Below are 288358 nucleotides of genomic sequence, written 5' to 3'. Positions count from 1 at the left end.
CTGTTATTTAGAATGTTCTGCTTAAATATAGAAGTGACTATTGTAACCTGTGAAACTGGAGAATGCCTTACTTTAAAACTTCATAGATTACATTGTATGGCTCTGGTGAACTAAAATTTTCATGAGCAAAACCAGAAAGAGATTGCACATGACCTGCATACCCAGCCGCCAGGCAAAAAAAAAGTAAAACATTCAAATATACCAGCTTGATAAAAAAGATGCTGAACAATAGCAGATATAAGTCGAGGGGAAAAAAAATGGATATCATGTGTTAAATATAGTTCTTGTGAAATTTACTCATACTCCTAAGCCTTCAAATAATGCATGCACCATTAAAGTGATGAATGCAATTTTAAAAGGTCAAAAACAAGAAACAGCAGGAAAGCTATGGGAAATGACTTATCTTTTTGAAAAGATCAAAAGTGAAGTTACTTCAAACACATAAAAAAATCAAACCACCCTTGAAATCAGAACACTGACCCAGTATCTGCGTATGATTGGCTTGGTCAAAGGTGACAGCATCCTTCTTTGGAAAATAAATATTTTCAACTTTAGCTGCAGCTGATTGGTAGGCGCCCATTCCTACATCAAGAAAACACAAAAAGTTCAACAGTGTACCAAAGTGTCAGACATAGAACAATATCCTACCAGTAAGTCTCTCTTGCTGGACATTACTCAGAAAAGTATCTTTTAAAAAAATTGAATGCTTATGCCAATAGCTGTCATTACATTATTTTTACATTCAAGGGCTAAACCTTAAAGCAATACCTTCACAAACTATTCTCTCCCTGTTTAAAAATTTACTATACAAGTGTAAATTATTAACAGTGATTTCTGAATTATATGAATGATTTTGTATTTAGTTCATAGGAATGGGTATTGCAGTTAAGACATGAAAATGGCAAGGGTCGTTTTAGAACAAAGATCCCTCCTGCCCCTGACATCATATCTTTTGATTATTATCATAATGAATAGCCAAAGTTTTTATATATTGTAAGATCTACAGATATGACCAAGTTATATCACATGCAATAGTAGCCTGAAATCTCTGTAGAAAGTGAGTAATAAAAAGCTTTAATCATGACCTATAATGATTTCCTAGAATCACAGGTGAATTATTGGCTGATATGTGTATTTTCCATTAACTACATATATCAATTTCTTTGAACAACTAGTAGGAAACCAAAAATCCTCTCAAAAACAGGTTACTATCATACATTTTAAAGCTTCTGCACATGATTCCTGCATGTAAGGGAAGGCTCCATTATCCCTATTTTCTGAATAATTTCCAGAGTATAAGCAGCTTCAATCTGCTCCTTAGTTTGAATTAAGTATAAATCTGCATCAGTATAGAATCCATGTCAAAGGAAAAACCAAAGCAAAAGATCAAGGATGCTTTCAGTTGGCAAGCATCATGTCTTACCTGTATATGGATCAACCCCACCCACTGGAGCTGCCGCATTTGATGCTGAACCAGGAACATAGCGACCAGTACCTGAACGGAGACATTATGCTTTTTAAACACCACCACTAGTAAAGAGGTAACGTAGACCTGTATTTAGTTACTAGTTTTCAAACATCACTATTAAAGGTGTTACTTTGCACTAAAAAGAAGTCTTCAACACTTCACGAAATTTAAGGATTAAATCTGCGCCTATGTGTGAGGGAGGTGTGCATGGTGATGATGTCATTCACAAGCTAAGTGACCCACAGCTGCGACACATTTGGCATGATCTGTGGCACCCACTGGTGCAAAGATCCTCAGCACAGCAGATACCTTATCCATGACAAGCTGCAAGGGGAGGGCACCGCTGCCCAGGCCTGGCCTCTCTCTGTGTCTGGGGCCAGCAGTGGCTTCTCCTCTGGGAGAGAACTGCTCTCCTCTGATGAGGCCAGCTGCAGGGCTGGTTTTGCAGGCAGGACTTTGGCATGAATGATTACAGAAACCTGCTTGAAAAGCAAGAGCTACTGATCAGTGATGGAATTTCTTTGCAAACAGGCTTGTTAAACTAGTGAGGAGGACTTCAAACTGGCTATGCCAGGGAGCGTTAGAATCTAAAATTCAGGGTGGAAGGTACCAATAAAGTTCATGCAATAAGAAAAAAGGAACAATGAGGAAAAAAGAAAACTACTACTATGAATATAGCCATTCCTATGTTGGCCATGCATAAGAGTTTGACAAAACATAAAGTTTAACACCTTACTCCTGTGCTGTAGAGGACAGTGACATGGGCAGACCAGACAGCAGAGCGTTGTTCCCTACTAAACAGATCTGGAGATGCTTTGACAGTGGCGGAGCCCACCTTAGTAGTCTGTCCTACACTACTGCCCCAAATGGAGAACCATAAGAAACAGTGGTCCGGAGCCGAACACTAAATGCAACTGAACAAAGTAAGATACGTGTCTTAAATGCTAGCAAGACAGATTATGGCTTTTACATTACCTGTAAATGGATCTGCCACAGGTATTGCACTTGATCCAGATGAAGAGCCTGGAACATAACGTCCAGCACCTGGTGAAATAGTAAGAAGAACAATGACTACTATACACAGCTTGATGTTATTAAAGTGTCAATACACTTCAGACAGAAGCAGCTCAAAAATCAAGCCAAACATCAAATACCTCTTATTGTTTATTGTGGAGGTGTAAGAAATCTGATCCTATCCGCACAGAAGTCCCCTGATGGTGAACAAATTCTTCCTAATAATTTGAGTATCAGAAATTTGTTTTCTGGAGCATATGCATTACACATTTGGACAGAACCAAATCAAAAGCATGTGCAAAGTTCAGACGACTGTAGCTCCGTGAGTTACATCTGAACCGGATTAGCCTGTATTCTCATTTCCAGTTCACTGCAAGACGATTTAGCTCAATTATTAATGACAGTTTATTCCTAACTTCATCTTTGTGAATCTAGTTTAAATAAGAGTGCTTTATTTTGTAAATGTGATAAGCAGGATGTCACTGATTATCTGACAAATACTTCAGTTTGAAATTTGTCAAGTTTTCATATTTTTCTTGTCAGATCTATCTGTGTCTTGCCCTCCATCATTTGAGGACATGTAAGTCCTGTACAAGAAGCGCAGGAGCTATAACACTGAAGCCTGTCTGAGCAGGCAGCAAGGTGGATTGAAAACCGACTGAACAGCCAGGCCCAGAACGCGGTGATCAGTGGCACAACATCTAGTTGGAGGCCAGTCACTGGTGGTGTGTCCCAGAGGTCAGTACTGCATCCAGTCTCCTGTTGAACAGCTTCATTAATGATCTGGAAGATGGGTCAGAGTGCATGTCCTGGGTTTGGCTAGGATAAGGTAATTTTCACCAGAAGCTGGGATGGGACACGGCCAGGACAAGTGACCCAAACTAGCCAAAGGGGGTATTTCATACTATGTGACATCATGCTCAGCATAAAAGGGGGCTAGTCGGGGAAGGGTGGCATGGCTCCAGGACATGTGGCTCAGGGACAGTCTGGCTTCGGGACAGGTCTGAGTGTGTGATCTGACTTGTATGGTCGTTGGGTGATAATCTGCATTGTGTATCACCAGTTGCGCATATTCTAGTTGTTCCCCTCTCCCTTGTTGTCTCAGTAAACTGTCATCCCAACCCATGGGGTTTTGCCTTTGTCTTCCCATTCTCCGCCCCATCCTGCTGTGGTGGAGTGAGCAAGTGGCTGCATGGTGCTCAGCTGCCGGCTGGGGCTGAACCATGACAGCACATCCTCAGTGAGCTTGCTGATGACACAAAACTGGGAGGAGTGACTGATGTCATCATTTAAGTTTAAAATTGTTACCTGTAAATGGATCTGAAAACTGATCGCTTGAAGTCAACAGTGTTTGCCCCCTAGTGTTGTCCATAATAAACTTGGCCACCTGATCCAGAAACATAGGATTTAGATCATTCTTTTGCAGGAAGTTGTATGCAGTTAGCCAAGGATCATCAGTGATGTTATATGGAAGTTTGTAGGAAGGCCCACTTTCATTTACATCAATAGTGAAAACATAGTCATACTCCTTTAAGCAGAATAAAAATAAAAAACAATTAGAAGTTTTTCAGCATTTTTTACATACAGATGTATCAAATGCAGACTAATAGCCCAGGGCTAAGCCTAAAAACTTTAATACTGCTACTTGCAGATTGTATCAATAATACTCTCCTACACAAGCTGCAAATAAAAAAATACTTAAACCATACCCTGTGTTTTACAGAATTCTCTGCCTCAAGAAGAGCAGGCTAGAACAACTATCATGATAGTGTGTGTGCAGATACATTACAAATCAACAGATGCATCAGGTAACTCATGGATAGCTCTGGCTGCCTGCAAAGCTATAGGGCAGTCAGATGCCTCAAAAAACTTCAGTCTGAAAAAGCACACTTCTAGTACTAGAAAACAACAAATTCCTAAGGTTTCTTTAATCCACATGAGAGATAAAATAAGAAGGACCTTCCTTCTGTGGTGGCACTAGACAGAGACTTTTCAGTGTATGTTTCAGTAAAGGAAACATTTTTCAGATTATCTGTTATTTAAGTTCAAAAGTTACTGTAGAAAAGGGGTACAGAAAGCCTGGTACCTAATATTTTAGATAAGCCTCGTATTATAAATAGTAGGGTTCACTTCCTTTGGAAAGAAAGTTAAAACTAACTTTTCAAGATAGTAACAATAAATACCAGAGAATTTGATCATTCCTCTGCCACCAGTTTACCTTTCTCCAAAACAATCTGTCTCCATTGGCTTGCTCGTTTTACAAAACATGCTTCAAAATAAGCAAGTAGTACTTATTTGCAGTTCTACCTCTGGGTTTTAATAGATCAAAGATGACAAAAAAGTACCAACAAATGCCTGTTTTCTAAATTATGTTTTGTCTAAGCAAAGACTAGAATAAATTTTTAATGAGAAATTAAGCATTTTACTTCAGAAGGAGTAAAATCAATTAAAGTTTGCAAATACCTTTCCTTCAAATAAAATTTTTCCAGATGTTTGTTGTGTGGCTCCAGAAGAACCAACAACATCACCAATCTTTATCCATCTTCCTTCGCTAACACTCCACTGATATGCTTCTACTTTCCCATTATCTTTAATAAGCCGTGTCTGTCCATCTCTTGTTCCTGTAGACAGGAGTGTTTAAAAGTTTGAACAAATTCAAGAATACAATTTACTTTAGAAGAGGAAAAAATCTTTAAATAGCACTAAATTTAAAGATGCAAAGATAGTTCACCAGCATTTAAAGTCAGAGCACAGGAAGTAACTAGATACTACATGTTGCAACAAGAATAGCAGAAATCTTGACAACAGCATTTTTACAATTACGGTAATGGTATCTGCCACCAGACAGGGATTACTTTTGCAACTTAAAGTCAAGTATTTCAAAAGTTTACCATTTTCCCAGGGAAATGACAATTAAGAAGGGTGATATTCTCCCATGGTCTAACAAGATGGGAAGCTTCATATGACTGTAAAATTTATGTCACTTGCTCATCAGAGCCAAGGGCTGAGGTCACTGCTTACTTTGCCATGGGAAAAAGTATTTTTTTAATTTAAGAGTAATCTTAACTACTACTGCTTCCACTGTATTCTCAGTAATCTCCTGAGTATGTGGAAAATGTCAACTGAGTCAGTCAAGACAAACTATTTTTGAAGCCAAAAGATAAAACAGAAAATTTGCATCTACTTTTCTTTCAGGAAGAAAAATCCACATTCAGTAGTCCTTTTTCAAATTACATAACTGTCTCATATACTCTTGGCACAGCTGGCATAACAGATCCGGAACATGCTGCAGCATCCTGAATTCCACCTTTTCCTAAATTATCTCTTGAGAAGTATTTTTTACCATTTTAATGTACAAAAAAAAAATTAAACTAGAGTCTTGCCTCCAAAGGAATCAATGAAAGTATAATAGAGCAAAATTAAGCTGTTTTTCTCAGCAACTCTATTGAAAGTGATCAAAGCCTTAATTTTGGAAACTATAGAAAGTTTCAATACCTCAGAACCAAGATTTGGAGGCATCTCTAACATGACACAAGTAACAATAACTTACCAGGATCCTTAAGATGTTCTCTTCCTGGAAGGTCATCAGCATTAATATCTCCTAAATCACCAGTTTTCGGGTCAATGGATGCTTGCGAAAGCTCGTTTTCAAAAGCTTGAATCTCCTCAGCACTTGCTGTACGTTCTAAAGACTCTGTAAACACTCTTATAATTCCATCACTGAATGGAGAGAAAACATTCAAACAGAAATACTATTTTAAAGGTCAAAAAGATTACACACATTCTAATGGTGACTTCTGCATCATGAGAAACCATCATTATTTTTAACAATCCCTTCCAATTATGTTCATGAAAGAATTCACTCTCATGCTAAAAACACCCAGAGAAGGACTTAAGCAGGTAACCCTATCTGTAGGGATTTTAAAATCAAGGTAGGATATACCTATCAAAAGGGTTCTTTATACAGTACTTGTAAGTCCATTCTCAGTCTATTCATGGTTTACCACATTCCCAAAAACTAACTCCACATCTGGGATTCACATAACAAAAGAATGACTTTTTGGATGAAGCATAGCACGTATTTAGATTTAATCCACACACACTTTGATAGCTGTACTTTTAAATATAGATGAAACTGATATCCAAAGTGATGCTTGCAATTTCATCAAGGGTTTCCAGATTTAGATCTAAAAATATACAGAATAAAACCTGGATACCTTGCACCAACTACGATGTCACCATTGTCTAACACACAGCAGCACCACACAGACTGAGCTGGGAGTCTAATTGTTTGAGCACATTCCCCTTGTTTCCAGATTCTAAGAGATCTATCCTCTCCAGTAGTTACAAAATCTGAAAAGAAAAAACAAACACTTTTAAAGTATATTTTTAGTGTACTGTGATACTAGATGCTGTTCTGCAACTGGGTATCTAAAAATTAGAACAGCGAGAGAACCTTTCTACAATTTAGTACTTGTTTCAATTGCAAGAAGAGAGCTAAAAGAAAGCCACTGCATAGTTGTCTTCTCAAAAAAAAGTGCATAAACTGTGGACTAAGCAGCCAGACAGAGAATGAAATTATGCTCAAGACAAACAGAAGGTTCCTTCCACCTTTCAACAGTTTAAACAAAGAACTTTGAACAATTTTGTAACCATCCCTGTCTTATCTTACACTAGACTTGAATAGTTTCATATTTAAATCCAGATTTTTGCAAGGTTGGCCTGCTTTTTCAGGAAACATGCATAAAGCACTCTCAAAAGGCTATAAACTCCTCAATGAGAAATTTTCAGACGTAAGAGATTTATGACACACACATACACTAATATACATGCACTTTATCTGTTGAAGAAATGTGCAAGTGTCCCATACCACACAAAGGTCACTGACTTGGAATTCCTTCTGCAACCGTCTGCAACAGTTAGTTCTGAATCTCTAAAACTCTATCTCTGAAAACAAATGCAATTAAGCCTCACACATAAAATTCTTAACCTCAACTATTTATAATGTACTTTGAAAACTTTCTAAGGAGGTACCTAAATTTACATTATCTCAAACTGGTAAGCCACACATTACCGTTTTAGTACTCTGCAATAGTGCTGAAATGTAAGTGGCAACCTAGATGACAGTTTTGCCTATCTCTTCACCAAAGTTTCACTGAAGCCTTACAGTTAGGCCTAAGCCAGAGCCTTTAATTTCACCTACTGCCAGAGCAATTCTGCTGGAGGTGTGATCTGGAGTCAATCACAACATTTTTTAATTATTTATGCTAGAGGAAGCAATAAATTAAATGCTACCTGAGCTCCTGAGTTGTGGCACCTCCACAGAACTACAGAATGCCTAGCTTGTCATTTAATTTTGGAAGAATGTTGGGTAATAGTCACAAAAATAATCTTACCTTTACATTTAGGAAAGACAGAGATGCTGTATATATAATTTGTATGTCCATAATACACCTGCAAACACTCGCCAGAGATTTGCCATCTTCGAACACTGGCATCATTAGCACAGGAAAGGAATTCCATTTCACTGAGAACAGCTAAACCTCTCACACAATCTTCATGTCCTTTATAAAAGAAAAGAAAACGTTTAATGCAGCTTTTATTTCCATTAGCAGCAGTATATCATTTCTATTTATCTCACATCTAAATCCTGGCAAACAAACTTCATTATGGGAGCAGTTAAAAAAAGTAATTAATTGCTCATTACTCTCTGAAAAAAATCCATTTCTTTTAAAAAAGTGATGTGATTTCTGGGCATACAACTTGAGAGACTTTAAAAATCCTGCCTAAAAATTGTTCAATTTTCTATGGTTTTGTGGGGTCTTAATTTTTTTTTTCCCTCTCTTTCTAAAGATACCCTCATGAGATTACCAACTGCAGCAACATTTACCAGTGAATGTTCTTTCACATCTGCCTGCCTTCCACAGTTTAATAGTTTTGTCAGCTGAACCAGTCAACATTAATCCTTGTTCAGGCAGTATTTTCACTGCCCATATTGCAGCTGTGTGACCCTGCAAAAAATCAACATTGTTAGCCTTGTCAATCAAATTCAGAGTACCTATTTTATATTCATGCAGAGGAACTTCATACCTGTAATGTCATCATACATCTCTCATTCAACCAGACTTTGGCTGTTGTGTCCCAAGATCCACTTAATAGTGTGCCAAATTTTCCAGATGAAAGGCTGCAAACTGGAATGAACATTCAAATCAGCACTGACAAGTTTCCTGGATTGCCACCAATCTTATGCCAGCAATTTAAAGAGATTTATTTAAGAAGATTTACTTGGTATTAGTAGCATATTTAGTGTTGAAGCATTTGGGGAAGAATTAAGTGGAACTGTAGTTGCACTGCAACCCAGAAGAGAGCTACTTAAAAATCTCTTCACTTTAGATTACAAAATATCAGATCTTTTTGTCATTCATATTTTTAAGTTTCTTTTAGTACCAGATCTCTTCTTCTTAGACTAGAATATGTTTACAAGCAGGTTAGATAACTAGTCCAGACACAATTAAAGCAAAGGTTTAGTTTTAAGATTACGAAGAAAGCCAAAATTTCATCAACATATATTAATTTATGTCTTCAAGAAGCAAGACTTCATACAAAAAAATAGTTAGCTCATCTTCCTGGAAGGCAAAATTCTACTACCAAGAAACTCTGGTGACATTTAAAGATTTAGTAATAAGCTAATCTGCAAATGATCCACTAATATGCAGTTCTGAAACTGAAGACACACAGTACTAGTAAGGTTTACTAAAAAGTTGACAAAAAGAGCTAAGTATAAACACAGAACAGAACAGAAATGAACTGTCACTGCGTGAGTTGAGATCATAAAATTCTATTTGCAGAGGCCATGATTAAATAGTTTGCTATGTTAAATACCAAAGAAATCAAAATTGAGTTTTATAACGTCAACTTAATTTCCTCTCTAACAAATCACGTTAACTGTTATGCAACTCCAAAATAAAATGACTACATACCTGTGTTTTTATGACCCTTAAGGACATAAAGAGGAGCTGGGTTGTCAACTGTGAAAATGCAAATATTATGGTCATTGCCACCAGTTGCAATCAGCCCACGAGGATAGAGTTCACTTGGAGGTACGATGCACACACAAGATACAAAATTTGAGTGGCCACTCATACAGTGCATTTCAGTAAAACCCCTGTTAAGACTAAACATATATGATAATCAGCTCAGAGTCATGACACGAACAGTACTTATTTGACACACTGAATTAGAACAGTTGTTTTATACTCCAACTCTTGAATTAATAACTATGCTTGCATTGTGCTGAATAAATACTATGAATGACCTAGAAAGAATGAAAAACTTAAAGAGAAAAATCATACCCCAGCATTCCAACCCAGTAAGCAGCATTTAAAGTATTCCACTTATTTTTCAATAATGGTAGGCCTGGAAGGACTTAGTTTTAGTTTTCCTTGCTCACTGGCAAACACTATGCCAAATTTGATCAGCAGTAGTTACAGTTCGCTGTAACTTTATGAAATCTTTTTCTGTCTCAAGACTCAAATACGTATCCCAATACACTCTAAAAAAAAGAGCACATAAATGAAAGTTTACTGCCTGTCAAATCTATTCACTGGTTCTTAATTAGGAGCACTGTAGAGATTTAATATTTACATAGATTATAACTGATTCAAGCAGCACTCTTAGGTCTTCATCATGATCCAGCCTCAATAGTTATAGCACTAACTGGAAAAAGCTGCTTATCCCACACAATAAATGTGTGAGTTGTGGTGGTGTGTGTTTGGGTTTGGTTGTTTTTTCTTCCTTTCTGTGTTTGTTTCTCCCCCAAAAACCCATAACATATATTGCACTGTCATCCTTCATACTCAACATTTGGAAAATGTAGGGAAATCACGATACTCTTCTAAAATACCTTCTCTGCTGAAGGTACAGAGAACAAATCAAGATAACATATCTTCCTGTAAGATTTAAATAACAGAAACAACATAGAGCAGTTTGCTTATCCACTGAACCCTGCCTACTGTAATCCCAGAGTCTTCAAAGCAAAGAGAGATAATCATTACCAATGCTATGATTCTGCATAAATTACTCATGTCTTCCTCACACAGCCCTCAAAAATTACAGGTTAGAATTAGACTTAGAATCACCTAATGGTTTGGGTTGGAAGGGACCTTAAAGACCATCTAGTTCCAACCCCCCTGCCATGGGCAGGGACACCCTCCACTAGCTCAGGTTGCCCAAAGCCCCATCCAACCTGGCCTTGAACACTTCCAGGGAGGGGGCACCCACAACTTCTCTGCAATAAATTCCTTTCCTGCAATACATTTCTATGCAATTTAACAAGTTCTTCCTCTTGGAATGAGAGATTTAACAAGACACTGAGATTAGTCTTCTTTCCCTTCAATTGCAGAGCTACAAAGATCAATTTAAACACACAAGTGAGCACTCAGGCAAACATGCCAATTATTTCTGTTTCACTGGAAGGCAGTGGAAAGCATACCCATGCCTAGCAACTTCAGAATGCAGTTCACAATTGGAAACTACAGACGAGTGAGGAGGTATGTCCTGTGGCTTCCTGCAATACCCTACATCTCCACCATCTCCTGTTCACATCGCTTAGCAATACCTCTTTTGGTCACAATGATATGCTGAAAAATTCACTGACTGAATTCAACATGACAAATCCGGTAGGAGACAACTCTGTACAAACACGAATATCAGAGAAAATAATGTTGGGTTTTCTCCTCTTCCAATGCCTTTGTGTGTATAAATTTTCTGTGTAGTTTCTGGCTCATATTCCATTTTATGCTCAAAGAAGTCTGCTCAGCAAAAGAGTTTTTTAAAAACATTCAAAGCATACCACCTTACTGTCAAAAATGCAGCATTGTTACTTAGCAAGATTACTTTGGTACTGAATACCAACAAGTGGAAACAACATTAATACCACGTGGAAAAAAGACTCCCGTATTTATAGACACGATTAGCGTCTGCAAAACAGGCTAAAATACCAACATACAGTTAACTGAGCAAATAGAACCCTGCCCAAAAGCAGGCATACAAGCTGCAATGCCTTAGCCATTCACAAGCTCATCAAAAGGCCTCCGGCGATCAGACTCCCACCGCCACACGCACAAGCCCGCCAGCTTCCCAGGCCCACGCCGGTTCAGCCGGGAGCCCCATGAGCAGAGACGGCCACGGGGACCAACCCGGCGGGGCATGGGCAGGACCCCAGCGGCTGCACCTCGGCGCCCTTCCTCCCGCAGAGCGTAACTTGGGAGCGGCTGCCTAGGCCCGCCCAGCGCCGCCGGCTCTGCCGTCGAGGGCCGCGGCCCAGCACTCACCCGTCAGGAGCCCAGAGCCTCGCAGTTCTGTCCCGGGAGACGGACACAAAACCGCCCTGGGGGAAAAGGCCGCAGGTCAGGCCCCGCACGTCCTGCCCGTGCCCCATCAGGGAGCAGCGAAGCCGGTACGCGCCGCCCTCGCCCGCCATAGCGGGAGGCCGCCGAGGTCTCCTGACACAGCAACAATCCCCTCCGCCGCAACCGCTGCCGGAAACCGCCACGCCGGAAGAGGTGTCACCGGGCAGGCCGGCGGGGGGCCGTGAGACTCCATGTCCCGGCACGCATCACGCCCCAGAACGGGAGCGGCCTGCCTCACTTCCGTCGCAATTTACTCTGGGAGATGTAGTCTCCGCGGGCCACTGAGGGCTGCAATCCCTCGGCGGCCGGAACGACATTTCTGAATCTCGCGATAGCTGAGCGCTGCGCTGTATGGCTGGGTGGTTGCTGCGATACCGGCTCAGTTGACCGTGGAGGCTTAATGGCTGCTTGGGAGTCCGGTGAGAGGAAGGGGCTGCGGCTGCCCCGGGAGCGGGGGCCGCGGGGATTCCCTGTTCTGTAACAGGGGCCGTTTGGTGCTGCTTTCGTGAGAGACTTGAAGTCTGTGGGCGAATGCTGAAACAATATATGCCACAAGAATTAGTAGCAGTTATGTGTTTAACAATGTAAAATGAGGACTGACTAAGCACTAACAAGGGAGTGCTGTCCCACTTTACTGATGGACCTTCTGTGGTCCTTTCTGAGCACTGTCTGTGTCTCATACCATGTTTTTCCAGTAAGGAAGTGCTTTGCAGATTTCTAAAGAAAACTAAACTTCTAATAGGGGGAAGGATTGAGCTTTAAAGACTTGATCTCTGCTAGTTTTAAAGAATTGTACAAATTGAAGGATTATTTCTGTCTTTCTTCCAGGGAGAAGTTCAAAAGGGAACAAACATGGCCAGCAGTCACAGACTCCAATAGCTCGTCCTTCTTCAAGAGCAGGAATAGGGCTGACTGCAAGGCCTACCTCTTCATCAAGGACTCCATCAGCAACCAGAATAGGAACAGGGGTATGTTAAAACATTTGAACGTTAACTTCGCTATATTTAGACTTTTATCCATTTTTTTGTGATTTTTTTATAGTATTGTGACTGGACTGATAGTTTTTCAGGAAGAATTTTAAGATTTTAGTTTTGTAGAGAGTTTTATTTTCTAATTTTGACTAAAAGGGGTCAAGGAGGTCTTGCATCATGGCTTCACCTGGGACACCTTAATAGCATTAATGTTACAGACACAAGGAAGAATGAACTGCTGCTCAAAGGTAATCTCTTACCCTTCTGCAGAGGACATTTGACTGAAGCTTTATTTACCTGAAGAGGTGTAAATGCTAAAAGATTCTTGCAGAAACAGTATAGAGACTAACTTAAGTTTTTAATTGCTTTGGCAATTGCATATAGATAATAAATTCATAATTCAGAGTTGGGAGTTTTGTGTTTTTTTTTTTTTTTGTAGATGCCTCCTAGTACATCAAGACCCAGTTCTCGTGGTGGTTGTTCAACTAGTGGAGGAGTATTATCATCTCAGATTAAGGTTACAGACCGTCCAGTGACTCAGCAGGGATTAAGCGGCATGAAAACTGCAATGAAAGGTATTTTTACTGAAAATAGCCATCAAGAAATATTTAGGTTTTTAAAGGAAAACTTTTCATTGCTGTATAAATTGCAGAGTGAATAGCTATGATTAATAGGAGTAGAAGAAAGGAAAGGAAGTTTAAAGCATCCCTCTCTTATTTTCTTTGCTCTTGGCAGTCACAGCAGACAAAGGCTTTTCTGTGCCTAAGCTGTATTTAAAAATCATTCAAAAGAATAGAACAGGATAAACTGTGTCTTCCTCCATCGCTGCGAAATAATTAAAATACTTTGTTATCTAGTAACTATTCATATAGGTGAAAAACTAATGTTTATATTCACAACAGTCTAAAATGAATTTCTGCCTTCGTTTGTTTTAATGAGGTAAAATCTATTTAAGAATACTGAGAAGATGGCAGTTTTCTGCCTGTGAATTCTGCAGATTGTTTTCATAATTTACACTTCATCAAAATTAGTTCTTTTCTAACAAAATGTCATTTTATTCTCCTTTGTCAGGTCCTCAGAGACAGATAATGGATAAAACGTATTACCTTGGACTGCTGAGGTATGTCTTAACAAAACATTCAAACTGCAGAAAGGTTAATGCTCTATTCCCTTTCTGACATAAGCTTGTTGTGTTTAACAATAGTATAGGATAAGTGGTGCTCACTTACAATGAACTCTGTCCTGTTATAAGAGTTAAGGTCATTTTGCATATAGTTTGTAGGAGGAAAGGAATTTTATGCTTATGTCCAAGTACAAGTAGATTCCTTTGACATTTTGTTAGTAGGCTTGCTAAGTTAAATGTATTCCCATAGTGTTAGTAAAATGAGGGTCAACGGTTTTGAGTTTCCACCTGTAACGCTTGTTAGGTCTGACAGCTCCATTTGTAAGAAGTAGCATCACAAACTAAACACTTTTATTGTACATTTCAGGTGGTTTATTTGGATTATACATTGAGCTAACACTGACAAAGGCAGGGCCTTGTGGAAACTGCATTGCATGTGTTACTTTATCAGTTTATTATATTGCAGTATTGAATAATCAGTCCTAAAAGATATTGTTTTAAATATAGATAGATCTATGTTTTGTGAAATCATACTATGATTTTTTTTTTCCTGTCAATTTGAGAATAATTTACATCTGTTTCACCAGCAGGGACAAACAGCTACTTAAAATATTTTATTTCATATCGAGGTTTTATATCAAGTATTTATGATTTTAGCTGATAGAGCCACTCTGCCTTTTTCCTCACTTATTCAGCTGCTCTTTGAAATAGTGATTTGAAATGCAGTGCAGTGTGTGAAAGAGATACTGATTGCACATGCTGTGTAGTAAAATACATTTTCTGTTCTGTGTTTTAGTTGTACATTCAAAGTTAATGATTCTTTCCTGTTTATTTTTTTGCAGAAGTAAAACAAATGAACTCACAACAGAAATTAACAAGCTGCAGGAAGAAGTAGAAATGTACAAGCAAGAGAAATCTGTTTATTTGTCATATGAAAAAAGGTGAGATGTATTGCAGCTAATGCAGTGCTTTCTCAGTCACAAGACTGTTCTCGGGTATTATGCAGGCTTCAAGGAACCGTTAAATAATTTTTTTTTTCATTATTTTATTTTTACATATATGAATCTTCCCATATTCAGTTTGGCTTTTTGTTTTGTATTTAGGGCAGAGGCTTTAGCTGGTGAAATCAAAGAATTTCAAGGTCAGCTAGCAGACTACAACATGGTATGCTGCTGTCAGCTTTTAACACTGAATGCGCTCCCTTCTCTCGTTTACTTCGTACTGCTTTTGCTTTACTTCAGCATCTTTTTATTGACATTTCTTTGTAAAAATGTGCTGGTTAATACTTCCTTTTATTCAGTTATTGGAAAAGAAAAAGATGGAAGTTAAGGAAAACAATAGAAGAAAAAAGAAAGTGTGCTATACATTAGGAGAGGCAGTTGCATATTGATTTAAGAAATTGCTGCTGTGTAATATTTGTGGATTTTGCGTAGCTACATATAAAGATGATTACCTCTGAAAACTGCATGTAATCTATTAAGATTCCCAAATCATGTTTTTTTCCATTTGCAATAACAAAAATTTGCTGTGTTTTCATGAGCTGTTTATGAATTGCTACCTATTTGTCTGGGTTTTTTTGTAATTAAAAAAAAAAAGGAGAACAATAACAGGTTGGAATTCTGTCTCATTTCAGGTTGTGGATATACTTAACACCAGTATGGATATGGCAGAAGTGATTCGAGATTACAATGTGGTAAGAATTAGCATATTTGCTATGTTTGAGCAGTGACATGGTATGTGTTACACTCTTGGTGTTTCAAATATATGACATATATAAAAAAGTATAGCACTAATTTAAAACTTACCCATTTTTTCCAGTTAAATTAACCAGAATATTGGCAACATGTTTGTAGTGAGACAATTGCCTGAAGTGTTGCATTAACAACCCTATTGTAGTTTTCTGTGTTTTAGATTTGAGAAGGCTGTCATCCCAACCCAAAATATGTATGTTAAAATATATTCCTTATTTGACTTAGAAGCATAGAACACTAGTCTTCTGAAAGGCAAATTCACTAGACTGCACTGCCTTGTAAAGCTGCCTGGTCTTCTGAAAATTTAGTTCTTGTCTTCTGCTTTTTAAATGACTCCAGTGTAATAAATATTAAATAGGTGTCTGTCATGGCCACCCACAAAATCAATAAGCTTTGTTCTTCCTTTCTTTCTTTATTTTCTAACACAGTTAGTGTTCCTCTAAGTATTAAGGCATAAGTGGCATTAAGCATGTTCCATTTCTTATGATCACTTTGACCATAAGCAAAATAAACTAGTTTTAAAAAAAGATTATTCTGGTAGCTTGAAAAACCACCTTAGTATTTCTTGGTCAAAACACTGCATTTTCCCCTGCATTTGATTGAAAAATAAAGTCACAATGTCTGTGTTATAAAAACAAGATTGTTTTGCAAGGGTTACATTTTCACTTTGTAGGCTTAAACAATATTTTACTAAGTGTTCCAGGAACAGATCCCACAGTAATAGTAAGTGAATTGATTTGTTACAATCTTGATTGTATTTCTTTTTCAAACATAGAGATGCCTTCTTACTTTCTTTGGTTTCCAGTGGAAGACTGCAATTTCAGTATCTTCTGTATGAACTGCAAAAAACCTCTGGAGCAGGCAGTCTCTGCCCTCTACAGCATTCTGGGCAGCTTCTTCCTCGTTTAAAGGAAACTTTGAATTTGTGTATAAAATCTGTCTCTTTATTATTATATATTATATCAAAATATCTTTTTTTAATTTTCAGTTAAAGGTTCGGAATGACCGAGACGCTCAGAGTGTGGATAAAATTTTCACAGAAAGACAAGCGTAAGTACGTGAAGTGTATGCTTCTTTGAATCTGTTAAAATTATAACTGAACTTGGCAAAGTTCAGGTGTTATCTAATTCAGAAGTTCCTTAACAGTGCAATGTGTGGCACAACTGATACAGCAGTGCCATTCTGCAGCTGGAGTTCCCAGCTTTAAACTCTTCTGCGTAACTGCTGTGGAGATACTTCCTATGTCATCCAGGAGGAGTTAGGTGGCAGTGGAGACTCCTGTCTTTTGGCAACCTGCTGTCAAGTTCCTGAGTTTTGAAGGTTGTGTTGTGGAGTAGCAGAGTGGGGAATGCAAGCAGAAGTGGGAACTAGAACTGAGATTACTGTCTGGTAAGGTAAGGGTGAGTGGAGGGGAAGATGAGGACAGTGAGATGCTTGCAGTAAGAATTTGTCTGGCTTGAGAATGGCTTGTGTAGCGATAGGCTGAGAGGGTGAGTTTCTGAGATGTTTAGGGACAGATGTGCAGGAGAAAGAGATAAGATCCTGCTTGTTGGCATTAAGAGGAATCTCAACGATGAGATTTTATGTATAAATAAGCACTGTCAAGAAACACTTTACCATTCAATAAGAAGTCACTTTTCAGTAATACTGCAATTTTCAAGAGCTTGCAAATATGTCTATTCTACCCCTGAATGCATTTTTAAGTGTTAGGAAAATATGAAGAGAAAAAAACTTGGTTCAGTAGCAAACTAAAGCATAAGGGCATTAGATTAGAGTAATGATGATTTATCGTTGTACTATATGTAGAGACATTTAAGGGAATGGATCAGTTGGTCTTTCTTGCTCTGCTAATTCATGTAAAAAACCCTCAAATGCTCTATTCTGTGATTGTGTTAGTTTTGCCTAAGACACCATTGATTTGGATTCAGTCCCCAGTTTGGCTGTGAGCTGCTTCAACATTTTAGAGAAATTCTTTTTCCTTTCTGGACTTCTTCACATATAAAGCATTAGTGATTATGCCAGCTTCACAAGCTACTTTGCAAAGACTTGTTCATGTTAAACAATATATGGTAAGCTCCTTTCCCCCTGCCCCCACTGCAAATAGCCAAACAGGTTTTTGTAAAAGGTGGTTTCTGAGTATTTTTTGCATGTTTTGAAATATTTCTTGTGACATTAATGCATGCACATCACCACATTTTTTAGCTTCATGATTCATGCAGCAATACCTTGTTATGGATTTGATGAGATGAAAGGAGATGGAGTACTTAGCTTCATTTTGTATTGTACATACGTAGCATAATATGGAAGTACAAGTGAACTACAATTTTGAAAAGTCAGTTCATCATCCGTTGTTTAAGACATTAACTCTCCTCAGTTACATAAGAATCTATGTATTTATCCTCAATAAATCCATCTTCTGCAGGCACAAATGTATGAATTTTTTCAAGTATTACTATGGGATCGTCATTGTTTCTATCCGATATTGTGGGAGAAGAACTTGTGTCAGCTGAGAACTCCTGTTCAAACATCTCTGAGTCATTTTCTTCCAGGCGACGGTGACTGTAGCTGATCAAATAGTGATACCATGTTGGGCATTTTATAGCAGTAAAAATCAGGAGTGTAGTGCTTAGGACAAACCCTAGGACACCCGCTAGGAAGGTCCAGCTTTTGCCAAGAAGTGGTAACTCTTTAAAACAGACAGGAAAAAAAGAAGAGTCATCTTCATGAAGAATGCCAGCAACAACTCTAGTATGAAATTTTTTCACAGTTAGATTGAGAACACACTAAATAATGATAGGGGAATTACTGTGTGTCTCCAGAGCTTTAGTAGAATATTATTGCTATATTATTAGGGAGTCAGTAACATCACTCAGACCAAAAATGCATGTACATCTCATATTTCCTAGCAATATAAATCCACCATCCATATTTATCAAATTAAATAATAGTTTCAAAGTCAGATAAAGTTTTAGGGACATATAAAAGATAAAATAATTTTTTTCGAAGTTTAAATTTCAAGACTGGGCTTTGAGGGAAAAAAAAAAATCAGTAATTGACTTCAAATTCTATTTCCCAGGCTTAAATTTATGTATGGTGATGATGTTTGTGCCCTAGAATATTACATATTTTGTTTGGTACATCCTTTCAATTGTATTTCTTTTATAATAAAAAATTCAATAGACTGTAGTTACCAGTAATCTTTATTTAGCAGGTGGTTTTGTACGCTGGCCACTGTACTAAAATAAATTATAGCTGCTACAGCAAAAGAAGCATGTGGCAGCGGTGGCTTACAATTTGTGTATGTATCTGGAGACCGATATTTCTTCTTCTTTAGCTAGAAAGAAGAAGTTAAGCATTTCAGTATGAAAGGGTGAAGAAGAACATTAATTTGCATATAAGAAAAAAAATAATTGACTTTACCAAAACAAAAGCTACAGTACTACAAAATGATGGTGGAATTAACATTAAAAATGATGAAAAGTAAGGAGACTATCCTTACTTTGAAATTTTCAAAGAATATTGGATGAGCATATCCATGTCCTTTACACTGAACACAGTCAAGGGCAGGAGTAAAATTAATAGGCTCCCTCTTTCACGTTTTAAGATGACAGCTACATCTAGAAAGCAGTTAGTTTGGAAGAAGTAATTGATTTTTTAAAAAGATGCTTCCCTAGTTCTGTGAGGCAGAGATCTGGACAATTTTCTGAATTTCAAGCCTTTCGAATTTCATCATCAGTTTGTAGTATCATTTGAAAATTCAAGTGGGGTGTATCTGTTGTGAGCTGGGAAGAGCTTAGCATTCACCATAATGTGTGTACAGTATACCAAAACCTGGAAATAGCTTGTTCCATAGCCTTGGCTTTTATGGAGGAATTACAGTGTACTAGGAATACAAAAGTGTCTGAAATCATGCAACAGCAACTCAAACAGCTTGTAAGTAGTGAAACATCAGTATATTACCTGCATGTGTTCCATTGTTTCCAGTGATGTTGTTTGCAGTCAGAGCTGTTAGTAAGGCACTACTTTGAAGCTTAATGGCAGAAGTGGAAGTTACAGTGTTTTCTAAAGAAGCGTTTTCAATTTTGCAGTCAGCTGGTTGGATAGCTTCTGTCTTGATGGAGACTTGTTCCTTGGTGTTTGGCAATGTACATGTAGTGCTGTTTTCATTTTCTGTGAATGTGGGCATAGGAAAGGCTATGAGATATTGCTAATTAATTAGCACTCAAATCTAAAAAATTTTCATGGATAACTAATGTATTACTGCAAAATACAGGTAAGTTGATGGTGGATATTATCCAGATCAGTAAAAAAATAAGGCTGTTTGATGTGAACAAGTATGAAATGCTGCTCTTACCAAAACTTACCCATTGTCACATTGGATGTAGTTAGCCATATCTGTAAATCAAGGAGGTCACAGGAGCAGGTCCACGGGTTTCCAGCTAAAACAATTTTAATCAATTTAAAAGATGGTTTTATATGAAAGTATTTCAGGAAGTTATACTGTAGATTTAAAACTGTCAGACTTTTTAGAGAACAAAATAGATCTGAGTCTAGTTGAATAATTGAGTTGTAGGATAGATTCAACACTGACAGTTGATTTAATCCTGCAAATGCTGCTTTATGAACTGTGATAATATGATTGTTGCTAATATCCAGAATTACGAGTTTTGTCAGACTGCAGAAGCTGTTATTATACAGTACAGTAATCATGTTTTCATTCAGATAAAGTTCAGTGAGGTTAATAAAACTTTGAAGAATCTCTTTGTCAGTATCTTTTAAAGTGATATTATTATTTTTGAGGTTTAATTTAGTAATGTTTTGGAAAAGGTTAGTAGGGATATTAGAGAGGTTCTTTCCGGACTCCTCACAAGTGACCTGTTGAAAAAAAGAGAATGACAATTAAATACTGTAGGGATGTCCAGTGGTGAAAGTGTCTCAGCGATGACTATTAAGGGCATGAAAAATCTTTCTTGTATTTTGTAATGCTAGCACTTTAAAATAAAAGTTCTACTGCTTTTCGTGCAATTTTATTTGTTTTTCATAATATACTTGTGGTCCGGTGATACAGGGGAGTGAAACCTCTCAGATCATTTAGTGCTTAAACTCTGATTGAGATGCAAGGCTCTTTATGTGATCATCATTCAAAATATAACCAGTTTCGCATGCTATTTTGGAGTTAGTAGGCCTGTCTGTTTTAGAATTCCATGTGAAGGTTGGCTCAGTAGAAAAAGGATTCCTTTCCCACATAATCTGGAGAGAAGGTGTCATTCAGGAAGTGGATTTAAGGCTGCAAATTAATTCAAATATACTTTTTCAAATATATTGTTTTGTTTTAAAACCAGCTATTTTTACTCTTTAAAACATCTTTGGAGCAGACCTTCAACAGAACATGTAGTATATATTTTTATTATAAATATAGCACTTAATTTTGGTTTTCCAGGTTGAAGTTTAGCATAGCTGCAGTGTTTCCAGGTTTGAGAGTGTTTACTGTCAATACCTTGAAATATTTTTCTTTTCTGAAAAGAGTAGATTTCTTTATATGTATATGTATGCATCACTGCACACTACAGTTCAGTGTCAAGATACTGGACCTGGCTTTAAAGGAGACTCTAAGTACTGGAAACACATTGATTGTGTTATCCCTCTTCCTAAATAAGTAGCCTATGTTCAGCTTGTTACTGCTGTGACCAGTTTGTGTCTAGATAGCTTATTTAAAAACAAATGTAGGTGGAGTGCCTTTTCTACACTGTATATACCCATTGTGTGGGTCTTTTTGTTCTTCATGTTTGTCCCAAAGATGTGTAAGCAGTAGATATGGTACTGGACCTGTAGGCAGTGAGTCAAAGCAAATAGTGGAATACCAGTTTTATCACTTGACTATTAATCAAAACTTCTTCCTTCCCCTTCATTCCCCAATAAATAAAAAATCCATTAAATTAATCTCTAAAAAAAACCTTGAAAATTTCTTACATACATTTGGACCTGACTTAGCAAGGGCTAACTCAGTAAATCTCTCTAACTTGAGCAGTAGTTGGCCTTGTCCAAATAACCGTCGCTTTTTAGATCTATTCCAAAAAAGATAAAGGAGGCACTCCTGTTGTCTGCAGAGAGATTTGACTGAGATATAAAACCACGTCAATATGTTTCAGTGTTATTCACCCACTTGCAATGACTGTCAGCAGCTAGTTGTCCATTTTGCAGAAAACCGCATCTTCTTATTTGTCTCTATGCGCTTGTTTCTTCAGGAATTTTATGTTTACAGGGAAGTTTTTGAAATGCCTTTAGCTTCTAGTGTGTCTTTCAAAAATAAGGGTAATTTACAGACATACAAAACTTACAGTTTGAGAAGTAATGTTGCAGTCAGCAGTGACTGGATTCAAAAACAGTATTCCAGCCCAGATCACAAGCCAAAAGAGTTTCATGTTTAGAGCCTAGGAAAAAAAACTTTTGTATACCAAGACCACAATACCAGTGTCTTCTGTAGTGGTAGTTTAACAAATTAATACATATAGTTATTTCAATGATAATTTAATAAGTTTTGTTCTACGTAGATACTACAAAATGTAAATTTAAGAGGAAAAACATAGGTTAGCAGAGTTAATGCATTCAGGTTTCACTTAATTGACCCAAACCTAAAATCCAGTAAGTAGACTATGTCAGCAAATAGAAAAAGGATTGATTAGACAAGTTAATAGGCAACAGTTTCATAGAATCATAAAATCACAGAATGGTTTGGGTTGGAAGGGACCTCAGAGATCATCTAGTTCCAACCCCCCTGCTACGGGCAGGGAAAATTTCAGAAATGGATAAAGCAAATAGGCAGGGATGTACTCAATAGTATTCCTGTTAAAGCAGTTATGGGTATTGGAAGACTATGATAGGAGTAAACTGCAGAAAGTATTCAGGCTTCCATGCTGCCCATAAATAATTTCTTTTGTTGCCACTGACAGAGGCAGAATACTGTACTACATGGATTGTTGGTTTATCCAGTCAGATTTCTCTTATGTGCTTATGTAAGTTGTTAAGCAGGTTTTTTTAAGTTTTCAGTTAGTAGATTGATCTTCTAATCTCTTTATTATCCATAAAATAACACATATATGACATAAACCTGGACCTCTGTATTATGAAGGTGTATTGTTGCTCTGATCTTTGGAACTAAGTAAACATGGTTCCGTCTCTTGCCTTGGAGTTTTTGTACAGATTTTAACCTTTTTTTGCAAGTCAGGAAAGCTTTTCTGACAAATGGTATTCATTGTGACATTAACTTCTCTCAGAGAAAGTGTCACTTAGCCCTCCCCTTTGAATCAGGTGTCATTTGCAAGAATGAACAGGAATGTTAAACCATCTCTGTCAGATGTTAAATCAGTCCCTGTTTATGCCAGACTTGAATTAAAATGTTATGTAAAAGGTAGATTATCCCTTCATTTTTACACTTTTTCTTAAATATCTGAAGAGAAAAGCTAGTGGGCTAAGTGAACCTCAATATCTCCTTCCCAGATTTTTATCTCCTAGATTAAAAAGACCCAAAGGATAAGGTATAAGATACTTATTTACAGTGCCTATTGTATCTTGAGGTGTAGAGAGTATTTATTGAATTTAATAGAGAAGAGTGGGGGAAGTTACATAAGGAAGCTCAATTGTGCACGAACAATGCTAAATATAGGCAGCCATTTAAAAAAGCCTCCACCAATCCCTAGAAAGAGTGCCGGGAAGCCTTTGCTGATCAGTATGGAGTAGATGACATCACAGAACAAATTGGTCAAGTCTAACTGATTGCTTGCTTCTTGATTTGTGTGTCTGAGGACTGACCTCATTCACCTGACTAATCAGCCTGGAAACTTACTAACTTTGAAAGAACACCACTTACACTGTTCTGATCCATTGTCCATTTCCACTGCTGTTGGGAATTTACATTAAATACAAAAAGAGTTCATAAACCTTTTTGTTACACATGATCAGAGGCAGGGACAAGGTACTAGCAGCAGCAGGCACTATGGTATTATGTTCTGTATTAGGTATTGTTCTTGTCAGTGATGGTACTGGTGGCCTGCATACTTTTTGGAGCCCGTTTGTATGTTGCTAGTGGAAAACATGATGCAGTTTGAGAACCCCTAATACAGTCTATGTTAACAGTTGGATCTCATGGCATACTTGGACCTTAAAGATACCGCTTCCAAGATGTTCAGAAACAGAGCAAGCCTTAACCAGGCAATCTAGAAACACAGATTAATAGTATTATTGTAGTTTAGAGATTTCAAGAAAAATACTGTCTTTAATAGAGTGTGAAAAAATATATTAAATTATTATTTTAAGTTAGTCTGTAAGTGAATCAATAACAATGATGTTGAAAATGAAAGTTAATTTTAAAGATTTTCAAAACTTCAAGCAAAAAATTAAAATGGCTAAATGAAGGGGATGCCACTAACTTGAAAAATCCTTTTCCTGTCTAAAAATTCACTCTACGTATGATGTCTAAGTCAAAAACGTAGTTCCTATTTTACTTTAGTTTCTACTGAAAAGTTAAGGGATTTCTTACAAATTTGATTTCCTCCATTGTTTATGGGAACGTTCATAAGTAGAAGAACAGGAAAGCATCTGTAATTTTAATTGCAGTTCAGCTTTTTACTAGAACCAGACTTTAAAAATTGCTGTTTAAAGTAATATCTTTGGAAAGAAACTGAGCCTGGCAATACATTGGTAATACCTTGACATTTCCTTCTAATTAGAAGCATTTTCTTAAAAAGTTTTCCTCAGAGAACTTTTGAAGATTTTTGTTTTAATAGTACTGTAATTCCTATTGTTTTTCTTACATTTGTAAAGAAAAAGGCAGATTTGGGAAGGTAATGGAGATATTATATAATCAGGTAGCCTGCTTTTCAGAGAAGAAATGGACTACTCCCTGGTTTTCTACTGAAGTACAATTTACTTAACAACTTGGCATGTCCAAGGTTCATAGTAATTCCTGAACTTTTAATGTATCACAAGATGTATTTGTTTCCAGACTAGCAACAAAGTTATACTAATAAAACTTTGCCTACATTTTGAAAAAGATATGCCATGTGTCTTACCTTTCTGTTGCTTCTCAGAGGCAGCATATGTACACGTGTAGATTTTTCAATGCACTGACCAGAAATAATATGGTGCAACGGCACTTTGGTTTTGCTCAACCTTTGTACCTGATGAATAAGCAGGCAGTGTAAAAAAAAAAAATAATAAACCTAGAAAAACCTTAGCAAAAGATTGACTAGGTTGAGCAACTTCTTATAATCATCTTGGTTTTAATTGGATCTGCAGCCAATAGGGAAGTCTAATAGTAGTGTGCTCAAGTGTCAAGTTCCAGATCACATAGGAAGCACTGAGTTAAAATACCACTGGAAATTTATGAGGAAGTTGGGTAAAAATCAATAAAAGAAATGCTGGAGACAGAAAAAGACTTGCATTTTTTTATGTGATCAGTCATCAAATGAAGAAAATTTCAAGATATTTGCATATTGAAGTAAAGATCTCTAGTAGATAGTTAAATGTGTTAAATTCTTATGTTTTGGAAACATCAGCACCAGAGGAGCTGCAGGGTATGGTATATAAAACTCATTATATCCAAAGAGTTATATATGGGCTATATTTCAGGAAGAAATTCTAAAACCAAATGATACTTGCTCTGATTTGAGAGCACGTCTATATGCAGGTTGAAAAAGGGATTATATTGATACACAAACACTACGTCCAATAATTTTTTTCTTGCATTAGTGCTTATTCTCTAAGCCTCATTCTGTCCAATGCACAGCATCAAACTTCAAAATGATTCAGTCTCCTCTCATTCTCCATTCCTCTCAAATATGTGGCTATAGAAACCATTTTACTTCACTATCCATCTTTATTGTTATTGCCACTTTGATTTTTTGCTTTGTATCTCTCAACATTCTGCAGCTTTTCCAAACCTCATCCTTGTTTCAGCTTCATCAGTAGTATTCAAATTACTTGTGATAATGAATTGTCTTCCTGTGACAGCCACTGCTGATATTTTTATTGCCTCAGAAAATCTAGGAGAAGATGCATCACAGCTAAATCAGACATTTTTAGTCTCAAGGACATACTCAGTTGCCTTGAAGTATTTAGCCAGGAGTTCATATTACATAAGAGAAGGAGACTTACCTCAGGTAAAGAGGCTACTCTGTAATGTGTCCGCACACAGATTACGTTGGTGGGGCTGGAAGAAGGAGGCTCTCTTTCCTTACTCTACCATGCATACTTGCAGTCTCAGGCATAGATGAGAAAAATTCAGTAGAGCTTGGAGACACTGTTGCCCTCAATGGTGGCAGCTGCTTTGACATGGTGTTTTGGAACACAGGAGAAATATAGGAAGCAGTATTCTTTTCTCCCTCCCTAAATGCCCCAGTGATCTCCAGGAAAAAGCACCCTATTTGTACTTAAAGACATGCTCCCTGTGATCAGTACTGACAGTCTCTCCAGGTGAATTACATCTAGTGCAGAGATTTATTCTGGAAGTCATCAACCTTAACATTTTCTTGAATTCTTCATTGCAATATCTCTGTTTTCATTCTGTCATGTCTTCAGCTGGGCTTGATTTGAGAGAAACTGTTACTGCTGAGACCTTGCAACAGCTTTCTTAAGCCCAGATTGAGGGATGAGGAACCTCCAATAAAGAGGTAATATGAAAGGTCCCAGCCAACTCCCAGTTCTGTGCCTTCCAGAGGATTTTGAATCACACTGCTCTCATAGCTTAAGAACACTCTTCACTTAAAAAACTACTCCTTAGCATTACTAAGCATAACATAATTATTCATTCATAAACTGAGGTACTTACAGTGAGGGCCTCATTCTTTGGACTGGGACTGAACAAACCATTCTTACTCTCACGAGCATGTTTCATTTAATATCATGTTACAACCATCCAGTATTTCTTGGGCAGTCCCAGTGGGAGATCACCACTTCAATTTGTTTCTTCATCATCAGGCTCCAAAGCATCTTTCCAGCATGGTTTGCTAACCCAACAGAATTTGTACTTCACATCCTCGGATTCCTGGAGATTACAGATCTTTCTTGAAGCCAGTTGGAAGATTGGTTACACTTTTGAATCTCTTTTGAGAATTCCTCAGAAGTGGTGAAAACTATGAGGAAAGGCTGAGGGAGCTGGAATTGTTTAATCTCTAGAAGAGAAAGCTTAGTGGGTATCTTATCAAAGTAAATATCTGATGGGCAGGAGTAAAGAAAATGGAGCTGGTCTCTTCTCTGTGATGCCCAAGGGCAGGACAAGAGACAATGGCCACAAATTGAAGAACAGGAAATTCCATTTAAATGTAAGAAAAAACTCTTTTTACTGTAAGAGTGGCCAGACATTGAAACATTGGCCAGAGAGGTTGTAGGGTCTCCATCCTTCAAGATGCTGACAACCTGCTTTAGGTGACTGTGCTTTCAGTAGTGGGGCTGGACTAGACGACCTTCAGAAGTCCATTCCAACATCAGCTTTACTGTGCTTCTATGAAATTTTCATTATTCCGTTACCCTGAGATTATCCTTATGCAGTTCCACTATTTTGCATCATCTTTTAAGCCCCAGGGCATTCTTGGCTGCAATCATTGATCTGATAGTGTCAGTTACACAATTTTAAATTTTTGGCATATTGCAACTTAGGAAGCGTTAATGAAAAATACAAGAAAAATAAATTCTGAAGGAAGGTATCCAGCTGATTTTGCTATTCTTAATAGCAGAAGTCACTCTGGAAACAAGCAAATAGTTTAAATTATCATTCTTGAACTGTGAAGGGAAGGAAGGTATACTCTTCAGGGTCTCAGGAGCTTTTGTTAATTTCCTTTATCTTTAGCTACATTCTCAAATTCACTCTCTAGCTTTCAGGAATTTCATAGAAATTACTAGACATTACATGAAATAGTGAGAACAACTCGTTATGCCTTCCTTGATTCTGCTAATACATTTGCTTGTAGTTTACTATAGCTGCAGTGGTAGAGAAGTTTTTATGGTTGCAGCCCATTGATTTCCTAACGAGATTAAAGTCATGAATCAAGAATGTCAGAAATGGCTAATGTCTTAGTTCTTGCATGGCTAAGAAGCTCCACACTGTGTAAGCCACTCTCCATTCTTAAGGAGTCCCACAATTTATTGCTAAAAGAAAGTCACCTTACCATATAGTATATTTTATTCATATGCATTCACAAATCACATACAAGCTCCTTTACTTAAAGTTGCCTGTTCCTATTCCAGGAATTCACTGATTGACAGCAACTGAGAGGGAGTAGTATACTTTTGCCAGTGTTGGGGACAATGTAGGTAGACAGGGAGTGTTAGAAAGTACTGTGTGGGTACTGTAAGGGCAAAGAATTCTTCATCTTCTGCATTTCGTGGTGTGAATTTTTATATAGCTGATAAAACTCCAAGAAAATTAGAGATAAGTAGGTAACTCCTTTTTTTTAGAGTCTATGGAGGTTTTGTGTTAGATGATCATTTCAGTGAGGCTGAAGGAATACCAGAGTTTGATATGGGTGCTTAAAATAAATATCAACCAATAAAAGTTACAAAAATGTTCTATTTTTACAGAACAGAAAAGTTAATTCAAGCTGTAGAAGAAGATATTGAACATGAAAAGGTTGTAGCAGATGACATAATAAAAGACATGTCGCAGGAAAATCAAGCTAAATATATGGAGATGAAGGCTGCAAATGAAAAACTCTCCCAGGTGGGTTTGTTTCATTGTACGGGCTCCATTGGTTCCAGATACAATTTAAATATTAAAGAGCTTGAGAAAAGAGTAATACAATGAAAAAGCTTGCTGGTACCTTAATCAATTTTAGAAATGCCTGAAAAATAAACAGAGCAATTGACTAAAACCATGATTTTCCTTTTAAATTTGGGGACTGACATTCAGATTTTAAAAGGCACTATAGTGCTCAGATGTTTCATCATGTGTAAAAAACAAGCAAAAGGTAAAAAACAAACAAACAAACCGGCAATTTTTTTAGTTCACATGAGTAGAAAATTTTCTTCCTGTGTACAAACCTGAATCTGACTGTAGTCTCTTGTTGTATGTCTGAATGTATCAGAGAAATGAACCAGGCTTTATAAAATTTTTGTGACTTCAATAATCCTAATGTTAACAAAAACAGTAAGATTTCTAGGTTCCCTGGGATCATCTAGCTTCAGGCATACAGTCTTAGAAAGTTTCTCTGTATAGTCTGTATAGACATCTTTTGAGGCCAGTGCTTCCTAGCTGTTTTAGGATAAGCTGAATCACTAGTCAGAGCCTACCTTTCTCTTTCTGGACTATGAAGAAACTGTGGGGGGTAGTTCACATTTTAAGATCTGACTTTAAAATTTAAAATAGAAATGATAAATTCCACGCTCAATACTGATTTTAACAAATATACTAGGAAAAGGGCAGACAATTTTTTGTTTATAGCCCAACTGCAAATAACGATACAAATCGATTGGATGCTGAAAGTAAGTGGATATTATATCTGAGTTCCTTGGAGAAGCTGGACACAGTCTTTTAATTTTTTAAGAGCAGCAATGAGGTGTTTTGCAGCATTTTATAATACTAAGTTGCAGAACAAAAATTAATCTCATCAAGTAGTAATTTTTATCTGACTTTTGCCTTTTTTTTCTCTTTAGGAATTGGTTGTTCAACAGCAGGAATTGGATGCACTAAATGTAAAGGAGGAGGCTCTAAGAGCTGTATGTATGATAACGAGTGATCTCTGTACCAATCTGCGCTCAACTTTAGTGTGAAAAATACCTATAATTTTAGTAGAAAAATACCTATAATCTTTCTTCCTAAATTTTCATATACTGTAGGATCATGCCTTAAAATGAGAAGGCAAAACTGCCTCTCTGTTTGCCACCAAAAATTTCTAATCAGTTGTGATTAAAAATTGTTTTTGCTAGATGCCAAGTACAAAATTTTGATAGCAAAAATTTCCTGGCTTTAGTTACTCATGTGGTTTCATATGTTTTGTGTGACATTTGATTGATTTGGAATTACTCTCTGAAGATAACTGTGAAATTATCATTCACATCCTTCTTAAGGATTTGTGAGACCTAATTTTTCAATATGTTTTCAACGTTCAGGATGCGTGAGAATAATTGTCTTGTTCCACTTTCCATTTCAAAAGCAACTGACATTTGCAGCACAAAGTGGTACCTGCGAAGATATTTTTTATCCCACATACATACATAAACACACACTTTCAATGCACAGTCACATCGCTCGATTGAGGAGAATTTTCTCATATTGTGTATTTCATGGATAAAAGGATCTATAAGCTGAAACATACAGTCATTTATATATTCAGAAAGCATATTTTTTAAATACTACTAGACATTTTTCCTGTCCTTTTCAATACTGTATATGGTTTGTGATCCAGTAGAAATGATGAAGTAGTTAATCTACTCAGAAGATTGGTCTGATGATGAACTCATAAAGCAAGAAGTAGCTGACTGGAATATTCCATTTCAGAAAATGCAATATTGAGAATATGGATTGTAAAGTTTGTTGTTTATACTGTCTCTGTACTGTTTGTAACAAATACACTTCACTTTCAATGTATAGATAAGTGCTGCCTAACTAAAGCATAATTTCTACAATGCTTGCTTGCCATCTGAAAATAGCTAGTAGGTGTTTGCTTTTACCAACAGGAAATAGCACACTCGCAAGTGAAACAGGAGGCTGTGCAGCTGTGTGAAAAGCTCCATGAGCTTGAGGAACGTCGAGATCAAATGATTTCTGAGGATAAGAACATGGAATCTCCACAGGAGGAAAGAGAGAGATTACTAAAGCAGGCAAGAACATAAATGTTATCATGTAAATATTCTCTGAGTCAGTATTTTAAGGGATGATAATATTTGAAAATACTTGGGTTTGAATGTTGCCTTTATTTGGTCTTTAAGCAGCACAAATAATCTGAAATTAAGAACAGTTAATGAATTAACTGGATGGCATGTTTCAGGTTCAGCCAAAGTAAAATTGGCACAGTTAGCTTTTCAGCTGGTAGACTTCTCCCATTCATCAGTCATGTTGGTATGGGAAAACTGATCCTGTTGAACCGTTCTATAACATAACTCCAGACAGTGTCCTTGTGGGGTACTACACAGGTGTACTGATCCAGGAAAAATTTAGTTTCTAAAGGTCTATGCTGTGTTATGTAGCTATCCATATATACTATGTGGATTATTGGACTGAATGACATTGATAAGTGTGTCTGATTTTTAAATGTGTATTGAGAAAGCAGGAGAACACATAACACTTAAATCATATCACTACTTCTCTTCAATGAAGAGCCGTTGTTGGACAATGTGACAGCAAGTTTGTGATTTCATATACTGAGTTTCTATTCCCTGTCTACTGAATTAAGAAATCTGTTTTGATTTTCCTTTTTTCATTTTTAGATTTGATTTCATATGTTAAAGTTGTTATACTTTTTTATAGGTTAAGGACGATAGTCAAGAAATAGCAAGCATGGAAAGACAGTGAGTAATCCCATTATACTGTTGCTACAAATTACATTTAGACCTTAAAGACAGATAGTTGAATTCCATCAGATATTTCCATGGACTTTTAGAACATCACCATGTTTTCAAGCCTGTGCTAGTGTTAACCTTTCACAGAGAATGGAATATATCCTTCTGTTTCAGCTAAACAGCTTATATAGTGATAGGATATTTAGATCTGCATAAAAAGATATTTCCTATACTTATGAACATGCCTTGAGAATATAAATTGGTAATAGCACTGACATAAACTTCTTTAAGGCTGATGAAGACACTAATCCATAAAAGCTACTCATTTGGGACGTCTATGAAGTTGAGCCTATGTTATGCCGCAGTCACAGTTTGAAGAGTTGATTAAAGCTTAAAAACTAAGAGTTATAAAGTTGTTTACAGAAAGTTCAGTTCTAAAGAGTAGCAGAGCATTGCTTCTTGATTCTTGAGTACTGGACCTATTTGAAGATTAGCCAGAAACTCTGGTAAATGTTAAAATAAACAGTAATGTATTATGGAGGGTGGTGTGGTAAAACAGTATAATATATTTTTTTATGTTGAGCTTTTGATTTTTATCTCTTTACAGAAAAATTGAGATAATTCCTGAAATCTCCTAGAAACAATTGTAAATTCTTTTAAGCAGTATTCCCAACTGTAATCATTGGTTTAATTTTTAATGCATTGACACCTTTGACAGGATAATAAGTTGCTTAACAGAATTTTTTGAAAGAAACAATAACAGAGAATTACATTTGAGAATTTACATAGAAATGTTTTTAAGCAGTTGATTATGTAATACAATGTTTTTCTTACTGGATTTTAGTGAATGTGTAGGTAATTTTTAAGGAACTACCTGTTGTAGTTTACCACTTACATTGTACCTATGCAAAGCTGTATAGCAACCAGCAGAGGGACCAGTTGAATAAGTTAAGAACTATTGATGACTCAACAAAAAATGTTTTTAATAAAAAAGCATCAGTACTTATATTTAATAGATACAGGGACTAAAGTGACATATGCTTTACATATACTTCTTATAGTAACAGCAATCCTCCTGGTACTGTTTTGGTTTTGATAAACTTAGGTTTGCCGTTTTTATTCTCAATTTTTCCCTCCATTTTTGTCTAAAAAAATTAAGTATTTTACAACACATTTTTAACCTTGGATTTCATTATCTATTTGTCAGGCTGACAGAAGTAAAAGAGAAAACAAACCATTTTAAAAAGGTCATTCAACAACTTGATATGGATCTGGAGAATTATCAAGGTAATATAACTAGATTGTAGCAAACTATGCAGAGCTGCGTGTGTTCAGATTATAACACATATTGTTATGGGCATTAGTTGCTTGAATCTTTTAGGCTTATGCACTTCACTACTTCACTATCAGAAGAAGGTTTTGTGTCTAGGGGTGCAGACTTCTCTTTTCAGATGTAAGAAACAGGGAGTACCCACCATTAGTGGCACATTCATCAAGTTCTTATTGAGTAGTAAAACTACCATATAAACTAATAGTAAAGCTGTCTGGTTTTCTGTCCCAATTTTATTTTTAGGACTACTGGAGCAATAGAGGTTTCTCTTACTGGCAGCATTGCAGAACCAGCTCAGCTTTAGAAAAGCTTTTATTTATTTTACCCTTTACATGATCTGATACATGTGGAATTGAGAATGTTTAATAATAATGTGTCAAGTAGACAGAATTCCATACTATTTTTATCTGTCTTTGAAACTTCTTGGGTTGATCTTTGCAAGAAGAGTTTGGGAGCTGCTTACAAATGGCATTAGCTTAGAAACTTACCTCCAGCAAACACCCGCTGTAGTATATTAGGCTAGGTGAGGTTGGGATTTGTCCTAGCACTGAAGTTATGGTTCTGGAGGAAGTAACTTAGTTTGAGCATAGGCCCTCAACGGCTGTGGAAGATTCTGTTTAAAATGGAAATTCATCCCACAGAAAACCTTCTTCTAATTATAAGGAATAGTGTTTAGATAGGAGCGACATAAATATGTGCATACATTCTGGAAAACCTTGTAACAAGTTATTTAAATTCTATAGGAAAGATGAACTAATGTGTTTGTGTCCTTTTTACTTTATACCTTTTCTCGGATAATCAGTATAAAATTTAGCTGTAAATTTCTTCAAGGTGAACAAATATTTCTAAAATTAGCCCTAAACAAATGTTTGATACATCTGTTTCATCTTTTGCATTACAAAATATTTCATATTTCTCCAGATACTTCATTATTTTTGTGTAAATAATTTGTTAAGACTGTTTATTAGCTTTCTTGTTTCCAGATACTATCATTGCCAACTTTACTATTCTGCTTTAATTTTTCCTTTTTGTTTGGCTTGCAACTCTTTTTTTTGTATCTTTGGAGAAATGCAGAAGGTAAGAAGTTTTAGTTGCTTTTCACCTTTTATAGTTAGGTTTACACATACAATCATTCATTGCTGGACTGATGTCTTTCACCATTCTAGGAAAAAACCTCTGTTAAAGAAGAGGGTTTAAAGCATATGTAGGAGAAAGCACACACTCTCTGTCGCACATGCTATCTGTCAGCATAGCAGAATGATCAGGATATTCAGAATAAAGTTACCTTGTGGTGTAATATAGAGGGAATTATACCTGTTGGTGTAACATAGAGTGAGTAAAGAAGATACTCATAAGGAGTAGCTTTAAGACACAGAAATCTAATCTTCCAGTGCCCTCTTCTCTAGAGAATGGAGAGAGAATCCCAGAAGGCCATTCATACTTCTGCTCTAAATCCACATCTTGGTGTGTCCTTGAGATTCCTGTCCTACCTCCCTTCCTGTTCAGCTTACTTCTGGCTCAGTAGTTAAACTGTTTATTACAAAGCATTCACAAAATTTCACCTCCTAAAGTTTTTTAGTAAAATTTAAGGTAAGTTGGCCAGTAAAAAAAAATTACAACAAATGATTATTTTAATGTTTCAGAATAAATATTTCAGTGCTAGGAACATTTTTGAGTAGGAAAAAACAAATAAACAGACCATAAATAGAAACAGCTATTTTTAGTTTTCACTTCAGAAAATCTAAGTAAAAAACTCACCCACTTATTATATGTTCAATATATTAGCAGTTGCCTTTAACTGATTAGTCAAAATCAACATTAACTCATAATGGAATAGACTTAACACTTCATAAATTGCATGAGAGGTTACAATATAGATGTAATAGTGCCGTATTTTGAAGAAAACTTCTCTGTAAAGACATTTTAAAGGTAGTGGTCTTTATTTCAAATATTTGTTCTTTAAACACTGGGCAGATGATGTGGCTCCCTGTTTCATGGCTCACTGTAACTAGACTTTTCAAGAGTAGAACAGAGTTATTAAGTATTGGAGACTTGACTTACAAAATGAAAGAGAGAGTCCAGCAAGGAACAAAACCACAGCTGCAAGGAAGCTGAAGCAGAATCACAGTCCCTTTGGGCCCACTGGTGTTCTTATTGTTTGTATATACTAGATAAAAAGGAAAGCATGGGTGTGTACAAGTAAAAAGACCTGGAGAAATTTACTTGCTCAGTTATATCTGTATCTACTTCATTCTTTTTTTTTTATATTCTTAAAGTTACAAGATTATGCTGAAAATTAATTAATGAACAAGACTCAAGCAATTAAAACTTTAAATGTTCAAAACTTAAGTTTATTCTTAGGAGCTGAATTGTCTCATCTTCTTGAAACTTGTGACAAATACGTCAGATCTCCCACTTTACTAGTACATTTTCATTAAGAGCTAGTTATAGTCAGTAGTTGGATTTAAAGATGGAGTGAATTATGTATTGTATGCTAGTCATTACTCCTAATACCACTATAAAGAATGTATATGGACATGTTCTTTTAAACTTAATTGTGGAAAGCTTTCTGTGCATTTTATTTTCCTATACCATTACTTGTACAGTTTTCCTTTTTATTTCCCTGAGATTGTCACACTGTTGCATACAGGCTGCGTATCCTTATGAAAGTCCAATCTAATACATGAAAGTGCCATTGAAATGGCCCATATGTTAAACAGAGCTGCAGAAAGTTTTAACTAACCATGGTGCCCAAATACACAAAAGTATTTGTTCTCTATTATTGAAATTCACCTAACTTCAGAAAAATCCTACGAACTTCCTTTGTTCAAATGAAGTATTTATCCCACTCTTATTTATAAAAAATTCTAACCTCTAAAAGGTTCTAAAAATTAGATTGGCGCTGATTTATTAAGCTAATTTTTTTTTTAATATAACAGTGTGTGACATAGTCAGTTGAAGTGACTACATTAAATGACATGGGATGAGTCCTGTAGTTTCTAGGCATGTAGAATTTTTATTTTTAAAACTGACATTTTGACTACCTAAAGAAATCCAGGACTGAGACAACATAAAGTAAAATCAATGTAACATCTCTTGCAGGAGAGGAAAATTGGAAATACAAGGAGCTGAAGAAGAAGGAAGAAAGCATGGACAGTAAGTTGTCCAGTATACTTAATTAGGCCTAATTCCACTAAAATATGGTTTTTCTTTTATTGTTAACACTCAGTTAATTAAGAGCTGAAAAGAACTGATGTCCTGATGTTTGCGTAAAGTTTCTGTGATCTACCTGAGGACAAGATAATTGATATCTTAGGACTTACAGGACAGTCACAAATATTTGGAGCATCTTTCAAGGCTTTTCAATCAAACATTAAAGGTCTTAGGAACACAGCTTTATTTTATGAAAGCAAGGCTGAAATTAATTTTAAAATTAATTTAAATAAAAGATATATAAAACCATCTGATCATGTCTGATTAAAAGCAGAACTACAAAATGGATGAGCATAGACATCATAATTCTTCAAGGTTTCTCATATTTGTTTATTCAAGATGAATGCTACTAAAACTTTCTTCCATATTAAAAGGTTCTAATGTTGTAGAGACCTCAGCAGCAACTAACAGAGGATGAAAACAGAACAGTTTATAAAATATGCCCTATTGCTAGTATACTGTAGTAAGCAGCTTACAAAAACAGGTGGTCTCTTACCCAGCAAAAGGGGAAAATGATCACTAAGTTGTGAAGGCCAAAGTATGTAATACTACTCTAAAAATGTTCAATATAACTTATGGCTAGTGTGATACTGAAAAAAACATGTCAGCTGACAATAAGGAAACATATATAAGGGTGTACTTAGAATTTCTGCGTTTTCAAATTACCTGATTTCCCGAGAAGTGGAAGGACAAAAGCTCGCTTGATCTAGATTTTCAGTACAAATACAGACCATAAAAGCGGGACCTCATGATCCTTCTGACTTTTGGGGTTTTGGTTCTTCTTCTGCCATCATCAGAGGATATTGGTGCATATATGTGGAGGATAGAAAAGGAGTAATACACAAATAGTTGCAGAAAGACTTCAGGGTGGTTACTAGAAAAAACTTTCTAACATTAAAACTCTGCAAATGTTGGAATAGATTGTTCAGGAGGATTGTAGAGTATCTATCATGAGCTGTCTGTAAGAAGAGTATAGACAAACATCTGAATTACTCACATACAGTTGATTTTGTCCTGGAGCAAGTGAATTAATTAGATGACCTCCTGCAGTCTCTTCCATTCAATTTTTTATGAATCTGTGAAACATGTAGTGCTAAAATGAAACAAGGTCAATGAGACAGGTGTGATGAAAAGCAGAGCTGCTTTCAGAAAGACAATGAGATGAGATGTAAATATGGACCTTGCTTAATGTTTCTAAAGAAATTCAAAGAACGTTTGAAAAAGAACACCTAAAATGGTCCAGAATGCCAAAGGAGAAAAACACTTGTAAAATCACATAGGTACGATTCTTAGGTCCTAATTCCACTGCTTCAGGCTCAGTTTTGTAAAATTATATATTTGTGGATGTAAAGTGCTTTAGTTTTGTTCTCATTTCATATTTTCGAATGTGTGAGAATGCTTTTGTTTCGTCAAGGTGCTTTTATTTCACTCCTCTGCCTTCCCTACCTATATGTTTTGGAAAATTCAATATTCTCAGTGCCTACAGCTTCATGGGAAGCAAATACTTATTTTAAGTTTGTCAAGATATTGCAATCAACGTATTTAAGACGTCCTGCTAAGATACATCGAAGGCCATGGCATCATCTGTTAATGTTGAAAAGAAGCAGCTTAGACCCCCATAAGAGACAGATGTTAATGAAGCCTTTGCTCACCACTAAACAGTTAAATGTGATTGAAAGTTTTGTGTTATCTGAGTGATTCTCTTTGTAAAAATTACCCACTTTTTTTAAACAAAAAAGGAAAGAACAAATGTTTTAAACACAAAACATTGAGAATTTCAATACTATTACTTTCCGTACTTTTCTTAGTGTAGAAAATTGCTGTCTGTATTTCACAGCAACAGGTGTTACGAAATACCCAGTAAGTGACCTTTGAGGAAGGAGCTCTTTTTGGAGCTGTCGTTGTTGCTCCCCTTATTAAAGTGTAATTGTGTAATCCTTAAGATAAAACAAGACAAGTTCATTCTGAAGGAAAAGAACATCACAGAGAGAAAATAAACTTCCCTTTCTAAGGATAGCTTCATTTGCAGCCTGGGTACTGGAGAAAAACAGACCTGGCAATGGTCTTATTTAGCACTTGGGACTTGACTAGCTTTGTTTCAGTTGCAGGCTATTTAAGTTTTGGATTTAACTGTGTTTCTGGTTACTGGTTCACAGCAGTGTTGGCAAAATATAAACCTTCTTATCTTCTTGACAAGTACTGTTCTGTACAATTACAAGTCAGTGTCAGGTGGACCAAAACTTTATTTCAACTTTTTGAGCTAACTGAATCTGCATCAGAACTAGTCATTATTTTTAGCAATCAGCTGTGCACATTACAAATATGTTCTCTAATGCCATTTATGGACCTCTGAGAATTCCATGTGTCTTTCATCCTGAAATCTCTGCCTCAGAGATAGTCTTTGTAGTGCCTTAGTATTGTCCCCTGGCTCCAATAATGCATGTTTTTCCCTCTAAAATTTTTAGAAACTGTACTCTATGAAGCATCTCTCTTTCATGGACAGCATTACAGATTATGTCAGATATTACAAAGTTTTCTTACCCATAAATGTTTTATTTCTAAAGAATTTAAAAGTTAGATTTTTTTAAAAGATTCTGGATGCTCTGGGATCCACAATTCTCTAGTCAGTCCTAATCTCTTTAGGATTTGTATTTCCATCAAGTAGTTCCGTTCCTCCTGTCATCTTTCACTCTTCCCAAATAATCCATCTTGGATTTACTATTACCTAATCCTTCTTGCTCAGACAAGCACTTCTCCCCTTTTTCATCCAGCTAGAAAGTTTGCAAACTCTTACATTTCCTGAGTGCTCCTGTATATATAAGCCGTTTCAGGAGGAGACTCAGCAGGAGAGGGATGACACATAACTTGTAGCCCTGGGTGGCATCTTGATGGGCCTCTGACTTCCTTGTGATGTGTCCAGCACCTTTTTTTCAATGTGTCTGTCACCAGGAATACAATGTAGTATGCCTGGGACACAACTAGAGAGTGCATACCACCATTACAACTGTCTTGTAAGATTCAGTTGAACACTTACTAGAATGAATATAAATTAGAGATGTAGCAAAGGGACATCATACAGAAAGAAAGAGATGATACCACGTGAATACTGGTGTCGTGGTTTAGGCCCAGCCGGTAGCTGGGTGCCACGCGGCCGCTCACTCACCCCTCCCCCAGCGGGATGGGGAGGAGAAGTCTAACAAAAGGCTTGGGTCGAGATAAGGACAGGGAGAGATCACTCAGTAATTACCGTCACGAGCAAAACAGACTGAACTTAGAGAGGAGATTCATCTAATTTATTACCAAGCAAAACAGAGTAGAGGAATAAGAAATAAAATCAAGTCTTAAAACACCTCCCCCCACCCCTCCCATCCTCCCGGGCTCAACTTCGCTCCCGGCTTCAAACTCCTCCCCCCTCAGCGGCACAAAGGGGCAGGGAATGGGGGTTGCGGTCAGTTCAGCACACATTGTCTCTGCTGCTTCTTTGTCCTCAGGGGGAGGACTCCTCTCAACATTCCCCTGCTCCAGCATGGAGTCTCTCCCACGGGCGACAGTCCTTCACAAACTGCTCCAGCATGGGTCCCTCCCACGGGGTGCAGACCTTCAGGAACAGCCTGCTCCAGCGTGGGGTCCCCCACGAGGTCACAAGTCCTGCCAGCAAACCTGCCCTGGCGTGGGCTCCCTTCTGCACGGGTCCACCGGTCCAGCGAGGAGCTTGCTCCAGTGTGGGCTTCCCACGGGGTCACAGCCTCCTTCAGGTGCCTCCACCTGCTCTGGCCTGGGGTCCTCCACGGGCTGCAGGTGGAATCTCTACACCCCCTCATCCTTCCTCCATGGGCTGCAGGGGGACAGCCTGCCTCACCATGGTCTTCACCAGGGGCTGCAGGGGAATCTCTGCTCTGGTGCCTGGAGCTCCTCCTCTTTCTGCACTGACCTTGGTGTCTGCAGAGTTTCTTACATCTTCTCACTCCTCCCTCCGGCTGCAAAACCTCCCTTTCACTGTTTTGTTTTCTTTCTTAAATATGTTATCACAGAGGCGCTGATTGGCTCGGCCTTGGCCAGGGGCGGGTCCATCTTGGAGCCAGCTGGCATTGGCTCTGTCAGACACAGGGGGAGCTTCTAGCAGCTTCTCACAGAAGCCACCCCTGTAGCCCCTCCCTCTACCAAAACCTTGCCATGCAAACCCAACGCAACTGGTTTGGAGGTCCGTAGCAGTGTTTGGCATTTAGTCCAGGCCATTAGAGGTAATGAAGTCACAAGTTTCCTTTATATAGTAGCCCATTTTGATAGCTGTCAGAAAAATGAAGACCACCAGCTGCTGGGACAAGCATTCAGAAAGGTGTCAGAAATGATGGTGATGAAAATCCTTTCCCATTGGGTGGCAACTCTCACCTAAACAGTATCCAGGAAGGTGGTGACCTCATGTCATTAATCACTCAAATATGTGTCTCTCGAAAAATTGTCCTCTTCTTCATTCCAACCCATAAGTTGACAAGTTTCAAGGACTCTACCACCTGTTTCTTAAATAAATATTAAAGTAACCTATCTGAAATTGTACAGCTTATCAATTTAGTACAAAGCTTTGACTGGAAACAACAAGGGCTTGTGCTGTACCCACACAAAGATCAGCCTTTATCATGTTTGTTGATCTCTAGATTTTCTTGAGACTTTTGAAGAGGTGAAAAATCAGGAATTGGAACGAAAGGCCCAAACGGAAGCCAACATTGTTGCACTCCTGGAGCACTCAAGCAGGGTAAGGGCATTTCCCTTCTCTTGTGGCAAGCTACGAATTTAGAAGCACAGAACAGGAGAACAAATAGATAAAGAAGGATGGTGATTTTTATGTATTATCCAGTCAATATATTCATAATACTATCTTAAGAGGATTAACATTAAACCATGTACAGCTGCAGTTTAAAAAAAAAAAAAAAAGGATTTGTTTAATTTCTCTTTCTGGGGAAAGAGTTTTGAATATTAGATAATACTTGTGACCAGAATAAAGGATATGTTCACATAATTGCATAAGTCATCATCATTGCTATAATGAACATTATTCCATTCATGATAAACATTTCGGAATGCTTCAAAGAAAACTTCTGCAATATTTTGGTTACTTAAAGTCTACAAGTCTCCGTTCGTGGGTATTCTGTCAGTACTATTAAGTAACTGACAATAGTCCAGTTAGCTGTCTCATCTACTAAAATTATGTCTGGAATACCCTGCTGTGTAATATTTGATGTAATCACTTTAGAAATTGTTCCTATTTGCAGTCTGCCATTTTTTTTCACTTTCAAAACATTTTTTCTTTTAACATTTTTGGTTCCCATGGGTTTTTTTTCTTATGGAAATCTTCCAGCTGAGTAATACTTTGATTGTATAATCACATAATTGTCTTCTAACTCTTTCAGTATGGTATACCATAGGTATGCAATAACACTTACTTTAGAAGAAATTGATATGGCAAAACATACTTCCTGCATTTTCGTTTCATCTTCACTGGCCTCTCAGTATGTCTTTTATAAAAAGTTGACAGAATGAAAATCATTCACATTTAAATCACTTCAGATTATTTCCAATATTTTCAGTCATCATGGTAGAAAAGCCAAATAATAGACAATGGACTAGAACAGGAGAGTTTTTTACTTGTCCAGTTACCATTTGTTGGTTCAAAGATACAGCATGTTCTCATTATTGTCTTTGGTAACACACAGAATGTGAATCATATGAAACAAATTTCATCTGTTACCAATCAAGAGCTGAAGATTATGCAGGAAGACCTCACTTTCAAATCAAATGAAATGCAGAAATCACAGAGCACTGCTAAGAATCTGCTTACAGGTGAGATCAGCAATGAATTTTCAAATTAATTCCTTAAAAAAGTTAAAATAACCTGAGATGTTACACTAATAAGTGCAAGATCAGTGATCTCCAAATATTAAATTACAAATACAGTGACAAGTTGTCAGATAGAAACTCTTGTGGCTAACAAGATGTTTATATTCCTCAGGAGTATTTAACTTATTAGTATCAGTAAATGATCAGCTTTCTTACACAAATATATGTTAAGCAGATGCATTTTAATACAGGGGTACAAAGTTCTTGAGCTAGAAGTTTGACTTTACTAATATTCACCTTGAAACAAACATTTTTCACAATCTTAAAATAGTGTTTAATAAATTGAAGTAGAGACTTCCACAGCTATCTAACCATGTATTATTTGTAAATGTAGTTCTCAGTATCACTTACTCGTGGTTTGTGCTTTTCTAAAGGAGTATGTACCATGGGAGAGTAACTGGCAACAACAGCTCTCAAATTCTCAGGCTTTGATTCTGCAAAGTGAATATTCATTTTGGCTTCATTTTGGAAATGCTCAAATACTGAAAATTAAATGTAAGAATCTGCAGGATCTTGCCTGTAATTTCAAAAAGCAGACAGTATTTTTCTTTCATTTCCGTAACAAGTATCTATTTAGTTCTTTATTTGCACTGTTTATAGTGGAATTGTTCTCATAATTCTAAGCCTTTGCCAATATCATTATTGGTTCAGCAAGCCTTTCCTTGTTTGTTTGGCTAAAAGGAAGGGGCAGGAATTAAGAACCATAAATCATTTTGTTAGAAGGCTATTAGGTGCTGTACTTGGTAGTAATTTTCAAAATAGGAGCCTGTGTTGTAACTTCAAAGCAGTTATGTGCAAATAAGTTGTTATGCACAGAGTGTTACAGAAATTGATTGCTCTGTTGTGTGGTTGAACATTTAATGTTTGCTTCTCTGCAAATACTCATTTTGCAGTCTTAGCGTAGTTTAAAAAGCTGGGCTGTACATTACAAGTTCAAATATCACTTTTTGCTCTTTTGTAAGCATCAATCCTTATTACTTTACAATATAAGGATGTTCTGGAAGCACATAGCACTATAGAGACATCACTGAAAGACATATTTCTGTCTTTGCGAGGGGAGAGAAGAAAATTAGAGTATATAATTTTCAGCAGATCATTTACATGATTCATAAATAAATTTCTGAAAGCAAGGAGTCACAGATACTGTAATAAACAACTGAAGTTTCTTTCAAAAGTACAGTGAATGTTCAGTTTGCACAGTTGAAGTTCTTCCTAACCCTTGAGTTACAGTACAGTCATCTTCAGGATTCTTTTGTTGTGATTAAAGTCTGGATTTCCATATTTTCTTGCCATAATAAAGATATTAAAAGTCCACCAGCAGAACCCTTAAAAAAAAAGAAATTAAAAAAAAAGAAATAAAAAAAGAAATAATAAAAAAAGAAATAAAATTAAAAAAATAAAAAAGACATTAAAAAAAGAAGAAAAAAAAAAGAAAAGGAAACTGTGAAGAGTAAACAAAAGTGCTGATGGCATAGTTTCCCAAAAACATTTCCCTGGGTCACTGTAGTTTGCTCTGAGAGTTTGCTACTGTGTACACACTCCCTGCTAGACGCTGCAACTTCATGGCGTATCAGAAGGAACTGGGCTGCATCCTCTTCCTGTCTCTTCCCCTAGAGAAGTTTTGAGGTTTTTTACTTTTGAGTTTTTTTCATTGAGGCTGTTGCTGGATAAGGATAAAATTCACCCTTTCCACTTTCTTCCCTTTTCTCCAGAAAGTGTAAATGGATAGGGAGTAGCCCATTGCTGTCTCACTATACTTTTTATCCGTGTATATATATATAGAACAGTCTAAAAATCCTTTCTAGCTTTTAGGCATTTATGTTGTTCATGATCTTTACATGTAAAATAAATCCCAATTAATCAACTATGTATTATTTTAAAATAACAAAATATAAATATTAGAACAACTATCTAAAAAGCAAAAATTCTGTGATTAGGCCTACATAAATCCTTAAGAAAATCTAAAGTGATTTTCTGCTATTTCTCTCCAATTTGAATTATTTTTATTTTATAGTTCTATTTTTTACTGTTTTTAATGTCAAAGCCCTGATTTATTGAGGTCCTAGAGCATTTATCTGTCTTTAAACCACAGTGACATAGGAACAAGAGAAGTAGAGCTGTGGTCTGTTCAGTTGTGGTTTAGGATCTGACACTGACCAACACCGGGAACTTCAAAGTGAAACTATGGGCAGTTATGAAATATTCTAGACAGTGGGAAAGTGTTTTCTTAAGCCCTTTAAGGTGGAAAGCAGCATAAACATTGAATCATAGACATGCAATGCAGTTCCAAATCTTTTATTTTTAAACCCATCTTTTTACCGATATGTAAATTTTTCTTATTTATATAAATGCTCTTTGCACATACAACACCCTTTCAATCTTAGCTTATGGAAGTGTGTTCCTCAGGATAATTACATATTGTACACAAAAACATTGGCTTGTCTTTTTTTTAATTTGAGATTCCTAAAGAAATCAACAAAGGACTCTGTAATAAGCCATAAATGTTCATTTAAGCAAATATTTCACTCTAAAAAATGAGTATATGGCATAAATACACAAGAGGAGGGATGAATACCAAAATCTTGCTATGAAAGGCTTTTGATCAGGTGAGATTTTCCCAAGTAATTCCAAGGAAACCATACCCATAGGTTTTGGAAAGGTGAAAATCTCTCTCTGTCAAATATGCACATCCACTCCCTCCTGCCATAAAGATCTCTACTGCCTTGGTTAAGTTGGGGGGAAATTTTCCTACCCTTTGTCCAGGTAATCGGCACAAATCTGAGCATGTGAACAAAATATACAGTCTATGCCAACAGAAGTTTCTTTGTGCTGTCTTGTCCCTCCCAATATCCAGTTCTACAAGAATGTAGAAAAAAACCCTGCATTATTTGTGTTATTCTTTTGAGTTATACACAGCTCTGAAACATAAGATTATGTAACCATGTGTTTAAATGTTCAGGAGCATGAAGAAAATATGACAACAAGGCTGCAGGTCAGAAAACTATCCAAAACAAGTATAGCCACACCCAGTCCTTCCACACTCAAAGTGGATAACCTATCCCCACACCTGGATCAAAGTATATTTTTTTATTTTTTGTGTCTTTATTGTGTCCTCTCTGAAGCATCTCGTGTCTGAACAGTTTCAGTCTTTACATGTGTCTTCATACAAGAATCCATCCATACTTCTAACTCCTTTAACTACCTGTATCTCTGTTGTCTCTTTTTAATGGATTGTCAGAAGTGAATACTGTATATTGTAGCACATGCTTATTTTGTAAGCTATGACAGTTCTTATTCTGTGGAGATATGGAAGTGTTTTCCTGTACAGAGTGAATGTTTAAAGCAAATTTGAGTATTTACTCTCATAAAACTAAGTCTTATCATATACAAGTGACATAAATAAAAACTATGTAATGCTACAAATGAACAAAAATAATTTTTTTAATTGTCTGCATTATTGCAGTCAACTTTTTGTAAGGTATCACCACTGCTTTAAGACTTTAAATTGACTGGTGCTATAAACAACTTTAACAACAGAAACATCACACTGTGATGTAGAAAATCACCACGTTTTCATTACTTACCAAATAGGATACAGTAATTGTAATATAAGAGTCTGACATATGGGATGATTGTGAAGATCTTTTTTTTTCTTTCATTCACATTAACATTCGAATGAATATCAAAATCAGAAAGATATGCAGGAGCTTTTTGTATTGCTTAAGTATAGCATAAACCTGGGCAATGTATTATGAAATAAAAAGTACTGTTAATTAGAGATTGTGTATCTGGTGATCTAGAGAGTCAAAAACTGCAGATGGACCTACAGAAGATGGAACTTTTGGAGGGCAAGATGGTTGATGAACTGGCTTCTCTTAAAGACAAAATTGAACAAACAAAAGTGGAGTTGGAGGTCTATGGTAATTTGCCAGCTCTGAAAACATCAGGAGAAGAGAAGAGAAAGGTAATGAAAGGAATGAAACTTGGATTATACAGAATTTGTGTGGGTTTGAGTACCTAATGGAGGGGAATCCAGGTCGATGACTGGGAATCCTGACTGATAGCTGCAAACTGGGCTTGCACACCAGCACAAATGAATCCACATGCTTCTCTGCTTACATGTGTGACTTATTAACTGGGTACATGTAGCAGGCTTTGAACTGGATACCTTTTCATAACTTCCGTGCACAAAACTTCCCATTTATTTTAGTAATTCATCTGAACTTTTCTGCTGTAACTTAGGACTACTCATAAGTTTGAATTTAACAATCTAACCACAGGACCCAAACAGAAGAAAAATCTGTCTTGCGTGTATTTTCTCTAAGACAAACTCCATCTAAAGCACTTCCCATTTCATATCTGAGAAATCTCCTGCAAATTCTTGATGTCAGCATTCCCATTTGCGCTGATATAGTATGATCTAAGCCTACAACTTGGTCCTAACCATTGAATAGTATCTTTAGGACAGAGCATGCATTGCTCGAGAAAAGCCTTATGAGTTCTTTATGCATGTGATCTCTTTCTGAAAGGAAGAAAAAGTAGCATCTTGAAAGCTGAATTAAAATAATTTGTCTGTAGTCCACAGCAAATGAACTCATCTATTAATCGGTTTGTATTGTTTTGGGTTTTTTTCCAACTAGAGACTCCAGGATGACAAAGAAAAATTAACAAAACGTAGCCATGCTTTCAAAAAAATAATGGAACACTTGAATACAGAGTATGAGACAGTAAAGAAAGAACTGCAAGAGAATGAGACACATTCTCAGGTATAGCTACATATTATCTCTTTAGTTGTTTCTATTGCAGTTTTGGTTTTCTCACACACATGAAGCATTGTATGGATGGAATCAGTTTATTCCTTCTCAGGCAATTTTGAAAGTTATGTGTTGTAAATGCATAGGCATATTTTCTGTTTTCAAACAGAAGTTAATACCATGCCAATAAATTTCTTGTAAGCTTTGGATTTCAGAATTACTAGGCAGAGGTATTTCTGAGCTTAAAAATTGTGTGAATCCTTTGTTTAAGTGTTTGTACTAATCTTGCTAAGAACTCTGCCCCTTTTGCCCTTCCTTTGCTTGAGGAGCTTTGAGAACCAACTTAGAAAGAAACTACAGGGGAAAAAAAGTCATGACTAATTAGATAAAATCCCTTTTGCTTTTAAAGTTATAGTATTAAGGTTTTTCTTGCAACCTGTATTATTAATTCCATTTCCCTTTTTCCAATCCTTCTGCTCCTTGTGGACCACTGAAGTTTTAAGGTTTGTTCAGACTTCTTTAAACCCAAGGAATTTGGCATATGAGTATATTTACATTTACATTTCAAAAGTGAATCAGGAAATAAGATGTTTATAAACTCGAGCAGTTTTGATTCTTCCATGATAAACACCCATAAATTGCTGTCATTTTGGCAACAGAACTTTACTGCATATAGGTTTGAATACACTGAAGGAAAATGTTTAACCTCAAAATAAACTGAAAAATGGAATTTGATTATTTTCTCTGCATTTCACCGATTTTTATTGTTTCAGGTTGTTGAGATCTTTGGCCTTTAGAACTGTTACTTTTTTCTAATTCAGTTAAAAGCTGAAGGTGATATTTGTACATGTTTAAGTTAACTTTGTTCTGGAGTGAGGTTTATGGAGCAGATGAGAGAGCATCACTCTAAATGAGGAGATACACGTATACACTTGTAGCATATGATCACTGTGGGATAACTCTAGGGTAATGAAATAAATCCCCAAAGCAGCATGCCAAAGTCTGCAAGACTTCAGATACTGTATATTTTTTATGCCAAGATCAGATTCTTATTCGTAGAGATTATGTAAACCAGAAATAGATACCCAGCCAGTGTTTAGATACTTGCATAATGATTTTATATAAAATAGTAGTTGTACAGCATTTCTTCAGTTCATTAAGCTGTGGCAGTTCTATTTCAATGTGTGCAGAAACGGTTTATTTCTTTCCTTTTTATGTCATGATTGTAAATGTCACAAGGGTGAATAAAGGTATATCTTAAAATAGCTGATTAGTTGACATGCATCAAGTATTTTGAAGTACAAATAGTGTTTACATATCTTGAGGGTTCGGGCGATTTTGCAAGCATTGACTATGTGAGTTGTGGCCTTCAAGGAGTTACTATAAAAATGCACCGCATATTTCCTTTGGATATATCAGACAGTATTTTAAATCTAGGCTCCTTTACCAGCTGTATTGCATGTAGTAACATCCACAAAGGGGATAATAAAAATTATAATTGGTCAGAAATACCATATCTTGGAAATAAATGACTACCAGATAGCTGATTCTTCACTGTAAGATTTATTTTCAGTAATGTAGCAACTGTTTTCATATCTTGTAGCTTAAGAATAAGTTTTTAAGTAAAACGTTGCAATATGTTCCTAATTTATTACTTTAATTTCCACTGGAAGTTTAGTCTTAGAATGATTTTCAGTTTTTGCATGTAAAAATAACATCTGCATATCTTGAAATGCAGAACCTTGAACAGTAGCATCAAAAAAACAAATATTATAAAATTGTATTGTAAGGAAGCAGCCATCAGTATAATGTCCACATTAGCTTCCTGTTGATGCTGAAAGTATTGAAGAAGTGCCAGCACTTAACCCACACTCCTACAATCTTCTTGCTGCAGCTCTGTTCTTATCACAGCTTCTGGCATCAGACAGGAAACTGAACTATGGAAGTAAGGAAGTTTCTTCTGTATAGCTCAAAGTCCAAGACAGTGTCAGGAAATATTGTATCTTTGGTGATTTTAGATCTTGCTGATTTTAAGAAGAGATCATTTAAATGATATGAAGTATAATAAGAATTAGTGTCTCCCTGCCGTGTTCACCTTTTCACTTCTGACTTGCTTACACATTTCCCTATATGACAAGTCTTGAATTCTCATCTGATTTTTTCCATCTACCACTGCAGTTGCATGTATTGTTTTTATATAAAAAGATATATGAAGTGCTAAATTACATACAGGTTAGTCATTGGCAGCTTTAAAAATAATTTTGCCATTTTTTCTCATTTTTGTGGGTTTTTGTAAAATAATTTTGATCTTACCAGATGATAGAATACAAGGTATTGATGCAACATTTTTGGGAGATTCTTTGCATAAGTACATGTGTAATAATTATCACTTTAATTTTTGGCTCTTTTTGTGTTTTCAGCTTACAAATTTGGAGAGGAAGTTGCAGCACCATGAGCAAAATAACTTTATGATGAAGGAATGTATCCTTTTCTTTAAGAAATACAGTAAAATTCACACACAGTATTAATTGAGGAAGAAGTCTGTTTCCTCCAGCAGAACAAGACAGGACAGAATGGGGAGCAGGAGACGGGAGGAGAGGGGAATGGCTATGCTTTGCAAATGTCTGGTTAACTGGTAGATATATATAGCAAAACTTGCATGTGTTGTCCAAAACAATTTTACAGAGTCCTAAAGCACAAGGTTTGCTTTGCAGTCTGGAGTTTTTCCTGTTGGGTCAGTTTTGCCATTAGGCTTCATTTTAATGTCATCTTCACATCTGTCCAGTCTTATCTGAAATTATCCGGCAAGTGTAGCATTGTTTGAAAATCTGTATTGCACAGTGACTTTGCTTGGTATTTTGCAGTTTTAAAACGCTATAAATATAAAGGATGAAAAAGTGAACAACAGATTGTATGCATTCAATGTATTTCTTGTAAAAAAAAGAATTGCATATTAGAAAAAAACATATAAATGTGGTAAGATATGACAAGGAGATGTTTTAGCTGCAAAATAGACTGGGATGGGGGAACTGCATTGTAGCTCTCATTATGTGATGCTAATTAAAAAGTTACATTCCACTAATCGTGTTAAGACCTTCCACAACATCAGCAAAAATCTTATGTGCTGCAAGTGACTTTCATAAGGTAGTTTTTGAAATTAGCAAAAGCACTGAAGGTTTTTTTAATTAGAATTGATGGTTCTTCTTATCTTGTACTATTCTCTGTACTTATTGTGGAAATCTGAGTAGGGCATAGTTGAACTTTTATATTATAGGGAGTTCAAATTCACTGCAGTAAGTTCACTTCTATAAAACTAGGAACCAAAAAATATGAAATCTCAAAGATGCGTAGAATCACAGTCCTATGATTATAGTACAAATGTAATTGGTAAAAGTAACAGCAAAACTAGACCATATCCTCCAGTGTTGTGTATTGGACAATTGACATTGCTACATGTCTCAGAAAATGGCACAAGAACATATTTCGGGCAATTCTGTAATAGTCTAGCCATCAGTGGAAAAAAAATATATAGAATCTGCATATAGTGTTATCTTTTCCATATACCAAATATTCCATTTCTCTTATCTGTTAAGTGCTCTAATTCTTAGAAAAAAGTCTTGGACAACATAATGTAATTGGAGCCACCTCCTCTATGAAGAAGGCTCTATAGGAATATTTTACTAAGGCAAGAATCTTAGATCTTATTTTTTCTAACACAAAAAAACTCTAAAACCAAGCATGAGAAAAACTTGATTGAGATATTAAAAGTGCTTTGTAACTTGCTACAATGTATTACCTATCCAAGTGCAGACCATTATACAGAGTTTTATGTCTGCTTTCTTGGACTGAGACTTTTGTAGTTGGAGTGCTAAGTGCTGAACTGTATGGCTGGAAATAGCTGAGTGCCTTGGAATGGTTTTGTTTGCAATGTCACAATGGGTAGAGTCTTTCAGGAGGGGCCTATTGCCTATATATATGAAAACAAAACTGACCTAGAAGTGTAAACTCCTTTTTTTTAAAAAAAAAAACCACCAAGCTTGGCATAAGATGGCAGCTAGTAAATTGTTGTAAATCCTTTAGACCAAATTTGAGTTTTTTCCATTATTTGCAACCCTTGACAGTTTCCACAGAAGGAAACTTGCTGTATTGTGGTTCCCTGATGATGTCTAATTATACTAATATTTATACTGGCAATTCGTTTCCTTAATTCTTCTAATCAGTCATAGCAACAAAAACTCAGGAGAGTGACTACCAGCCAGTAATGAAGAACGTTAGAAAGCTGGTCACAGAATACAACAAAGCTCTCATAGAAGCTTTACAGAACGTCAAGAACTGAACGCAGGCACTTCTTTCCTGTCCCAATGGACCAACAATGAGAGATGGGCACAGGCAGCGTAACAATCTGGGCTACTGAGCTCATTTGCTCATCACTACGGTGACAGATATTCTTAAAAGTATTTTTCCAGGTTTTTAGAAGTCACAGGTTTTAATAGTATCCCTCCTTTGCAACATTTAAAAATTTTAGAAATAAACTTCTGAATTTTAGAAACTTGTAGACATAAAAAGGAAGTACTGCACAATGAGTGTAAAATCATCAGAACATTCTACTGAGGCCCATTGCTAGATTGCATCTCAAATGCAAAACTTCAGTCTGTTTCACACAATGAATCTCTAATTGTCTTGTAGTCCTATGCCTGCTGAACAGAATAGGAGTTTTCCCTGAATAAGGACTGCCTGACAGGCTCTCATATGCATTATCTTAAATGAAGTGTAGAACAAGATAAATGGTAATACCAGCATACCATCCCTATTTAAACAGCAATTTATAACAAGTGAGGAAAACGTATAAGGGTGGCAAGCATCCTTTTTAGTCAGAATTGCTTCATAGTATAAAGTCTTAGAGTAAAAGCAAATGTACTTTGGATTTGTCAGCAAATTTTGATATCATAGAATCCTAGAATGGTTTGGGTTGGAAGGGACCTCAAAGATCATCTAGTTCCAACCCCCCTGCTACGTGCAGGGACACCGTCTGCTAGACCACGTTGCCCAAAGCCCCATCCAACCTGGTCTTAAACACTTCCAGGGATGGGGCCTCCGCAACCTCTCTGGGCAACCTGTTCCAGCACCTCACCACTCTAACAGTAAAGAATTTCTTTCTAACAGCTAATCTAAATCAACCCTTCTTCAGCTTAAACCCATTACCCCTTGTCCTGTCACTACACTCCCTGATAAACAGTCCCTCACCAGCTTTCCTGTAGGCCCTTTCAGGTACTGGAAGGCCACAATTTAGATCTCCCCGAGCCTTCTCTTCTCCAGGCTGAACAACCCCAACTCTCTCAGCCTGTCTTCATTGGTGCTCCAGCCCTCTGATCAGCCCTCCTCTGGACTCACTCCAACAGCTCCATGTCTCTCCTGTACTGGGGCCCCCAGAGCTGGATGCAGTACTCCAGGTGGGGTCTCACAAGAGCGGAGTAGAGGGGCAGGATCACCTCCCTTGACCTGCTGGTCACACCTCTTTTGATGCAGCCCAGGACACGGTTGGCTTTCTGGGCTGCAAGCGCACACTGCCAGCTCATGTTGAGCTTTTTCATGAATCAACACCCCCAAGTCCTTCTCCTCAGGGCTGCTCTCAATCCATTCTCCACCCAGCCTGTAGTTGTGCTTGGGATTGCACCAACTGATGTGCAGAACCTTGCACTTGGCCTTGTTGAACTTCATGTGGTTCGCACAGGCCCACCTCTCCAGCCTGTCCAGGTCCCTCTGGATGGCTTCCCTACCCTCCAGCGTGTTGACCACACCACACAGCTTGGTGTCGTCGGCAAACTTGCTGAGGGTGCTCTCGATCCCACTGTCCATGTCGCCGACAAAGATGTTAAACAGTGCCGGTCCCAGTACCGACCCCTGAGGAACACCACTCATCACTGTTCTCCACTTGGACATTGAGCCGTTGACCACAATTCTTTGAGTGTGACTATCCAGCCAATTCCTTATCCACCGAGTGGTCCATCCGTTGAATCTATATCTCTCCAATTTAGAGAGAAGGATGTTGTGTGGGACAGTGTCAAATGCCTTGCACAAGTCCAGGTAGATGACATCTCTTGCTCTTCCCTTATCCACCGATGCTGTAACCCCATCATAGAAGGCCACCAACTTTGTCAGGCACAATTTGCCCTTAGTGAAGCCGTGTTGCCTGTCACCAATCACCTCCTTATTTTCCATGTGCCTGAGCATAGTCTCCAGGAGGATCTGCTCCATCATCTTGCCAGGCACGGAGGTGAGACTGACTGGCCTGTAGTTCCCCAGGTCTTCCTTTTTTCCCTTCTTAAAAATGGGGGTTATGTTGCCCCTTTTCCAGTCAGTGGGAACTTCGCTGGACTGCCACGACCTCTCAAATATGGTGGACAGTGGCTTAGCAACTTCATCTGCCAGTTCCATCAGGACCCGCAGATGCATCTCATCAGGTCCCATGGACTTGTGCACCTTCAGGTGCCTTAGATATTCTCAGACCTGATCTTCTCCTACAGTGGGCGGTTCTGCATTCTCCCAGTCCCTGCCTTTGCCTTCTGTCATCCGGGCAGTGTGGCTAGAGCCCTTGCTGGTGAAGACTGAGGCAAAAATTTCATTGAGTACCTCAGCCTTCTCCGTATCCTGGGTAACCAGGTCACACATTTCATTCTGGAGGGGACCCACATTTTCCCTAGTCTTCCTTTTATCACTAACATACCTACAGAAACTTTTCTTGTTATCCTTGATGTCCCTGGCCAGATTTAATTCTATCAGGGCTTTGGCTTTCCTAACCTGATCCCTGGCTGCTCGGGACAGTTTCTCTGTATTCCTTGTAGGCTACCTGCCCTTGCTTCCAACCTCTGTAGGCTTCCTTTTTGTATTTGAATTTGCCCAGGAGCTCCTTGTTAATCCATGTGGGCCTCCTGGTGGTTTTGCCTGACTTCCTCTTTGCTGGGATGCATCGCTCCTGAGCTTGGAGGAGCTGACCCTTAAATACTAACCAGTGTTCTTGGGCTCTTCCCTCTAGGGCTTTGTCCCATGGTACTCTACCAAGCAGATCCCTGAAGAGACCTAAGTCCCTTCTGCTTTCTTGAAGTCCAAGGTAGCGAGCTTGCTGTGTGCCCTCCTCGCTGCCCTGAGAATCTTGAACTCCACCATTTCATGGTCACTACAGCCAAGGCTGCCCTTGAGCTTCACATTCCCCACCAGCCCTACCTTGCTGGTGAGAACAAGGTCCAGCATGGCACCTCTCCTTGTTGGCTCCTCTGTCACTTGGAGGAGGAAGTTATCATCAATGCATTTCAGGAACTTCCTGCGTTGCTTGTGCTCTGCTGCATTGTCCCTCCAACAGATGTCGGGGTGGTTGAAGTCCCCCATAAGGACCCCAGCTTGTGAGCGTGAGGCTGCTCCTATCTGCCTATAGAGGGCTTCATCTGCTCGGTCTCCCTGGTCAGGTGGCCTGTGGCAGACCCCCACTATAAGTTCTCTATCTTCCTAATGGACAACTGATTAACTTCCTTATTTTATACTTTTTAGTGTAATTACAAGGAGAGAACTGTGTTAAAAAGTAGTGGAACATAGCTAATACAGATCTTTTGTAAAGCATTTTACTTTTTAGTATTCATCAAAAAGGAAGTGAAAGGGAATATTACTTGTATTTTCTGCAATGCTTTCTTTCCTCAGGATTCAAGCTGCAGTGTCATATGCAAATTCTACTTTGACAAAAATATACAGAAAAAGATTCAACATAGAACAAAACCAGGACTGATCCAGAAATAACAATGTGCTCTATGATACAGAAATTTCAGAAAAAGTTTACATGAAACAAAATTTCCGTGTGTATATTTCCCTCACATTCTACATGTAATTATAAACTACCTAATGATAATTTCCTCCACCTGGTATGTTGTAAGCTAGTCATGATCTAGGAATCTTAGCCAGACAGTAATCTAGCCTTTTACAAAAAATATAATAAAAAAACAGTGGGATCTGCATTTATAGTTGTTATGCTCTCTTAGAAAAGTTTTCTGAAGAAATAGTAGACTATATGCTTCACTTTATAGAACTGGAGTAGATAAAGAATTAGAAAATGCACTGTGTCCATTAAAATAGAAGTTCTGTGGTTTTGTCTCTAATTTTCTCCAAATCTGTGATTGTCATTTTGAGTATAAAGAGGTATGCAAAACAAAAATACTGAAGATTTTTTCAGAGAGCACTGTGTTTCCAAATTCAGCACACTAAATGCTGTTGCTCTGTATATTTATGCCTGTATAATATTTAGAGATAATGGAACAGGATTTCAATAAACCAAGGACTGTTATCTAGGGGAAATTCCCACTAATGTCTCTTCCTTCCTGTCACAGTTTCAGCTGTTCCAGAGAGAGCCCATTATTTGCTGTAATAAAGTTGAAGTCTCATATTCTCACCAATCAAACCATCAGCTGGAGAGATCACCTCCTGAATTCCACTTGTGCTACAATAATATATTTTAATGAACAATGGAAAAAAGCTGCAGCCTGAATAAACAGACTGCTTTAATTCGCTTTGACTCAGGGCAGGGGATGGTTTTATTCCTTGGGAATGATTCTGTAAGATAGCATGGTAAAGTGTACAGGTTTTTATTGTGCTCCTCAGGAGATGCCTGTCAAAAAAGCCCCCTCTCCAGTGTGCTGTTATTTTCCTTGTTGAAGGATCTCCAGGTCACCTGTTTCTGTTTGAGAATCTTGTCAATCATTCCTTCTTTTAACAGTTCATTGTTGTGGTCCTGGATCATGGTCATAGTACCCGTGGCTGAAAAGAACTGTATGGATTCTAAATGGTGAGCTACACAGCAGGCATTTAATCTCCCTCTAGGAGATTAATAACTCATTCCCAGTAGTAAGCTGAGTAAATAGTATCCATGTCTAGCCCCTAAAGTCTCAGTGAAAATAACCTTTTCTTTCTTTAAGTCTTTCTTTTTTTTGTTGTTGTTTAATACAAGTTTAAGTACCAGACACATGGCATTTTTTTCACCAAAGCTCCTGTGTGTATATCAAGACACTGATTCAGTAACACAGGTCTCTCTGCCCAACCTATCTTTTATCCACTTTATGCCATGTCTTCAAGCTGAGAGGACATTAATTAAGTGGCAGCATCTATGAGGTGGAGAAATTTAAAACCTTTTCTGCTCACCTGTCTCACCAGGGCTGAGCAGAGGTAAGGATCACCCCCCTCAGCCTGCTGGCAATGCTCTTCCTAACTCACCCTAATATACTGTTGGCCTTTTTTGCCGTGCATCATTGGCTCATGGTCAGCTTGGTGTCCGCCAGGAAGGATCCCAAGGACCTTCTCAACAAAGCTGCTTTCCAGCCACTCAGCCCCCGGAGTGTATTGGTGCATGATTTGTCCTCCCCAGGGGCAGGACAGTGCATTTACCTTTGTGGAACTTCATGGGATTCCTGTCTGCCCGCTTCTTCAGCCTGTAGAGGTTTCTCTGAACAGCAGCACACCCTTCTGGTGCATCAGCTACTCCTCCCAGCTTTGTATCATCTGCAAATGTCCTGAGGGTGCACTCTGACCCATCATCCAGGTCTTTAGTCAAAAGGTTAAACAGTAGTGGCACAAGTATCCACCCTGGGGTACGCCACTACTGGCTGGCCTCCAGCTGGACTTTGGGCCACTGATCACACTGGGAGCCCCAAGCCAGTTTTCAGTCCCCCTCACTGTCTGCTTACCTAACCCGTGAGGATTTTATGGGATACTGTGTCAAACACCTCACGAATGTTGAGGTAAAACACATCCACACCTCTCTTCTTGACCACCGAATTAGCTACCTCATTGTGGAAGGCTATCAGGTTGGTTAAGCACAATTTCCCCTCCACAAATCCATGCTATCTAGTCATGATCACCTTTCCATCCTTCATGTGTCTGGAAATGGTTTCCAGGGTAAGTTGCTCCATCAGTTTCTCAGGGATTGAGGTGAGGCTGACTGGTCTGTAGTTCTTGCTCTTCCTGGAGGTAGGAGTGAAGTTTGCTTTCTTTTAGTCTTCAGAAGCCTCTCCCTGTCACCATGAAAAATAAGATACTTGAGAATGGCTTCACAATGCCATCAGCCAGCTCCCTCTGCATGTGTGGGTGCATCCCAACAAGCCCCATGGATTTATGTATGTGTAGTTTGTTTAAAAGTTCCCCAACCTGGTCCTCGTCCAGGAAGATGGTACTTATGATACCAGGTTTGACAGCATCTGTCACTCCAAGTCCCACTTGACTGGAAATAAGCATTTAAATTTCAAAAATTTCAACCAAAGGGTCTGTTATTTCTATGTTATGTTTGTGCTTTGCATGAGGATGAGCATAGGAATGACTCATTATTCCAAGCTCACAATGGGATGACACTGCACAAACCTTGTTCCCATATTCAGGGATATTATCATACCTCCAGGCAGACTATTTTTGCTGCAGGCAAGAATTAATCCTTTTCTTGGTCTTCCCACATGATCTTACCTTCACTGCTTTTCATTGCGATCAAAAAACCTATATTTTACTTCAAAATTAGTTGATTTTTTAACTTGCATTAATGAGCTTAGAAGACAGCATGCAGCATTCTTGTGAGCAATTCCAGACAGGCAGAACACTGAGATTTTTTTTAGTTCTTTCTGCCTGACCACATTAGTTAATGTATTTTAGTGCTGGTATGTGCTGTTTCACTGTCGGAGGGATACATTTCCAAAGTGACGCAATTTTAAGTCTTTCAGTACACTTCTATTTTTCTGCTGCAAGTGTAAAATAAAAATACAAGGCATAAGGCAAACCTTATGATGAGGCACTAGCCATAAGAATATCTTAGTTTGAGGAGAAAGATATTAAAATGCTTACTTTATAACTATTCTGCAAAGTATCTGCATTGAGTGAGCTTCTTGGAAACTTGTCTCATAGTGATAAGGCATCTGGGTGGGGTGGACTAGCAATTGTCTGGAGTCGAAAAACCCCCCTGGATTCTGAAAGAGGTCATAAAATCTGAGTTGACTTGAACACATGCACAATGGTGAATACTAGCTGAACGCTATATATATATTGTAGGTGACAACTCCAGCCAGAGCAATGCTGCAAAATGCAGGTTAATCACTGGGAAGAGGAACTGAATTACTTGCAAAGAAAATAGTTTTCATCTTTTTCTTCTTTGGTAAAGAGGAAGGAAGCCTTTAAGCATTTCATAACTGCAGAGATGATCTGAATTCAAATCCCAGCTTTGATCAATCATTCATTGGAATTGGCAGAAGTTTGGAGCAGAGGAAGAAATGTTCCTTGCCCTGACTTGTTCTCCTTTCAGGAAGGAGGACTAACTGGACAATATGCCAAATGTGTGAAATGGAGGAAGCCTCTCACATTTAAAAAAAAAAAAAAAAAAAGAGCCAGAAATGTAAAATCATCCGCTCTTATTTCCTCTTGTAAAGCTAATTCCTTGAAAGCCACATTCATTTAAAGTGACTGAGCTTAATTCACTGAGCACTGGTATCTTTTGATCAGCCCCAAGATTTCTGCTGTGCAGCAAAGGATGAGTGAGGAACAAGACCTCTGTCTCCAACATAGAACACAAGTTTGCCCACAAATACTATTTCAAGTGAGATGAGGGAGACTTAGCATCTCTGAAAATTAGAAAGAAAAAGAAAATAATGATTATAGCAGAAATTATCAATAGTATCAGTCACCCCAACAGTTACACGAGAGACAAAATTCCAAATAAAGCCTTCAAATTTTCAGTATCCTTCCTTTTCCTTCTTTTTTTTTTTTTTTCCCAGATTAAATGAAGAGAGGGCGTTTAATGGCTTGGGCTTGTGTTCAGGGGTTTTTTAGGACTATTGAGCAAAAGCTACTGAAGTTCTTTACCTATATGCAAATCTACATTTTAACTTCTCACCTTAAAATGAGACGTGCATGTCTTTCCCACTTCCATATTTCAAGAATTACTAGAACAATATTGTTCAAACTCTGCCATTCAGAAGTCTTTCTCTCACACAGAGAGAAGACTGAAGCTAAAGCTGGAGCGTTCAAGAGAAGAAACTGTTACACTGCTGCTCGCCAACAGTGCGTGTGTGGCTCTCCTATATCAGTGCAAGATTTTAGCCAATCCCAGTGTGAGATAAATTCAGAAGCAGAGCCAGATGGATAGCAAATTTACCATTGTTGCACTTGTTGTATGCTGATTAAAGTTAAATGATGTGGTCATCAAACCAAAATTACCATTAAAATCACATTAACAGTGTGAGATGAGTTTAGTGGAAGATAGTGGGTCCTGCAAACAGGATTTTTAAGAATGAATTTTTGTAATCTTAATGGATGAAAACACTAACCCTGAGATCTAATTAGCAGACTCATTTCCCGGTCCTTGGAAGAAATAGTCAGATCTGCAAAATTAACATGCATTAAGTGGCTTCTGCAATTAGTCTTTTTATCTCCAAATTTCACAGATGAAAATTGCCTCATTAATGCTGGGCTACTTTAGGCAGCCATATTTCTATTGCTGTGCATCTTTTGGGGTGATTCAATGTTAATATCTTAAAGAAATTTGGATATACGGCTGTTATCATTAAACATAAATACACAGACTCATTCATCCGTCAAAATTTCTTGTAGAAAAATTAAGTAGAAAAGCAGTAACAGAACAGAGAGGAGAAAAATTGTGAACTCTGTAGCTTCCGTATGAGCTCTGCTTACCTCCTGCTGGATGACACCTCTCTCAAGCTGGAGAATCTCATCTATCTCCAGACCTCTTTTGACTAATATTGACTAGTATTAAAATCATGTAGGTTTGTGGTCCCAGAATCTGGTCCAGGCAGAGAAAAAAACCTTGATTTGGCATTAATTTGGCACATGTTCAGAATCACTCATTGTAGCAGATCTTTTAAAAAACAGAGCAGACATGCTCTAAAGTAGGAAGACAATAGGCTCAAAAAGCAATAACAACAAGGATGCAGTTTTGTCTTTTTCATACAGACTACATGGGATATAACTAGCTTGCTTACTTCTTGCTCATGCGACTTCATATACATGATTGACATCACCAGTGGCCATCACCATTGCTTGCTGTTCTCACATTTTCTTTCTCCAAGCATTTTTTTTTAAATAGTCTCAGTCCCTTTTGTCAGCAAAGAATTGGGAAACAAAAATTAATTTTTTGTCCTTCTGCTGGCAACAGGCCATTCTAAAATCTACATAAAGCCTATTTCAGCAAAATGCAAGTGACTTTTACAAAGTAAAATTTTCCAGAGTACAGACCTTAGTCAAACAGCCTGATGTCCTTCACAATTACTTTACCGATACAGAGACCCTGAAGTTCTCCTGCGTTGTTTCATCAGCTGAACTTTCCCCTTGAGAGAAACCTGAGATTCCCAAGAGATCCTGTCTTTAATTCCATTGTAGTAAATTCCCTTTCTTTTCACTAGCAAGGAAGACAGGAAAGCAGCAGCTTCCTTTGGCTGAGGCTGTTGTGCAGACTGCTCAACACTCAGCCGTTTTCCAGACTATGGTCTGCTGAAAATCCAAGAGAAGCTCTTTTTTGAGAAGAAAACAAAAACGCTGAGCAAAAAAAAGTGATCACAGCTATGTTTGCAATCCTGAGTTACCTTTTGAGTATGCGTATGCAGGAGAGGCCGGAGAAAAAGCAAGAAGTAACTGCACCTCCTCGGCATGGGCTGTCAAGAGCTGCAACAAAAAACAGACTCTGTTAGCTTTTCAACCCCACCTTAGTTTCTTGCAATCACCTATTAAAATGTCTCCACTCCTCCATGCTGTCCCTTCCACATTGGTACGACTTATCTTTAACTATGTACTGCAGAAGGCTTTCTCTCCCTCCAGTTTCTACCCTGCCACTGCATTGCGCAGGGATAGTCTTCATCCTGATGGCTTCGACCAGCAACAGTGCATCTCCTCTGACTGGCCACCTGGCTGCTGCCTCTCACTTCCAGGTGACCCAAAATAGATGGCTTAGGGGCTGTGGTTGGCTTCAGTGGCATAGGCTGTTCTTTAGGGGAGAATAGGATCTGTTTAAGAAAAGAAGCTTAAGCTCTGTCATTTATGAGCCTCTGCTTCACGTTAGCTGATTGTGGTGAGTAATAATTCCTAAATTTCCTTTACTGCCTCCTCCTAACACATACTCACCTCTTGTCAAGGCCAAAGTAATGGCTTGTTTCCAAAAAGTGTAACACAGCCAGACACGGCAAGAGGATACGTGCTTTCTGCTAACACATCTACCTGATTAAAGAAGTGCAGAGTGGCATTGTTTCTTTTTCCTCCTCACATATTTCCAAGTGCTATAGCATGTATGAATGGATTGTCCTTGAGACAAGCATGCTGCTTATCTAAAGAGGAAAGCCTGATGTCAGGAGTTCAGGGCACTTGACATATCATAAAATTAGCCTTCAGCAAACAGAGTAATGAAAAGTCATGTTTAATGCTAGGTTTATATTTACATGTTGAAAGACAATTTGTTTCTCTGCTGTAACTTATTTAAAACCTCATGCGTATTTAAAACCTCATTGTGTTGCGTGTTAATTTAGATGTGAATGCTGATATGTAGTAATCAGCAGTTAACCATCAGCAAAACTGATGTTCCTGAGAGGAACACTAGAAATCCCTGGAAGTGTTTAAGACCAGGCTGGACAAGGCTTTGGGCAACATGGTCTAGTGGAGGGTGTCCCTGCCCCTAGCAGCGGGGGTGGAACTAGATGATCTGTAAGGTCCTTTCCAACCCAAGCCATTCTATGATTCTAAATCACATGGGGTCGGACAGCCTTTCTGAGTCTTTCCAAGTACCTTTAGAAAATATAAAGGGTGTAGTCTACAGGCCCCAAATACAGCTACACACCTGCCTGAGGACAGGCCATGAGCATGCTCGTTGGCCAGCCAAGTAGTCAACAGCCTCTATTAATTAGTCCCACATGCAACAAAAGCTACAGTAACTAAATATCGTATCTTACTCTTCCTGTCATCCTCACTTTCAGCCCAGTTTCTTTCACTGGCAATCTGGTTTTGCCAGACAGCTTTTTCCAGTTCTTCCGTGCTTTAACGGTGAATGCAGGCTGAGATTTAGGATCCTCTTGTTTGTAGATCTGTCAACATAAGCTGAGGACTAGATAGCAAGAGATCAGCTTGTGCATGGGATCCCGCTGTGATATCATTGCTGCTTGGTGGAGGGGACAGACAGTTCTACTGCACTTCTCTGTTGTTCAGTAATCAGAGGGACAATCAGATCACACAGTTTTTAGTTCACAGGACAGAAAATTGATATGACCTACTTTTAGGAAGAGTCATATTCTAATAGCATGAAATATAAGGATCAAATTATGGAAGGTGGGGCTGGCAGACACTTAAATATGAGTAAAAATAAGCAGCATAGTGAAATCCTTTAAATTACACAGTCAAGCAAAAGCTTATCATGTGATTAATTTTTACATCAATGGGAGCAATAATCAAACTGTGGCACTTAGAAGCCTTCCAAATAGAAACAGATCTACACTTAAACACTTATTACACATAAACAAGTACTTAATTGTTTGCTGAATTATAGATGCTATTCTTTATTTTTTCAAAAATGAAGTTATATAGTGAAATACAAACCAAATACATGACGCTGCTGAGGCTGGTATCCCAACCAAATTCTGAATTGGGTAAGTACTTATTTCCTGTCTTCTGGCTTCAGCAAGTCTTTGCAACCTCCTTGTGTTTGTGGAGAATTGATTATCTAGGCTGTCGGCCCTCATCCCGCACATGAAAAGACCTTGTCATGGCAGATGAAATGACCAGTAGGCACAAGTTGATTCTTCAAAAAACAGTGAATAACTGACCTGGCCAATTATGCATACTGCAAAATCAGTATCAGCAGTAGTCTATATGCATTGCTTTGCATTTAGGTGCATTAAAAAGAGAGACATGATGCATTTCTCCTCAATGACCTGTTAATGCCTTGGGGAGGGACGTTTAAGTAAAAAGTTTAAAAACCCCTCCAAGCTCACAATAGCAATCTGGAGAACCACAGCCTTGACCAAAGTTGCTTAACCCCCCACTCCTCAGCAAATCAAAAGACACTAAAAAAAATTAAGGATTGGCCATGTTAGAAGTATGTTAAATGAGCAACAGAGTTAGCCACTTGGTAGAAATTATAATACTCAGTACTTAGTAGTACACTAAGTATTCTGATATTGGAGGCACCTATACCAGCAGGCTTACAAAGGCTAACATGCAATTGGAATGTGCATAATCACTGCCCCTTCATGTCTACAAGTTGAAGGAAATGTTATAAAAACCCAAAGATGGACAAAATACACATGCATATTTTGGTCTGGTAAAAACCAGGTAAATATTATAGAATCATAGAATCATAGAATGGTTTGGGTTGGAAGGGACCTCAAAGATCATCTAGTTCCAACCCCACTGCAGGGACCCTCCACTAGACCAGGGTGCCCAAAGCCCCATCCAACCTGGCCTTAAACATTTCCAGGGATGGGGCATCCACAACCTCTCTGGGCATCCTGTGCCAGTGCCTCACCACTCTAACAGTAAAGAATTTCTTCCTAACATCTAATCTAAATCGACCCTCCTTCAGCTGAAACCCATTCCCCCTTGTCCTGTCACTACACTCCCTGATAAACAGTCCCTCACCAGCTTTCCTGTAGGCCCCTTCAGGTACTGGAAGGCCACAATTAGATCTCCCCGGAGCCTTCTCTTCTCCAGGCAGAACAGGCCCAACTCTCTCAGCCTGTCCTCACAGGAGAGATGCTCCAGCCCTCTGATCAGCTTCGTGGCCCTCCTCTGGACTCACTCCAACAGCTCCATGTCTCTCCTGTACTGGGGCCCCCAGAGCTGGACACAGTACTGCAGGTGGGGTCTCACCAGAGTGGAGTATGAGGGGCAGGATCACCTCCCTTGACCTGCTGGTCACACCTCTTTTGATGCAGCCCAGGACACGGTTGGCTTTCTGGGCTGCAAGCGCACACTGCCAGCTCATGTTGAGCTTCTCATCAATCAATACCCCCAAGTCCTTCTCCTCAGGGCTGCTCTCAATCCATTCTCCACCCAGCCTGTAGTTGTGCTTGGGATTGTGCTGACGCATGTGCAGGACCTTGCACTTGGCCTTGTTGAACTTCATGCGGTTCACACGGGCCCACCTCTCCAGCCTGTCCAGGTCCCTCTGGATGGCATCCCTTCCCTCCAGCGTGTCGACCACACCACACAGCTTGGTGTCATTGGCAAACTTGCTGAGGGTGCACTCGATCCCACTGTCCATGTCATCGACAAAGATGTTGAACAGTGCCAGTCCCAGTACCGACCCCTGAGGAACGCCACTCATCACTGTTCTGCACTTGGACATTGAGGTGTTGACCACAACTCTTTGAGTGTGACTATCCAGCCAATTCCTTATCCACCGAGTGGTCCATCCGTTGAATCTATATCTCTCCAATTTAGAGAGAAGGATGTTGTGTGGGACAGTGTCAAATGCCTTGCACAAGTCCAGGTAGATGACATCTCTTGCTCTTCCCTTATCCACCAATGCTGTAACCCCATCATAGAAGGCCACCAAATTTGTCAGGCACGATTTGCCCTTAGTGAAGCCGTGTTGCCTGTCACCAATCACCTCCTTATTTTCCATGTGCCTGAGCACAGTCTCCAGGAGGATCTGCGCCATGATCTTGCCAGGCACAGAGGTGAGACTGACTGGCCTGTAGTTCCCCAGGTCTTCCTTTTTTCCCTTCTTAAAAATGGGGGTTATGTTGCCCCTTTTCCAGTCAGTGGGAACTTCGCTGGACTGCCACGACCTCTCAAATATGATGGAGAGTGGCCTGGCCACTTCATCCACCAGTTCCCTCAAGACCCGCGGATGCATCTCATCAGGTCCCATGGACTTGTGCACCTTCAGGTTCCTTAGATATTCTTGAACGTGATCTTCTCCTACAGTGGGCGGTTCTGCATTCTCCCAGTCCCTGCCTTCTGTGACCTGGGCAGTGTGGCTCAAGCATTTGCCAGTGAAGACTGAGGCAAAGAAGTCATTGAGTACCTCAGCGTATATCTTATATCAGAATATCTTACATTCTGCCTCCTTTAAACCTTAAAATGGAGTTACAGTAGTGTTTGGACCTCACACTGTGTTTTTGCACCCAGAGGGTATTTTCAGTCTAAGTTCCAAGTTAGTCTGGCTTTCAGTTATATTTGGGGGAGGGTGGGTAACATGTAAGGAGCAGCTCTGGGTTAACAAATTAAAATCTCTTGTAGGTGACACCCTTCTGTCCAGACGGCAATAGACGTTGGGTGTAAAGGACTTCCTCTGTGAAATCTGTACCAACTAAAGGCTAAAAGGTCTTCCTAACGAAATTGAATCAAAGTAGGATCAACCCATACCCCATTTCCAAAATGATGCTGAACATTCTCTTTTCTATACTTCTGTAAAAGTCATTCTGGGTGTTAGCATCTTGGCAGAACTATAGGACTTTCAAATGCTAGATTGTCATGGGTTATATTTAGTCAAATAGTAAATAAGATTGCCCTTTATTTGCAATGCTGTTTATATGAGTGCTGCCTTTCCATTTATTTCATTAAGTTTTTGTGGGTTTCTTTGTATTTTCCCTCATGTTTTGTTTTAGCTTCTGAGTTTTGAGACACACACCACACCCCCCCCGAGTGATGTGGCATTTTGATTCCACTGAAGTCATAATAATTCTGGGTGCGATTTATATTGCAGCAAGTTTTCAGTCTGTTTCCAATTGTCAAATGTAGAGAAAAATTGTTTCCAGTAAAGCACATGAACTAGTGGAGTAGTTTTGCTGGATTGTGGTTGGCTTTGGTCTATACTGGATTCAGCTGGTTGTTTTGTTACTGTTTACTTCATATTTTTATTAATGTGTGCTGAGATGTGTTGCAGTCAGCAGCTTACATGTGGATTAAATAAATAAGGGAAAAGATGATAGCACCCTGAGAAATTAGCAAGTCTGCACTTAGAGAAGGAGATGACCCTTTCCACCCGCTGTACCTAGGTGGAGGACGTTTTTCTTGCACTCTCCCGCCTACTGGAGGGTGTTGTTCCTATTCTGCTGACTGTGACCAACAGCAGTCCCCTGCTTCTCCAGCAGTTCCAGATAACTGTTTTGATATATTGCTGGATGGATGAGATTTGCACTGCCCTGCAGTCCCGCTGATATGAAAATGCCTTTAAGATCCTGCCTTTCCCATCCTAATCTACAAAGGAAACAGGAAAAAGGAACTTAAACTCCCTGTACTCAGACAGCAATGAGACTGTTCCAGCCTGCTCCAGTGCTGTGATTTCTTGCCTCTGAGTTGTAAACAGTGTACCATGCAGGAGAAGAGCAACCAGTAAACATCTGCCCCAAGAAAAGGATTCTCCATGAGTGACTGTAAGAACTGGATGGATATATTTTGGAAAGCATGGACCCTTTAGCACATCTGGTTCTCTATGGATTCAGCCTGATGATTTCAGGTAAGCCCTTGCTTTAATATCTGTAGTTAACACGTCATACCTTTCTTGTTTCTCACGCAATGTGCGGACAAAATGCGTGACTCCTTACTCCTTACACCAACACTTATCTTTATTGATTTAAGTACTTGTGTTTGTTTCAGTGAAACCACTTACCTGCCTGCAGCGCTCTTACAGCGAGGGCAGGACTGTGGCGAAGCTATTGGGGAGGATTTAGCTACATGTAGGATCCACTGCTACCTCTTCTTAATTGTCAAAGTCACTTGTTGACACATAGACACATTGCAACAGGGTTTCTCTTCTGTCTAATGGTATTAACTTTTTCATACAGCTCATTACTTTGAAACCATTGATGTCTTTCCCCAAGAATATGTGCTCTAAATACACATTAAATACTGACTTTTTCTGTGACTGACTTTATAAACTGGCTGTGCAGTAGGAGATGTTGACGTTTCTAGGTATTCCAGTATCTGATTTTAGACAAATTTTTAGACAAGATTCCACAACTGGAATCTAGATGAAAGTCAGTGGACAAAAGGGGCAGAAAATGCACATTATATAAGATCAATTAATAACACTTCGAATACAGCTAAAGAATGATTCAGTACTATCAGCCAATGCCATTAGTTCAGCAAGTCAAAAGACAGTCACAAGAGGCATCTGCAGAAAGGTACACAGTAAGCTTATTCTAATGTAAATTTAGTTTACAGTATTTGGACTATTAATGTTAGAGATGCTTTGCTGAAGCTATTGCAAGCAGAGCCCTAAGGAAGCCTGCGCTCCTCCCATCAGATTCTTAGTTGCTCAGCATTTGAGCATTGCTTTCACCATCCATATTTTGATTTTCTAGAGTTTCTTCTGGGTAACATATCAAGAAAAATCTGTAAAAGAGAAATACAACTCACACAGTAACCTTAGACTTTTAACTCACTCCTAACCATTTCATTGAGATATGCATAGGTTGTTCCAGTCCATCTCACAGTAAAAAAGTAATGTACTGTAAAACTGCAGGTTATGCTGCAATGAAAACCAAAAAGTAGCAAGAAAAGGCAGAAGTCCTCATTGCCATGTAACTTGCTTTACAATTTCCAGATCTTCTTGATTAGCAGCATGTTAATAGCTAAGTGAAATTACAAACAAATGAGTTTGAGATGTTACTTTCAGCATCTATAAGAGGCCAGAGATTAATACAGACAAAAAAATGGGTTTAAAATCTGTTGAATGTATGTTTGGAAGTATTCTTATCTAGCTGTTGCTGTAATAGGCTGCATATTGTTTACCAATTCCTCTTTTGTGGCTTAAGTTTCTTGATTGTTTAGCTGCACACTGATTCAACCTATTTAGCCCTCAGATCACCTCCAGCTTTTCACTTTAAGGAGGTATCTGGTGCTGTAAGCATTATGGATGGAGAAGAAAAGAAAGTCCAGTTACCCCAACTCTTTTTCCTTGTCTCTCCTGTTTCTCTACATGGTAACGTGCCAATTGACACAGAAAGCAAGCCACGTTCATAAAGTCACAAGCACAGGAGAAAGAGAAGTCGGGTGGGGAGATGAGCTATGAGCAGGGACAGAGCAGACAGCTCAGTACTGCAGAGCTGCCAGTCGCTGCCTTTTCCACAGGGGCTGACCAGCGAGGTGTGTGCTGTAGTCACACCCATCTCAATAGATCTGTCAGCTTTCCCGCTTTTGTTCGAGAATGATATCATGTTTCCTGGGGCGAGCAGTGGAAGACAATGCGAGCCCGCTTTCCTCTAGATATTGCAGGCGGAGTTCAGGAAAGCAGGACTGACATTCCCTGAGCAGGGGAGGCTTTACACTCGGCGCAGACAGTGAACTGGCTTAACCTTGTCCCCCATGATCGTGGGCTTCTCTGGGTGTGTTGCTGGGTAGGCACAAAATCTACTCCACCCTTTTCCAAGGTGAAGAACATTGGCTTGGCTCCTGTTACAAGAAACGGCCTTTCATTTCATTTTTTTTGTTTTTTTCTAAAAACAGTACTCCATTCACAGCAAGAGCTAAAGGTCTGATTTGGAAGGTAATGTTAAAATGTATATACAAATGCTCACTTTTGCACTGTATATAGGGTCACTGCTTGCCATAGCAAATGTTTGATTAAACTGACAAGGGGTTGAATGTAATGCTACTGGGATTCTTGAAACTAGACTGAGCATCACCATGTGTTTTTCTTTTGGCTGATTCTACTACACTCAACATTTTGTAGAATCAAAATGATCCTGGCATCCGTCCTGAAGCATGGATTCAAACCCCAAGGTTTTTGGTTAGGTACAATTGGCTAAGTCCTGACCAAAGAAGAGCCGCAGGCTCACCTATCCCCTCAGATTTTGCCTCTTAACAACATTCTCAGGTGGTCTGGAAATTTGCTTGCAGTTTTTCACAGTGGGCTAACTCTCAGAAACGTTTTTGTGTGGGACTTATTTTAGCAAGATGGCCACAGTCAGTAAGAAATTTGTGGAAACCAGCAACAATTAAAATCAATTTCAAGCACATTTCTTTGACTGTTTCTGACAGGAAACAAATACATTGTCAAATGTCTCCATTTTCCAAGACAGACAAAATCTTCTGTGTTATACCTTTGCTCTACCAATAATCTTAGAGCCAGTGGGTTTATAAAAACACTGGATTTCTTTTTTTCATTGTGATTTAGCTGTTGGACCCATATATGGGAAAGACTCAAAAAGTTGTATTAGCCTTTTAAGAAAGGATAACTGTGGAGCTAACAGTGCAGTGGCATTCAGTGGTAGGTCTCTACAACGCCTGTTGATGACTGTGTTTTCTTTAGGATCAGTAGGTGTTACAAAAAACCCCCCCATAAAACATATATATAATCATTATTATGTGACTCATTTACATATTTAGAAAGTAAAGCAGCTTTTAACATACATTACGAGACATACAAGCACCATTACAATGCTGTAGGCTCTTCAAAATTACAATTATACTTTTTAGTTAGACTGGCAAGTTCTCATAATTCTGTTTCTAGACTAGTTTTTCCCTTGCAAAGCTTAACTTAACCTAAAGAAAACCTGTATTAACCTCTGGTTAATACATGCCTGCAATGGTGAACATGAATGTCATTCTTTCCGTATTTAAAGGGACAAGGCCTCTGTGAGTATCTTCAAAGATGCTGTTGTCAGAACAAAGTGGCACCTGAACTTCAAACAGTCTGTCCTACGGCTGCAGTGCTGGGGCTTTGAGCCTTCCACAGCCAAAGCAGTGGACATAAACCATGTTTGAGCTTTTAATCTCAGATATTTCTATGCGGACCATACATTAGACTGACACATAACCTTTCAGACACCTGAATTATCAAACTACTGATGTGAATTGCAAGAGAAATTTAAAAAGGGATTTCACTCCTTGTTCCTGCAGCATATTTGATTTGTGAGACCCAGCAATTCATCTGCCTGCCACACTTGGGTTATTTACCCTGAGGGAACAGTATCCTGGTGCCTTTTTCATGAGTCTGAATTTTACATGGAATTTCGACTCTTCTTGAGATATAGCCTTCATCTAATCCAGAAATGATGGGCCTGCCACAGGAATCATTGGTTGAACCTCTGACCTGCTCAGTGTTGGTATTTCTGTTAGGATGATCATGACCACAAAATCAATGGATCTGTTTTATGGGAGAAAGAGAAGCATTCTGGTTTAGTTACGTTGCTGGCTATATGTTTGCAAAGAAAAAAGTTCCATCTGTGACCTAATTCATTGCTCCCTGACTCTGCAGCTGGAAGCCAAAAGCAACAGCTTCAGCCTATGCATGCAGCTCTGTGCACCTACTCTAATTGTAATTACAAAAATTGGCTGATTCTCTCCAGTTCTTTTATTTTTTAGAATTTGCTTTTGGTGTGCGCCTGTTTCAGATCTAGCCATAGGTAGAGTAGCTCTCGGGAAGCCTGTGTTCCCAAAGGCCACTTCAGCAGCTGGGAATAGTCATGAGTGAAAAGCATTGCATCAGACCCAGAGGAATAAAATCTAAAGGGTGAAATGAAATCACACTACATTCACAAGAGTTAAAATATGCTATTGTTTTAGATACAGATTTCATATGTATATGTATACACACACATGTTAGATTGTTTGGGTATTTAGTCATAATTACATTTTTTCTGAAAATATCATGGTCACCTCCCAGTGTAGGGAGGGACCCTTTTATCAGGGAGTGTAGTGATAGGACAAGGGGTAATGGGTTTAAACTAAAAGAGTGTCGATTTAGACTAGATGTTAGAAAGAAATTCTTCACTGAGAGGGTGGTGAGGCACTGGAACAGGTTGCCCAGAGAAGCTGTGGATGCCCCATCCCTGGAAGTGTTCAAGGCCAGGTTGGATGGGGCTTTGGGCAACCTGGTCTAGTGGAGGGTGTCCCTGGCCATGGCAGGGGAGTTGGAACTAGATGATCTTTGAGGTCCCTTCCAACCCAAACCATTCGATGATTCTATGATACGAAAATTTGCTGACAAATCCAAAGTACATTTGCTTTTACTATAAGACTTTATACTATGAAGCAATTCTGATAAAAAAGGATGCTTGCCACCCTTATACGTTTTCCTCACTTTCTATAAATTCCTTCTTAATATCTAATCTAAATCGACCCTCCTTCAGCTTAAACCCATTCCCCCTTGTCCTGTCACTACACTCCCTGATAAACAGTCCCTCACCAGCTTTCCTGTAGGCCCCTTCAGGTACTGGAAGGCCACAATTAGATCTCCCCAGAGCCTTCTTTTCTCCAGGCAGAACAGGCCCAACTCTCTCAGCCTGTCCTCACAGGAGAGATGCTCCAGCCCTCTGATCAGCTTCGTGGCCTCCTCTGGACTCACTCCAACAGCTCCATGTCTCTCCTGTACAGGGGCCCCCAGAGCTGGACGCAGTACTGCAGGTGGGGTCTCATCAGAGCGGAGTAGAGGGGCAGGATCGCCTCCCTTGACCTGCTGGTCACACCTCTTTTGATGCAGCCCAGGACACGGTTGGCTTTCTGGGCTGCAAGCGCACACTGCCAGCTCATGTTGAGCTTCTCATCAATCAATACCCCCAAGTCCTTCTCCTCAGGGCTGCTCTCAATCCATTCCTCGCCCAGCCTATAGTCGTGCTTGGGATTTTGCTGACCCACGTGCAGGACCTTGCACTTGGCCTTGTTGAACTTCATGCGGTTCATACGGGCCCACCTCTCCAGCCTGTCCAGGTCCCTCTGGATGGCATCCCTTCCCTCCAGTGTGTCAACCACACCACACAGCTTGGTGTCATCAGCAAACTTGCTGAGGGTGCACTCGATCCCACCGTCCATGTCGTCGACAAAGATGTTGAACAGTGCCGGTCCCAGTACTGACCCCTGAGGAACGCCACTCATTCACAAATGACAATTCTATATTCAAAGTTAATATATGTAAGCTTTTTGCTTCAAGATCAGTATTTTTCTTGCTTGGTATTTATTTAGTTTTTGCATTGTGTCAGCCTGTCTAATGAAGTGGCTGGGTTAATTTCCCCTTTGGAGCGCAACAAGTGTCTTCTGACAATGCAGTTCCATCTGCACTTCTGATTGTGCTGATGATTTTCTCTTGTATTATTTTCTGGCTATTCATCCTAGACCTGCCACTGTTCCGGGACCTTAGCTTTGGTAGTCACAGAGAGTGCTTAGCACCAGAAACATCTCCCACTACTCAGAAAAATCAGTAAGTAGCAAAGTGAGAGTTCACTACTGTACAGACAAGAACATATTAGAATATGTCTGTTCAGCAGCCAATGCTCACAGGCATTTCCAGACAGTTAAACTTATTCATGTTTTATGCATTGATATATCCTATGAAGACTAATCAATTACCTGTATTATTTTGCATACCTCAGCTTGGCACATGCGCACAAACAACATACAGTATACCTATGCAGTATACATAGTCTCTTCATAATGCAATTTACAAGAACCACCCTTGTTATGGACATACTTACTCTTGCTTGCAAGTACTTTCTTGACGTTAGTACCTGTATTTGGTTATCTACAAATCCAGCCAGATGTAGCTGAACTGTCCTACTCAAGCCTTCCCACATTCCTCATCTTTTTTCAGCATTACCTAGCACATTGTCAGCTGGTTGTTCAACAAGAAATTTCTGCTGATATGTTGTTTTCCACTTTATTTGCTTATGGTCAACCAGACCTAAGGAGAAGTCACGAGAAAGCGTCTTTTCTATATTTTGGTTACTTAAACACACGCACATTTAGGCACCCTCGCTGGGAAATCCCCAACCAAGCTGCACCAGTGTTTCTTTTCTAGCTTTTTCATCTTAAAAGATTGTTTTGATAGGCTGTGAAACAATAGAACTATAGAGAAAACAATTTCACTCTATTTTACAAGAAGACAGTTGCATTTCCTTCAGCTGCTCCAGATGTACCCAAGGGCCTGTAAGAAACCATTAGCCCTAGCAGCTTTGACAGACTATTTTATTTTTCACACATGTGCTCTGGTCTTTGCATTACTACTAAGTAGCAAAGTGAATATTTTGTCTCTTATTAGTATTACCTTCCCTCCACAAATAATGCCCAATTTCTAAGGGCAAGAGGTCTTGGTATTCTTTGAGCTGTGAGCCATCCCACAGCTGCCCAGCACCATCACGTAAGATGCAAGCAGTAAGATCCTTTCTATAGATAACAAGAAAGGTTTTATTGGAAAACCTGACTTTTTCTTCATTTATTAATTGTTTTTCAGCAGCATTTCTGTCTCTCTCTTTTTTCGCCCTGCTGCTGCTGCCGTGTGGCAGACAATCTTAATCTGTTTGGTTAATAATAACTTCAGCCTTGTTTTCCTGTGGAGGACTGAGCTGTTAGCAGAGAACTTGACTCACTGGGAGAAATTACCTGAGCTGCTGCTATCTTTGCACCCCAGATGAAGTTTCCAGGACACTAAGAGACTACTGAGCCCATAAAATTAATATGTGGTTTCAAAGCCCCCCCAAATAATTTACTTTTTTAGAAAATGACTAAAAAAATAACCAAGATTGATAGGACAAATGTTGAGTGCACAGCAAAAGAGGAAATAAAGATTGCCAAATTCTGGTCTGGTGCATGTTCCACTATCCCCAAACAGCTAATGTTTTGGGTTAGTTTCTGACTAGGTTTAATATTAAGTAAGGCCTATTCTATTTTCTCCTTCTTCTTCTTCTTTTTTTTTTTTTTTTTTTTTAAGGAGAGGAGACATGGGAATTGGATCTCTATTTTCTTAACTTCTTCATATTTCACTTGCATTATTTCCATCCTGATTATCTTCCAAACTGGCTAATTAGTTCATTAAAAAAACCAGTGTAATTTATTCAGTACTTCACTAAGAATTAATCAAATGCTATACTTTCTCAGCAAAATTGTTTACATGATTGCCATTTGTATTCCTAAATAGCTCTAGTTAAATTCTTTTAAATCTGATGTGTGATTTTATACAAAAAAATACAATCAAAATACAAAACAAGACACAATGAGAAATACTGAGGTGCAGGCTATTTAGCAAGTTAGGTTTCTTCTAAATCAAAACCTTTTTCTTTCAAGCAAAGGGAGTGCTTAGTGCTGGTTTTTAAGAGACTTGAAGAAGAAGGGGTTGATGACTTGATGGCCTGGGACATATGTTTCCATCAGTATCAAAATTATTTTTAAATCCTGCAGTGAGTGTCATATGCAACTGGCTGTTTTACTTTCAGTATAACACCAAACCTAAACTAAGCACAGATGCTATTTTTTTGCTGCTAGTATAGTATCTATATGTTTTACATTCATATTCCCAGATAGTTAATAGCAGAAATAATTTGTGTTCCAAGCAATAACAGTAAAAAAAAAAAAGAACTGCCTAAATATTTCAAATTACATCACCTTTTATTCCCCTTGCTTCACGTGATGAAAAGAGAGATAGCATTTACTGGAATTTTCTGTCCTCCCCTCTTCTCTTAAATAATTAGTGCTTTAAAAGTATTAATCTTTCTTTTACTTCTTACCACAGCTCTTCTTTTTCCTCTGTTAGGTTCCAAATGACAAGAGAAGTACTTCCAGCTTGTAGTAACTTCAAGCAATTAATAATAAAGCTCTAGAAATTCAAGGAAAATAAATACATCAGTAGATTTCTAATGTCTAAACAATTTTTTTCTTCCACTACTACTCAGTATCAATTAATAGCTAAAACACTTAGTCATAACTTTTGATTCTGAATACTCCTTTCAAACAGGGACTAGGGATTGAATATGTGTTTAGGGGGCAGTGGGGTACGGTTATCCTTAACCTTGATGGAGCTGACCACTCTGGCTGCTTGCTAGGGTAGAGGAGCGTTGGCCACTCCACAGCATTGAATGCTTTTCCAATTAACAGGCAACTTTGCAAAAGCTTCACATTAGGTAGAAATTGTCTTGAATATTTCCACGTTTTCCTGGGGACCAGAAAAGGGCTAATAGTGTAAATCTGGAGGTATTTGGGCAGGGACTTTCTGAAACGAAAGGGCAAATCATAACACTTTCCTAATCTCGTAAGACTTGCTGTGTGTACTCATCTATGCATCAAACTATCTCAGCTTGAGATTGCCACATTGTTTTATTCCCAAACTAGCGTCTAGCACCAATTCCAATCTAGGGAAGTGATGTTTTAAACTTTATCAGATGCTTTCTTGCTCTTTGAGCAGACCTGTGTCTGGGATGTATTCCAGGGAATTTCTGAGAGCTGTTTCTTCCAGCTAGTCCTGGCTGAAATTTGCTGGTGCAACACAGCACAGAAAACATGATGACTCTGTGCCTGTATGAATGGCAACTTGGTAGGGAATGAGAACACAGGGGCTGCAGAGACAGCACGATACACACTCTCAGTTCAGCACAGTTTCCCCAAGCGAGTATCTACTAGAGAAGCTGTGAAAGATACAAACAGGTATCACCTAGCAAGAGAGAGCATAATCCTGCAGTTAACAGTGGGCCAAAAGGAACTGCAAAGATCTCCTTGCATGCGTTTTGCTCTCTGGGTTATTTTCTGGTTTGCTCTCTGTGCTGTTATTTAAACCAACTGCTTTAGTGGATACCATTTTCTCTGTGCTGGAAGGGCTCAAAGCACTGCACCACAATGAGTGTGTGCCATAAATACTTGGCAATGAATCCTCCCTGCATGGTATCTCCCATTTCCAGCATTAGCCTTCGGCAAGTGCTCTCTCTTCTCAAAACCAATTTGCACACGCAGCAAAGTGCCTTCCTGATAGGGTCAGTTTTTCAAGGACCAGGGCAGGAGTCAAAGGACTTTTTCAAGGAAGCACAGAGGATTGTCAGGCTGTTTCCTGTCTGAATCTGTTGTGCTTTTCTCAGAGAGCTAAATCCTGTTGTCCTTAGTTGGTCCTTATGTACTCAAAGTCTTTATTAACATCAAGGGTAGGATCTGCCTAAGTTTTGCCAGACTAGGTAAATTTCTTTTTAGCCAGGACAGTTGGGTTAGTTTAAGTTGCATTACCAGAAAGAGATGCTGTAGGAATCCCTAAGCATAAAGCATATGTACATTTTACACTTTTCTGTTTGTTTTTATTTTCCCCACAATCTGAGGGCAGCAACTCCCATTAGAGTCAAAGAAAGCCTTCCTGTCACTTCAGAGACCGTAGGCTGACTTTAAAATGCCAGTCCTGCTAGATTCTGAGGTGAATGAGTGAGTTGCCTTCAACATGCTCCTAGGGTGTTGTTTGGTTTTCGGTTTTTTTCCCCCCAAATACATCAAAGCATAGATTCACTTAGTGCAAAACTTTCACTTGGATAGATTTTAATTTCTGCTTGCAAGATATTCCAGCTGTGAAACCTTAGCTGCCAAATCATGCTTGGCGTATGATTCCATACTTATGCATAGATATTACTCCCTTTTAGACACAGAATAGCCTTCTAGTGTTCCTCCATGAAGACACGAAGCTCCATTTGTACTCTGTTTGCCTCACTGCAGTGTCTAATATGACATAAAACCACCTATATTTAGTCAATCAATCAGAACACTATCCATCCACCAGTGGCTAGATTTTGATTCATCTGGAATAATCACAAGTGTAAATAAGCAATACTCCTGAGCTATGGTTGTTCGATACCTTGATTACACAATTTGTATTACTACAATGAAACAGAAAAGCATGGAGCAAATACCCTGAATCTGATGTGATATTGCGTTACTATGTTTTGCATGTGGATCAAAGGCAACATGAAAGCTAGTCCTCAAAACTCAGACCTCTCCTACTACTTTTTCTCAGCGTATTAAAAGGTTGAGATGCCGGGGGGGCGGGGGCGCGGCGGGGAAGAGGTGTTACATTCACCTTTCAATCTGTGTCGGAAGTCAGAGGAGCAGAGAAAAGCTAGAGAAATGGAACCAGAGCCCTGGACAACAGCCATCCTCTGAAGGACCCCAGCAACTTGGGCCCATACCTCTGTATTGGAAAGACAGTTGCAGCTCTGTGCCCTGTGGATGCTAGGCAGAAACATCAAAATATTTCAGTTCTGATCTGCAGCACCCTGCCTGACCTCAACACAGATAACCATGTCAAGTCACAGAGTTTGGGTCCAGATTTGGTTCCGAGTTTCACAAAAGTTTGCAGAAATCAGGATCTCATAATTTATGATTTTAAGAATATCTCTACCTGGCATGTGACCCTTGCTGATATAAACTGAAGCCTTCTGCTTTCAATGTTTTTGACTGTTAAATTACATCTGCCTTCAGCTGATGCATCAGCGTCATAGTAAGAGTGCAAATGTTCCTCGTATGAAAGTAAAAAAGTTGAGATAAACGCCCTACAAAATGAATACACAAGTCTGGCCTCATTTCTATCACGTACTTCAACTCTGCTCAGAGGATTTATTTTTGTAACATGCAGTGGGATGAAGTGACTTCCCTGACCTGCACCTTTATGCAATATTTACTTTAACGGCCGTTGCATCCTTTCCAGAAGGTTTCATTTCTCCATTATGTAAGGACGGGTTATCTGGGCAGGCACATTAACGGGTGGTAACTGTGGCAGGCGGGCTGGGTGTGGTGTCAGCGTGCTGTCACGATACTTCAGTCCCCAGAGCGGCTGCTGGCACTGGACGCGGAGGAGGACCTCCTCCCTTGGCCCCCAGCACCACTGAGACACGTGCAAAGACTGCAGTCAGCACTAAGACCTTCTGACCTCACTTATCTAAGACTATACCCCTTCCTTCCAATCAGAGAAACATTTGGAAGCTGAGTGGCACTAAATATCGGGTCTCTCTGTGTAAATACAAAATATACTTGTACCCAAAGCAGGAATAAAAGATGAATAAAAGAAATCAATTATTCTTCCTGTTTCAACTGGAAAAAATGTTACTGTTTCCCTTCTCCTTACCCTGAATTTCAAAAGTAAAGGGAAACGCCTGTTATTTGCAAATTGTTGATTATAGGAGAGCTGTATTTCCCTCCTGCTATGTGCATTTGAACAACTAAATCTGTAGCACTCTGCCAGAGACTGTTTTAATTAGGCTTGTACCTATCATTTTCAAAGAACTTCCATCTCCGTGTATTTCTGGCAGTTCTATTGATCAAGGGGAGCCATTTTGATTGATTTAAACCTAACCTTGTAAAAAATGGCTTTACTAGCGCTGCCGACTTGCTCTTTGTTTTTGAGAAAGTTTCTTCGTGCCAAGGTTTTTTCTGCTGTCTGTTAAGGCTTCGAATGGTTGACATGTGAATGATGATGAAATCATTAATCCGAATTCATAAAACAGCTGAAAAAAATACTCCGAGTGTTCAAAGTACTACCAATTCCTGTAAATGAAAGACATATCTGCTTTACATCAATTCATATGTATTAAATCCATGTAAAGGATGTAAAAGAAACACTATTAAACTGACTAGACCTTATGATCTACTGACCCTGTAACCAGCAAAGCACCATACTAAAAGCACTTATGTATATATCTAACTGTCCAGGGATCTGTCTGCTTCTGCAATCCATGGTTTTCCTTGGGCTTCTGCAACAGCTCTTAAAAGAAGTTCCACAAGTTTGCAAAGCTTATTTCCTCTTCTGAGAAGAACAAACTACATCTGTTTGTGACATAAAACCCAAAAACTAAAGTCAGTGTAGCAGAATATAAAATTTACAATCTTCCTATTTTGCACAAAAGGTATGCAAGACACCAGCCAGAGAAACCCCGAGTATGGGGTGAAACAGCTTATCTGGTGATTTGATCGGCCACATACTCAAACTCTGCAGTAAAGTTTTTTCACTTGCTGCTTTTTTCCTTAGGTAAAGTGGAAGCGGCACTGGACCTCATACTGATCAATTCATTCCCTCTGGTGGGCAACTCCGAGACATCACTTATCTGTATCACTTCCAAATGGCGTTCCCGTGAGTCTATCACAATAGACCGAGACCAAGAGGATGTGACAAACCAGCACCGGGAACCACTGGAAGTTAATGAAGATTCAAAGAGACCAACAGCCAAAACAGTGGTGTGGAAGAGGGAACAGGCCAGTGAAACTATTGGAGCATATTACTGTGAAGGGAAACTCAAGGATGAGGTGACAAGGATACATACCATGAAGATGCCACTGGGAGGTACTGTATGGTGGTCAGAGATGAGTTTTGCATGTCCTTGCTTGCAGATGGGCAGTTATCCCCAGCTGACCCAAGTGGGCACAAACATGGCCCCAAAGCAGGCAAGGCAGTCTGGAGTCAACAAAAATAGACTTGGCTCAAGCCCGTGATTTTTTTTTGAAGTGCAGAGAGACAACTGGTCGATACCAGCTGCCAGTCATTTCCTCATGGAAGTTAGTCAGACATCTGTAGGTATTCTGCCTGTGTCTGGCTACTGGCAGGAACGCAGAGTCAGGTAGCGAACAAGGTAAGTACTGGCCTCACTGACCCCATGAAATAACACATGCAGTAACTCCTGCACTGGCTTTTTCACATCCCAGACTCTTGATTTCTAAACACGCTTCCATTTTAAAGTCTTGACAGATCTAAGATGTCGATAGCATAACATCGCTATCTTTTTTTTTTAATAAATGGGCAACCTGAGCCTACAAAATGACTGCCTTGCCTAAGGTTCAGTAAAACTATGGATCAGCAGCATTGGATCTGCACAGTCTGTGTCAGCATGAAAAAAAACCAAAACACCCAACTCAACACTGGAAAGAAACTCCAGAGAAGTTTCCCAATATCTAAGAAGTTTATTCACAAAAATCTACTATGGATTTCACTATTGACTTAGTTTAGGTTTTCAAACTATGCACAGTAGAAAAAGCAAACATTGCAGGGAGATGGCAGGATGAGAAGGTGGGATTTCCAATGCTCAGCACTCTGGTCATTAAAATACATTTTCTTATGTGCACAATTTCACTTGTCTCTGGATCTGATTAGACTTCTGGAACAAGTTCCAAAGCAAAGAGATCACCATAAACTACAGAAAAGTGTAAGAAATTTTGGCTAATTTTCTGCCACAAATCAAGTTTTCAAAACTTCAGCCAATTTTTAGTAGACTTCACTGTACTGATAATGTTTTGTGGCATAGCAGCTGGTCTGTGAGGAGACTTGACACTTTTAATCTTTCTTTACAAGATTTTAATAAGAGGAATTATCATTGTTGGCATGTCCTAACATTGTACAGCAAATTTAGAAAAAAGAGGTTTTTCATTTATCTGAGCTGCAGCTAGTGTACATTTACTTCTTTTAGTAAGGGAACGTAGGAAGCAAAGTGGGCAGGTCAAGTGCATTTTTCTTTGGCTTATGGTTTCTCTGACCAAACGCGGTCTTTGAAGGGTTCGACCAGCCACCAAGAGAGCTCTGCAGATGCAGGCTGACAACTCCAGTGTTTAAAAGGAAGCTGCAGTGAGGAGGAGAAGATAACAGTCCATGGAAGGTCAATGATGTGACCCTGCCTGTGGTAGAATGCCAGTGAGCTGAGCACATCTCAGGCTGCTGTGTAGAACAACCTCCACGGGTGGAAGAGTGTCTTCTGAATCAATCAGTTTTTTGCGCTTGGTATCTGTGGACCTAGGAGCAGTGAATTTAAAGTAATCAAACTTTGAGAGCTTCCTATGTGACAGAAGTTTTTCTAACCAGAAATAAGACAAAATTCACATTGGCAGTAGGTAGGTTTCTTTCTGGGTTTGAATCCATTTCTCAGATTTTCTCTGCAAAAGCTTTCACCAAAAAAAATTGAGCTAGGAACTCGTTGGTGAATGCATATAATCTAATCAGGCTAAATGGGTGAGAAAGAGGCATGACAGAAGTTCTCAAAGCTATTAAAGTGCACAGAAAGAGGAAGAAGAGGTCAGTGAAGGACTGTGAGGTTTGGCAAAGCATCTGTAGTTGGAAAACAGGCCTTTTTCCCTTTTACTGTTGTTGTCTGAACGGTTTTTAAAGGCAGAGTGTGTTTTTCAACACCAAAAATTGAGCAAGAGTTGAAATGTGCAGTTTCTCATTGAGGACACAAAAGGCATGGGAAGGAGCAGCACTTCTGAAAATCCAGCCACTGTTTTGCAGCTTCAGGGCAAGAAGCTGCTGAAACACTCACTAAACATTAATCATTTAGTGTCGTTACTGTCATCTGCCTGATTAGGTACCTATTATCAGATATGAAGATACAGTGAAGATTTTTGCTGCATAATACAGAAAGATAACAGGTTCGTCTTCCTGTTTTACTATACCCATGTGCCATTCTGAAAGTCACAAGTCTGTTCTCCTGAATTCTTCATATTTTAGCATTATTGTTATGCATGCGATATTCATACATGCAATGAGAAGGAACAGATGTTTTATATATATATGGGGACTAATGCTGATACTGTATAGAGCACACATATCTAGAATGGAACACTATATAGCCTGTCCTGCATCTAGTCAAATATAATTTATGCAATTTCTCCACACAATGAATGTGTATTTTCATATATATCATTGAGTTTCCCCCACAGAAACTCTCTAGAGCAGGCAAAGGGACAATAATGGAAATGCTAGCAACAGAGCCTTATGGCGCTTGCCCTGCAACTCAGTTCATTATGTCTCTATAAGGAATTGGCACACTCAAGATGTGAAATCATGAAATACAAGTCACAATCTAAAAATACATTGGAACCGAGCCCACCAGGGAGTGTGGGTTCCTTTACATTGCAACAATACTCTGAAGAAAAAAATCTTGTGGTTGAGCTAAACAACATACAAAGAAAATGGGAATACAAAAGTTTAATATGTTGTTAAAACAATTAGTAATTCCTCACTAAATTTGGTCCAAACCACACTGCAACTAAAACACTTAGGATCATTTGTAACTAACAATTCATTTTGGGGAAAGCTGTTAAATTTTCTTTTCCTAAATAGATGATGATTTTCAGCATGCCTTTGTTATTCATAAATAATGTCCAACTCAGGAGCTGACAGTAAATTGGGACAGCTCTCAGTTTTTGTTTGACTGTTTTTAATGAGATCTTATTTCATTTTTCTCTATTAGAAATGTTTCTCTAAGATTTAAGTTCAGATACCAGTGCGTAGGTAACATCTATTGAGCAAATGCTCAGTAGATTCCCATGCATGTGCTTAGTATCATGCAGGAAGAGTCCTGCTGGAATCAGTTGGCTAGCACTTACAAAGGAATGAAAGCACGTGGCAGAGGCCCAGAGCATAAACACGAGAACTGCACAGGGGACGGGAATTCCATTCTGCAAAGAACTGTGAGTTTTCAACAATTGTCTTATTTCCAATCTGAAATAAAGCATTAACATGTCAAAATTCTCAAGGAAATAAAATTTTGGGAGAGAAGTTGGTGTGGATTGATAGGATTGTCTTAATTTTTACTCAGATTGTCTTTCTTTAATTTTATGTCACATAACACAAACATTTTGATTTTTAATTAAAATGTCATTCTGAAATAGGAATATTAAAATGTTCCTTCCTCAAATATTGCAATAATACCACCCTTTTCTTCCTCTCAGATTTTACAAAATAATGTACAAATGGATGTACTAAAGTAGTTTCAGCCTCATGCAATCTTTGAGGTAGCATCTACTTGCTCATTTTTTACAGCTCTATTACATATATAACATAACAGGATGCTAGTTCATAATTTTTTCTCTGCTTTCTGAACCAATCTCTGTTTATTTCTTTGTCACCAAATTTCAGCCACAGACTAGATTTGTTTTCTGCATCCATTGGTATGAACATAAGTATACTTTATTGACAGTTTTCTAAAAAAGAGTCATGACTATAGATAAATGGCAGCAATTTTTTTATGAATAAGTTGTCTAACAGTTCGTACTAACTTGCGTATGTGTTCCTTAAACAAAATATTCCCTGTGAAATAAATGTGACTTTAATAGAAATGGAACCTGTGCAAATGCAGGGCCGACTAGGAGCATGACTGACTCTCCAGGGATCCCTTCCGGCTGAGGCTCAGGTGGGTCATTCTGTCAGAAAGGTCCCACTCACCTTGCTGGGGAGGCAGGTGGCAGCAGAACCGGGCTCCCAGGAGCTGAACAAAACCAAGGTGCAGGACGGAATTCCCTGAGAGGAACTTGCAGAGGAGGAACAAAAAGGCTAAAGACCCTGAAAAACAGAAAAAGAAAAGCGGCTGGTGAAAATCCATGCCTCACTCCCCTGGGTGCTCTAAAAGAGAAAGTACAAAGGTGTAACATTCTCACTCAGGTAAAGAGCTGGAATACTTTGGAAGTTAAGTTTGCCTAATTATAGAAGAGTTTCTGTAATTTTTTTGCCATACGACATATCAGTGTCAGTACAGCATAAAACCTCAGAGCTAAAAATAGTCAGAAAAACTCGATTTGTCCTTGAAAAACCCCACAGCTTTCCCTTGGAATTTTCCAGCTAAATGAAAGGAAGGGTCCTTAACTTCTAACTTGTTTCAAAGTAATGTTGCAATTAAAATTATCATTTCACTGGTTTTAAAAGTTACTATTTCTTGAGGTTTTTCTGTCCCTTCCCCAATTATCTTCTTACCTTTTTTCCACTTGTAATGATAAGGAATAGGCTAAAATTTTGTGAAAATCATTCTATCTACTACTTTATTCTTTTTCTTAAATCAAGAACCATAAACAAATGTATAAAAGTACTTTTCTTTTTAAGCAGAAAAATGAATTTCAATTTCCCAACTGGAAAATTGAAAAATGTCACCGATCTGGACTGTTCCTCATATAGAATTTTTATTTTAGTTAAGCCACAATTCCAGATTAAACCATTTTGGTAAAAGTACCACTGGCTGTGAATATGTTTTTTCATTTGTTCTTAGTGCAAGCCAACACTCTCAGTATTTATAGAGAGCATAGTGAACTAACCCAGGCACAAACCTACTCTATCTTACTGCATCTCCCCCAGACCCTGCATGACTGTGGTCTCCCGAACTATCTTGACTGTTCAGCATCATAAAGCTAAAACAGAAAAGAACTGAGTCACTCAGGGTCTTTGTCTGCCAATGACAGCTTGTTCCCTACAATACATTTTCCAGTACTCTATCCAGTCTGCTTTAAAAATGTCTCAAGGGATGAAGAAACTTGGGAAAATGTTTTACAGCCAGTTGGAGCTCCTAGTTAGGAAGTGTTTCCAGTTGCTCAGCCAAAAATCGCTTTTTTCCTTTTATTTCATGCCTCAGGTTCTAGTGGAAGACTCTTGTTTCAAGGTATAGGTGAGTTCTTTGTCTTTGCCAAAACATAGAATCGAGGTTGCTGGTGATAAAGAGTCGGTGTGTGCTCTAAAGAAATTTAAATGTCAAAATCTGAGTCAGGGTGATGCTGTAAACCACTGTGAGCTTTAGGCCCAGACACCAGATAGAGACAATAACTGCTGCTATTTACCCCATACTTCTGTCCTGTTCTGTTTTCAGCCTCATTCCACCCGGTGGCATTAACTGTTACAGCAAATAAGGGAGAGCCTGTGAATATTTCCTTCATCAGAATGGCAGCAAAGGAGGAAGATGCAGTGATCTACAAAAATGGTAATTAACCTTTCTCTCTTGTCTTTTCTCTTCCTGCTATCATTGTCTTAGCCAAGTGCCATGTAACTGGTTTGAAGTCATTGCTGATGATGCCCATGCTGTGCAACTGGAGCAGACGTAATTCCTCACGCCTTTATTGTTCCCTAAAGGACCAATTTGCATACCGAATATACTGAGCTGACCTGTTTCTCTTCCAGCAGAATGCCAAATCCTGTGTTTATACCTTTGCTTTGTTTCTCATTTTCCTTTTTGATTTCCTTCTATATGCCCTCATATATTTGCCCAGCTGATTTTAGCTTTTTTTTTTCCCCTGTGCCACTGTGAAGGCCTAGTTACTGCATCTTTTCAAGTGCATACATTTCCTTTTTCAAATGGCTCTTCAGGCTAAGAAATCAAGCACTAATCTGCTATTAGAAGGGTAAAACTGTCAACAAAATCTAATCCTTGTTTCATTCAATTACAAAAATTAGTCAGGTTGTGAAATTTATGACACCAACTTTTCTATGTAACACAGCACCTAAATCACATGTAACTCGCTGTTCAGCTGTGTGTTGCTACTGCTTGACACTTGGAAATACGTGGTTTGCTTTCTACCTCCTGTAGAAATTTAGTGAAATACTGGTTGCTAAACTCACAGTGCCTTCATACTTAATCAGAATGTTAGAGTCCAACAAATTACAGCTGTGGAAAGCACACATAATGTACACATCTTTGTCTACTGACAGTCTAGCTTACAGCAAGCTACCAGGAAACAGGCATTAAATAGAGCAGGATGAGGTAAGGAAGTGTCAGCACACTGCAAAAGAATGCATGCAGTGGGTCAGCCTCAGCCCCAGTTACTGAATATGTGGAGAACTTCTCTACAGGCTGGAAGAGAAAAATAACCAAAAAGTGTCTTGTAAAAAGGCGATATGCAAAGCAGAGTTCCTTAAAGACCTGTTTCTTCGCTCTTCAGAGATTCAGCTATCGCAGTGCACAGTGGAGAAGGTTTGCCGTCACTTGTCCTTTCAGGATTCCCAAGGAAATTTTGTGATGTCCTGTCAACATTTTGTCATACAAGAACCAGCTGATATGTTGGAGCAGGAGTGCTTACATCATGGTGCTGCCTTAGCTGGGATTCCAACTGGAAATTGGGCAAAAAGCCTCAAATTAGCCATGACTCTAGACAGTAGGTCAAATTCTTCACCTGAGATTGCAGCTGAAATAGCATCCCTGATGATTCCTGATACAGGAGCTGGCAAAGAAGAGAAAATACTTGTCGTGTCATATTTAACTGTTGCCATCTCTCATTTCAGGCATTTAAAGTACCACTTCCCCCTTGCAGACGCTCACAAAGGCTCTCTAGAGAATGAGCCTGTTCTGCTAAACAAGATTGCTTTTAGACATTGGCATAACTTGTGCCATCTTGGAAAACAAGCCACAAAAACCAAACCTTGCTAACAGACTGTGAGCATAAGGCTTTCTTAATACTTTGCTGCCAGGTTTATTTGCAGCTTGTAACTTGGAAGATATGCAAAAAAAGCTCCACAGTTTCAGAACTAATCCCTTTCATCCTTTGCTCTTTTTCTTTGGCCCTGTTTTCTTGAAGAACTGTCATGTGTTGTCATGGACTAAACCGACCCAAGATCTTTTTGCTATTTTGATTATGATCCTCAGCAAAGTTTTATGTTTCTAGGCTGCCTTAAATTTGTAGTCAAATTGATATTATGATAGTATGGATGATCACAGACAGCAAAGGTCCTGCCTGAACAGTTTACCTTCCAAATTATTTCAGCAAAGTGAAAAAAGTTGTTTCATTATCCACATAACTGTAAGGATATGTAGGGGCATTTGATTTGTGGGAGTATCATCTGGTTAATGGTCATTCAGCATAAAAGACTAAGACAAAAAACAAGAGAAGTAATAAATGAACAGACACACAAGCCCTAAGGAGTAGCAGGTGACAGAAAACATCAAAGGGCCGAACTCTCCAGCTTCTGAGGGCCACTGAGGGAACACAAAGCCCTGAGCAGCTTCAGCCAGAGCTTTGTGGGTATAAGCAGGGAGCAGGGTAATCGTGGATCTCAGGGGGAAAGAGCAAAGTCATGGCATGATTGAGGGGGACTGTGAGCATGTGTGAAATACTGGGATATGCAGAGAAAGAGCCAAACAGGAGAAAGGGAGGGCTCAAAGTGATTGGGAAAGGAACAAGCACGGGAAAATGGCGCAGGAGGCAGGTAAAAGGTGCCACTTGCATGTGTGCAAGCTGCAGGCCAGTACACCGGTCTGGCCAAGCTCTGCACTACAGTTGGTCCGATCTTACTAAACTCTATTCCTAATTGTTCTTCAACATAAGTGTGCTCCCTACCTGGTATGCATATGTATAATCTGCTAGTGACCTTCAGGCCAGACAAGAAGGCACAGCAGGTAACTCCTAGTAACTGGAAACACATGCCAGGCGTCAAAGGGGCTTGTACGTCTGGGGCCAGCAACCAGAGAGACAAAGTTATGGCAGGGACCCATTTGCATGTGCGTGTGCATGTGTGACACCTGTCAACTTCAAGCCAGGCTAACCAGTGAGTAGGATAATAGGTCTGAGAGACAGCTATTTAGAGACAGTGTAGGTCCAGGCCTACGGCTAAGACCCATTTTTGGGTGTGTGAGATCTGCCAGCAAGCCTGACTAGCTGGCAAGTGAGAATGGGATCAGACTGTCTGTGTTGTTTATGTGTATGTGAGTGCCATGTGCACGTGCAGTACCTGTAGAGGCACAGTTCTGCTGTGCGGCTCTGCTGGCAGCTGGTTTTGTCGGTACAGTGTGTGTGAGCATGTGCACGTATGTTTTGCTGGACCTGGCAGCAGCTGACTGCAGCAGCCTTGCTCTAATAGAGTGGAGCAGAAGGACTCCCAGGAGTCCTGAAGTCCACTGGATGCAGCTTCTCTTTCACAACAGTTAATGTTCACATGTTGTTACCTGGTGATCCAGAGGGATGGGAGAAGACCAAATGCTATCGCCTTACTTAGCAAGCATGTATGACCAACTACAGCAAACCTAGAAGAACATTGATAAGGTCCCTTGGTGAAAAAAATAGAAGGGACGAAAACATGTTAAGTCTGGGAGGAAAAGACAAAGCTGTGCTGCGCTCTTCCTGCTTTGGTCTGCTAAGTAAACCTTTGTGCTACTCAGATTAAATAGGACCTGGCTGTCATTTGCTATGTGACTCCTTCCAGCCACACTAGACTCCTTGCAGATGGTCACCCCTCACTTCAGGAAAGGCCAAGAAACAAAATGAACATTTTTAACCACTAGACTCTTAGCAACATTTCTGTAAGGCCATGCTGAACTCAAAGTAGTTTTTCCCATTCATCTACTAAATCTCCTCAAGATCTAGTTTCCTTTTTACTTGCACCTCTCCAGTTATCGAAAAAACAATACAGCTAAAGAGCTGTCAGCAAATTCATAACTAATAAATAGATTCGACTGCTTAGCTCATCACAGGTGTCCTTCCTCTGTAACCAATGCAAATGCATTTCTGTCTGTAGAGGGTGAATGACTTGTCTGTTGTATCCATGTGCTCCTTCCCCAGGCTCCTTCATCCACTCTGTGCCCAGGCATGAAGTGCCAGGGGAGCTGGAAGTCTCCTATCCTCAAGTTCAGCCACAGGATGCAGGGGTTTACTCTGCCAGATATATAGGAGGAAACCTGTTTACTTCTGCTTACACAAGGCTTATTGTAAGACGTAAGTTCCATTAATGTGCACTGATGATTAATTGTTTAAATTCGTAATGAATCTGACATGAAACTTACACTGTGCCCAAATAAGGGCCAAAATCTTTCTTGGCATAAGCTGCCATCGGATTATGTCAGAATTTTTTTCCCAAGGATCTTTGGTACAAGCTGATACTGATTTAAGCAGCTGAGAGAAAAAAAAGAATTCAGATTTATGTTCAATTTATCTTAGCTGTTGTCAGGACAGCTAGCTCCTTTCTCAGCATCTCAGCTTTTCAAACACCAAGTAAGCATAAACAAAGAAGGTGGCACTGGGTCTCCCATGAATATGAGATGTGGGTCTGAGCACAAAAAAGGAATTTTCAAATGTCTCTGTTCTCTATGGTGAGCTACATACAAACCCCATTTATCATAAGATTTCTTATCCTTAGCATACATTATTGTAATTTCACAAACTATCCCAGCCTTAGTTAGGTCTTAAAGTTCACCTCCCAGCAGATGACAGGACCAGTTTACAATGCAGGTGAATATTTTCCATTAAGTATTCCACATGTCTTGTAGCTCATGCTGCTATGTCCATTTTCATCAGGTAAAAAGAAAATTATATTCTATTAACCTGGATAGAAATATAAAACTGGTATGTAAAAATAAATAGCTGTTCAAATAGCTTACATTATGGAGGAAATGTTTCTGACAGTAAAATGTATTTTACTTACTAACATCCACAGAATACTTCCAGGAGTCATGAATGAATCGATATAATGCCCCAAATTTGGATTTTGAAACTATTGCCACCTTACTAAATGAAACGGTCCAAGATCTGTTCTCTGCTCTAGTGCAAGCCACACAGCAGAAGACTTATCCATGAATTCTGCCCCCTGCCTTGACACAGGCTTTTGTCTTGCCCGTGCTGCCCATTGGGAAAACTCCCGGGGCGTAGTTTGGGAGAGTCATAGGGAGCACACTAACAATAAAGGGAATGGTGGATTACATGCCACTGCTGAAACATGTCCCGTCTTTCTTTGAATTAGCAGTACACACACAGACTGATGATTTTTAGCAAAGTGTAACCACAGGTAAGAATTTCATTCCAGGACAAGGAGGAGATAGAGCTCCAAGTACCATGTGGATTCATTAAACGCTTCCTGACCCAAGTCTGGATTACCCACTTTTAGTGACCCTGCCTCAGGACTTTCCAGTTTATTATCTCCTCAGTCCTAGCTTTACACTAGAGGAAGTCATAAAGATTAATTTCTGTGATGTAAGAAACATTGTTACAAATGAAATACTGGAAATTATTGACTCTTCTCAGCTCCCACTGATTTCAAAAGCAGCTCAGAGAATTTTGCATCTTGCAGAAATAGGTTAAGCATTTGCATGATGAAGTCATATATATCTGTTTAGAGCTTGAGCTCTGCTTTATGAAATCAGTATCAAAACTCTCAGTGGCAGGATTAATGGTAGTAGTATCTTTTTAAATTATGAAGCAGGAAACAAAATCATGACAGACATTAAAATGACTGATTGCTCTTAGTCCATTTACTCCAGGAACAGGTCACCAGTTGATTGATCCTTCTTATAAAGACCCAGTGAAGACAATAAAGACACAAGAAATGTGAACCTGGTCTAATGAACTTTCAAGAAAAATATTATTACAGAAAAAAAATCACGACTTGCCAAATGCTGGTACAACACCAGTGATGCCGGGCTTGGTTCTGCTGGCTTACAACCAGTACAGCCAGCTCCCGGTGAAGCCTGGACTTTCTGTCAGTCTCAGATCCTTGCTACAAGAAGAGAAATCTTAAAAAATAACATCTTTGTCAACTTCCAAACTAAAGCATCTATCTCTAGTTTCAAAAATGGAAGACTTTTTCACTTCTTTCCTTGAAGATGTTACGTAGCATTACTCTGTACTATGCAGCAGTTCTGCTCCAGAATTAAGGGCACTTCCATAACGAAAAAAGTGATTCCTTACATTAGGTCAGTTGGCTGCAGGCTTAGGGGGACCATATGGATCGGGTTTTTAGGTATTTTACTATTTGTCTTAATTAAAAATAATTTTACTGCTTGATTGGTTACTGAATAAGAAGACAACAAATATGTCATTATTTTTCTGCATAAAAGGATGTGAGGCGCAGAAATGGGGCCCTTCCTGTAGCTCCCACTGCCCTTCCTGCATGAACAATGGCATTTGTCATGAAGATACTGGGGAATGCATCTGTCCTCCAGGTTTTATGGGAAAAACATGCGAGAAAGGTAAGCAAATACTATTTTCACAGATTGTTTATTAATTTGTTCTCAGTAGCAGAAGCTGGCAGTTTTTGGGAGAAGCATCAAATGGAGTAGCCTTGTTTTACTCTTTATAGCTATACCATTTGCAGCCTGTGCTGGAGACAGCAGTGTTGTGTGAGATGAACTCTGAATTAGAAAGGCTGCTCTTGTAGTTGTGATTTAACTTCTCCCTCTCTTTTCCTAGTAGGGGTTATTTTGCTGGGCAAAATTAATGTTTCCAACTCTTCTTGATCAATATGCACTTGGGACAGTGTGCCAGATAATCTCTTTTAGGTTCCTCTTCCCACAAGAGGCTGGACCAGATGATCTTTTGAGAACCCTTCCAGCCTGGGCTGTTCTACGATTCCCCTGAAATCAGTATGCTTGAAGCTACTGACTGAGTGTTAAATGCATGATAGGATAGATGTTAAGGATACACTGGCACTGGGAAATGAAGCCCTGTGTTAGAGAATCCCTGGCTACTTCTGAACATGCTGCTAGCATGCTCACAGAGTGATTTGTCTCTGTAGGGGTGCATGAGTAGAACAGTGTATGTCTGTGTGTGCATATCCATGTCTGAGACAATTAGTTTGGATTCTGGAATAATTACAGCAGGCATCACATTGCTCTGATCTCTCCAAGCAACGTTTGGGGCCAATGCTAAACATGTATCCTAATATTCTGACTGAATTGCAGTGCTGCAAATACTAGAGCTAAGCTATTGGCACAGTTGATATCTGAACTACTCTAATGTAGCACAGATCGTATCACAAAAGCAAAACCTAGAGCTTGGCAGTTTCATATGCACTGACCTCTAAGAAGAATATTTGGTTTTCATGGCGCTGTTTGTCCATATTAAAAGGCTTATAAAGAGGTTTTATTGTGAATAATATTGCTGTCTCCAGCAATACCCAAAGCAATGGGTGCTTTGCTGATGTATCCTCACATGGAAGAAAGTTATGCTTATTTCTGCTGCCTGAAGTTCACCATTAGTGCAGCCATGGCTTAAAGCAGTTACAGATGTTACTATATCTGGTATCTGAATGGTAAAAATGCTATTTTTTAAATTTTAATTCATGTTTTTTCTTGTCTAAAGCTGTATCATTAGAAGCATTAGCTCTTTTGTGGACTTAATGCCATTGGGGTATTCCTTCCCTCTCTCCCTTCAATATAGCTTGTGGAGCCAATACATTTGGCAAAACATGTGAAGAGAGCTGTAAAGAAAACTACGGCTGCAGAAACTATATGTTCTGTCTACCAGATCCATATGGTTGTTCTTGCGCCACAGGATGGATGGGACTGGAATGTGATAAAGGTATAGTAAAAAATATGAGGCATGGTGAAGACTCCTTAGTGTGCTACACATAGGAAATACAGAAGTGAACTAACAGCAAGGACTAAAAGACAGGATTTTTTACATTTGGTAATAGAGGGATAATAATAGTTACTCATCTCAGAGGGCCATGTCATATTCTCAGAAAAAGGGCACAGTAAGGTTAAAAAATATTTAAATTATTCTGCAAAATGAATTGATGTTCTACTGAGACATTAAAAATCCTTTAAAAGCTACGGTCCTGCTGTATTTCTACAAGTCAAACTAAGCAATTCAATGCCAAACATATATCCATTGCTGAGCAATACTGAGCATTGTTCACTTCAATTAGACTGCAATCTCTCTGGGACAGATGAGGCACATCTTCTTTTATGAATATGTGCCATCTTGTTCAATCGTGACATAACTCCAGTGAAACCTTTGGACACTACCACAGTGCAAGTGGAAGAACAGTGGAGATTGAAGAAACTTCCACATTGGCATCTAGTCTACAAATGACAGGCATGGACACAAATGCGCTCTATTTTTTTGATGTTAATATGTTCTCAGGATGCTCTGTAGATGATACAGTGCCAACACATATAGTTTTAAACTCAACCCAACTGAGGAAACTAAACCCGACGGGAGAATTGATACATGAGATTGAAAATTAATGGAAGACATTTTCTAGTACCTTTACACTAACTGGAAACATATGTACTTGCAGAATGCAAACCTGGTTTTTATGGGTCGGATTGCAAACTCAAATGTAATTGCCACAATCGAGGGACATGCGACAGATTTAAGGGCTGCATCTGCTCCCTTGGATGGCATGGTCTGCAATGTGAAAAAGAAGGTAAAGCAAGGTAACACGGTAGTAAATGGCTTTTCCAAGTGTAACTGAAACAGATCTTCATGCTGGTACAGCATTTCCACTCCAGGCTGGTATCCTTGCTCTGCCAATTACATTCCTGGGACCCAGACACTGCTGTACGTCTTTATTGCAATGTAGCGTTTTTAGGCCTCTGCCCCATATGCTGCATTTAGCAGGCTGGTATCCTACCATTTCATCTGATTTTGCTTCTGTTAGAGGTAGATTTGCAAACCTCACTGCATAGGATTTGACACTGACCTTAATATCAATTACTGACAGAAGCTGCACATCCTACCTGCATGATCAGCTTTTGGATAGATTGATGGTACTTTACCATTACCTACCTACCTCTTACTCATCTGCATATGCTCCTATACCATGTGCCTCATGATCTGAAATTGGTGACTGAGACAGCAAGACAACCCCAGAGTTTAAAACACCTCTGTCTCTCTGAGAGAGAGTTAAGCTTGCAGAGCTGAACATACCTCATTCAGAAAGAATCTCTTTTGGATTCAAGCAAGGTTTGACACACAGTATTTTATAAGATGCACTCAGCATCTATTATTTCTGCCTGATACATAAAGTGACAAATCCACTGTTAACTTATAAAAGCTTTCAAATGCAAAACCAAGCAAGGAATAAGACTGTGATCCAACCAGCCAAACTATACCATTGTGGTCTGACTGCTCTTACAAACAGGCAAAATGGGGAGCAAACAGATACTGCACAATCAGTACAAAATGTGTGCACAATTTTGCCATAGATAGACTGTCTGTGCTTAGAATGTCAGCGAGAAAGAGAGGAGAGAGGAGATGACCTGAGAGGAGAAGAAAGAGTGGACACAGGGCTTGTACCTTCTCACAGACATTTACACTGATGTCACAGTGCTGACTTTGGTAAGCATGACCCTTGCATATGGGTCTAGTGGTCTAGTGGAGGGTGTCCCTGCCCATGGCAGGGGGGTTGGAACTAGATGGTCTTCGAGGTCCCTTCCAACCCAAACCATTCTGTGATTCCATGATTCTGTATGCCCACATGAGGACAACCAGGCACCTATGCTGGCTATGCTCATTGTATGCCTCAACCTGTTTTGGTGCTGCCTTTTTAAAGTTCTGTTTGAAGGCTGATGTTAAAATACTACATATATTCTGTAGGTTCAGCAGATCTTTCACCTCAGATAGAAAACTTACTAGATCCTGTAGAACTCAATTCTGGCGTCGAGTTCAAGCCTTTTTGTATAGCAACTGGGATGCCACTTCCTAAATCTGAAGAATTTAAACTTTTGAAGCAAGACGGAACTGTCCTAAGGGTAGGCTCCTGATTAATTTCCTATAACTTCCTGTTATTTCTGATGTTTATACTGACTTTATCAGTAGTTAACGCACACTATGCTTTTCAACTATAATGTGAAATTATGATATTCTGAGATACCTCATGAGCTGGAGCACACACGAAACTATGACATTGACCACTGTAGATCCTTTCTATTGATATAACTAAACTCTAGATGAATTCCTAAACTGTGAGAAAGTGTCATGGGAATATTCCTAGATGCCCACATTTTTCAGGCCCTGTACGTCTTTTGTCATTTCAGCCTGCCCTAACTGTTACCAGTAATCGCTCTGAAGCCATGTTTACGATTAATCGAATCCAGCCCCGTGATACAGGAACCTGGGTCTGCAGTGTGCAGACAGTAGCTGGAATGGCAGAGAAACCATTTCAAGTTACAGTCAAAGGTAAAAACATGAATCTCTTCAAACATCTTTGCCTCTCTGCTTTTCAGGGCAGCTATATAATCTAACATGCCAGAGCTTTCTGTTCTCTGCACTGCAGGACAATGCCTGCAGAAATATCTACAGCCAGAATATGAACAGAAACCCTTTATAAGCAACGTACTAATTATGTGTATTGAAAAAATAAGTGTGATGTTAAGGATTAGAAGAAAACCCAAGGGTTTTTGCTGAATGATCTAAGCTGTCAGGGTTGGGTTGTAAATCCCTGTCTACTTTGCAAGACTTTTGAAGAAAATGTCCTGTTTACCTGTGGATCTAGGAAGATACCAGAGTTTTACTGATATAGGGAATTAAAAGGCTGGTTTAATACTTGCGTTCTTGCTCAGTTCCTCCTGTGCCACAGTATGCCCCAAGGCTGACAGACAGTGGACATAATTTTCTCATAATTGATATCAATGCTGAGTTACATCTTGGAGATGGACCTGTTGTGTCAACAAAACTCCTGTACAAGCCAGCAAAACGTTATCAGTCCTGGATGTCTGTGGAAGGTAAGAGGATGTTTTTTAATTCCCTTAAACACAAACTTCAGCTGCATGCTGAAACTTGATGTGGTGTCTGCTCTTGACTTGACTCAGAAGACTCTGCAACACATAAAAGTTGAATCTTTTATGACTGCATGCGTGACTCTCTATATCACTGTATAATGCTAATGTGGATGTGGTACACCAACAGTAGTCAAAAGTGTATATTCAGTTTTCAGTAACCAAAGACTCCCCCCTCCTTCCTTAAGATAAACAGTGCTCAATGTTGGACCCAGCTGTTGAAAACTCCCACGTAAATAGTAGGTTTTCAAAAGTAGTGAGCAGTATGGAGACATACTGGAGCATCTACAATCTCCCTTTGTGTCTATTGTGCCCTCTGGTGAGACAAATATCTTACCTAAATATTTATCAGGAATGGTATGGGCAAAATGAAACTTGCTTGTGAGGTGACCTCTTCCAACCCCGTTTTAACATTTTACAAAAGGCCTAAAATATTACAGGAAACATTACATGAACTTTAACAAGTAACAAACAACTGTTGTTACTAATTCAAGATAATCCAACATCTGCATACACAATGCATACTGCCTAAGCAACTAGTCTTGTTCTGTCCTTGAAGGAAGGGCAGATGGAAACATCCTTTAGGCTGGGTTGGAGCTCAACTTAAAAATAAGTATTTTATATTTCTAAATAGTTAGTCCTAGTGAATCAGGAATGAAAGAAGAGCCTGAGTATCTTAACCTTCCATGGTTAGTGGTTCAGGAATATTTTCCAAACTTTTTCTTCCTTAACATTTTTCAGCATGGGCTATGGCTTTACTTTCTCCTTTCATTGTCAGTGAAAGGCACAACCAAAAGACTGGACAATCTGGAACCAAAAACAGAGTATCAGTTCTGTGTTCAGCTGAGTCGGCAAGGGGAAGGTGGGGAAGGCCATCCTGGGCCACAGGCTAGCTTCACAACAGCTGCGCTTGGTAAGTCATCATCTTGGCTTTTCACAAAAGGGCTGTTTCAGCTGTTTTTCTCTGTGTTCTCTTCCCTGATCTCTGCCACAGCATCTTCATTTGAGCAAAGAAGCCTAGATATAAAAACTATGTAGAGTCTTTCAAAATAATCTTAGGCAAAGAAAAAAAAAGGAAAAAAAAAAAGATCAGAGGTGAAGAAAACCAGAAAAAGGCAAAGCTATTATTGTTCCTGATTTAGAGTTGGGGATCTGGGAAAGGAAAATTTACATATTTTGGCTGGCTATGCAGCAGAGTTGGAGATAAAAAATCACTTCTTTTCCATGTCAGTCCTTCCTCCTAATACCAAATCAGTCCTTTCTCTTAGTATTAGATCAGTTTACTTTCAAAATGAAGATGCCTGAACAAGCAAAAAAGCTTTTAGTCCACTCAGGATATAGCCCAAACTGAATACAGAAATAAAAGAAAAGGATTGCACCAGGAACTATCTAACAAGAGAGCAAAGAGCTGGTTTGTCACATCTAAAAAGTGCATTTGCAACACCAGCTCAGTGAAGAACCTTTTCGTTGACACAGCAGCTGTTGTTAAGATACTCTGAGACTATCAACACCTCTTAGATGTAATTCCTGCTGAATTGGATGGGGTGGTGGGGAGAATTACCCTTTGTCACTCCAAGCTTTTCCTGGTTGGCAATAACCGATACCCCTATTTTAGCTTGCATACCAGACATGAAATGTTGTTCCCTGTTCACTGTGGCTTTTCCAAGGTCTTCCTCCACCAGAAGGTCTCACTCTCTTTCCAAAAAGTATGACATCACTGAATTTGTCATGGCATCCTTTAACACTGAGGACAGAGGACGACATTCGTGTTGAAGTGGAAAGGAAGAGTGTGAATGACAACGGTGATGAGAGCAGTGTTATTACTCAAGTGCCAGGAAATATGTCCAACCTGATCATTAAAGATCTTGAGCCTAGACAGCAATACATGTGCAGGGTACGGGTGAACACCAGGTCCCAAGGAGAATGGAGCAACTATCTGTATGCATGGACTTTCAGTGACAGTAAGTAGCTGATTCACATCCTTCTGTTTAATACATCCTGTTTTCCCCAGTGATCAGACTGACTGTCACTTAATGACTACATTAAGTGTCATCCTTTATTCTGGTAACACTCAGTTCCTGATGATCACTTGTGTTTGTTATTACTATTATTATGAAGATAGTTCAGTTTCCAAAGAAATTCTTAGGCTGGAAATGATGCGGAACTACTAATGAGTTAAAAAAAAAATATGGAAAAAACAAATTAAAAGCTTGGGAATCCACATCTTCATTTCAGTGCAAATCATGCTTCTGACACACATAGCAATTTTTTCCTCCTCATACTGATGAACCCATGGGGTTCCCTACTCAAAGTTCTTTTGTTACTCAAAAAACCCCAAAACACTCAGACTCTGAAATTGAGCTGTCAATACAGAAATAGTCAGCATTTAAAGAAGGAAGAGAAGATACAATGCAAGGTAAAACCCCTGTGAGCAAAGAGTAGTTAAGCATGCTACACTGCGGACCAATGACTGCCTTTGAATTCCCTGAGCATGAGTAATGTCCTTTCATAATGCCACAACAAATGCCCTATCTGAATGAAGTACCATCTGAACAGACATCCATCTGAATAGCTGATGGGTGCCCCTGCCCATACCACACACTGGAAAAGTGGGCTTCTTCCCCCTTACAGGTCATGTGAGGAAGGCCCTCACTGAGATCCTACATCCATTAACGGAAGTATCAATGGCTGTCATGGGACACTGCAGTTTCCTGAGCTCTGACACCAAACTGCACTAAGGAAAATGTGAGGGTGCTGTTTTCCAGGAGAAGGTACTTAGCTTAGTAGCCATGGGTGTGTCCACAAGTCCAGCACTCACCCCTGCTGGTGGTTTTCTGATGAAAATTGTGGAAATGTTGGTATCCGTTTCCCTTCTTTCTAACAGCCTGTATCCTGAGAGGGGATTGCTCCCTGCGGCAGTGAAAGTATGGGACCTGGGAATCACGTGGGGATGATAATTCAGTATAGAAAGAAATTAACCCTTTCTGCATTAATTTGAAAGTGATCATGTTGTCCTTGCATACAGCTCAGAGCTTTCTATCTTCATCTAAGGACAGGAGTACACTGAATGCCACTCCCAACCTCTGCTGGGAGTATGGAGTACTGCAACATGGGTGGCAGCACATCAAGTTCACAAAACTATTGCATTCAGTTACCATAGCTCATCAACAAAATTCTGCTTCTGCTTAGCACAGCAAAAGCACCAAGGAAAGTGTCTCAACTGCGGAAGGAGAAAGAGGTGGATGTACACTCCAACGCTTTGTGTGTGTTTGTGTTTGTTCTCAGGAATCCCTCCTGCACCATACAACATCAGATTTTCTAACACCACAGACACATCTTCAGTCATCTCTTGGACAACTGCTGAGGGTCATTCCATCTCTTCTATCATCATCAGCTACAAAATCTATGGCAAGGCTGAGTACAACCACATTGATATTATCATAAAGAACACCAGCATTACTCAATACCATCTCAAGGGCCTTGAGCCAAACACTGTGTACCAGGTTCAGATTAATGCTCAGAACAACATTGGCTTGAGCAACCCAAACACATCATTTGAACTGAAGACTCTTCCAGAAACTAAAGGTTGGTTATTCCAGCATGCTGGACTTGCACAAACCAGGGCCAGTGGTATAAACTAGTTAGCTAAGGCAAATTCATAATATTATTTTTTTTAATATTAGTTTTCTTTTGCTCTTAATTTTGACACAAAACACAGCATCATCAAAATTTGATTCTCAGTTCACTGCATGGCATCGGTGAAGTGACAACACGCAACATTTGTGCGTATCCACTAGAAAGTGCCCAACTGCTCATAAATTAAAGGAGCTGCATATAATAAGACTATTAGATCACTGAATGTGACCTTAGGTCTGCTCTGCCTGAATTCAGCAGGACCTGCAGGTGCTCATACATCTGAAAATCAGAGCGTCCAATGTCTGTGACATTTTTGGAAAACAAAGGGCTGTATCTCTATGTCTTTATATGCTTTAGAAGACAGGAGTATTTAGCTATACATTATTCAGGGCACTTTCAGAATTAGCTGGAAGTAATGATGAGCTCTTTATGTGCTTCCTCAACAGCTCCATATGAATCAAAAGGAGGCAAAATGCTCCTTATTGCCATCCTTGGCTCTGCAGGGATGACCTGTGTAACAATTCTCCTGGCCTTTCTCATCATGCTGCAGTTAAAGCGAGCCAACTTCCAGCGCCGAATGGCTCAGGCTTTCCAAAACGTGGTGGTAGGTTTCCAGCTGTCCTGTGTCAGTGTGGTTATTAATTTTGGCCCCATCTTTTCTGTTTTTTCTAATTCCTTTTCCTTGGCCTTCCCAAATACTGTCTTCATGCATGCAGTTAACACTGTTGTTGTAAAGCTTCTCTCCTAGTGACCTCAGAGCTAAAGCAATCACAATTATAGGCTATAAGGGAGACAACCTGGCTTGAAAAAAAGATGCACACCTTTGATCCTTCTCCCTTTTCTGCCTTGTCACATCTGTGTATGACAAGTACTGAGCCAGACAGAATGGAGGCCTGTTCTCCCTTTATGAAGTTGTGCCTGATTTTGAAAACTACATTTTTTAACATTGCTTTTGAGCATCAGCGACTGCTCCATCATGGCTTTTCAACTTGGGGACAGCACACCAGGGAGTAGTCAAGGCAGTATCATAGTTCTAACTGTGAGGAAACTGCTAAAGGTTGTAACATCACATCCATCTATCTATCTGTCCATCCATCCATATGTATTTGTATCCTGCTGTAGTCTCTTTATCACTATGCTTTCCAGTGCTGTTCTCTCACTTCAGAGGGGAACCTCTTAAGCAAAATGAAACTGGGCCAAAGAGCTCCTCCATATAGATCTGCATAGGTTGTTTCATAAACAGACAGCCAGGGGGCTCATCCAAAAAGATGATCAGTCCCCAGGTCACACAGAATAACTCCTGCTCCTTGTCCTGAAACTTTTACAGAAGTATTTCATAGGAATGTGTAATTGAAGTAGAAATGTCTCCTCGAGTATGGAGGAAGATCATTTCCTCTCTCTTTTCTTTCCTTGCTTCTTCTTTCCTCAGTCTTCCTGCTGAGCCTGATCAGCGCAGGATTTAGTCAAGCCTAATACAAGATAAATCTCAAACCTCAGGCTTAAAACTGGGTTTGAGATCAGTTTTACGAAATGATTTTTGTCCATCTCCTTCATCTTCAAGACAATTATAACACTGTTCAGGAGGCTGAGGCCTACAAATGTACTTTTGCATAAATTAGGAGCCCGATTAATTTTGTGGATCTGTGCAGAAGTGCTTGTTGCAGTTAGTGTATAAAGTATGTGTAACTGTCTACTGTACTCACTCTTGCGTTAGCAAGAGATGGATCAGGCTCTGTGTGTGTGTGTGTGTGTACACGAGTCAGCACATGTGTATTCAGGGAGACAATCACAGCATTGGTCTGTAAAGTACAAATCACAGTTAATGTCATTTGCTTAACTCTGTTACAGAGGGAAGAGCCAGCTGTACAGTTTAACTCAGGAACTCTCACCCTGAGCAGGAAAGCCAAAAACAGCCCAGATCCCACCATTTATCCCGTTCTTGAGTGGAATGACATAAAATTTCAAGATGTGATTGGGGAAGGTAACTTTGGGCAAGTCCTGAAAGCACGCATTAAGAAAGATGGCTTACGCATGGACGCTGCAATTAAAAGGATGAAAGGTAGTAAACATCAGAGACTCTGAGACTAAAGACTTTTCTTGGTTGGTTGTTCCAAGTGTTTCTCTGTCATAAGAAATGCTTAGTAGCCTTCTCTTAAACCTAAAATAAATATTCAAATTGCTCGTGAAATCGTATCAGCTGTCACTAAGCCAAGATTCATGCCCTGGCAAAGACTGCATGGTCAAGTTGGTTTATATTTCTAACTGTTAATATCATTAACTATTATGTATTTTTTAATTCATAGGTCAGTACAAACTTAATGTATGAGTTCACCTGCAAAGTGGGAGCCATTAAAAGATGCCTTTAATAGAGAGAGGAGCACAAGTCTAGCCTTGGGGCACAGCATTTGCTCATCTTGATTTACCTTAGCCATTCAGAGACAACTGTATCTATACATCTATATATATACATACATACTATGAGGATCGTTCATTTTCTTTGTACTCATTGGCCATGACTGCCACATTCCAGAGAGAACTACAATACGTAGAATGCTACAAGAACGTGCATTTTCTTGCAATTCACTAGATCATTATCTAGCCAAACTAGGAGACACTCTTAAGTATGATGATCATTTAAAGAAGAACCAAGGTCTGCATGCAGACAGAAATAATCAACAGCACACACATGGAAAGATTTTTAGGCAGCTAGTTTTCGTATGATCTGCTATGACATTTTACATTCTCAAATAATAAGAGAAATGACATGGTATAATAAGATGCTTTCTTTCTCTGCATATGGCTGCTACAGACATTAGATTCTCTTTTTTTTTCCTTTGATGGAAAAATCCTACTTTTTTCAGTAAATACTAATGTGTCCTAGAGTTTTTCTCTCTCTATTGGGCCTGAAGCAGTAGTGCCCCAGCCAGCCCAGAGCCCTCATAATTAACAATATGGTCATCAATTCAGTTCAAAGGAAAACATAAATGCATGCTTATTTGATTTTCAGAATATGCCTCAAAAGATGATCACAGAGACTTTGCTGGAGAACTTGAAGTTCTTTGTAAACTTGGTCATCATCCCAACATCATAAATCTTTTGGGAGCATGTGAACATCGGGGTAAGATAACTCTTGAATGCATGTACTTTAAAAGCTAGTTTGAAAAAAACCAAAAAACCCCACACTACAGCCCAAACATTCCATAGAAACACTAGTTTATAAGCAGGTCTTTCTGCAGCATTTGTTAAAAAGCCAAGTAAACTTGGCGTTAGGTCTACAAGCCCACATTAGTCCTTCAGAAATTATGTTCATCAATAGCTCTAAATTCTCCTCTGCACCTAGGAATTAAGCTTGATATTTCCTCTCCAGTCTGTTTTATGTTTGTTTCTTTTTCACTCAGAGCAGTGTAGTGTCCAAATACTATTAATGACTGTCTTCTATTTTGTGATATGCTCACTATCTGATGTTTCATTAGGATATCTTTATCTTGCTATTGAATATGCCCCCCATGGAAATTTACTGGACTTCCTTCGGAAAAGCAGAGTGCTAGAGACAGACCCAGCATTCGCTATTGCCAACAGTACTGCATCTACACTTTCCTCTCAGCAACTTCTGCATTTTGCAGCAGACGTTGCTAGAGGGATGGATTACTTGAGCCAGAAACAGGTCAGTCTTCAACTCTCTACACACTGAAAGCATCAAAATTAACTTTCCAGGGACTATGCCTTTTCATGAAATCAAAATAAGGTTTGAGTTTTAGCTTCTGTAGTTTTATTTTGTTGTGTTCACTTAGCCTTACCAAATGCTACGGTCATGGTGAATTAAGGAAGAGGCATTAAAACTTACAAATGACGTGGTAACTAACTGCTTTCATCTTCAGATAAAGTTTAAAATGCTCTTGTTAATGATATACCAAGCCATTTGTTTTGGGTTTTGTTCTTATTCTGAATATTTGCAATTTTCAATACATCATTAAAATAATACATGTAAAGCTCATAGATACTGAACTGATTTCATTATTTTTATTTTTTTTAATTGTAGTTTATTCATCGAGATTTGGCAGCAAGAAACATCTTGGTTGGAGAAAATTATGTTGCAAAAATAGCTGACTTTGGCTTATCAAGAGGCCAAGAAGTTTATGTTAAGAAGACCATGGTAAGGATCAAAACAAACTGATAGACTTTGTTTTCCTAATTTTTTCTTTTCTTGTTTCTTACTCTGTGTTGTCATACAAACAAAAATGCAAACTCATGGGTACTACAGAACTGATTAGTTAAATGTTATATATTAACATTATAAATATTTATGTTGTGTTTAATAGACATGCATTACTTGTAAATCAATTCTATAGCCTGTTTATAATATAATATACAATGTAATTGAAAATTATTTATATGAATATGTATGGCAGTAAAATAACCAATTTTGCAGCCAGTCATGAGATTTAGTAAAAATGTATTATAAAACCCCATATAATACACATTTGACATATGAAGAGGTTATATGCATGTGGGTGGATCTGTACAGCTATGAAAACAATAATTTCATACAAGAATTTGTCCAGCTGAGGCAAGCTGGTCTAATTCTATTGAACGAGGCCAAAGCTAGCAAGACAGTAACCAAGGCATGACAGGATCTGTGAGCTGAAAAAGCAGCTGTCCAAAGCTAATGTTTTGGAAGATCTGAAAGACATGTAAAAAGCATCACGTAGTCATAGACCAGGAATAACACTAGCTGGTCACGGTGACAGGATTGGTTAAAGGCATTGTAAGACATCACTCAGGAATTATATCCATTTCCTCTTGATGCTGGTTGGATAAATTTTCTATTGGCTTTATTGTAAACTGTCCCTTTGAGAAGTAAATGCACAACTTAAAGAAATAAGCTTATTTACTGGACTAAGCTTACTTGCCTGAAGTCAGTTTTCTTTGAGGTAACATGCAAAGCAATTGTTGGGGTATAAATTGCAGTATTGCTATCCCAACCACCAACAGATAAACTTTCATGAAATAATTTCCAGGGACGGCTTCCAGTGCGATGGATGGCAATTGAATCTTTGAATTACAGTGTTTACACTACAAACAGTGATGTGTAAGTATGTTTTTAAGTGGTCTTTTTTTAATAAAAAAATATTTTTCAATATCAAGGAAAGTTTGACAGCCAAGATGAGACATCCTCTCAAGAAAACTGAGTAACTGTGTCAGCATAAGTGAGCAACAGAAGCAAAAATAACACCCACAACAAAAAAGTTATTTTATGGCATCATCAGTGTGTGAACAAGTTCTGTGTTCACAAGTGGATTTGGGTCACTACTTTAACTATATTTCTCATTTGAAAGCAGAAACCTGATGAATCCTTGGGGGACCCAGAGGAACTCAGTATTTTAGTCAGGAAACTGGAAGTGATATTTGGCAAAGCAATTCTGTAATAGCACTGTTTGCTGAGAACTTACAGTCTAGTAAAGGACTCTGGTTGACTGGCTGATCAGCTCACAGTGAACTAATTTTGCTAAAGATCTCACTCTTGCTTTCCGATTCTACGAACCCTATCATTATACAAAAATTAATTAAAAAAATATAAAAGAATGAATCACACTTCTCTGTGTTCTCTGAATACTAGCAAAACTATCTACCATTTTATAATATGAAATCTTTGCATTCTTGTTGCACTCCATAATGTCCCTCTGTTGCAGATGGTCATACGGTGTCCTATTATGGGAAATTGTTAGTTTAGGTAAGTATCTGAATTTTATACTGCACAAATAAACCAAGCTGAGCCAAGACAGCTCTGTTCACTCAGTCTATTAAAAATTTATTCCTTTGCAACATAGTTTACTTTTTTTCTGTTTCATTCTAATAAATTTTATTTAGCTTCAGTATGCTTGGAAATGCAATTGTCACATTTTCAATTCATGTACCATTCTAAATGAGAAAAACATAACGCCCATGTGTTCATTGCACTATAAAACCTAGGCCATATCTAAATATAAAATCCAGCATATCACATGATTTATAGCCCTAATCCATTATGTTTTGAGTTTGATGGGTGGCTTTTCCCCAGCCTTCTAGAATCAAGACATATTTTAATGACTGGGAGGGTGTGGAGTGGCAAACATCTCCTACTCCAAGTATTCTCAAAGAAAATTTTGAACATTAATCTTCAAATAAAATTTAGAGTTAACACACCTCTATTCATCATGTATGTAATACACCCTCAAACCATTCAAAATGACTGTGTTACACAGACTTTATGATTTGCCTTGGAGTGTGCCCCATGGTCTGCTGGCCAAGATATGCATACTGACTGAGGTGCACGTTGGGTACTGGACTAATCATGAACTCTTGCTTTCTAATTTGTTCCCACCTTTCCTTAATAAATGGGTTTGCGCTAGATGTGGATGGGAACTAACACACTGCGGTGTGGAAAAAAAAAGAGTCTAAGCAACCAAACATCTGCAAAAAGGGGCAAAACCAGCTGCCAGAATTAGCTCCATGAATCCATATCGGAGCTTATTAATACCATGCTAATGAAGGAATGACTTCCCCACTGTCATTGACGGTATTGCAAAACCAGTTCAAAGACAATCAGATGTAGGCCCTCAGAGTTGTAGAGAAATTTAGACCAGCCCCACAGATGATAGAAATTTATACTCACTTTTATTTTTCTCTTCAATACTGTGCATTAAGCAGTATGGAAACATTAACAACAAAAATGTAGCTTGCAAAATATTCCCTAACACTGGATTAATGTACCTGTTACTGAGTCAGTCATTCCTTTTCATTTCTGCTATGAAATTAAACTTTCTTTTATTCAAACCCCCTTATGTTCATGACAATGGTTAAACTCTGCTTTAGGTGGAACACCTTATTGTGGAATGACATGTGCAGAACTCTATGAAAAACTGCCTCAAGGGTACAGACTGGAAAAGCCTCTCAACTGTGATGATGAAGTGTAAGTAACTGCCTCAGCAAAAAAAAAAGAAACAGAGTAACATGTGCTATAGGAAATACATGATGTCTACAAGAAACTAATAAACTTTTTTTTTCAGGAAAACATAAAAATTACATTTAAAAAATTTAAAAGGCTATACAAGCGGAAATAATTACTTAAGTCCTTTTGTACCCAGCATGCACTGTTATTTGCCATGAACCGTTTCGCACGTGCTCTGCCCCTGCCAGATACCCTGCTCTTTACGCAACATGGCTGGGCTTTAGCTCAAAGTGAGCTTTTTTATTATTCCAGAGAAAAAGAAAATTCTTTTCAGACCGCAACCAGCTGTGGAAAATGTAACTCCAGCTATGTATAAATCCATTTTCCTTTGAAAAATGAAATGTGCACAATTTGTCACTAAACATTAATTTGTAGCTTTAACCTATGTATTTAAACTATCGAATGTTGGTGTTTGATTTTTAAAGGTATGACCTAATGAGACAGTGCTGGAGAGAGAAACCATACGAAAGACCATCATTTGCTCAGATACTGGTGTCACTGAACAGGATGTTAGAAGAAAGGAAGGTAAGAATGAATCCCTAGAAAAGAATTAGGCCATGAATAATTTCATTGTAGTTCAGGATTCTTGAGGTAATGCACCTTGCATCACACTCTTTCTGTTTATTTCCTTCCCAGACCTATGTGAATACTACCCTATACGAGAAGTTTACTTACGCAGGCATTGATTGCTCCGCTGAAGAAGCTGCTTAACACAGGAGAAATCTTCATTCATCAATGATATATTGAAGAAAACCAAAACTTAATCTGCTGGAGTCCAAAATGTGATGTGCTGTGTAGAACTGTGTATAGCTGTAACTGTATATAATACAGTAATACTGTTTTACTGCAGATATGTATGTGTATATCACACAGTAACCTCTGCCTCCACAGGCTGTAGAAGTGTATATACTGTTCAGAGTAGGAATAGACTGAAGTAATGAAATCTGCTGTTTCATATGCAAGGTTTTCTTTTTTCCTAGTCATGTAGATATAGTGTATACATACAATTATCGTAATCCACTAGGTATTGCCATCTTAGATGTTTCTGATACTTTCCAAGAGCTACTGATATCAAAGTCAGTATCTTATAGCAGTATTTCAGACATTTCATTGTGATTCAAACAAAAATGCTAAGCTCAATGTGACAATGGAAGTTGCAAACAGATGTCAATCCAGTATGCTCACCAATTATTAAGACTCCTATTTAAATGTAAAAGTGAGCTAGTAGAAATAGTTTGTTCAAAAATTCTATTGACACTTGTAATGCATGCTATTGCTCTTTCATTGTCCAGTTTAAAAGTCACTATTTGCCTATATGCAAAATATGCATATATTTTGAAGTCTTTATTGCTATTGGAGGCAGCCATACAGCAATTATCATGAAGCATAGGATTGAGGAACATACTACATATTTTTACAATTAGCCTGGATATACATGAGGCTTATTCAATTTGTATTTCATTTAATAATTTCACTGCATAATTATAAATTACTACCTATTATATACAAGCAGGGCTTACTTTTGCTTATTTTATCCCTTATGCAGTGGTATGGCCTCTTAAAAATATTGTACTGGATTACTTCAAAACAATGATATTTGGTGTGCCAGAAAGATCTTGTAAGCCTTAGGTTAGACAAATAGAGGCAGGTATCAAGTCAACCAGGTGGGATCCTGTGGAATTACCCTATTCAGACTTCACATATCAGCTAACCTCATGCTTTGCACATAAGTTCCCCTCGTCCGCTTGTGACTCACCAGCTCATAAATGACCATCAGACCACAGTGACTTTCTAGCTGGGTGGATCAGGCCATCCCCCAAGACTTGGAGGAAGAAGATAGAGAAAGAGAAGAAGGTTTCCCCTTTTGATACTTAATTTGTGAGTGGGTATTTGGTTCGTTACAAGGCAGGGATATCACAGCAGAGTATAGGGTAACATTACTGGCATACACCAGGCTGACTCAAATAGGAGAAGCACCAAGAGCTTATTAAAAGGGAATAAGCCAACAAACAAGGGTGCTGAGATCACTTGTGTGTCCTTGAGATAGGCAGAACTTCCACTGTAAGTACAGGTGCTACAATCCAAGTTTACAAAGAATGCACAGATTCACTAGACCAAGGAACAACTCCAAAATGGAAAAGAGAAACAAATTTCACTGTATTTTTCATAAAAGACTACTCGGCTGGGCATTTTTGAAGCATGGGCATTGCATTTTTCTGTCCAACCAGGTTCCTACAGGTCAGTGAAGTGAACACGAATGGACGTCCATGGGTGTTTTCTAGGCTGCCAGGCAAAGCTAGCTAACAACTTCTGGAACTGCTCCACTTTCTGAACAGAATTTTTCGCATGTCCAAACCAGCTCATTGTCTCTAACAAGCTGACACAAGTGACTATTCTGCTACTTGATGTGAACCCCTCCTACTGTGGCAAGCTTTTACTTGGACCAATATGCCACATAAGGAAAGAATGAGAGGGTCATTCATCAACCCAATAGGTCTTAATACTGTCTGCATTTTAAGTGGTCAAACCTCACTGTAAATTTAGCTGAAGGTCATTTAAGTGTCCTTATAAATATTCTTCATATCTTCATTTAACATTGTGGCATGCATTAACTTTCTAATCTACTGTAATAAATTTTATTTTAAATTGCCATTTAAAAAAAATACACAAAAGAAAACAATAACTCCAATACACAGCTTGAGATGTCTGCATTCAGTCTATACATCACAGAACTACAGCTATTAAAAACATCCACTAGTTCTGTCAGGGTCTCAGATAGACAAATTGCTTCTCTGCTTGCAATGTGCACTGGGTATCCCAGGTTCAATAGCTAAATTTTACTGTCTGGTATGCGGTGCTGGAAAGCCTGATTTATGGCAGTAGGTGGCATATAATGGTTTTCAGTTTAACCATTAGCAGGTTGTATGTTCTGCCTTCCACAGCACAATAATTCAGATCCCATGTCCCCTGCTTCCCAAGTGTCTTCTGCTGTCAAGAGCATAATGCTACCAGTGCCAACAGTTTTCCCTTATTCCAAATATCCCATGTCCTCACATTCTTTATACACCTCCACCTATTCACACCTGCTGACATCCATGCACAAGCTTAGAGTATCATCAGCTATTCCCTACGTTCTTTTTTGATATCACAGGATTAGTTTTCGCATATTCTCTCACATGCAGTTACCAAGCTCATACTCAGTACAAGTTTTTGGTTGGGAAAGAAAAGAAGCATTTCAGACAAGTGGAGCTGGACATGCTTTGAGGAGTATGTGATGCAGAATGGCAGGTAACTGCTTACAGTCAAGTGTTATCCATAGTGGAAAAAGAAACTACCAGACACTTAATCAGAGAAGCAGAGCCTTTAAGAACAAAAAAGCAGAAGCAAAGCCTCCACACATCTTCCCCAAAACTTCTCCCTCACCATTCTCAGCTTCCATTTAGTGCAACAGCTCTCTGATTATTCAACAGTCTGAGTGCAGACCAAAAAAACAAAAGTCATTATGTCCAAGCAAAACTCAAGAGCTACAGAAGAACACTGTGCTTGACAGGGAAACTAAGAAATGATCTGAAAACAGACATCACTGGCTTGTGTAATGTGAGGTTCACTAGATAGCGTCATGAGGGGAGGGGTAAAAAAACACCAAACGAGCACCTTTACCTTCATTGCCTGAAAAGTAAGGTGTGACTAACCTTGGAGATGTCTGAATTCAGCTAATCCACCCAGTGGCTGCACTTCTCCCAGTCCCCAGTAACCTGAAAGGAAGCACACATCTTGTCTTAAACGATGGGGACATTTAATTCTTACTTCTCTGTGGACAGACTGTGCCTGATACAACTCTGAAGTCAAACACAGCCCCTCTCCACTACTCCAAAATATAATGGTCAGGCATTTGCTGAAACTAAAATACAAAATGTTGATTATTACATACATCTCATCAAAATGCATAAATATCTGATGGAAGGAAGTAAGGCACATGCAAGTAGCCTCTTCTCAGCAGTATCCAGTGACAAGATGAGAAGCAATGGGCATAAATGGAAATTCAGGAAATTCCATTGAGGGTGGTCAAGCCATGGAGGAGGTTGCCCAGAGAGGCTGTAGTGTCTCCAGCCTTAGAGACATTCAAAACCTGACTGGGCATCGCAGAGAATTAGACTAGATGATGTCCCCAGATGCCTTCCAAGCCCAGCTATCCTGTGATTCTGTGAACTCTGCAAGATGGGGGAAGGGAAATGCAGAAAATAAGCAGAGGCCCAGCTAAAGAGCAGGAGCGATTAAATTACAGGGGCATAGTTCAGCTGTGGTCAAACACAAGTTTTCCCTCCTGCTGGTAATTCCCTCCCTGTGCTGGTACATGACATTCCCTGATCCCAACACACCATTTTGCCTTTCCCCAAGTCACACACTACCCAACCATTCCCACGTACTAGGCAACTGGTTGGACACAGGGGAACGCTGATTAAACAGCAGTTGGAACAAAGCAAGCCAAACTGTTCCAGGCTGTAAGTCAAAATCCTTGAATCAAGCAAACCTGGCATAATGTTTCCTTATAATACTTTAGAGCTCTTTCACATATTCACTTAACAGCACAATGTTTGACACAGTAGGATATATCCACAGTAGAGGCTGACAATTTCAGCAAGTCCGTCTGTAAACAGTGGAGGTCCAATCAGACCATACCAGCCTCTCATCTCCAAAACATGAACTTAACTTCCAGCGCCTGAAGATGCTGGGTCAGGTTTTGCAATAGCTAACTCTGTATCATAAATATATGTGGGAAACAGAAAAGTATGCTTACAGCAGGCAACAGCAGAGACATGACAGAGATATAACTCAGAGCTCAGTCACTGTTCCAATGATTAACGGCACCTATATTCACACCACCGTTCCATTTTCGTGAAATTTCAGTACTTCCAGCATCAGAAGACTGTCTTATTTTGCTATTTTTATGAAAAAGTTAATATCTAGAATTATTTTACTTACTGTACACAGTAGTTTATCCATTTGGCTTTAATAATAAAATAGTCAACTACATGAAGTCATATGATGTAGGTTTCTTAGGTTACAGAGCCTCAGAATTACCTGTTTGGTCACTGCTAAAAGCTTGTTGGATGACTAGCACAGGTTTCTCTGCTAAGCAGAACAGGTTCTACAGGATAGACATTCATCTCTCCTTAGATTTACTCAAAGCCAAATAATAAAAGCAATATTCACTAAAAGGACCTATTTTCAAAGCTGGGAGGATCCACGAGCAAATCTACCCACTTTGTAAAGAACATGCCAGCTTGGAGCTAGTGTTGTACAAAAAGTATGGTCCATTCTTACACTTTCATTTCCTTCTATTTACTTCACACAAAAAAATAAGTGAAAACAGATTTTAAAGTTCTCCTCTCTGAAGGTAGCAGATGCTGAATCCTATCATAAGCGTGAGACAGTGAATTATATCTTGGAGTATAGACCAATTTTAGCTGAAGCAGTGAACATATTTCAGCAAAGCTTATTGCTTTTATAGTTGAAAAAGCTTTGTACAGGCTCAACTTATTTAAGAGACCAGTTTGCGACCAGGTCACATTTCTACCATTATGCCTTTTTGTATTAACTAGTACATTAAACACAACTAAGTTTGTCTTCTCTACCTCTCCATCTGCTTTCAGAGAGAGAGAGAGAGAAGCAGAAAGGGAAAAAGAAAACAATAATCTTAGACTTTTAATCACACAGCAGAAACTTAAGTTTTATTTCTCAGAGGCTGAACAAGGTGAAATCAAAAATTATATCCAGAACTTGAAACAATCAGTATTTTCACTTCTTGCAAATGATGGGCTTCAGCTATACAGAGTAGTAAGGATGACTACAGAAATAATGCTTTTAACAGAACAGAAAAAATGCTGTTTAACACAAGAATTTACTCTGTGCATCTTACTTGTATGTATTTTGTGTATTTGTGTTTTCTCCTTCCTGTACATCTTAAGCTTCGGAAGTAGGTACAGTCAAGTTTTCCCATTAGATTTTGCCATTGTCCTCTTTTTTTACATCAGAAAAATAATTGGTACTGAAGCATTACAGAGCAGTGAGCCAAACTGAGGTGGATTTTCCCCCCCATCTTGCTCCTCCAAAGCCATAACAATCACCATTTTCTTCTTTTATTATCCTCCTTTATTTTCCAAAGGATTAGTTCCATACAAGCAATTGCATCTTCCCTGGAATTATGACCACCAACTAGAGGAGAACAAAAAAAAAGTAGCGTTAGATTATGTATTTCTTTGTAACAGAATGGTAGCTTTCTCCACAATTGTTCAGCTTAAGACAATACTTGGTATTCAGACAGTTTTTGGTACAACTTCTTGCTACCAGCATTCAAAGTAATAACCACATGCTTCTAGCAGCCCAGTATTGTCTGGCAATATTCATTTTCCCACTGCATCCTCCAGCTTCAACATCCAATGGAGCCTGGATTAGTAACCTAGAGTATCCAATCTATCTGTCTTTGGAAAACCAGCCTCTCCAAGCCATGTATTTTCAAATCAGAAGTTGAAAGAGTAACAGATGACAAGCTGATTTTGCAACTACATAGTAAATTTTTACCTTAATTAATTAAGCACAATCTACTTGTCCTGATCGATTGAAATGCTCCACAAAATCTGAACGGAATGAAGTTAAAGCATTTAAATTACACAAGGTTATAAATTTGTATTACGCATTTAGTCCAAGCTTTAAAAGTCAACAACTTGTAAGTTTACACTTGTTTTAAATAACTCCCATAACTACAAAAAGTATAGTAGAAAGGTTTTAACGCATTGTGGCTGGAAAATAGTGGTAGACATCCAAATGAGAAATGCATACAATCGTCTTGTTAGTTGGCACTTAATGTAGGCATCAGAATATCGTTCCTAACATTATGTCAATACAAGAAAGTGCTAGCTGCCAGGATAATGGTAGTTAACTACTGGAAGTTCTGAGCTCTCCCTCCTGAAAGCTAAAGTTGCATGTTGGGGCTCTCCTAGCAACTTTAGGGTAGATGGAGAATAGATCTACTACATTCAGCCATCATCTTCATAAACAGAAATTGGACACAGTGTCAAAATGACACAGTGACTAAGTTGAATACATGTTATCTCATTAAATCCTGTATGAGCTGATCTAGGGAAATCTAAATCCTATATGGTTTAATTTATGTTAAACAAGGATACCATTTTGAGTATAGAAGGTTTGTTAAAGGCACAGAAGATCTCAGATAAACAAGTTTGGGACAGGGACTGGTTATTCAGAAACCAAAAAAAGTTATGGAAGAAGAATCTGACAGCATATGGTTAAGCATTTTCATGTGAAGGCGGCAAAATCCCCTCCCCATTCCATGTTTCTGAGCTAGTGGCTCAAAAAGAAAAAGGTATTGCTTCTTTGCACTATAGTACTGCATTACTGCACAGATTCCACTACTGCTTTGGGCAGGAGAGAACACTGCAACATAGTAAGTTGATTTCAGAGAGAATAATGATTTCCTTAGATTTAATTGAGATGTCCATTCCTCAAAGAAGCAGAGGACTTAAGTGCTATCACAACAAAAGATGACTTTTACTATAACATACAAGTTCTAGCTTTCTCTTTAAAACTTAAATGCCAGTGATTTGAGATCATTTTTCATATGTAGCAGCCTAGAGTCAGAAGCAAAGATCTGCAGATGTTTACAGACACACAGTTGCAATTCAGGCATCTACTGACTTAAAGAAGTGAGTATCTCCTTGAATGTGGAAGTGGTTATACTTCCCTCTCAGTGAACACATAATTTACACAGTCACAGTAATCATCTGCAACAGCATTAGTGTTACATGAATGCTTTCATCAGCATATTTTACAACAACTATCCCTGCAATATCTATTTAGATTGGACATATAAAGAGCTGTGGAAACTAACACAGTCGAGTCATAGCTTTTATCTGTGGCAGAGCAGTTTATACCACTTAGTAACCTCTACTACTCACAGAATCAGAAGACAGCTGGTAATAACCTTGCAGGTTCTAGTTTTCTCCTCTCCTAAATGTACCATAAGAAATAGAACGGTTGCCAATAATCAAACAGAAACTATTTTGTGATTTGGATAAGAAAATAGTGGTGATCCTGTGAGCTTCCCCTCCATCCTTACTATCTTTCATCAGAAACAGTTCCAGTTGTCATTTGCTTTCCAACCCATGAAGCAGTGCTCTGCCTTGCCATTCCACCCTTCAGCTGCTGCTATCTTTACTTGCTCAAGAAAAGAGTACAACCTGTATGAGACATGTTTTTCCAGTAGTCTGAAAAGGCTCAATTATTGAAACCATAGTCTTCTAGCTCTTATATATTCTTCAATTTTTCAGTCACATCAATTATATGATGTACTGTAAGTCAAGCTACCTTAGCAGTTGCTGCTCTTGTACCTTGGACACCAAAAATCCTGGAGTTGAGACCCTTTAAAATGCACTCTTAGTGAAACTCCAGTTCGAGATCATCAAAAAAAAGGGCAAACAGTCAATTAAATTCAAAGCAAGTTAAATTGCCACAGATCTACTGTTTTCTGATAGCAAAGGGTGTTTCATTCTACTTATCCCTAGGTTTATTAAAAAAAGCAAATCCAGGCTGTAAGTTTGTTACCCTTCTCCTCTGCTAGTACAAAACTAACACAAACTAGCACAAAGATGCAGCATGAGCCAATGTAAACATAGGGAGTGGAAGTCACACATCAGGATTTTTTTCATCTTTTCTAGAAATGGCAGCTACCTAGCTCTACAGGTTAAGCTTGGATTTTAGCTCAGCGGTGATCAACAAAGACTGATTAAATCCAAACTTAAGCAGAAAAGTCTGCTAAAGGCAGAGTTTTGGCTATCTGACATAGCCATCTGTGTTGAGTTTGCGTGGCAGGGTTTTGGTAGCGGGGGGCTACAGGGGTGGCTTCTGTGAGAAGCTGCTAGAAGCTCCCTGTGTCTGACACAGCCAATGCCAGCCGGCTCCAAGACGGGCCCGCCGCTGGCCAAGGCCAAGCCCATCAGTGCCTCTGTGATAACACAGTTAAGAAGGGAAAAAAACAAGCTAGGGAGAGCTTTTGCAGCTGGAGAGAGGAGTGAGAAGATGTAAGAAACTCTGCAGACACCAAGGTCAGTGCAGAAGGAGGGGCAGGAGGTGCTCCAGGCACCGGAGCAGAGATCCCCCTGCAGCCCGTGGTGAAGGCCATGGTGAAGCAGGCTGTCCCCCTGCAGCCCACGGAGGAAGGATGAGGGGGTGTAGCGATTCCACCTGCAGCCCGTGGAGGACCCCACGCTGGAGCAGGTGGAGGCACCTGAAGGAGGCTGTGGCCCCGTGGGAAGCCCACGCTGGAGCAAGTTCCTGGCAGGACCTGTGGCCCCGTGCAGAGGGGAGCCCACGCCAGGGCAGGTTTGCTGACAGGACTTGTGACCTCGTGGGGGATCCCACGCTGGAGCAGTCTGCTCCTGAAGGTCTGCACCCTGTGGGAGGGACTCCATGCTGGAGCAGGGGAATGATAAGAGGAGTCCTCCCCCTGAGGATGAAGAAGCAGCAGAAACAACATGTGATGAACTGACCGTAACCCCCATTCCCCGTCCCCCTGTGCCGCTGAAGGGGGGCAGAGGTTGAAGCCGGGGGTGAAGTTGAGCCCGGGAAGATGGGAGGGGTGGGGGGAGGTGTTTTAAGAGTTGATTTTGTTTTCTCATTCCTCTACTCTGTTTTGCCTAGTAATAAATTAGATGAATTCCCTCTCTAAGTTCAGTCTGTTTTGCTCGTGACAACAATTAGTGAGTGATCTCTCCCTGTCCTTATCTCAACCCACAAGCGTTTCGTTATGCCTTTTCTCCCCTGTCTAGTGAAGGAGGGCAGTGACAGAGTGGTTCTGGTGGGCACCTGGCCTCCAGCCAGGGTCAACCCACCACACCATCTTAAAGTCTGTAGAAATAACTTTTGACATTTCCCTTGCCCCCACCACAGTGCTGTGCATCAGACTGTCAGACTTGGAGAATAGTAATACAAGCTTAGAGATGCAGTATCCAGCTACTCCACTGGGTATAAAAGGCCAACAAGTTTTGCTCAGTGCAACCATTTATGTATTCCCTGGGCAATGAAGGTACGCTGGCAGAATAGAATATTATTTGTTGTCCAGAAGGCTTCACTGATAAAAGCAAACATGAATCTGACAGTTTTAGAACAAATTAAATTGAGTATCTAAGATCAGACTAAAAACAATTATTTAGAATGGCATGGTCAATGCATAATATATCTGTCAAATGCAATGTTTCATAAGTATTATATGCACACTGTAGAACAGATTTATAGATTTGTCTTTGACAGCCAGCCAAGAAGTTTACTATAATTTTACTACTGAAAATCCCAGCTGAAGGGCTCCTGCACCAGCTCATATAAGCAAGTAAATCTTGAAATAGATGTTAGTCTTATCACACCACCTTCTACAAGGTAAAAAAACTGGAACGCTTTTGTACGGTGAATACTTTGACAAGCCAGCTGTACTGGGGGGAATGACTGAGCAGCTGTGTGGTGCTTAGTTGCCATCCAGAGTTAAACCACAACATTAACCATCTTACCCTTCATATATTACCTCTGCTTTTACTATACTACTGAAGTAAAGGTATCCAAGTCAAAGCTTTAAATGACAGCAAGTATATTACTACCTTTTCAGTTTTCTGGGTTATTCCTGTCTCCCATTTCATGGTGCAATATACCAATTGCTTAATAAGAACCTGTGCTTTTACCATCATCTTGACGAATTCTCCTGAGGTAGTCAGCCATCAGACTTCTAAGTGCTCTTTTGTGAGGAAAACCTAGCCGATGAGGAAACACTACTGATGTGTCCACTACTGTGTTATGAATTAGCTGGAAAAGAGCAGAGGCCACAGTAATAATTACACATCCAGTTACAGTCTTGTACCTCTTTTATTTATTAAAGAAATCCCATTTAGCATCTAAACCATTTAATTTCTTAATAATATGCCCAAGCTAATCCTTGAGCCCCAAACAGTACGTCATCTGTCCTATATTCCTCTATTCATTATAGAATGGCAAACTGTAGGGCAAGAACTGTAGAAAAATTGTGCTTTGCAGTGATTTCTGCACACTGCATTGATTAATTGTATATATACACAATGAACACGATTAATTCTGGTTTTAGATAGCCAGTACCATACTGCAAAAATCTCATCTGCTTTGGACTTCAGACATCACTAGCAGGGAAGCCTATCAAGGCTAAATTCTAATTCCTTCATTAGTAATACTCACAGAATGATTGCAGTTGGAAGGGACCCCTGGAAGTTATGTTGTCCAAACCTCCTGCTCAAGCAGGGCCACCTAGAGTCGATTGCCCAGAAATGTCCAGATGGCTTTTGAGCATCAATAAGGTAGAAGACTCCACAACCTCTCTGGACCACCTGTGTCAGTGCTTGGTCACCCTCACAGTGAAAAAAATGTTTCCTGATATTCAGGGGGAACCTCTTGCGTTTTAGCGTGTGCCCACTGCCTCTTGTCCTGGCACTGGGAAAGACTGAAAAGAGCCTGGCTCAGTCTTGTTCGTACCCTCCCTTCAGGTATTTATATACATTGATAACAGCCTTCCTGAGAAAATGATTATATTTCTTACAAAGTATTGCTGCATTTGATATTTAATAGCATAATCCACACATTTCTCATATCTAGGGTAATTATTCGTCAGGCAGCATAAATGTTTACAGAGATTCCAAGAGCAATACCTTAGTATTATTTGAATTATCACTGCCTTTTATGCATTTGTCAGCATGAGTTCAGTAAGATCAGAAAATATACAATTTTAGGTTCCTGTGAACCCAGAAATAAAGACAATATTATTCAGTGGTGATGTATGGTTGCATAGCTAGAAGCCCAAAACAGCAAAGTAGGAAGCCCAAATGTCAGAATCCTTACTATACTCTGTGTGTATATACATCTCTTCCTTATCTGAATGTAATATTATCTTTTATACAGCTACCATTTGACAATCAAGTACATTTCATTCTTTCTTCCCGTTACTTGTTGATCTACCAAAATGCAACATTCTTTTCCTTTTTGAAGTTTCTTAGAACACCAGTAAAGACAAGTAGGCACCTCTTAAAATTGGCTTTCAACAGGTTATTTTACCTTGAGAGCAAATAAGTCATTTTCTAAGCCGTGTCCAATTAAAATTGTATCTGCACTGAATAAGTTCAGCAGTATTGCTTGTACATCCCGAAGAGATGTTTTGGTATTCTGCAGATCATCCTCTGTTGCTCCAGAGAGTCTAAAGACAGATTTATAAGAGCTTCATTAACAGAGACACGAAGAAATATCTAGAAGAACTCCATTTACAGTGATCATTACCCCAGCATATCAAGTTAACACTAGCCAGCTTTGAAGTCACACAATATTGAAGTCAACATAAGGCAATTTCTCTTTTCTTTCCTTTTCACCTATGTAGTATAAGATAAACTAAGCTAGGTGATAGTAATTTAGCTTTACCATTACAAGCTACTGAGCCTGTTTTTTAAACATGGACCAAAGACAGGGCTCTGAGCAAACAAATATTGCTGTTGAAGTAGGAACACATTGTGTTGGTTCTCCTCCATCTTTTCACAGTGAGACTCAAAACCTGTATTTTTTCTTAGAGCAGCTGCAGGATTTCAAAGAACTAAGAGGAATTGAAAACATGTCTTCCAGGTCTCAAAGACAAAACCCAATAGGAAGATCAAATACAAGTGATCTGTACTAAATATAGCCAAATCTTGCCAAGCTATGCAGTCTGATGGCCTCAATGCATGGCATATGACTATACTGCTTTTCTGTGAGGCAATATTTATAGATGAAATTTGCATTTGCTTCTATCTCCTTAGGGAATTTAGCAAGTTATGGGAGGTTTAACTTATTTTTTATTTTTAAAGGAAGGGGAGAAAAAGTCTTCAAATTGAAAAAAAAAATTGAACTAGGCAAAGAGAAAAATCCTCCTTAATTGAGCCTGTAAGAACAAAAGCCTCATTCCTGACTGAAGGTCTCTGATTTATGTCACTAGAAATAGACATTTAAGAGAGGTATGTTGCTTCTTACATAGTTATCTACCATTTTATTAAGTCTAATCCTGAAGTACTATAGACCAATTAGCATACCTTATATCGTAGTCTATAACTTTACCATCCGGTTTAACAAACGTATCATAGACAACCTGTAGCTTAGCATCGACCACTGTCACTCTAGTTAGTTCCAAGCCACGGGTTGTGTAACACTGAAGAAAAAAAGTAAATTTAACGAGCATTTACATAGCAATGATGTTTCCTTACATTATACAAGTTGTACAGAAAGCAGAACTGGATACCAACTCAACAGATCCAAAAGATTTTGCTCACTGCATATTTATCGTTAAAGGTCTAGTCATGCAGAGTAACTAGTCAGAGTTCTGCAGACCTCTCAGAGATATGAGTGCCAAACTACTACACCTAGGAAATTGCTGCATAAACAGCAATACAGTTTTCTATTAACTAAACCAAACATTTTAGGTTGCTCATACCGTCTCACAGTCCAGAGCATATACACCATAGTTTCCATCAAAAGGCGGTGATTTAATTAATGTCTTCATGAAGCCTTCCAACTTCTCCCTTCTCCCATCATGAACATGAAGCTGCAAAGTTTCCATTAGTATTTAAGTGCAAGTTTGCTAGATATATCTGACCCAAATTGCCAGACAATTTGTTTCTCTAACAGATTCAGGAGCTTATATATAATACTTCTTGTCAATATTTGCCACATAATTTACTAAATATTAGCAAGTAAACCCAAAAGGCTTATATCAAACCATTCACAGAAAGCCATGACCCAGTTTTAAGTCAAAAGGACAAAGAAAGCAAAACTTAGACACTGCATTGTATAAACCTTCTGAAAACATTACTTCTACCTTTGCATTCTGACATCCAGCAGACCCAACTATTCTCTCACAACAGCTATAACGTTTTTCCACACCACCGGGAACTGCCAAAAAGAAAATTGAAAATTGAGTAGTTTTTGCAGCAAGTAGCAATGGCAAAAACATATCAGTACCCTCACTCCTTCTCTCAAATTTCTTTTCCATTTTCTTCTGAGACTGCACTATGGCAAGAAGCAAGTCCTGCCTACAGGTCCAACGTATGCCAAGATGATAAACTGTACATCGCTCCCTCCTGAGAACAAGGTTTTCGTCAAGAAAAAGAAAAACCAATGAATGGGAGAGAGCAAGTTGTAACATGCTCTAGAATGTTCTCCCTGAGGAAAATATTCAGTGTAGCTTCTGAGTATTTAAGGTGTGTCTCAGAAAAGACTACAAGGTTCACTTAGAAGTCGGTGCAAGGCCACACAATGAACATTTTCCTATCTTCCCACACGGTTTTATCAACATCAACTTTCCTAAAGTTATGGTATATTCAAACAAAATGGACTTTAGTAACTAGCCACATTCCCAAAAGAACAGCAGAATGTATCTCAGCTGAACCTTGCACAAAAAAGTTTCATACTCTGTTCTTGTTCAGTTTTGACACGAGACGTTACACTTTTCCAGCTTTCATGAAGATTGAATGTCAAGGATACCTGCCTTTTTGTTCCAATACTCTACCGGAATGGTAGTTGCATTCTTCTTTACGTCTATGTTCTCCTGAAGAAGTAATAGCATATACTTCACCACATCTACAGCACATTCTTTTGAAAGCTAAAATAAATAAATAAATAAATAAATAAATGGAGCATATTTCCAAGTTCAGTTGCCTGAATTAAAATATAAAAAAAGTTACATGAACAGTAATTACGAGAGCAAAGTATCAATACATAAACAGCCTCCCAAGATTAGCTATGTATTAAAAAAACAACAAAAACCTCCCAGTCCTGGCACAATAAAAACTTCAAGTTTGCCTGCAACTTCTTCAATTACTACGTTGAAATGAAATTTTAAGAACACCTATGAAGCTTCATGGTTCAGTTATGAAAGCTTGTGAATTTACTTGTAGTCCAGGCATTAAATACAGAACACTGCTGTGATATATAGTGTTATACCTGTGTATTTTACTTTCCTGTGAACCACTGACTGAAATTCAATTTTGTTGCAGTCTAGTAGGCACTTACCATCATATGCAGCATTTTTTAAAACCCCAGTGAATATAGCACTACCATTTTTTTCAGGATTTGGTCGAGGGAAGTTATTTTCATTTAATTGATCCGCAGTCAGAAGATAATCTTTTAAAAGTTCATATAGAACACGACCTGTAAATGCTAAAAAAAAAAGCAACCAAAAACCTAAAAGTAAACGAATCCAAAGCTTAAGCAGTATTAGAACAAGTGTAAGTAGCACTTAAATATCATAGCACTTTGAAAATAAGCCAAAACTGAAATTACAAGATGTGCACTATAGTTTACATGCAAAAACTATATGCTTGTACCTCAGAGCAATTGGAAGTGATTAGAGTTGAACCATTATTCAAAACAAAGACACTAAACAATAGGGATGTTAATTCACTAGCTATCCCAGAAAGACCAAGCATGCAATACTAAAGAACATGCTCTTTTCAAACAGTTGTTCAACATTTTGCCTTTAAGAATGAGCCTTCAGATATAAATAGGGAATTGTGTTGGAAACCCTTGCAGTCGCTAATAGATAAAGCTTGACCAAAAACAGAGCAACATTTTTATGCTTAAATAAGCCTATTTATAGGCTGAAGTGGAGAACTGACATCTCCTTTCCCTTTTCTTTACCTTTCTCTTCCTCTGACTTTATGGATCCAGTGCCACTGGAAGATCTGCTGTTACTAAGTTGCCCTGAATGCAGGAAAACATTTTTTTAGCATTTGTTCTCAATTTTATTTTTCCTTTTAATATCCTAAGCAAATATTTATAAATCAAAACATCAATTTATTTCAGTGATATATTTCTACAAAAGTATTCAAATATGCAGAAATATCTTTAGTAAAGTTAAACTAAATAATCCCTTTAAGACAGTTCTCTGCTGTTCTAATTTCTACGCTTACAACCCATTTAAGAAAATCTTAATTGAAAGCCAAACTACCGTGATCTCTCAGCTTTTTGAGAGTCTTCACAGCAAAATTCAGGTACATTTTTTTACTGCCACAACGATCATAAACAGATTGCTCTTCTATCAGGGCCTATATTTGAAAAAAAAAAAAAGAAAATAGACTGAGTATTAGTGGAGTAGTGTTATGCTCTACATAAAGCACTGCCATTTAGAATCCAAGATTTTGAACCTAGAGGTAGATATACATGCAAGTAATGTTCTAAACCTGAAGTGCAATAGGAGACACAAAGTCAGATGGATGAGACAGCTAGAAAGACAAATTCAGTACTTATGAAGCAAAGGTCTGTGAGGAAAAGCAGTGCTCCAACTCAGAATTTAAATCTAATCCTTGTGGGCATTTGAACATTCTCAGGGTAACCATTCCTGTGGCTACAGACAGCTTTTTCTGATCCTGCTTCAAAGGAGGCACTATTACTTTGAGGTCAAGAAGTGTTTCCTTAATTTTCTTTCTGTAAAAGTGTAAGAAATAAAAGCGAAAGGCAACTCCAGCATCTTTTAACTATGAAGAAGCACGCTCAAAACAAAGAGTACGTTCACTAATCTTCCAGAAGAAGAAGAATGCTTCTCCCCTGGTTTTATTTCACTGTTTACATTATCTGCTTAGTCAACAAAGGAGAAGCTCATTTCGGACATAAACAGTGCCTTCTAACAATCACTACAGCAAGTACAATTCACAAGTTACAACCTCTAAGCAGAGGAGAAGAGAAAGTGGAGAACTGATGAAGCTGAAAAATAAGAAGTTAAAGGGAAGGGAAAAGAAACATTACTTAGTGAGAATAAAATAATCAAGCATACCAAGGTGTGCTGCATAATATAGAGAACACACAGTGAATGGCAGAATAGTAATAGCTAATGTTTTACAAGCTCTCATTCAATGTATAATTAAATACACATACAGCCTCTTATCAGGACACTTCCATAAGTTCTTTCCATTTCCAGCATGCAAGAAATTTAGATCACTTAAAAGTTAAGCTCAGGATATTTGTGCCTGTCAGACTGTATCTGGTGGCTATAAGCTTGAGTAGCATTTGGTGTGATGTAGACAGCGATACAAGATCAAAGGCTCAAAATGATTGAGAGATTTATGGTCATTCTTCAAACGCCTTTTATAGAATAATAGAATCATAAATCTAAATCATAGAATCTAAAAAATTCTTTTCCTCTTGTCCTCAAAGTTTCAGGAAGCCTCCAGTATTCACAAGAAAATTTTTATTTTGTATTTAAAACAAACAAACAAAAAATCTTTTCCTTTTTAATACTAAAAGAACATGTCTTTCTGGAAGTTAATTAGCAGTACTGAAGACAAATATTTTTACTTGGAGAAAACTGAAACTGACCAATAACACTGGCAAGTTTATGACAGAGTACATTTTAACTTCTGCTTAATGAAAAGTCTGAAGTATTTGCCATTAAAAAATATTAATTAAATAAAAACCCCACGAACACATTGTGCAAGATAAGACCTACTGACTTAATTCAGAAAAGGAATTGTAAAGATCTATAAAACATCACAAACCTTGTCAATAGCTTCATTCACTGTGCCACACATTTTGAAGCATTCTGCCAAAAAAAGCCCAATATATCGCTGTCTTGTCTCAAATGGTACTTTGGATCCTGATTCAGGAATGGAAGGCCTTCTCTGAGTAGAAACCTTAAAAACAAACAAACAAAAAACCCCATATGTCAATAAGTAACAAATAGCCCGAAGAACTAAAACCATTTCAGACATTATTTTGCCCATCCTTGGAGAAAAACAAATAAAAATCAAACATTGCTGAACAGCTAATCAGAAGACCAGAGTTACATATGACAGGGAGCCAGAAACAACCATCAGAAATAGTTCAAGCAGGAAGAACCTCTATAGCTACTAGACAAAGTAATCTTCTGCTCAGAGTTATCTGAGGAATTAAAACTTTTTTTAACTTCTTTTTTTCTTGGAGAAAGTTCAGTCCTTTAGCAAGCACTAGCAGTTCAATTATGATTTAAGTTAGCTCTCCATCTGGCCTTTATTTCAGGCATTACTTCACTCAGAGTATAAACTAAGCACCCAATGAACTAGACTGAAAAGAATTAGTTTATTTGTAGGAACCTATAGCCTTTGCTAGACAATGCAATGTAGAGTTTTTGCTTACCACAATACACTTATCTTAAAATAAAGCACAGAAGTAAAAATCACATTCAAAAAAATCTGGCAGTAAGTTAGGTTAACCATAGTACCATCACACCCGAAAAGGTCCAAACAGTTACAAACATGCATTGTGCGTATCAAACAAGGAGTAATATGCCTATACCACATTTACCTGCTAAGGAAGATCCTTTAAAGTAGCATGTAAAGGTGTGTGCTACTACCAAGCAGAAGGTAATTTTTGCATAAAGGGAAAAAAGGCAATGTGTATCATTGTCACAACCTAGTCTCACCATTATTGGGGCATGCAGTATTCTATTTGGGAAACAAGAAGGTACATGCTGGAGATATGAAGCATGAGGTAATCTGTACTTAACATCCTAGTAAAATGTTAATAACCAAACTGACTGAAGCCATAGTATTTGACATCTTAATCAGAAAGCAAAACTCTGATCTTGTAATTTATCTGACCCCAGAAATCTTCAGTGACCTCTGCTTTAAAAAAAAAAAAAAAAGCAAGGTTAGAGTAATTTTTCTGAGAAAAGAACCTTACAATACTCTGCCACTCAAAATTACAAAGCAAAGCTGGCACTAACAAACGAAAATATGCCTGCATTAACTTTTTGACAAGTTCCTTGAAAGTCCTTGAACTCACAAGGGTACCTCTCTTGAAGCCAAATAAAGCCTTTCATGAGATATCATTGGCCACTATACATGGCAGGAAGTTTTAAGGGAAAATAAGCAACACTCAAGCATAACTTGACTGAAAACAAACCAGTACTTAATTCTCCCATCACAACCACTTTGATTAACAATTTATATATTTAATTGTTTGCATTTAGGTAGTGCTGGCTAGTACAACCAAGGAAAATGAAAATACAATTTGCATAGCAACTTAAGTAAAGCACACAGGAAGCAAAGTTGTTTTTTTTTTAAAAAGCTATGCTGGTATATCAGAATACTGGGTCTACATTATAAAAAACTGTTTGAAATTAACTGCAGTTTTTCCACTCCTGTTCCCATTCAGATATCCAAGTTTTGCAGCAGTAGATCTACAGTACCTTGCATGGCACAAGAGCAGTCCTTTTGAATGAGCTAACAGAAAGTCCACAGGGCATTGCTGTTGCAACGTTTCCTCCCAGCAGTATATGCAGTTGACCACTGCTGATTTTAATGGGGTGAACTTCAACCAAATTTAAAGAGGCTGAAACACACAGAAGATACAGACTGAATTTAAAGTCTAATGGTAAGCTTTACTACTTAAATTACATTAACCTGAAACACAGGTAGTTCATAGCTCCTTTGTTAAAGCAGGGTAAGCGTAAACTAATGCAAACCTGGAACATCAGGAAACACATTAAGACTTCACTTCTGCCAATAGACTTTATGCAAAGCGTTCTCCCTTTTTTTTTTTTTTATGATCATACATCCATTTGAAGACATCAGAATAAAGGAGCCACACAAGTCAAGCTAAAAGCCATTTTCTAGTTGTAACGACTATGATTTTTAAACACCTACTTGCCTGCCTTCCCTGACCCTTTCCCGTCCCTGAAAAAAAAAGCATGATAGAAAGAAAACTATCAGGAAAACCAGCATTCTAACCTCATCTTCCAATACAATCAGTAAGTGCCTTGAAGTATTACTTTGCTTTTTTAAAGTCAGGAAAACTACAGATCTCAGAAATAAAAATTTGTCATGAGATTCTGGAGCCATCCTTGCAGTCATCCTGCTTAACGTTATTTGCATCAGCACCTATTATACAGCAGGACACATTTGTACAGCATGAGGCACACTATTTTACTGTTATTCAGAAAGAATACATATGCTGGCAGAATGACTCAATTTTATGTGAAGATGTTTTATAGCATCTGTGATACAAACACATGAATGAAACTAGGGAGTAGTATTTTATTAATTTAATTGCTAGGTAGGTTACTTTGTAAGCCTACATTTAAAATGATAGTAGAACAACTGGAGAGGAAACATTGCTTAACTAATATCAAATGCTGAAAATAACTTCTACTCCAGGATTTCTCATATATGAGGAATTTAAAGGGAGAAGAACAAATGATTTTCAAATCACAAGATTTAACAAATTGTTTCAGAAGGTCCGAATGGTTGATATCAGTACTAAAAGGAAACTCACCAGACTTCTAATTCTTTCAACTCATGTATCAAAAGACTTTCAACAAAACAGGATTTTGGTCAAAAACTGCACATATGCAAAGAACTTAGCACAAAGTACTTGTCCCTTTCCACTGCAGCTACCAAGACTTCAAATATAAACTTGTAGTTGGATAGAGCATCTATTTGAACAAGCTAACTGCTCACCATCGTTCAACTCACAGCTAACATTCATGACAACAAAATGAACACATTCAAGTGATGCCTAACTGAAGCAAAATGAAGTTTAGTTTGTCAAACCTATGGATCAAGCTGTCATACCCATTGGTCCAATGCTTTGAAATTGAGTAGCCGACAATCCAGACGTAATTTTCTTCTGCTCAGGAGTTGTAGCAATAAAATCTTGTCCTCTTTTAACTGCAGCTCCAAACTCCATTGCCTGCTGAATTCCTGCATCATGACCCTGCTGCCAAGGAGATGTTTTGAAAGGTACCATTTCATTTTTGTTATGCACATACACAAACCCAGAGTTAACATTCAAGCAGTTCCCTATCACAGCAAGATGATGTTAAAGGTAACACACTGCTTCTTAAAACTGAATTTTGCTATCAGATTCAGAGCTTAGCATGCTGTCCCTGGAAGGAAACCACCCAGCTGAAAGAGCTCAAGGGTGGTGGAGAGGGCGTAAAGAATTATGCCTGCTATTAACATCGCCTCTTAAAGCACTGCAAAAGCAGAGAAAGCAACAGTCACTTTGGGTTTCCAAGTGCTATATCTGTAATCTCGTGGAAAAAGCCTCCACTCCAAACTGACTTTTCAGTACTCATTAGCCTCAGCTGCCCTGGGCAGCAGTTTAGTTCACCTGTGTCAGGAACCAACTGTAAGAACCACAACATTGTTACAACTTAGCAGAAGAGTTGATAAGACATTTGTTCCAATTAATTTCAAAATATTTTTATAATTAGATTACAAGATTCAGCCAATCTGAAGTTCAACAGGAGTCTGCAGATATTAAGCTATGCTGACATTCAGTTTATTACAAGATTATAACTCACATCAAATTTTGCTCTGTGTGCAATTCTTCTTTTTTGTCCAGTAAGATTTACTTTGGTTTCTAATAAATTGAGATCTGCATTTCCTCTATGGGCCTATTAAAAACAAGAACAGAGTATTAAAAAGCTCTAGACTTCAGTTATATCCTCATGACCCATTCACTCCAATGTTTCAGGATATTCAGTCAAAAAACTCACCAGGAAAATTACAATTCCGTCAGTATTAGACAGTTATTTTACAAAGTGCTTTGAAGCTGACACAGTGGTACTCAAAGTTCCTATATGTTTTTACAAGAACAACAGACTACTGAATATACAACTGCCTCTAAAACTTTGCTTATTACAGTAAAAGTAAAAATGGCTACCCCATTTAGAGCTATTTTCTACTTCAGGAAACATACAGATGACCTATTGTCAAAATAGACTAGAGTTATATGTCTTCCTTATGACTTTGTCTACTAGCATTGAAGGCTCAAATATTTAATCTTTACTAACTCACATTTTAGAAAGAGTATTTGAACTTGACTATATATCACATCCTGTCCTCACATGGTCAGAAAAAAAAAAAAACCAAGCACCAAAAGGGAAACAAAATACCTGCTTATCACTGTTCTTCTTTTGTATTTCTCTTTCAAACTCATCAAAAATTCTCCGACACTCCTCTAAAGGATCATCTGATTCAGAGAGCTCTGTCTCTTCCTCACTGGGTTCCACTTCCTCAACAGATGAGCTCAGCAGAGTTTTTTCACTTCCTTTCTTGTTTAAATAAGAAGCTGGATATGGGTATGTATCTTTTGGGCTATCATTACCCCCATTTTCTTGTATGCTCTGCCTTTTCTCCGTATTTACTATTATTTCCTCATAAGGTCTTTCAATTATGGTTTCATCTTTTGAGGACCGACCAGTACACAAGACAGACTGTGTTACTCTTCCACTGCTCAGACAGTCTTCATTAGTAGTACGCTCCTGAACAAATGGTTTGACTAATACATTGGTTTCTGCATTCCCTTGCTGCAAAATTCCCTTCTGTATGTCTGCCTCAAAAAAAGCAGCTGAAGATACACGTTTGTCCTCAGTATAAGCAAGGGCATCTCTTTCCACCAAAACCTTCAATATATCAGTATTTACATCAGGCAAATACATCTCATTTGCTTTTGGAGAAACCATGTCCAGTTTTTCATAGTTATTTAAACCTTTGCCACTTTTCTGCAAAATCATCATTCTCTCTGATTCTTCTCCTGCACGTCCAAGAATGTCTACTATCGCACTATCATGTAATTCTGCATGCATTACAGAAGCCAGTTCTTTGTCCCTCTTCCCATTTGTACATTTCCTACTTATTCTTGGCTTTTTATTAACAACTAGTGGTGGAACATCAATGATAAGATCACATTCATCATCAGATTCTTGCAGTTTTATTTCAAGTTTCACTGGGGAAGAGTTTCTTGGCCTCTTTGTGAATACATTTCTACTCCTAAATGGAGACATCTTTGAATTTCCATCCTGATTTTCACATGGAGATACTTCTATTGGCTGACACTGCTGCTTAGCATTTTCATTTTCATTCATTACAGAAGAGAGAGAGAGACCTGCAAAATAATTTTGTAGAAAATTATATTCAAGAACAGTTGCGAGAACTATAACCAACAATGTATTTTTCTAATTAAAAACCAACAGCCCTTATTTGTATACCAGGAAACTGAAACCACATATGTGCTAAAAAATGCACTACTACTACTACTAAGGAGAAAGTATCTTACTTTAAGATCATTTTCAAGGGTTAAAGTGTTAATAATCATTTAACCGAGAAGACTGTACTGTGAGAGTTCATTCTGTTCCTTGATTTCATTCTTGATCAAATGTACTGCTATTTTAATCCTTTTGGGGTTTTGTAAATCATCTGCCTCTCTTTGAGGAAAGACAGCTATGACCTTAAATTAAGTCATCCTAAACTGCAATCAGCAGATTTCAGCTGAGGAAAAAGAAATAATCTGTTTTATAAATTACGCAAAAGACTACAAGTCTCATTGTCCTAAATATCCAGTGACACTTCAAGCCAGGCATATTTATAATTGCACATAAGCTTTAATTAGCCTTGAAAGTTGAATCTTCCAGCTGCAGATTTAAGCAACTAACTGTTCTTTTTAGCATTTATAGGCTGTAGACTGCTTACCAAAACTCAGCCTGACACTTTCTCAAGGCAGTATCTCCATCCTCACACAGATATTCTGGCAAATCACAAAATGTAGTGGCTATCATCCTACCAAAATTTTGTTAATTGTATACAGACCCTGTCATCCAAGAGATCCTTTAGCATCGATCATGTATTGTAACAACAATGCTACTTACATTGTCATGTAGAAACATGTCAGCATTTGATTTCAACAGTGATTGTATCAGTAATTACAAAACATTTCAGGTAATTACTAGAAAGTAACATTTTGTTAGTGAATGGCATCCTTTCCAGGTTACTCAAAAATATGTAATTTTGGCATTAACACAATAACAATACACTAAAACAGGGTGGTACCACAAAGCCTTACTACGCTGTTGTTGTGGGTTAACCCCGCTTGGCAGCTGAGCCCCAGGCAGCCACTCTCTCACTTCCCCCATGGGATGGAGGAGAGAATTAGAAGGGTAAGAGTGAGAAAACTCATGGGTTGAGATAAAGACAGTTTAATAGGTAAAGCAAAAGCTGTGCACACAAGCAAAGCAAACCAAACCAAGGAATTAACGCACTACTAATGCACCCATTGGCAGGCAGATATTTGGCCACTTCCAGCAAAGTAAGGCTTCATGGTGCCTAAACATTACTTCAAATGTCTCCTCTGCCTCCTTCTTTCCTCAGCTTTTATTGCCAAGCACAAAACATATCGTTTGGAGTATCCCTTTGGTTAGCCTCAGTCAGCTGTCCTTGCCGTGTCCTTTCCCAACTTCTTGCCCCCTCCCAGCCTACTTGCTGGCAGGGCAGCGTGAGAAACAGAGAAGGCCTTGAGGCTGTGCGAACACTCTGCAGCAATAAATAAAACATGGACGTGCTATCAACATTGTTTTGGTCAGAAACCCAAAACTTAGTACCCTACAGAGTTACAGAGAAAATTTACTGCATCACAGTCAAAACCAGTACACCTCTCTACCTCAAAGAAATACTCTGAGCCACTATGAGGTGGTAACTGTTCCTATCAGAAATACAAATAATCTGAGAGGGGTAATGTTTCCCAACCTTTTATACAGGTGAGATACCATTTAGACTATGTAATAATCCATGCTATAAGATTATTGTTTGACTAACTAGAGCCTGAGCAAACCTTCAGTGTTCAAGTTTCAAGCTTGCTAGACATTGCAGAAGCCACTTAATTATGGATGTTTGTCACTTGAAAGGAAACACTTATGGACTCAGCCTTCAAATCACATCATGCTGTACAGCTAGCGACCTGCAAAATCAGCAAGTGGAAGTCAGGAAGGGAATGACTCCACGCTGTTTTGGGTCCCCCACCCCAGCTGCCACAGATCTTAGCAACCATCAAATTATCCCAGTACTTTTTCTAGGCTGCAATTCTTTATGACTAAACACAGAAATTTTTGAGAAAGAAATAAAATATTACCATTTACAGGTAACTGTGAAAACCCTGGTACTTATCATGGAAATGAAAGCTCCTGCTGCAGAGAAAGACACTACATGCAGAGTGAGAACCTGCATGTGACTGAGGTTTTGGCACTCCTGAGCTGTGAAGGCAGAAAGTCAGTAGCGTCTGCTTAAAAAACACAGACATGACAGAGTAAGAGACACTTTGATGGTTCCCTGGATTACATACTTAACAAGCGACTCTTAAAACTATCAATGTAACCTACAGCAAATGATGTGGAAGAGACCCACCCAAGTTCAAGGTAATCAGAAAGCAGCTACTTGTTTTTAATTATAAGCTTTTCAAGTCCAGGTCAGAAGCAGGTTGCTTTTTTCATTAACATAGGCTGTTAGTATGGCTGACTTTCGTGGTTCCCATTTTGAAGTAATTTGAATACTCTGCTCCCTCACCTCTTACACCCGTTTAGCTTTATTCCCAACAGTTTGAACACACTACTATTTCTGCTAATGAGATTTAGCTTGCAGTTGCCTGAAAACACTCGGTCATGAGAGGAACACAACAAACATCAAAAAAGCCAGCTACAAATCTTATTACTCATTACATGTAAGAAGAAAGTGGAGCACCATGGGAGAGGCATACTAAAGTTTCAGTAGGAAATGCCTGTTATTCACTGACGTGCAAGCAGGCTCTTTGCAGACTGCTAATCTTGGAAAGAAAGCAAGAGCCTTACAAAGACTAAAAGCAATTCATATTACAAGTTCTGCTCTTCATTACGAGGGCTAAAGGTCACGCACCACAAAGGAAAGGTGATATCCTCCTACCAAGAAAGCGAGAAGTCACCAGCTTTTATTACACTATCACACAGCAGTTTAAGCAATCGTCCTGAGCCCAGCTTCCTGAAGCAGAACTGCAGGCACAAACACCAGTTTATATGCTAATACGAGTATTGTCACTGCTGCTTGCCAAGGCGGGGGTGTTTATTTTTTTTTCTCCTAAGAGCAAAGGCAGAGCAAGACAAACTGTGTCATTTCACACTTCAGATCTCACACACAGCACTACAGCTCTTTACTTAACCACCATTCCCAAACAGGAGCAACAGAGCCACGCCTGCACCTCAGCGCCTCCAAAAGCCTGCCACTGCCACCTCTAACGGCAGCGCTGCCGCTGGAAAGCGGCCCCCCGTCCCCCTCAGAACCGGAGGGGCTCAGCTCCCTCAGCACAGCAGCCCCCGGCTGCCGCCCTCCGCCCACAGTCCCTGAAGAGACCCGGCGGGACGGGCCGGGCCTGGCCGGGCCGGGCCATCCTTCCCGCCATCCTCACCCTGGGAATGGTAGGGGGCAGGCCTCGGCCCGGCTGAGGGCGGCTCCCCATGGCGCGACGCTTCGTGCCGGTACTGGCAGCGAGGCCGCTGGCAGCCGCCACCCGCGGAGCCGTCGAGGGGGCAGGGGGACGCGCCGAAGCAGCTGCTGGGGCGCATCATTCTCCCGCCGACGGCGGCTGCGAAGACGAGGGAAGAGCGCGGGAAAGCGCGAGGGAAGCGTTGGGCTCTAGCCGCCCAATGGGAGCGGAGGGGTGGGGAGCGGAGGGGGCGGGGTCCCCAGCCCGCAGCCCCGCCCCCGCCGGCGCTGTGATGGGGCGCGGGGAGGGGGTTAGTGGCCGACGGCGGGAAGGAGGAAGGGAAGGGAAAGGAAAAGGGAAGAGGAAAAGGAAAGGGAAAAGGAAAAGGAAAGACGGTTAGGGGACGCTGCCGACCCGTCTGGCGGGGACGAGGTCGTGGTCGGCGGCCGTTCGCGGTAGGAGCTGGCGAAGGTGGAGGGGCACGGGACCCTCCCCACAGCCCTCACGGCGGGAGCCCAGCCCGTGAGGAGTCGTCTCAGCGAACGGGGTGAAGGCATCAGTCAGTGTTTGCGGTGGCGGTGCGAGGAGCGAGTGTCCCGTCTCCACCGGGCACCCGCTGAGGGAAAAGGAAGCAGCTGCCGGGGGAGCGGTGCGGATCCGCGGTTTCACCCCCGTGAGCCGCTACGGGCGGAGCGGTGTCGGCCGCAGCGCGGTTCGCGGAGCTGCGGTGCGAAGTCTGTAGCCCTGCCTGGTGAGGAAAGACGGCATGTGGCTGTGAGGGGATTACCTACGCTTCATGGGGAAGTACTGCTTTGTCCTGCGGGTGGGGTGCCCCGGCTGTGGGTGATTTTTTGTGGGCTGTGTATCTAGGCTACCGTTAGGAGCACTGTGGTCCGGACAGCCGTTCCGCTCCAACTGAAGAACTACCCACCCGCCTGCTGAGAGACTTCCTGGGCTCTCTGGGCTGTGATGACCAGATCTGCCTCATCTGGAACGAGCTGCATGGCCCGCAGCTCACTGCTGAGAACAAATGTCGGAGTGAGTTCATTTCGTGGGTCCATCTGTCCCAGTGCTCTGTCTCCAGCAGAGGCCAGGAGCCAGATGCCTAGGGAGCTGTAAAAAACAGAGGAGCATGCAAGTCTTCGCTAGAGGACTCTGCATAGAGGGGTTGGTGAGCTTGTCTGTTGAGTAGCATGCAATGACTTGTCTAGTCTACTCACAACCCACTGCAAGGATGATATCTGTTAGATACTTTGAACCTGGCTCCTATGGGTTTCGTTTGATGCTCCTTGCTTTTCTTACTGGAATGGACAGTCAATTGCTATCTGTTTTATCTATGGCACTCCATGTTTATAATAGACTCTCCGCTCCCACCAACACATACTCTTTTCAATTCTACTTTTATGGTTGCTGTTGTGGAAGCAGTTCCATTCTTCCAACGGTTCTTGTCAACCTATCTTAAAACTTTTCTGGTTTTGTCTCTTGCTTTTAAGTGTATGGGACCAGAATTACACTCAATATTCACAATGTGAATTAACTGGGAATTTGTGGAACAGCACCATCACGTTTTATATGATTTTCTGTATTCTTTTCCTATAAATTCAGGAAGGTTGAGTCATTGATACTGTCAACTGATACAGGTAGGTTGAGCTTGAGTACCACCTCTAAGGCAAAACTTTAATTTCAGATAGTGAAGAACAATTTCAAAACATTGAAAACATTAAAATAATAACAAGAAAAAGAATAGCAAATAACCAGGTGCCAAAGAAGATAATTACTAAATGCTGATATATAAGAAAGAATGAAGAAAAAGAAATCTTGCATTGCTGTATTGTATTTCTGCATAGTGGGACAAATTATTTTCAAAACTTAAGTCTGTGCACAGGATCCTGAAAGTTAATGGAAGAATTCCCAGGTTTTGAGCCAGCTTCAGAAGACCATGGGCAAGCAATTTTTCTAAATTGATTGCATTGCCTTGAAGATAATACATTTTGGCTGTAATTGGGAAACCCTGGGTTTTTGTGCCCCACTGCTTAAAATTTATCTTATAGACCGGTCTCTACTTCTGACCCTGTGGTTCTCATTGTGCTTTCCTTCCCTGTGTTGGAGTAGTGTCAACTGAAGAATTGTTGCTGCCATCCGGGAGTGGCAAAGACAGGTATCTGGATTTGGGGCAGTGTGTAAAAAACAGAGGAAACAGAAAAAATGTGTTCTCCTAAATTATCTACCAAGAGGTCTTTTTTCTGTTAGAAATACCTGCCTTGCTTTTATTTGGGCTTGCATGTTATTGTATGTATACAAACAGCATATAGAACTGTTAGGTACACAAACATTCCAAAATGCACATATGCTCACATAACTTTCCCAAAGGATATTTAAAAAAAAAAAAAAAAGTTAGTTATTGCTCAAAAAAATCCTAATTTAAAAAGTAATTAATGTTCAGTGATCCATCACTACATTCCCATTCAGTGTGTGCCACTAATGTTGGATTGCTTGAATTCATTTCAAGAAGTCATTGTGTTTCATCTGTTTCTTTTTAACTCGAGGAATAATGTGGAGCTGTTTTCTGGCCATGGTCGTCTCTCCTGGCGCTTGATTCTGATGCAGTTAATATTTGCCTGCAAACATTTATGATCCAATTTTAATTATACACCAGTGTCTTATCAGAATGTAAAGTTTATTCTGTCCTGTCATGAAATTTCAAGTTACAAAATCAGTGAATCACAAGTACTGTTTATATAAGCATAGTTGCACATATAAGCTTGTCAGTCACTGTTAATGAGACTCTGTTTCATTATCATCGCCATTTAAGTCTTCATAGGAGGGAATACTGCTGAGACTTGATGCATGAGAAATTGGTTGTATATCAACTACAGAATTAATGGTAGTTAATGTTTCTGATTTTGTGCTTTTCCCATTACTCTGTATGTCTGATGCTGCTTTCTCACCCCACATGCTGCTTTCTGGAGCTCTGAAAACTGAAGAATCAGGAACTCCCTTCAGAGGGTCACAGTAAGATGCAGAAGTCAGTCTCTGTTGTTCATGCGAACATCTGAATGTATGAGAAAAAATCCCAAAACACAGAACAAAAATCATGGCATTATTCTAATCAGAGGAATGCAATAGAAACTTAAGAGATACCATTGAAGATGGATAATAAATTACTGAACTTTTTTTTTTTTTTCAAGATTTAAACTGACAAAGGGGAGCATCTCAACTTGTAAGGAAATATTTAGTACATACACGATTGGTATTAATATAATTTTCTATTTTTTAAGAATATCTGCCTTCACTTTCTGTTTTCAGGAGAAAAAGTAAGCAAATTAACTACATATGTGTACAGCCTTTCTGAGCTTTCATCACATTTTTGCGTAGTCTTTAATCCTATGTTTGGAGTAGCACCTTACTTTGCTATCCAGATAATAAAGTAAAGCACAGCACATGATTGGAAAACTTACCTTTCTGCCATTCTGTACTTGACAAAAGCCACACAACAGCATATAAAAAATGTTAGGGAGCAGACAAGAGTTGTACATGATACAGCAAGCATTACATTTACTTTAAAATCTTCTTGGCTGGTTTCTTGAGCTGTGTTCCTTTGAAGCCTGTCAGCGCTGTCTGACACTACAACAGTAAAGCACACAACACCACTAGTATGCACACAGGTAATGTCTTGGACAAATCAATGTACATAGAACTGGATTATATCTATGTGATTTGCAAATAAAAGGAAGCACTTTTTAATAAAAAGGATGAGTTTTGTGAAAACCCAAATCCATTTAGTTGTCAATGAATTGATCCAAAGCACATCTTCCAATCTTTCTAGACATCATAAAGGGTAATTGTGACAGAAGTTTAGCAGGCCCCAGGAACTGTGGAGATGCTTCTGAGTTTATTAGAACCCATTTTTTCAACTATGAGGAGATGGGGTGGTCTTAAGTATCTGTGGAACCATTGATTCCACATATTCCTAATTCACTGTATGCAAAACTCATGAAGACTGCTATATTGTATTCTTACTTGGCATTTCTTGGAAAAATACATCGCTTGGATGATATCTGTTGTCATTGAGATCAGGAGCTTGATTATGTTTGATGATAAACATATCTTTGATGCAATTAAAAAAATCCAGCTCCTTTCTGCATTTCCATCTGTTATTTAAATACATAGCAAATTCTTTTGTTTCAAGAGAAACAAATGGGATTATAAATAATTTGCAAGCAGTTGGCCGTTCTAGAAGGATTTAAAACAATTTGTGTGTGACTGCTGTAACACACTTGACTGACATTGTTACTTCTCTTGCCTATGAGAAGGAATGAAACTCAGAGCTGTCTCCAGTTAGCTAGTCACTCTCTTATTTTTTTAAGATTTTTACTGCTTTTTACAGCTATCTATGTATCTTAGTTTTCCTACTGTTCATATAGATCGAAACCCCCCCGGTTTCTCCTAGATCTTGCTAACTTTCCTAAGTGCAATTTGTTCTAATAAGCAGAACCAATCGGATTTTTTTGCTCTTAGCACTATATAGTTTTTAAATGGTGGCTAATTCTCAGTCAAAAAAGGATTCCAAACCAGTCATAAAGCTACTTTTATCTATCAAGGTGAAACTCCATGTTTGTGCTCTTCTATTACTTTCAGAGACTTCCTCATAAATTTGGCTCTTGGATCTGAAAAATGTGATATAGTAATACTCCAGTATTACACAAGGAAAACCTTACATTTAAGCAATAAGTTTTTATTTCACCTTTTATGATCCTATATACAAACTCACAACAAACAGAAAAACCTTTTAGAATAATTTCTTTCATTACAGTTTAGTGTCTAGAAATGCTTTTGCATGTTAGCCCTTTGTTAGAAAATGAAATGAGGTTGGTATATTTTTTAGCTATTCAGAAATAGAAATAAGCTAATTTATTTTGGCAGAGATACAGAAAGCACATGCCGCTGTTTCATGAATCAATACAGAAAAAACCCATACAATCTCAGAGGCCAAATTTTGCACACAAATTTTGCACACAGGTTTTGCACACAAATGCATGTCTCCCATTCAGGTCAGCAGAAACTTAACTTCTTCCATATATTTGTGAATATGTTTAACATTTTCCCTCAGCTGCAAAGTAATAATAAAATATAGCTGGATGTAGGAGAAGAAGAGATATGCAAACTAAAGCATTCCTCAAGGTTTGGGGATAGAAGCATGTTTTCAGATTCAAAGTACTTATTTACATTACTTTTTCTGTAGCTTGTTAATGTGGCCCGTGCTAAGTTTCATCATCTTGAGACTTCAGTTTCTTCACCTGCTAGTAAGTGTGTGTCTCAAAGACAGGGCTTGCCTAATGGTTTTTACTTCTTCTATGATTCTCAGATGAAGATGTGACAAAGTCTCTTGATTTCAAGTTTCTTTTTAATTTCATTTTCCCCCACCAAATTTAGATTTGAAGTTGTTCTTATACTGTCTACTTAGAAGAATCTAACTTATATTTAATCTTTTGCTGAGTCCTCTACCATACCATCCAAAGGTGGTTCTTCACTCTGGCTCTGTGTGAGAGTGGTAAAGTAATGGGGTCCAAATCTGGATTCTGGAAAGAAAAAAGAACAGCTGCAAAGATTATTCCTAAGATAAAGCAAAGAAAGAGAAATCGGGAAGTTCAACATCTAAGAAAAGGAAGGAAAGGAAGCATACTTCATTATTGTCAAAGTCTAAAAGCTAGAAAAATCAGAAATTAAGGTAGTTCACAAGCAAACATGTTTGGAAAAAGTGGTAAGAACTGTTTTCTTTAGGAAAAAAAAAAGTATGCTTTATTCTCTAGTATTTTGCAACTCTACAGTGATTAAAAAATTGAGACCTTGAAATAGCTATGTTATGAACTTAAAAATAACAAAGGAATACCTGGTCATGAGCTCAGTGAAACTGTAAAAATCATTTCAGATCAGCATGTCAAAACAGATCTTTTTAGTGTGATGGTATAATACTAGAAACCCCAATGAGACACCAATTAGCTGTTACCTAATGCCTGCTCTTCCTGAGAACTCTCCTCTTCTGCTCCTTTGGTGGAGATGAATTTTGCTACAAGTAGTAATAATAAAGAAGCCGCAGTTACGCAAGGTGAATCTCTTCTGAGTAGAAACTAAGTATTTACAAAAATCCCAATCTACATATAAATTTTAAGGTAGAGCTATTTTTGCAGAAGCATTTTCCAGATTCATATTTGATTTTTGATGGCCATGTATGGAAAGCAATGTGTCATTTGCCTATGGTGTTCTGGATGGGTTGACAATTTTCACAGGAGACCACCTTTCATGCTTCTTGGCAGAGCTGATGAGTGTAATAGCCAGCACCATTATGTCACTCCCTATATACAGTTAGTCACTCAGTAAAAAAATACGTTACTATCATAGTCCATTTTCATCAACCTCAATTCTTAAGTCTAAATTGTAACAGAATTATCTTAAAGGAATGATTCAGGCAGAACTGGAAAGAGACTGTCAATTTGTACATAGCGCCATGTGTTTTAACAGACACTGGCTTTACTTATTTTCTGTAATTAATTCAGATGTGGGCTCTCTTTAAACACGAACTGTAAACCATGTTTACAGAGGTCACCAGTGAGCAGTAGATAGGATAAGAGGATTCGTGAAACATTGTGAAATGAAGCTAGAACCTGTGGGATCTGATTAGGTACAAGTCAAATTACATCTATGAATGTATTTTCTTAAAAGGTGGGAGGGCAGTGGGATATTAATTCTCCTCTCTCACCTATCATTCTGTAATTTTGTTTAGTAGTTTGAGACTAACTTCAAATTTCTTGACCTAACCTCTCATTAATTTGTCTTGTCCTTAGAACAGTTGTATTGGTAACAAATGCAACACAAGATATAATTTGAGATGCATAGCTGCCTGATATGTGTGCCAGGCTCTTCCTTCTGGACCTTACTAGTACTTAAACAGCTGTATATAGTTTTATACAACTTAGATGATATCTTCTGCTACTCACAATTCTCCTGCAAATTCTGCATACTCTTCTTTAACAGATCCTCTCCATCAAGTTGGGACACAGATGTCCTTGCAGAAATTTCTAAATGAAAGCATATTAAGTTAAACTCCTGTCTTTGACATCTGGCATCTTCCAAAGAGCACAATGGGAGTATTCACAAAAACGGTCATATCCAAGTGAGAGAAATGGTTTTCAAACTACCTGGTTGTGCTTTAACTGATTTGTGGCTCTTTAAATACAGTAATTTTTACAGACAAACCAATCATTCTCTTTGAAAATTTAGATTGTGCTATTATGTAACTGCCTAAAGTGCAATTGAAATGAGTGTTCTGAAGGCTACATATAACATGTTTCTTCCTCTGTTTTTTTTTCATAACCTTTTTTGTTTCCAGTCTACTACAACATGCTCATAAATTAATAGCACAATTTTTTAATATGCTTAGTTCAAGGACTGAATAGTACAGCATAATTCCACTCTATTCCATCTCCTCTTTCATGATAGATTAGAGGAAGAACCAGTTAACCAAAATATTTTCCTTACAGTGGTATTTTATAATTTCATTCTTCAACATTATAAGGCTCTGGTATTACAAATCTGTGTATTTCAAACGTTGCCAGAAAAATAGCCAAGCTGACTTCATCCTTGAGAAGTTCTATAGTCTGCTCTTTCCTCTGTCCCACTGCAGACAGGCTTTTCATTTCTGTCCCATCTAGAAGCCCTAGGCATGCCATCATGTGATCAAAGAACAGGGTTTGTTTCAAGGTTTGTTTCAAGGACATAGCTATCAGGATCCTAGGTGCATTTTCCAATCCTGTTACTACAAACTCCTCACTGAACTTAAGCGAATGTGTAAGCCATTCAGTTGGTTTGTGTGGAGACAGCAACTCCATGAAACAATGTTATGAGCAGGGATTGCAAACATGAAGTTGATGTTACATAAAATGGAGAATTCCACGTCACATAAAGTTTTGAATACCGGTTTCTGAAGTTACAAAGTATCTATACTGTGCAACTTAATTTCATTTTACTAGTTTCTATAATCTTCTTACCAAGTCTTTGTTCAACATTAGTGTTTTTTTCATCATCGTCGTCGTCTTCCTTCTCCTCTTCCAAATAATCTCCAGGTAGAGCTACTTTGGAGTAACCCAGAAAATGCTTAGTCAATAACTGCTTAGTCAAATATATGCTTTTTAAAAAACCTGTATTTGCTGATGATTTGACAGGCTGCAAAATATGTTTGCTGCAACAAGTGACTAAAACCAGTTTAATAAATTATAAAATGATACCATTAACTTTTTTTAAATGCTGTTATTATTTAATTAAGATCTCAATAGCCATATGATACCATGTTTCTAAATATGGCCTGCTACCAAGAGCTACGTACATACACTGACATTCAGGAGCTGTGTCCTGCATCAGGCTCCATCTTCGTTGTCATCTGCAGCCTTCACAGTACAGCATTTCTCAGTCAGGACACAAAATTACATATGCTAAGAAAACAATATTCAAGCGTTGGGTCTGGAGTGTGAGATAATGGCTGCAATGGTCAGGAAACCAATGGTCCTTGTTTCACCTTGTGAATAAAATTTTTTTTAATTTTTTTTTTTCTTTCCCGTTGTGAAATGGTGAATCTGAGCCGTAGCCAGCCAGAGACAGTCGAGAATGTTTCAGTGTTACTGTTTTGCAGTTCCCAATGACTGAACTCTGTTGTGTTTCTGCAGGACTGACTGTCCCTACACCAGTAGAAAGCGCAGGGGTAAACCTTGTGCAATTCTCAATTCAACTTGTTGCTTGATGCACAGAATTGTGAGCAGCTGCTCTTCTCTCTGGTGTTAAGAGCTCTAATGGTTATGTTCTGACTGGATGCTGTGTGGTTGCTGGAGATGCTGGACAAGCTCTACGCACTTTTGCACCTGCACACAGGCAGAACAAGTCAAACTGTAGAATATATTTTCAAAACAACAGTGCTACCACAATGGGAGGGAATGGTCTTATTAAGCCCTGTGAGGAAAAACTTCGTTTAACTAAAAATAATTAAAGGAAGAAATACCTTCTGCCTTTTTATATCTAGCAGAATGTAAGCTCTGTAATAATTTTTACTAGAATAAAGTTTTGATTAGAACATACCATCAGGTGAAAAAAATTTTCTGGTAGTCTCTGCAAAAGTTAGGAGGGATAAAAAGACAAGCAAAATTGCTTTCATAGTGGAAATGGTGCTACTTCTCCAGTGATGATCGTGGTCTCTATGGCCGCTTTTCTTACTCATGAGCAGTGGAATACACCTTCAAAGGTGGGGCACTGTGACATAATCATCATGCTGAGACCTGTTGTAAGGCAGTCAGAGGAGAAGGTAAGACCGTCTGTCTGGAAAGACCTCACAAATTACACTGGAGTAAAAAGAGTACTTAAGGTTACTCAAGATAATACAATTACTCTTTAGTCTTAAAAATGGAGCTGCAGGGGCCCTATGGATATAGGAGAACTACACAGCCCCTCTCCCATGTAACTCCTCACTCTTAAACAGCGCTGTGGGTTGCTCAGGTTGCATTTTACACTGTCACTTGTAATAGATCTATTTTTAAAAAAAACAAAGTGCTTTCTGTTGCTGAAGAGTCTTAGTGCAACATATATCCTGTGGCTCGATCTACAAGCATAAGATTCAACACAGCTTTCAATTCTTGCCTATTATTTTTGCTTGACTGTAAGCTACAGCTGTTTCAAGCGCATGTTTCCAATTACAAAGTTTTTGTCTAAACTCTCTAAAGACTTTATTGCTTCAAAATACAATGTTCTTTGTTTAGATAATGCAGAATATAGACTTCTAGTAATATTTGGCATGGTTCATTTTAAAATTAAAAACCTAAGAAAGGTGTCCTATTCCTGATCTAACAGTTTGTCAAACTACCTATGTGACTGCCACTGTGCCAGCGCCTTTTAAAGAAATTTTAAGGCTTGAGAATCATTCTAGCTTACGTGAACTGGAAAAGGCAAAAAAAGAGTCAAAGCACTGAGCGCTAAGTTCTTGCATAAGTGACATAGCTCCCTCTGCTGACTACAGAAAGAAAAGTCAGGTCTTTAAAAGGTAAATGAAAAATATGCGCTGAGAGGAAGGCATGTTGCAGAGCAAAAATATGAAGAAAAAATGAAGGCTGAGAACAATATAATTATACCAGAAGAATAGAAGTCCACAGTTTGTAAATACTTATTTAATCAACACTGACATAAGCTGACTTACTGTTGACCCATGTTACTCATGTAAGCAAAAATTTTAAAGTTGATAGAATAATTTGAAGATGAGAGGGAAGGGCATTTCTGGTGTGGCACATACAGATCCAGTCTGTAGCTTTTGGCAGTTCAGTAAAATTGCTTTTGGCTCTGTAAAATGAGCTGTGATCTTCCAGCCATCGGCCTTCCTGGAGGCAGTCAGTTTTGGTTTAACAGTCACTACTTTTTTAAACTTACATTTGGACACGAGCACTTGAACCCTTTTTGGTGTACAACATGACATGGCCTTTTTAACATCGGAGACAAGTGCATCTCTCTCTGGAGACAAATAAAGGTTCGACCTCTGTTGACCCTGAGGCAGGCTGCACTCAAGTGACAAATCCCTCACTAAAGGTGGGAGGAATAACGCAGAGGAAACTTGCATGTGGTAATTGCTTACACAGTCATTGCAGGTAGTGCACGAGGAATTCAAGTTAAACTGAAGGGGAGCCCTATAATTACACATAGCATGGTTGCACTAAAAATTAGGTTTCCTATTCAAAGCAGTCTAGAAGTCATTGATGAACTAGTTAATGAGCAGGGACATAAAGCAACATTAAGAGCCACCAGGAAGTTTGTGCTGCAAGACATGAGCAACTGTGATTCAGAGCTGAAAGGCTGAGTCAGCAGAACTAGACACATCATAAAACGGAGGCTATGGAGAAAAACCAAACATCTAAAACAACATTTTGGAAGATGTTGAAGGGAGAGAACTGAGGTGAAGAAGTAACAAGGAACTCTGGATGGTCATCAACAGTCTTCTATCCTTGGGTCAAATGATATATCACCAAACTGGAGAAGTACGCCTTATCCTCCTCCTGCTGCTGCTGTGGGGAGGATGAAACCTGAATGGAAAAAAAGAAGGTGAAGATGAACAGAGAGGAGGAGAGGGAGAAAAAAGAGAATGAGAAAAAAACCCCTAACCTTGTCAATGTTTAAAACAAAGCCACTGGCTTCAAATTATTCTTCCCTTTCACACTGCAAGTTGCCTTGGAACCACCATGATGATTTTTCAGCACTTAGTTCATTGAGTGCAGCTAGCAAAAGGGAGCCCAGAGGTCTAGCAGTTCACAAAACAGTTTGTGCAGAAGGAGGCAGGAACTCTGCTGAGAGCCATGCATGTGTGCTCAGCGACAGGGTCACAGTCCTGCGCACCGACTGGAGCAAAGGCTCCTGATCTTGACCTAGATGGGACTCCCATAGGTGGATGCAGGTCTTTGGGTGTGGGGTTGAAGGCAGAGCAGAGCTCTGGGGCCTCGCTGAGGCCAGGCTGGGGGTGATGGTGCCCTTGCTTACAGGGGCTGTGTGCTGTGGGAGTATCTCTGTTGCCAAGTAAAGGAGCAGCAACAGGAGGTCAACAGGCAGTGGAGCGGCTCGGAGCTGCGTCCAGTGAAGCTTGCAAGCCAGCAGAGCCTGAGTCCTGCAGCAGCACCCGGAGGAAATGTGAGAGACTCTCCACCGTGGGGACAGGTGCCCCATCTGCTGACCTGGCCTGCTGTAGGGGGACTTGCTCCTTCACAAGGGCTTGAACATTGTGGAGAGGCTGCTGCTGCCTGTCCAGCCCCTGCACTAGTACCCTCCATGTTCCTCTTTGTGGACACCAAGTGACATAGCCAGGGATGCCTGGAGTGTACCAGCTCCTGCAAATGTATGGTAAAATATCTGTATAAGCAACTTCACTGCCTTTTAAATTACTGACTTGCTGGAGAACAAACATGGGCAATGTTGCCGTGCATCTGATCTGCTGTAACTGAAGCCAAAAGTAACGTGATTGTACTTCTTAGTGTAGCGTGTACTAATTATTACAGTAGCGCCATTGGAGTATTGAGGCCAGCAAAGTCAGAGTACTGGGCAAACAATAAATGACAGACAAAGTGGATTCTGAGGTACCTTTTATTTTCTTGCAGAAGTACTGATATCACAAGTAGCAGACACACAATTTAGCTCTGTGCTTGAGGTAGCACAACAACAGATTTTAATTTTCCCTTAATTAGATATGTCTAAAATTATTTTCAAAACTGACATATGTTTATTTACATGGCCTAAACCACCTTCCAACCTTAACAACAGGACAGTGACATTATCCAGATTGGCTATGCAGGTATTTTGCTTCCATACAGAGAAAATTAAGAGATATGTGTACATCTGTATTATACAGATAATCTATAACAGGTTTAATTTCAGGATACTAGTTCTTAGCTGTCTTGCAATTAATCTGCAGCAACTTAATTGTCTTATTACTTGCTTTTCTCCTTTTACCATAGATCACAGATTCATTTTTCATTTTTCAAGAAATAATTATACTGCCTGTCATCTTAACGAATAAGTATTGATACAGGATCAAAGTTAATGAGATCCATCTTGTTGATTTCCTGTCATGGCCTTTGAAAATGCATTACTTTCCACAAATATATATTCTATTAAGGACTATCTTGTCCTCTCTTTACCCTTGTTGAGTGCTCCAGAAGGGGACCAGTTGAGTGGTAACCAGAGCTGATAGTATCTCTTGCCCGTGGAGGATGTTTTTGGGCCAAATGATGTAATTTTCTATTATTTCCTTATTCATTTTTCCCAGAACAAGAACCAGAGGAGGTACTAACAACCCCCAACCAAAAACCAGAAAAAACAAAGAAGGAATCAAAAGCCCAGAACAGAATATAGTGTGAGGAACTTCATACTAATCTATGAACTATTTTCTGCTCAGAAAAATCCTGGCTCTATTTTATTCTGCCCATCAACCACAGAATTAGATTTTTTTAGTTAAAATCTGCAAACACAGTGTGTTGCATTTCACTTTGAAAGACAATGCAGCTTTTTCCATCTCAGAACTGAGAAGCTATACAGTGATTACACAGCAACCTTAAGCACTGGCAGCTCCAGTGCATGCTGATTCCTTGCCACAGCTTTAATCTGAGCAGGCTTTTAGGAATTTGCTTGTATGAATGTGGGTTCCACAACCAAGAAAAAGGCTTGATGACTTTAGCCTATGGAAAGAACAAGATAAACGGATTTGGATATTTCCTCATTTTTTTCATATTACCCTATGCTCAGAACAGAAAGCAAGATGCTTGCTAAAAAACAAAGCCAAAACAAACAAGCAAAAAAACCCCAAGAAAACCCAACCTAAAGTGCTTGATGTCTGGACAATCAAAACAGCTACAGAAGAGACATTCTGATTTCTTTTTATTTAAATATAAAAGTACATGAGCGACAACTGAAATTTGTAAATTCACATAGGAATTAGAAGAATAGAAAAAATACCATTTCAGAGTTCCACTTGAAAAAAAGTAATCAGTAACAGTTTCCAGCTATTTCACTAGGAAAAGTTAAATGCCATACTTAAATCTCTTTATGGTCTTTTATTCTTTTACCATTTCAAAGAGAAAACTTTCTCCTTTACTCACTCGTGCTGCTAGTTGCTCTGCTCTGTACCTCTCTGTCCTGGTGCAGCTTGGGTCACCTGTCCTGGCTCCTTGTGAAAATTAACTCTATCCTAGCCAGAACCAGGACACTCTCTCATTCCTTTTGAGCAAAGCAGAAGCTTTGCTCATCCTTCTGAAGGTGGCACACAACAAATCCTAGCTGTATCTAATAATGAGTCTCTGGCTGGGCCACAGACCCTTAGGGAACAGCCAACCTGTTAGAACAATTAAGTGTTTTGAATGAATGCATCAGGTTCACTTTGAATCCTGCAAAACCCCCTCCAAACTAAGGACAGGAAATGGCAATAAAGTTTAGTCCTGTTTGTTCTTCCAGTCCGTTAATGAGTGAGCTGCTGCAGTAAGGCTTTTATGCCACTTGCTTTATAGAGGTCAAACTTTCAGACGCTTGTCTGAATTTGGGTGCAAGTTTTGACGTTTGTTATGTTCCTGTTCCAGTAGTTTGATTGCTTTTCAGAGACCAGTTTGCATCATGACAACTTCAGAAGTGACAAACTGTAGACGTGTTTCCCAGCACCTGAAGTGGCAGTGTCAAAAACAGCAGTACAGGCCGACCTTCGACATCACCCTCCAGGCCTGCAGAGTAAACCTATTGGGTCATTTTGTTGGGGTTTCTTTTTTTAATTTGCTACAGTATGTTTCTTCTCTGCTGTACTTTGTATTTTGGAATTGTTTTTTTCCAGTGGGCTGGTGTAAAGAATGATGCGTGTAGGTCCATCCAATGAAGTCAGCATGTGAAATGTTAGCTAATAGCAACAAAATGCTGTGTCAGACTAAGGTAGCAGCTTTACCACAGTTCCCTCTCATCTGCAGGAGCGTTCAAGTTGTTTGAGGTGGGAACCCCAACAGGCATCAGGCATTCATCTATCAGTAAAATGCAATTTTCCACGCACTATTCGTAACAGACATTTTGAGGATCAGCCACACATCACAAAGCTCAGGATCATGCACTGGTGACACCTAAGTGCCACTTCTAAGCTGAGTCTCTTGACTCAACTCAGCCCCTTCCTTTAGCCTAACCTTCCTCCCGTTTTTATAACTCTTTGTGACGTCCAAGTAACTCAGAGCTAGAAACACGGACTAAGCAAGGCTGATTTCACTGCCATGGACTATCAGCTTAGAAGAAGTACATTGCCAGCAGGTTGGCTGATGGATGGGCTCCAAACACCACCACAAAAACAACACAATACAGTGCTGTTGTAATTTTATTTTCCTATACTTTTTTTTTTTTCTGCTAGGAAAATCTAGCGCAGAAACTCTTAATGAAGGATGTCCTGTCAGTGAAACCTGCTTACTAAGGAAACCAGCTCTGCTTCTCAGGCTACGTGCACCACCTCAGAAATTTATTGTATACCACCCAGTTAGAGAAGGATAAATGCAATGTATTAGATGATTAGGATTTTGGAGTTTTTATCCCTGAAGAGTTTCTCAACTTGTATATACCATTTCTCTCCTCACACTTGATCATGTCGTAGCTACCTAAAAATTAAGCAAGCAAGTAGGCAGATTAATTGGGCATAGTATTAATATGGTTATTATGGTGGCAACTGGGAGGGCAGGTGACTTAATTCTTGGACTTGACTGTGCAGGTGTTACATATGTGTGTCACTGAAACTACTGGTAAGTGTGAGAGTTACTAGACAGCACTGTTAGCATATTTCTCTGATCATTTGCTGAGAGAAACTCTCAAAAACTCAAAACAGGTGGTGGTTTGGTGGGTTTTTTTCTGTTAACAGTATAAAGTGCACATGCATTTAGTTCACTAAGCACTCATCCATTGGGAGCAGAACAGAACAATTTGTGTAAACAGCTGAAGATTTTTGCAGCTTGAGCCCAGGAGAGCCTGAAAGGCTGAGGGACTGTGAGTGTGATGCACTCCAGTGCAGCATGAATAATCACTCACGGCTGACTTTAGTCCTACCTGCAGACTGAGGAGGTCTTCCAAACCCAAGCCTGAATTCTGCTACTATCACTGCATCCACAGACTCTCTTTTCGCTCATGAATGTGGATGCCACTGGGTAGAAAACAAATTGTTCGATGATTTCTCTAAAAGGACAGCACCGCTGAGCAAGAGGCTGCCAGCAATAAAGGATGCGGCTAAGTTCAGTGGGTTCCCAGCCACTTTGCTGTTCTGTTGCTCCATCATGTGAAGGTGGGTGTGTTCAGCAAACTGCTTCCCTCGCTTGGTGAGCGGTCTGTGATACCACTATGAACAGCAGTGACACCTGTGAGGGCTGCCAGCTGAGAGAAGCTGCCCATTTTAAGGCAGAAAGTAACACTTCAGTGCTTAACACTGAACTAAGTGAAAGTGACCTGATTTGCAGAGCCGACTGGCCTGACAAGATTTTGCAGTGCTCTGAAAGGACTCTGTGACACAACTCCTGCTGATACAATATAAATGTCAAATTTTAGAATGGTTTATTTTTGGTTTTGAGTTGCTGTTGTGAGGTTTGTTTTTTTTCTGTTCAACCGCTAGTGTGTGATATCATTTGCCTTACAGCAGGAGAGGGGCTTGATTTACTGTTTATGCAATGAGATGCCTCCTCCCCTCCTAACTACTGCTACTCCTTGTGCCATATTTATTGGTGAATGGCTAGTAATTACCTACAGTATGGCTTCTAGGGTTGCAAGTAATGTGTGGCTTTTACTCTGCTACTAATGGTGCCAGAATGGCTCCACTTACCAAAGTGCATGCACCAGGCAGGTGACACCTTCAGATGACCAATTTACTTGAATTGTTCTAATTGCTGTGACATATTAGAAACAATCCAAGGGGTCACATCATGAGCTCCATCTGTTGTATGTCAGAACTATTTTTTTAATCAGCAGATCTGTTTGTTTTTCACTGTGCTGCCTGCTGGGTTTGCCTCACTTTTATTTTATGCCAGCTCTGAGGGCTGTGAAGAGCATTATCTAATAGGAAAAGGAGACTGAATCCTGCTTTGCCATCATAGCGTGCAGCAGCAGGCAATCATCACACCAGCTCCAGTGGCAATGACACAGCAGGGTGTGTGGGATGTAATAGCCAGTCTCACTTCTCCCCTGCTGCTTCGCTCCTTGGCTGACCCAGGAGTGCCTTCCACTCGCTGTTCAGCTTTCATTGCTTCACAGAGTCAGGAGGCACGCAGCAAAGCTGGAGAGGGAAGAGCAGTTCTTTCCCCTGACAGCACAGGTCTCTTCTGGCCTAGGCAGGGAAATTGAGAATGTCAGACTGAAGAGCCCTACCACTGCTGTAATCGCAGGCTCACCACACCTGGACTGGAGGCCCTGCTGGAGGTGGCTAGTCCAACCCCATAATCAGAGCAGGGCCACTTTGAACAGGTTGCTCAGTGTTGTGTCCAGTTGGGTTTTTTAGTATCCCCAAGGATGGAGACCCCAGAACCTCCCTAGGCAACCTGCTCCAGTGTTTGACCACCCTCACAGAGATAAAGGTTTTCTTTACATTTAATAGGAGTTTCCTGTACTTCAGTTTGTGTCCATTGCTTCTGTCACCAGATCCACTGAGAAGAGTCTGACTGTCTTCTTCACTCCATCAAATACCTGTACATACGGATAACATCCCCATGGGCCTTCTCCAGGCTAAACAGTCCCGTCTCCTTCAGCGTCCCCTTGTGTGAGAGTCCATTCATCATCCTCATGGCTCTTTTCTGCACTTGCTGCAGTCTGTACTGTCTTTGTACTGGTGAGCCCAGCACTCCCGGTGTGCCTCACCAGGGCTGAACCACAGGGGAAGGATCAGCCCTTGACCTGCTGGGCACACTCCTCCTAACGTGGCCCAGGAGGCTGTTGGCCGTTTGCCACAAGTGCAGATTGCTGGGTCATGGTCAGCTTGATGTCCACCAGGACCCCCAGGCGCTTCCCTGCCCAGCTGCTTTCCAGCTGGCTGGCCCCCTGCGTATACGGATGCCTGGGACTGTTCCTCCCCAAGTGCAGGACTTTGCATGCCCCTTTATCAAACTTCACGAGGTTCCAGTTGGCCTTCTTCTCCGACCTATTGAGGGCCCCTTGAATGGTGGCACAGCCCTCTGGTGCATAGACGTGCACATAACACCCTGAGAACCTTCCTGCTACCCTTGACATGGGGCTTCTTTCAGCTCTGCCAGGTCCCTCGGCTTCCCTCAGCAGCTCTTTTCCAGTTCGTCCTTTAGTCCCAGCATCTCTAACCTTCATCTCCTCCCCACCATCAGAGAGACACCCAAAGTCCAGCATCAGCTCTTCTTCTCCCAGGTGCTGTCTTTACTTAGCTGGCAGCCATTCTTAACCTCTGTGCTTCTGCTCCCCTCAAGCTCTGTAATAGTATACAGTAGCTTTATAGTAATAGTGCATATATATATATATATATATGGGTTTATATATATATATATATGGTTATATATGCTTCAGGAATCAGGCCAAAGGACAAAGAGAACAGTCCAATGAGCTCTAAGTCCATATGCTGGAGATAGTTTCTGTCATCCTATTGGACCTCTGTGGCAGCCAAATTCTAACCAAGGCTCTTTAGTTTCATTTTTAGGAGATGAAACTTTGCCTTGAACTGGTTTGGTGCTACTTACATGTCCCTCCTGTCTTGGAGTGTCCCAGGAACCAGCTGAAGAAGATGATGAAACCCATGAGTTACCCAAGCCCCAAGAACCATCAGGCCAGCTCAGCTAAAGGAAGGCTGCTTGCACAGCTGGTCCAATCCCACTGGTGTGGGTGAGACCCTGGACAGTTTTCATTAGCATGGCACACACGATTTTCCTTGGTGTCTCATCAGTGCCAGGAGGGCTGTGAGGAAGTTGGTGCGTTGGCAGTGATGGGTCTCACTCACCGCTAAGTCCTGTGAGCCTGCAGGAAATCCTACCCTGAAATACTACCCCATGGTGTGAAAAACAGATGCATTTTTCTTGCTGAAGAGTTAGATCCCAAACAACTTCACAACACTTCTGCAAGGTTATGTTTCTTTTATTCATATTTGGATTTCATCGCTTCATCCACAAGGATTGATTTGAAAAGTAATCTTTTCTTTTAATGACTACAACAGTTAGTGTCAGTCTCCCTTCCCATACAGTTGAACCACCATTTAATAACAAACAGAACTAAAAGAGCCTAAGACACATCTGACATAATTTTAAAAAAAATTAACATACTGAACACATGGAGAAGTAAAAGGAATCAACCACTTATTTCTTAGAAAGATGCATCCCCTTAAAAATTACCAAAATAAAAAAATGTATTCTGTGGGGAAGAGCAGGGAGTGTACATATGCACACACTGATACTTGCACATCCATATCCCCACCTGTGCATACATATGCATGTATACACACATGTATTAGACTGCACAAGTAATTTATTTTTTTTTCCCTGGGAGAATATTATTATCACTCTTTATTATATTATATCTGTCTTTAAAACAGGAAAACTTAATAAAACAGAAAAGAAACAACTAGTTTAATAGGTCCAACTTATTTGGCTAAACCTTGAAAAACATTGCCTCTCTATTTAGTATGAAATACATGAAAAATCAAGTTTGATAATTTTAGATTTAAATGTATACCACTACCAGGTTCTTATTACTGATTTGGCTTGCTTTGCCCTTGGAACAGTCTCCATAATTATTAAAAATGTCTTTAATTTCTTCCAATATATAGGAAAAGATGTCTCAACACTGACTACTTGCCTATACTGGGTCCCCCAGTGTTATCCCCTTTTTAAAGCACTTAAAGCGTGTTATAGAATAGCTAGCAGGTTCCTGTTTTATACATAGCGCATCCCATTTTGCAGTGCTTGCTCTCTGCTTCTGCTCTTCTGAACAGATAATGCAAACCCAACCCTCGGTGGTCTCTCCTCAGAGGGCGTAGGTGTGAGGTGTCCTTTCTGGAGGCAGAGAGAGGTGAGAAAGCCGCTTCTTGTAACAGCACTGTCCTTAGGGAAGCAAAGACAAAATTAAAAGGCAGAAGGCCAGCTCCGACACCTCACTACCAAAAAATGTGAGAAACCTGAAGAATAGGCAGAAAAGGTAGAAAGCGAAAGGAAGGAATGGCTTTTTGTGAGAGGGCTCCAGTACATGTAATTTATTCAACCCGAACTACAAAGGTGCTAAAAGACCCTTTTAGCCTATTGTTAATAGATACTTGGTAATAGCGCTGCCAGACTACAAAGGGTACCTACATTCTCTGTGTCCTTTCCACAGAGCCCCAGGAATTTTCTTGCACATGATCACTGGGACCATGTTTACCCCTTAGGTTTCTGCATGTCTTGAGTAGTTGTCTGCAGGTCTCCACAGAGTTACACATTAACTGTTTTCCTCCTCTCTCCCTGCCCTATTCTTAATGAATCCACGGGCAGGACAATGAAATACCTTGTCTGATGTAAGTTTTGCTGCTTACAGCTTGAGTTCTTGGAGAAAACTCAAGTTTTTGCAAGTATCCGACTTCTCTCAAATCTGATGGTAATCATCAATTTCACTACTGTGCATCAGTAAAAAACCCCTTTGATAGACCCTGGGACTCCATGCTTCACAAAACCCGAGGGAGGTTACATTAAGATTTGTTTCATGTTACATTTGTCACTACAGTGACACTAGTCTATGCTCACACAAAGTAGAAGATTACAAAATCCCTTATTACAGAGACAATCAATGAAAGCTGTTAAGTCTTTAATCACTGAAGGCAATTTTGGTATCACAGGAAATTTCCACTCTCTGAAGTAAAGCTGACTATGGTCAGCTGAAGTGATCCCTCTTACAGTGCCTTGAAGCTTAACACTAACAGCTCCTAAGTACCGGACTGAAAAAAACCCACATTGGGTTTTAGGCAAGAAAAACAAGACCTGATTGAAAGACTAGAAATGTGATTAAAAACACCAAACACAAACAACAACCCCTTCCCCCACCCCCACCAAATCCCAGAACGCTATGAAACATTGGAATGATTAGGAACATACATAATTAAGATCAGGTACAAAGTTTTTCTCAGTAGGTGAAATGGATACCTCTGCATACAATCACGTTTAAATTCAGTTCTCATTACATATCCTGAGGAATCACATAAATCAGGACCTGCAATTAACAACCAAAGCACGATTCTGTCCAGATGTGGCCCAGAGGAAATTACTGATGAAGTAGGAATCCTTGAGCGCGAGATCCAACAGGATGCTGCCCCTCTCTCCTCTATGGGAAGGGGTAATATGATACTTCTATGTAGTGATGCCATGTTATCAACATTTTTCTTTTTGGGATATCAAATACCAGGCACAGGAAAAAAAGAAATGGCCCATGGCATGACATGGCCAGGCTGTGGCTGAATACCTCTGCAGCGGAAGCAAGAGCACCTTCTGGGGACATTCAGCTGAAGGCCAAACCCTGACATTTGGAGGAAGTCTATTTCATCACCTAGCAAACTCCAGGTTCTTCCCAGCACAACAAGCAACCAAACCAAGTACATTTTGCATTTCTTTGTGGCTGGTTCAGCTCCTGAGTTGTAATGGGCTTTTCCCATTATAGGGATTTTGGCCAGGTCAAACAACAAATGCTCTAGCGTTCAGGTCTGCATTTCCCTCCTCTGCCTCATACAGTGTGCTGTACTAGAAAAGGAAACACAAGAGTTTATGAAAAACAGTTTTAGAAAAAGGAAAATACTCCAAAAGATAAGTTTTGCATTCACAAATTAATGCATTCACAAAAAAGTTATTAAAAAATAATTCCAGATAACAGGGAACAAAGTCTGTTTCATCTTCAGATTGAGCTACAGTGACTAGACTCAAAACAGCATATGTTAAGTAGTGTAATAAAATGAAGAATAAATTATTTTACGCATAAAATACCATGTTTTTCAATTTATGAAGTCACTTTGATCTTTACGCACAAAATTCCACACATTTCCATCTTCCTGTTGATCTTTAAAATACAGCACTGCAGTATTGCCCAGCCGTAAGGACACCAGATGGCAAGTGACCACAGTGAAATTCAAGAGTACTTTATTGGCCACAGCTCCTCTCAACAGTGCAACAGCCCAGGCACTTCATGAGCAGTACCGGAAACCATTTTGTGGTTGTAATTCCAGGCAGCTGTCATCCACAGGTACCACGTACCTTCTTCCAAAGATGTAACATTTCTCATCTTCTTTAAAATAAGGCAACTAAGCTCAGCAGTAGCTGTGGCAATGAATCCCACAAGCTAGTTATATCCTGCAAAAGTGCCAGCAGGCCAGAAATTATCTGTGTGGGCATTCCAATCCCCAAAGAATTAACCTGATTGCAAAGACCACCAAAAGAGGTAGGAGCACTTCAGTCCATCCCCTTGAAAGCAAACGATAATCCTGCTTGAGTAATTCTAAAGATGCAGAAAAACCTCCACCATAGCTACACTGAATGTTCAGACAAAAGCCTTTGTCTCAGCAAGGACATGATCACTAACATTCACAAGCCCTATTTTAAGCAAGCAGGCAAGCAAATCAGAAAGTACCACAGTATCAGCTAGAAAAGGCTTGCTGTTATTCTCTAGTGTCTGCTACCCCTCTGTATTTAATGTTGCAATCACTGGATACTCTAAGAGATTTGCTTCTGATACTGTCTCAGAAGATGTAAACATACCTAACTGACTCGAGGAGAAGGGAGCAACAGGGTTCAGCACTTACGCAGGAAGGAGTAATCTTTCACAATAACACAAGTGTGCAAAATTCAGAAGGCACAGAATATATAGGTGTGTTCCACTTGATTCCCATTTATTCAGCTGTATCTCTCTTGTGATCTCTCTGTTAAGTATTGCTTTAATTTAATTTTTTTTTTTTTTTAGAAGGCGTCATCTTATGAGGGCATATTTGGCATTGAAGACTTCATTTACTGCAGTGGATCCTTCCAGGCTGTTCATACACGTTAGTTAAGTTGGACTGAGTACTGGAAAAAAAACTTGTGTTAGTCCAGTGTGGAAAGCGAGCCACACTGCTGGACACTGTTTAGATGCAACAGGGACCTTCGCTTCTGCTCTAACCTTTATACTATTCATCTTTACCATACCTTCCTCCCAGTTACTAAAATTACATTTCTTTTTCCCTGAAAAGATGAATGAGAGGGATGCTTTTTCTAAGATGATAGGAGGATATCAAAGTACTGACAGGTTGGTCTACTTCATAGGGTACTTCAGGAAAACTATGACTACAGCTTCTTTTTTATGTAATGTAGAAACACCAAGCAGATTTGCTGTCAGTCACAGTGTGAATTCAAAGGAAAGATTTCAACACTGCAGAGCTATATCTGGATTCCTACTCATGTAACTGGGATCAGAAACGGTCCCATTGTCACCCAATTACGAGTCACAATGAAGCCTAGACTGCCTGATCAGTTGAAGGACAGGGCTGTGTTCCTGGAAACACAAGGCTCACTGGCATTTGGGAATGGTGGCCAAGCCTTGGGTGGCTGGGTGAGGGGTGGGGGGCATTAAAAGCTAAAAGTCTTCTGCGATTCCAGACCATCTTAATATTCTGCTGCACTTAGGAAACAAAGCACATACCAAGAAACAAAAGAAAAAGAAAACAACATTGCAGCTAACAATACAGTCTCATTTCAAAACAACTAATCAGGACGTCAGCACAGGGACCTGAATTACAGTAAAGCTTTAGCAGCAGGAGCAGTCTCTCATTGTTCATGGCTGAAGAGGTTCTTATTCCTAAAGAAGTAGCTAGAACTAATATGAAGTCGATTGTTCTTTTTCTCAATAATCCATGTCACTCAGACGAGATTCCTAGCAGCATATTCAGGGTTAAGAACACTGACAGTGGCGGGAAGCACTTGTGAAAGTAACTGTGGTTCCCAACTTTCCTGCTTTCATGGATTAACAAGCAGGCTCAGTCCACGAAGGCTGTTGCGTTCTTGAACTCTGCAGTAAGAAGAAAATTGGACTTTGCTTTTCTTCAGTGGGTAACTTTTTAGTGACACATCCTGGTTGTCATCTCTTTCTGTAAAACAAGAAGGGGAGATTAAAAAGCAAAGGGCATTTGTTGTAAAGTGTGTACACACCTCTTCCCGGTTAACATTTCTGCATCTGCAAATTCATGTGGTTTAATATCGCACCATGGTTCTGCTCCTCTCCAACATGTTCAAGGACAATGAACATAACTGGCAATTAGCATGCAGCATTTTTTAATTTTTGACAGCTTTAATGCCCTACTAATTCCCTAGCCATGTCAGGTAAATGGTACTGTATCTCACAAAAAAAGAAATAAATCACCTGCAAAAGCAGAAAACCTTTTAACTTAATGTAATAGAAACGATGCCCATCGTTGTCATTGAACCTGCAGCCAGGAAACATGGAGATACATTCTTTGCCTAGATGTTTCTGCCTACACATGGAAACAAAGGGCACATGGACACAAATCTTCTTTAGGCCTTGACCAGAGCTGTGGCATTTGTCTCTAGGATGCGGTCTTGGAGCATTCAGATTCCATTAGGAACTGAGGTTTGGGATCCATATAGGATTTTATTTGATCTGATTTACAGGCACTCTGATACAAACTCTGTGGTAACTGGCTGTCCCATTCTATAAAACTTCATATTTGTCAACAGATTTTCTGGAAAGATGTATCAGACAGTTTGTCCAACAGTCATCCACACACATGGCATTAATGTGTGCTGTTTGCTGAAAGGCCGCCGTATCTAAGTGTCACCATAGTTGTGCTGGTTGTCCCTGTAGCTCCTCTTTCATAATGTCTCCAGACTGCACAGCATTTTCCATGGAAAATCTATTTAGATTTACCAAGTTATCAGAAGTTTCTGAAAAATCTTCTTAGCTTACTTGAATAATTTGTTATAAATTATAAGATGATTAATATCTAATGTAAAGGGCTTCCTGACAGTCTTGTAACTGTATCTTACTCTGTTTAACAGATCATTTCTCCACGTAGAATCCTATGCAGAACTGTAGGACTTTTTCCTTTCCAGACCCTTAATTAGTTTTCATTTCTTATAGATCCATAAACTATCTTGCCTCACTTGTTATTTTGCTGTCATGCATGTAATAGAATGGAATATTGTCATTTGCAGCTGTTATAAAGACAATGGTAATTAGTGCAGTAATCCATACAGTAATGCGTGATCTCCATAGTGATCCATACAGTAATATGAAACAGTAGTTGCTGCTTCTGTAATTTGTTAAAGGTGGCAAAGGTGAACATTCGTTGAAAAACATGTCCCTTTTTCTCCTTAAATGTTTTGTGTGTGGTTTTTTGGTTGTTTTGTTTCGTATTTCCTTTAAACAGCTGCAGCTAGGCTTATTCCTTTAGAACAACAAACACCAAATTCAGAACTTAATATAATTCAGCACACTGTTGGACAGCTTCCTACTGTTTCATATATAAACAGACACAAAAGGCCTCTCCCTCTTCTTTCTTTGTGAGATGAGAAAAAGCAACTATGCTAGGAAATACTGAAGAGCAGCATATAATTTACTACTACCTCAACACCATGATAACTAGCTCTGACCAAAGCAGGCATCTAGAAGGTGGTAAAATCCAGCAGGACGCAGTTTGATCTGAAGCCCTTGGGAAGCTCTTCCCAGGGAGGGCAGGGCAGGGCAGGGGCCAGAAGCCCTGATGTGGTTTGGCACCACGCAGAAGTTGTGCTGACGGGGCCTGGCACCGTGTCCAGAGCTGGTTTTCCCAGCCGAGGATGCCAGGTGCTGCCCCGGCCAGCACTCTGAGAGGTCTTTGCCAGGGGCCGAGGAGGCACACGCCTTGCGGAGGCAGTTCGGCTCCTCCTCAGCAAAATCTGCCTCAAGTAGAAAGGAGCTAAAACAGTCCGAGGAAAGGAGTACTTGTTTCCAAAGTTGGTGTTCTGGGATTTAAAATTTTTCTTTTATTTCCCTTATCTAAAGATTAATTAGGTGCTAATGCTTCTTGAGGCACCGTTAAAGTTGGCAGACCTCTAAATTTACACATAATCAGTGTCTGCACGTCCACACTGTACTACCAATAACCACAGCTGGTACGTCTTTCCACAGCTGCTGCTGAACAGCTATTTGCAGTCAGACACTAGCATCTTATCCTGACAGAAAAGCAGTAAAGAGGGTAATGTGGACAGTATCGGAGTCATTGTAAACTTGGCCACCCTCCTTCCAGAGCACAGAGAGGCAAACTGCCTCCCGATAGAATAACAAAACATCATAAGCAACACATTCAACATGCAAAATGCATCTCCATTCTTACTCGAAAAAAATACCAACCGAGGCAGGAGTTTAGACATGGATAAATGTATCCAGGCAAAGGATAGAGTAGGAGCCTAGATATCTATGCATAAGATGTAAACTAGAGGGCTTTAAACCAGTTTGCCATGTGAGTTTCTGAAATGTTTCAGGTATGTGCAGCTGTGAGTATTTCACTGCTCAAGAGTCGAAGCGTGAACCTACCACGCCACTCCTAACTTTTCTGTTGAGGCAGAATTTATTTTTTATAGTAATACAAATTGTCCCCAAGCCTCTCCCTCCCTTCATTTCTGGATTTTTGTTTGGTTATACAGTTCTATTCACGGTCCCTTACATCCACTATCTTCCCCCTCAATCCTATTCCACCAACCCTGTTGGGAGAATGTTGCTGCAAACTGCTCTGCAGTTTTGTCTCTGTTGTCCCAAAAGTGGGGGTTCGTATACCCAGTGTGCAATATGCCAATATACACACAAAGCAGAGGTATTTCATTGCATATTTGAGCAGATATGGGTGTCTATCCCGAGGCAGCACACCTCAAAGCTCCAAATCAATGGTCATTTATACACTTAGTATTAACATATTCATCTTTCTAATACATATGCATTGTTATTCTCTTCAATGATTGGGTTAGATTTCTTCACCTAGCACACAAAGTAGAACGCATGGTCAGCTCTTTTCTCCGCCTTTATCTTTTGAGTAGGTGGTATAATTGGGGTAGGTGGTGCATGGGTTGGTGGTTGCAGTTCCCCCTGCCAGAATTACCTTTCCCCTAGTTTCCCGTTACTTTTGGCAAGTCCAAATAGTTCTTCATGGTTTACTGAGTGAACTAGTAATATATCAGTTAAACTTCAGCTTTTAACAACCACCACCTGTTTCTAGGCAAAGGTGCATTATTTAGCTATTTCTTGCCTGGCCTTAGACCAGCAGGGGTAGGGCTACACAATGGACTTTTGCAGCAGCTCGACAACTGGATTCATATCACATTTTACATTTGGTTTTACTGTAAAATCCCTGCTTCTACTTAACAGGCCTTCTGTTCCAACACCTGCTTGGCTTTGGTGTTGGAAATGCTCACCAAGGTTTTAAAGTCAGAAAAATGTTAAAACTTATAGAATATCATCATCTCTGATGCACAGATACCTTTTCTGTATTGACCTATATCGCTATCAGTAAATGAAGGACACATGGTCACACTGCATTCCTGCACATATATGCATACGCTTTTAGTGATTTCAGCCAATGACAATGAACTAGATGTGCTTTTTTTAAAAAAAAAACCACAACATGATCCTTATAACAATGAATTGGTACATGCTTTGTGAGAGTGACCTACTTCTAGTTGTTTTTTTCTTGGAGGAATTTACAATTTACAAAATTTTACAAAACAGGATATGATTTCTCAAAGAGACTGATACAATTACGATGCTGGCAAAAAGTTAGGTTCGCTCAAAACGCTGGTGAGAATAAGAGGAAGGGTCATACTCACAGCATCCAACCTCAGCTGGTAGGCAGCACGAGGCATGCTGCGTGCTGCAGAGCCTACTGCCGTGCCTTTTGCAGAGCAAACCGCTCCTACTTGCCAAACGCTCCCTCTTCTAAAAACTAATCACCCACTTTTCACAGAGACTGCTGGAAAATCTCTCACTGATTCTGATGAGCACCAGAGAACTTAGCACACAGTCCCACTCCACTTACTGAGCGGAGAAGTCCCCCTCAAACTTCAGAGATCTGGCTCATTAGTTATTCCGGTGGTGCACAGCCATTAGGTGGGCACTGCCTTTAACACAAACTCAAAGCTGAGTCTTCTTCAGTGTTTCCCAAGTCCTCCCGGTTTTCTGCTTCTCTGAAACTTTACTGCTCATTTTAATTTGGGAAAGTTAGAGAGGTATGCTCTTAACTAATAATTATCAATTAAAAGCACATAAGGGTACTTCCCAAACACGGGAAATGAGAACTAGCTGTTCTGAGAAGGCAGGAAGACTGGAAACACTGACTCTGGTCACTCTGTAAGGTGACCAACCTGCTCTAAAGTACTACGACACTCAGCCCCAGATAGATATTAAATGCAATATACAGGGTAGACAGACGAGTTAGAGCATCAGACACAGAGACATAGGCACACACAAACATTTTTAAAGATATTTAAAACTTTCAGTCTTCCTGTGCTGACTAAACACTCAAAACATTGTTAACAGAAACTCTCCATACCAGAGGTTTTGATACCAGATGTGTTTCCTCTTGAAAACAAATTACGAGAAATTCCAGAGCATTATTCTGTATCGCTGCATTCAGACTTGTTCCTGCTCTCAATTTTGGATTACACAATTAACTCAAAAATTGAAGGCAGAAATAAATGCTGTTTTCCAAAGCCAAAATACAAAGCAGAAAATAAAATCTGGACCCTATCTGTGTATTGAATATGCCCACAGGCCAGCCACCAGGAAGGAGAATTTAACACTAAAATAACTTCGAAGTAACTTAAAGAGAAACATTTGCTATTCTTGACTTGCTGGAGTTAATGCTAACAAGCCACTTTGTAAACACCAGAAATCTGTCTGTTTCTTTAGTATTTGTGATTTCACAGAAGGATTCATTCCTCAATATTTTCCAGGGAGTATCAACATGATTTTCCAGAAGAAGGGGAAAAAAGCAACACACAGTCTTAAAAGCGTAATCAATCTTTATCACTGATGCAAGTCTGGTCCTCTCCCCTCCCTACTGCTCTAACATGCACGTCAGACACATTCAGCACATAAATCTATACCTAACTATTTTAATTTCCGCTCCTCAGTTCACCTTTAAATAAAGCAGGAAAAAAAACGGTAAAAATCCTACATCTTACAGCATGCATGAGTGGCTGAAGAAATCTTTTTAACGGGAGAAACCTAGCTACAGGGACATGCTGATTGAATCTAAATGGGTTACAAGAAGAATGAGTTCCCCAATGAAGAACCATGTTCTTCTAAAAAAAATGGTGTTTCTATGCTTGCGTAAGTCAAATATGGAGTTGGCAAAACATAAGGCATAAAAAAACCAGACATCACCATTGTACCAGTATTTAATGGAAGCAAGGGGTCTACAGTCTGTCTTGTGCAAAAGCTGATGGGAAAGTGGGGGAAGTGACATGAGTAATTAGTATAAATAATAGTATTCTATAAGAACACCAGGAAAATTAATAAAAGCAATAATCACCTTCACTAAAACCAGGGCTGCTTTAAAGATTCAAATCCTCATTCAGTGTCTATGTCCTACTGTCAGTTCCAGTTCCCCAAAGCTCAGCTGCACAGAGCTTGCCATTCCCCCTCCTCACCTCCTCTTCCTGCCAGTTGGCAAGCCCAAGGATGATGTGACAATAGCATGTTTTAGCCCTTTGACAACTGCTTTAAACATGGTGGGGGTTTAAGATGTGGATACGAGTGTCTCAGCAGAGAAGTGGTTAGAGGAAATGTATTACCTCCTGACAGGCAGGGAGACTCTGCCCGGAGGTACCCAGCAGCTTGGAAGACCTGACCAAGTAGCCAACACCAAGGAGATGCCAGCAACAGACGCCATGCCCAATTCACTTGTCCCAACCAAACAACTTAGAGAAAACAACCTTCCACATGTAGCCTGTCATGCACTCATGTCTTCAAATACTGCAACCCAAAAAACCCCCCACTGCCCAGCCTTAACCATATTCTTATGGCTAAGGAACTTAATCACTGTGAATCAATACACGATGTTGAGCAGGAAGGCAATACACAAACAACCCTCCTGATCTGTGGTTCATGATTAGGAGGATCTGCTGGAGCAGACACAAGCATCACTGGGACACACCTTTCTCCTCCCTACTCTCACAGACAGAAAAGCAAGCCACACCCAAGAAGAATCCCATATATACGCAAAGAGGGTCTGTGATGTACCCATGGAGCCAATTCTCAGTCTTTTCATTGTTCAAATCAGAACCACGGAATAAGTAGATGAAGAAAGGTTTAAAAGAACGTTTTACATACTGTTCTTCAAAGCACAAGTGGCTATGACTTCTGTGACTTTTTTTGTTGTTTTCTTCACAAAGATTTCAACAATTGACAAACAATCATCATGTGGACAAATCTCTTTGTATCTTGGTCACAAAAGAGGCTGTTTACTATGGAATGGCACAAATCATGTGGTCTAAGATCCTGTGCTGCACAACTATATATTCAGACAGCTAATTCACCAGGATAGGAAGGCTGAAGCCAGATTTGTAACAGTTAAGTAATTTGCAAAACTCCTTTCTTCTGGCATTTTTAGTTAGAAACATGCTTTGATTCTTTATTTAGAAATTGTTTTCTCCAAAGTTACTAAAAAATTTCCTCTTCTTCTTTAGTTGCCCCTGTACAGACTGGTAACTGCTATCCAATGGGCACATTGATCACGGGATCATAGAATGGTTTGGCTTGGAAGGGACCTCATTTGGGTATATCCTTTGTTAGGTTTCCGGATGTCTTCCCTGTGAATGAGTCTCAATTATCATGATGCACAGGACTAAATTAATCTCTCCTACAATCTGTTTGGCTTCAGGGTAGTTATTTTGAAGCTAAGGATGGCCTGATAAGAATCCTAGTTGATTACTCCTGAATTTATATGGTGACGTTTGTAGGACACAGATAATACTCCTGTCTGTAAATGTAATCCCTTATCACTGATTACAAAGGCATTTTATCAACTGACTGCAGGCAGGAACAGGATCAGGAAATTACAATGCAAAATGCACCTGTCAGTAGGTTTAGATCCAGGTAGATACACAGAACATGCATTCGGATGACTGACTTGTTTAAAGGCACCGTATTCCAAGGAGGTAGTTTCACCTTCTGCAAGTTTTTGTCTTCTGTAACAATAAAATAAAAACCGTTCTGTGGATGGTTTTAGTGTATCTTACCCTATTAAATGGACTTTAAATGTGCTGCTTTTGGCACTGAGGTTATGCAGAGAGAATAAGCACACAGTAACACTGTCTTTAGTATAAAATTTTACAGAAAATTTATCAGGAGACATGTTCATTCTCTATTATGAACTACAATTTTGTTGCATATAGTACGTATTTTACGTAAGTATTTTTATACAGTAACAGATCTATTTAAATGTTTTACAAAACTGCCAAGTTCTTGTGGCACTAGATTTTTTCTTTTGGTAATTAGAAAAATTGGACTTGCTGTTTCTCAGTTTTCTGTTTCATGTGGGTCTAGAAAGAGTAACAACAGCTCAATCCAACACTCAGTAAAACTAATAGAGTGACTCAACAAGCACTGTTCAAATTATGAAATATGTATTTTTACTTAGGTAGAATAGCTTTCCTGAAACTTGTTCGTAATGATGTCTTCACAATTACCTTCTGAAGCCAGTTAGACTACTGGATAAAGCTGTTAAGTATTACAAAAAGGAAATTATAGATATTTTTTGAACAGTTATCCAAAGTTACTTCAAGTAGTTTTGAGTTCTAGGAAATCTCAAGTTTTGCTGCTGTTGGGTTTTTTAAGCAGTCATTTATTTGTGAAGATTGACAACACTGAAACAGTGGATTGCCTTCTTGTTTCAGTCTAGTAAGGGCAGCTGATCTATATTATTCAGAGAAGCACAGGATACATCTAAACTGGGAAGATGATATTTTGTCGAAAAGGATAACCAGCAGTACTCTCTCCACAGTAATAACAGTTGAGATGCTAATGCAGATAGGGTAAAAGCATTTCCAAAAGCACTACAAGAACCACGGTGGAGGAGTTCCCATTATACTTTTCGCAATGCTGGTGGAAAAGCTTTTTCCAGTCTGCACTTGCTGTTAACGTGCCTTCCACACACAGCACAGACAAAGAGCAAGGACCCCTTTTGCTAATTGGTATAAGAACTAGTATAAATGGACTAATACAAACTAAAGGTGGAAAAGCCTATTTGATTAAACTGTTAGTGCTTTTGCCACTTTCTGATTCTACCTACAGCATATTCTCCAGGGTTTTTCATTGATGGGGCATGAACTACAACTCTGATTTACATTGGTTAAAAGTTACTACAACAGGCAGAGCAAGGCACCACATTGTGGTTTACTAAGGAGCAATTCTGGCCCTGATTCAGCTCAGAATTTAAACACAGGGGCAAGTCCATGTGCAGGAAGCTCATGTATGAGTAGAGTACAAGAAAGACTTATGTATCCATTATAAAAAGCAAATAGTTTCAAATTCCTTTTTCACATCACACTTGACCAGGAGTGCCCCCGTCACTTTCTGTGGCTTTGCAACCACAATTGCCTTTTTCTACTCTGTTTTTTCTCCTTGTTGCTGTAACCAAGCCAGCTACTCCCCAGACATACTCAGCTAGCACAGAGCAACAACCTATTGACTAGGCAAGATTCATGTTAACTCTTCAGAAGCTCAAAATTAATTAAAAAATTACAGAAGATTTTTTGTGTGTAATGTCTTTTGTATTATAGCAATCTCATAGAAGTTCATTGTAAAAAAAAAAAAGAAAAAATTGCAAAAGTATCGGATGCTATTTTGCAGTTAGTTTCTGCTCTTTTAATGTTTTGCAAAATTGAAGTCATCTGGAGGAATAATCTTCTTCAAAAATTTCTTGTTCTTGTTTATTCTGGGCCATTAACTCTTTTTATCTTGTATTAATAATCTCTTTGAAGTACAAATATGGTGTTGTTTATTACAAACTGTGAAATGTGGATTAATTTGGAGAAAACCTTTTTATTCAACAGGCTATAATTTATATTCATTAGCTAAACTTTAAAACAGGACTTATGTGGTGTACTCCTCACCAGCAAGACACCTGTACTTAAGTACCCACAAAAGAGAGATAATTGTGTCAAAGCATCAAATGACAGCGCAGTTAATCCGGAGCACCAAAAAGAACCACTCCAAAACCTCTGATCAGTCAATGACACACAGGAAATTGTCAGTAGGAAAGTCCTTCTGTCCTCCTGTTCCCAGCAGTGTGTGCTTGGTTCAGTGCAAGCAAAGCAGCTGATGTGATAAAAATAATCATTAAAAACATGCATGCCAGAAATTATTTACTTAGGAACTCTGGCACTGCAGTGCATCTTATGACTCTGCTTTCCTTGAGCATCAAAGTTGAGAATCCTGTTTTTCAGCAATGTTAAGTCCTAGAGTTCTCATTTCCCCCCTAGTTTATTGTAGGAAATGGAGAAGATGGAAAAGATGGCATTTATTTAGCTACCACTGGTTTCTTGTTCAGTTAAAGATCAGATCAATTTTTTGAGAAATTCTCATCATTTGTACAATGTAAAAGAAACTCTGTTGGATATTATCACCATATCTCATTGAAGTGGAAAAACTGGACTGGGGGGCAGGGAACGCTTGAGGGTTTTTGATTTTTTTTTTTTTTTTTAAAGAAGAAAAAAATATCATTGGCTAGTTGGCAGCAGTGACAAGCCTTGCCTCAATGGGGACATTTAGTAGAGCAAAGAGCTGGGGGGGGGGATGGGGGTGGATGGGGGTGAGAAAATTACAGCTCCTTTAAAGTTGGCTCGGTGAGTGTTTATCTGATTTTGGATAATACCCGATCAAGTACTAAGCCACTCTACCACTTTGTGATGAGTAACAGAATTGAAAGCAACTACAGGCAAAAACCTTGTAGAAAAACTAAATTATTAAATTCTTATTGTGACTTATACTTGTGAATACACAAGTACCTGAATTTTGAACAGTTTTAGAATAGCTGTATGCCTACATTACATGCCTAAAGAGAGCCACTGAATACACACATATTGGTAAACAACCTCTGACTCAGTTATCTATGTACACACAGGTTGGGTACTAGTTCTGCATCTACTGGCACATGTAACTGTTGGGCACAGTTTTCTACAAGGCACATGGTTAATTTTGCATAAAGAGAGGCTGATAGTCAATTCCATCTAGTAGAGAGCATGGTGTGCAATTTTGTGGGAGGATAGACAAAAGCATTTCAGAGAAGGGATGGGAAAGTTAGGTGCCAGCTTCTCCAGAAGGAGCTATTTGGGTTGGGCTTGCCTGTTCATATCAGGGCGCCAACTCTCCCTCTGAATGCTCCAATGTCAAGGCATGAGGAAAGCAGAAAGAAAAGCTTTTCATACAGAAGCTTCACTGATAGGTTCTTGGGTCAGAATTTGTGCTAATATTATTGTTGTCTTGCTCCTTGTAAGTACTATAATACAGGACACTTCAGAAGGATCTGAAGGGCTGTACTTTGATGGCAATGAGCAGCAATATAAAAATAGATTTGGGTAGCCATAAAGGATAGTGATAACACAAACATAGTGACTTTAATGAAATTAAAGAGTGTACCCTCATCAAAATGCCAGTACTTTGCCCTGTTTTGTTAAGCCTGCTACTCCTGATTCTTCCACTGTGAGCACTGGATGCGGTTAGTGCCAGATGGGCTATGTTTACGTTACTTCTACTATATCTATGGTTTCTGGCAAAGAATTGCTGATGAGTAAACATTTTTTTGTGGTATAGACAAAGATGCAGCAAAGTTACTAATTATTTTGTGAAAAGACATACTGTTTGTAGTAAATTGGATGTATAACAGCAGCTACTTGGGTCTCATGCACAGTAGTGACAGAGCTGGGGGGATCTGATCTTTATGACTTGCTATAACCCTGGCAAAGCAAAGAAACATCAAAGAGAAACCCTTAAGTGTTCACCTGAGTACCATCTGCCTACAGCACTTTTAATTAGCTCATCCTGAAACAGACAGGGTGCTTTGACACCGTGAAAATGGAGACTTTTGGTATCCTGACTTCTGTGTGATCCCCTAAACACCTAGCAAGACTAGCACTAGCAACTGCTGCAAGCCCGAACTCCCACATGAAGGTAGGGACACTCACTCTTCCAGCACACAGTGAAGGACTACACTTTTGGCTGTGTTTGTGCAGTCAGAAGCGCAGGCTGCCACAAAAGCAACAGTCAGACCATCACACTTCCCCCAGCTCCATGTTTCCACCATCTGTCTTGTGCCAATATTAGGCTGTGTGTAACTGCTCAGGAAAGTGTCCTGGCAAAACATCCAGCTATTCAACCAGTTATTCAATAGGACCCCCTGGGAAACTGCCCAGGGACAAGGGAGCAGAACAGAGCTGGCAGATCTTTAAGGGCACCTTCCACAGAGTGCAAGAGCTCTTGATCCCCAGGTGTAAGAAATCAGGAAAGGACAGCAAGAGACCAGCACCAATGAGTCAAGACCTGCTGGTCAAACTAAAGGGCAAGAAGGAAATGCACAGGCAGTGGAAGCAGGGACAGGTATCCTGGGAAGAGTATAAGGGCGCTGCCCGGTTGTGTAGGGATGGGGTCAGGAAGGCCAAAGCACAGCTGGAGCTGAACTGGGCAAGGGACACAAAGAATAACAAGAAGGGATTCCGTAGGTATGTCACCCAGAAAAGGAAGGTCAGGAAAGCACACGCCCTGATGAACACGACTGGCAAACTGGTAACAACGTACAAGGAGAACGCTGAGGTACTCAGCAACGTTTTTGCCTCATTCTTCAATGTCAACTTCTCTTCCCACACCATCTCTTTACTTATTAGACTGCCCAGACAAGCACTAGAAATTCCATTCAGAAAGACAGTTTTCTATAGAGATGGTTAAAAAAAACCCCATAGTTACTTTTAAGCAGCTCCAAATACTGGATGAACATGTTATCAGAAGCCAATCATGCTATAAAGCCAATGGAAACTTTTATGCTGAGAAGAATAGAGAATAAGACAAGAAAATCTTGTCTTTGTTTATCCTGCAAATGAACTCAATCCCCCTAGAGGCAATTACCAGCTTCACCATTTTTATACGCTCAGCTCCACTGGCACCACCTCCAATGCCAATGGTATCCACCTGCTACCATGGCTGATTGTCTGCATCTGAGCAAAATCAGCATTTTAACAGGTATCAGAACACCACATGTAAATAATATCCTTCTCTATTTTTCTTCATTCAAGTATAATTATTACTTTCTGTTTGCATAAACAAAATGTTTATAAAAAATGACTTCTGAGGAAAAGGTCAAAGTTTTCACAGGATGGGACTTGTAAAAAAAGAGACTTCTGGAGAATAAGCAAAGCAGATGGCCATATTCTGCTGTCTTTTACCCCTATCCTCAGAGGGAGATTTCACTGCCATTAATAGTTTCCAAAGTTATGTAGGAATCTGCTGGGAATCTGACGGGTTTGAAATATATTTTCGGGTATTTCTGAAAGAGCACAAAAGGTACTCTTTGCTCTGTAAGAGGACACTACATTGGTTGGAAAAATGTACAAAAATGGCATATACTGCTATCTCTGGCAAACAAATTTGTGCATTTGACAATTCCTAATAGCTGTGACAGAAACAAACATACTCAAACCACACAAATCATTCCTTCCTATTTGGCAGGGTCCTCCTTGTGCATCACTTCCCACACTGCTCATTGGCATGATATGAATGCTTGACCTGCCCACAGTTCTGTAACTGGGTGGCCATGGAGAGATGAAATATACTTGGGTTTGCCACCTAGATTTTTTTATTACAACACAAGTTTCAGAGTACATATTGAATATACAAGCCCTGCACACATTCTCAGGCCCTCTATGACCTTGCACAGGGTTTTTTTTTTTTTTGCCCCATCTCTCCTCTTTAGAGATATAACTTAAAGCTATGTTAATGAGTGATGCTTAATAGTGAGAAAAAGAGCTAGGTCCACACCTCCCACAAGTTTAAAAAAAAATAAATGCATCTCATGAACCTTGCTCCTTCAAGTGGATGCTCAGACCTCCAAATCTGACTGAAATCTTGCCACATTTTTAGGGTTTTTTTTCCTAACTTAACTCTGACAAACACAAAGCACAGTGAAATATCAGGCTAATTAAAATGCACAGATTTAGAAACCAAAACAAGATACTGCAATACACACAGATCAATGCTGACAAGTTGGGAGCAGACTTGGCTGCATAACCAATTAACTGTTATCTGACAAAATGCTTTGCACTGAGATTCAGTCACAAATCTCTAAGGCCTCTGAATGAGAAGTCTCTTCCATGACTGAAGAAGTGTAGCTGCTGGATTCTTTGCCTCTGTCTCTCTGTCTGACAGGCACCTTCCTGCCAGTGGAAAAAAAAACAAAACAACATTTTGTGGTTTAATGCGTTTCTGGCATCAACTGTGTTGAGCTAAAGAGATCAAAAACTATTTTGAAGGGATTATGTTGCCTTACATACAGCAGCTTGTACTTTTACTTTCTTTAAAAGTAAAAAAAAGCTAATGAGTGACCTGTCACAGCAAAATACATTAAAAACAGGTCTCAAGTGATATCTTAACTACAAAGAGCTACACCTTCACAAGCGGGGATGGAGTATATGGTTGCATATTAAGAGAACACTTTACTAGAGATGATGTGTTCTATAAAGCAGTTGTGAAGATACCCAATCTACTCCCTGGGAGAGAAGGGGAACAGGGTCTGGATCTGTAGTTCAGAGCCCAGACTAACAGACTGCTGGTTTCATGTGAAGTCTACAGAGCAGAGAAGCATGGCAGCATGGTGCTTGCACACTTCCTGTTTTCACCAGTGGAACTCCTAGAGCAACAGCAAAGCAAATCAGCAAACACTGAGTTAAGGAACACAGGAAGTTTTGGTCTTTCCATTTATTTTGTATGTGTCAAGGATCCAGCTTGCTGCTGAAGGTAGGAAGTTGAACTAGGAGCAAGCTCTACTGAATTCAGGCCCACAATACTTCTGTCAAATGCTAAATATTGCTATATTCCACACAGGAAAAATCATGAAGAAAGCCATTAGCCAGAGAGAGTTAAGAAACCCCAAACAAAACAAGGCTTTAACCAACAGATTGCATATGACTTACTTTGCGGAGGATGCTTTGCACTGGGCATAACTGGCAGAGTTTTGGTAGCAGGGGGCTACAGGGGTCACTTGTGGTCAGAGGCCATGAACTACCCTATGCCAGTCACAGCTACTTCCAGCTGCCTCTGAAACCACTGCAAATAACCCACCAGGTGCCAAAACTTCAACCAGTCAGAGAAGCACATGGTGCCTCTGCTCACAGATATTTAACAGAACAGTAGCTGCTGAGAGGACACATGGCTGGTGGCACTGGTGAGGACGTGGTTGGAAGGAAGAGCCCAGTACCAGAGCAGACACAGCCCTGAAGGGACTGTGGGTCATAGGCAACCACACCAGAGCAGGGATACTGCGGAGGGACTGTGTCCCACAGTAAACCCATGCTGGAGTGGAGGAAAACATGTAAGAAGCAAGAAGCAGTACACACACCCCTGCTCTCCTGCATTGCCCCTCACCTCACCAAAAGGATTAGAAGTAACTGAGTGTGACATGTAGCAAAACCAAGGTAAGCTGAGATCTGGAAGGAGGGAGGAGAAGTTTTTTATTGAATTAGAGCCTGGGGAAGAAAGGTGTTTCTTTCTTTCAAGTGTTTTGTTTAATTGCTTTTTTTTCTTCAATTCCCGGATCTGTAATCACAAGTTTTGTTAACTGGCAATAAATTAAGTAAAATTCGCTGAACCAAGATTGTTTTGCTCATGATATGCTTATATGGTACTCTGTCATATTTCTTCAGTCCTACACACTATGAAATCCATTGTTAGAGAAAGGGATCACAGGAAGGAAGTAGAGGGGCATTACTCGCTGTAGCTGGACTGCTGTTTGAACAGTAAGTTACTGTGCTGAGGCAGCTGCATTAAGATTCTCACTAAAAAGCACATTTAGATGAAGCGTTTAAAACACCCTATACAAGCAGTCACCTACACAGGGTGAGAGTGGAATGGAGGTAACAGGCACAACTCCACTAGACAGTTTTGGCCGTGGGAAGAGGCTCAGAAGTGCATTAAGGTGAACTACTGCCAGTGGAAAATAAAGCTGGTCACACAGGGAGCCAGAACAAAGCAGATGCCACATCTTAAAATTCAAACCTTAGTTTATTTTCTAATAGTCTCCCCATGGAGGCATGCCTTAAAGGTCTTCTGAGAGCTCTCAAGGTGCAGGCTGCTTTGTCTGCTTGTTCTGCGGGAAAGGGCAGATATGCTTTCAGACTTACTCTTTTCCCCCAAATTAACCTCTTGGACATGTGTTTTTTCCTCAGGACCACCTGCGGGGTCAGTGACTGTGCTGGTTTCTTTTTTGTCCCCACATAAAACAACTCTACAAAAGACTTAGGGATTTGTCAAATTAACAGAGTGAGGGGTATGGGAAAAAGATATGCAGCATTTTAAACTATAGACCCCTCTTTAATTGCAGAAAGGACAAGTTATACAGCTCCTGAATGGGAGAACCCTATTTGACTCATTTGCTTCATTTGATTTCATAACTGCTGCACTGCGTTGCAAAAGGCTGATAAAATCTATTTTAAACAAACAGCAAAATCCTGCAGGCTAATATTACTATTCATCTACTGCCTGCTTCCCCAATTACTCTCCTTGCTTGAAGTTATGTTGATAAATCAGTTGTCTTCCTGTTTATTAAAGCATGTGGCAGTCTGTTTATTTAATCAGCTCTTGGTCCATTTTCTCATTAAGGGAGATAATATGGGCTCATTTCCTGCCTTGGTGAACCTGGCAGGGCACAGGTTTTCCTCAACTACCGCATTAAAATTCAAGATTATGTGTAATGTCTGCTTTTGTTTGGCAACTCCTTCCTTTGTCTCTGCCCAGCTGAAGACAAAAATACAGACATATGGTTTTTTCTGCATTTCCACACTGCTGACACCCACCCAAGTCAAGGACAGGAAGATGGAAGCAGGTGGAGCTTTGTCAGTTTGCTGACATGGTACCTTCCTGGTGCAGCTGAAACATTTTTCTGGGAGACCCTGCATCCCAGCGAAGTTAATAAACCTGCATCAGATGATGATCCTAAGGATAATTTTGTGAAGGGAGGGAAAGCTGGAAAGCAATGGAAAAGCACACACCAGTTGGAGCATGTTCCTAGCTTGCTCTGCTGCTGGACTTGGGCCACCTCCTGCACCGCTCTGGCCCCAATCCTTTGTCTGTCTGCTTAGTGCAGAATATTGCTAACCACCAACTGCAGCATTAATTTTTGTGCTCTCTGTATTCCAATGCAATAGATCTTGTAATGGCCTTAAGATCGCCTCTCTTCCTACCTCTGAGATATCCTGCCTTGTATCTTGCTTGTGACACATCCTCAGCATTTAACAGCTACAGCTAACCTAAGATCAGCAGTCTAGCAGGGAAGTTCTCTTTTGCAGGGGCTCCTTCTATCCCTTAGGACACATTTAGATGGCATATTAAGTTCTCCTATCTCAAAAGAAATCATAGATACATTGGAAGTTATCAATACATGCCAGACGCAGTATCTTTCAGTGGGCCTTCTGAACTGCTGAAAACAAGACCATCCCTTTTGTCTCACTTTACAGGCTGTCCTTCAATCAACATAAGCATATACATGTACCACACCTGCAACAGCTCCAATTCCTGCAGAAACACAGGCAAACATCACTTTGCCACACTTTCATAAATGTTTCACACTAACTATGCTATACATCTCCTTGCAATGTGCCTTTATGTGGAACAACTGAAAACCTGAAGTGGTCCTATGCAGCCCTCTCTGGGTGACACTGCTTTGAGCAGGGATTTGGACTATGATATCCATAGGTGCAGCCAGCCTTGGCCATTCTGTGGAAAAAAAAACCAATCCCAGTGGTTCTAGCACTTCATCAAATAAGCTGTAGGACACAGTATTTTCCAAAGTCTAACCCCTGATCCTTTTTAAAGTTGGCTAGATGCCCACAGTGAGGGTTTATGCATAAACTGCTTTCTGAATTGTGCCTTACTTTTCTACTTACACTTTTATTTTATTTGCATTTGCAAGCAACAACAAAAGCGTTTCCATTTCTGGAGCCCTACTTGTGGAAACAATGAATTTAATTTTGATCGATTTCAGTCCAAAAGGAAGTGTCTGGTTTTCTTACGCTCCTAATTGTCTGAGCCTCTGTCTCACATCATCTGTCTCACGTAGATCCAGAGTGTGCTCTGGACCTAACACACTCAATACCTTCACAAACACCTACTCAAAGAGTGGAAAAAAAAAAATCACCTTTATATAGACCATTGTTCTCTTCACGTGCATTCAAGTGACTGCTATGAGTATCATGCTGTTACTGACCAATGAAAAAAGGCAAAATAAAATTATATATAGAATCCATAGTACAGGAAGAAGCAGAAGATAAATGAACTTCTGTTTTCAAATGGCAGTATTTCCCACCTTATATCTTTCCATACAAAATACATTGCATTTTTCTCTTCCTACTAAGCTTACTGAGCATCTCACAAATACTGCAGCAGATGGAATGGGTCTATGGACAGAGGCAAGAGTTCATCCCTTTAAATTGCCTGTGTTCAATCACAGACCTTATTCCCAGAGGAAACTCACTGCAACAAGTGTGGGAAAGGCTCAGCGAAGGGAGGAGGAAAATTTCCTAGAGCTTTCCCCCAGACCACACACTTACCAAAGGCTCTAGTTCTTTGCGGTCTATGAGGTTGAGCTCTGTCACAAAGTAATAAAAATGCTTGTAACAGGTATTGACGTGGGCCTCAGCCCCCATAAGGATGATACGGTCAAAGTGATGGATGTAGACATGAACAAACACCCGAAAAAGCCGGCAGAGTATCTTCTTGCAGATCTGAAGGAAGTTCTTTGGAAAGGGAACACCTGTGAATAGAGAAGGCAGGGTTGTCATAACCATCCTGTCATCCTCCTAAGACAACAGCTTTGGAGCAAAGTGTGAGTTTGTAAATACAAACTAGGTTATGACTTCCTAGGCTTCCTTTCCAGTCCAGAAGATCATTTAATGCATACATTTATCTGACCACTAGCACCAAAGATAACCAAATACTTAAACAACTTTAATGCATCAAGACTGACAGGTACTGGTCCATTTTTCTGGAAGAATTTAATGGAGGAACACCCGGTACTGTAACGTTCAGAAATGCGATTTTCACTGCAGTGCACACTGTCCCATTAACATCAATGGCTTTATATCCTGAGGTAGCTGTTGCCCATACTATTACAGACAGAGTTCGTCCTAGAAGTGATAGACACTCTCCTGCTCACCTTATTCAACAGTGGCATTTCACAGCATCAAAATTAATAACGAATTTGAAATAACCAACTGAAGGACAGACCCCTTTGCTTTCACCTTCCTCCCAGTTATGTGTACCCATCTGATCGCTCTTTTAATAGAAAAACTCTTGAAGAGACACGGGAACAGCTATTCCAAAATACTTCAGAAGTTACACCACCTTGCAACTGGAGTCTCCAAAGCAGCAGCAAAAGCAACACTTGCAATTAAACAGCCAGGCATCCACAATGTGGCACCAATAATTCTTTCAAAACCCCTTTTAATTAAAGACTGATCTCACATGGCATTGTGTATCACTGAGCTGCCCCAGGAAGCTGAAGGATTCATCTCCTTCTACGATTGTGCCTCAGACATGATGACTTTAGTGCCGTGCTTGAAACTCTACTGCTACTTTGCTTTGTTGCACATCCTCCTGATTTTTTTAGTTATAGTTCATGTTTTATTCAGATTTATATTACATAACTGTAGGTATTGCTTCTTTAAAAAACCCAACAAACCTCACAGCTAAAGAGTCCCATTATCCTATGAGCCCAGCTCATGCTATCAACAAGAAAAACGTTTATCATCTGCAGAAAGAAGATGGAGATATTAAATTAACATTGTTGCAGGCGTTCTAGTTTTCAAATTTCAATCTCCTGTTAAATATTGCTCAGCATGCATAAGAATGGTGAATTAATGGACAAATTGCCCAGTTTTACATGAGGACATACAGTAAGAATTTCCATACTGAAAGCAGGTTTTTTATTACAGATTACATAAATTATCAACTGTGGCTGTACCCAGTCTGGATCTCATCAACAGACACATGCACCTTATTTTGGACTCCCTGGCCAAGGAGGTATCAGGGTTCACACTGCAGATGTGAATACCGCTGTGTCTGTTAGCACATGAGTGGGGAAGCACATTAGCATGCAGAAGTGTCCTGTTCAGTGTATCCCTGAACTGCTTCTATATTTGCCATTGCTGAGGTGCAGATAATGCAGGAAACTGTCTTGTGCGGTTTTTTCGCCTGGACTAGGTTCATCAGAGGCAAATCCTTTTGATATAATTCCAAGTAGCTTTAAAGATGCAGTGAAGCCATTCTTACTCCTGATGTACAAACTGGGGACTAGATAAAAAGCTACATCTATCAAAGCACAACGACTTTATCTCCTTAAGAAATGTTTGCTTTTGGTTGTCACATCCATTCATCTCAATGCTAAAGCTAGTAACGATGGTCACAGAGAAGGAGGCCTAAATGTGCAAGCCATGAACTGAGGCATCGCTAAACTACAGAAATGATAATGTGTACAGATGTCTTGGTAATATTTGAATCAAATCTCCATGCAATTAGTCAAACACCTGGATTATAACAAACCATTGTTGTTATTTCCAAGGGCAAAATAAATACAATCTATCAAAAAACATAACAGAAACCCCAGTTAGTTGCTTATTAACTAGGGGGATCACATTTCAGCCATCACAGCATGGCTAAATTCAGGAACGATTCCAGCAGCAGCCTGCTCCACATTTTTGTAAAAGCTACCCAAACCAGAATTTTAAAAATATACTCAAGAAAATGGTAAGTTTTTAAAAAGGGGGAATGGGAGTAGCTGGCACTTGTCACTGCAAGCTGGTTCACTGAACTGAGAGATGAATTCTTGAAAGCACTGTATTTTCTGATCCAGAATGGGCCCAAAATGGAGAATAATTAGTTTCATCTTCCACAGGCTGACATATGATTGTTGCTGAAGAATGTTACTGTAATGAAGAAACTCATACTTCTGTGTTAACTGACTAAAACAAGCTGAATAAACCAAGCTGACAAATCAGCCCATGTTCCTACTTACCAGTTACAAGCACTAAGTGCAAAGGTGGTAAACCACTGTTTCTGCTGCAAGGAAGGACTTTCATCTGACAGCTTTTTAGATGTGTTGGGCAGTCAATTTGAGGACACGTAAATAACACACAGAAAAAAAAACAGCTGGTGCAGAACAGCCTAGGGTACATAATAAATTTGCAGTGTTCCCACTGCTCCTCATGTGTATTAATTTTTCAGACAGGCTGTGTAGTTTCATTTGCCATTGCGGAACTTCTCCAATTTTGCAAAGCTATCTCTGTTTCATTTACTCTTAAATAAACAGTGAAACATTGCTGCTATCACAGATTTACCACCTGGGTATGGCAGAATCCATAATGGCTCTCTGACTTCTCTCCCCATCTTGCAAAACTGGTTTACAAACTGACACGGTGTCCTAGAACAGTTAAAAAGTGCCTCCCTGCACCACTGAAAGCAATTGGTAGCTGTGCAGTGAGCTAGACTCCTCAGCCCTGGAGAGCCTGCCAGCCAGTCTGTCCCTGGAGTACAGACAAGGCTCAAAGTCTGGTCAGTCTCAAGGTACAGATGAGCATATGGAGGTGGCTGCAGCACTAGTTTAAGCATACACTCTTCTGCTCTTTGTGTTCAAAATTAGACAAGAATGATGGTAGAAATGCAGTCTCGAAGAAAAAAATAATCTAATACAACAGAAGAGATTCGCATCTCAGTTAACACTAGAATGAATCCAAAGTCATTCCATCAAAATTTTAAACAATCAAAGTAAATTATTCTAGATTTATATTCTGAGGTCAGAATTTGGCCTAATGTTTTGTTCCCCACTGCAACAGCTATAGCTATAAATAAAACAATCACAGAACATAATCATTACGAGTGGCTCTTGGGAATGGACTAGCTTAGATTTAGATCCTTGACTTGTTAAAGAGTCTGTTCTCCAACCTGCAGCTCAGCCACAGTAGCCTTTGCCGCCTCCCCCTCCAAGCCCTCATTTAACATGGAGTCCAGGTTTAATAATTCTTTTGTAGTTAAAAAAGGAGAGGAAGAGAAAGGAAAAAACCCAAACCCACCAAAAGTCCAAGTATTTATTAAACTTTGGATTCTTTTTAACAGTGAAAAAAATTTCCAAGAAGAAAGATGATTCTGTTACTATCTGCAAGGTGATACTGTAAAGAGACAGAATGTAAACTCAGCAAATTAGATTGCTGAGTTATGGTTATTAAAAGGCAAAGAAACACAAAGATGTCACTGAAATCTTTGAGCTAGCTGCTACTTGCTGAAAAAAGTATTTCTGGGTGAGTGAACTAGAGCCTTGATTCATCTGTAGGCTAAGCCCCTGTGCTGCTGTATGAGAAGAAAGTTAACACAATGGTCCTTATTGTTAACTTGGTGCTCAAAACCCCAAAGCTCCCCATTAAGTCTCAAGAATGTGCAAGCAGCTTTCAACGTCCCAGTCTCACAGTAAAGCTCCTTTAACTCAGGGTTATACATGCAATTGAGAAGCAATTCAGTGGGGGGTATGTAGGCATGGTGTAACCGTAACAAACATGGCCAGCATGACTGTACCCATACCTGTCTGGAGCGTGAGCTGTACCTGCCAGTGCTGTACTAACAGACAGCCTCCTCCTGCAGAAAAGCTGCACCCAGATACCCAGATACCTGTTGTTACAGATGCACCACAGCAGCACAGGGGAACAGTCATGTCACTTCCCCGGTGTTCCAGCCTCCCACCCATACTCCCTTGAACTTTTTGCTTCTTTTAACTTGCTAGAAAAGGCTACTGCTAACATGAGCAAGACTATATAACTTCCAATACTCAACTTGCCTGATCCATTTATGAAGTTCTTTTCCATCGGCAAATGGAGAGATTTTCCCCTTCTTTTTGAAAACAGTCTTATATCCACAACTCTCTGTAGGCTATTGACTTCATTCCTTACATGTTCTTAATTTGCTATCAGGTGAGTTGCTCCTGTGCCAGAGTGAGCATCCAGATCTAATCTATCCATCACCAAAGAGACATATAGCACAGTGCTAACAAAGCGAGTCATGCAATTGATCTGTTGTCTTATTTTTTTGAGTATTCCAAATACATGACAACTGCAGACTGTCATGGCCCTCCTCTCACGACGCTAACTCCCCAAAAGCACTATTACAACTACTATCTGCTCATAAGGCTGATCACAATAACATGGAAAAGTGTGCTGACCATCTTGTGTGATGATTACCACTAAGTTAATGGTCTGTTGGTTTAAAATGTTTTAATGCCATGATGTAGGTCCTCATTTAAACCCTGCTGATACAAAACCTGCTCTTTGTACGATGAAAAAAACTGGTGGGATAAAACAAAGACTAAAAGTAAGAAACAAAATTAGGTGGGGATAAAGGAGAGTAACTAAAGGTCTGAGTTGAATACAACAGACAAAAAGTCTGTCTCACTTGATATATGACCATCTTGAATCTTCTTACTTCAGTATGTATCACAACCTCCCCTGAAGTAGGTCAGTTGCACAGGTTAGAGAAGAAAAGTCATGATACAGTTTGTCTTTGTTGCCTGATTATCTCTAGGCAAGAGTGAGAAAGTATATGGTCCCAGGAAGTCAATGCTGAGGAACCAGAAAGAACAACCCAAACTTTTTGCCTGTAATGTTACATGCAGTTCTCGACTGGCTCACGCTCCTGCCTCTAACATGCAATGAAAATAACTGCCGAGTTAAATCTTCTATGATGCCAGAGGTATGAGCATTTTTGACCGTCTGTATGCGTGTGGTTTGAAGTCTTGCATTACTCAAGGAAAGCTGGTAAACCCTTTGGCAATTGTGCACAGATATTTTGCCGCACATTTGAAAATCCTTTTACAGGCCACAATTGTAATTAATTCTTTTTAAAAAATACACACACATGGGGAAAAAAGAGAGACTCCCTTCTCCATTGGCAAAAGAATTGACACTACAGTATTGCAAACACAGCTTAAAAACATACCAACCTGGAAAAGTAACAATATTTTCGAGTTTCATAATAAAGAGCAAGAAAATGGTGTTACCATAACCTAACAATTTGGAGAACGCACCTGAACCAAACTCTTCCTCCCCTCCGCCCTCAGTGTTTTCCTTCTCCTACCCCTGCACCAAGTATAAAAATTTGCAAAAGATGCCCCCAGCTATTGCTGGAAGCTTTGCTGCTAAAACACCTATCCTGATCCTAGCGGATGTTTAATGTTATCTCAGTGTGTTGTTGGTCAAGGAAGTGTCTGTCTCAAGGGCCAATGAAAACAATGTCAGTTTTGCTCAACTTTGTTCCTCACATAAATAAGTAGACAGCTGCAAAATATTAGAGATAAACTAGACTACCATGTACCTAAATCCTCCTGATATGCCCTCCTTTCTGCTCTCATATCAGAGAGTAGAAGGAAAACGCTCGAGATGATATGGCTTACTAAGCACAACGGTGTCCTTTTCTCTTTTTAAGCAGGACTGCCTCTAACAGTGCTACTCTTGAGTGAATAAATTAGCAGGCAGACCCACTGTCAGATCCTCAGCAAAGGTACTCATGTGCTGTCCTGCAGAGAACTCGAAATGGAACAGGGTACACATCAGAGAATTGTTTGCAGCTCTTCACTACTTGAACATCCACAACAGCTCTCCCTGCTGCTCTGTGTATCAAGAAATAGGTGATGGCACTAAATTTTGCCATTTAATTAACAACTTCACCAGAAGAGGCGTCTTAGAATGCGAATACTGTAAAATACCTAAGTGTGCAAAGCACCTGAATTGACTCTCCCTGAAATCAGAGGACAGAAGGGCCTAAATCCTTGCACTGCATAAGCCAGATCCCTTGGATTTTAAGCAAATTTACAATCCTGACTACAATCTGACCTCCTCCCTGTTACTTATTACTTCTGCCTCTGCTGCTGCAGAGGAACAGAACAGAAACACTGCAATGCCAGACAGCGGAACACTCATGCTGCCTGTACCACGCAAAGCTAGTTTTACCCCAGACAATAATCTAATAAACCTATTAGAATAGATCTGTGGGTCTTCAAGGCAATGAGAACACTGAATGCTGTAAAAAACTGCAGCGTCGTGGTTGTGTGACAGTATAACTCATCAAACACATTTGTCTGCCCTGGAAGATTCATCTTCACCATAGTAACAAAATGAGATTTGTTGGAGCATTGCATTTGAACAGCTTTATATGGCATTAATATATACATAGTCTAAAATAGGCTTGGAGATGCATTAGAATAATTTAGAGCTCTCCCTGCCTTAGCAGAAACTATAGTACAGGTGAACAAAATGCATCCTGTTCTGGGATAGAAAATATAGCAGCCATTTGGCAGTATAACAGCTTAGGATGGGAAAAGATAGTTTATTAGCCTGATGAGTGAATGTAGGGGAAAAGTATGTACAAATACTGGAGACTGGCAAAGATATCAATGGAAAAACTCTCCTCCCCACCCAGCAGAGGTTTGTTAATAGCTTTGTTCCTACAATACTTACCAGAGTCTGACAATTTCTGGGTAATTACATGGTTTCAGCTTTCCATGCTGAGTACACCACTGGCCAACATGGCTTTTATCTTTAACTTCTGATGTCTTCAGGAAACAAACACTGGTTCCCCATTAATTTCACAGGGACATGGGAAGACGTGCGCTGTTCTAAGGGGCCCTCTCAGGCTCACTGATGCAGAAAGATGCAGCAATATGAAACATTAGCAGCAGCAGCAAGCAGCATGGGCTTGGAAATGCACTCAGAATCAGACAAAACAGCCTCCTGTCCCAAAGACACAGATGTTGCAGCAGTTACCTGAAAAAACCAGAAGCCTTACATCTCCCAAAACTCAGGGCATGACATTAACAAGTAACTGTAGTTGAAAGGTTAATATCACAAAGGAAATATTTGTTCTTCAGATAACTGTGCTAAATTCCTTCTCAGTGGGCCATTAGAAGAAACATTCAGGCAGTTCTAACACCTTAGATCACAGCCCTTGTGTCTCCTTATGCAAGTCATTTTCTGACCCTTTGATATCTATGCTGATTTAGGAATCTTCTATGTGTATGAGAATATCTTCAGTGCACATCGATAGTTCCATGGAGAGGTGATTTAGAAGTTTTAAATCAATTATTTTTCCCTCCAGTAAAATGTAAATTATATAGCAGCATGACAGGGAAGTTTAGTGGAAGATCAGAACTTCTAATCTGGAAAACTAAGATCAAAAAACCCCAAGAACAGAATCCTGGTCCTTGACTGTGCTTGAGTTAATCCTGATTTACAACAGCGCAGCCTGGAATAAAGGCCAGCCTCCTGGGAGAGAATTCTGCAGGCTGACAAGCAAGAGTCAGTCAGGGCTTTTAAATCTGCTTTTACAGCCCTGAGGAGAAGGACTTGGGGGTATTGATTGATGAGAAGCTCAACATGAGCTGGCAGTGTGCGCTTGCAGCCCAGAAAGCCAACCATGTCCTGGGCTGCATCAAAAGAAGTGTGACCAGCAGGTCGAGGGAGCGGATCCTGCCCCTCTACTCCGCTCTGGTGAGACCCCACCTGCAGTACTGCGTCCAGCTCTGGGGGCCCCAGTACAGGAGAGACATGGAGCTGTTGGAGTTGGTCCAGAGGAGGGCCACGAAGCTGATCAGAGGGCTGGAGCACCTCTCCTGTGAGGACAGGCTGAGAGAGTTGGGGTTGTTCAGCCTGGAGAAGAGAAGGCTCCAGGGAGATCTAATTGTGGTTTACCAGTATATGAAGGGGGCCTACAGGAAAGCTGGTGAGGGACTGTTTATCAGGGAGTGTAGTGACAGGACAAGGGGTAATGGGTTTAAGCTGAAGGAGGGTCGATTTAGATTAGATGTTAGGAAGAAATTCTTCACTGAGAGGGTGGTGAGGCACTGGCACAGGTTGCCCAGAGAGGTTGTGGATGCCCCATCCCTGGAGTGTTCAAGGCCAGGTTGGATGGGGCTTTGGGCAACATGGTCTAGTGGAGGGTGTCCCTGCTCATGGCAGGGGGGTTGGAACTAGATGATCTTTGAGGTCCCTTCCAACCCAAACCATTCTGTGATTCCATGATTCTATGATACATGTTTAACAATTTTTGCTTTAGTAACATCGGATCTGAGGGTAACACAACAGATGCTTTTCAGTACTCTGTTTTTACAACTGGTAAATGAATGAAACCATCAGCTGAAGAAAAAAGAGCCAAGCAACACTCCGTGCCCCCAGTACACTTAAGCACTCTCAAACACCAGAGAGCTAAGCCAGATTCACTCTTCAGAAGTCTGTAACTGCAACCTGCTGCCAGCCCATGCCCTTGCCCAACTGAGGACATCCCCAGGCACCTGAAGTTTTGCTTCCCTTGTTTTCTCAGAATTGCCTTACTGGAAGAGGTTAGTTCCTTCCTTCCATGTAAACCCTAACTAAACAGCATATCTAGCTTTCCTATGAGGAATGCTCAGGACATGCCTGGTATGCACTGGTTGCAGCAGCTTCAGTACCAAAGGCAGTGGTGACTTTTCATTTCAGGGCAGAGCCAGAGAAGGTAGTGTTGTCTGTCTTTTATGTATCACTCAGGTCTGGTATTTCCAGAGCTGAGGACACTCAAACCTATTTCTGCTGTTTTGCAGGGGAGTATGTTTATCAATAGAAAACTGATGAATCTGGGTTCTGCATGCCATCTTCAAGCCACTGCACTGAAAGGAAAAGGAGACTTGCAATGTCAGAAGGCAGCAGAAGACATAGCATGACTCTGTAGCCCAGTGGGTAAAGTCCTGCTCCCGGAAGTACTGTCCCAAAAGTGGGGGTTCGTATACCCAGTGTGCAATATGCCAATATACACACAAAGCAGAGGTATTTCATTGCATATTTGAGCAGATATGGGTGTCTATCCCGAGGCAGCACACCTCAAAGCTCCAAATCAATGGTCATTTATACACTTAGTATTAACATATTCATCTTTCTAATACATATGCATTGTTATTCTCTTCAATGATTGGGTTAGATTTCTTCACCTAGCACACAAAGTAGAACGCATGGTCAGCTCTTTTCTCCGCCTTTATCTTTTGAGTAGGTGGTATAACTGGGGTAGGTGGTCCATGGGTTGGTGGTCGCAGTTCCCCCTGCCAGAATTACCTTTCCCCTAGTTTCCCGTTACTTTTGGCAGGTCTAAATGGTTCTTCATGGTTTACTGAGTGAACTAATAATATATCAGTTAAACTTCAGCTTTCAACAACCACCACCTACCTACCAGCTGGCCTTGGACCAGCAGGGGTAGGGCTACACAAAGGCAGCATGACAACTTGATTCATATCACATTTTACATTTGACTTTACTGTCACAGAAGTGCTCCTGCATTTTGCAGTAACATATTCATCTCATAAAAGAAACTCATTTCAAATCATTCTGGAATAGGAACCAGAATACACTGGACTGTATGCTCACAGATGACAGTACTTTCCAAGAGATTTCAGGTTATGTCAGCAGGCACACATGCACACACACAAATCCACATATGCGAACTCACCCACACACGCTTGCACTGCGAAGCCTGCTTAAAAGCTATCACTGACTGACAGGTTTTGGATCCAGTGTAATTCCAAAACAGGAACTAAAGTCATATAAAGAGGATTTGAACATTTTGATTGCATATGCCCCTATAAGACTGTCTTTACTGTTAAAGTATAGGCCAGTGATGGTTGGATTTACAAGGCACTCAAAACCTACCATTGCCCACGCAAAGGAGCTATTATCATTTAAACAGATTTTTCAAATATGTCATGAACAGGTAAGATCTGTCTCTTCAGATGCCTCGGGCACCACCTGGTACCTGGAAATCAAAAGAAGCTTTACCACTAACTTAATTGAACATTAGTCTGGAAAATCAATGAGCAAGAGTACCCTCTTTCTTTTAAAGCATCATAAAGCCAAGCAGCATAGTATTATTTTAATGTCACTAGCAAAGGAGAATTACAGAAACAATTTCAAAAGTTGCATTAACTTGATCTTAAACAAATACTTTTGCAAGATTCATGTGCTAATAAAAATTTTGAATGAAAATAAGTCAATAAAAATGGAATGCACTACAGGACCAAAAGTTTTCAAAGAGAACAAATGAAAGGAATATTTAAAAACATAACTAGCCAAAAATAGGCTGATTTGCTCTATTATCAAATACAATTGATAAAGGCAGGCACCCTGATTTCACTAGAGCAAAATTTTCTCTTTAACAGATCTTGTAAGGGTTAATACACTCTCACTCCTTCCCTAACTCAGCATCCATCACCCAATTCCTACTCACCAAAGCTTGGAATATCAACAATTTTTGACCTCCTCAAACACTATCTTTAGCAGAAAAACCTCAGGCCCCACTAGTCATGGGCAACACCATCTCATTAACAGACCTTTTAACTATTATATAAAGAACATTTCTACATTGCAACAGCTTCAGCTATATGAAGTCTTCCTTCGGTCTTGAAAACTGCCTGTAAACATTTTCTGGTTTTCCATTTAATGCCTACTGAATACCACAGAACTGAAAGAAAAATAGGCAATGATTATTTTAGCTTAATATCTTTTCCTAGAAGCTAGAATCTAGTTCTGCAGGAATTACTTTGATTTCATTTACAAGAAGAACAAGAAAACAGTCATTAGGCCTTAATTTTCATAAATGAAAAGGTTAAAGAAATGCAAACACAGAATCATAAAGTGTTTCTTTAGGGCGCCTGCTTTCCATACAAATTAATAAAGTACTTTTTTATATATGCCAGAAAAACAGTATATACCTGCACTCCACTCCTCAGATGCAGAATGGATACCATCTACATTCCTGCCTTTCCTTTCACCTTATAACTGAAATTGAAATACTGGTCAGATCCCCACATTGTTTTTATTATGCAGGGACAATTTAACTGAAGGGTGGATTTACAGGGATTTTTTTGTTGGTTTTGGCACAGCTTTAGAAACCTACAGTAAGACTAAGTGCACTTATACTAGCAAGGGTGATTACTCCAGTAATAGAGCTAAACATATACTTTTCAGTTTCTTGCTAAGAGACTGATTTATCTATGTGTTTAACATGAATCATCTTAGGAGCAAACATTCATTTATCTTCATGTTTACTGTTTTAATGTCTATATGTTTTTATCTATAGGTTTAACTTAAGTTTACATGATCTCTGCCACTGTTCATATGGTGTATAACATCCATCATCTTTTAAGTTTATGGGCACGTATATGGTCATACTAACTAACATAGCCTGAAAGCTAAGATATTGAAGGACAGATAAAACTTGTGTGTAAAACCTGGCAGAGTTAAAATTTCCTTTCTGTAAAGCAGGACAATATGTGAATATGGTCTTGGCTCAGCAATTATCCCTAAGCATCCTTAAAGAGGAGGTACGCAGTAGCACAGGTGCTAGTCGCCACCTCTTTTGTGCTTGCAGGCTTTGAGTCTGTGTGTTTGGGCTCTGAGCACCAATGAACTGTGTAAGATGCAGAGCACCTACATCTTAGACAGCACTGCCAAAGACAAATGAACTACTAGCACCTGGAGTGAAGTCAGCTATGCATTACTGAAAAAAGGACTACCAAGAACCAGATGAAGAGCTTCAAACTATTACAGACACATTTCTCTGATACACGGTTACTAGCAGAGTTCTGACAGGTCAGTGTGCTGGCAGGCAAGAACAGACTTTCAAAAGGGTTTTGGTTTTGCATTTTGAAGAGTATCCGTAGGTACTGGGCTCAAGGTGGCTCTTCCATGGAACAAAAACCATGAATAAATCTTAGAGGAAAAGGATTTCTTATTTCCTCCTGCTTACTCACAAGAGACCTGTTTATATTTTTGATTTCTAAAATTCGGAGGACAGCATCAATACTAGTCTCTTAAATCCTCCTCTCACCCTCAGGATTTCCAGTTCAGTGTGTCTTAAAACATTAGATCTTCATGAGATTGAATAGGCCAGCCTGCCAACTTACCCTTTAGTAATGTTCCAGGAATCTGAGTGTTACAGAAATAATGTCTAATGAGGTGCAATTTGTTATGAGTATACTGGAGAACTCCACCTGTAACAGAAGATACAGAGAGGCTCTACAGTTCACACACTCAAGGCATTGTGCCTTTTTCTTTCCTCCTATCTCAGAGATAAATGCAGCAGCAGTTGTGATTCTGCTGACAGCAACAGCTTAACATGGCCATGGAAGTGGGACTGTTCAAAGAACAGTGGCAATAAACACATACATTTTCACAGCAAGGAGTAACAGTAATGATGTAAAACTGATGGTTTGCAAAGACCAAGTACTTGATCTTCTCTGCTTGGACCACATAGTTCCATCAGGACAAAACACTGAGCAAAACATTTAATTTTTAACAATAGCATAGTATGCACTGTTGGAGCACCGCAAGAGGCTACTGCATGATAAGTGGAAGCATGGGAAGGGATCTAGTGATGTGCTGTTACATGTCTACAGTTTCAGTACAGTGCCTTCATCTGCAAATACACATAGGCTTGCTGATCCTCAAAAGCAGATTTCTACAAATGCTAACTAAACAATTGTGAACTAAACAATTGTGAACTTAGACAATATAGTCTTTAGGCAAGCAGTTATCTGTGCATGCCCTGAGATCCAGTGGGTTCATCTATTACATTTAAGCATTAACACGTGACTCTGAGGAAAAGAGAAAGTATTGAGGAAGCTCTACAGCCCACCGCTCAGATTCAACACAGATATGTGCTGGAAAATACAATGACATTCAAAGAAAAAAGATTACAGACTGTGTTCAAAAAACTCCTGCAACAAACATGCTATATTGAGGGTAAAAACCTAGACAGAAGTGGTAAGAAGACAGAGATGGCTGTTATACTCCATTTGGCCATCACAGACTGATACTGCAACGTAGTGTTGTTCAATATGCAGGGCACAGAACTTCACATACTCATTTCTGCATTAAGTCATACTTTCTGGCAACATCATGGTTAGGAATCCACTCATTGTTTCCCAGAAATGTCACATTTTGTATTAACAAAAATGAGTAAATATGAAAAAATGTTCAACAGCAGCACTGCGTTAGTATGTACGGTCCATTATTATGGACCATAGTATTCTAGTAGAGTTTCTAAATTTCTGCTTACGGAAACCGAGTGAAGTTTTCCCTGAATCCAATCGATACAACTGCATTGCTCTCCAGAGACTAGAGGTCATTGTTAGTCTGTTTATTTTTCCCCTGAAACCATCCCCATGATTAGAGTCTTCCACTCCTGCTCCTGATTCATAACACTTTTTCAGTGGGACTATTCCCAGAACAATGTGCTTACAAGCCTCAGGACTTGGTCAACATATTCCAAACATTGTGACAGCTGCAAGACATGAAAAGATGACTGATTTTGTATCCAGACCTCTCCAAGGGCTTAGGAGATCATGCTGCCTTAGAGAGTATAGTGAACTCTTACAGCACCATCACAAGTGTTCCTATGTGGACCAAGTGGTCCACTCATCAAATCCATGTCTCTCCAATTTAGAGACAAGGATGTCAGGTGGTACAATGTCAAATGTTTTGCACAAGTCCAGGCAGTAAAGTTTCACCACACTGCTGGAAGCTAATGCTAAGTATGACCTTAGATTCAGAGACTGTCCATTGCCCTGAATCGCGTGCTGCCTCTTATACTTTCCCAGCATTCAAAAAGCAAAGTATCTTCAAAGAATCTCTCATGGCTGGCATTCACACACTGACATGCTCAAATCATTAATAATTTTTGAGATTTTGAAAGCTACTCCAAGCTCTTCTTTTTCCTGTGAGACTATCAAAGCTAAAAGTAAACATTCAGAGAGTTTTGTGCTTCTGCTTCAAAAAAATTTTTAAATATAAAAATTTTCAAAATGCAGATGATGTTCAAAACCAACTGAAATATAAATTGGAAGCTTTGTGGCTCTCTCTCATGGGAAAACCATGTTAGTAACAAGGCAATGCGTGGAGTTCAAATGCAGTATGCAGATGGAAAGTTTAATAGGTATCTTTAAGTACCATCAGATGATTTTACAGCTTGTCCCTGGCCAACAAGGGGAAGTGGGCCATTAAAGATGTAGTGCTAAGAAAGAATAATCTGCCAAAGCCAGCAGACGCTTATTGGTTGAATTAGCAGTTGGAGTCTGCAGCTGAGAGTCCTCACACTTAATTTCTTTCTTTGTCTGTCACCAGGAACTAGCAACAGAAAGTTTAAAACAAGAAAGCAGCGTCCATTTTGCTCAGCAAAGGCTACTGGAAGTTCACACAGGAAGACAACTACTTGCCTTTTTGGGATCATATTCTCACAAATAGGTTATAAGTCAAAACTTTGATCCCAGAGGAACAGGATTGGTGGTGGAAGTTCACAACTTTGAATTCCTGTCTAGGTGATTAAATCTAGACCAGAAGAATGGAGACATTATAGAGGAAAAGGTTGGGGACATGTAGCAGCCAAACAGAGCCAAAATATAAACAAGAAAAAGTTATTGTTCACTGCCATTTTATTCAAGAAGAAAGGATTGTGAAAATCAAAATACAGTTTTATATGAATTTTCATTTAATTCCCTGGAAGTGTTCAAGGCCAGGTTGGATGGGGCTTTGGGCAACGTGGTCTAGTGGAGGGTGTCCCTGCCCATGGCAGGGGGGTTGGAACTGGATAATCTTTAAGGTCCCTTCCAACGCAAACCATTCTATGATTCTATGATTCATTATAATTACTGAAGAAAAAAAAAAAAAAAGGCCAAATTAATCTGTAACTAGTAAGCTTCATCTTCAATATCGTATACTTTTTGTAATCAGCCCCACTACTGTGAAGGCAATTTTACACTCTGGGAGGTTTTATAGAAACTCATTTTGTTTGCTACAACTTCTGTTATCCCTCCCCAGAGAGTCACCTGCCTGTGTCTCCCAGCACTGCTCCCGGCATTTCTGAATCACTGTCAGCTATGCCATCCCAAGGGGTTTTGAAAGAGGGGGGCTGCCATCCACCAGTTACAGCAAGGAATGTTTTGGCAGGGTCTGTTTCAGGTTAGTTTGCCCTCTATGATTATACCACAAAATTCCATTTAAAAGGTAGTTATAAGCACATCGGAAATTGTAATACTTGTTCTAAGTGACCATATGATACACATTGGCGGATATGACTGGAGGACTGCAATGGAGGGATGCAGAATTTTAAGGAAGGAGGGGCAGAGAAGGCAAGAAGGGGAGCAACCTGCTGTGTGAGAGCTCTGGGAACGGAAAGAGTTCTGCCTTGGGACAAGTAAGGAGTCAGTCAAGAGCTTCGGTGTCAAGATTGGCAGGCAGACCAACATGGGCACTGTTGTGGTGGCTATTTGCTATAGACTGCTTCCTCAGGAAACAGAAGTAGATAAGGCCTTCTGCAGACAAGTGGAAGAAGTTTAACAGTCACAGCCTCTGGTCCTCACGGTGAATTTTAACCCCCCTGATATCTCCTGGAAGGACAGTCCAGCAGGGCTCAAGCCTGCTGGAGACTTCTTGAGTGCATTGCAGCCTCCTTCACAGGTAGTGGAGGAGCCAACAAGGAAAGGTGCTCTGCCAGACCTGATACTTAATGAAGAAGGAAGAACTGATGAGGGATGTCAAAGTCAGAGGAAGCCTTGGCTGCAGTGACCTTGAGGTCATGGAGGTCAGGATCCTGAGAGGAGATAGAAGGGCAAAAATCAAGACCACAGCCCTGGATTACACAAAAGCACACTTCAACCTCTTCAGAGATCTGCTTGGAAGAATCCCATGGGATCCAATTCTGTTGAGAAGAAGGGTCCAGTAGGGCTGGCTGATAATCAAGGATAACTTCCTCTGAGCTCAAGAAAGGTCTATCCTGACAAGTAGGAAATCAACCAAATGTTACAGGAGGCCTGCATGGATGAGCAAGTTGCTCCTAACTGGAGTTGAATCTGGCAAGATATGTGAACAGCAACAATAAAGGATTTTAGAAGTACATAAACAGCAAAAGGAAAATTAAGGAAAATGTGGGTCTGCTGCTGAATGGGGCACGGGAACTGGTGACAAATGATACAGAAAAGGACAAGGTACTCAATGCCTTCTTGGGCTCAGTCTTTACTAATAAGACCGGCCTCCAGAAATCCAAGGCCCCTGAGACCAGAGGGAAAGTATTGAGTAAAGAATAATTACCCTCAGTGGAGGAGGACTAGGTTAGGGAAAGTAAACAAACTGGACATATTTCAGTCCATGGGGCCCGAAGGGATGCACCCAAAAGTGCTGAGGGAACTGTCTGCCACTGCAAGGGCACTCTTGACTACCTTTGAAAAGTAATGGTGACTGGTGGATGTCCCCGGAAACTGGGGAAGGGCGAGGGGAAAGATGTGGGGAGCTCCATGCCAGTCAGCCTTACCTCAGTCCCTGGGAAGGTGTTGGGAGAAAATCCTCCAGGAGGGCTTTTCCAAACACATGAAGGACAAGAAGCTGATCGGGAGTAGTCAGCATGGCGACACAAGGGGAAACCACACTTGTCCAACCTGATGGCCTTTACAATGAGGTCACTAGCTAGGCAGATAATGGGGACAACAGTTGATGTTCTTTACCGTGACTCTAGTGAAGCCACTGTATCCCATAATATAATCATAGAGAAGCTGACAAAGTATGGGTTAGATAAGTGGACAATCATGTGGATTGAAAGCGGGCTGAACTACTGGGCCCAGAGGGTTGTTATCAGTGGCATGAAGTCCAGTTGGAGGTAAGTCACTAGCTGTGTACCTCACGGCTCAATACCATGGCCAATACTGTTCAGTATTTTCATTAATGATCTGGATGATGGGACAGAGCGCACCCTCAAGAAGTTTGCAGATGATACAAAGCTGGGAGGAGTGGCTGATACACCAGATGGGTGTGCTGCTGTTCAGAGAAACCTCTACAGGCTGGAAAAACAGGCAGAGAGGAATCTTACTGAGTTCAACAAGGGTAAACGCACAGTCCTGCCCCCAGGGAGGAACAGCCCACGCACTAGTACACTCTGGGGGCTGAGTGGCTGGAAAGCAGCTTTGCTGAAAAGGACCTTTGGGTTCTGGCAGACCAAGCTGACCGTGAGCCAGCAATACATCCTCACAGCAAAACAGGCCAAGAGTATCCTGGGCTGTATTAGCAAGAGTATTGGTAGCAGGTCAAAAGAGGTGATCCTTCCCTCTACTCAGCCCTCGTGAGGCTGCACCTGGAGTGCTGGATCCAGTTCTAGGCTCCCCAGTTGAAGAAAGACATGGACTTGACTGAACCGACTCCAACGCAGGGCCACAAAGATGCTAAGGGACTGGAATATCTCTCATATGAGGAGAGGCCGAGAGGTAGGACTCTTTACTCTTGAGAAGACTCAAGGAATCTTATCTATGTGTACAAATACCTGATAGGAGGGAATGAAGATGAGGGGGCAGATTCTTCTGTACTCCCATCTGGAATTGTACTCCAACAGCTGTAGGAGTACTTTGACAGAATAACTTATGGTACGAGACCTAGACCAAACAGTACTGAATACAGGTATCTTGACAGGTTCAGAGAACAATTCCTTCCCCAACAGCAGGAGAGGAATGCACATACACTTCCACTTCAGACCAACAGCACAGTATGGAGACTGGGAACAGATTCAGGGGCGCAGATAACTGAAGTACATGCTCAGCAAGGTTTCTGTGTATCTTGGCGAAGGCAGAATATCACTCTGACACTGGACAGTTTGTTTCCTCAGTGCTGGAATAGGCGTGAAAGTTAGTTATCACTGGAAAAGTTTGTAAACGTCTATTTAGTAGTCCAAGGCCAGAAATTTATCAGGTGACAGTTTACATGATCACAACACATAACATGTAAGAAGACTGAAAACAAGTTGCTCAACTTGAAAATGTAAGACTCCAAAAGCCAAACTATTAGAAAAAATGGGGACTCTGAACTCTCTGAAGGAACAATGCTTTAATAAGACCTGTAACTCCATGTGTGGCCTCCATAGCTATACATCCCCATGATGCTGAAAGGCGGGTACACTTCATTAGCTGTTGCTCTTTAAGGTGAGCTTTTGCGGGTTTGATTGCAGGGTAAAGCAAGAAATGAAATAGCTTTCAAAGGTAGCTCTAATTTTTTGCAGGATCCCTGCAGTTGCCTGACACAGAACTCTTTGCCAAGCAGAAATCCAGTTTTGTGGTCCCATGCTACATCCCCCCCCAAACTGAGTTTGGTACACTACAATGGTACTGGTGTATGTCTGAGGATCCCGCCTGTTGGGGAAATTTTCCAGACCTTTAGGACAGCTTTGGCTAGGCAGTGAATATGGACTACAGCTGGTGAAGAGAACTGGGCTTTTTTCTTTATTTTGGCCTATACACTCTGAGCTACTTGTCCAATGACAGAAATCATTAACTTAATGCTCCTAGTTATGCCATATAGAGTAAGTCTGCCGTAGAAAGATTCAGATTTTGGACTCAGAAATCTCACTGGAAGTAATTTGTCAGAGCCTGACTCTTTTCCCTCTATATTTACAAATTCCAACCTGATGATAAAAAATGTCAAGGGAAGTTGTACTACCAACAAAACAAGATCCTGATACAACAAACATAACTTTTGTAAATTAGCCTGATAAAAACTCACATAAAGAAAAGCCTGCTCTGCTCAAAAAAACAAGGAAGGTGTCATTGACACCCACATTTACTCTAAGAATGGAAAGATTTTTACATTTTATTTGAAGAGGAACTGCTAAGACATATTTTAAATGGAATGAAAAGAAGTTTTGTGTGTGATAACAGCTGAGCCCTCATAACAGGAGACATGCTAGGATAAGCTTGGGCAGATGACAGGAGAAATAATGGAAAATGAAGGAAAACTTTCATTTTAGCTGAAGGCTACATTCCATGTGACAATTTTTTCATCTTGATTATTTACATCATTGCTTGCTTTACATTTAGCTCATGTGCAAGCAGCTGCAGCTTCAAAATGAAGTCCTCGGTGTCCTGCAACCCAATCATCTGCAGGAGGCATGAACTATACAAAACTAAAACTTTATCACAATCCTGGTGACAAATGTCCACCCCAGTTTATATGTGTCAACAAGCATCAGTTGTGGGTTTTTTCCCTCTTTTGCCTTATCTCTGAAGGCAATTAAATTACTATACCTTTTTCTTTTTTCAGTTTCTTGACACTTGTTGCTGTGCCTTGGGACAATTACAAATGTTTCTGATCTTTACAGTAAAAAATATATACTGTTAACTGGTAATCAACTAGCTCAAGTTACAACAGAACCTGAATTGTTGTGAAACAAGCACTGATTTTTATTCAAAAATTTGGGGTCTGGATGTAATGGCTACTGTGACACAAAGAGTTTTTAAAATATGCCCAGCTAAAGACACTTTGTAAAGTATTTAAAGGAACTGCAAGTGTAGATGAAAGAAAAAACAGGCATAAAGTTTTAGATCCATTATTTTCACTTCAAAGGAGAACATAAGGATGTATCTTTATCCCAAACCTTCCAGCTGCTTTTTTCTTCACCTGGAAAATCTATGGGCACAAATTCTCAATGCAGCCCAAACCAGTTGAAAACTGAAATGAGCGGAACAGGGGGTCACCATGAAGAAAAAACAGTGGGACTGCCATTTGTGAGATCCTCATTCTTGCCAGAATCCCATGGATCAAAGGATCTTCTGAGACCTCTGAGACAATCTCTACCATGTGGATTGCTGGAAGCTGGGAAATAGCACCTTTCCTTTTTCTTGCACTCTTCTCCCATGGACATCCTCTGTTGGGCTGGATGGACCCTTGCTTTCAACTTCACAGGCTTTCTTCTGCAAATCATGTGCTCAAAAGCTATGGATCTGGAACCAAATATTCAAAAGACTATAATCTTGTAGGTCCTCAGTCAACAAGCACCTAGGGAAAACCTTTCTCTGTTTGATCTGCAATTTTAAGTCCTCCAGAAACTCTGTCAAGCTTTCTCCTGAACGGCTAGAAATGCACAGGATTGGAGTCTTTCTAAAGGATTTCAGTTTCCATTTCCTTTACTCCAAATGCATACACAAAGGTAGGTTTTTAGGAACAGATCAACAGTATTCTTGGAATTGCTGACACTATCTGTTTGTGGATCCACCAACAAACCACTGTGTAATCAAAGAAAAATAACTTCTACTCAGAATTTGTTATCTGAACAGCTTCTCATACATTATGTAGACTGCTTTGATTACCTGAGTTTTGGTCTCTTATTTGACAAATGAAATAGTAATATTTACCTTGCTTTATAGGGCTCTTCAACAAGTAGATCTTAAAAAAACCCAAAACAAAACAAAACGAAGCTCTAAAGCTCCAAGAGACAGGCGGCGATAGCATGCAACTAATTTTAAAGCACATAAATTCTAAACAGATGTAGTGTTTTAATACCCAAATATTCACTGGCATTTTTCTAAAAGGTCTGATGTCATCCAGCATGTGGTCTGGAAGTTTCCACTGCTAAGTACTATAGCTTCAGGCTTTAGGGATTTGTCTATTAGAGGGCTGAATTCTTTCTATTAAGACTGATTAGCACTGATGCTGTATGAAAAATTACTATTATTTCACCATGCTAATATTGACAGTATACATTTATTGGTAAACTATATTGTTTATGAGTTCAGCTGAACATCCACTTCTTAAAGGAAAAGGTACTTCTTTCCATATCCAGATGAAAGTTTTTTCTTTCAAAGACAAACTGTTTACTGTCCTCTCTTTCCCCTTCCAATTACTAACAGACTTTGATTATTCCCTTCTTGATCATTTCTGTTTCCAGATGTCTCTGCAACCTTCCTTTTGTTTCTCATGAGTCAAAGTGCCACTAATTCACATTATGAGAAGGAAATACAAGTTTCCATGGTATATTTTCAAGCATATGAAAAGGCATAGCCCCCCTGGTGTTCCTCAGACATATGACTCTGCGACATAGAAGAAAAAATCCTCTGTGTCAGCACTGTCGGTAAAGCCTGTTTCACTCTGTACCGTGTTGCTGAGATGCTTTGAGCATTTGTCAGGTCATTTCTAATTTTTGATTTTGCTTTAAGTGAGTTTTTCTGCTCAGTCATACGGTCACCCACCAGGTACCACAGCCTGCATTTACTCCCTATTCTAAGGATTCTAAGCATGGCTCATAGGATTTTCCAAGCATAGGAAAACTTGAAAAGGAAGACTCATGAAACACTGGAGAGCTATTTTCTAGGAAATTCCTATATTCATTTGCACATGGAGGCACCATCTACTTTGGTGCATCATTTGCTGGAGAGCGTCTTGTGTCAGTCTTCAGGGGAAATGGAACAATTTAGACCCTGGCTTTCTGGTTTTCTCTACTTGAAAAAAAATCTTTGAGATTAAATGTGTAACCACAAGACTTTGGGTCTTGTACAAACAGTGTCAAACACTGAAAATTATTCAATATTTCCACAGTCCCTATGCTGTACATGCAAGTTTTGTAGCACATGGCTTACTATAACCGAAGAATTTTTACTGTTAAGAGTTGTTCATCCCTGTGACACAGAGCTTACAACTCCGCCAGAAAATGACTGTCAGGCTGGAGAGCCTTTCTCTAGGGTCTCTGTCATTAATGTGAGTTACAATGTAACAACAGTTGTCTGGCATCTCACAGTGCACTGCTTAGGCACATGGAAGCTACATTAACCATCAATGGAGGAGAAGGGAAGTTTGTTGCTTTAATTAAGATAGCTTATGAATTTCTGTCCACGTGGCTGGTAGAAGCTAAGAATGAAGATAACTATTTCACATTATTTCTATGACTCATCAGATCTCTTTGCAGGACAAGCGCTTGTCCTGTCACAACTACATTCCTAAGATTGGCTGTCATTTTTTGGCTTCAAATACCAAAAGGCATATGCAGGATGCACATTTTGTTTCCTGTACGTTCTTGTACTGTGTTGGGTGATGGGTTCCAGTCAAAACTGCCCAGCTCATGGGGGAAAAAAAGACAATTATGGCAGCAGCTACTTGTATTAAGAGGAGAATGAATCCCAGATTGGTAGGGGTTGAGAGGGACATCTGGAGATCATCTAGTCCAACCCCCCTGCTAACGCAGCATCACCTAGAGCTGGTGACATAGGATTGCGTCCGGGTGGGTTTTGAATATCTCCAGAGAAGGAGACTCCACAACCTCTCTGGGCAGCTTCTTTCAGTGCTCGGTCACCCTCAGAGTAAAGAGGTTTTTCCCCAAGCTGAGATGGAACTTCCTGAGCTCCAGTTTGTGCCTGTTGCCCCTTGTCCTGTCACTGGGCACCACTGAGAAGACTCTGGCCCCATCCTCTTGTCACTCACCCTTTAGATATTTATAAGCACTGATGAGATCCCCTCTCAGTCTTCTCTTCTCCAGGCTAAACAGACCCAGCTCTCTCAGCCTTTCCTCATACAAGAAGAGATGCTCCAATCCCCTCATCATCCTCGTAGCCCTCCGCTGGACTCTCTCCAGCAGTTCCTGGTCTTTCTTGAACTGGGAAGCCCAGAACTGGACACAGCACTCCAGATGTGGCCTCACCAGGGCAGAGTAGAGGGGGAGCATAACCTCCCTTGACCTGCTGGCCACGCTCTTCTGAATGCAGCCCAGGTACCACTGGCCTTCTTGGCCACGAGAGCACACTGCTGGCTCATGGAGAGCTTGTTGTCCACCAGAACTCCCACGTTCTTCTCCACAGCACTGCTTCCCAGCAGGTCAGTCCCTAACCTGTACTGGTGCTTCGGGTTATTACTCCCTAGGTACAGGACCTTACACTTGTCTTTGTTGAACTTCATTCATTAGGTTGCTCTCTGCCCAACTCTCCAGCCTGTCCAGGTCTCCCTGAATGGCAGTGCAGCCTTCTGGTGCGTCAGCCACTCTTACCAGTTTTATATCATCAGCAAACTTGCTGAGGGTACACCCTGTCCTCTCATCCAGGTCATTGATGAATATGTTGAATAAGACGGGACCTAGTACTGACCCCTGGGGCACACCACTAGCTGTAAAGAGCTATGAAAGAGAACATCAGTAAAATTCCAGCTTCTGTTGTACATCTGAGCAATTCCAACAGTCAAATAGTAAGCAGATTTTCACAGGGGTAACAGTGCTGTGTAGAGGTCTCTTGAGGGCAGATGGGAGAATTGATGGAGAATTGATGGAATTCTACAGTGCTTAAAAACCATGAACATGTAAAGTTGTACGTATCTCATGTACAGCCACAGGACAGTTAGAGGAGCAAGCAAGCAAGTCACCTAGAAAGACAAACTTGCATGCACACAGCTCACAATTATAAAGGAAAAAAACCCCCTTCACTCACCACCTACAGACATGCCTTGTGTTGGTCGTATTTAGAGAAATGTTTGCATCACAGCTGTGGAAGGCCAGCAGCCAGTACTGGTCTTCTGCTTGGATTTCTCCAGAACATTAACAAAGGTGTACAAAAACATCTTATGCCTCCTTGGATAGATCCATAGAAGCACAGAGAGGAACAACCTACCAAAGCTTTTTTGTTTTAGCTTTCCTGAAGTCAGGCAGTCCCACAGCATGTAACAGTGAGCAGTGTTAGAATCACAGCACAAATACAAACACAGTCTGTTAAAGCATGGGGCATTAGCTGACAAATACTTGTTTTTGTTCTGTTGTTCCAGTGTTTTCAGTTACTTTACTTTCTACCACTTACCGTGTATTTATACACACACAGGCTAGGCCAATACTAGGCTTGCTTCATCTGAACAGAGACCACCAACTGTGGATCCTGTGTGGCCATGGTAGCTTTGTAGCTCTGACAAAAGATACTAGCAAACTCTTTTCCATTACCGAGCCAATGATGATTTGAACCTGCTTTCAAGAGTAATTCAGCTTTTCCTGAATGTAGAAGATAATCAAGCTTAAATGTGTTCCATTTTAATGAATGGCTGAATGACTCTAATGAGAAAAGAAACTACAAGACCTGGTCCTTTCAGCTGAGGACAAAGGGACAGTGAATAAGCAGGAGGTTTGAGTGTACTGTAGAAAAGTTGTTCTAACAAAATGAACGTTGTCCTTAATGGTGCAAAGACTGGACTTTGCTTTTTTCTTCTCCTCTACTTCCTAAGCAACCTTCTATGTTTGTGTTCAGGGTTGTACCAACTTGTATTAAAAAAAAAAAAAAGAGACTGTTGTCCTTTCTACTTTATGCCTGTTATCTGTTAAGGTCCCAGGCCTCTCATGATCCTTAAGAATCAATACAGTATAAGGAATACAGCTACCTTCTTCAAGATCACATCACGGCTGAGATTTCAAATTGTTTTCTTCAAGGTACTGAATAGGTAAGGCACTGAGTATTGACAATCCCCTGCACGAGGGACTACAGTGGTCCACATACCACAGAAATAGTGAACCCAACGACAATGAAGTTAAAGGAGAGCCATTCTGAGACTCTGAAATAAACTCCCTTCAGAACCACAATCATTGTCACCAGCTTTCACTTTTTTGGTATGGCCTTTTCCAATGTAAACATATGCAAACACACTCATGAAGAAAAGATAAACCGTAAGGTGCACCCATGTAGACAAGGGCTAGTCATGTCACGTGCAGCACTGCACGTGAGTGGTCAAACTAATTTGGTGCAGAAAAGTCCATTCTAGCAGGAGCCATGCTAAACAGCTTTTCTCTGGGAAAATCTTTTCTTCCCATAATCCCTTGCTGACTTTTGTTTCTCCAAGCATGTAAACTCCTCCAGACAGAGAACTTCTGCATACCTAGGCACAGAAATGTACTACTACAGTTGTCTTTAACGGTAAGCACACAAGTGACTTAATTACACTTATAAATAATACTGATAAGAAAGCTTGATGGTTTTCTCTGCAGCATTATCAGGATGAATACTGTACTTACAAATGTTTCAGATTATCTGAGTATGTCATTCTTGCTTTTGTGTTTAAAGAGTAACAAATGATAGAATCATAGAATCATTTCAGTTGGAAAAGGCCCTTAAGATCATCGAGTCCAACCATAAACCTAATACTGCGACATCCACCAGTAAACCATGTCCCTAAGCACCATGTCTACATGTCTTTTAAATACCTCCAGGGATGGGGACTCAACCACTTCCCTGGGCAGCCTGTTCCCAGTGCTTGACAACCCTTTTGGTGAAGAAATGTTTCCTAATATCCAATCTAAACTTCCCCTGGGACAACTTGAGGCTGCTTCCTTTTGTCCTATCACTTGTTACTTGGGAGAAGAGACCAACAGCCACCTGCCTACAACCTCCTTTCAAGTAGCTGTAGAGAGCGATAAGGTCTCCCCTCAGACTCCTTTTCCCCAGGCTAAACAACCCCAGTTCCCTCAGCCGCTCCTCATCAGACTTGTGCTCTAGACCCTTCACCAGCTTCATTGCCCTTCTTTGGACACGCTCCAGCACCTCAATGTCTGTCTTGGAGTGAGGGGCCCAAAACTGAACACAGTATTTGAGATGCAGCCTCACCAGTGCCGACAGGGGAACGATCACTTCCCTAGTCCTGCCGGCCACACTATTTCTGATACAAAGACTCACACACGGCTTTTATCAACACAAGGGGTTTTTAATCATGTATTTTTAAAGTACATATTTGACTTTCCTCCAAAAATATCTATAAAAGACATGAGGACCTAATTTAAAATAAACTAATGAATTTTCCCCTGTTAAGGTTTCAAATTTTGTTCTATTTACATACTCTACGTGAATCTAGAAGGCCAAAATCCTATTTGAATGAAGATGTCCAAACTTATAGGCAATATTGGTGCATATAGCTCTGGCTGAATCAAAGACCTTGTCCTTGCTTTAGGCTTTCCAGAAGTTGCCTTAGAACCACACTACTGTAGCACTCCAGACATTCCACAGTGAAGTTAACCTGAGATTGTACTTTAAACAGGACTAAATTATTTTATTTTCATACCTCTATGATTACACTTTATTCTGATAATTGTTGCCATGCGTCTGGGGCAGCTGATGACCCCACTGACATGTCTTCTCCCTTGGCTAGATTCTGCATAAAACATGCCCCAAAAGTACCAGCATTGTCCTCAAAAGATTGACCTTAAGGATGAAAATACTTTGAAGGAGTAGAGACTACCATGAATCTTCTACAATATTTCTGAGCTTAAAGAACTTAAATTTGGCAAAATAAATGTAAGCAAAAAGTAACAACTAAGAAAGCTGAGACTTGTGAATCTTATTTTGTTTGGATTCCAAAAAATGACCCAGCAAAGACAGTATGACCTGTAAATACTACTCCTACACATATTTTGCTTTGAAGCGTATCAGATAAAGTCTGTTTTATAAGGTTTCAAATAAGGAGCCATTCTCCTTGTTCATCAGGGAAAGGAATGCACAAAACACAGTGGAATGCAGACTACTCAGTTCACACAAACCCACTTTCCAAGGCTGAGCATGTTCAAGGTATTGAATTTCCCACACTTTTGAGTTGGTCACGAGCTCAGCCCCAATATGCCATAGAGTTAACACACTGTAGACATTAGCCATGCTGTGAAGGCAGCTAAAGAGAAGAGGTCACAAGTTCAGCTAGAGTAGAAGCTGTGGTTGTGGAGTTGCAGATCCTCTGAGAGACTAATTTAAGTAACGTCCCACAGCATATGCTTTCACAATGTGCTGGAGAGCTAAATTACTCGAGAACAAGGGACTTGGCAGATACAGTTCCCTAGTTCCCATGTAGGACACCACTTCTTGTAGGTGTTCCATACTACTTTCATCCTCCCAAAGCAGTATCAGAGTGAGCAGAGGACTCGAAACCTTTCAGACTTTGCAGAGCCAGCTAACACATCCCTCTCCCCATGAGCTTTCCCTCTATCATTCATGCTACCACTTAAGGTTTGGGGCTGGTTTCTTTTCGGTTTGTGTTGGGTTTTTTTAAGTTTCTGTAGCATGGAGAATGCAAGAAGAGATCTGCTGACACTTGCTTTTCTATGTGTTGATAAAAGTGCTTTTTACCCCTTAATGACTGCCATAATACAGAAAACCTGGCATATGAGGCATCAGCTTTCTAATATGCATTCTCCAGGTGAGGCAGCATTCCTTCATACCAGCAGTGACAAATCCTTCACATGGAAAAGCGGATAATGTGCTAAAGAATTTACACTTGCTTTCTATTGAATATTTTCTATTACTATCAGAATTAGACTGAAGAATGGATTAATCTATATGTTTGAGTTGGAAGCAGACCTATATGTTCCTCAAATGGCATATCTAGCATCAGATCAAGAGGATACACTGGGGAAGACAGCTGAGGAGGATAGCCTTGGGAGCAGTCACATGTCAGTCAACAATGCTTAGACTTCAGGATTGTCTAGACTACTCCAAGGCTTCAGTTCCTGTTCTTGAATAAGCAGAATGCCTGGACTAATTAATGCATTTTAGATACCAGACAAAAATAGAGAAAGAAATTGCTCCAAAGTACAATCAGACAGCAAGAAAGTAATGCAATGCTAAGAAGGTCAGATAGATAACTAGTAAACTCGCCATGCAGATGGGGCCAACATAATTTTTATCAATCTTCTTTGGTGGTACTCTTGAAGATCACTAGGTTTGTGGGTTGATTAATCTGCCAGCTTAGTTTACACAGAAGCATCTGTTAGAGCCTGAATCACAGGAACAGGAAAAAGGGGGAGGAAGCTCTGACATATAAACTAGTTGTAAAAAAAATACCTGGTATTTTCCAGGCACATGTATTTCAAGACACCAAACCTTCTAAAAGGACAGCTGTCCTGCTGCTGTAACTTTTCTGTAACATACATACATGCACAGAATTCACAACGTTTAATGACTAGAGGAAAGCTACAGCCATACAATAGTCCACGTCTTGCAGAATTTTCTTTATTTCATTTGCACAAGAGATTAACTCGAAGCTCTTGGTAGGCACATCCATGTGCTGAAGGAGGGACCAAGGAAGGGCAACAACAGTGAAAAGAAGGTGTTACCAAACAAAATTCTTCTTTAGTCCAAATCCAGCATTGGTCTGACATGTATAAGGATCAAGCAGAAAGGATTGTTCGGAATTTACAAGACTCTTCAGCTGGTAACCTACAGCTATATGCATTCACCACTGGGTGACTGAATGACCAGTTAACAGCCAGCAATCTGATCCCTTCCTTCAGCTCCTGGCAAAGCTTCGTCTTAAAATAAAAGAAACAAATCAGCTGCAGAGATTGTACATTTTCTATTGCAGGGTGAGTGTGCATGAAGGAACGGCTGTTCCTAGATGATGCAATTGCAATGGTTGCAAAGAATGAAGAAAAAGTATACACAGCCAAAAAAAATGCCACTTTGCCCATGCCATGGGCACCTCCTCATACTTTGGAAGATTAATAAGACACGGACAGTGGTAAGGCAAAGTCAATTATATCAAACACTCTCCCCACATTTCTACAGGCTGTATTGTGAAGAGGCCTTTGCTCAGTTAAAGTAGCTGAGGAGTCTCTAGTCACAGTCACCAGTCAGCTGCTCTCCTGACCCTGCAGAAAAGTGCCCCAAGTGATAACTATTATTACTGGCTAGAGAACCAGAAAAATTCTACCACTATATTTGTAAGAAAAAATTGAAAAAGTTTAGTTCTTGGTTTAGTGGTTGTTTTGATTCACATCCACAAGAGCCCTCCAAAGTCTCGTTCTGCTTTTGTAGACGCATTGTGGTAACATACTGGGCTCCTCTTTTGGAAGTAGCGTCACACACATGGTCTGTGCAAAAACTGTGAAGCTCTCAGCTACAAAATTTACTAGTTAAGCACGGACCAGGCAGTGTGTTTCTAAAGATGCATTAATTTTTCAGCTGAAGTCCTAGGCTTCAAACACTTTTAAAGTATGTTTTAATTTTGATCAGCCATAACTAGGCTATTTGATTACAGTAACTTAATCACCTTTGAAATCCTCCTCTAAAAAACCTGTCATAGCTTAAAAGTGATTTTTTCCTTCCATTAAATGACATATTGCAGCTTCTTAACTGCTTAATCAGTTTCTAATCAATTTAGCTCTTGTTCCTGAAGCAGCCGCTCAGTGCTGAAACTAGAATAAGAATCACAGGACAATTCAGGCTGGCACAGATTTTGGGAGGTTGGCATCCCAGCTTTCTGCTTTATATAGCTATCAGATCATATCAGGTTGCTCAGGGCTTTATTCAGCCTGGTCTTGAATAACCCAAAGGATGGAGACAGCACAACGTCTCTGGTCCCCCTCTCAACTGCTTTATTGTCCTCATGGGGAAAAACATTTCATTTTGTCAAGTCAGAAAAGAATTTCATGTTCTTGTTTATTTCAGCAGAAGTCTCTGTCTTCTGACTGTCTTCTCATTTCAAACTATGGACCTGATGGAAGAAATCACATGGTGATGTTCTCTGGACTGTGTTATGCTGGAGGTCAGATTAGAATAAATAGAATCATAGAATCCTATTGGTCGGAAAAGACCTTTAAGATCATCAAGGCCAACCATTAGCCTAGCACTGCCAAGTCCAACCACTAAACCATGTCCCTGAGCGCCACATCTATGCGTGTTGTAAGTACCTCCAGACTCAACCAAATGAAATAATCCCCTGTGGCCTTATATAACTGGATATCTTTCCCACTGACTCTTACAGCAGAAAAAAATCCATTCCATTCACCAAAAATCCAAACAAGAGAATTATTCCCAATTTAAGGCTGCAATGGGGAGGAGAAAAAAATCTAAGGCAACTGAATTTGTCTTGTTTGGCAATCAGGGCCTGAAGAGAGCACAGCAGTAGAAAGCTGCTTTATCTCTTAGCTCCTCTTTTTGACACTGCACAAATATATATGATGAAAGCTGACAACTCCAGTTCACCAAAAACTGCAGCTGTTCCAAGGATCTACTGCTTCCCGTAGTACTTTTGAGGCTATAGAGTATTTAAGTTGTCTATATAAGCCTGGGAAATACATCCCTTGAAAGGTATTTAAATAGCGAGATTACTAGGTGCCTGGAAGAGCAAGAAGTATTTACTGAAGAAAAAGAGTTTACCCCAAAGCTAAATAAAAGTCCAGCACACTACAAAGATTCATGCTGGGGACTAATATGGATAGCTTCACCAGAGTGGCCTGAGCAGGCATACAGAGTGAACTCTCCTCCATTCTGTTCATGCATTCCCACTCAATGAGGGCTGAGACAGGTCAGAGTATATCTGTGGTTACATATAGATCTTCCTTCCAGAGATGTCAGCCTCTTACATGTCTTAAATCCACTTAAAATTAATAAAGGAAATTGAGAATAATGGATATAAAAACAAGGACATAATCATGTCTATAATCCTCTACAGGCTGTGAGGCCATTTGCCAAAGACAGTCCTTAAAGCTTTGCTACACAAAGAAGTGCTCTTAATATTCAGCACCTGGTTTTGTCACCTGCACACAATTCTTGACAGCTCTTCTGTTCCCATACCAGCTCCCTTTTCTCCTGCCAGTTTAGTATTAGGAGAGCGGCTGGAGGAAGAGGCTCTTTGCCAGCAAACGAATGGACCAGAATGACTGGAGAAAGCAGAGAGGAAATAGCACCAGACCACAGGAAGTGCAGAGGCTGGTAAGTGGCCAGAGGTCACTGTGCCAATGTAAACACCGAGAGGGTTAAATATAACATTCATAACAATTTATAACTCAACTGCATTAGTGTTTTTTTTTTTTTAAACCATGGAGGAACAACACCACCACCACCACCCCACCCCCCCTGAAAAAAAACCCCACCAACCCTGGCTACCCATCTCCTGAAACGATTTTCTTTGAAAGTGGGTCCTCTATGAAAGCTGAGTTTAATCATAGTTCTTGAAATCCTTTTTTAGACAATTTGCATGAGATATGCCAAATGAAAGAGAAACAGTTTACTAGGATTAAGCTGAGAAAAATGTGTTCAAGTTTCTCTGGACAGCTCTTATGAATCCTGCTCTGGATCTCTTCATGAAACTCATTTGCTAATGGAAAGGTCAGCCTAAATCCCATACACTGGACATACATTTTTTCCAGAACAATTCTCTGCAGACTATATGCAACAGAGATTCAAAACAATAAATGAATCTCTTTAAGTTACAGCCACTCAATGGTTTAAAACTGTTGCACTATTAGTAAGGACATACCTAAACCTGTTACCTATTTCAGCTTCTCTGAAGAATGACAATCTTCATTGTACCCATCATTAATTTCTCTGAATGAAAATAGAGGTCTGCATTAATATTAAGCCTACAGTGCATCTAACCAAAGGCTGCTGCAGGACAGGTAGGAACAAACAGTACTGAAGACAATAACAAAGCTTCACATTCTGATCAATTGTGAAAAGCAAAACATGTAATAATATACATGCTAAGCAACTGCATTTCATTCAACTTTATACGCAGTACTCTGGCTGGTAGGTAGTATCATTTCCATTTTACAGATAGGGGGACTGATGTGCAAAGAAATCAAAATGATTCCCTTGAAAGAAAAGTAACTTACCCAGGAACAGACCCAAACTTCCCTTTGACCATTTGGGTGCCGAAGTAGGGACTGGCTGAGAGAAGAGGTACCCAGAATGGCCAATGTATTGCAGTGTGCATCTGCTTCTGAATCATAAAATCTAAGGCCTCCCAAGCAATTTTACCAACAGTTTCACACTACGAATTGGTGAATCAAGAAGGTAACGTAAAGCGTGCAGGTGGGCACTGCAGGTGGTATCTGCAACAAAACCTCAAGAGAAGGGGAGAGTGGAATATGGATACAAGTGCTGCCCTATGGAATAATGGTCCAAAGAGTATCTATAAAATCTCTTTATGGGACTGTCCAGTCACCTCAGTCTGTAACATAACCATGGCACAGCCCACCACTCCACGAAGGCTCAAGGAGACTTCTCCCCTTCTGTTGGGTCAGATTTTTCAGATGCAGATTTTTCACAGACATCAAGCATTCCTGTTCTGACTTGTATCAGAGTCCAGCCCCATTCTGGAGACCACAGGTCTCTCCCCTTCCTCAGTTTCTTCAGATCTGATTTAATCTACAACAGCAGGAGCTGCTGGGAGGAGAAAAACAGTAGATTTACTGAAAAACAGTAGTATTTACTGATTTCATTCTTAGGCTTACAATAGGTAAGCTTTCAGGGTAGAAGTTCCTCCAGATCTTACTACAAACATAAGGGGGGGAGCATCTAGAGCTGAAAGCTTGTGTGCTATAGATAATAAGCTTGCAGACAGACCACATTTTCTATGTATGCAAACTGGAAGAGCAGAGTAATATTGGAACACTCCAAGATGGAACTTGGTATAACAAAAGCCTGCAGAAATACCAATGGAAGCAAAATCACAGACTTCACTGCACCTTCAATTCCAAAAATCATTCACCCTGAAGAAACATTAAACAACAAATGCTGGAGAAATCAAACCCATTTTTCACTACACAGGAAATGTGATACTGCTTCCTTTGAAATCCTCCTTCTTGCTATGCTGCCAAAGTCTGGATTAAAAGATGTAGTTACTGCCTTCTTTCTACCTATTAGTGTAGAAAATTGATAGGAACTGGGAAACAAACCACAAGTTTGTCCAGACAAATAGCTGTCAAGGCCAAGAATAAGGTATTTCAAAGGTCAGGAAATACTGATAGATGCAGCCTCTTGATGTATTATCTACCAATTAGCCACAGGCCCTAGCTGCATATAAACTGCAAAACATTTGCATTAATTAATTTTAAATTATGAGCATTCTTCTTGTTTGTTACTTATCTAGGCAAGCTCCCAGCTTTCCCACTTGCAAGAAGTGAATCAGGACTCATTTACTAAAACTGCTAAAAATTACATAAGTATACTGACATCTCTAAGGTATAACATCCTGTCTTTGTTTATTAACTGCAGCCACAGCTAAAGATTTAGGCTGTCTACTCTACACGATGCACTTTTCTGCAAAATCCTCTTCATCCAGAAGGAACTATTCCAGCAAAAAGACTTCCACCTACTTGCCCCATTCTTCAGGAAAGCAAACTATAGTATTAAAAAAGTAAAATTGTGCCCTTAACAGCTCTCTTATATGAGCTGTCTGGTTAAAACACTGCAAAGCTCTTAGAAACAGTAATTTGGAGTATAATTCACTTCTCAATTTGTCAGTTTTGGATGGGAAGTCAGGAGAGGGTGGGAAGGCAGAGTTCACTGCATTCCTGACTCTCCAGTGCCTTGTACTGCACATAGCTGTACAAACTTGTGAGGGAGGATAACACTCTAATGGCTTTGCTTTCCATCCATTCTGTATCTCCTAAGCGGCCAAAGTGCAAAGCAATGCAAACTTGATTAGCTTTCAACAAGCTAATAATGCAGCGCTGACTACTCTTAGTGATTAACCTGGGAGGCTTATCAGGGACAACTGGCTAGAATGAAAACATTTTAGGCTAGCAAACCCCACCATATCTAGCACCCACAGTTAACATTTCATACTGGAAGACACTCTCCTCCTTACCACCTTTAAAAAGGCTTGAATTTCACAATCCCTAGCAACAGGCTGGAAGAGAACATGCTTTGTATACAGAGTGAAATGCAGTTTATGCTTCTGGACTTCTTCCTCACACTTACCTACACTCGTAGGAAATATATCCTCATTGTTGATTTGCACCTCAATCCAGTCCATGAGAAGATTCATATATTGGGGCGCTGGCAACGCTGTGGGCTTCTTGTACTTCGTGTCGTCCTGCCACCGGTACTCATACTTGGGGCCTCCAGACATCACTGGGCAGGTCCTCTCTGTGCAGAACTCACAGATAGTTCCATAAATGAGATTGATCCTATTGAAGAAGTCAACAACATGGACAGCCACCCAGTCATTTTGGTCTTCTCCGCTGGGCAACTGCACAGCTGCTTTCAAGTCCACGCCTGAGTTCAGAGAGGCCTGTGCTTGTTTGTGAAGTTCAAACCTCTGGGTTCCAGGTTCAAACTTGCGTTTTGGGCGGAAAGTCTTATCTTTATTAAAGACTTGCTTAAGTGCTATGGACATGTCTGCTAATCTTCTGCTCTGTGGCAGACGGGAGAAAAACACAGCTGAAATTTAATGCAGGTATCTGAAAACAGTTGTTCTGTATCACAGGTCCTCCAGGCCCTGTTCTTTTTCTCAGAGAAGCTCCTGTCAACTTCAGAGCAGTTTATTAGCTATTCCTCTTGAAAGTCTTCCCAAAAGGCTTCATGTCCCTAAGGATACGGAAACAATATACATCAGTATTAAACTCAAGTCTGGTCCTGTCAGTTTGTTACTGCTTCACCATCATTTTCTAGTAATTATGAGCTGAAAAGCAAATATATAACAAGCTCGCCTTAAAAACTGGTCAACCCATATTGTGATGAACATTTAAAAGGAAAAAAAAAAAGGTCTCATTTTTTAAAGCATAAAGGAATTAATTTCTCTGTCCTTTTTCAGTATCTACCCAAATAGAGGCTCTTAAGCTATCATAAAGAGGGCAATTCAATAAATCTCGTAAAATCTTCACGTTTAGATCATTTTCAAACCAATCTTATAACTTTGCTGCCTTTTTACAGTGACTGCATACCATACATAATGTTTGTATAATTTAGTAGACAAAATACTATGTGACAATTTAGAAGTCTCATCTAACTGCTCCTAGAGTGATAACTTCAGTGCTCTTCTCTGTAGGAAAAAGAATCCCCACACAAGATTCTTCCTTATTTGTTCTCTATTTTTAATTAACAAGCTATTTGTTTTTGCAAACCTCATAGACCCTAGTTAGAGGGAAACCTGCATTACTGCATAGAAATAATTCCTGTTTCCCACAGAACTCTACAGAGATTGTTATTTTTCTTGATCTACCTTCAAGAATTCAGTAGTGGTCTTAATTTTCTATTTGATTGTGTAGGATGATTAGAAAGCAACGGTGAGGCTGCCATTCCTTATAGCTCTATTCATCTTCTCTACAGGGAAATACTTGGCATTGTCGTTCTTACAAAAGGAAAAGCATAGACTTTGTGTCATCCCATCTAACCTTCTCCTGTAACAAAGAATGGTTTTAACAGCTAGTCTGACTGAAAAAATAATTTACTGCATTAAAGCCTTGTTTTTTCTTTATATACACATGTGCAGAAGAGTATTATCATCAGTAAATGTAGGCAATTAGCAGGTGATAGGGTAGATAGGGGCTATCTCAATTAGACTTTTGTTTTACTACTGAAGGTTTTAGGATTAAAGACAGAGAGTAAACATTTCATGATGTGCACTCTTTAAATTAAATAACACAGTATATTTTAAATTTGCACAGCACTACAAAAACCCTACCCTATCAGTGGCTGATGAATTCTCATCATAGGATTATGCATGCTCCACTTTTTTCCTTAACAGAAATCACATCCATGAAAATTTTACTAGGGCCCAAAGCTTTGCTGAGGGGCAGAAAGGAAGAGAAAAAGGTGCTTCTTTTTTCTTAAGCACCACAAGAAAGCAACAGGTACCTAAGCAAAGAGAAATCTGGTGTGCTAGACCCTATCCCCACACAATAGAATGTAAATGCCATAAAAAATCGTCTCCCAAATAGCTGAAATATTAGCATCCGGCCCATTTGCCAGCAAGCAGCAGCTAAACAAAACCAGCAGACAAGTGATTCTTTTTCCTTCTGCTGATAGCACAATGGAGGAATACTCTAATCATGAGTTTATAAACAGCCATTCTTTCTGTGCCAGCAAAATATGAGTTCAGGGATGAACTCAAGAGTGACTATTGTTCTATCTGACATGCCGCTTGCGGTAATGTTCAAACACAGAGATCCTGAAACCTGACAAAGGTCAGGAAAGACTTTAAACAAAGCTAGCCTTGGAAAGATTTATTTAAGTGTCATTGGCAGGAAATGAAGGCCCTTTAAAGAGACAACTTTGGCCTACAGTTTGTTGTTTGTTACTAAGACCCATAACCTCCAGCTCTTAAATGCTCTGTGGCGGCAGTCAGCTGTTTATTTAAAAACCTTTCAAAGAATAGGTGAGTAGTGCTGCACAGACTGAGCTTGTGAGTGACACACTTTGAGGTGGTATGGAGCCAATGTCCCAGTTTGAAGTAATAAGGATGTTAGCTCCAGAGTTTTAAAGCTCAGGTAACTACTTTTTCCCCACTTTAATATACCTGATGCTTTTATGTGGCTACTTTGACTCCCTTCCTCACCTGTAAATATTCACCACAACATGAGAGGAGTTTTTATTTAAAACAACAAGCTGAGCACCAAATAAAACTCATCTTCAAAAGACAGATTTTGAAGTACTCACTGCTGTTAAACCTTTTCCAAGAAAAACATGACACCATATTTTATAAGCTATTTTCTAGTGAATATGCAAACATAATTAATCATATTAAATATGTACTCTTTCCCACTTGTCTCCATACCTTCAGTAAGTCTGCACAAAACCAATTAATGCAGAGAAAAAGCAACCAAAACATTCAAACAAATAACTCATTATCACAAGTCTTCTGTGTACCAGGAGTAACATGTTGAAATTGCCTTTGGAAGCACACATACATCATGGTCAAATTCAACCCAAAGACTAATCCAAAAGAATATTCTACTATGCAGCCAGGTGAAACTGTTCTTTAACCCACCAAGGCAGAATCAGAACAAACAAGAACTTCCTGTACATTTCCTGTACAGAGAGTTTTCTGTTCTGCATCTTGCAATAAAAGCTAAGGCTCTTCCTCTTTCATCTTTCTATCACTTTACATAATACAAAACTACACACTATCTTTGCAAAGCTGGACTGTAGAAGTCAAACTCACTGTTTAACTTGTCTTAGACACTTAGTTCTGCTAAAATATTAGCAGAATATTTCCTTCTGCTTCCTTGAGAGTATTTGCTATCTAATTAACCCTTGTCTTCACTCAAAAGCTAACAGAAATTAAGAAATAAACAATAATTTTGAGACTCACCCCCTCACTTCTGAAACAGACTGCTTTCCTGCAGGTTACACAGCTGCCCTTACTCCCCGCACTCAAGCAACCGGTTCAATTAGGCTCTTCCAAACAGTTACAAACAGCATCACCATTACTTCCCCGGAATAAAGAAGCTTTTGCTTTACTCACAAGAGACAAAAGAATAGGCTCACCTGATTTTCAGCAGAGATTAAAACACAGACACTTTAGGTTTGGACACTTCAGAGGCTGAAGCTAATGGGAAAGCTCTAGCCTAGGTCTGTGGGCTCTGAAAGCATCTTTACTGCTTCAGCAATAAAGTGGCAGTAGTTAATGGTAGGGTGGCCACTCCTCTGCTTTGGACTGAATCACTAAGCCATTGCAGGAACTCCTTCAGCATTAGACTTCCAACATGTTGCTGCACTGTGTTCGAATCAACAATCAATGATGAGAGGTTTGTCATTCCATCCCAGATCACATACTGTCAATTAAAACTTTGTAGTGTTGGACTTACAAAACAAAGCTATTGCTTCAAAATTGCATAGCATTAGTGAAAGGAAAACTCATCAAATAACCTCAACAAGAAATGGGGAGCAAAACCTCCTGATTCTTAATGCACTGAGAATGTAACTTGACTTGTCGGCCACCACTTTCACTTCCATGACAATTTTTCATCTAACAAGAATGAGAAATGCTCCCAGTTTCATTATCTCAGTTGGTCTTGGGAGAGTTCAGAGATGAAACACTGTGAACAATGTTGTGGTATTGGTTAGATTGGATCATATCTCCTTGAAATCTGTGGTACAGTAGCACCCACCCTCCTCCCACATAAAACTGACTATTGTTAACTTATTTTGCACTTATGAGAGAAGACCCTCTCATATGATAGTAATGCCAGCAGAACTGCTCCTGACTTACACCTGTGTCAAAGGCGACAGAAACCAGCTTCTGAACTTTTATGACAGGTCCTAACTGTAAAAAGGGGCATAAAGAATGGTGTTGTGGCTCATGGTGTTTGGTTTGATGGTATACAGAGCCAATGTTCTGGGTGCTCTTCTGAACTAGGTGCTTAATGTATGTCTGACCTGGTATGGGCAGCTCAGATAGATAACTCCTTCCAATACTTCAGATTCTCTTCTTTCTTTTCAGAGCAATGTATTTCTGAAGATGTATGACAGTCACCAACAGCTTTTCCTGAGGGACTATTCCATGGCATGAATAATACAGTTGGGTGAACTCCCTTGCTGGCAGAGCCATTACTGAGGATGGCAACTGCAGATTTGGAGATGATCTCAGAACAGAGAACCAGACCCTCACAACCTTCATCCATAGTGTCAGCACCACAGTAATCAATGCTGTCCCCAGCATTATGTAGAAACATGCACATATAGAGATAGCAACTCAGTCTAAATATCAGGTATATGAAGTCAACGTATGGAAATAATAAACTAGTTCTACTCATACAGATAGCACTAAAAAAATGCCCACCACAAACCACACATTGTGATCACCATCATGTCTGAGTCACTGCTGAGTTAAAAACATATCATTTTGCCATATACTTTCTATTAAATCACAGGTAATAAGAACATTAAATGACACACTGTTTATAAACACACACCTTTCATCACAGCACTCTAGTGAGCACTACACAAATTTTAGAGGGCTGCTGGGAAGGTACATGGTATAATTCCCATTTTATTAATCAAGGAAGTGAGGAGACATGACTTCTCCAGCATCAAACACACAGTAAGTGGTCTGTCTAGCAAGACACTGAAAACCAGCACTGCATTAGCTGATTTTTACATTTTTCTTTCCAAAATATAGGTCTCCATTTTGATCTCTTGCATAGTCTGATCCAAAGCCAGCTGAAGCCTGTAGGCTTCATTTGATCCAAATCCTGTTAAGGTCCAACATTTTGTTGACTTCTCATGTTTGGCTTCATACTTCACTATTCATACAAGAGGCCATTTTACATCATACAACTGGGGCAGAAAATACATTATATGGAGGCACATACACATACCGTGCTCCTTTCTGATTGAGCAAATATACACTTTTTCTACTTCCAGGCTCTCGTTTAAGAGCCAGTATTATACTATACAATGAACAGGTTCTCTGGTTAACACACTGAAGTATTAAGTATTATTCAGTAAGGAAGGGCCTGTCCTGAAATCTGAAAACACCTTGCCTATTTACAAAGTAAAAATCAGCCAAGTGAGTAGAAACAGTAATATTCTATGTATCTTATTTACATACTTAAATTTGTGCAGTTCAGCTAAGTTCTACGTGAAATCACAAGGAAAAAAAAATGTTGTGCAATTATTTGTATTCATAGTGAAAACTCCATGATATGAGAAGATAAGAAGACATTCTTCATGGGCAAAAATCCCTCCCCTTACAAACCGAAAATGTACACAAGGAGATTAAGGTCTGCCTTATGGTTGTGCCAGAGCTGAAATGGAAAGGAAAAAGGATCAAAGCAAATTTAGGTTACTGAGAAAATGTCTCTTAAAAGCAGTATACAAAAACACAGGAACCAGGTTCTGAGGGTCAGTGTATCTTTTCCTACATTCCATCCTATCCTCAACAATCTTGCAAGTTCTATAAAGACTAAGCTCCCAGAATTAAGGGTGTCTGATTATTACTGTAAGACTTAGAAGAAGTATACACAGATAGGTGTAAACAATGTCTCAGTTTCCCAGGTGCTGGCTTGGATAGCTTCTCCATGGCTTATGCAGTGAAAGTTTTCAGGCAGAACCACACAATCTCCTGCTGCAGCCTTGGTCCATGGTTTCTGTGTTATTTACATGAAACCTAGAGCATATCAATTAATACACAAAATAGCAATAGTAAATGGTATCATCCGGTGAAAGGAAGCTTACCGACGTTTCAGGATAGGAATTTTGTTTACTGTGTTAGAAGTCCCAGAAACTCCAGGAAAAATCAGAATTTGGCTTAAAGTCCTCCCCAAGAAAGGATTCCTGGGGTTTCTCCAAGTTCTTCCTTTTCCTCTAAAGCAACTAGGATTACCTCACACTACTCTATAAGTGATAATCACAATAACAACACTGCAGCCTGCAGGTACTCAGGTGGAAAGCCTGAGTGGAAAGAAGCCTTCCCATAGTCAAAAACACTTGCCACATAAAGCAACATTCATTAATTTGACATGCAATAACTAGCCTTTGTTTTGTCTGTGCATGAGAAAAAAAATGAGTGAGTGATTTCATGAGACTAATAAAAGCCACAATTGTAAAAGATCACAGAAAACAGCTTAAATAGTATTTTCCTAGTCAAAGTGTCAAGGCTCAATGAAGTAAATACAAATGACCTTTGATTCTTTTCTTGTTTGGAAGATCCACTCCACCCCATTTCTAAAGTAAAAGATTGGAACGGGAAAGCAAAATAGAATGGATAAATGTCTATAGAACTGGGTGCTTTAAAAATGAACATAGTTATGTAACATGTGACAAACAATAACTAAATTGGATCAGCTTTTCCCTGAAAATCTCTAAGCTATGCTAATATTATAGCAACATTTGAGAGAGGGAATGAAAGGATGCTTTATGATTCTGCCAAAATACAGAGATTTTCATAGGGATAAAACTGAAAAACAACAAATGGCTAAAGAACAGGGTTAGTCCCTCTGTTGTGGCTGAAGAGCAATGACTTGGGGAGTATCACAGGATAAATTATGTTTTCAGTTCTTTTTAGACAAATGCCATTAATTGTATTATCATCATATTTGTCATGAGCATATTTCAGAGGCAATGCTACATAGAACTATTGCATTTTAGTAACCCAGCACTTTATTTACAATCATTTAATTCCACCTCAACAAATTTCCCTTGTATACAGACTACAAAAAGCAGAAGTCCCTCTTTCCTTTCAGGAAAATTGTTCGTACAAAACGATTAGAAGTTGACTTAAACAGCAGTCATTTCTATGATGAAGTATGTCAGCTGTTTGACAGCATCAGTCTTACAGGACTGCTGAAATCTTAAGTTCATAAGTGCTGTTTATTAACCCAAATGAAGCATTTTTTCATCATGGGGATAAATATTTGTGTTTTAACAGAGGACTGACCTCTCAACCGGTATAATTCTAGTGCCTTTTAGAAGTATTAAATGTAATTACACCTCATCTGAAGTTCTGGAAAGGTACACTGATCACCATGAAGATACTGAGCACCTATCAGATACCTGATACCCTGGCACTTATTTCTTCACTGCAAGTTTATATTGTAACAGCGTCCATGGCAATCCAGTCAGGAACACGGCCTTACTGCAGCACACAGTTTAAGGTGAACTGAAATAGGTATCTCTCAGAACAACAGTAAAGACACTGCAAAAAAATGCAGGGTTTAGATTACACTGAAGTTCAGACTCTGTTCCTCTGTCATCCAGGAATTTAAGGTCTTGACCCTCTACAGACGGATAGCCGTGCAGGGATATGCATAGCTACAATTTTTTTCTGAAAAGTCAGTCCTGCCTCACATCCTCCCCTTTCATGTTCCTGCCTTCTTGCCATCTCCCCTATGATACATGGCCCAGGTGTTTATATATCCCCTTGCAGGGAACTGTATGAGATTAAGACGTAAACTGCAATAATTAAACCACTGATTTTTCATCCCAATCAATTTCTTTGATTCCCTGCTTGGCCACACAGCACAGGGAAGAGTACAGCATAAGGAAAGGTCTGTGTGGAAAGCAGAGGATGAGACATATGGAATAGGAAACCTGTGGGAGTATTTTTTCAGTCATGGCCACTTTAGTGAATCACAGTGTTTGCCATAATCGTTTCAGAACTCCCAAATCTTTAAAGCAAGTGGCGAACTCCCTTTAGGTCAGGCAACTACCAAGGCTGAAGTTTGACAGAGTGACAGATCGCAGTGAAGCATGCAGTTCCGACATTCCCTTTGAATGCTGTTTTTTCTTGTTACACACCCACATTCTTCCAGTTCTCTCCCTGGTTCACAGGCTTTTACTGCTCTGAGCTGTGGCTAGCATATGTGCAAGCACAGTCACTAATCCACATTCTAAGTACACAAACAGCCTCTGCTTTCAGTTATCAGGCCCTTGTGACCTGCTACATCCTTCCACCTCTAATAAAGCAAAGCCTTTATGAGTGAGTGTGCCTTCTTTCGCCAGCTGCTGTTACAATCATCGCTCCTGTAAACAGTTACCACACTGGCGGATTGGGTGGTTCAGCTTGCTTACTGCAGCAGAAGTAGCAATAGAACCAGCTCACTAACCCTGCTTCTGCCAAAATCTTTCAGTCTGTGTATGGAGTCCTCACCACAACAGTGTGTGGTTGCTACACTTTAGTAGCGTGTTTAGTGCAGCATTCACTGCAACAGAGAACTGTTATCCTTTATTTCTTTAAGAGCAATATACAGAGGACAGGTGAAAGGAGTAAGAAAATTTTAACGGCCTTGAAGAAGAAGAGATACACATGAAATTACATGGTGATTCTCTATGATAATACTCACTTATCTCCTCCAGCTTGTTTTGTTTCTGACTCCAACCTGTTTCTGAAGATGAAATTTTGACTATGCTGCAGTCAGTAGGAGCTTTGATACTGACTTCAACAGAGCTAAAATTTTACTTTTACGCTCTGAACACTCTCCTATTACAAGACAATAAGTTTTTATTAAACTATGGTTGAACTTCACAAATCTCTTTGTTCTGTTCAGCTTAATTCACTCCTAAATCTACATTCTGGCTTTTAAAAGCAATGGCACAATTAAGTAGACAGTGAGAGAGTTAAAATATGATTTCTTGCTCACTCCTACACTCTCAGAACATCCACACAATTTCCATACAAAAGCCTAAAACTAAGTCCACTGAACTCTGTTGAAGAAATGCCAGTCAGGTCATGTGAGTAATACAGAACAGCAAAAGATCCACACACAAAAATGTGGTCTCAGACCTCATATTAGGGCCTTAGTCTTCTCCTCTGTCTACAGATCAGCCAGAGGACATGTCTTTCCATATGAGGCAATACAATGGCTTATCTGCTAGAAGCCAGCAGTTTATCCCCTACAACTTCAAGCGCCCTACTCTGCATGCTGTGGCCAAACTCAGTTTTATTTCTGGTCTAAATCATAGCTTTAGGAAACCATGTATGTGTTCAGCTTTAAGAAAAAAGTCTAAATCATACGTTCCATCTCAGTGACATTTCAATTAAAACCACCCATTTTCTTGTCCAGGGAAAACACGCAAAGAAACAGAAATACAAAGGCAGAGTCCTGTTAAGTATGCTATGGTGGCAGAAACAAAAAACTAACTTCCTGCAATAAACAGGACTTCCTGCAAGCGTAGATGCTGAAAACCAGATGTAAGAAGGTGAGTTGACATCCATTCAGACCCTTTAGCCTTAGTCTGGCTTCTCCCACCAAAGCTCAAATTAATGTGGGGAGGGTAGACAGGGATGAAACAGGTTGGTGACACAGGGCCTCCACAACTGTCCTAAGAAGCTCAGGATTTCAGAGATGTTTTCCAAAGCAAAGATCTGTAAGGAAACTATGGCATCTTCAGTCGGTACGCTGCACCCTTTCTAACAAACACTGATAATTCTCAACCTGCACATGGTGATTTTCAGTTACAAAAAATTACCCTAACATCATGTTGCTGAGAGACAAAATTTGCCTAAAACCACATGGGAGTCAGTAATTGAGGTCAAGCCTGACCTACGCAGCCCCTCAACTTGATTGCCAATAACTCAAAACTGAGTGGAATTGCTATGGGCACTAAACACTCCAGTAGGAGGACAGTGAAGGTAGCTTCAGTATTAACAAAGGGGAGACAGGATTTATTTGTCTTTATAAAGCAGGGCTGATCAAGACAAGGCAAAATGTATAGTTCTTTACAAATGGAGAAATATGGAAAAAAACCGCGATAATTTAATTACAAATATCTTTCAATTATTTATACCATAAATCTAAAACCTTGTCCTGAAATGGAGCTCCAGCAGCTGTAGGACCCAGTCCACTGACTTTAAGCCACAGCTCTGCATGGTTATCAGAAAAGCTAAGTGTATGAAACAACAGAAGAAATCTTTGTTTCCCATGGTTTGGATCAAAATGCTCAATATGGCAGGTAAGGAGAGTGACAGCAACTACAGTTGAGTATGGGCATTTTCTAACTCATACCAAGGAGACATAAAGCCAAGGTATTTGTGCATGTGTCTTTTGAAGAATACTAAAGATTTCACAGATCCGAGATGATGATTTTGTAGGTGAACAGTTTAGTGTACTGGCAGCCTGCAACCTGGCAAGTCATACTGTGCTTCAGCAGCACCCAGTCACAAGGCATAGCCTCTGCAGTTGATGGTGAGGTCATAAGTGTCTAGTTGTGTGATCTATGCTTTCAAAATTCAGAGAAATAAATCATCCACCATGTTGATTTAGGTGTTGGTCTTAACTGGCAGGACTAACCTGACTTGATAACTGAAGAGATTTTTCTCCAGAGAACCATTCTGACCACCACCCTGCAACTTTATCATGTTCAACCTTATCATTTGGTCAAAATGACCTACTACTACGCACAGAGGGAAAAACAGATAATCTGATAAATATATGCACACCCCCCATAAACCAGACTAGAAACAGAATACCTGGGGTAAGGTAAACATCAGCACTCCAGAGCTCTAAATCAGCAGTCTTGCAGGACTCAATTTGAGAAAAAAAACTGTTTTCTTTGCCACCTGTGATACCTGAAATATAATGAAAGCAAGTAAATGAAGTCAGAAATGTGATATATCAAAACTTAATATTGGAAAGAACACTGAGGATAGCAACTACCTCCTCTGAGGACAACCATCTCCTCTCCAATTCATGATACAACTGTTGCTGTAACAAGGACTGTTCACCTGGGGAGAGTATAGGACAGAAAAAATGTGCTGTCTCTTAATGGAGTTTAGTAGATAGTAAGTATCCAGGAGCATATTAACTGGATAGCTCTACACAGACCATAATGCACCAGCACTACAGGAGCAATGCACTAGCAATATGCTGTAGGGAACAACTGTGGAACTGCTGCCTTCCCCCTACACAACAAAGAATAACTTTCCAGTTTATGATTCTACTTTACCTTTCTAGTGAACTAAACTACTTTCAAAGCCTTTTCTAGGTACTGCTTAACCCATACCGTGCTTCAGAAGGCATTTAACACAGCGAACAAAACTTCTACTCAAACTGATCTGGAAGGAGGGGTATGGGTGGTTTTTAAATTAGTCCCTGCGGTAAGCACTTTATAGGCAGAAGTACAGTATTTGATTACTGTTTACAGTTTGTGGTCAGAGCAACTCTCCTCCAGCACTAGCTCTGAGATCAGGTTTTTGCATTCCCCTAAATCATTTTGCACTATGCAGTGCTCTGCTTCTAACCAGGCACAAAAACCTCCTGTGACAGAGCTACAGAAATGAGATCTTAACACATACAGAAAGAGGAAAGCTTCCTTCACTGTAAGCTAAGGATCTTGCTTTTCAAATCAAGTTGCCCATAGCAGTGGCCAGTAAATACCCAATACTACAGAACGAAGGGAACAAAAGCCATTATTCATACAACATGCAAAAATGACCAGGAGGGACGGTTAAGATGGGTTCTTTCCCAACCGCTATAGCAAGCTGTTTACTCTGATGCAAAATAATTGAGTACTCGTTGTGGTCTGTGCAGCCATAGCTGCCAGCAAACACAGAAAACAGAGCTGACAATCTCTGGAAGGTGCCATTTGAAGGACTCTGCTTTGAACTAGAGAGGTTCGCCACAGCCTGGCACTGCTCAGTTTAGCTCTAACTAAATTCAGTTGCTGATTTTAATCAAAAATTGACTGTAAAGCTGGCACAGTTTGAAGGTGGGAGTTGTCAAGGTGGCTAAGCTTCCTCCTACAAAACAAGTTTGTACGGCATGTTTCCCACACTATTATTACTCCAACAATTTCTGACCAAGAAAAAAGAAAACCCAACAGCTTCCTGTTTATACTTGTACACTTGTGTGTAGCACATGCTGTGACTCAAAAGGAAGGTCTCCATCTGTCTTAGGACCTGGCCAGAGCAACACCATTACAAACTTTTATTTGCTAGTGTAACTAAAATGTCAGTAGGGAGGTTCTGTGGTGATTTAATGAACCGTGGAAACTTTAAGACCACTTTCCACCATACCTCATCCCTTGGTCTCACATCTCCTACAGCACAACTGGACAGAAGAGCTTTAGAGTGAACTGCTAAAAGGCACCCGAGTCCTGGCACTTTTTGCTAAGAGAGTATAGATGCTGGGGAACATGTTGCAGGAGAGGCTCTCTTATCAAAGAAACATCCAAACCAACAGGTGGTTGCAGCAGTGGGGGAATTCACAGCATCTTCACTGCATCACTAACACATCCATATAACCCATACACCAGTAAGATTCCTATTCCCTCAAAATAAGATTTTGTAAGACTCACACACTCACATAACCCTTAAGACCTCAGAAGCAAAGGTTGGTTCAGAGTAACTACAGGAAAAAAAAAAACCACAAAAAACCACCAAACAAAAAAACCAAACCCAGATCACTGAAGAGAGAAAACAGGCTTTGTAAGATCAGAAGCAGGAAAGCCACCAAAATGTGCGGGGAAGTCACTGAGGTAAACAGCCCTGCACTATTTGCACACAGATTCTGAGTCTTCTTTTAACAGCTCACTCCCAATTTAAGAATCTGAATATATGGCGCTTCATATCCTGCTCCTGGACAACTGACTTGAAAGTATTCCCAGGAGGGCTGCAAGACACAAGTTTTGCAGATAATCTGGAGAACTTTACACAAATCATAATTTGTACATTCAAGTTAATGGTACTTAACTGAAGAAAAACACCACCAAAGAATATCCTCCCAAAACATCACTTATTGTTTGGTCATAGTGATTAGCATCTGTTTCTACCCTACCCCAGCCATCTCCTCACTTTTGTAGAGTCTTCCAAATAGGAAGCATTTGGATCAACAATATGCTTTTCACCTATTCATCCAGACCGTGGCCCAGATGCCATACTCTGTCTCACATCATAATAGAAACAAGAGTATCTGTTCTATTGTTGAATGTCTCCGTGTCCAGATTCTGTACCTCTTTCCCTCTCCTATTTCCTACCAGAAACAGACATCCTGCAACAGCCAGAAGATAATAGCATCGAGATTTATTTTTTTTCACTATATATTTAGCACTCCTACTACATGGCTTTATTATATTTATTTTAACATTTTAATTTATCCATTGAATTTTACAGAATCTTTAACAACACTGGGAATGCTGATTATATTCTCACAAATTTTAGCATGCGCAATTTATTCCTTAATTGACATTAAGCCAAAGCAGCCTTAGATCTACTGCCCTTTAGAATGCTTTCATCATTCTAGTTGCTACATAAATAAATGGTTAGGAAATTGCATTGCTACCTTGCTATTATTTATCCCGTTTCAATCACATCTTTTGCCACCCATGCATTCCATACATTATGGTTTTAATCCAGTTCCAAATTACTTGAGTAACCCAGCTGTATCACACACAATATCTACTATTAGAGAGGCAGATGCCATCACAATTTTTGAGGCAGCAATCACCACAGATCCCAAGAGTACTCCCAAATAATAATACATCTACTCTCTGAAAAGTATGCCAGCCAGGTGACAAGACTGAATCTCTATCCTAACACAGCAGGGACAGAAGTCTAAGTTTTCTTTAGAAAAGTGAGTGAGAACCCAGGATGAAAAGCCACACAACCAGGTTTCTAAGCAAGCATTTTTTTGAGAAGTCAGTACTCTGGCTCCAGCAAGACTTGAAACTTAGATTGTAGATATTTCTTCAGGAACTACCAATACCCAAGGAGTACCAAGGTGCAAATCACTGGAGGTGTATCTGCAGATGCCATGATTACAGCAAAGCAAACTGGATGGTAGTTAACAGACAGCTTCGCCCATATGCTGAAAGCATGCATCTCAGCAATGCTGTTAACATCAAAGATTCAGAAATGCTTTCCCCTATTATCTTCTCTACAAGGAATTTCTATCCCTCCTAGTCTTCCCTTTGTTCCAAAATGCCCTCTTCATTTTCTTTGTGCTTTTTTGCTTTCTCCCCTTCTTCGCTCTTCTACTTAGTGTTTCTCACAGTCATGTCCAGGGTTTAAGTGCCAGCTAAAGAGCAATTTAGACGACTGACAGCAGGCACCAAAGCAAAGGCTGCTGGCTACATCCCATTTTGTCTCTAGAGTTTCTAACCCTACGTTCAACTATGGAGAACAATCAGGCAAATATACAAAGATGGTGTAACCCACCTACGTTTGCTGCTTTTTATATCATCATGTGCAGACAGGTTCAATTATTAAGTTATTGCATGTGTGTGGGACTGCATGCAATTAAAGAAATATTCTTCTTGCGCACTTCCTGCTTTAAGAACAGGACAACATACTACAAGTTATACAGGCTGTAAGGCCAGTGTCTATCACTCAATTCTTCACTTGCTTGTTCTGAAACAAAACAAGATTAGCTCCATTTAGGTCAGAGTCAGACTGATGTGGCAAACCTGGGAATTCAAGATAAAATCCACTACTCTGATTCATTCTTTAATACACCTGCTTAAGCTCGCATGAAAAGTGTGGTATAAGTAATACAAAAGTTTAGAGAACATAATGACTATAAAGGAACATGATAAATATAGGAGAAAACTTCAAATACTTACTACATCAGTTATAATTACAATGGAATAATCTACTACTGCCAGGAAATAAAGATTTTCCAAAATCTGCTAAGCATCATCACTCTTCTGTTTCTTTCAGCTCCAACTTCTTTATTTTAAAACAGATATGAACACTGGAACTATATTTTCCACTACTAAAAGAAAAAAAACCCCAACTAGTCAAAGCAACAGGCAAAACTGAAATGTTCTGAATACGGAAAAATAAAGACCTAACTTGCAATGCAAGCATACATTTAGATTCGAATATATTTCGATCACTGGATTGAACAGAAGGAGTTAAGTTAAACTCACAACAGTTGAATGGTCATGCTGATATATTTCAACGTAACATAACAGATAACTTTCAGAAGTCCATCCAGACTTCTCTAAAAGCTTAACTGAGATTTACTTTATTATAAACATATTGCTAAGTCTTGAGAACATAATAAAAATATAGGGGTGCTTCTGAAATTGTGTAGGCCCCATGTAAACTGTACTATTCAAAAGTCCAATGTAATTTAATAAAGCAGATTACATCTACAGAGAGTTACATAGACGTAATATATAGCTGTTTTGCGCTAGAGATATGTAACAGGTTCCCTTCATATTCTATACATTTCCTTCAAAGCTTGTACATTTTACGTAACCTCCAGGTCTTCAAGAGACACATCTGTGGAAACAGAATATAACCCTTAATTTCTAATACACAGGTACCTATCCAACATCCTTAAAAGAAATCACATAATACCCTGCAAAACTCCACAGAACAGATGCCATCTATGGTACACTGGACACATAAAACTTTTGCTTGTTGACAGAGGTCTTTGGATATATTGACTCATATTTCATCTGTGTGGCAAAGATACTGTATCCAGACTGTGAAACTGCATACTCCGTACCTGAACTGTGCCTTGCACAAAAGGGATTTCAACATACGGTGGCTAAAGGGTAAGGGCTAACCTTATATGCTCGCTTCTGATCTGTCACATCCCTTTCTCATTAAGACTGTTAGATTAATTGCATGGTTTATTCCAGTATCAGGCAGATGTTACAGAACAGCTTTACTGAAAAAACGCAGGAAACATTATGTCAAGCATTACACTTCTTGTCTGCTTAAGAATTCATAATGTTTTGGTTTCTAAGACATTATAAGACGAACACAATTAGTCTAGGGTGCAGATGGTACACTGCTGTACTACTGTTCATATGAGCATTAAAAGATGAGACTTTGCTGGAACAGATTCCAAGAGTGCAGGCAGCAACCCAAACAAGTGAATTGGTTCAGCTGCACTTTTTTTGTGTGAAGGTATAATAAAATGGACTGAGGAAAGGGGACAGCTATGGGGAATACAAAGAATCAACTCATTCTTTCATGCCTCAGTATCCCTGAAAATGAAAACAACCCCTACTGTTATCCTACTGTCTACTTTGAGTTGAAACACTAGCACAGAATGATCTTCAGAAGTAAACTTTCAGTATAAAGACAAATTCTCATCTAAGCTATACTTGCTCTAAGCAGTGACTAAGAACTGAGGCATGTTTTGCTTCCCCAAGATGGAGATAAAAAGTAGCACAGAATAGCACAAAATTATCCTGTAAAGACTTAAATTTACCTCACAATCACATTAACAGCTTCTTAAAGTAAAGCAGAAATTTTTTTTGTGGGTAAACATGTACCCACTTAAGTTCAAATTTCAAATCCAGTTTCCATGTCAGTTTTTCCAGAGTGAGTGTCAGCCCTTCTCTGCTACTGTACCCACACACATTCACTCATGTTTACAGACCTGAAACATGTATCTGCTACTGTAGTGCAGTACATTAGTTCCAGAAGAAAACTATGATGATGACCCTGTGGAGGATCAGTAGTAATAGTCCCTTTTAACTATTTTTGTTCAAGGAAGAAACCACCTCTGGAAATACTATCCCTGTCAACCATGAGATGCAACGGGATGTTAAAATGGCTCCTAACTTACAAAGCTTCAAGAGCCAATTCTTTGTAAGGATTTAACATTTCAGAAAATGGACTACCAATTGCTCCTTTCCATAATACTGTACTAAACCAGCCTAGTAATGGTAATTCTGTCTCCTTTCCACTTAAGTGGTAAGACAGTAGTCAGGAGGGCCAACAAAGATTTGGCCTTTCAACATGAAAAATCATGGCAAAAATATAATTTTAGCTGATCTGATTTTTTAGTGTGCTTCCCATCAAGTGTTTTTGAAAATAAATTTTGGAATTTAAGAGTCCTAGACGCGTTTGAAAAATAACTTTCACATCACATGAAATAAATATACTGAACCACTGTATATTCCTTCCTTTAGTTTAACTAATAAAACAAGACTGATCTGTCTAAAGAGCAGCTTAGGTTTGATCATTAAAAACAGTACAGATTGTGCTGAATTTAATACTAATGTCTGATAGTGTTACTGCAGGAATATAAACACAGTGTTCAGGACATAATTGAAACCCACAATTTAGAAGTGACAGGGCAATATGAATAACACAATACTGTAATATCTATCAGCTTAATTTACTGCACTGCTAAGCAAAAGCCTAGATTAAGAGCGACTAATGGCCCAGCCTTAGAAATCTAATAATTACAAATAATAACCAGCAACTCCACCTTTCTGGCCCAAATGTCGGATTATATAGCATAATAAACAATCACATATATTAAATAACTGCATGAAAAAAGTTCTTAAGCAACTGCAGCAACTCTGAGCTACCTATCAGTAGTTTACTGAGTAGGAAGCCTGGAGAAGGGAGAGTAAGGCAACTGTGCCCCTGGACATTGCCTAAACTGGGCTAAATTCTGAAAGGGCTCAGGACTGAACAAATTTTGACTGTATAATTTACAGGGACAACACAATTCCAGCCAGGGAGACAATTTCATACTGAGCACAGCCTGATTACCTAAGCCACCTGAGCTAGCCAGCACTGATGCTTCATCACTGCACACCCAGGACACAGAAATGTGTTGGCTTTGTGGTTTACCAGCCCAGCCCAGTCCTCAAAGTGTTGCTACACTATGCTCCTCAGAGCATGAAAACTGGGGAGCCCTTCTGGCCCTTTGGGGCACACTAGTCCAGCAGTACGTTCAGGCTAATCAGTGCTCCCATAATGCAGAACACTGGTGGCTCTGGCACAGACAAATACAGTAGTCCAGCAGGAGTAAGTGCCACTGCCATGACTGAAAACATGGCAAAAGTTAAAGCTTTCAGGTAAGCTGTGTGGGTTATTGTCATAGCAAAGTACCTAAACTCCAGGAATTTATTTCTTCTGGGATAAGGTATAGGGTAGTGGTAAGATACAGAGGAGTTACAGTTAGGACCTTTGGGAAGGGAATCATCTGTTCAAATGTAGGTAGTTCCATTGTAGATTTTGGCACATTTGGTTCTCTTCTAGACTCCCACCGTAGTTAATGACGAGAAATGCATTTCAATGATATGACTCATCTCATCCTAGATGTGTAAAATACGTAAGATGCATCAAACTTAAAAATCCTCATCTGTCTCCTCTGACAATAAAGGTAGCCTAAGGTAGTGAGCCCAGTGCAAGTCTTACAGTGTAAGCTGGAAGTTGCAGACCCCATCCTTAACATCCCTTCACGCCGTCATCACTAGCACATCATCAGATTATGGGCATGCTCCTTTGCCTATTTGTCTTCTACTTTCTTAGTAGAAGCACCATAATGCTTATATGTAAAACAAAGTTTCATTGATAGACCCAAGGAAAGCACTGTGTGATTCTCTGATGCAAGCTATTTTTAGAAATGAATAATTATCATGTAAATATTGTACTGGGTCTTCATGAAAAAGAGAGTAACACTTCTCTACTGAATTTTAATACAGCAGCGTACAAGTGCTTCCCATGGCAGATTGTATTACTGCAACAGATTATGAGACCAAATATTCTCCTATATAGATGACTTAAAATCTATAGGACAATCAAAAAGAATCCCAATCCCTGACACTTTCTATCTAATCCCATTGAGGGGGCCTTATGGTTTTAACGCAGCCACTGGTGTCCTCACGCATAATGCACTGAAACTTCAAGGTTACTCTTTCCAGACCTAGTCCTCTTTAACACAAGGCAATTCTATTGACTCAAATTGACTACTAAATTCAAATGGTCTTACATGGCCTCCACCCATACCCTTATGAATACAGTCTCCTTCCAGTCACCTTATTTTATTTTCATTGTATTGAATAGGTTGCCATGAGGCACTAGGCATTACATTCAAAGGCTGTAACCAGTTGAATTCAGACTCTCAAAGCTAAATCCTTTATCTAATAAATCATATGCAGTCCCTATTATCATATGAAGTCTTCTACTACAGCATAAATTAATCTCTTATACCTACCTTACTTTATTTTAGAAGACCTCAAGCTATGACCATCTTTTAATCCTAACTAGTTCCTAGATGAGAACAGCGTTATGCCAGACTTCTGAAAATAGAAGTTATATGGGTGATGACTGGCACAGCTCTCTCTCCAGGCCTTTATTTATATGGTAAATTCTCTTTTGTTACCAAGTTAGTTTACAGTACGATGCAGAAGATAGTACCTGGAAAAGAGGATATCAGTTAATGAGGTCATCAAAGCAGACTCTCATCCATCATCCCATGTGGATTTTGCAGCCTGTCTCAATGGAAAGCAGCCAGCCTTGAGAATTTTGGAGGCTGGCTCTGCAGCAAACCTGTCTGTCTGAGTGGGAGTGCTGGGTTACACAGGCTTTTCCTAGCTCATGCTCGTTTTACTAGCGAGAGATGGATCATTAATAACATTAATTGCAATTCAGCCTAAAAAAGTGACGTGGAACTTGCATTTAAATGATTGTATTTTGTAAAGCAGCACACGGCAGGTCTCAAGATTGTCTAAAGCAAAAAGTAGAAGCAAAGTTCTGCTTCTTCCAAATTCCTCATAAAAGAGAGAGAAAAAGCTGCCTAGATAGGCAATCAGGAAGGAATGCAAAATTCCCAAGGATTTTGCAAATAAAAAATTTTTGCTAATTTTTCTGCTCTCAGTACACTAAGGGAGTTTAATCATGCATCCTCTGCGCTGTGCACTACGGAGATCAGCCATGTTGTTTAGCAGCTCATTCTGTTCTTTTCCTCCATCACCAGAGACAAGAAGCTTCAGCAGAGGGCTTTTCAGCCTAAGAATTTTTGTTGCAAGACAAGGTCTCTCTATTAAAGTTATTGTCAAATCAAGATTTTGTTCAGGGATTATAGTGGAATGCCATCTATGTGCTTTACATTACATTTTAGGACTCTTTCATCCCCTGCATACCCATGGAAGCACACTGCCCCTGCAATCAGCCACATTTGATGACACTGTAGAAACCAGTAAATTGCTAGCACAAAGCACTAGAAAAAGGAGGTAAGAATCCTACGCCGGCAAACATAGTGAGCTGTACAACCCAAGAGGAATTTTCCTTCTTTAAAGGCCATTAATATAATCAAGTTGTCTTTATCAGTACAATAAACAAAAAGAAATCAGATTAGAAAAGCTACTTTATTATAATAGTGAAAGGCCTGGTTTTCAAATGGCCACCTCTCCCTGCTCTAACATATAACCATAAAATTCTTATCAAAACCAATCTCACTCTCTTCTGTAAAATACTGTCTCCTCAATAAAATAAAAGCAGATGAAAGCAAAAAACATGAGAGCAAGCCATTTGTCCAAGGTCACATAGCAGGCCAATAGCAGACCAAGGAAGAAAACCACAGTTGCCTCATTCGGAGCTGCCATCTGTTTGTAAAGCTAGACTCCAAACACATTCTTGAAGCAGGCTTTGGCACCTCTGTTTAACTCAGCTTGAACCTGCTTGATGAAACAACGTATGTCCCAATTTCCACTGGATAGCAGAGTCCTCTGGATCTAATAGATTCACACTGGAAATTAAATAAATCTGGACTTTGAGATGTCAGAAAAATGGGTAGCACAAATTTGGTATCTTCTTATGCCTCAGGAAGTTTCTTCTCTGACATGGTAGGAAATTGCACTACTCGAAGTCTCAATGTCATTAAACTAGAATAGGCATGGTCATAATTATTAAACTAGCTGCATAAGCTACAGGGAAAAAAAATCAGAAACAAACAACTAACCATTCACCAAGTTCACAAATGGACTCTCTTTGTGGATGAAATAAGATTTCTACAAAGTAAAGGTGGCCCAAAACAAGGAGACGAGATGAGTAGAAAAAGCCATAAAGCCAGAACCGCACTTTCCATCCACTTCTCAAAATACTCTTTAATTTTTAAAAAATTGGAAATAACACAAGGAAAACCTCACCCTTTTAGCACCACAGAAATTTGATGCAGGTTACCTGGAATTTACTTCTCTTCATCACCTTGCCAAGACACGAGAGTTTGTAGACAGAAAATGTGTTGTTAGTAACCAGAATCGTGCAAGTACTTTTTTTCCTTTGATGTGGACAGCCCAGCTGACAGGTCAAGGATTTTTTAACAGCAGTTCCAAATTGGTCAATCCAGCCTACAGCTGTCCTGGTTGCCTGGGACTTAAATGCTGGTAAAAAATAAAGGCATCTTTCTAGCAGTCACAGCAAAGGAAGAAATAAATAAAGGAGAAGAGATACAAATACCAATACTGCTCTCTCCTCTCACCTCTCAGACAACATACTTACTGGGCTGTCCTTTTGCCTATCATCACTAACAGAATATCACTGTCTAAGTGGGAACTGTCTGTCAAAAATTGGTCCTATTCAGCTTCACTCCTAAGAGTTACCAAAGACTTTGGACTGTGGGGGAATTCCAGACCCACACAAATCCTATCCTACCAAATGACCCATCTGCAGTGCAAACCAGAACCCTACTCCGTTTACACCAGGGTCAATCCAGTCTGAAAAAAGATCATACTCCATTCTTGTTATAAGAACACTTCAGCAGTATAGAACACTACTACATACAGCACTAGGTTAAACTGAAACCTGTTCTGAGCTCAGACAGGTATTAAAAGAATCTCTATTTCATAAAATTAATTGTATCCCATTTTACCTCCTCTTCTAATGGATGAATTGTGAACACAAAAATAGGTGTGGTACTAACTGCACAGTAGCAGACAAGGCTTTTATTTCAAATAGAGGCTTTCAGGCCCAGAAGTGCCTGTTTCAGTTAAAAAATGCAGGACAACCAGAATAATTTTAGATTTTAAGCAATGGCATAAGAAGCAAGGACTGTAGTGTGGACTCCTTCTGCTCTTCACCACCAGAAAGCCAGTCTGTTACTTTCTCAACTGTATCTACTGAATTAAAGTAATTATCTTCCCTGGTCCTTAAACTATCATGGTATAAAGAATGATGCCACTGCTCAAGAGTTTTTCTTACAGAACCTTTCTAGTTTATTATTTTGACTTGATGTAGCATCACAGGTAATCAAAACTGGCACACCTGCCAAAACATCTCAGTTTTAGCTGCATCTCAGGGGTTTGCATTCTAACATCTTGTGGTTTGGGACCTGCAAAAGAAATTTCAGTTACTTCACACTTTCAATATAGAGGTGTTGCAAAGCAGATAAATCCTGCTGCATAAACAGCAGCCCAAGGGCATATTCATAACAAAAACTTTTAGCCCCTTCAGTATGTTGTTACATGGTAGGTGTGTGTTTTACATCTGACAACAAAATACTGTTATTGTTTTGAATTCCTGTCTCTCATCATTAGTGCTAAGATTCTGCTATACACCTCTACAAAAGCAACAGTGGCATTTAGGAAAGAAGCTTTAGGAGACTTTGCAGCTCTCAGGGTGTCCAGGTCAGGTTATTCGTCAGTCAATACGACTACTGGACTAAAAGGGGACTCATTCACTGAGCCCAGTTTTAGTTTTGCCAGGAAATCATCAATCTCTGCAGAAAGTTGCTAATCTCACTGTTAGAAATAGGTAGGGGTTTGGGGCCCACAGCTGCTTTCTGCAATGCTGATACAAATCCATACAGCTAATCTGAATTACAGTTCACAGAAGGTGACTGCTAGGCCTCTGGAGTGAGGGTGTAGCTGTTTGGTCAGTGTCAATCACTGTGCAATTGGGATGAGTAAGTTTATAGCACTGCAGGCTGTTGTGGCAGTTTGCCACAGTATCTCTCTTTGCCTAACATGCAAGTGTCCATACAGAAACCCAACCACCTACACTTTTTATTCTGTCAAGGGTTTTAAAGCTGTCAGTCCTATAGGCTTTGAAATAAGCTTTACAGTGAAGTGGTTCATAGTTTCAGCACATCAAAAGTTACTGTGTTCAGATGCTGTCCAAAACACTGATCAGTCATGCACGAGCCTGCTCAGCTGCCTGTTGTGTGTGCTGAGTAATTTCAAAATAAGCATTGGTGCCAAAAGCCTAGACCACTTACTAACTGCACTGCATTAAAAGGCACATGTGCCAATTCACTAATTCCAGAAGCTGTCCCTCCCATATAGTCCAAACAATTTCTTATTGAGCAAAGACTGAGAAAAGGCTTAGGAAACCCACCTAGCTCTTCTACAGATGGACTTTGCAAAATCCTAAGTAGCAAAACGCACAGTACAAATAGTTTTTCACTCTGGAGTCACAATCTGCACAGCAAATAAACTGAGTATCACTAGATTCATTGGGGTTTTTCAAGCAGGATATCTGAACTCTTTCTGATGTAGTGTTAAGTGTGAGAATGGATGATACCGCAAACACTCCTATACACACGGCGCACAGGGAACAGATACAGTCATATTTTCATGGAGCAATACAAGCTGTTCCCAACTTGGAATTTGCCCCGCTGCAGGAACCTATGTGATCATACATTCCTGTCATGACTTATGAGAGCCTTCGACAACAACTTTGTTACTTGATAATCCATCAACCACAGAGAGAAGTCTCTGTGACCACTTAACATTTAATCCTTTAGCCAAGATAATTAGCAAGGCAGGTTGTTAGAACTGGTATTGACCATTTTCATGATGTGACCATCTCCCCAGTGGAAACAAAGCTAATCTGAAACACTAACATTTACCTGGGGGGAAAAAACCAAAACAAAACCACACCCAACAAACAAGCAGAAGCTGGCATGGTTATTACTCCCGTTGTCAAACCAAGTCGATGTCAATACTCTCTGTCCTCACCTTATTTCATATATGTTCACAAAAAGTTCACTGCAACTACACTTGACATTAATGCTTAATTCCAAAGACATACAATCTATGGGTGTTATTAACTTTTAACAACTTTTTAAGGGAAAATATATAATTATATCTCTATCACACTTCTCAGACAATTTCTTACTACACAATCCAACTGTCTTGCTTCCCACAATAACTTTCCAAACCATCATCCAGCTTCAATGATGTCTGAAACAGCAGTTCAAACCTCAAAAATACTGTCGCCCAGAGTTCACAAAATCAGCACCTGGACAGGGATTAAAACAAACCTATTGACCTCACTAAGGAAAAAAACTAATCATTCAGCAGATATGGAGTTGAAAATTATTTACAGTATGTCCTCTGTCTTACCTTCTGAAAGCTTTGACAGAACATGAGGAGAAGGAGTTGGAGAACTGAGTGAAAGGAGGTCAGAAACCAGGCTTCATTAGTTAATGAAATAAAATTTTAAAAATTATAAACACACCTGGCACATATAGTTAAGTCTTCACCTCACCATGTCTGGGCAATTCTGCAACACTACTCAGTTAGCAGTCTTCCTACAGTCATACCGCATTTTCCAAGACATTTCTCACAAGCAAACTCCCATGCTGACATAAAAAGGATTTGTCAGCAACACAAAGAAGTTTTCATTACATTAGAACAGTAGTTGCCCTCCACACTAAATGTAAGTGACTAGAAATACTCTGTTATTTGTTATTATGAGGATGATACAGGATAGCCTGCAGAATCACTGTATGCATATATTGCAAAGTGGAATAATATTAATGCACATTTGTAGCCTCTAAAACTCACATAGGCTAACGTACAACACAGACTGATTTTTATCTGGCATCAACTCTGTAAGACAGAGGTCTGTAGCACATAGTAGTCAGAAATCTCAGGTTAAATTGGTAAGGTTCTTAGTTTTTTATTAGTTTGGTTTTAAATGTTTTTGCTTTGTTCTACATTCTGCAGCCAGTCTCAGGACCAAGTCCTAGAAATGAGGACCTGAGACACTTTGCAATATGGCTAATGCTTCCCTCTCCCACAAAATGGGACTTGTGGATGTGACGATGAGACAAGATCATATAACTACTTCAGGTTGCCTTCTACACAGCACAGGCTTCTAAACTCAGAATATCAGGTTTCCAGTGTCTTACTGTCACATCTGCTTGTAAAGAGGTCTGAAGGCAAAAAGACCTGATCCAAATTATCACCATCACACTAAAAGCTAAGATTTTTTTTTCTTCCCCTCAGAGGCCTTCCCATGGGAAATCAGCAAGATCAGATCATCCAAGCCTAAATATACCATCTCAGGCGATCTGAAGGCTGCCTGCTGATGAAAGCAGGTCCTGCTCCCATGCTCATAGCCATGTTCTTCTGGTTGTCCCTATGTGCTCACACCAGCTCTACTCTGATTAGCCAGTTCAAGGTAGAAAAGCAGGCAAAAAAAATGGCCTCCCCACCCCCCTCAGAGAAAGGGAAAAGGATTCGCTTTTCAGTCACAGTAGTTTCCCAAGCTGAAAAAGTCCTAAGGCCAAACAGGAGAGAAACAGGACTAGCTCTTTGGGTAGGAGCTAACTATTAGATCAGTTTGGCTGTGTGTGGTAAACTTCACCCTAAGCTCCACATCATCTGTGCCCTATTAGAGGCTTGCTCCCAAGAGTAATTTGACTGACAAAGATCTGAAAAAAACACATGTGAAACATTTCCTCAGCAGTTGGGGGTAAACAAGTTGGCTGGGTGGAGCCTTCCCTATTATGTTTTTTGGATTCTGTGATTCAAGCCTAAGGGTTTTTGACATCTGAGAGGAGAAATATAGTGAAGTTTGCACTCTTCCCAGAAAGAAAGACACACTGCTCAGCAGGAAAACCAAGTGAGTCTCTCTCCTGGAATCTAATCTGGCCTTTTGGTTTCTTATTTTACCACACAAACACACAATTTTAACAAGACCAGCACTGACTAGTCCAAGTGAGAAAGCATTACAAACCTTCTATCTCTTATCATTGTGGAGATGCTCTCCTTACTGCTGTTTTATTGGCTGCCAAGATGACCTTTTTACAGACAGATGAACAATAATGCTAGTCTGTTTATTACAATTGATTGCAAGCAGATGAGAACACTAGAGTCACAAAAATCTAACACAAAGAGTTTGACAGTGCAGCCAGTTGGAAATCCCTTGGAAAGCCAAACAGCCTTTGTAGGATATACCACCTCTGTTTATCTGGTAGGCTATGAAATCTGCATTTTCTCCACAGCAGATACTCCAATAAAGACCACTCTTTTCTTCTTACCCCGCAAAGCATTCCTTATTCATACAGCCCTCAATAACATAAATGAGGTGAGATGGGTACTTTACAAGCACTTAGATGAGTCTGTGGATTTCCTACTGGAATTGGTGGTCCCTGGCTGAGAGAAAATGACCATAATTTGTTAGGGTGGGCAGAATCCAGCAGCCCAACAGGGGTGAGGCTGCCACAACTCCATGCCACCAGTCCAACCAGTAGCGAGGTTGAGTGTGCATTCCCAGTAGGCACACACACGGAAACACATGTACAGCACATATTCACACACACATGACCAGATATACACAGGCAGACACACAGAGCAGTCACATGAATACCAACAGCTTCTTCCTGTTTCTCTCTTTTGCCAAGCATGATGGAGGTCTGCTAGTGGGGATATATATGTATACACATACATAGAAAGTGAATCCCTCTAGCAGCTGAGCTCAGACACATCATCTGCCCTGTAGCTGTCCCTGGATCCTGGCACCAGGACATATGGGCCACCAAGTCTTCAGCCCCACTCCACTTGCCAGTACGGACCCCCTCACGCAGGCGTGTGCACACACATACAGAGCTCCACAGCAGATGAGCAGGACTCCCTTGGTTCCTCCAACAGCCAGCCCCTCACGTGGTGTGACCCTCAGAGACAGACACGCACGTGGCCCTCAGACCACACTATCCACTCACTGAATAGTTTGATACTCTCTAGCACTCAAACGCTCTATCACATACCCTCACTCACTGCAGTTCACTGGCACCACGGACACACAGATCGCTGACCCTGGTCCCAGTCCAGCTGCTGGCACTTAAGTCCACTCATTTTGGTCTCTCCAGTTGCTGGTACCAATGACACACGGGCCCTCCGACCTGTGGTCTGACTCTAGGTGCTGGCACTTAGACCCTATACTCACACACACCTACAGAATAAAGTCCCTCATCCAGGAAAATACTTAGAAACAGAGTTTATTAAGAAGAGAGGACATACTGCTGTTCAGGCACAGGGCACAACGAGAGAAATGTATTGACCAGCTGCTGTTTACACATGACTAGTCCTTTTTATCACCTCATCCCTCTGTTTTCACATGCTTGTTCCTTCCCAAAACACCCAGATCCATCCCTTTCCCTACCTTTGGTTCTTCCCCTAAACATCCCATAACAGGGCCTGTGTAATCCAAAAATGCTCTTCCTCTGCATCCATAACGTGTTCCCTACCTCTAGGCAGCAACCCCCAGGAAGCCCGTAAGGTGCTTCAGCATTGACTCATCTTGATGCGTTTCTCTCCCAGGCCATGGGGGTAAGGTTCCCCCAGGACAATCCCAGAAGGGCCCTTCCTCTGAGCCCTTAATTTGGGTTCCTGCCTGCCCCTGTGCTCCTTGGGGGTTTGTGGAGATGGGCTTTTCTTGAGCTGATGGCTCCTGTGATGGGGCTAGGAGCAGCCAGGGCAAGTGTTATTCAGGCTCCCCCACCTGCCAATGTCTCAGTGATACATTGTGAGGTGCAGGCAAGTTTTTAATCACATAAACTAACAGAGTTTATCACCATTACTTTTTAAGCAAGCAAGCAGGGCAATATTGAGTGAAGACAACCCAGAAATTAAAGTAGCCTCTCTCTCAGAAACTGGGATCATCTAGGTTCAAAACTGATTTGCATTTATCAGGCCTCAGCCTTTTTTTTTTCCTTCCCTTTTTTTCAGCATTTCTCACAATGCTTCCAACTAGACAACCTTGACTTAGAGCCTGGGTAAAGCTGTGTAACACTCCCAAGATATGTAGTAACTATGTATATCTACCTTGTAAAGATGCAGTTAAAATACAGGTAAGCTAAAAGACACTTCGAACCTAGGCATCACCTAGGTGATTTCAGATCTGGGATCTCTGTTCCATTCAGTTGACTCCTAGTCCTCTATACTAGACCTGTTGCTTCAGCTTTAACCTCTGAATTCTGTTTTCAGCTCCCACCTGAGCCACAAAATTTTCACGCCCTCAGCTGCTTTGGCACAAAACGGGATCCACAGTCCAAGAAAAATTCTTTAGCCTTAACTGAAGCATGACAGCCTATGTGAGTACAAGAAGAAGTTATTTTGATGCTCACACTTGTTGCAGACATACAAAATCTGTAATGGCGTGATTTTTAATTATTATTATTACTGAAAACAAACAAAAAACCCCAACAAACATATTCCATCTCCTTAGAGAAAAAATGGTTTTTCCAGCAATTCTGGATCCCTTGACCAAACTCCAGAGAGTTGTTTAAGAGGAAGGAATGTAATGCAAAGCTTAGAAAGACCTGAAGCACTGAAAAGCATAGATTCATAGTTTCCAATATGCTCATTCAAGCCATTCTTCCAATTCCTGCAAGGAAAGTACTTCCATGTTTGCAGGAACCACCAGCAATGGGTTCAGAAAGGGTTAAATCTACCATAACCTTCTTGATTCTCTGACCAGTCTTTCAAACAGGAAACTATCCTCTCCACAATTTCATTCATAAATTAACTTCTCTGAAGATCTTGGGGTATAGATAATTTATGACAATATTACAATATTACTACAGCATTAGCATCAGCAGTAGCAAAACAAGACGAATAACCACATAAGCATTAATATATTAGTAGGGTCCCAGTGTGTAACTGCTGAAGTCATCCTGTGGCTTGCTAAAGAAACTGCTTATCCATAGCAGTCTTTCAATCTGTCACATAATAACTGGTCCTCCCAAGCACCAACAGGATTTTTTTCTTTTTCTTTAACAAAATACTTTCTAATCGCAAGAGCATCCAGGAGTTCCTTTGCTGCTTACATCAAACATTCCTGAGCCTCAACATTTGCCATATTCTTTTTCAAATACCCCTGTAATTATGCAGGCTGAATTACATAAGGGCATGTGCCCTGGCTTTCTAAACCCCATACACTTCAGTGACCAAATCACTTCAGTTCACATATAGATTTAGCAATCCTTAAAGATTCCCACAAGAAGAGAAGCAAATGTGTCTGCTAAATGCCTTGTAACTTTTGCTTAACTTAATATTCAACCTAGTCTTCCTTTTCAATCACCAGTGAGTTCTCATATTGTGATTACAGGAACCAGTTAAAGGGGCTGGTACCACACTAGAGGAAGCCAACAGTACCTAGAAACATGGGACTTTGCTACTGCAGCTTCAGGAACCAACCAACCACTTTCATTTCAAACTACAGTGCTTATGTAGCATGATCTCAGAATTGTCATCACAAAAGGCTCAGACTGTTCGGGGCACTTACAATTAACATGCTGATGGCCACCTGCAGTCCTACTACAAAGTGGCCCAAAGACTTGATATCCCGAGAAGCGAGAAGTACGCGGCCAGACACGGGGAGACACGTTCCAGCATTACACTCACTAGGCTTGTACAGAAGACAGAACATTTTGCTACCAACACAAGTAAATTCTGTCTCCCTGAGAGCTTGTCTTCACAGGAAAAGGCTTTAGAACAGAAGTTTTCTTACTCTGAAATGTAAGGAATTCCTTTTCTTTACAGTTCTAAAAATTTAGGCTGATTCATCAAGGGATGAAGTAGAAGAAAGCTCCTCTGAGCAGCAAACTATCAGAGATTTTTGAGAAAAAGGCATCTGTCTTAAGAGTTGTACATACTTCTTTTTTTGCCAACATAGTGATAGCAATGTATGCCCCTAGTGAACCAATGCTTGTATCAAAAACAGGGTTATTTTCTAATAAAATTTACCCACTCCCCAAACAAAACAATTTGTTCTACCAAAAAAGACATTTGTTTTTAAATTAATAAAATTATATTGTGCTTAGAGCACATATCTGCATATCTGTTAGCTGAGGATGTGATTCTTTTTCACAATCTTTGCCAACTTAAGCATAAAAGTAAAATTTCTCAGCATAAAGCAAGACTGACTGTTCTAGTAAGACTACAAAAGGATGAGATGCCCTTACCAGATTCTAACCTGCTAATCTGTTCATGTCCTCTGAGCAACCAGATTGACTGACTCACTCTTTTTTCAATTAAATACAGTCAAAGCAAAAATGAGCAAACCTTTGCAACTGTTTGAAACCAAAATCAACACTAAACATTGGCAGGATCACAGTTGATAAAAACGCAATTCCTACAAAATGAGTAATACACAGCATGTCACACAGACGAAATAAATTCAGAGATGTGAAAGAGAAGCATGTGAGCACAGACAAGACAACCAAGAAACTGCAAGCTTACAGATCTGCAAAAAGGCAAGGAAAATAGTGCTGACTGCTTCATCAGTATGACCATCTTGGTTCAGAAAACTTTACTGCGAGTTTGCATTACATTGGCATTGTACATCAAAATCTCACATCCAGTTTGCCTCTTTCAAGGAATCAAAGTCATCTACTACAACATGAATTTTCTGTGCAACATGGGTGGCTATTTTTCTCAGCAATGTCTCAGCGAAACAACTGATTTCAGATTCCCCGTGGAGATTACTGAGGTCACACAGAAGAATGTCACAATGATCATCTATGAGTTCCTCCAACAGATCTTCCAACTATTTAGCAAAAATCTTCCTGTTGGTGCTTGGAATATGAGCAACATAGAGAAATTCCAAAATGGAATTCATCAGCAAATTGAAGAATTAGAGATATGTTTGTCAGAAGAGCGATCAAAAGCAAGAAATAGCTTTCAAACATGGATCTTAAAAAGTACTACATTCAGCGTGAAAAAGTACTTCCAAAGAATCACCAATTTCTTAAGAAATAAGCAATACAGTTACTGTTCCTGGGAAGCAGTCCAAATGGAATTGAGAACATGCCTTATAATTTTTGACCGCCTTATGAAAAAACACAGGTCATAAAGAGGTAACATCTTCTATTTTTGGATTCTCTGTAAGAATCTGATAATTTTCCCCTTTTTGATAGATTTTTAATTTCCACATTTTAATAATTTTCAAATTGATAGCTGGGGAATTGGGGCTTGTTTTCAAAAAGCGTTCAGTGCTCTAATTTAAACATGTAGAGTACTCAAGTGAAGGTGCATTCAGTATCACCTTTTCTGTAGAAGATAAGCTCGTTAAAAACCAAGTAGCTATTGTTCCTCTGTATTCTGTCTTTCCACTATAAAAAATGTTTTTGGTCTTCCCACAGAATATGCCATTTGGACACTGCATAGATTTTATTTTTGCTTTACTTCACTAATGAAGAAAAAAGTACAAGATGCAGATACACACAAGGAAGACAGACCTTCCTGGAGTCCTGTATGCTACAAAGATCTTAATTTACAAAACAGATGAGAATTTAACATGACTTGGACCTCTTTAAACTCAAAAATAATCTTGAGTAGACTTTCTGAGCTTGAAAAATCACTTCCCAGCTTTGATCTCTATTTTGCAAGTAGACTCATCTGTAAATCCTATGGGGATATAAACTCCATCCTTCTGTACAGCACATTCAGTAACTACAGCGTGGATTTTTAGAATATGTTGGTTCACAACGCTACATAAAATATATATCTATTCCATCTGCTTTGAGATCATAAACAGACAAGATTAATCTGAAAATATTTACAATAAGGAGACACATGCAAACAAATTTCTTCCACTCCTCTCCCAACTTTTTTTCCTTCATACAGGCAGAGCCAAGCAGTGTTTCAAGTTGTCATCTTCATCAGTTTAACTGCTACTAAAGAGACTTCGAATACCCTGGGTCTCAGTAACACTCCCTATATATTAGAAGACTGGATGAGTTCTGGCAGGTTTTTTCCCACCTCAGATTTCTAAGCATATCTCATTCCTAAAATACGTTTATCATAAATGGAATGTGCTGAGTTGGAATGTAAGAGGAAAAGAATTAAACTATTTCTATGACTGTACGGGACTAGGGAGGAACAAGGGAATATTCTGAAGAGAAAAAATTCAATGTGCTGTTACCATTACCTGAGGACAGAATCTCAACATTTTGCCTGAGAAGTTTGAGGGTGGGACAGCACCTTTAGTCCCATACCTCTCCTTTATTTAAATGTCAGCACAGACTTCAACAGATATGACTGGACACAACTTTACACATTCTACTAAATTCAATCAATTCTTTGTGAGATCGCAGCATATTTTGGTTAGGTAATGACAGTACCATGAGCAAAAGCCAATCCCCATACAGTGTGGAAATATTCACTTCCTTCATCAGCTCTTCTGGGAAGGTACTGTCAAGAATCTAAAGCAGATATGACTATTGTCTCATGCATGCTTTATTGTCAATTGTGACTCACATTTCAGGATGCAGAGTTGTGGGGTTTTTTTGAAAGGGGGAAATAGAGATGTTGTAAAGCCATACACTCATTAGGTGATAATTTGAGGGATCCAGGTGAACTTAACTGATTAGTGTCAGCTAAGCATTTACAGGGAACAGGTGTTTAAGAACTGCCTATACTAAATTTCTGCAAAAAAATCTTTGCTTTCACAAGTTAATTAAATCTTATATAAGAAAAAAGAAGTTACTGTACACAATATTATTTTCACATTTCCTGTCTGGAATTCAGTGTTAACCCTCAATGAGGATACATAGGCAACTTTCTTTTCTGTGGAGAGAGTTGCACTGTCTGAGACTGAATATGGTCATCTAGTATTTGAAGTCAAATAACTTTAAACATTGACCTTTTCCCTTACAGGAGTATTTAGAAATTAAGTACTACAGTTTTCTATGAAAAATTCTAGACTATTGTTGTTACACATAACTTTTACAATTAAACTTTTTGTAAATTCTGTAACTTTTTCCGATTACTGTAACTGGAAATAAAAACATGGCTATTTGTTCAAGTTTTTTTAGATTGCTGTTTTTGATAACAATGTGGATACACACCACTTCAATGTCTACCTTATCAAGCACTCTATTACCACGTCAGTGGGTACTTCCATACAAGAACAAAGGGAAAAAAGACACTAAAATAAGAAAGTGAAAATTACATTCTAAGACTCTTAGAATTAATACAGAGACAAATTGCAGTTGTCCCAAGATTTAGAGCTGGAGTAAAGAATGCATGACCAAAGGGTGAGAAATAAAAAGGAACTTCATTTCTTACATCCCTCAGCCACACGTCTTTGGTTTCAGCACACTGAGATGACCACCCAGTCATGGGCTGGTGTCAAGTCTCCCCAAGCTGTTTTAAAAGCCTGTTCAGTACTTCATCCAGTCCCTGATTTAGAGATTGCACTCTCATCTATCTGCTAGCATTTGTTTTAAAACTTCAGAGCTGCATAATTATGATAGATACATTTTCATTTGTTGCACCCCCAAATGGTAAAAAGTATAAAATTACAAAAACAAAAATCCAAATTACAAAACCAAAACCAATGCTCACTACACTGGGGAAAGATCTGTTTTTAAGATGGGAGAGGTCCTCTGTTACCAAGTACCTGCATATACTGCACGTTACTAGCCATATAATTTGCTACAGTCTTTCTGGACTAAAAACCTGCATCTTTTGACAGCATGAGGGTATGTTCAATCTTCACACAAAAATAGAAAATCCTTTTATTCTGATTGTATATTGGTGTGGTCAGGAAATGCCCTCAACAGCAAAACCAGCAGATATTTTAAATCTGAAAACAGATATCCTAGATCAAACAGATCTTGGAAAGTCTTGACTGAAAAGCTCTTAAAAGGTGTGTTCCCGTATGTGTTACAGTTGACAAGACAGGATAGCCCAATTTTACACCCTCACTTCCTCCCTTCTCCACTTTTCAGTCCCACGTTCCTGTCCTCTAACACTTGTTGAACCTTTTCCTGCTAGACCAACAGGAAATTATCCAAACAAAAACAAACAAACAAACTCTATACCTTTGTTCCAAGGTAAAGATTTAAAGTAAAGCAGGGAAGAATGCCCACTGCATATGAGAACTGGCACAAAAGAGAAAGGGGAGTGTGGCAGCAAGACTGCGTAACAACCAGAGGAGAACAGTGAGCAAAATCTCCTCCTCTGTTGTTACCTGGTCCAAACTCCTTTAAAAGAGCCTCTCAGTTACTCTGCGTACGACCATTGTATCTTCAGCCATACCCACAGTTGATTTGGATGCCTTTTTTCTTTAATGTACTAATGTGCTAATTATCCATCAACAAAGAAGCTTACTGCAGTAGTAAACTGGTAATTTCTCTGGAAGTAAATTTAATTGTACAATAGTTAGCAATAAAATTCCAGTTATATCTTAGTCATTTCAGCTTTCTGCCTCCATCTCACCTGCACAGGCCTAAGTCCCTGGCCCAGAAGAGTCTCATAAGACTCATATCTGTCAAAGGTACTACTGAAGCATCTAATCCTAAGATAATACCCTAAAACAGAAAAATGAAAATAACATCATGTTTTGTCTATAAACTATTCCATTTGAGATCTCAGTCTACCTGACTCATGATAAAGACTGAATATTAAACAAAGAACAGTACCACGTTTTTCCTGTAACATTTTTAAATACTTGCTATTCCAAATGACTCTGTGGTCCATGTTTCCACGGCGCTTGGCCCTCTCTGCTTCTCTTAGCTTCTGTTCCAGAGCACAAGTACCTTCCTCAGGGATCTCAAATGATGCTGAGTACTTTGCTGGCAGTTGATAAACATTTATCATGACAGAAATATCAGCAAAGGAGCTGAAGTTGATTTGGTCCAGTCCCAAGTTTCACATCACTCACTAATGCGCTCTAAGCAGCATCAGCTACTACACCAACACTGTGGTGCAAACAGCATTAAATCATCATTCCAAGCTGTTTGATGCCAAACAACATCATGCTATTCTGCATCCACCTCCTTTTGCTCTTTAGCACTTTCTGGAACTCAGTATTGCTTGACTGTACCCTTTCTAGCTTGTGTTCCTCTTCTTTCTACCCTACCCCCTTCTTTGAGATGTGCATACTCTCTGTTACAAAAGAACAATTTCCTCCTTTTTCTGTACCAGCAATGCTCTTTTCTGTACCGCACAGAGTCGAGAAACAAAACTATCATAAATGTTGGTCCACTCAGAAGAGTCTGCAAATCTTAGAATAACATGCTTTCCTATGGTGGAAGAGGAGGAAACAGGCTCTCCATCTACCTACTGCAGAGCATCTGGCCCATAAACTCTCCAGTCTGAGAAGAATGTCTGGACAATTTGCTCATGAGTATCCCTCATTATATACAAATTATCTGTGTGTAAAAACACAATTAAATGGCTTGGAGCATAGAAACAATCCTGTTGTCTATATAAGAAATCACTGCAATCTAAGCAGGGGTGGGAAGGATCCTTAACCACCTTTTATCCTTCTGATACAGGTACGTACAGGTAACCTGTTCTTGCTCTAACTTGGTTTAGGACACACCCCTGCATCAATCAGAACATTCTGCTTATGAGAGCTGCCCACAACCAGTCCCAGAACAGGTTGATTTGACCATCAAGTGGGAGCAAGAAGGCCTCTACATCTTCAAATGCCAGCTGGCAGCAGTCTTGCCAGAAGAAAGACAGATGATGTGCAGGGTCAATCAGCTGCAAGCAGCACTCTCCAGGAGCCCCTGCCAACCAGGACCGCTTTGTGCTTGCATTGCAGCTGTTCTCTTTTAGGCCAACAGCGAGTACTTCTACAGTTTGCTGGTCCTCACAACGGCAATTACTCATTTCTCAATAAGAAGCCCTGGGTCAGCCTCTAAGACACCAGCTGTCAGGTGGTCACGCCATGATGCTGCAAAGACTTGCAGAGATTTCAAATCCTGTGTTCCACTAGGGCACAAGGACTTTAACACAAACCATTTTTCACAGAGCAACCTTGCAAATCAAAAGCAAAATCTGGCACCCTGAGCCTGTCTCTCCACAACTAAAAGACCTGGCAGATCAGCTGCACGGCAGGTTTCTTGACACGCTCTCTTCACCCTCAACATTAAAAGAACTGCAGCAAAACTGCCAGTTTTAATGGGCTGTGCCTCAGCATTTGCCATGCCAGAAGACAAACTCCCAGCCTGTGGTGCTGAGGCTCCCATCTCTTTGCTCAACACGGGTACAACAGGACCAGCAGGCAGGGCTCTGGATCTCCCCTCCCTGCCTCAGAGTACAGTGCAGAAAGGAAGCAGGACAAGTGAGCTGGGAGGGGAACATCACACTGGGTTTAAATAAATACGGTGGAGGGAAAAAGACAATCCAAACCTACGTCTGACGACTACTTGCCTCTTCCTTTTTCTCTTCAGTCTGCGTGCACCCTTGCCTGCCCGATGCCTGACACGGCGGGCGGCAGGAGCCCCCTGCGCCCTGCCCAGATGCGGCTTTAATCCCGCCAGCTTCCAGGCATCCACGGTACAGCAACAGGTCTGCAGAGCCAGCGGCTCCCTGAGCAAGACCCAGCAAACCCTGGAGGAAAGCACACTGCGACCTACCTTTCGGAGACAGGGTGGGGACGGGGGAAAGAAAAAAAAAAAAAAAAAAGCTCTTAGGAAAAATGCCCCTTTCCATGCGCTCCGGGCCAGCCGGCTACTGTCCCTACACAGTGCCAGTGACCGGGAAGCCAAGCGACCCTCACAGGGGCCGTCACGCCCCCTCACACGGCGCCCACCCGTTTCGGCCGGGACAGGGGGTGGAAATACACACACACCCCCCCGCCACTTTCCGAAGGACAAGGACCCGAGTCGGCGGGTCACGACGGCCGCAGGGGAGCGGAACACCCTCCCCGTTTGGCAGGTGTGGGTCCCCCACACCCCAGGGCTGGGAGGAGCTGGGGGGGTATCTCCATTTAGGCTGAGCGGGGTGGGGAATGGGCGGGTGGGCAGCCGGAGCGCGTCCCAATCGGCGACCCGCTTGCAGCGCGAAGTTTGTGGGGCGGCGGGACCGACCTCTCCCCTCGTAGGGACCGAGCAGTCCACTCACACAGACCGACCTCTCCCCTCACATGCACCCGCCCCGCCCCCCCCGCCTTACCTGCACCCCTCTGGGTGCCGCTGCCCGCCCCGGTGCCTTGCTCGCCGAACAGCCAGGGAAAGGACGCGACAGCCCGACACGGCTCCCCAGCGAACCACCAGCCCCGGTGGCGGCAAGGCGCTGCCAACCGCCCGACCCGCCCCACTCCCGCCGGCCCCGGGCTCCCGCCGCGCGGCCCCACGCGCTCAGCGCGGCCCTCGGCGGAGGCCGCCCCCTGGCGGGCACGGAGCGACCAGCGGCGGTAGAGGCCGAAATGGCGGCGCTGCCCTTCTTGCCGGCGGGGTCCGCCGCGGCAGCAGCGGTGCCGGCCTGCAGGGGAGCAGCCCGTCTAGCTCGGGGAGGGGGAGCACGGACCCGGCAGCGGCTCCCCTCAGCTCCCAGGGCGCCCGGAGGCCTCCCAGCCCCCGCCGAGGCAGCCCCCTCCCCTGCGGCTCCGTCTGAGGGGCAGCCCCTTCACCACGGCTACCGGTAATAGGCCTAGTCCTACCCCGTACTTAACAGAGCTTACTGGAAAACTTACCTCACTTTAGGCAACAAGTGCAGAACTTTGACCTGTTATGGAGCCTGTAACAAGCAGCAGGAAAATCTCAACCCCCACGACCTTCTTTCACAAGGCTTTTCATAGACACAATGCTCTGGAGGATTTTGCCCTCCACGATGGTTTTGCTTTACCACATCAGCACAGACCAAAGACCACAGTCCCTTCCCTCAGGGTTGGACGATAAGTTAAATAATCATATTTGTGTCACTTTTATCAGCTAAAGGGATTTTTGGTTTATCTTAAACCATGGTGTTTATGGGAGTAGGCTGATACACAACCATTCGTATTGCTAAATCCAACTTTGCAGTTACATTGATTTGACTGTCTCAGTAGGAAAAAAAACCCCAACCATCAAACACTTTTTTTTTGTTTACAGAATGTGGAAAAAGGTAGTGGCCACTTGGGAGGAATATAGGGATGTAGTCAGAGAATGTAGGGATGCAACAAGGAAGGCTAAGGCCTGCTTGGAATTAAATCTGGCAAGGGATGCCAAGGACACCCAGAAGGGCTTCTTCAACTACATCAGCAGCAAAAGAAAGACTAGGGAAAATGTGGAGCCTCTACTGAATGAGGTGGGTGCCCTGGTGATGAGGATGCAGAGAAGACAGAGTTACTGAATGCCTTCTTCACTTCAGTGCTTATTGCTAAGGTTGGCCCTCAGGAAACCCAGACCCTGGAGGTAGGAGAGAAAGTCTGGAGAAGGGATGACCTTCCCTTGGTCGAGGAGGATTGGCATAGAGAACATCTAGGCAAACTTGACACCCACAAATCCATGGGCCTCGATGGGATGCACCCACGACTGCTGAGGGAGTTGGCAGATGTTATTGCTAGGCCACTCTCCATCAGCTTTGAATGGTCATGGAGAATAGGAGAGGTGCCTGGGGACTGGAGGAAAGCCAATGTCACTCTGGTCTTCAAAAAGAGCAAGAAGGAGGACCCAGGAAACTACAGGCCAGTCAGCCTTACCTCCATCCCTGGAGAAGTGATGGAACAACTTGTTCTGGGGGTTTTTAATAAGCATGTGAGTAAAAGAAGGTTATCGGGAGTGGTCAGCATGGATTCACCAAGGGGAAATCATACCTGACCAATCTGATAGTCTTCTATGATGGCATGACCAGCTGGGTGGATGAGAGGTGAATGTTGTATAACTTGACTTCAGCAAGGCTTTTGACACTGTCTCCCATAACATCTTCATAGGCAAACCTAGGAAGCGTGGGTTGGATGGATGGACAGCGAGGTGGGTTGAGGGCTGGCTGAATGGCAGGGCCCAGACGGTTGTGATAAGCTGTGCAGAGTCTAGTTGGAGGCCTCTAGCTAGTGGTGTGCCCCAGGGGTCAGTACTGGGTCCCGTCTTATTCAACATATTCATCAATGACCTGGACAAGGGGACAGAGAGTGTGCTCAGTAAGTTTGCTGACAACAGAAAACTGGGAGGAGTGGCCAACACAGCACAGGGCTGTGCTGCCATTCAGGGAGATCTGGGCAGGCTGGAGAGTTGGGCAGAGAGCAACCTAATGAATGTTCAACAAAGACAAGTGTAAGGTCCTGTACCTAGGGAGTAATAACCCGAAGCACCAGTACAGGTTAGGGGCTGACCTGCTGGGAAGCAGCGCTGTGAAGAAGAACGTGGGAGTTCTGGTGGACAACAAGCTCTCCATGAGCCAGCAGTGTGCCCTCGTGGCCAGGAAGGCCAGTGGTACCTGGGCTGCATTCAGAAGAGCGTGGCCAGCAGGTCGAGGGAGGTTATGCTCCCCCTCTACTCTGCCCTGGTGAGGCCACATCTGGAGTGCTGTGTCCAGTTCTGGGCTTCCCAGTTCAAGAAAGACCAGGAACTGCTGGAGAGAGTCCAGCGGAGGGCTACGAGGATGATGAGGGGATTGGAGCATCTCTTCTTGTATGAGGAAAGGCTGAGAGAGCTGGGTCTGTTTAGCCTGGAGAAGAGAAGACTGAGAGGGGATCTCATCAGTGCTTATAAATATCTAAAGGGTGAGTGACAAGAGGATGGGGCCAGAGTCTTCTCAGTGGTGCCCAGTGACAGGACAAGGGGCAGCAGGCACAAACTGGAGCTCAGGAAGTTCCATCTCAGCTTGGGGAAAAACCTCTTTACTCTGAGGGTGACCGAGCACTGAAAGAAGCTGCCCAGAGAGGTTGTGGAGTCTCCTTCTCTGGAGATATTCAAAACCCACCCGGACGCAATCCTATGTCACCAGCTCTAGGTGATGCTGCGTTAGCAGGGGGGTTGGACTAGATGATCTCCAGATGTCCCTCTCAACCCCTACCAATCTGGGATTCTGTGACATTGTCGAAGCTGAGTGTATATATACACACAGCTTGGACAAAAAGCTCTTTCATTTTCATGCCAACAAAGACTTCAGGGTCTTACACTTTCCCATCTGACCCATCTTTTCGACTAAAAAAAAAAAGGGGGGGTGAGGGCAATAGGAAAGATAGTAACAGTAGAAACCCATTTCAGTGCCATCCAACTCAAAATAAAATGGCTGTGTGCCAAACTATTCTTAAGCAGAAAAATTTCAAACTCCACAGCAATGCTCACTGAGTGGGAAATCTCATTTTCACTAAGGCTCAGTGAACAAAACCCAATTCCCTCTCTTTTCAAGCAGCAGAAACCCACAAGGAACTATACAGCCTAATGAAGTTGCAAGACAAAGAGCTATGCAAAATTGAAGGCGTTGTGAGCAGAACAGCATGGCAAGTGTTGACAAACATCCCTGGGGACTAGTCACTCTCTCCTCTGGAGGAATTGTATCTCAGAAGGCATAGGGGAGAGGGCTGCCCACTTCACAGGTTTGCCAAAGATTGCAACAAATCAACAAGATTTGTTGAAGGCTGGTGTTGCCTCCTTTCCCACAGTGAAAGGCAAAGGAAGGTAGCGTCTTTTTTCCCTGCTGTGCAACCCAGCTGTACCATCACAGAAGGTCCCAGCTTCTGTCTCCCTTCAAAATGGGAGATGGAATGGGGCAGCAGCTCCCATTTGGCAGAGGCAAAGCAGAACTTCAACTGGCCTCAGGGAAAGACTGAATCTGTGGCCTCTTAGGTGAGAGCTTGGCTTAGGACTATTGGCTGCCAAACCAGAGAAAAAAAGGTGAATGGGTAACTCAGAAGTTGCCAGCAGTTTGTGACTGGTGGGGAGATTGAGTTGCTTGGAGGAAATACCTTATTGCAACTGATTAACTGTTCTTTCCAAACATGTGCAAATAAAGATAGTGGAAGCAACCCTTGTACCTTCACAAACACAGCAAGAACAGTCTGAGAAGTGACACTTTTTTCACACAACTTTTTCAGTTTAGTGTGGCAGCTATTAGGTGTTTCTCGCAGAGTTATCTGAACAAATAGCAGCAGAAATAATCTTCTTTCTGATAACAGAATGAGCAGAAGAACTGCTTTTTATCTCATTACCAATTCCCTACTTTCAACCAGGGAGTCAGTCGTTTCTTTTTCCTGAGCTGCAGCCTGGTTTGACATTGTCATTACTGTATCCCAGATCACTATGTAGGAAATGGAAGACAGTAAAAACAACTGAATGACCTACACAAGCTGTAGCCTTACTATTGTCCCAGTATCCCCAACATTTAAAGCCTCTAAGTGCTGCATGGAAAGATGTTTTCAAAATGCAGTAGGTCCAGATAGACTGTCTTTGAGGACAGCATTCTCTTTTCTGTGATTCGTAATCATTAAAGCATATAAGAACCTGCCAGCTTTGCCTAGGAAGAATTTATTTTTGGTGACGAACTAGAGTCATCCAGAAGGGACAAACTACAGACAATTTTTTCCTGAACTTCAATCCATGACCCCTTTCACAAATTACTGTTAGCATACTCCAGCAAGAGATGAAAGGGACAAAGTGCTTAAAAGCACATCAAGGACAGCTGACGTTCCAAACAGGAAGATGCTTACCTCACTGTAGTCATGTTGTATGCTACATCATTACCACGGCCACATTTACCAGCACACTCAATGGAAGTTGCTCCTTTGCTGCTGGGAGAGAAGCCAGAAACCAGGCCTGTGAACCCAATCAGTCAATTTACTTCAGCAGAATTTAATCAGGAATCAATTCCGTGATATATGCCCTATTATTCTAAGCACATACAGCAAAGATGCTGAACTCAAGGGTGTTTTCTCTTCCTACCACACAAACAGCTCAAGAAAAAAAGGGGGGGGGGGGGGGGAAAGAGCAGGTCTTCAGATTAATTGTTGTCAGTACAAGCAAACCGAAATGCAATTTAATTCAGCATCAAATGGTTGAGGACTGCTGAGTGTATTCCACTGTTGGGAATCCAGAATGGAGAAGGATACAGATTGAGCAGATCACAGTGGTACAAACAATTTAAACTAGCAGGAACAACCTTTGTGACGTTGCTGCGTTTGGTGATGGATGTGCTTGGATACTCTGAAAGGATCAAGATCTTGCAAGTGAAGTTTACAAGGGTTATTTTCCTATGGCTCTTTTCTGTCTGGTTTTTGATTTGTTTTGGGGTTTTGGTCCTGATATGACTAAATTCATGTTGCCTTCTTGGTAGATCACAAAGTTTGTGTACATGTATTTGTCTATCCTGACATAATTTGCACAGGAGTTGCTGGAATTTACCATCTTTGAGATTTGTACCCTTTAATCAATTTTACAAAACTGGTTAGCAAAATCAGAATTGATCTAAGGACAGTGAGAAGAACAGAAACGTGTATAATCAAGATGCTATCATAGACTCTGTTTTCTTGGGAAAGCAGGATAAAATTAGAGCCTGCCTCATCCTCTTTCCTTTTTCAAGTGGCCAGCTTGTGGTTTTGATTTGAGCCTACAAGAAATTGCTATGGATTTGTTAAACCCGATTTAAACTTAGATATAATTTTTACACTCATCTGCCTCAAACTTACTGATTTAGTTTTATATCAAGGCTGTGAATCAGCTTAAACCAAGCCAAAGAAGGCCATGGCTAAATACGGGCTGGTGAATCAACTGGGTCATTTAAGAAGTTATTGTCCGTGGGAGCTTATTGCCTCCCATTTGGTGATGATTAACACTCCCAAAGCTGAGTCTGCTTTACTAAAAAACAAAGCATCTTCCTTAACCTCAGCCACTGTCAATGGCAGTTGAGCTGATTTTGCACTGAAGTAGGTTATAGCAGGCTGTCATGTCAGGGGCTGTCGGCAGGGGAAGCTTCAAAGTAGCGTGACTAAAAAAAAAAAAAACTTGGAAGTGCAAATTAAACCACTCAATCTGTTTTTGAAGCAAGTGTGTCTTTGTGTTTACCAGCACCCATTCTGTGTATATTAGGACTGGCGTTACTACTGACTACAAGTTGCAGAGCTTTACTGAAACCACAGGACTGTGCTGTGCTGTACCCTCTGGGCATATAGCCAGTGACATGTAACTGAGCTGCTATCAGAGGTATTGTGTTTGAAAATTCTCTTACAAGTTAAATAAAAAACACTTTTTTTTTTAAAATAAATTTTTTAAGCTCTTAATACCCAGGGTACAAAGGGTGCCTTGTGATGTGACGAAGGAAGGAAGGAGAAGAGATTACAGTAAAGTACCATAATAGAATATGCCTACCTTTTTACCATTTTTGGCTCAGTGACTTAGATGTGTTTATGCAGCAGAATATCTTGAAAGAAGAAAAAGAACACTGTGTACCCTTCATATCTACATAGGTGATCTTCCTCTATGGTCACCTTTAAAAGAGTTTTCCTCTTTTTTTTAATGACCAGCATGACTTGGCTCCCCTGTGCCATCTATAGAAAAATGATAGAGCAAAAAAATTGAAAACAGACAAACAAACAAAAAAATCAACACAGAGAATCAATCAGTGAAATTCTGGATAGGTTAAAGCCACAGTGTGTGCAAAATTAAATACTTTCTTACAGGATTATATTTCCCTGAACTCCTTTCTGTTGGTAGACCATAGAGTACTTCATGTCAGTATCTGCCGTGACTGGCTCATGATTTCAGCAGCTCTTCATTGTTCACAGCATTACGTTCTGACTTAACCCCAAATTACTGCACAGAAAAGACCTGCTGCCATAAAGACAAATTCCACACAGTAATCCTCTTTCACACCATACTATTCCCTTGAAATTCCTATGTATGCCACAGATCTAGCATAGTTGCTTCTCAAATAGTTCTGGCAACATAAAGAGTATTCACCAACTCAGGCAATAGGTTGGCCTGCAGCATCTTGGTCTGCAAACAGCTGTAGCTGCACTGCTGCAATGTCTGCATCTGTGTTGAAGGCATGCTGATGTTGCTGAGGGACAGTCTGAAGTGCAACAGGGCCAGATCTGCTCTCTCAGCAGCAGGTGCCACCACTCTATGCCTTGCACCTGCTGCTGGAAACAGATGCGTCTCTTCCACACCTTCATTCCTAGCTTTTTTCCTACTCCCTAGCCACCTGCTTTACATGTCCAGAACAACTTGGACCCAAAAGTGTGGTCTCCACCCCACTCCCATGTGGGACTGATGGACAATTTACCCTCCCCACCATACTTATGTGTGTCTGTAATTTCAAATAGAAAGAGACTGTTTCTTTCCAATAGAAAAAAAATGGAGAATTTATTTATTTTTTTTTATTATGGCAATACATCTAATATGCTTTCAGATGCTGTAAATATTTGTAGTGGAAAGTCTAAATACTCCAAAGTCCCTAGACTCACATGTTACTGTGGGTTTTTTTTAAAATACGGTGAACATACATTGAAGTTGTTGGCATTAAGCAGAAATATTACATCAGTAAATCTTCTCTCTGTTATATTTATGAACTGTGCCACCAGGCCTGATTTTGCACTTATTCCAAAGCATCACACCCTGGAAATCTCCCACTGATATACCTGGTAAAAGATCATGGTTTGGCAAGGGGGATTTCAAACAGCGTCTTTGTTGTCATGAGTGAACACAGAATCAGCTTTTTCATATATTGACTTATTTTCTATTTTTTTTTTTAAACATAAGATGACATTCTGCAATTTGGAGATGTTCCAGCATATGTGGTATGGTGGCAAGCAGAAGCAGTGAATATAGTGATATAAAAAGCTTTACCATTTTTACGGGTGGCTCACAGGGCATCTACAACCAGCTCCTGCATAATGGCTACTACTTGCAATCAGAGCTCAACATTCCCAGACCTGCAAGAGGCAGGATGCGAGAAGGGAAGGTACAAGAACTCTGAATAAAGCCATTGGATGGCCCCACAACAGCTTCATTAGGGCTAGAATCCTTTTTTGTTGACGTTGGCCAGAGACTATGATGATCCTGTCAAAAGCTTATTTTCTGGTTCAGTGATTCAGAAAGACAGCTATTCCTTCTGCTGATTGTCCTGATAATTATAGTTACCTATAGAACAATTCATTTCCAGCAGCTAAATGGTATCAGCAAGAACATTTGATGGCCTCACTGTGGTGCCAGAGGCCTGAACACGTTTTGGTGTGTATGTGCCATTGGTTGCCTGCTTTTACTCCAGATCTGTCATAACTGCCTCAAGACCATGGTGTCTAGGCTGAAAATTTGGTGAGGGGGGGACAAGAAAATAGACCATCTTTAACTGAGGTCTGATGCTGGTGATAACCCGTGGGTAGGGTACTCAAATACAGTTATTGGGTCAAAACCCACAGCACTGTCTCACAGAAGGACTCCTGTTTCATTTGGAAGGGAGCTGACCACCAGACTAAATTTGCTGGTGGTTTCAGGAGTGAAAGAGAAACACTGCTGAGGTCAGAGACCTGCATTAATCATCTTGTTTACCTCTGCTGCCTGCCTGTTTCTACTCACCTGTGGGGTATTCTCACAGGTTTCTGAAGTTGATGGGGAGACGCAGGGACTTGTGTATTTCTACAGTAAAGCAATCTCTTTAGTGTTTGCTAAGCAGTGTGAGTGATGCTAAAATTAAGGAGGAAACACAGTACCTAGAGGGAAAAGGCAGCATGTGACCAAATTATTTGCCTTGCTTCTGCATTAAGAAAACTTTTCTAGAACTCTCCAATGCAAGTTATAACCCCTGTGCTGGCATTAGGTAATGCCTTCCAGATTTTATCTGGAAGCACATGGAAACAAATTTTGCCCAATCTTAGCAGCATAAACCAAGAAAATCTTCCACTCCTAGCAATGAAGAGAGTATACATTTATATGATGGTGACCAAGAGTGGAACTGACTGCCCTTTGTCCCTTTGAGATTAGAATATTGTTTGCCATTCCTACCCAGCAAAAAGTAAACAGCAAAATCCAGTTACTGTTTCTGTTAACTCAAACACTGCTCAAGGCTTCTCTCAGGACAATGGTTGTATTCAAGCTGCTCTCTGAACTTAATTCTGCTCTTACAATTGTGACCTCTCTTTAGGATTTATTTGCCAAAAAATGTGTGAATCAGAAAGTGCTATAACCTTACTGCATTTTGACAAAACAGAAGTCCCTCCCTTTTATTTTTTTTTTTAAATCCTTGATTCCTCTCCCCTTCCCCTCCAATAAAGCAGAAATAATTTCAGCTCAGGATTATAATAGCAAATTGCTCGTTGTTTCAGAAGCTGACAGAAGACACAAAAGATAGGCTTCAAATGCCAAGGCTTTTCAGCTAATGTGACCACCTAAATGGTTAAGATTACTTGAAGATAAACAGCAGAAACAGTACTTTCCTGGAACTAGTGGCAAAATTATATCTCCTCCTGGGATTGCTATAACATTAATGTAACATGAAAGCACTCTGCTACATCCACGTTCAGTTTCCAGCTCCATTAAGAGCTGTTTGGTTGAGGATTTTGTTTTCAACCACTCAAGTCACATTACAGAAAAGGCACAGCCAAAACCAGCATTCCCCAATGATTCCATATAGCTGAAGGATAGAATTGTGATCTCTCCAACAGGTGAAAACCATTACAGCCTTTAGAGCACCAGCCAGGACTAGCTGAATGCTGGTTAGCCCAAGGACATCAGCTGAACTAATGACCCAAGCCCTGCAAAATGGATGTCTCTCTTTCAGCCCTTGCTGGCAGTGTTTTGTGAGAGGACGCAATGCACGCCACCTTCTTCAGGAGAGAAAGCAGAGAGATCTCCAAGTAACATCAACCATCAGACAAGCTGGTATTCCCACTTAGGCCCAACCTACCCACCAGCACTTGCTGTAGTAGGAAATGTGAAAGATAAATGTTCTGTTTACCATAAGACACTCAAAGATGAAAGAAAGCTACAGTGCTATGGAAAGGGGCAAGAGGAGCATCACTCATACTCAGAATCTAGCTTGGCTCCTTCCCGGTGTACAAGAGCTACTTAAAATACTCCCCTAAGCATGGCTGCTACTAGATCTGTCTCCAAGTTTTCTCCTGATCTATTTCCCTCCACTCTTAGAGCCTCCCCATGGAACTTCTCAGCTGCTGCTTAAAGCTACCCTCATCCCTCCTCCACCTTAGAGCATGCCATCAAAGGACCGTATGCAAAGTCGCTCAAACTACCCTCTTTGCCCAAGTTCCCAGTGATCTTAATAGGGAAGTTATACCCCTTTTTGAACGCACTCTGAATTACGTTTCATGCAAAATCCAGTAAGTCCATGCTGTATTATCTTGACCTCCCATTATGGGTCAAATACCTTAGGAAAGAGAGAAGAAAAGTGAAAATTATACGGAATTTTACTACTTTTTAAATATTTCAACCACGTTTTGAAGGGGGACCCACCATGAACCAATGTCTGCCATGCTTTGTCACTAAACACTTGAAAACATATATGTAACATGGTTCATGGTAGCTCTTGGATACTATGTGTTATAAATGACACATCAGAACAGTTTGGGTGTGAACATGCACTTTAAAAGACCCACATACACAAATGATAAATATTTTTGCTTGGTGCTTAATCTTACCTGTTGAGTGTTGACATAGCACTTTAACACTTTTCAGAAAGATGTATATGCAACTGGAAAAGCTGTAGATTAATGTTGTTTCAGGTTTGGGCTGGCCTATTCCCTGCCTAGCCCTAATCTCTCCTATTTAATGACACCATTTGGATGTCAAAGCTAATTTGGAACCTGGCAGCCCACTTATCAAGTGGGACTTTATGACAGGAGAGCGTTACACTGCTGCTCAGACAGCTGCACTGGCTGCCTGGAAGTCTCTGGGGAAAATTCAGAGCTTTTAAGGCTCTAATTCTTTTGGATCTAGGTTACTTTATCAGCAGAAGAGGCGCTCAACTTTGAGAAGCCTTGATATAAAAAGAGAAGTGGATGGCAAGGGCACTTGGATATTCAGGTCTGTTTATCCCCAGATTGAACTCCCAGATGTGTTATTAAAGCTTATTTCCCAGTCTGAAAACTGGGAGAGGGAAGGTTAGGAGAAGCTCTTTGCAGCATATAATTAGTTTAGGTGCTAAGTGCAGTAGCATTAACTGGTAGAATATCTAGATAATGAAATTCTGTTATTTTGAAAATTATTATAAATTAGGAAGACTATTCAATCATTGGAAAGACATTTCTGGTGTTTATGTCTTGTAAAAATAAAATATACTCTTGGAAGGTATTCTCTGAGGGCTCAACAAATCCAGAGCACTAAACAGCTTAAATTTTAATTCAGACTTATATGACAACACAGACCATGGAGAACAGTCATGTGTTTCTCTTTAAAAAAAAATTAAGTTACTATACCCTTAATTCACTCTCTTGTCTAAAGATAACACTACCATCTTCCATACAAGGAAGGTTGCCTTAGAGGCCACAGCATGGACGAAGTGCCAGTTCAGTGAAAAAGATGCACTTGCTTGAACAGCAGGCACCAAGACGAGTGGGCTGATGTCTCAAAAAGAGCTCAGACCCCTGCATACCGCAGTGGGAGCTGAAGCATTAAAGTTCATTCTTTAACTGTCACCTGGTTCTCTCATTCGGCCTGAAGGCTGCAGCCTCAGTGCATTTTGCATTTCAGTGTCCCACAGGGACGTGTTGGCTAACCTTACATGCACTGGCTAGCAGAGCAGAGTCATTTTTTTCTGCCTGCACTCTGTTTCACCAGATGGATCTATAGGAACATCCAGAAGAACACAATAACTCTTCATTGAGCATACAGCAATATCACCTGGGCCCTACAAGTTTTGCAAAGTTTTTCCTACCACAGCAGATGAAGGAAAGGCCCGGTCCTGCCTTCAAAAGTACACAAGATACTCCTTCGTAAACTAAAGGAATCAGGTAAATACAGCTCCAAACACAGTTAAAACACAAGGCTTACATTTTCCAAGGTGACTGTCTCCTTCAAACAACATCAAGGATTCACTTGATAATAGAGGCAGTATTCATAGTCTAAAAATCTCATCTTAAGCCATAACTTCCTTTTTTAAATTAAGTTACTAGCTTTAATAATAGTCCCATCTCTCAGAGCACCAATTTCATGACCACAGGTAAAAAATGATGTACTTATTCATTAAAGAGCAGGTAGCAGCACACCTCTTCATCTCCCTGAGATATGGAAATGTGGGCTAATCCATCACAAGATAAGACACTGCATTCCAGCTAGTGAAAAGGAATAATGGAAGGGAGGGGGGGATGCATTTCAAAATACAGAGCTAGTCTAGACATCCCTGTGGATTATCTGCAGTGGTACAATTTGCCTAGGAAATATAATTCTCTAAGGAGAAGCAGAAGGGTTTGAATAAATGAAATAAAATGTGCGTAAGTGGGCCCTGCCTGCCTGCATGCAGAAATCTTCTTGGTGTAACCCCAGCAGGATTCTACAGACCTGAGTGTGAAGCCCTGTCCAGACACTTTAATTTGGTTTCAGGGTGACTAAATTACCAATGTTTATGTAAATGTATTCCCAGACTAGATAAAGTAATCACTGGTTATCCATATCCAGGTGGCCGAACAACCTTTTACATCAGTCTACTGGGAAGGACTTCAAATCACACTGAACATAAGAGGAAAGTGAAGAACAAAACTCAAGTTGCAGTTCCCAGTGCCTTTTTGCACCTCAACTGAGAAGTCTCCATCCACACTACTATGTCCTTGCTGACTGTGCAGTACATGCACAGTAAGGTAGAGAATGTGGTAATGCTTTAATTCCTTCCATCCATAGGCACATGACACAAAGACAACAGTCCTTTCTGGTACTGGAAACCCCCAGTGGCCTCTGAGTCAGAGACTTTATACTCTAGAAAAAAGATTTGAAAATGCAGAGAAAAAACATCAATGCCAGCCCCAAAGTCTGCTTATGTATAAATTCCATATGCATTTTTAATCACACATACTTCTATTGCCATTTTTTGCTAAACTGATGCAAAATGTTCCTGTTCCTGTTATCATGGACTACAATCTCGCAGTTTTAGTTTCTAGGAACTCAGTGTGGGACCACTTTTGCTCACCAAGTTCCATCATGATTTTCAGATTAATGCATAGTCCTCTGAGCCTCTCTGAATCTGCTGGATGCAAAGAGATGTGTCTTTTAAATCCAATCAAAGCATAAATTCAGCGAGGTTTTCAGTGCCTAATGCAGATCTTGAGGTGAGCCAGCTCATGACAAAACACTATTTACAGGTACCTCCAAAGTAAAGAGACAGAAGAGGTATCTGAAACACCCTGAAAGTGATGTCCATTTGCAACCAGAATCCAGACTGTGAAATCCCAACTGCAGCTCCTACACAGAAGGAGGAACCAAAGGAGGAGTCTGAAAATTGCTCTTGTATTCCCTCAAAGTTTTCTTGATGTATTTTTCCAGGTGTATGTCATTCTGGAGTGTTTCTGATTTTATATACACTAAATAATTTTCATGAATTACTTGAAGTGGGAGATGGTTCCATCAGAACTGGTCCAGTCCAACAGGTTCTGTGATTGTTGGATCTGAATGGGGTCCAAGGGTAGAGTAAACTGCCTGCAGAAACATGCAAAGTTTCAGACTGTCTGAGATTAAAAAAGAGAAATTTTGTTTTTTCTGTGAGACTGCCACACTCAAGGCGGTAACACTCCCTGTAAAAACCAAATAACACAGTATCAAAAATGTCCTTGCAAGCTTTGATATGAAAGAAGCTTAAGAGAAGTTACTTCCATTACAACTTCCATTACAACTTCCACAGTTCAGCACTTGCTGTATACACAATGAAGGGCAAACAAGGTAATCTCAACAGAAACAGCTTTTACAAAGAATTGTTTTTCTGGTTGTGCTGGTTTTGGCTGGAATAGAGTTAATTTTCTTCATGGTAGCTGGTGTGGGGCTATGGTTTGGATTTGTGCTGACAACAGTGTTGATAACACAGGGATGTTTTCGTCCCTGCTGAGCAGTGCTCACACAGAGCCAAGGCCTCTGCTGCTTCTCACACCACCCCACCAGCGAGTGGGCTGGGGGTGCACAAGGAGTTGGGAGGGGACACAGCCAGGACAGCTGACCCCAACTGACCACAGGGATATTCCATACCATATGACGTCATGCTCAGCATATCAGGGGCTGGGGGAAGAAGGAGGAAGGGGAGGACATTCAGAGTGATGGCGTTTGTCTTCCTAAGTCACTGTTATGCGTGCTGGAGCCCTGCTTTCCTGGAGATGGCTGAACACCTGCCTGCCCATGGGAAGTGGGGAATGAATTCCTGGGTTTGCTTTGCTTGTGTGCAGCTTTTTCTTTATCTGTTAAACTGTCTTTATCTCAACCCATGAGCTTTCTCTTTTACTCTTCTGATTCTGTCCACCATCCCATCGTGGGGGGAGTGAGCGAGTGGCTGTGAGTTGCTTAGCTGCTGACTAGGGTTAAACCATGACACTGGTTTTGTTTAGTTGCATATACAGGCAACGGAATCACTCCAAAAAATGAGAATTCTGTCGTATTTGTTTTCTTTTTGTTCACATGCTGATTTTATTTTTTTTGCTAGTGATTGTTTTACAAAAACTGTTACAATGTTTTAGTTCTCATCTCACTGTTTCTAAGTGCCCTAATGAAAACTAGTTATATGACAGATTTCCAGGAAGGTCATTAGTAAGAATCCTGTTTACTTACACCTTTACCTTCTGCTTCTGTTTCTCCTTCCCTTCCTCCTGAATACCACTATGGCCAGTAAAGGGAGCAGAGAAGCTAGATATCAGAAATAAACATGTCACCTCACATCAGAAAGATTCCAGAGTGACTGTGTGAGGACTTTTGCTACGCAGCCAGCAGGGCTCTGTGCTTAACAGAAGGGCTTAACTGCAAGGGAGGACGAGACTGGTCTTTTTCCCGCACTGACTGAATCAAGATCAGTGTTATGGAAGCACCACAGAGTTTCATTGCTGGTTTTGTGTGTCCAAATGAGAAATCCTGTCATTAGCTGATCATTAATGACATGTTTGCATCATCAAGGCTATGAAATACTATGCTGTAGATACACCGTCTAGAGCAAAGCCTAACTCTAGAGCAAAGTCTAGCTTTCTTACTGACAAGCCATGACTTGGCTCATACTGTCATTGGGACGTCTGTACTTGGGACAAAATACGGCTGTTTTGTTAACTAAAATTTTCTACTTTCGGGACCATTTCTGCCACTCTGTAACTCTGTAACTCAGAACACTATTAGGAGCAGTTATCATACACTCCCAAGGAAACAGAAGAAGAAATGTCTCCTGTAGAGAAATAACTTAGTAAAGAAAACCAGTATTAAAACATAGCAGACCTTGAACAATTCCTGTTCTGGACCATCTTTAGCTGGCTTCAAGTGGCTCCCCACAATTACTTAACACTGATTAATGAGGTATAAACCTCATCACCTTTTATCTCTGCAGCTGTCTGCCTGTAGAGTCATTTGTGCTCATCGGAGAAATCTCTTAACAAGAAAAGTAAGGCTAACAACCCAGAGCATCAGAAAGTCTCCAGAGCTGTTTATTCAGATATGCTTAGCTCACCAAGCTGAAACCTTGAGATGCTGCCATGACTTAAGCAAAGTCCTTCCAGCCTGTGGTGGGTGGCATGGAGGCATGCTGCCTCAGGAAGCATGGAAACATGTAATTCTTGCCCTTGGTTCTCTTTCCTCCTCTCCCCTGTCCCAAGCCAAGCAGGTTTCAAACATGAAATACTAAAAATATCCTGGTTCTGAAGTCTGATCTTGAGTCAGCAAAGTCTGCACTGCTTAACCTCATAGACATGGTCTCACACAGTATAAGAACCAGATGAGTCTTGCTTTTTGTTGGAAAAAAACCCCACAAAGCTGTTTTTAATAATGGCTTTATTTTTCTCCAGCCATTGGCAAGGTTTGACATGCCGAATAGTCAGCATTCCACAATTTCTGCCCACAAGCAAGTGTGAGATGGCTCCAAGATGCCTTGCTTCTCTGTACTGCAGGGGTTTTCTAATGAGAAGCCAAACTCAGAAATTAGAGATGCTGCAGCACACAAAGCCCTTAGAGAGGAACCCTGTAAAACTAAGTGGAAGTGGAATTAAATCAGGCTACACTGTAAGCACAGGAACCTATAGCAATGAACATAGTAATGAGATCCTTTCTGTAGACTGTTTCAAACAAATTGTGAAAAACTTAAACATACGAAGTTTTTCCATGACCTCATGCCATGGCTGGTATCAATAGATGTTTATCAGTCCACTTCAATAGCCTCTGATCAAGCCATATGTCTTTACAAGCATTTAGGTATATTACAAGAGTTTTAAAAATTCTTCTCATAATAAAGCACATACAGAACTATTTGCTGAGGCATGTTCCTGCCTGCTTTTTTGGATGCATGCTGCTTCAGTTTTCTGCTAGAAATAAAAATGTTGCCTGCATTTTGTGATTAGCTGAGAGGGAGAAGAATGGAGGAAGAAATGGGATAAATGCATTTCAATAATCTTCTACCACTTGAAAGAAAAGTATAGTAATCCAAACCAGATGTGAGGAAAAAAAAGGCACATAAATACAATCATTCTAATATCTGTTTGGTTTCCACCACTCAGACTGTTTTAATGCTGAAAATTCAAATGCATTTGTGATAAAAACAGACCATTTTTTCTAACCAGAGGCAAAGATCTCAAAAGAGATTAATTTCTGCCCCATGCCATGCTACCTTTGAACATAAAGGCCTGTTAGTATTCCTTTTTCCTCTGCTTTTGGAGCTTTTTGGATAATTTACCCTTTCCTTTTCCCCTTTTTCTTTTCCCTTTTTCTCATTTCTGTTATCCTTCCTCCCTTTTAATTTCATCTGCACACTTGTACCCATTACTTCTGATCAGCTGCCTGGTCAGAAGGTACATCTGCAGCAGTGTTTCAGTTCACATCAGGAATGCTCTCCTAAAATCATTCACCTGATCATCCATCCCTCCTCACTGTGCCTTGGCTCACCAATGAACTGCATAAAATGGATTGCCTCCAAAAAACTGAATGGGAAGAGGCACTCCAGCAGCTAGTGAGCAGTCAGTGTAGGGGATGGAACTAAAGCTTGTCTGAAGCGAAACTGCTGAAACATGTACAGTGTGAACTCGGGTCCTCAGCACCAATTATTTTGCTCTATGAAACCAATTCATTTCACCAAGTGCTAACAACATGTAGCAAAACAACAAGCTCGCATTTGAGTAACCACACTCTCACTAAGGCTGTTTTCTGTGTCCTGCGAATGCATCTGCTGGTTTTCATCTCAGTGCTATGGTTGTCACACACAGCTTTGATACCCTTAGCCTCCCTTGGCACCTCTTGACCACTGGGCTCCCCAGCTCACCACTGACGGTCTCTCTCTGCTCTGCTGTCCCCAGCATCCCTTCGTTCTTGGTCCTCCCCTTCCAAGAAGGCTTTGGCTCAGTTTCCCTAACCTCCATGGATGGATCTCTTTTTTTTTTTTTACCTTCCCACTTGGGAAGAATTTCATGCCGAACCACTCCAAGTCCTCCTCCTTCCACCCAAATCCTTTGTTTGCACTGGAGTAAATGCTGCCCTTTCAGCACAGCCATAACCACGCAGTTTGCTTTTGCTGTGTCATTGTACTGTTATTCCCAGCTTCTTCCTCAAAATATTCTGTGAATTCTCTTTGCAAACAGAGAGCATTTGAAATCCCACTGGTTGCTCCTCAATTGGTTCGGTCACAGGCTCCACCGACTGCAGCAAAGCCGTTTCCAGCAGCTGCCCGCAGATAGACAGGAGGTCTCTGTGCACTGAGCAGGGCAGAGGATGGCTTTGTGACCTCTGGCACCCGAGTTATCTAAAAGCCTCCTTTTCACAACCCAAAGAATTGATCTTTCATTGCACGGCAGAATAACACTGGCTTGTGTTTCAGGAAAGAAGTAGCCCTGTTTGCGTTCAAAGGCAAAAATGTTTTCAATCTCTGCACAATCAGGTTCTTTGGAGTTCAGACAAATGGCCTCAAGTGAAAAATGCTTAATTCTCCCCCATTTACACTGTTGCAAGACCACAGGGACACTTCCCTCCTCCATAGGAAAACCTCTCCATCCCTCACTGAGCTGTAGACCCAAAAGGCAGAATTCGAGTAACAAGGGCTGGTGGGAGGTGATCTGGGTTCCTGTCCTGCTCCTCTTCCTCAAATAAGCCACCTTTAGGCTCAGAGCACCAAACTTGGATTCTTTCTCCAGACTCCTGCAAAATAACTTAATCTCTCTTCCACTGTGTCAGACTCCAGCATCTTTGGGGTTTTTTAAGCTCGTTATCTAGTCTTGCCTGGAACCAAGAGCAGGTGTGGGAAGCTCAGCAAACAGCTGAGCCCACCAGAAGCACCTGCCTCCTCGCACAGACAGGGACTGGCCTCCAGCTTTCAGAAACAGGGCTGAAGCTCTGTTTCAAAATTGTTGCTGTCAGGTTTCTCTCTGATTGCAGCCTGTGGCTTCAGCATCACTGTGGTAGCACTGGGCTGCCCAAGGCTAGCCTCAAAATTGCTGCAACTTCCAAATATTATCCTTTGCAGATGTGCTTAATCCAATGCACATACCTTTTGGCATCTATCCCAATGCATTGGGTTTGTAATATGTGTCATTACTAAGCATCAGAAATTAACAAAAACAATGGGACTAAAAAAGGAAAGTTTTCAGCAAAATGAAAGGCACCTCTGGTATTCAGTTTGTGAATTTTCACTCTCAAATAAACTTGCCAGCAGAAAGAGCATAACAAAGCCGCATAATTGCTGGAACATTTAATGCAGCCTCCACCAACACAACCATCCACTCAAGCACTCTACAATTTTTCATATGTACATACTTTTGATTAATAAAAATCCATAATTAAAAAACCTAGGTATACTCTGACACTAACTTGTAAAGCTAGTTCTGTAGATTTGGCTACTTTTTTCTGTAATAAGCACATTTACACGCTGGCACTTCTCTGGAACTAATTAAAGACATCACATTGTCACCACATCCATAAGACCATTCAGACAGATGATTTCTTTTCACATGTGGCAGAATGGTAGGTTTGTTCACAAACGGACAAAGAAATCTGTTGAAATATGCCATGGTGGTTAGTTTGAAAAGAGACATTTTGAAAGTTAATGGAGTCTATTAGCCACGATTTTTTTTTATATTCCTTTTTTTTCTTAAATGCATTATCACAAAGTCGACTGGAATGCTTTATTATATTTTTGTCATGTCTTCATAGTTTACATTTTATTTGTATATGTTTTATATCTATGTGAAAATTTTACCTGAAATACAGATAGTTGTAAATACAGCTCAGCCTGATGCTACAGTCATGTGGGCTGCAACTGTCCTAAGAACCATTCAGAAACATAGCTGCCTTTCTGCGCAGAACTTGAGGGACAGTGAAAGGGCATAAAGCACAATTCACATTTTGCGGAGCCACCATGGCAACTACCAGCTGGTATCAAAGGGCAACTTTATTTGATGAAGTCACAGGAAATGTGTGTTGGGTTTGCGTGGCAGGGTTTTGGTAGCGGGAGGGGCTACAGGGGTGGCTTCTGTGAGAAGCTGCTAGAAGCTTCCCCTGTGTCTGACAGAGCCAATGCCAGCCGGCTCCAAGATGGACCCGCTGCTGGCCAAGGCCAAGCCAATCAGCGCCTCTGTGATAACATATTTAAGAAGGGAAAAAAACAAGTTAGAGCTTTTACAGCAGAGAGGGGAGTGAGGAGATGTAAGAAACTCTGCAGACACCAAGGTCAGTGCAGAAGGAGGGGCAGGAGGAGCTCCAGGCGCTGGAGCAGAGATCCCCCTGCAGCCCGTGGTGAAGACCATGGTGAGGCAGGCTGTCCCCCTGCAGCCCATGGAGGAAGGATGAGGGGGTGTAGAGATTCCACCTGCAGCCCATGGAGGACTCCATGCTGGAGTAGGTGGAGGCACCTGAAGAAGGCTGTGGCCCGTGGGAAGCCCATGCTGGAGCAGGCTCCTGGCAGGACCTGTGGACCCGTGGAGAGAGGAGCCCACGCCAGGGCAGGTTTGCTGGCAGGACTTGTGACCCCATGGGGGACCCCACGCTGGAGCAGTCTGTTCCTGAAGGTCTGCAGCCTGTGGGAGGGACCCACGCTGGAGCAGTTGGTGAAGGACTGCAGCCCGTGGGAAGGACTCACGTTGGAGCAGTTGGTGGAGGACTGTCTCCCGTGGGAGGGCCCCCAGGCTGGAGCAGGGGCAGAGTGTGAGGAGTCCTCCCCCTGAGGAGGAAGGAGCGGCAGAGACACCCTGTGAGGAACTGACCACAACCCCCATTCCCTGTGCCGCTGGTGGGGAGGAGGGAGAGAACTGGGGAGTGAAGTTGGGCCTGGGAAGCAGGGAGGGGTGGGGGGAGGTGTGTTAAGGTTTGATTTTATTTCTCATTGCTCTACTCTGTTTTGCCTAGTAATAGATGAATTCCCTCTCTAACTTGAGTCTGTTTTGCCCATGACGATACTTAGTGAGTGATCTCTCCCTGTCCTTATCTCGACCCACAAGCGTTTCGTTATACTTTTTCTCCCCTGTCTAGTGAACAAGGGCAGTGACAGAGCGGCTCTGGTGGTCACCTGGCCCCCAGCCAGGGTCAACCCACTACAAAATGAAACATCTATGAGCACACTGCAGTTGAGACATGGCATCGTGGGTCCCCAAACCACCACCACAAGGCTGTTCTGTGCAATGCTGTGCTGCTACGCCATGCTTCTGCACCTACAAGAAGCCTGTTAGTGCCTCTCTGTTTCCCCACCCTGGAGGTCCTGGCACCAAAAGGTGCCTCACAGCTTCATTCCATCAGCTTTCTGCACATTCTGGAGCTCACAACCCCCTTGGCCTCGGTACAGCAGAAGTCCAGTGGGGCACGTGACCCCACAGCAGCTCAAGTCCTATGGGGGATCTGCACATCCCGCAGCAGAAGTGTGAAAACTAAGTTACTCTGCTGCCCTGGTATGCAAACAGTGCGATGGTGAGAACCTGCTCGTGCTTAATAGGAGCCAGGGAGGGGAATGGAGGTTCAGGTAAAGTAATTATGTCTAGGAATTAAGTCCAACTAGGCTGAAGTGAGCAATGATAGGGGAACTTTGGGGTGCAAAGCTGCTCACATCAAGCATATGCCTGATATTGCCTAAGTGACTATCAGAAATACCAAATTTGCATGCAGATGTTGCAAAACTAGGAACAATGGAGAAAAGCAATCAGTTGTGGGGTGCTCAGAGAAGCTTGGTGGGGGAAGGAAGATGCAAGGATGGCAAAAATGTCAGCTTAAAAGAAAAAATAGGGAGTAAAGTATGAAATTAGGCAGAGAAAAAAGGAAGGTGGATCCTCCAGCAGCAGCACAAATGCCTGCAGACAGTAGTGATGCTGACCTGCGTGCCCTAGCTCACTGGGATGCTGGAGGAACCCTCCTGGGCCAACCTGCCATCAGGTCTGTGTCCATCAGATTTGGTGTGGGAGGAAATTGATTTGCACCTCCACAGTGATAGAATTATAATTTCGTTGTGAATTGTAATTTCATTGCGATTACATGTTTATGTGTTTCGCTGGACTTCAAACCTATAATTAACAGTTTCGTAGTCAAGCCTAATACTCTGCATTGTTACTTAATTACAAGCTGGTATATCTGATTGCCTAGATCACTGAGAATTTTGCTGTCCTACCCATTTCCTTCTAGTGTGAACATTAATCACCAAACATGTTAATCAGTTTGCATCAGCTACCTCTCGAGTCTCCAACCTGAAGGGGAAGTGTCAGACCTTGGCCGTAACAATGCTAAAAGCAGACTGAACTCAAAATTTTCCCCAGCCTGCCAGTGCCCTATTCTCTGCCAAAAACTGGTATGAATTTAATTAGTCATTACGTATTGTCCAGGTCCTTTGTACTCTGTGTGGTTTGTCTGTGCAGCTGCCCTTGGCTACTGAAAACCCCCCCAAATGCCAGAAGGTCTTTCCTCCAGAATGTAGGTTATCAGAAACGATTTCCAAATACTGTTGTCACAGAGACAGGGCAGGGAACGCCAGCAGGAGCCAAGTGATGCAGAATTAATCTCCAGTGAAGAGGCAGCCTGAAACAGATGGAAATCTCAGCACGGACAAACTGCTTTGCATCCCTATGGATGAATGCGGAAGGCTGGAACTGCAGTTTCACCAGTCAGCTACGCTACTGAACATTTTGGCAGAGATACTGAATTACTGTATGTATAGGCTGCAATATTAAATTTCAGTATTCCCTGACCTGTAATTTCTTATGTTGCTGTTTCTACTGAAAACCAAAAGTCTGGCAACTGTTAGTCATATTTAACTGAAGCTGGAAAAGATACTCTGTTGTACTATAATGAAACAATTTTCTAAATGGAGGAGCCGCTGGCATTGAACTTAAATTTTCACAAATTAGCTTTTGGCTGTTGTACGTTTTCAAACATTTTAGCTTATTGTTAGATACAGGTTAGGGATGAAGATTCACACATTTGCCTTTGAGATATCACTGCTTCACAGCATCAAGCTTTTACTTTGACACTCAACCAAAAATATATTAAGTGATTTTACCTAATTACCCTTGCTTGTATGTCTACATTCCTCTCTCTTAAAAGTCTTTGCTCCCTTTCTACAGATAATGTTTCCACAAAAAGTCATGATTAGCCCTCATGTTTCAAGAAAAGGATATGCTGCCATTAATTTTAACATGTGTGCCAGACCCTATAGATACCATATTCCTGATACCTAAACTTTTCTCTCTGGGATTCATATATGAGTGCACCCATAGTTTCACTGGTGAATCCAGTGCCGCCTTTAAGCTCTTGCACACCTCTGCTCTCACAGAAGATCTTATTCAGCCCCTGCTTTTGTCTGTGCCATTGGAGATACTCAGAACCAACCAGACAATGCTACAAGCAACACTGATAGAAGTTTGCCTGGTCCAAGCGGGAGGTTGGACTCACCACCCTTGAGAGGTCACTGCTCACCTCAGCTGTTCTCTGGTTCTAAGCAACAGTGAGTGCAGCCTGCTCACCAGACCGAAGCACGGCAGGACAGTTCGGGCTGGCAGGGACCTTGGTAGGTCTCTACTCTGACCTCAGCCTAGAGCAGGCTCAGCCATGGGGTCAGACTAAGGCTCAGGGCTTTATCCTGTGGGGGCTGGAGACCTCCAGGGAGGGAGAGAGCAGCATCTCCCTGGACTCCAGCCCTGCCCAGCTGTTCTCTCATGCCCCCCGCGTTCTCTCCAGAGCAGCCCCTGGTCTCACTGGCACAGCTGCCAGGGCTCTGCCCACCCAGGGCAGGGCTGCCCTTTGCTCCTGCCCCAAGTGCCAAGGGCCCTGTCCTTTCCTCCCTCTGGACATCTGCTCTGCCCTCATGTGTATCGACTGGTGCCCCCCAATTTGGCATCACCTGCACGCCTGACTGTGCACTTGGTCTCCTTGCCTGGTCATGGACAGACATGTGAAACAGGACAGGCCCCAGGGCAGAGCTTGTGGGACTCCACAGGGTGCCAGTCTCCAGGCAGATACGACCCAGTGACCACCACCTCTGAGCCCGACCGCCCAGCCAGGTATTTACCCACAGCCCAACATCCAGCTTGGGTACAAGGACATTGTGGGAGAGTCAAAGTACATGACATCCCCTGTTCTCCACTTGTCCACAAATCCAGTCATTGCATCACAGACAACAGTGAGATGGGTGAAGCATTCTTCACTCTTGGTCAAGCCATGCTGGCAGTTCCCCATCACCTTCTCCTTCACGTGGCAAGACACATGCCATGATTTTCCCAGGCACCTGAGTGAGACTGCCAACTTGCCATTCCCGATTGTCTTTTGGCCCTTTTCCAGTTGTCATGGACTTCCCTCCATTTCCATGACAATAAAGATAGGAACATCTAAAACAAGGGAAGAATTACCAGTTGCCATTCTATGCCCTTTAAGTAGAAATTTCTCTTTCCACTGATCTTCTGCATGGAAAAGCCACCCTCTGCTAATTGAAGGTTGAAAGTTCTTGCAGGGTAGCTCTATTATGTTAGTTAAAACTGAGGTCAGACTTACTCCATGGTTGTTGTCAGGATTGTGTCCTTTTTCATACTTTGGAACTTTAATTGAAGTCTTCTGTGTTTAAAACCTATGGACATACATATGAACAGCATGGCTTTGAGAAGCAAGATAATTACATCCTTTAACCCAAGTATCACATGAACAACCGTGTGCATAAGGACATGCTGCCTTACATGGAGCTTCCTTGGTGCTTTGCTCAAGTAGGAGGCGTAACAGTGGTAGCTCTGTGGCAGGACAGAGGCAAATGACGCAATCATGTTCTATTCATGTGCAAAAAACTACTCTGCATAGTAACGCATATGGTTTATCCTCTTCACTGTTGAAGAGAAGACAAAGCATATTCTTTGCAGGCTCTGATTAGACAACAGAGGTGAGCGATATGCCTGTATGAGGTAACACATATTTTGGACCACTTTCCTTTGTCTTCACAGATCTGGGAATAGGAAGACAAATCTTTCTAACACCTTTTCCCAGCAGAGAACAGAGCATAGACGTCCTGGCACCCTCTATTGGTGTATCATACTGGTGGCTCAGTGATAAAAACACTATCAAAATTCCCATTTTGCTCTGGAATAACTGACACTATAACGTACTGATATATAGACTGGTGTGGTGGGTTGACCCTGGCTGGAGGCCAGGTGCCCACCAGAGCCGCTCTGTCACTGCCCTCGTTCACTAGACAGGGGAGAAAAGGTTTAACAAAACGCTTGTGGGTCGAGATAAGGACAGGGAGAGATCACTCACTAATTGTTGTCACGAGCAAAACAGACTGAACTGAGAGAGGGAATTCATCTAATTTATTACTAGGCAAAACAGAGTAGAGCAATGAGAAATAAAATCAAACCTTAACACACCTCCCCCCACCCCTCCCATCATCCCGGGCTCAACTTCACTCCCAGCTTCAACCTCCACCCCCCTCAGCAGCACAGGGGGATGGGGAATGGGAGTTACGGTCAGTTCAGCACACGGTGTTTCTGCTGCTTCTTCATCCTCAGGGGGAGGACTCCTCTCATCGTTCCCCTGCCCCAGCCTGGGGGCCCTCCCACGGGAGACAGTCCTCCACCAACTGCTCCAACGTGAGTCCTTCCCACAGGCTACAGTCCTTCACCAACTGCTCCAGCATGGGTCCCTCCCACAGGCTGCAGACCTTCAGGAACAGACTGCTCCAGCGTGGGTCCCCCATGGGGTCACAAGTCCTGCCAGCAAACCTGCCCTGGCATGGGCTCCTCTCTCCACGGGTCCACAGGTCCTGCCAGGAGCCTGCTCCAGCGTGGGCTTCCCATGGGGCCACAAGTCCTGCCAGCAAACCTGCCCTGGCATGGGCTCCTCTCTCCACGGGTCCACAGGTCCTGCCAGGAGCCTGCTCCAGCGTGGGCTTCCCATGGGGCCACAGCCTCCTTCAGGTGCCTCCACCTGCTCCGGCATGGGGTCCTCCATGGGCTGCAGGTGGAATCTCTACACCCCCTCATCCTTCCTCCATGGGCTGCAGGGGGACAGCCTGCTTCACCATGGTCTTCTCCAGGGGCTGCAGGGGAATCTCTGCTCTGGTGCCTGGAGCTCCTCCTGCCCCTCCTTCTGCACTGACCTTGGTGTCTGCAGAGTTTCTTACATCTTCTCACTGCTCTGTCTGGCTGCAAAAGCTCTAACCATTTTTTTCCCTTCTTAAAGATGTTATCACAGAGGCGCTGATGGGCTCAGCCTTGGCCAGGGGCGGGTCCGTCTTGGAGCCGGCTGGCATTGGCTCTGTCAGACACAGGGGAAGCTTCTAGCAGCTTCTCACAGAAGCCACCCCTGTAGCCCCTCCCGCTACCAAAACCTTGCCACGCAAACCCAACACAGCTGGGAATATCCTCTGCAGGCTTAACAAATAAGACATTCCAGTGGATGCCCATCTGTGCCACCTTCATAGGTATGCAAAGACCAGGAATCAACAGCCAGGAAAACGTGCTACTAAAAATGCTCTAAAACACTACTCCCCTTTCAAATCCAAATGGAAGAAATAAACTTGCCCTGCTCTTTGAACTGCAGGGAACTAAAATCCTGAAGAAAGGTACTCACTGACTGCTAGATATAATTGAACTCCTTGAAACATTTCTAAATTCTTATATATGGGATTAAAACTTTTTAAAGAGGCCGAATTCTTATTTGAGTGCATCAGAGGCATAGCAAGTCACAGAGGTCTCAGCTTCGCATGAGTAAGCCCTTAACATAAACGGAGGAGCTAAGTACATATGACTTTCATCAATGACAGTCTATGATTCACCATTTCAGCATAATTTTTACTTTAATAAGAAGGAAAAAGGTTTCTTCTTTATTTCAAAGGATAGAAGATAATGATTCTATTAGATACAGAACAGAAATTCTATTAAAAATAATCAGCAATTAAAGTCAAAAATTGTGCATGAATTTTATTGGAATATTTTGTTTCCTAAGCAAGACTTACAACACAGCATGCAGATGCATTTAATAATTTATTTCTGTATACATTCTGCACTTGTGACAGTTGCGGAACAAAAGTAGCAACTAAGAAAATGTCCAGCTTTTACTAATTTCAAAAAGTGACAGCGTCTTCAGTAAACAGAGCTTTACTGTTACTAGTGTCAATGTTAAGTTTCCAACACTTATCAAGCTGAAGTGATTAATTTAGCACATTTAAAACTCTTCAGACTTCAACACAACTTCTGTATTAGAAGTTTCAGCAGTGTTCATCACATTTTTTTCACAACCTTAGACATGAGACTGAAAACTTAGCACAATAAGGCTGGTTTCTAACAGATCAATTGATTAAAAACACAGAAAGAAATAATGATGTTAGGAAGACAAACAGAATCTCAGTACCAAGCAACTTACGTCAGCATAATTCTGACAAGTTCTTTTGATGAAAACTTGAGCTTATTGCAGGAGTCCTACACACATGTACAGCAGAAAAAGAGCTCCACAAAATGCAATTACTTATTCAGTCAGGTAATACTGATGATGCTCATTCACAAAAATGGTGTGCAGCTGGGGTCCATTCCATGTCTTTTAGAAGCTCTAAATATTTAATCGTAAATCTTTGTCTTTCAGAAAATGTAAGGGAATTCTGGACATCTAAATAGAGGACACTATTCCTCTTAAAATCCGAGTATTGAACATTTCAGGAAAAGTCGTGACTAACTTTTGCACCTTGCTGCATGAAAGAGACACTAAATAGCTATCTTGAAAACAGAAACCTGTTCACCAAGGAGTGTTATAAACAATTTAAGCAATACAGCAACAGTGGCTTCTCCAATCACAGCTGCAGTTCTTTCACAATGAATACTGAGTTACGAGGTTACACTAAAACATGACACAAATATATTCCTGTGTTTGTCCAAAAAGAGAAGAAATAAAAAAACCACGCAGTACAGATGTACCATTGATTTTAATGTTACACACACCAACCATGTGTCAAAACTCAAAACAATGGATCTGGATTAACCTGACACCACACTGCTCTATATGCTCCTGAGAAAGAAAGGTTTAGGCATACAAAAAGAAAATGTGTTTTCATTTACAAGCAAAGCAAAGCTGGAGATCTGCTAAGATGAACTAAGATGACTGGCAAGATTATGAACTAGAATTCACTTACTAAAATGTTAATGACATTAGATCATAGCTGTGCTCGTCTCTGAATTAAGGATTACTAGGCATATTAATAGCAATATAAAAAAAATACTGTTTTGTCTTTTAGTTTGGCTATCACTTTGGTGTTCTTTGGGAAGCTCTAATACTTTAATTTGAACCTTATTCTAACTGACAATGGAAAAAACAGCCGCAGTTTACAGACAGAAGGACTGACAACTGCTGCTGAATGACACAAGTTCTCTGTTTTGTGTTTCGAAAGAGCTCGATTAGGCTGGATCACTGAACACTTCACTGCAGGACGGCCCAACAATCTGTGACAAAGTATCCTGGTTGGCACTTACATGCACAAAGCTGCTTAAATAATGACCCAGTTCCCACATGCTGCTATTTAAGCTGCAAATAGACAACAGTTTGCACAGAAGAGTAGCACTTTGTAGTATATTAAAAATCCCAAATGCCTTTAAATGCTTTAAATTAAGAAGCCAGTGTTGTTAAAAAGGAAGATGAGGGGAGACACATTTCAAATTTCTACCACATACATAAGAATAAACAATTTTAAAAATTCTTTGAAACTCTTGGAAGGCCCCTATTCCACAAAAAGGAAGTATGTATTGTTTTCTGTGTAAACACTTAAAATACTGACACAGCAGAACAGGGAAAAACTGACACACACACCTGAAGAAAGTCTCTGGGGAAAGAAAATTAAAAAGGTTCCCTTTATCATACACCAAAACGTTCCAATTTATCTACTAAGCCCATATGGCAAAGGAACTTCTGGTAACATTTATTTTTACTCTTAAAAAAGCATATGGATTCATTAAAATCATGCTTGTCTAACAAACTTGATATTGCCTCTAACAAGACCCCCTCCTGCTTTGGACAGACTGTAGTGTTGCTGTGCTCCTAATGCTCCATCCTCAATCAAGTCGATGATTGTCATAAGTGCAGTGCTCACACTGACACATTTCTTTTCGTGCCATGCAAGACTGCAGTATCACACGTTAGCAGTGGAGAACTTTAAAACGTCATCAGCATATCACGTTCTTGTACGCTAGTGTAGAAGGGCCTCCCAAAGATAAAGGAATGTAGACCTGGTTTAATCTTCTCAGCCAAAGCCATTATTATGTTAAGATCGCCCTCTGCTGTTAAGTCAAGATCTATCTTTAAGCTACGAAGAGACTTAAAAGGTTTTTTTCCCTTTTGCCTGCAAGGAAATAGAAAAGGATGTTGTAAAAAAGAACAGAGGAAGCTTCTCAAAGCCTGCTTTCTATTATCTGTTCACTTACGTGTCATCCTCTATGTATTTTATTAAAGTTAAGGCTTTTCTGTGAAGGACTAGCAGAAACTGTGCAAGGAAGGTACTCCTTAGAGACAAGCCAGGCTTCAGATGAAAGATCTGTTAAAAATTATACCAGAAAATTAAGTAGACATGGAAATTCAAGAAACATTTTAAGAATGTGGAATATAAAGAAACATTGCATACACATGTAACATATCCTTAATTATAGCAAAGGAGGCACATTAACAGCAGATTTGTAGATATACTCAACATTCTTTCCTAGTTTTCTAGCTGCTCAGATGCAATAAATTAAGTTGTTCTACAATTCTGTTTGGATAAAGTATTGTTTTCCTTTTTAAAATGACCTGAAATTAATCCCAGTCAAGTATCTTTTTCTGTACTGTAATTGTAGACACTTGCACAGCAATAGAAAATGTGCATTGTTTTTCATACGTAAGAAGGAGTTTCAGTATTATACTAATACTACAAATAACCCAAGTATTTTTCTCTCTAGTTATGCAGACAAGAATCATAGAATCATAGAATGGTTTGGGTTGGAAGGGACCTTAAAGATCATCTAGTTCCGACCCCCCTGCTGCAGGCAGGGACACCCTCCACTAGCACTAGTATGAAAAAGAACTACCAAGCCAACAAATTATCTGTTCATATTAAACTGAACTTCAGTTCTTGTTCTTTCTGAAAAAGCAACAATTACCTGATCCAGGAAGGCTTTTACTAATGTATCTCGATGCAGGATATCTTGAAAGACATTTCTATTGAAAAGAAAGCAAACAAATGTGAGACAATGCCATGAAGGGACACTAACTGTCCAGCAGTTGTAAACACTAAGGCTATTGCAGTGTACAATCTAGCAGAAATTAAAAGTTAATACAAAATTCTAGTGAATTATAATCCTCCTATTTTTAAAGCCAATATAGAATTTTAAAGCAAGACTTTCAGATGAAATGAACTAAACCCAGGAAAGCCCTGTCAAATATGCTTAGCTCTGTTATACCCCTAATTACAACAGGCAGCAAATTAATGTAACATAGTCAGAAGTATCACTGAAAATGAATTTCAATACTATTTAATGCAACAAAACTAGTGATGAACTGGTAAATTCCTCCAAAATGAATGCAACTACCAGAGCTGAACGAGCTTCTTAAAAGCGAAAAAAACCTTCATGTACTTTGTAAGAAATTTTACTTTGTACTACTTTGCTGTCTTGTCCCAAATGAAGTAACTTTGAGAGATGTGAGAGAGGAGTACGTACAAATCAGGTGTGAAACTCTCGTCTGTGTGGATAATATGATCTTGAGACATTTCTTCATCTGAATTAGCTCTCCAAAATGCTGTCAGCTCAGATCTCATATATCGTCGTTGGTTATAGATATGTTCATGACAAGGGGGCATCTGCTTCACTGTATTGACATCTACATCTATATGTGTAGTAGGATATGGGGCATACATTACTTGACGGAAGGGCAACACAAAGCTTCCTGTTGCATCCTGTTTTAGTGAAAAAAAAAAATTCTTCTAGTTATTTTTTTTTAAAGAAATAAAGCTACATTGGAACAAAACAATATTAAAGCTTTACGCCTAAATTTTAAACCCCATTTGTTTAGACAGTGAGAGAACTGGTGGTTGTAGCCCAGTAAAAAGTCCATCATAATAGATGATTCCCTTAATATAACAGTGAAAACAGGTACTGAGGTAACCTGTCTATTACAGTATTGCATCATCTCATTTGTGAGCCCATTAACATTACAGTATTATATTTATCTGGTAAGTTTAGACTGCTCAATAGAGCAAGAAGCATTATTTTTCTATTCATCAGCACCCATTGCTACAGCTCTTTTAAAATACTTGGGAACCGTAGGACTAATGGATTGTTCTTTTCTGGTTTTGGTACGACACGAAAACTTAATGTCTTCTGGGATTCTACCCCCAAGTAGGCAAAAGTGTATTATTATTGCACCTCAAAGTATAGCAACAATTCTGGACAATACTCAAGAAATAGATGTGTCAGAGGAAAGACTGCCTGGAATTTTAACACACAAATAGTTACAAGGAAAGCTACAGCACCAGAAAGGAATCCAGGGAAGATGACATATTTCTTTGAAAATGAATGTGTGTATGCATGTGCATACATATCACATCATATCATATGCATGCACATACACATACATCAAAGAATGTTCTGCAGAAGAATAGAACTTTCCTAAGCATACTTACTTTGAGTAAGCCTTGAACAAAAAGTCCTGACTCGTATTTGAAAGAAGATTCATTTCTGCAGAGTCTGGAACACTTCCGTTCTGATGGCGTAAGAAACAGACATAATGTTCTCACAATCTGCATTAAAAAGAACAGTTTTGAAGAATATGAAAATGTAAGGGATGGACTGATCAAGTGCAATTTCTGACTAGAATGTATTAGTTATTTCAAATAATGAACAAAAAAGTTCATCATGCTTATTAGAAAAGCCAAAACTTTACCAAGGTCACAGAATAGTGACATGCTATTATTAAGCTGTAAGCCATACTACTGCAACTTCTTGTCAAATGAAGAAAAAATCCAACAATTTTTGGCAAAGTTTGTTTTTTAGCCAACAATGTAGAACAAATCACTTTTGCCTTCTGCTACCTCTTCCTATTACATAAACATGAGTTACTCTGATTACTTTCCTAGCCTTTTAAGCCTCTTATTTTATTCATTCCATGCTGAAATAACAGCTATTGTCTCCAATCAGGCATAGTCAATTTCCTAAATAAGTATCCATGCTTATTTCCTCAGTAATTTCCTCAAACTCTCCATTAAAAGCAACAAAGGTACTTCATTATCCATTTTGAAACTCCTTTGCTGCAACAGCTAGAAGTAATTATCTTCAAATACAAACACGTATTCCATTCTGCTAATCTTTCAGTTTTAACCTGTGGTGTCCTATCTGTGCCTGTAAGGTATTCGAGAAGGCTCTATCCTTGCACACTGTGTTTATGCAGTACATAAAACAGTGACAACCTAGTTTCTGACTAATGCTTTTTGCCACTTCAGCAAGATGCAATAGGTGGGTTTTAACTTTGAGGAAAGCTAAGGTATGCTATAAAGAAAGCAATTACTTCCGAACAGTTGCACCATGACACAAGGAGCACACTGCTAAGAACCTGTGTAGAATTTATGAAATTTACCCTGGACGTACCTTGAGACTCACATTCTTCTAGACTGTTTTTTTCCTATAGTGTCTAGCTTACCAGTAGGTTATTTTACATACTTATAACCATTTAGACCTTAAAGCCGTTTAATTAATTGTTTTATGAACTATAAACTTTAAGCTTTTTATAACCACTTAAGCCTTTAATGTTTCCTCTATCATGCTACATAATCATGTGCAAATCTTCCATCCCTGAAACAATACATAATAACTGTGGTTAGCTGATTTCAGCTAAGAACCAAGAATTTTCTTCTCTCTGGTTCCCCTGTTGCTCATGATTATTTTTGAGTATCAGCATTTACTGTTCATTTGATCAAAGGTGTTTTACCTTCACTGCCAATACACATGAAACAATGCATTTTCCTACAACAATTTTTATAAAGAAATTAACTGCATCATGAACTGCTTATTTCAAAACACAGGTTTACTAAAGGTGCCTTGAATTTTTTAAAAAGACTATTATATTTCACTGCAGCAAGAAGCCCTACATACTATAAAATGCACAATATATAATATGTATAGTCTACAATTAATATATAATATATTCAGCAGGCCCGCTGCTCTTAATTTTTATTTCACATAGAAGCAATACACACAGATACATACATTCATATGTCAAAAAGGCATCAATTTTGAGAATTAAAATTAGTTTTTCCACAAAGGAAGGCTTCAGTCTTACAAAATAAACCAGAGCTCAGTAATTAGTACATCACAATTAAAAACATGATCAGATGGAAAAGCCCAATATACAGAAACATTCCCTATCAGAAAATGAAGTTATCTGAATATACTGCTTCTCTAGAAGTACCACTGTAGGACCTTTGTCATGGTCTCGGGACATGGGACTACTGTTACTGCATGGCTGAGAGGCCCCAGTATAAATTAAAAACTTATAATGCTACATAACTACACAGAACCTTACCCTCACAGCTGTATTGCTATACTCATTAAGTGCAGTGGCGCCTAGTATCTGAAGGCTCTAGCATTGCATACATTTATGAAACCCTTCTTTTCATTCCCAGTTGCAGGGACATTCTGAATCATAGAGGTTTATTAAAGGACTCAGGCGTGAATACAGAGAGGCAATTGATAAAGAGAAATGCATTTTCTCACAAAGAAAACAACTTTTTCTTCATGATTTGTCTCTGAATATCCTAACTGAAAATTAACTTCAGTGCTGCTGTTAGAAGGGATGGAGTAATGCCCTAATTAAATGCAAGTCAAAGGGAAATGTCTCTGAAGAAAATGCTGATACATTGCACTATGCTAAAAAGAAATATACTTTAAGAAATATTTCAATGGACAGTAAACATAAGTGTATCCTATCCAGGAATTGCTTTCAATTTGTCTGAAACTAGCATTTTGCTAAAATCAAAAAGCTATATATAAAAAGAGTACTCAGAGAATTCTGAATAAGAAAAACAGCCTCATTTGATTTTTCCTTCACTTTCTGGGCAAGCTTAAAATAAGCATCAAGAAACTCTCCATTTACACCAAAATATTTGAGCAAAAGCAGTGCAGGTGATAGTTTCATATTGGTTCAAATTAAATATTTCATAATGAACTTACTAGAGAGTTAAAAACAATAACAGAATGGGAAAAAAAGTTTCTACCACAAAAATGTAATTATTTTCTTGTTCTGAAATGACAGCTTCCACGAGTGACCTCTTTTCCTCCCAAATAGACGATAATGATGTATATACTTTTCCTCATTTAAAGGTACAGCTAATGCTGCTTATTGTTTCTAGACCTGAAAGCTCCTAAGGATCATCCCTACAGATGCATTCCAGCAAGTATGACACACTGAGTGTTTTGTTGTTACAGGACTCAGTTTTAGGGGTCTGTACTTTGCCTCCTTCTGGTTCTGGAAAGCTGAGTCAAACGTAATTTAAGATCTACCAGTTCAACTGTACACTTATTTACCAATTAAGTTTTAAACGGACTGAAGATGAAGTCAAGACAAACACAGCTATGAAGAAAAAAAATGCTGGAATTGTTGGAATGGTGTAAGGGGCTAGTAAGCTTGCCTGTTTCAACATGTTTGTGTGACTACAGACTCAACAGCTTTGAGATTCCATGAAAAACAAGCAGTTCATGATGCAGAAGAACATTTATTCCCCAGCATATGAGAAATTACACAGATACTAGTTTCTTAAGAGTACACAGACAAGATCCATTGGCATAGCTGAACTGGGCAAGCCAGTTCAGACCTCTTCAATTTGTACATTTTAGCTAACAAACCTGATTTTAAAAGCTCAGACTCATTTACTACTCATTTATATACAGTATCAATTAAATACATTGGTTTACTTATAGTTGCCAGAATACAACTGATAAGGCAATTTTCAGGCAGAGTTATCAACTGCTAGAGCAATCAGCTAAAGTAAGATAATCAGACAACAGTATTCCTTCCTTCTTTAACCTCAAGTATGTTTATAGATAAACCTTGTTCCAAATAATAGACTAACACTCCTAATAATCAGCATTTAAGTTTGGTTTATTACAAAGTGCATTACCTTATTAACTTTTTCTGCGCTGCTTCCTACAACTACAGAACAACCACAGGTCTGCAGGTGTGAACTAATTGCACTACAAATAAAAAAACCATAGGTTAATACATTTAATCAGACTTTTCAAATAAAACAATTATCATCTTCACAAGAAGAATGAAGTGCTCCTAGTATAAATATAGGCCCACACCTATGGGCCTCACACAGCTGTGTAGGTTATTGCTGAAATCCAAAAGTTGGACAGTATCTACATTTTCATTCTGATGGATAAAGAGACTGTCACTCAGAACATCCTAACACCAGTTACAAAGCAAAGAAAAACTGCCTACTGCTACTATCTAACCATATTACGGAATCTGTATAAAATAATACATCTAAAGTAACAGAAGACATATTAATAATGAAGGATTTGAAAGCATCTTGAAAGAAGAACTATTCCACGGTTGTTCTTATTTTCTGAAACTGTGGATCAGAAGCCAGTTTTGGGAGACTTGGCAGGTGAGCTATTCTATTTTCAGTAACTACATGGGCAAGAGAACGTCACAAGCTTGAGTCCTTCAGAGTACACACAGGCATGCTGGAAGCTTAGTGATCTCGTCCCATGAGTTGCCAGCAGCACAGATCTGAAAGTTTGGAGGCTGCAGTAAAAACACCTGGAGTAACCTTGACAACTCTTAATTTGACCTTAAGCAACTTCTGTTGAGGTTTCTTATCCTCATCCCCCCCTCCCCTGTCCCACACTTTCTCAAATCATCACGTGGTCAACAGCTTCAAAAGTCTATATGCTATTAAAAATTTTTCTCCAATATCTATGCATATACAAAAATACTTTTATGCTATCTTATGAAGGATGCATTCTATGTGATTGACCAGTTCTAATAAACGCCTCTAATTGATAAGGACTATAAAAGCTACACTCAGACTCTGAAATCCTACAGGTGGACTTTATAGTGGACCCGCTCCTATTTATCTTATCAAGTATATTCTAATTGATAAATTTTAGGCCATCTGAATACTTACGAATTCTTCCTTTGGGCCAGAAATAGACATTCAGTTTCATTTAGAAATTACTAAGAAAGCATGACTGCTTATTTTAGAGATTGGTATTATTTATATGGCAGTTTATTTAGTTTAATCAAATTTTTATTCAATGATATGTATAAATTCATGCAACTTGATAAATTTGATTTAAAACTTGAAATCTGAACCTAGATGAGCTGATAGGCTTTGCAGAAGCTAAAAAGCAGACATTTAGACCCTTCCCACAAGTTCCAAGTTATTACTTTCTTTTCAGGACAAAATTTCCAGCGAGAAGAAGTAGCAAGAAGAGGTAACTGACACCCTACAGTCTACTACCTGCCACATAAATCTCCTTCTGGTATGAGAATAGCTCATCTTTGTAGGATCAATGGCTCTAGTTGTTCATAATAATCCATTCCATGATATTCACTTCATTATTTCCCAAATTCTCTATGGAACTAAATACTATATTATTGTGAAGAATTAGTTAATTTAACAAATTAATTTCTGTAATATTGAGACCATATGTGATACTGCATTAATAGATGGCACTAAGCACTACATAAATGAATGCAGTTACACCAGAGAAGTTCTAAAAGGCAATAGAACATCAGTTAAAATCTATAAAATACGCTCTTCCACAGGAAGAGACCAAGTTGCTCTCAAGTGCCTCTACTTCCACATATACATTAAAAACAAGGGCAAATAAGAGAAATACATAATTTAATAATAAGCATTCTATATGCCATACTATTAATGACTGTTATTCATAGTTAATGCAGTAAACACAACCTAGGGTTTTGGTATTTCATAGAAATGTAAGACTTTAACTTCTATCCCCATAAACTTAAAACATAAGCATCAAAAAAAATTATTATTTGGTAGGAATTCTATTATCAAGCAAATGACTCTGTGACAACACACACTACAGACACGCAGCTATTAGCCCAGAGCCATTCTCCTAAAAAGATAGCAACTTCTAGAGCATTTTATAGACAAAAATTTCTAAAAGCCAAATACATGTCATCCTCCCTCCTCCTATAAAGAAAACTAATCTAATACATGTTCACATGCACATACAGATAGATATATATATGCATCCAAAAGTTTAAACCATTTTACTACAGCACAAATCAAAACTGAAATCCATACTTGAGGAGAAAGCCTTCATGGCAACTGTCCCCGATGTCATCATCATTTAGTACTGTGTCACTTATCTGAAATACAAGTAAACAGAAACAAAGGTTAGACAAGGATCTGCAACACCTTACGATTAATTGATTTTTGTTTTTAATGATAGGTGGGAACTGTTTGGGAGCTATTTAAGTTGTAAGACTGCCCAAAAAAGCATAACCTTAAAAAGACCTTCTGACTTCAGCCAAAGCATTCTAAAAATGAGAAAGTCATCCAATTATTAAATGTTCCTCATCAGTCACAAGTCAGATTCCTCCCAGTGTTCGTTTTTTTCACTAAGCTTGTCCAGAATAAACTATGAGATCACCGCTTCTTCCATGAGAACACTAAACCATGCTGAAACAGGTATCAACATTAAAACCATTTACCTCCCCATTCATTTTCTTTTGCATCAAATAGCTTCTCCACTCCACTCTTAAAAACGGCATCCTCCTATGCAGTCAATTTTGCTAAGTGCTGACCATAAAAACTAGTGTTAGTACTGTTATATTTTCTGAACTAAACCAGTTACGTTAAACCATTCCCTACAGCGCTTAGGAGAACTTAATGTGAAACAGCTGAAGTGTGTAAGAATTTATGACAACTGTGAGGTTTTGTCTGCCAAAGGGAGTACCAAATGAGAGTGCCAAAGCCACCTTTCTATTCAGAATGCAAAGAACACAAGGACTTACATCTATTTCTTCCGGAACACTGTGTGATTTCATAGATGAAAGGAGTTCCATTACAGGAATGACTTCTCCTGTGAGCATTGGAATGATGCTCTGGCCCTGCGCAATAAATAAACTGCTTGAAGTAAAAGCACATCGTGCAGTATTAGAAGTTACTACTAACATGAACTTGCAATACTACATGTAAAAGTTCTTTAACTTTCTATTGTTTGGAAGTGTAGTATGAGCGGAAATTGATGCATAGACGTCTTAGGCTTTGCTCATCGATAATTACGAACTGGAAACATATTTTTGCTTCTCAATAAAATGTCTAAAATGTATTTCCAGGGTCCTATGCTAATTTTCACAATCAGTTTGATTGTCCTAGACAAGAAATATTTGGAGTGAGATAATGTGATCATACCATATTACATGCAATTACTGTTAAGCATTTTAGGTCCAAGTCTGATGTATTAACAATGACAGGAAAACAAAAACCAGGCATTATTAGTCATTAACATACAAAATTACTTATCTGGCTTATCTATCACAAGAAACTGAAGCCATAGTTTCATAGTTACAGTTTCAGAAAGCAAATTCTTTTCATAGTCTTATCCATTAGGTCTCCAACCACATTCCAACATGACAGACTCTGTACATTTCTGTAACTCGAAAAGGTAATGACCTAGTGAAAAACCATCCTTGATAGGAAGCGAGCATGAATCTATGGAAGCTACTACCTTTACAGAGCTTCAAGTGCAAGTAAATGACTTTCCTTTTCTGAAAGGTAATATTCTTCATAGATTTCCACTTTACCCATAAAGTGATGAAATACATTTTCCTTCATTTTGTTGACAGCTTCCATCATCCTATCTTCAGTAATTTTGCCTCCTGTGCATGGCAGGTCATCAGCCAGTCCAAAGTATCTTCCTGGATCCCAAAAAGCAGCACCAACTTCCACAGTCACCAGACGTAGTCAAACAGTTTTGTGATGGTGTGGCATACTCATCAACCAGAGGGCCCTTACCTGATCCTCCATTCTCTCCGTGCCTTCCAAGACAATCTTCTGGAAATGTTCTTGCCTCTCCTGAGCAAGAGAAGCAGTTAAATATAAACGCTCTGGCATTTGTTTTTATATGTATGCACATAACAGTCAAATGGTATAGTTTCTTCCCTGTAGAGTCATGCTTCTTTATTCAAATTTTGATGTTCACGTCTTTTTTCTTTTACAGAGTTGACATTAGCAGGAAGTGTTGTCATTTTAAACAGATCAATGCTCCCTGCTCTGCCCCCCACCAAACCTCTCACATGCTTGGGCACGAGTAGCAGGAAAGGGAGGGTGTAATGACAATGACAAAACATTAAGTTTCTTCATTACAGATCAAGAAAATGCCAAATGATCAGATTATGCTGCAGAATTCCACTTTATGTATGGATTTTTATTTTCAAATGGGTAAGGTACAAACTGATGGTTCCTGATGCAGCAAGAGAAAAATGACATCTCCATAATGAGAAAACTTGGGGAGTGTAGGAAAAAACAGAACTTTTTTTTTTTGCCCCTATATCTTGAGATACTGACCAGTCTTCAAAACATTGTTTTACAAACAAGTACATGAGACATGAAACCTCAAAATACATAAAACATGATGTACAAGAGACTGGACAAAGTTCTCACAACAGACTCAGCAGCAGCTGAGTAGCAAACTGCATTCAAAATGCAACTTACAATGGAACCAAGTTATTATTCACAAAGAGAATTCAGCATTGATCACTGGATCAATACAATATGCAAGAAGTGGAAGATGCTGCAAGAATTAATGATATCTTTTCATAAATGCTGATAGTTTATTGCATTTTTATTGGTTACTCACTAGTTTCCTGCGACTGGACTACTCAAAGTTGATCAACTTCAAGTGGGAAAAGAGTTTACATAACTTTTTTTGAGCAGATGAATAGGGAACAAGCTACAGTGACTTGTCCTAAAACAGTAATAAAACTTGTCTAACCATCTAAGAGAGGCATCTGTGAAAAACAGCACTGGAGTGAGGCAGATTCCTTTGAGACACCTCCATCTTTGAGTTCAGTGTCAATGAAGTAAGACATCCTTGACAATGAAGATCCTTTGCTTTACAAGAAGTCAGTCTTCATGAAGATAAGGCTGAACAAATGGTGTAAGCCACTTCTTTTTAAAAACATAAAAGCTCAAAATTATTAGATAAACATCTGGAACATAAAATTTAAGTCGATAAAAGAGGTTTCTCATCCCATATAGACAATTTGTTTGGAGTTGCTTGTCTGTCTTTGCCAGTGTAAATACTGTTCCATGTTTCTTCTAGTCCTTGAGTTCAGGTTTCTTCTCTTCTGAAGTCTAGCTGGAACTGTTGTCTGCCCCTACACAGAAGAGAGCTGATAACCACAGTAGTACTTGTGAGAGCTGATAACCACAACCACTAGAAATTCCAGAAGAGATACACAGTTCGTTTCAGATAGGACTTCAAAATTTTTGTTCTGTTGTAGCCATAGTTGTTGAACTGCCTCAAAACACAAACTACAAAATTTATTTTGTTTTAATTAAATATCATTCTACAATTCATGCCTAAATTTTAATCTACATTTTCAAAACAGTTTTCTCTCTTCTAGATAAGGCTGCAGAACTGCAGATATATGCAGGGAAAAAGACAATAGAAAAGGAAAAAGACGAGACAATAGAAAAGGAAAAAGAAGAAAAGGAAAAAGAAAAGACAATAAATGTCTATTTCAGAATGCATCACTCTCTCAACTAACCCAGTTGGCCTATCTGATTCAAGAACATCTGAAAAGGAACGAAGAACTTCATAACTAATTTCTGAGGAAACTAGCAGAAAACATTTTTTTTTGCAATTCTCAATGCCACCTGAAGGCTGCCTCTACTGTGGAAACATACTGGTATGGATCACTGTCCAAAAAGAGATAAGACGTACTATACTTAAGAATGATGGACAATTCTTATTTGACGACTCATATTAAAAGTCAGTACAGAGGACACTAAATGACAGAGAAGCAATGCAATCAAGAACATGAGATAGCATTCACTTATGTCAAAAACACTAACATCCAGCAGGCTTTAAGAAGACTAGATTAGGAATTAAGTATTTATGTTTCTACTATACTGAAAATGAAGGTTTATGTCCTATCCTTCCTCTGAAAAATAAACCCCAGAAGTGTCAAAAGCCAATGTGATGGAAAACACTGCCAGCCATTTTTCTGGAATCTTAATTAGTTCAGATAAGATCACTCAAAAAGGAAGCCTAAAGTATGTTGACTAGAGGTCTCAAAACAGAAGAGGAACAAAAACTTTATCAAACATGAGGACAAACATGCACCACCATACACATTACACCTGACATGCAATCCACTGCTCCAAGACAACTTGTACTCCATGAAGACAACAGAGAAGTTCATTTTTGTTATTAGCATGTTATTTATTTTAAACAAAAATACATAACAATTTTCACTTAATAAAGAAATCTCCATAATGTACCCCAAGGTAAGAGTTCCAATTCTTCAGAAAAATTTAGTATGTTTTCCTTTTTGAAATTTCCTAGAAGTATTTGGACTAAAGTAGATGTATTTTCATGGTTCTCCCATTAGTTTTACATAATTTAATGCCTGGCAAACTGTTTGTTGATACCTTTTTTTTGAAAAATAAAACTGTAACAACAATGACAACATGAATTGCACCACTTCCCTTTTCTGGGCCTCAACAGTGAAAACAATGATTTGAAACAGTAAATTTACAATTCTATCTAGTTTAAATACACTAATTAACACAGTTAAAAGGAACAATTTATATCAAATTCAGAGATGAAAACCGGTACAGGTTACCTATTTAACCTAGATAGCCTAGTACAGGTTATACAATATTACCAAATTAAAACATGTCACTAAAAACCCCAGCCTTAAATTTGCTGACATATTGATAACTTTTAACATTCAAAATTGCATCAGCTGCCTCTTAAGTTTTTGTGTCTGGATTGCTATTTAACAGGTGTCACAGAATCTTAATTCTTGCTTTTGCTCAAGACAACCTGGACAACTGTTTTTAGTAATGAACAATAAACCTACCTTATGCATCCATATTCTTCCTTTCCTTATAATATGTGTTAACCTATCCACGCAAACTCTGTGAAGCGGCAGGTAGAAGCCAAGTTCACTTTGTGGAAGTATAATTGATAGTCCGTACGTGCTTCTGTCTCCATTCCAGTTTCCATCAAAAATTAATGACACAATGATTACCCTTTTTTCTGCCAAGACAAAGAACTTCACATCTATTGCACCGCTTTCTGCATTACGAAGTATTTCTCCATTCAGGGTGTGGTTAGCAAGAAAAGTTATTTCACCATCACTGAGAAGTACCTGTTCTGTCTTTGGGGCCCAGATGTGCCGCACTCGAGGCCCAAGAATATTGTCCCAGTAAGCAAAAGTGGCAGCTAATAAAGGCGACTCGCCATTCAAAGAGATCTCCGTTTTAGCAACTGCAGGAGACGGTGGTGGACAAAGAGTGGACATGCCTGCTTCCTCTCTCGTGTAAAACTGAAATGCTTACATTACCTAAAAAAAAGTTTTCATAGAAAAATAAACAAAATTAGAGCAGCATTCATTATTATCTCATCTTCTTTTGCTTCCAAATAAGACTTCAAGAGACAAAGTAACTTCTACACCTGAGATTTCATCGCAGACTTCATTCAAGAAGGAAGTGTATATGCATACCTTCCACATAATGAAGTGGTATGCTTTACAAATGTTAGTCAGTCACACTACAAATACCCTTTACTCACCATACAAGTATGATGAGCCTGCACAATACTCAGCTTGTGTAAGAAAACTGACATACGATAAATATATTCTTTACATCATAATGTTGCAATAAAAGACAAGTGCTCAACACTTTATAGAACGTATTGATGGAAAATTCTTCATATTGCACAGATGCAAATCCTTTACCACTTTCCCTAGCAGTTTCCAACATCTGTATCACTTCCCCATTTTGATGGGGCTGCAGAAGACAAGAAGTTTCATCTTCCCTAAAAGTCACGCTGGAGTCACAAGAACACATTAAATAAAAAAATTTTACAAACACACTCAACCCAGGATAGAAAACTATAAAAGCTAAAATGCATTTATCTTGATGAAACCTCAGATGACCAGAACTCAGCTTTCCTTTCCTCTCTGCCTGCGGCACTCCACACGACAGCAGTGGGGAACTACCGTACACAGGAGCCGTAACACCCACCTCACCGACACAGCTGTAACTCGCCAGACTTCTGGCACCAGTTCGTTCCATGTATCTCAACTCTTTTTTCGTTGTCGGTGTCCCTAATACGATAGTCCGGGAGGAGGGCAAACCACCTTTCTCTACAGCTACTTCTGGGAACTGACGGAGCAACCCGGGGCCGTCCCCTGCCAGCCGGTGACCAACCCGGACGGCAGCAGGGAGGCCGAGGCCATCTGAGGCTCTGAATGTGACTTCACGGTTTTCGGCTAAGACGAAAGACGGCGTCAGTCACCCCTGCCTCCGTACGCTCATGAGCTGACGAAACACTTCCTCTCAGCACAGCCCTTCCAGCAAAGCCAGCTGCCCCCAACAAGGCAGCTGGGGCACATAACGACCGTCCGGAGGCTGAACCACCACGCTCCCAGCCTGGATCAGGCCCTTTTCGCACCCTCCCGGTCTGGTCTGAAGTTCGGAAAGGACCTATAGTCCCGGGGAGGCGGCTGGGAGGCGAGCTGCCAGGAGGGCCAGCTCCCCCCCTCCGCTACAGGAGAGGACGATGACAGCCCCCGGGACGAAAAGCGCAACCTCCCCCGCCGCCCCATACCCGCCTCACCTGCGCACCGGCCGCCACCGCCCCGCGCATGCGTCGAACCCTTCCCCGCCTGCCCACACCGCGGCGGGCCTCAGCGGCGGTCTTGCGCAGGCGCGGCACCGCCCCTCACCGGCAGCGGGCGGTGCCAGCGGGCGGGGAGCCGAGCGGCCCAAGTGCCTGCCGGGCTCGCGTTACCTCATGGCTGTGGGGCGGTGACGGGAAAATGGCGGCTTGCGCAGGAGCTCCTCAGTGCTGTGGTAGCTGACTCCGCTGCGGCGCCGGGAAGGGCGGTGCTGGTGCGCGTTGGGAAGAGTAGTGCACGTAAGCCGGGTCACTCTCTGGAGCGAACAAGCCCGAAGCAGCTCCATGGTTGGCCTGAAAACCAGGTGCTGCTGTGAAGGAGGCCAGGGGAAGCCCCACAATCTGCGTTGTGCCAGGTCCATCGTTTTATGGAGGGGCTTTTAAGCTTAAAATAGGAAGTTAATAATGACAGAAGTAGGTTAGCATCCAAATATACTGTATGCAAAACGGTAAAGCTTGAGCCTCGTTTAGTTTTACGGGTATACGGTAAGTGCCTTTACATCCTGTTATTTCTGCAATCCAGTCTGGATGAAAATCACCACAGTCACTTGTATTTAAGAGGCATTTATTTATTTCAAGCCTAAAAAGGAAAAAGACCCCTCTGATGCAAGGGCACAGCTCTCGTGCTGCAGGCTCCCTTGCCTCTGCTGTACCCTGAGGAGACAGCAGTCTTTAACAGGGCGCAACGGACCTGAGGTGTGAATTTTTTTTTTTTTTTTTTTTAGTCATACTCTCCCAATTTAACCACAAAAATCACCCTCCTCAAAATGCCATTAGTGTTGGGCAATTGGATAGCTCCCATGGAAAAATGTAGTCTTCAGCCCGCTGAAATGTACCTTTTAGGTTACTTCTATTAATGATTTTTAAAACAAACACGGAACATAAAATCACTTATGACTGTGTATTGGATTGTAGTTTTAGCTTCTGAGAAACAGAGCTCCAGTAGAGGTAAATGACCGCACAAAATACATGTAACAATTATACAGGAGCTTGGAGAAACAGTGGAATTAAACTCTAGTTTTAAAAGTTGCTAATATTTAATTTGCTGAATTTGAAGATGGCATCAAATTCAGTGGAGTTTTACTACTTACCTAAATATAAATCTATGCAGTTTATAAAAAAAAACCCCAGTTTTTGTTCATTTAGTTTATATTTGAACAGTGAAGATGAATGTAAACTCGTTCTCATGTAGTTGTAGACACTAAGCTCTATGGTAAGAAAAGTGCATTGATACTAGATAAGTAATGGTGTAGGAAAAGTGGGCTTCAGGGA

The 288358-nt window shown here is 40.1% G+C and overlaps 9 protein-coding genes across 21 annotated transcripts in view; 3 read left to right on the top strand and 6 right to left on the bottom strand.

Moving 5' to 3' along the window:
- Nucleotides 1-12023, bottom strand: part of PLAA (phospholipase A2 activating protein) — a 17189-nt gene extending 5166 nt beyond the window's left edge. Inside the window, exons 1-12 of one of the 2 annotated variants that reach the window (XM_054809315.1) lie at nucleotides 11815-12023; nucleotides 9463-9656; nucleotides 8573-8673; nucleotides 8373-8493; nucleotides 7879-8046; nucleotides 6700-6835; nucleotides 6033-6202; nucleotides 4946-5103; nucleotides 3791-4010; nucleotides 2444-2512; nucleotides 1424-1495; nucleotides 481-582 (exon numbers count right to left, since the gene is read on the bottom strand). In XM_054809315.1, coding sequence (XP_054665290.1) covers nucleotides 481-582; nucleotides 1424-1495; nucleotides 2444-2512; nucleotides 3791-4010; nucleotides 4946-5103; nucleotides 6033-6202; nucleotides 6700-6835; nucleotides 7879-8046; nucleotides 8373-8493; nucleotides 8573-8673; nucleotides 9463-9656; nucleotides 11815-11963 — 1660 coding nt within the window. In that variant the 5' untranslated portion in view covers nucleotides 11964-12023. The remainder of the gene's footprint in view (nucleotides 1-480; nucleotides 583-1423; nucleotides 1496-2443; nucleotides 2513-3790; nucleotides 4011-4945; nucleotides 5104-6032; nucleotides 6203-6699; nucleotides 6836-7878; nucleotides 8047-8372; nucleotides 8494-8572; nucleotides 8674-9462; nucleotides 9657-11814) is intronic. The other variant, XM_054809316.1, reaches the window with a different exon arrangement.
- Nucleotides 12024-12186: 163 nt separating this feature from the next.
- IFT74 (intraflagellar transport 74) lies at nucleotides 12187-63236 on the top strand. 2 transcript variants are annotated; one of them, XR_008574620.1, is made up of 21 exons: nucleotides 12187-12311; nucleotides 12721-12860; nucleotides 13303-13438; nucleotides 13935-13983; nucleotides 14829-14927; nucleotides 15090-15150; nucleotides 15620-15679; nucleotides 16726-16787; nucleotides 28311-28449; nucleotides 29382-29444; nucleotides 30405-30548; nucleotides 31195-31235; nucleotides 32434-32513; nucleotides 35659-35712; nucleotides 40422-40519; nucleotides 41478-41604; nucleotides 45462-45625; nucleotides 46302-46427; nucleotides 48836-48896; nucleotides 50636-51768; nucleotides 63171-63236. XR_008574620.1 is itself a non-coding variant. In XM_054809317.1 (20 exons), exons 1-20 carry the CDS (start codon nucleotides 12293-12295, stop codon nucleotides 50749-50751), a joined length of 1839 nt encoding a protein of 612 aa, XP_054665292.1. In that variant the 5' UTR covers nucleotides 12187-12292; the 3' UTR covers nucleotides 50752-54752. The 2 variants fall into 2 exon arrangements, 1 of the variants encoding a protein (XP_054665292.1); XM_054809317.1 differs by lacking the exon at nucleotides 63171-63236 and having other exon boundaries at nucleotides 50636-54752.
- On the bottom strand, nucleotides 18018-24881 carry LRRC19 (leucine rich repeat containing 19). Of its 3 annotated transcripts, XM_054809327.1 has the most exons (6): nucleotides 24806-24881; nucleotides 22076-22168; nucleotides 20102-20612; nucleotides 19698-19907; nucleotides 19029-19071; nucleotides 18146-18423 (listed from the first exon to the last, which is right to left on the bottom strand). In XM_054809327.1, exons 1-6 carry the CDS (start codon nucleotides 24830-24832, stop codon nucleotides 18273-18275), a joined length of 1035 nt encoding a protein of 344 aa, XP_054665302.1. In that variant the 5' UTR covers nucleotides 24833-24881; the 3' UTR covers nucleotides 18146-18272. The 3 variants fall into 3 exon arrangements, with proteins under 3 accessions (XP_054665300.1, XP_054665301.1, XP_054665302.1); XM_054809325.1 differs by lacking the exon at nucleotides 19029-19071 and having other exon boundaries at nucleotides 18018-18423; XM_054809326.1 differs by lacking the exons at nucleotides 19029-19071; nucleotides 24806-24881 and adding an exon at nucleotides 23605-23726 and having other exon boundaries at nucleotides 18018-18423.
- A 2329-nt stretch (nucleotides 63237-65565) lies between the features above and the next one.
- Nucleotides 65566-107619, top strand: TEK (TEK receptor tyrosine kinase). 3 transcript variants are annotated; one of them, XM_054809312.1, is made up of 23 exons: nucleotides 65566-65883; nucleotides 78124-78435; nucleotides 83708-83818; nucleotides 87384-87536; nucleotides 89651-89782; nucleotides 90972-91112; nucleotides 91837-91965; nucleotides 93138-93292; nucleotides 93578-93719; nucleotides 94103-94264; nucleotides 95097-95231; nucleotides 95986-96279; nucleotides 97604-97903; nucleotides 98401-98558; nucleotides 99803-100013; nucleotides 100962-101072; nucleotides 101428-101618; nucleotides 101994-102107; nucleotides 102973-103043; nucleotides 103645-103685; nucleotides 104807-104903; nucleotides 105368-105467; nucleotides 105579-107619. In XM_054809312.1, exons 1-23 carry the CDS (start codon nucleotides 65832-65834, stop codon nucleotides 105651-105653), a joined length of 3387 nt encoding a protein of 1128 aa, XP_054665287.1. In that variant the 5' UTR covers nucleotides 65566-65831; the 3' UTR covers nucleotides 105654-107619. The 3 variants fall into 3 exon arrangements, with proteins under 3 accessions (XP_054665287.1, XP_054665289.1, XP_054665288.1); XM_054809314.1 differs by lacking the exon at nucleotides 78124-78435; XM_054809313.1 differs by lacking the exon at nucleotides 90972-91112.
- Nucleotides 107620-111041: 3422 nt separating this feature from the next.
- Nucleotides 111042-119062, bottom strand: LOC129199228 (RNA exonuclease 1 homolog). Its single transcript, XM_054809333.1, has 6 exons — nucleotides 118861-119062; nucleotides 118477-118587; nucleotides 118079-118194; nucleotides 117081-117219; nucleotides 115688-115808; nucleotides 111042-111158 (listed from the first exon to the last, which is right to left on the bottom strand). The coding sequence occupies exons 1-6, from the start codon at nucleotides 119032-119034 to the stop codon at nucleotides 111067-111069; spliced, it is 753 nt and encodes a 250-aa protein (XP_054665308.1). The 5' UTR covers nucleotides 119035-119062; the 3' UTR covers nucleotides 111042-111066.
- Nucleotides 119063-119515: 453 nt separating this feature from the next.
- Nucleotides 119516-148582, bottom strand: LOC129199826 (uncharacterized). Its single transcript, XM_054810873.1, has 14 exons — nucleotides 148495-148582; nucleotides 139289-139372; nucleotides 136754-136822; nucleotides 134702-134867; nucleotides 132175-132356; nucleotides 131226-131402; nucleotides 126916-127907; nucleotides 126322-126414; nucleotides 125588-125729; nucleotides 124204-124346; nucleotides 122534-122668; nucleotides 120991-121087; nucleotides 120681-120743; nucleotides 119516-119643 (listed from the first exon to the last, which is right to left on the bottom strand). Exons 1-14 carry the CDS (start codon nucleotides 148580-148582, stop codon nucleotides 119516-119518), a joined length of 2559 nt encoding a protein of 852 aa, XP_054666848.1.
- A 1298-nt stretch (nucleotides 148583-149880) lies between these two features.
- On the bottom strand, nucleotides 149881-243959 carry MOB3B (MOB kinase activator 3B). Of its 4 annotated transcripts, none has more exons than XM_054809329.1 (5): nucleotides 243835-243959; nucleotides 217463-217561; nucleotides 206530-207138; nucleotides 172589-172791; nucleotides 149881-150850 (listed from the first exon to the last, which is right to left on the bottom strand). In XM_054809329.1, the coding sequence occupies exons 3-5, from the start codon at nucleotides 206945-206947 to the stop codon at nucleotides 150683-150685; spliced, it is 789 nt and encodes a 262-aa protein (XP_054665304.1). In that variant the 5' UTR covers nucleotides 206948-207138; nucleotides 217463-217561; nucleotides 243835-243959; the 3' UTR covers nucleotides 149881-150682. The 4 variants fall into 4 exon arrangements, with proteins under 4 accessions (XP_054665304.1, XP_054665305.1, XP_054665306.1 ...); XM_054809331.1 differs by lacking the exon at nucleotides 149881-150850 and adding an exon at nucleotides 151837-154878; XM_054809330.1 differs by lacking the exon at nucleotides 217463-217561 and having other exon boundaries at nucleotides 243835-243957.
- IFNK (interferon kappa) lies at nucleotides 237341-238175 on the top strand. The gene is made up of 2 exons (XM_054810872.1): nucleotides 237341-237779; nucleotides 238065-238175. The coding sequence occupies exon 1, from the start codon at nucleotides 237341-237343 to the stop codon at nucleotides 237773-237775; it is 435 nt and encodes a 144-aa protein (XP_054666847.1). The 3' UTR covers nucleotides 237776-237779; nucleotides 238065-238175.
- A 26001-nt stretch (nucleotides 243960-269960) lies between the features above and the next one.
- C9orf72 (C9orf72-SMCR8 complex subunit) lies at nucleotides 269961-287093 on the bottom strand. 4 transcript variants are annotated; one of them, XM_054809321.1, is made up of 11 exons: nucleotides 287027-287093; nucleotides 285264-285749; nucleotides 282187-282246; nucleotides 281184-281279; nucleotides 280471-280535; nucleotides 278305-278377; nucleotides 274816-274932; nucleotides 273854-274089; nucleotides 273296-273353; nucleotides 272588-272697; nucleotides 269961-272505 (listed from the first exon to the last, which is right to left on the bottom strand). In XM_054809321.1, the coding sequence occupies exons 2-11, from the start codon at nucleotides 285705-285707 to the stop codon at nucleotides 272319-272321; spliced, it is 1446 nt and encodes a 481-aa protein (XP_054665296.1). In that variant the 5' UTR covers nucleotides 285708-285749; nucleotides 287027-287093; the 3' UTR covers nucleotides 269961-272318. The 4 variants fall into 4 exon arrangements, with proteins under 4 accessions (XP_054665296.1, XP_054665297.1, XP_054665298.1 ...); XM_054809322.1 differs by lacking the exon at nucleotides 287027-287093 and adding an exon at nucleotides 286432-286988; XM_054809323.1 differs by lacking the exons at nucleotides 282187-282246; nucleotides 287027-287093 and adding an exon at nucleotides 286432-286988.
- Between the last annotated feature and the right edge of the window lie 1265 nt (nucleotides 287094-288358).

The sequence above is a fragment of the Grus americana genome, chromosome Z, assembly GCF_028858705.1.
Source record: "Grus americana isolate bGruAme1 chromosome Z, bGruAme1.mat, whole genome shotgun sequence".
Taxonomy (NCBI): domain Eukaryota; kingdom Metazoa; phylum Chordata; class Aves; order Gruiformes; family Gruidae; genus Grus; species Grus americana.
The sequence above is the reverse complement of the archived record's forward strand: the minus strand, read 5'-3'. Positions and strand labels throughout refer to the sequence as shown.

What these genes read in the sequence shown, in the direction of transcription:
- IFT74 (XM_054809317.1), top strand. An exon ending in TGATTCGAGATTACAATGTG is followed by an intron (nt 15,680 to 16,725) that starts GTAAGAATTAGC and finishes TTTAATTTTCAG; the next exon opens with TTAAAGGTTCGGAATGACCG. An exon ending in GAGAGAGATTACTAAAGCAG is followed by an intron (nt 30,549 to 31,194) that starts GCAAGAACATAA and finishes ACTTTTTTATAG; the next exon opens with GTTAAGGACGATAGTCAAGA.
- LRRC19 (XM_054809325.1), bottom strand. Translation starts at nt 24,832, where the DNA reads ATGCTGCCTCTGAGAAGCAACAGAAAG. An exon ending in GCAACATTACTTCTCAAACT is followed by an intron (nt 20,613 to 22,075) that starts GTAAGTTTTGTA and finishes TTTTTTCAACAG; the next exon opens with GTCACTTGTGAGGAGTCCGG. An exon ending in TACATCCAATGTGACAATGG is followed by an intron (nt 19,908 to 20,101) that starts GTAAGTTTTGGT and finishes CCACATTCACAG; the next exon opens with AAAATGAAAACAGCACTACA.
- TEK (XM_054809312.1), top strand. Translation starts at nt 65,832, where the DNA reads ATGGACCCTTTAGCACATCTGGTTCTCTATGGATTCAGCCTGATGATT. An exon ending in GACTCTTCCAGAAACTAAAG is followed by an intron (nt 97,904 to 98,400) that starts GTTGGTTATTCC and finishes CTTCCTCAACAG; the next exon opens with CTCCATATGAATCAAAAGGA. An exon ending in TGCAATTAAAAGGATGAAAG is followed by an intron (nt 100,014 to 100,961) that starts GTAGTAAACATC and finishes TTTGATTTTCAG; the next exon opens with AATATGCCTCAAAAGATGAT.
- LOC129199228 (XM_054809333.1), bottom strand. Translation starts at nt 119,034, where the DNA reads ATGGAAAAGAAATTTGAGAGAAGGAGTGAGGGTACTGATATGTTTTTG. An exon ending in ATGACTTATTTGCTCTCAAG is followed by an intron (nt 115,809 to 117,080) that starts GTAAAATAACCT and finishes GCTCTTTTCCAG; the next exon opens with CTAATTCATAACACAGTAGT. An exon ending in GAGAATTCGTCAAGATGATG is followed by an intron (nt 111,159 to 115,687) that starts GTAAAAGCACAG and finishes GTTCTCCTCTAG; the next exon opens with TTGGTGGTCATAATTCCAGG.
- LOC129199826 (XM_054810873.1), bottom strand. Translation starts at nt 148,582, where the DNA reads ATGAGGATGATGAATGGACTCTCACACAAGGGGACGCTGAAGGAGACG. An exon ending in AGAAGAACAGTGATAAGCAG is followed by an intron (nt 126,415 to 126,915) that starts GTATTTTGTTTC and finishes TGTTTTTAATAG; the next exon opens with GCCCATAGAGGAAATGCAGA. An exon ending in AAAGTCAGAGGAAGAGAAAG is followed by an intron (nt 119,644 to 120,680) that starts GTAAAGAAAAGG and finishes TATTTATTTTAG; the next exon opens with CTTTCAAAAGAATGTGCTGT.
- MOB3B (XM_054809329.1), bottom strand. Translation starts at nt 206,947, where the DNA reads ATGTCCATAGCACTTAAGCAAGTCTTTAATAAAGATAAGACTTTCCGC. An exon ending in TATATTTCCTACGAGTGTAG is followed by an intron (nt 172,792 to 206,529) that starts GTAAGTGTGAGG and finishes CTCTATTCACAG; the next exon opens with GTGTTCCCTTTCCAAAGAAC. An exon ending in GCAAAGAACTAGAGCCTTTG is followed by an intron (nt 150,851 to 172,588) that starts GTAAGTGTGTGG and finishes TGCTTCCCTAAG; the next exon opens with GACAGTGCTGTTACAAGAAG.
- IFNK (XM_054810872.1), top strand. Translation starts at nt 237,341, where the DNA reads ATGGGTGGCTATTTTTCTCAGCAATGTCTCAGCGAAACAACTGATTTC.
- C9orf72 (XM_054809321.1), bottom strand. Translation starts at nt 285,707, where the DNA reads ATGTCCACTCTTTGTCCACCACCGTCTCCTGCAGTTGCTAAAACGGAG. An exon ending in CGGAGAGAATGGAGGATCAG is followed by an intron (nt 281,280 to 282,186) that starts GTAAGGGCCCTC and finishes TTTATTGCGCAG; the next exon opens with GGCCAGAGCATCATTCCAAT. An exon ending in GCGCAGAAAAAGTTAATAAG is followed by an intron (nt 274,933 to 278,304) that starts GTAATGCACTTT and finishes TTTTTAATGCAG; the next exon opens with ATTGTGAGAACATTATGTCT.